General features: G+C 40.5%; 8 protein-coding genes and 2 long non-coding RNA genes across 26 annotated transcripts; 3 read left to right on the plus strand and 7 right to left on the minus strand.

The window, feature by feature from the left end:
* The first annotated feature begins 365 nt into the window (after positions 1 to 365).
* Positions 366 to 44,781, plus strand: hspa12a (heat shock protein 12A). Of its 5 annotated transcripts, none has more exons than XM_020094956.2 (13): positions 366 to 731; positions 20,102 to 20,178; positions 20,790 to 20,914; positions 26,218 to 26,404; positions 27,178 to 27,282; positions 27,587 to 27,703; positions 33,700 to 33,871; positions 34,045 to 34,059; positions 36,239 to 36,325; positions 37,350 to 37,454; positions 37,560 to 37,818; positions 39,373 to 39,476; positions 40,210 to 44,781. In XM_020094956.2, exons 1-13 carry the CDS (start codon positions 692 to 694, stop codon positions 40,839 to 40,841), a joined length of 2,025 nt encoding a protein of 674 aa, XP_019950515.1. In that variant the 5' UTR covers positions 366 to 691; the 3' UTR covers positions 40,842 to 44,781. The 5 variants fall into 5 exon arrangements, with proteins under 5 accessions (XP_019950515.1, XP_019950529.1, XP_019950507.1 ...); XM_020094948.2 differs by having other exon boundaries at positions 367 to 731; positions 20,787 to 20,914; XM_020094970.2 differs by lacking the exon at positions 34,045 to 34,059.
* Positions 44,782 to 52,843: 8,062 nt separating this feature from the next.
* Positions 52,844 to 65,567, minus strand: LOC109631580 (inactive pancreatic lipase-related protein 1-like). The gene is made up of 13 exons (XM_020090430.2): positions 65,496 to 65,567; positions 65,370 to 65,415; positions 64,175 to 64,326; positions 63,758 to 63,877; positions 62,783 to 62,917; positions 61,988 to 62,096; positions 60,645 to 60,764; positions 60,226 to 60,342; positions 58,550 to 58,668; positions 56,192 to 56,321; positions 55,742 to 55,856; positions 54,430 to 54,597; positions 52,844 to 52,964 (listed from the first exon to the last, which is right to left on the minus strand). Exons 2-13 carry the CDS (start codon positions 65,413 to 65,415, stop codon positions 52,901 to 52,903), a joined length of 1,395 nt encoding a protein of 464 aa, XP_019945989.2. The 5' UTR covers positions 65,496 to 65,567; the 3' UTR covers positions 52,844 to 52,900.
* A 15,398-nt stretch (positions 65,568 to 80,965) lies between these two features.
* Positions 80,966 to 99,177, minus strand: pitx3 (paired-like homeodomain 3). 2 transcript variants are annotated; one of them, XM_020088307.2, is made up of 4 exons: positions 98,935 to 99,177; positions 91,698 to 91,815; positions 87,180 to 87,385; positions 80,966 to 82,469 (listed from the first exon to the last, which is right to left on the minus strand). In XM_020088307.2, exons 2-4 carry the CDS (start codon positions 91,804 to 91,806, stop codon positions 81,900 to 81,902), a joined length of 885 nt encoding a protein of 294 aa, XP_019943866.1. In that variant the 5' UTR covers positions 91,807 to 91,815; positions 98,935 to 99,177; the 3' UTR covers positions 80,966 to 81,899. The 2 variants fall into 2 exon arrangements, with proteins under 2 accessions (XP_019943866.1, XP_069395146.1); XM_069539045.1 differs by lacking the exon at positions 98,935 to 99,177 and adding an exon at positions 95,577 to 96,968.
* Positions 99,178 to 108,486: 9,309 nt separating this feature from the next.
* Positions 108,487 to 187,209, plus strand: gbf1 (golgi brefeldin A resistant guanine nucleotide exchange factor 1). 7 transcript variants are annotated; one of them, XM_069538317.1, is made up of 41 exons: positions 108,487 to 108,864; positions 111,997 to 112,101; positions 115,947 to 116,013; positions 148,268 to 148,399; positions 155,220 to 155,338; positions 156,049 to 156,157; positions 156,546 to 156,606; positions 159,158 to 159,212; positions 160,643 to 160,678; positions 161,798 to 161,945; positions 162,364 to 162,587; positions 163,388 to 163,556; positions 163,735 to 163,946; positions 164,300 to 164,398; positions 164,524 to 164,718; positions 165,225 to 165,417; positions 165,562 to 165,684; positions 165,764 to 165,855; positions 165,955 to 166,157; positions 166,325 to 166,448; positions 168,014 to 168,139; positions 171,226 to 171,308; positions 171,886 to 172,122; positions 172,435 to 172,528; positions 173,425 to 173,601; positions 173,803 to 173,867; positions 174,112 to 174,235; positions 174,345 to 174,416; positions 174,567 to 174,661; positions 174,747 to 174,900; positions 175,334 to 175,559; positions 176,279 to 176,436; positions 176,762 to 177,011; positions 178,453 to 178,670; positions 180,126 to 180,276; positions 180,804 to 180,934; positions 181,115 to 181,216; positions 181,852 to 181,965; positions 182,067 to 182,244; positions 182,366 to 182,548; positions 183,349 to 187,209. In XM_069538317.1, exons 2-41 carry the CDS (start codon positions 112,006 to 112,008, stop codon positions 183,591 to 183,593), a joined length of 5,640 nt encoding a protein of 1,879 aa, XP_069394418.1. In that variant the 5' UTR covers positions 108,487 to 108,864; positions 111,997 to 112,005; the 3' UTR covers positions 183,594 to 187,209. The 7 variants fall into 7 exon arrangements, with proteins under 7 accessions (XP_069394418.1, XP_069394420.1, XP_069394419.1 ...); XM_069538319.1 differs by having other exon boundaries at positions 178,453 to 178,658; XM_069538318.1 differs by having other exon boundaries at positions 165,767 to 165,855.
* On the minus strand, positions 140,606 to 144,139 carry LOC138413701 (uncharacterized). Its single transcript, XR_011246112.1, has 3 exons — positions 141,541 to 144,139; positions 140,976 to 141,031; positions 140,606 to 140,793 (listed from the first exon to the last, which is right to left on the minus strand). It is a non-coding gene; the product is annotated as an uncharacterized lncRNA (long non-coding RNA).
* A 1,039-nt stretch (positions 187,210 to 188,248) lies between the features above and the next one.
* On the minus strand, positions 188,249 to 199,054 carry macroh2a2 (macroH2A.2 histone). 2 transcript variants are annotated; one of them, XM_020098318.2, is made up of 9 exons: positions 198,809 to 199,054; positions 196,768 to 196,945; positions 195,310 to 195,416; positions 192,830 to 193,024; positions 191,805 to 191,909; positions 191,605 to 191,704; positions 191,407 to 191,496; positions 189,985 to 190,159; positions 188,249 to 188,783 (listed from the first exon to the last, which is right to left on the minus strand). In XM_020098318.2, the coding sequence occupies exons 2-9, from the start codon at positions 196,937 to 196,939 to the stop codon at positions 188,618 to 188,620; spliced, it is 1,110 nt and encodes a 369-aa protein (XP_019953877.1). In that variant the 5' UTR covers positions 196,940 to 196,945; positions 198,809 to 199,054; the 3' UTR covers positions 188,249 to 188,617. The 2 variants fall into 2 exon arrangements, with proteins under 2 accessions (XP_019953877.1, XP_069394423.1); XM_069538322.1 differs by lacking the exon at positions 198,809 to 199,054 and adding an exon at positions 198,584 to 198,606.
* Positions 199,055 to 237,549: 38,495 nt separating this feature from the next.
* LOC109632096 (girdin-like) lies at positions 237,550 to 239,595 on the minus strand. Of its 2 annotated transcripts, XR_011246091.1 has the most exons (3): positions 239,408 to 239,595; positions 238,018 to 239,092; positions 237,550 to 237,925 (listed from the first exon to the last, which is right to left on the minus strand). XR_011246091.1 is itself a non-coding variant. In XM_069539031.1 (2 exons), exons 1-2 carry the CDS (start codon positions 239,435 to 239,437, stop codon positions 238,370 to 238,372), a joined length of 753 nt encoding a protein of 250 aa, XP_069395132.1. In that variant the 5' UTR covers positions 239,438 to 239,570; the 3' UTR covers positions 237,550 to 238,369. The 2 variants fall into 2 exon arrangements, 1 of the variants encoding a protein (XP_069395132.1); XM_069539031.1 differs by having other exon boundaries at positions 237,550 to 239,092; positions 239,408 to 239,570.
* A 3,688-nt stretch (positions 239,596 to 243,283) lies between these two features.
* Positions 243,284 to 245,987, minus strand: LOC138413674 (girdin-like). The gene is made up of 2 exons (XM_069539030.1): positions 245,804 to 245,987; positions 243,284 to 245,489 (listed from the first exon to the last, which is right to left on the minus strand). The coding sequence occupies exons 1-2, from the start codon at positions 245,831 to 245,833 to the stop codon at positions 244,653 to 244,655; spliced, it is 867 nt and encodes a 288-aa protein (XP_069395131.1). The 5' UTR covers positions 245,834 to 245,987; the 3' UTR covers positions 243,284 to 244,652.
* A 124-nt stretch (positions 245,988 to 246,111) lies between these two features.
* LOC138413675 (uncharacterized) lies at positions 246,112 to 247,436 on the plus strand. 3 transcript variants are annotated; one of them, XR_011246092.1, is made up of 2 exons: positions 246,112 to 246,211; positions 246,354 to 247,436. It is a non-coding gene; the product is annotated as an uncharacterized lncRNA (long non-coding RNA). The 3 variants fall into 3 exon arrangements; XR_011246094.1 differs by having other exon boundaries at positions 246,125 to 246,179; XR_011246093.1 differs by having other exon boundaries at positions 246,151 to 246,229.
* LOC109623688 (uncharacterized) lies at positions 247,330 to 253,884 on the minus strand. 2 transcript variants are annotated; one of them, XM_069539029.1, is made up of 4 exons: positions 250,044 to 253,884; positions 248,858 to 249,993; positions 247,835 to 248,542; positions 247,330 to 247,715 (listed from the first exon to the last, which is right to left on the minus strand). In XM_069539029.1, the coding sequence occupies exons 2-4, from the start codon at positions 248,885 to 248,887 to the stop codon at positions 247,557 to 247,559; spliced, it is 897 nt and encodes a 298-aa protein (XP_069395130.1). In that variant the 5' UTR covers positions 248,888 to 249,993; positions 250,044 to 253,884; the 3' UTR covers positions 247,330 to 247,556. The 2 variants fall into 2 exon arrangements, with proteins under 2 accessions (XP_069395130.1, XP_069395129.1); XM_069539028.1 differs by lacking the exon at positions 250,044 to 253,884 and having other exon boundaries at positions 247,330 to 247,721; positions 248,858 to 249,051.
* Positions 253,885 to 288,358: the final 34,474 nt, after the last annotated feature.

Consider the following 288,358-nt stretch of genomic DNA (forward strand, 5'->3'; position numbering starts at 1 on the left):
CTGCAATATGCTGGTGACCTGCCCAGCGTGTAACCAATGTCAGCTGCCTTAAAGGATAAGCTCTATAGATGATGGATGGATGGATAGATGAATGGATGGGTAAATGGATGAATGGATGGGTAAATGGATGTATGGATGGATGAGGCCCATCCCTGACGAGCCTGGGACCACATTCAGTGAATGAGGACAACGAAGGAGACATAAGGAAAGAGGAGTTTATCACCCCTCCCCAGTTTCCATACACTCCTCATACCCTTCCTAAAGTTCTCCTCCACATGTGATCATGTTGTGTAGGAGCAGAGCTCAGCATCTCTCTGGTGTCCTGGCAGCAGCAGCAGCAGCAGCAGGAGGATCTCTCACCAGGACAGAATGTGATGGGAGGGGCGGACACAGCAGCAGCAGTGTAGTCTGGGGTCCAACATCCACTCTGCTCCCCCACCCCCCCCTCCTCTGCTCACACAGCACTTGGGACCCCCATGTGTGCGTGCTGAAGCTTCTCCGCGAAACAGGAAGCGGCGGAGGCGGAGGGAAGTTTCCGTGGATTTAGCGGCGCGGGAAGGTTCACGTGTGCGTGTTTTGCGGCGGAGGTGTTCTCTTCTTCTTCGCTCGGTTTTAACGGTACAGCAGGAAAATTGCTTGGTGCAGCTGCGTCGGGGAGAAGGCTCAGGAGGAGGAGACACTGCGGGACGTGATGACTGACAAACAAGCGGCGACAGAGGAGATAGTACCAGGTAAGATAACCCGGGCTGTGCGGGCGGTTTTTTGGGGGGGTTTGCAGCGGTGGGTAGTATGTTGGGGGGGGGCATGAATGCGCACGCAGCTCGTGCTTTAGCGTGGTCGTGTGCGGGACGCGGTCAAAGTGGAGGCTTGCTGACTCTTGTTGTCTTTCATGACGGTGTGATTCAGTGAGAAATGTCCTCCACCGCAGTGCAGGGAGGCTGAGGGAGCCGCGGAGCCCGGCCCCGGCTGTCCAAGGGCAGCCGCAGTGCACAGGACCTCGCCCGGCCGCGGGCCCCCCCCCTCCACCACAAGCGGCACTCCCCGTGCGAGCACCCCGATTTTTAAAAGTTACTTTCGGCTCGAGAGCTTCAACCCGGTCGCAGTGTGAGGAGAACACAGCCCCGGACCTGCGCAGCTTGTTTCCCCGCAGAGTTTGGTCACACGGCCCGTCCCACCAGAGTTACGAGTCAATGCAGCAAAATAAGAGTGTGCACCAGCCCCGGGGCCTCAGGCGGCAGTGTCCATCCAGTCACACAGTGTTCATCCACCAGGCTCTGCTTCAGATATGTCTTTTAATGTCTCCGTTAGCTGGAGACCATCGTCCCCTCGATGTCCTCCCAGATACCCCTCTGTTATCTGGGGACATGACGTGCTGCAGTGACAGCCACACGAACTCCATTGGAATTTCTCCCACTTCATGCTTGCTCGTTTGTCCCACAGCACAAACACACAGGAATCACACGTGTTTTTATAAGAGCTTTTGGAGACACACATACTCTACACTTCGGCATGCACTCAACACACAAAGCAGATTTTATTGTTCAGATATTGTTACTTTTAGGCTTCTCCATCTTGGGTTTTCCATCATAATTCGCTGCGGAGGGCGACATTGAGGCATGCTTGTTTATGTTACTCCTTAAAGGTAGGAAGTTAACAATGTGATTCTCATGTTACTGTAGCTTCCACTGACTGATTAGTCAATAACTGAAGTGTAGTCTGGTTGATTTGGAGTTTTGAGATATTAGGGTGAACCATTGTTGGGGCTTGGCCACACACCAGCGTTATGTAAGGTAACTGACTGACTACCACTGAGACTGCAAGCCTCATGTCCTGCAGGGATGGAGGCTGAATACCAGACTCAGTGAGACTCCTAAAGTTAGAAGTGTTTGCTTGTGTTGTTGAAAGGTAAACTTCTAACTTGATAGTTTTCAGGGTGTCACAAAAAATCTCTGATTCTAACAACTCTTGCTTCGTGGGTGAGTTTTTGAATCCACGTCAAATCTTAACTGTGGATGAAGGGCTTTATCCCCACATTTTTTTGTGGTTTGGTCCTGTCTCCTGTATTTCTGTCTGGCCTTCATCCATCACAGAAATACATTTGTTTAAGCATTTAAATAGAAAGTCAAGATTGGGAAGAGTTCAAAGTCTTGATGCAATTGTTTGGAGTGGCTGTGATTACTGCCAGGCACGAACCCAGCATTACTGCTGATCCACCGCTGTAGATCCCCCAGCAGTCAGATGAAACTGCATTAACTTGTAGCAGGGTGTTGCACAATCATGATGAATGACAACACTCACAGCCAAAAGTCTTATGTTATTGGGTATGACACTGAGCTGAACTGAATACATCATTTGTCTGTCAAGACATCACTTCTGGGGACCTGCAGTGCCATTTTATCTCTTTCACAACCGTTTCTCACTTGATCCAATATTGCCTCCGTGTCTAATATTATTAACTTGGACTCTCAGCTGCTTGATTTATGTTTATCTTGCATTTGTACTGCAGCTTTTTGAGGATGACACAAGCTCTTTGTTTCGGATTTGCTCATTTGGACATGCTTTCTGACATTCCATTGGGTCCACTCACACAGCGAGCAGCCAAAATAGTGGAATATAAAAAGTACTTGTTTCTATATAAATGGACTCCTTTGTAAATGTTTGCTTAGGTTTCAGAAAATACGGATGAGGAACAGCAGTTTTGAAACATAGGGGTTTCTTTTGGGCTGACGACAAGGTGGAACCGTTACTGAAAGTGAGTGTATGCGGCCCTACGGATTTATTGCTGATAGTAGAGTCATGATTGATAAGTTCCAATCAGGATGCAAATGTAGGCAACTGCCTGATTTCCAAATATCTCTGCTTCTGTCTACCCAGACTAAACCTTTTCAAACTAAAGTTCTCTGTGTTAAGGGCCCAAAAGCTCCTAAGAAGAGTGGATGGCACACAAAAGTGATGCATGTGGATGTAGACCCAGACTGATTCACCCTAAAGGTTAAATCCGAGTAGACTGTGCTTGGAATCACTCTATGTGCTGTCTCAAATATCTGTGGGCTGAAATCAATGATCGTAGGGTAAGTTGTCCTGCCCTTACAATACACACAGTAAAAACACAGGTGTGTGTCCTTTACATCCTTTCAGTAAAAGAAATGTTATTTTACTGAATGACTGTATAAGGAGGATTAATCTCACAACCTCTGCAGTTGACTTTTGATAGAAATTATCTATTTTCACAAGAATAAAATGTTGCAGGTCATAAATGTCCGGTCTAATTTCATGTGGAATTCACATAATTTAAGAATACTACCAAGGACAGTTGCACTGTGCTTGTTGCCATGGTAACATTCCACACCTTTCTTTTATGTTCCTAAATGAGACAGAGAAGTAAGAAAATACCATCTCATACAATATGTGTCCTACATACGTGCTAGTTTTATGATGATGTGATTGAAGTGAATGAGGGTAATTTTGCTGAATCATGCTTTGTCGTTCCACTGCTGTATCTGCACTGCAGAGTCAAACTGCAACATCATCCTCTCAGACAGCTGTCCAGGTTGTCCATTGTCTTAGTTTGCATTTTGCCTCATATTATCCAGGACTGCAGTGCAATGAGTTCACACAGCAAATTGCCGTCATTCAGAATACCCCTGAGCTCTTAACCTAATCAATACAGAACATTCTGGGCCTGAGACGTCATTATGGGCTAATCAGGCATTTTATCAAGTGTGCTGGTTTAACCTCACATATATAGATTCAAATACAGCACATCTAAAACTACAGACAGCTGTAGATTTGAGTATCTCACTGTCAGGTCAAACAGGAACAGTCCACTAAAAGGATTATAAGGTGTTAGATAAGGAAATACAGTATTAAGTGTAACAGTAGTGGCAGGATATCTCAAACACTCTTGATATCCTTATTGAGCAGTCTGAGATGTAATTTTAACAGTGCAACCCTGGCTTCTGTTTTCATTGCATGATTTTTGTCCTATTTCCAAATCATTAAAACTTATATCATGATATCATGCTGAAATCCCAAGGTCTCTGTGATTTTCATATTGTGATCATCAAAGTGAAACAAATTTTCATCATGTCCTCACGCTTCCAGTACAGTTAAGATTAAGATGATTGAGATTCCTCTTTATTGTCCCACACACAGCATGCAACATGCAAACATGGGGAAATTTGACCTCTGTATTTAACCCATCCGTGTGAACACAGCACATAGGGAACAGTGGGTAGCCATGAAGGCGCCCAGGGAGCAATTGGGGGGTTCGGTGCCTCGCTCAAGGGCACCTTGTTAGTGCCCAGGAGGTGAACTAGCACCAGTTGATCCTAATGTGAGTTTTAAGACGACCATGGTGTTTCTTTGGTGATGAATTCCTTCTCAGATTGAAAATGACCCTACTAAATGTGTGTTGCTTTAGGTACCAATGAGAAGATGAAATACAGACCGGGAAGGTAGATTTGAACAAGAGCCATAGTGTTTTGATCTCCACTTGTGAAAGGCCCTCAGGCTGCTGTTGGGGTCCTGCATCACAAAATCAAATTGTGGACACTTGTTTCGTACTTTCAGTCTCAGGAATGTTACAAAGCAAGTTTGCATACTTGGATATGTTCCACATATGCACTATTAGGTACAATAAAGACCTTTGATTGTCATGGGGAATTCGACCCTTGAGCTGTGAGAGGTGGTTGTTCATAATATTAGTTTAGAGAAGAAGAAGAAGTTTGAAATTAAATTTTTTTTTTGATGTTTTCCACACTTAACTTCAGTGACTGGACAGATTTCTGAGACATTAAAACCATCTGACAGCAGGAAAACAGTCTGTTACTGTGATGGTAAATGCAGTAAGGGATAAGTGATGCACTGATTGTAATTCAATTCAATTCAATTTTATTTATATAGCGCCAATTCATAATTTACATTATCTCAAGGCACTTTACATTTAAAGGTCAAGACCTTAAAACAATATTAACATAGAGAAACCCAACAGTTCCCACAATGAGCAAGCACAGGCGACTGTGGAGAGGAAAAACTCCCTCATTAACAGGGAGAAACCTCTGGCAGAACCAGGCTCAATGTGGGCGGTCATCTGCCTCGACCGGTTGGGGTGAGGAAAGAAAAGTAAGGGGGGAAGAAAGGAGAGATGGGTGGAAAGCGGGGGAGAGAAGAGAGATGAGGTGGAGAGAGAGAGACCGGTAACAATTTGGCACCATCAAAATCAAGGCTAACCATAACAATAACAATGTATAGATCTACAACATGACTAGATATATTAATGAATTGCTGAGTTCTTGTAATAAATGCAGACAATGGTGATGGTGGTCGTTGTGGTCCTGTAGTCCCGGTGCCGGAGTTATCTGAAACGAGATAGAGAGAAGAGCCAGAGGGACTATGGGAGGACAAAGTGACACTTTGACATGATGACATGTTAAAACTAATAAATAAATAAATAAACAGGTGTGGGGGGGCAGAGAGACAGAGGGAAGTGAAGAAGTGCTCAGTGCATGATGGGAGTTCCCCCAGCAGTCTAAACCTATAGCAGCACAACTAAGGTAATGATCACTTGATGCATGGCAGTACAGTATTTAGTGGTACAGAGTACCGGACCATACTGGCTTACTTTCACGGCTGCTACTACAACAAAGGGCAGGTGAGGGTAACTGTAAGCTAAACACCCATAGCACGTGTATGTGCTAAGGTAGTTATGAATGGGATTATAGAAACATGTATATTATCACAATGTAACATTGCCATGTCAGTAACAAAGCAGTCACTTTTGAACTTCCTCTGTGCTCAGACGACCATTTTACCTTCTCTGGATTCTGGTTTTCTCCAATTTCTTCTCGGGATCATGAACTACGTCTCCAACCACTGCAGTACAATCTCTATGGCTTCTAGGAGGGCACGCACTAACATGCTTTCATCATACGCAAGCTGTTGCACTTGCACCTTGGTGGTCCAATCACGGCCGGTCTATGATCTCGCTACTCGAGAGGAGCAGTGTTGTGAACGATGAACTGAACAAATAAGTTTACATATGACGAACGTGAGCGACGTTCACTCTCGATGGTGAGAACGTCGCTCACGCTCACGTTTCTTTTATAAATCATCATCGTATCAGGCCATCATGTGAAATACCAGGAACAGGTGAAGATGTGTGTGTATGTGCTTCCAGGCAGCACAGCCTCCGGGACCCTGTCCCCGCTCAGAGCGACACAGTGAGTTGAGGAGCGCTCACGTGAAGCAGCCGGTAAGTGACTTTGTTGAAGAACAGTGGAAACAGTGATTATAAAGAGTTCCTCTCTGGGGACAGCTGCTCAATGATCAGCACCACTGCTTCATAATCAGGGCAGAAGCTGCAGTTGGTTTGTACCGAGCTGGAGTTTCCTGTGTCCTCCTTCACTCCCTGATCAGTACATGAAGTAACTCAGTGTTTGCTTAATTCACTCCAGAGTTTATGAGACTATTAAAACATCATGAAAAATGACTTGTCAACAAGTTGTGCTCATTAAAACATGAGACGTGATATGAACAGCAGGACTCAGTGTTAACGCGACCGGAGTGACAAGGATTCATGTATTTAACCATTAAACAAGTTACCTTAGCCATCATCGTAACAATTGCGAGATATTTGACAGGAGCCGCCACTGTCTCCAACAGGACATTGTCTTCTAGTCGCTGTTCTAACTGGTTGATTTTAACCAGGAGGTTTTGATTCAGGTGCCCCCCCATTTTGGTCTGACCGCTCACAAAAAATGCTTAAGTGCATGTTGTAGTTTTAGCACACAGGCAAGGCAAGGGTCCACTAGGTGATGTAATTTACGTCACTGGTGGACTCTGAAGTTGCTCTTGTACTGTTGTGTAAGTTAGAGCATCCTGTGTAACGGGCTGAGCCAGGCCTTACAACAATAATAACAATCATTACTATATCATACAGGGTTAGTAGCATACAGCTGTTAATATACAATGTATAAGATGTTATTATTTAATGCAAAATACTCAAAGCCCATTTTTTGGATTTGGTATCGTGAAGGGAAAGTGTTATCGAAATGTCTCTTGTCAAACTTTATTTGTCGGAAATATCTGGTTTACTTGCTGCTGCTGCAAATTAGGCTCATTTGTAGCGAAAAGAGTTCAAGCTTTCTGTCTGAATGAGTTGGATGAAAAAAAAGGTCCCTCATTTACATAACAGTGTCAGTCCGACTGCATTCAGACCGACATTTGCCAAGGAAGGGGCTGTGTTGTTGATGGTGTGTTGTTTCCTGACCATGTTGGAGTCCAGCTGGAGGAGCGGGCTTACGTATGTGATTGGCCAACACTGCACCTTGCCAGATGACATCATGTTGTGTTGCAGCAAAAGTGGAGCCAGATTCAACTTATTATGTTCATGACAAAAATGTGGTACTCACTGAAGGAGAAAAGGTGCAGTCTTACCACATCAGAGGGAAACTCAGAATCATATTTGCGGCCTGTTTTTGTTAAATAGTATTTGTGATGGTTGTGTTTGATAATTTTGTGTTGTAATGCACACAGCTGGTATGTGATAAGTCTCTGCAGTATTGGAACTATGATTTTCCTCCATTCTAGTACCCACGTGTTGTGGAGTATATCAGGGTCTTTACTCCTTTTATAGTGTTTGCTTTAAAGGTTAGAGAAAGATACCGGTGTTGCTTGAGCTGTCTTAAAAGCACGAAAGATTTTGTTGTTTTTCAGATAATCCACACCTGTTCTGGTTTTCTAACACGCAACAGATGCTAAAATGAAAAATGTTTACAAATCTCGCCAGGTGAAAAAGCAGTGAGCCACACACAGAAGTCACCGCCAAAGATGACAAGAGAGTTTGTGACGCTGGTGTCGATGCGCTGTAATAAAAAACATGTGATCTGCGTAGCACAATTCATACGTTATGTCCTGCCTCCACCTGCTGCACCACCCCTCACCTGAAAACGCAAGTATTTGTTGCTGTAGTGTGAACACGTCTGAGTGTTGTTCATATGTTTTTTTGAATTACTGCAGAGGTCATGTTTGAAAACATTTGTGTATTCTTTGTAAAAAATGACTGTTGTCATGGGCATTGTCAATATATGGATATTACAAATATAGCAGTGACTGGAGCAGTATGGAATAATATTTATTTCTATTAACTATCAACTATATAACCATGATTCAGTCATTGTATTTGTCTGAAAAGAAGCACTGTCAACTTTGAATTACAACAAGCCAACTTGACCACAAGTTTGTCCTTTATGCAATCTTGATGACTGGCACTTCCATCCATTTTTGTGGGATAATTTCAAATGTTGGATTTAATATTCATTGTTCCAAATACAGTACAGTGTAATGATGATTCTTCTCCAACAATTCTGCAGCAAAAAAGCTGAAGTTAAAAGATCGAAATCGTCAAATGTATTATTATATTTACATCAACTACAGTACTCATGATGGTCTTTCTGTAGTACTGTCTATTTCTTTTTCACATGGAGCCACAGGGCAAACTGAAGAGATATGATAGGTATGGATTGAGTACATTTTATATTGTACAAAAAATAATAGCATAGAATATACAAATTTGTCCCTAAAAAAAAAAAAGTCAATATTGTAGGGAAAATGGGAGCAGGAGGCCATTTTCAGCATTGTGTCATGTCTGTGACAGGAGCCATGTGGAGGTAGTATGTGTGGAGGAGTGGGAGTTACAGGATGGGGGAGGTGCTCACAGGCCTTCAGATAGGCACTGGGAGAGAGAGGGAGGAAACAGTGCTCATTTGAAAAACAAACATTGTTAGGAAGCCTGAACTGTGACACATGATTATTCTCTCTGCAATTATCATGCTGTAATCTTTGCCTCAGTAAGCACATTGAATCTTTTGAGCAGTCTCTTACTGCTAACAGAACAGTTTATGATCTTAAATGCATCCTATAAGCTCCATGAGTTAAGAAACAATATGCTGAGGCTCAAGTGAGATGGTAATTGGTTTCATATGCTGCTTTGGCATGTCAGCTATGTACAGTGGCAACAAAAAGTATGGGAATCTTGAACAATCTGCATAGACGTTTGTCTTAAAATATGGTCATATCTTTATCTTAATTACAAGAATGAGCAAACAAAATACAGTTAAAGTATCGATACAATTTGTGGGAGAAGCTACAACCTACAGGAAAACCCTCAAGTTTACCACAAAGCACTTTTGATTCTACCCAATGCTACTGTGAAAATATGTTCGTGAAGTGATGAAACCGAGGTTGAATTGTTTGTGAAGAACATGCAGCACAATGTATGGTTTAAAAAGGGCACTGCATACCAACATGAAATCCATACTTCCCAAAGGCAAGGGAGCTTTATGCTGGGGGAGAATTCCAAAGTTAATTAAGGGATATCAGGATAATATCAGTGTAGCCATCCAGGCTGAAGTTGGGTGATGTAGGAGCAGATTGACCCTAAATACAGAAGTAAATGTTCTGCAGAATTATTTAAAACAGAGTACATCTACCATCTGGAGTCAGAGCCCAGATATTAATCCTATGGAGATGAGAACACAGGGAAGAGCAGCAGCCTCCTAATGAGTTATTAGTGAATAAGAATTAAAATGAAATACGCTTGTAGTTTACAGCAAGTTCTCTCAGACAGAAATGTGTCCTTAAAAGGAGAAGCTGCTCCGCTGAACTGTGAATACTTCTTCACTTGTCAATATTTCATATGGAATCTGTTTAAATGGGAATGTGCAAACCCAGAGAAAAGGAGAGCTGCAGAGTTAGATCTGAAACATGAAGGTGTGTGATACAATGGGAGACCACTGGTCACAACAAATTGCAAAAATCACACAGCTATCATACTCGTAGGAGGTGTGCTCAACTGTCCAAGATATCTTAAGAGCACATGTTTGTTGTCAAAATTCAGTTGTTAATCCAAATGCGTGCTGTCGTCAAAGATTGCGATAGATACTGATGGTTTGAAGTGGATGTCAAGTCGTAACAAAGGTGATCTATTTTTGTCGAGTCTGGCTTAATTGTTGAGAACTGTTTGCAGTAATCAGGGGCTATTTCAGCTCAGCTTTTGTCGTTATCAGTATTTCCATTACAGACAGGCAGGAAGGAAAGCCATTGTTCTGCAGAGAGTTTTAAGGCATTTCCTCAGTGTGCAGCTAAATCGCTCTACCCTCTCCAGGAACCCGTCCCGCTCTTTCTTTGTTGCAGATGTCTGTGTTCATTGTTTCATATAAAAGTCTTTGTTTCGTTGTTGTAATGACAATGCATCCCTTTGGTCTTTTAAACATCTGTCTCACTAAAAGCTAAAGCTCTGTTTGGTGACTTTGATGTTAAAACACTTAGCGAATATGAAGGTGTAAGTGATGGTGATTTTAAATACTTTTTTTTTTTTTTAAATAAATATTTTTGAATGCAAAGAGCCCTTTTGATTTCACTGTTCCCCACCCACAGAGGTCAGATACCTGGAAATTAAATACCAGCACTGTTCAGAGAGTTGCAGTAAATGTAAGTTCCAGGTATTTTCAGGGGGTAGCGGCAGTAATGCCAGTTTTGATTGTTTAAACAGATGTGTCACAAAGAGGGAAAGAATTTCATATCCTGTTCAAGGTTATACCATTTCCAGATAATAATGAATGATTGCTCACCACTGTACTTACACACCTGTTGTCTTCAACGCAAGTTGTATCCATGTCTTTAGACATTAAGTGCTGTAATGTGATTCTGTCTTCATCATCTTTGTCTTTGCTTTGCTGCAAGACAACAAAACATTTGAATCTGAGGTTTGCTTTGAGGTCTCTCCTCTGTAGAATCTCTCTGTACTGTACGACAGGATTCTTATGTAAGTGGTAAGAGAGATCAGTGGTGTTTGAGTCTGTTGAAGGGGCCAGCATTATTGCAAAAAACAGTTTTCTGGTGTGCATCTGACTTTTCAGACCTAAACTATTTTCATTTCTCTGTTTTTTTTTGTCTTGGCTGGTTGGAGTTTTTTTCTGTTCCGTGTCACTTTCATTCTACTTCATGTTTGTTATGTTGCCTTCATGCGACATCAGTGTTGAGTAGAAAAATGTAAAGTATAGAATAGTAACAGTGCCTGCTCTACTTCACTGTCGCACACATAAAGAAGACGTTTCTGTTGGGCTCTTGTGAAAGAAGTAGGTGTGCGAATTACAGTGGAAACACAAGTAACAAACTTATACCAAAGTCTGATTCTTAAATGTTCAGGTTATGTGAAGCTCTGTTTTACAGCTTGTGAGATTTTTGATCCATCACAGTTAACTGTGCAGCCTGAGTGAGTGGGCTGGAGAATGTTTAATCATTCAGATTATCTTCATTATATGAATTGGTGAATAACTTGTGGTTAATTGACTCTTATCAATATTTTACATTTGTAATACTCAACATTCTTACTGATGTCTTTTCTTGATCACACCTTGTCTTCAAATACAATTCACTCTCACATGTAGTGTCAGCTTAGCTCTGCCTGGGAAAACACCTTATATTAGGGCTGGGCGATAAAACAATAATGATAATTATCGCAATATGAATAATTATAACCAGCATTTCTTCAGGATCAGGACAGACGCTCATTAAAGGTCCGGTCATCCTGTGTCAGAGTCTCTGTGGGAGTCTGCTTCCTCCTCACTGATCCTCTGACCTGCGCTCACTTAACACCTCAACAGTTAACACCATCACTGATCACAAGTTATTAGGACACGTACAGGACTGACGTTCACATTTGTTTGATTTACTCTAGAGTTTATGAGACACATGTTTAAACCTGTTACACACTCACTCACACACACACGCACTACTGCAAACAGAAGTCCTTCCAGCTGATTACGACGCAGTGCTGTGATTTAACTTTCCTAGTTGCAGAAGAAACGACGCCCCATTTATCCAGGAACATAAATATGAATTCATCAGGTTTTTATAAAGATCAGTTCATGTGAGTGATTAGAAAACATCATGATTTAAGATAAGATAAGATAAAACTTTATAGATCCACACACTGGGAAAATTCAGTTGTTACAGCAGCAGGCACGTCATAACGAGGTAGACAAGAGAATAGAGAAATATAAAAAGGCAATAGAATAAAAAACATTTAAAACTGAATAAAAAAATGATGAATATGTACATTATATAAGCTTTTCATACAAACCACTAGAGTAGTGGTTTGTATGAAATGTAAGTGAAGTGCAGTCGCACAGGATGATTGAACGAGCAAGTAAAAATCTGTTTTGTGCATAAGAAAAAACATTTGTACATAAGAACATTGTACATAAACACAAATGTGCAAAAAAAAAAAATTCTGGTTATTTGATTTATATTGCGATGTATACCAGGGACTACAATTGCTATGTCTTGATTAGCCTCTGCAGCTTGTTCAGTGGCAGACTCATCCACCCACGCTGCTCGACAGAACGCCACAGGAAATCATTCCTGCCTGTGGCTGTCAAATTGTATAATGACAACTGTAATTTATAAAGCTTAATACTGTATACTGTGTATACTTTACTTACATTCATTTTTAAATGTATACATATCCGGTTTTTATTTCTACATACGGTATGTATATCTTTTATTTCATTTTAGTCTTACTTGATTTTTATATTACTATGTTTATACCTGCTTTTTCTCTTTCACCTCTTTATCAGGAGCTCTGTGACATTTGAATTTCCCTATGGGGATTAATAAAGTATTTCTGATTCTGATATATAGTATACTATACTATAATATATACATACTATATATAGTATGTATAAAGTATAGAGTTTTTTTGGGCCTTATGTTCTGCAAAAAATCATATTGAACACCATAAAAAGTTTTGTTGACACTTGTGCCTGTATGTACAGTATATCCACATGAGTGATATGTTGTACTGGTGTTTTCCTTCAAAATTCAGTATTTAATTTTACATATTTTTTACAATGGGCCAGGAATCATTCTAGCATAGTCTCTATAAAACCAGCCTCTATCAGTATGACATGTGAGAGAACAAGTATACAAGTATGAGTTTAATTGTCCCAGAGTTTTTCAGGGGATTTATCCAACATGACAAGAATAAAAATAGTTTTCCTTAAAAATTATAAAGCTTTTGAATATCTGCAAGTGATTAGCTTCTTGGGTCTAAAATATGTTTTCAATCACCCATGAAAATACATGAGTATGACAGTGACTGTGTGCGTCTTAGATGAGACTCAGCTTGTGTGGATTTATGTGTGCGTAGTGGCTGCAGCTGTTGTCAGCCTGTTCTCTGCACTGTGTGTCTGGGCTGACGGCCAAGTGGATGCGTCAGCCAGGGGAGAGAGAGGAGAGGGTCTCACCCTTTCTCCCCTCCTCTCTCAGCATGGCATGAATGAATGGGACCTCAGATGGGAAAAAGAAACAGCCCCTCTCTCCCCAAACTCATTTTGCTGTCGGCCTTATGAATGTGGCTCTTTGATAGTTGATTTTTTTGTGTTTATGCCTCACAGTTTGCTGCAGTAAACTTAATGAGGCTCCTCTTGTGCTATTGTAGGTAACAGTCTGTGCCTCGCTTTGTATCTGTCTCTGTGTTTCATCACAGTCTTAGATGCCACTGTACTCTGAAACAGACCTCTACTGTCAATCAAGATGTCCTAAAATTCTCTGTGGGTCTTTAAACAAGTTCATGAACATGTTACATTTTAAATATTTAAACTAGATACAGCATACAGGCCTAATTATAACATAGCTGCAGTTTGTAGCTGCCAGACCTTGGGGCAAAATTGTAGCCAACTCATAGAATGTCCTTTTGAATGGATTTCATAAATTTGCATGAAGAACAGTCAAGATGTAAATGGCTCTGGGATACAATGGACAACTCACCCCAAAAACTTTTTGTACATGTAGACAAATAATAGACAAATGTTTAGAAAATCCAAACTCACACTGTGTTCAAGAGTATGGGATCTTGATTCAACCCCTTCTACATCTCCCAAGCTGCCTATAAAGCACCACAGGGTGCACGTGAAGAAGAAGAAGAGAAATAAGTCCACATATCCAAGAACCTCTGCATGGGTTACATTTCCATTTCCCACACAGACACCATTGTTGACATCCATTTGCAGCTGTATGTGTGCAATAAGCAGAACGATGTTGTTGATCTGTGTATATGAGAAAGATGCACTGTATGAATGTGGGAATGGCAATAATCTGTCCCGCAAAGCTCTTTAAGTGGTCATCAAGACTAGACAAGCTCTATATCAATACAGACCATTTACCAATATTTCAGTTATTTGCTCCAAACCTGCTCATTTGACTGCTTTGTCAGAATAGATGTTGAGTGAGCTATAGTCAGCCAAGATAACAATATTGCAATATGAGAAATTAAGTTATAAGTGAATTTGTATATGGACCTTTTTCTGGTATCCTTTTTTTCTTGTGTTGTGACAGATGTTTTCTGGGTCACTGTGGTTGAAGGGTTTCTGGTGTCATCCTCCCTGCTTTGTTAAAAGCATGTATTGGACTGTATTGGATTTTTATTATTTATTCATCAGACAGACCTCTGTGAAACTGACCTTAGTTCTAAATTCAACCGATCAAAGCTCACAAAAATGTGCTTTGACTAAAATAAATCATTTAGTCTACTTAAAACAGTTAAGTATCAATGAATAAGGGAAGTCTTTTTTATCACACAAGTGTCTGATCGTTGCACTCTTCTGGCTCAGACTTCTGAGTAAGTCTGTTGGGGAATAGATGGAATGTGAGGCCAACAGGAAGTCACTGCTCTTACAGAGTCGAGAGAGAATAGCAAGAGTCTTCACATCCTTTTCAGCTGCATAGTAAACACTGCTGTGACATCAGGGGGTCAGCAGACCTTTCAAACAAATACAAAATTTCCTGTTTCAATCTGCGCATCCTTCTCCAGTGCTTAGATGATGGATGCTCTGCAGCATGTCATGACTCCGGATCCTCTCATCAGTTCTGAAAAGTAGTTTCAAGAAATGCTTCAAGAAATGACAAGAAAAGAAGAATCCATACATTATCTATAGACCTTATCCATGAGATTCCAGAGCCAGCCCTAGCTGAAATTGGGCGAGAGGCGTGTTACACCCTGGGCAGTTTAGCAGCCTATCACAGGGTGGAGCACTGCTGCTCAGTCTGCTATTACTATTTTCCCTTTAGACTAATAATAATAACGAATGAAGAAAATGTTATATGGTGAGGTTAGACTGTAGAGCTGCACAGTAAATACAGCAGTAGACACTGGATATTTCTGTAAAATACAGCCATACTATATTATCCTGCTGAATAAACCCAAGACTGGTTTCCTGTTGCTATAAAACTTGACTGGTGTCTGTACTGACTCCTTGGGTCCCACTCTGCTGCTCTGCTGTCTGCACAGTCACTGCTGGGAGAGAGTTTTTCTTCTCCACAGTCGCCAAAGTGCTTGCTCATTGTGAGAACTGTTGGGTTTCTCTATATTAATATGATTTTAAGGTTTTGACCTTCTATGTAAAGTGCCTTGAGATAATGTATATTATGATTCAGCGCTATACGAATAAAATTGAATTGAATTGCTGATAAATAGATGTGGAATATAACAGCATTTAGATTTTTCTGGACTCTAAAGGTACAGTGTGTATAATTTTGTGATATCTAGTGTTGAAGTTGCATGTTGCAGCTGAACACCCCTCACGTCGTCCTCCCCTTCCAATGTAAAAAAACCTGTTAGCTTCAGTTGTGATAAAAACTCAATAGTTGTTTAGTTTGTCCAGTCTGGACTAATGTAAAAAACATGGTGGCCTCCGTAGAGAGGACCCCCTCAATGTAAATACAAAGTATTTAAATATAAAGGACCTTTTCTGGGGTAAAGAAAACTACAATTCATACAATTTAGATGAAATTAACTTGTGAAAACATCATGAGGATTATTCTACATTAAATTTCTGCCAATAGATCCCTTTCACCTAAATCTTACACACTGGACCTTTAAGTTAATCTTTTTTATTTTTTTAACTTTTATAGAATACTGTATCAGATGAAAAGACATGTATCATTAAAGATAAGGAATAAGAAAGAAATTAATAACATAAAGCTTAGAAATTAGAATTTCGATATACGTTTGTTTTTCACGTAAATTAATGAAGGGCTGGCTCAGTGTTTAAATGATGATAAAGACACAAACAGATGAACACTAAGCAAGTGGGGGAGCTTGGGGAGCAAACCAAACACAGCTCCAACAGCCCAATTTGTGTAGTGGCTCAATAGTGTAAAAGTCCAGATGGCCACGCCATCATCAGTGTCAGATAACGAAGATTAGACTAAATGCTGTGCATAGCCTTTTAGATATTGGATGTTACGTGAATGTTGTGGTTACATGGTATTATTGTTGTAACACTGCCACCAGGACACAGTGGAAAATGTGCCTAGAAAGATGAATATCTGCTCAGAGGTCATTAAGAACATCTGTCGTGGCAGTCTTTACATCACAGATTTATGACTTTTCATTGTCATAAATCGTATTAACACAAATGACTTCATCTGAGTCTCCCTTCGTTTCCACTTACTAAGGTTGGGTCGACACATCGATGTAATCACTGTCTTCGATTATGTAAATACATAAATTACGTAAAAAAATAAAAATAAACATTGTTGAAATACTATTTAATTTTCCTTTATTTATGTTATCTGACAGTCAGTTTTTTACCTTATATAGACATCAATACAACTACTAGGCTTCTTCAAAATATATTTTTATTGGACAGCTTAATGTAGATTGATTCATTCCTTTTACTTTAATGGAACTTGCAGTAAGTTTATGTTGGATGGAATTTGTATAAATACAGCATTAGCAGTTTAGACTTGGCTATCTTTTGTTGTAGAATAATGCCTTGCAGAGCATACTGAGATTAGATGATACTGAAAGATGATTAAATATATATAAACAATACAAGTTTTAGAATTATATTTTTGATAAATTATTATATTAATCTAGTAGTAAAAATTATCAGTAGATTAATCGAAAAATGTATTGTTAGATTCATCGATGCACTGAAGGTGCAGCCCTACCACTTACACTCAAACACACATTTGTTGCCTTTAACTGCACATTTTGGGCATGTGCTTTCATGAACAGAAGTGCAGATGGGTAAAACCTTTCAATTGTTTCATGTTGAAAATGAAATAAAATGAAATCACTGACACTGGAAGGGGCCAGTCATTGTTGCTGATTTCATCCTATAAGAGTTGTGCCACTATTGGTATGTACTGTATAATAACCAACAACAAATTTCTTTAGAGAAATACCAAACATGTGTTTGAGGTAATTTATTGAGGTTTTCACTTCAGAGAGAACTTACAAGTCAATTTATGCCAGGAGCCGTAAACTCACATTACCGTGGGGACACCTATTTTAGGTCGTGAGCATGTCAGACTTTTATTCTGAAAGGCAGGTTTAGCTTGCTAACAGGCCAGAGATACACTTGTTTACACTTGAATTCCCTTTAATGTTTTGTATGATGTTAAACTTATCAAATAATTATTTCAAATGCTCTAGTGGTGACTCATGTTAGTTTTAGAACTGCCTTGCATGCGGCTCATTGGCTGCCCTTGGCAACCAGGTGCTCATGTGCATGGTGTTGACTACCACTGATAATGAACAACTGTGTGATGCAAACAATACATGGGGGCACATACAGTATATTATCAGCTCAGATGACTGGTGGACAAAACATGCTATCACAAGCAGTTAAACGCAGTTCTGTATCCAGCCTATTCAAGAATGGCTAAATCATTTTATTTTGCAGCCGTGTCATCACTATGAAATGAAACAAATGAGATTAAACAATTTGTTGACCAGATGCAGCAACAAACTCAAAACCGCCCTGTCTGCGATACTTCAGTAATCAGTTAATGTTGCTGTACTGGCAGAACGAATGGATAATAAAAGATATATGCTAGCATATCTTGAACTGTTTTAAATAAAATAAAGAACTGTAAGTCAAACTGCAATCATCACTTTTATCAATGAGTCATAGTGCTGAATTAACCTGCATCAGTAACGTCCTCACCATGAACAACTGACATGTAGAGTTTCAGGTTTTAGTTGCCCTTGTTAAATGATGCCTGGCCTCTATAGAATAAAATGATGAGGGTTATGTCAACAGGTTACACTGGACACTAAATGGCTCTTAATGTGACCTTCAACAAATGACAGCAGAATGAAGCAGTGACAGTACCTACTGTATTTTCATTTACTGTTCGAGAATTTCAAGGCTGCAACCTTTACACAGCTTTAAACACACGATCGTCACATCTGTCGTTACTTTCTGCACTGATTCAGATGCAGGATTGAAGGAATCAATGTAGATACACTCTTGTCACTCACATACACACAACCTGTCTAAATTTATTATGACATGGAGGTAAACAACGTTTGCTATCACAATAACAGAGAATGGCTCTGCCAAACCTGAGTAATACAGCACTTTAGATATTATTTAGCACATGAGCAATTACTTTACGTGAGGAGATTTTTATGGCCATTGTGGGGAATAAAAACTCCGGGTTGGAAAGGTGATTTTGGGACTGCCTGCTGGGGGCCATGGAAAGACAGGCTGGGTGGTGACTGGATGCAGCCTAGCCACAGGTGGTCTGTAATTCTGCACCATAATTGCCTGGAATAGTGTATTATGGGTCTTCGGACCACTCATCCACTCCGTAGGGGTGGACAAGAAAAAAGGATGAGTGAGGCGGAAAAATAGGATGGATAACACGATGTCCCGCCGTGAGACGATTCTGCCAGACACTTACAATACGTCGAGGGAGTATTGTTATTGTGTGAATTCAAAGAACATTTTCTGTGAACGCTATTAAGCCACACTAATGAAAATGATGGTCGCAAATGGAGCGATAATCTCCGATTCAATTGGAGAGTGATTGTGTTTTAAAGACAGGTGCAACAGTCGTTTTCTGCTCTTTGAATCGAGCAGAGGTTGTCAGTGTGTGGTTCTGGACCAAGAAAGGGGGCATCTTTTCTCTTCTCTTGTATTTACAGGCCAGAAAAAAGTTGCCAGAGTTCAGGGGCAGGACCTCTGGAGTGATTTGTTCAGCGCTTGGTTCTGGGGCACTTATGCTTCTGGTCTGCGTCTCCTTAGATGCAGTTACTGTTAGATCCAGAAGGCTCGTTACGAAGTGAGGACAAAATACATCTGTATCAACTCGAACAGTCAACTTCGATGGGTGCCTGCATTTAATCATTGTTCAAACACAAATGTCAAATATAATCTGGTTTCACCCTCTGACGATCTGCTGTGATAGTTCAGGGGTTGTTATTCTCTTCTTGTTTCCTCATATGATCCCAGGTGTTTGTACTGTATATGTGGGCAGATCCCAGATCAGTTCAAATGTGATTGTCTACAGCTGCTTACTGACTTCTGGTCGATCGAGTCAACCTTTGACCTCTGCCTCTTCTCTATGTAACCTCACCACTGTTCACACTAGCTGTCTCTGAATTCAAGGGGTGTGTCCTTCAGAGGACGTGGTCTTAGCAGCCCATGAAGGAGGTGGTGTTCGTGGTACAGGTGAACCACATCCTCTGAAGGAGACTCAACCTAAAGCTGCTTTCAGACATGCCCTGAACTCAGGAGATTCTCTGCACGTTCTCTGGAAGATGTGCATGTGTGAATGTCGGAGTTAGAGCCTCTGGATTATCTGTGGACTTTACTGGCCTGCCCCCGAGTATAAAGTCTGCAGAAAGTCAGGAAATCCAATGTGTGAACACAGTGGGGGATTCACCACAAGCGCCTTTACTGGCTGCATTTGAAGGATCCTTCGAAATGGGACAGTCTTGTTATGCCACTGTGATGCAACTGATCTTCAAATGCAGCCTGTGAAGGATATAGCTCCTGATTTGAGACACAGCTACTGTCTTATTTTTTCATAGACAACTCTTCTGCTGGTAACAACTTGAATTTCTCCTGCAGAATTGTTAAACTGACTTACAAATTTGATTTATATCTAAAAATCGGTGAGCATTGCTTTTCAAGCTCAAAAATCTTTCTGACCCTAATTTGAGCCGATGCAATGGAGCTTAACAAAATAAAACTGTGGTGCTTAACTGTGACATGAATGTTTTTGTCTTTCTCTACAGATGCCATGGCCAATCCTTCTCCAGCAAAGAGCATGGGCGACCCAGGAATCACTCCACTGTCTCCCTCGCACACTCAGGTGACTTGGATGCTCATTGTTTCAGTAGTTACTTCACCTGGCCTGGCTGTCTCACAGAATAGTTTGTCAGCATATTTTTCAATAACGTGCATCATGTTATAATTTTAATATATTATATATCATATACCATATTAGTGTGAACAAACAGTGAAAGGCCTGTTTGCTCTTCACTTTTTGTGCTGTTTGTAGTTGAGCATTAAAGACGGAGGATGTCACACTTTGTTAATCTCTATGAGGCAAATAATGATTTATGAACTACAAATATTATTTGATTTGAGAATTCTAATCTCTTCATTACATTGTTCCGAGTAGCAGGAATGAGGCTTACATGTTATGTCCGTGCTGCTGTGTAGTTTTATTTCTGAGTTTAATTGTATAACTGTGAAGACTCCCAGTCACCCAGGTCATGGTGTCTTCAAGTTTCAGTTCCACGTCTGCACCTGTAACTGAACCTGTTTGTGTTTCTTCAAACTCTGAATCCATTGTTGTACTTCTGTGCTCACTTATGTTGCTGTTGTGATTGTGAATTGGTTCGTTCCAACTCAAATTCAGTGTATGTGTGTGTTTGCGTGTCTCACCACATGTCCCGTCACATTGTCTCTGTACAGCAGAACGACACAGACCAGGTGCAGTCACAGCTGTCCTTTGTGGTGGTGGTTGCCATTGACTTTGGCACCACATCCAGCGGTTATGCTTACGCCTTCACTAAGGAGCCAGAGTGCATTCACACCATGAGGTAAGCCTGCAATGCAGATGCTCAAAGTCAACACAATGTTTTTTTGTTACACGGCTCACATATGCAGAGTAAAAATATCCAGGATATTATTTAAATATCTTAAAACATACCACCAAAAGGATCTGTCTTAAATCAAATCGCACACATTCAAGCTGTTGTATGTTTTCTCCTACTGGAAACCCTGTCATATATTTTCACCTCCTATGAAAGTGTACACTCTCTGGTGAGGCCTACCTCCCTCTTGGAAAACCCATACTTAAACTCATAGTATTCTGTAGTTGAAGTGGAGACATTGTCCTCAGGGTCTTTATTGGCAGGTCTGGGTATGGGACAATATCCTCTCTTGTAGTGGAATTAATTTAGTTATCCAACTGTGACGGCCTTGCTTTGCTTAAGAGGAATACCTGTCACAGTCCAATTCTACAATGACATGGTGGTAACAGCTCAAACTTCTATGTACTCTTGGTTAACATTTATTTGAATTGACATGGCCACAAATGAAGTGGAGTAGGCAGCCTTATGATGCACCAAGAGGGCATCAGTGATGTCAGTTTATACAGTTGTGTGGAAAGGAGAAAAACCTCCAGGCTAACTTAACCTTACAAGTCTCTGCCTTGGATGAAAATGCACTTGATATGCCTCAAACAATACGACCCAAGCTGTACTGACCTTTGTGGCCCAACCAGTCACTGTTGACCACTGTTCAAACAATAAATAAAGTAATCAGGCAACTGGTGTTTCTGATTTCCCAGAACTATACAGAATTTAATTAGCCTTGTATCAAGGACAACATGATGGAGCTTCCAGGTTTGTTACAGAAACACTGCTGGAGTCTCTAATATGTAGCAATCTAATGCTAGCAGCATTAATATTTATACTACTATGGCACCTGGAGTTTGGAAACAGAGTGAAGCTCAGGCCGCAATTTTCTGTCCAAATCCAACTGAGCCCAAGAGAAAACGTATGACCTAAACACGACAGGCATTCTGTTTTTACCCGACCTGAGCCTGATGCAGCTAATGTTATCTGCAGTGATTTTCACTGTCCCTGGTACACATGTTTATTGTTGTTTTAATTGATTACAGACATTTGCAGTGTTGTATCATACATAAATTCTATTTATGGCAAACCAAATACAGAACCGAAATCCCTTCAAAGCAGGAACAGTGATTTGTTTTAACACACACATTATGCGATTTAATTAGCAGCTATAAATCTACAGTTTTATCATTGATGAATATATGGTCTTAATCTTCACTTCTTGAACTCAACTGCAACTGCTGTTAACAGAATTATTTACATAATCCAACCATTGTGGTTTATTTGGAGTTGTTGTGTTTAGGTGTTGTAAATAACATATCCTAGCACCAAAGCTCCAACATAGAAAGAGGGTCAATCAGTTTGATTCATTTTCACACAATATTTTCACTAAATGAACATGAAAGCACCATGTCAAGTAGATCTGCCCAGACATTGTACAATTTTGTCCTAAACCAGTATCAACACTCTTATTTTGGAATTATAAGCACTGCACTAACAAAACAAAACCCCTTGTTTTCTGATGTGAGCACTGTAATATTATTAAACTGAACCACATGATCACACAGTGCAGCAATAGTGTTTCGGTGATTTGCGTGACTGCAGTAAAATGTTCAGTTTGTGGGGTGGTCTAAGAGGTTTTGCTGAATAAAAATTCTAAGCCTCTTGAAATCTCATGTATTAACATCCCATAAATGTTCCCTCATTTCTGCACATAAAGGTCCAATCAGTAATCTCAACCAATGAGATTATTTCTGCCCCTGGAGCAGCTCTGTGTACGAACAAGGTTTAACTGACTTAAACTGCATCTATATTCATTACAACAGAGTTAAACAGCAGAACATCCCTAAACTCTCACACACACACACACACACACACACACACACACACACACACACACACACACACACACACACACACACACACACACACACACACTGACTGCACTCCAGGTCTTCTAACTCCTCTCTGCAGTTAGCTTGTGCTGAGGGCATTTTCGAGAGGTTTTGAATAATCAATTCTGTACAGATAACAACAACACAACACAGAATGATCTGTGTGAAATAAGTTGAAATACACTGTGTTTGTTCAGTATTGTAACTTAGATGAATATCAGAGACATAGTTTTACCTAAATATATAAGGTTTCCAATCAGTTCACTTAAGTGTTGTAGCCTCTACTGTTTTTACAGCTGTTGTTTGATGTCGATAGAGGAATTTGTCCATCCACCAAGTAGCGCCCCCCTGACTGAGTGAGCACAGTCTAAACCTTCGACATCGAGGTTAGCTCTTATTTAACTGGTTCCAGTCCAATCATGTCCTGACTGCAGCTCAGTCCTTAGTTCAAACTGTCATCTTGCACATTTTCCATTCAAATTTCTTCTACAGTTGCTTGTCTACAGATTAAATTTCACATTTGAAGAAACTTTTATTTGATAAAGAAGCAGTTTGTTGAAAAATCATGCCAACGTGGTTCAAAATTCATACCTTAAAAAAAAAAAAACGTTTTGTTTTTGTTTCAGAAATCATGTTGGCAAAAGTTACAAAATGCAATTCAATCATTTAACTGGTTTATTTTCCTATTATTTTACTCTATTATATGTTTTTAATCTTCATGTTGTGACCATAATTCATTGCAAGTTGTAATGAGAGGAGTGTATTCACTACAATGCTGGAGTTTCCACAACCAGGACACACAGATTAGCATAGAAACCCTGTTTTTGAAAAGACTGTTTTCTGATTTGCATGGAAGAAGTGAGTTGAGTGTACCACCAGTGTTAAATGTGGCTTTTCATTAGTCTGTCGTCTTCAGTCATTAGGGTACTCCCGATATATAACACAGAGAAGCAGGACTCCAACCCCGAGAGTCCTGTGACCCCTCAGGTCAACTCTGTGGTCCTCAGTGCCAGGCTCCACAGGGGTTCACAGCTTCCATCCCACCACAGGCTGACAGGTGTTTAAGTTGACCAGTTACTGTGTGACGCTTCACATTCCTGGCATTGCTGTCCAAAGCTGCACCACTAGTATTCACCGTGGTCTAATTCACGTGTGTCCTTAAATCCTTTTAATCTAATCAACCAAATCCAGGAGGGCAGTGTTATTAATGCTGACACTGTTAATGGGTAATACAAGCTCTCAAACTTTTCTGGAAAAATAGAAAATATTTTATTTACTGGAATTATTGCTTTTTTAAACATAGTTAAAAACATTAAAAGTCAACTCTAACTCTTTTAATAACTTATTAAATTATTGAAAGACTTCTCAAAAAGACCTTGTGGTTCTCTGTGACATCTGTGTCCCCCAGTGTGACACATGCACATGATAAAACCCGACAAAAAGGTGGCATGTGCACAAGTCATGGGCACCAGTAACATGACCTTGAACAAGGTTCTTAAACGAAATAATGTTGTCTGTGGAATTGCTCTGGTACTATCAAAGTTTTTATGCTTTTCTTCTGAGACACTGACAGTGTAGCTCAAAAATGTATAAACCAAGAAACAAAGCAGTTTTAATAACAGCAGGTCCATGTAAACAAAAACATGTGTAGTGTCTTTTAAATGACTGATTATTTTGTGTGACAGTGAAAATCATGTCAAAAAACCCAAATGAATGATAAAGATGATGATAAAACACAAGGAAACATGTGATCTGTCCATCTTAACTCTTTCAACTGATTGTGGTATCAAAGTTACTGTACATTACTAAATGATTATTACCTAACCAAAAAGGGGTTTGAAGTAATTGTTAAGTAATGACCTAACAGCAGTGATCTGATTGGTTTGATTGTTTAGTATGAGAATTGTGGTGTGTCTCAGAAACCGTGGAGAGCAGAGCTGGATTTTTTGCCTGAAAAAACACACACCCTACAAATGGGTCTTTGGGCGTTTCCTCTGGAGTTCTGCAAGTCATTAACTCTAACAATCAGATAAAATGGTTTAGATACTTTCACTCAGTCCTGCTAGATTTGTGAAAACACATTCTGTGTTGAACTCTGTACGGAAACACAGCCTGGACACAGGTTCCCTGCGTTGTGTCAGGGAGAACTTTTATTATTTTTTAACAGGGGATTATTGAATAGCTTCATCCGAGGGTTGGGGGTGTTTCTTGTGTAGAGACATTCCTCGCCCTGCAGACTGAACATTACCCAGCTGTCCTCACTTGTGAGGGAAACAAACGGAGCAGGAGCCTTACCGCCCATGACCGGAACGATCCCACACAGAGATGCAGCTTCCAAATATTCTCACAGTAAAATGCTTTCATTATTGATAGTCCAGCACCAGTCTGTGCACGCTTGAGTGAGTTGGAGCAGACTGTTCAGGATGATTTGAGGCCAGGCTCCCGTAATGTCCTCTCCAGCCTAAACAGCACGGCCTGGCTTGTGTTTTGTCATTAAGGACAAACCTGGTATTATAATTGTCATTATAACATAAAACAGAATATACAGGAATGAAACCTACAGAAACACACATTGAGCCAACAGATGTCAGAATCAGAACTGTTCAGACCACATCATGATTTCAGTTGGACATGGAAAAGGAATTCCATTATGCTTATCAGCTAAAGGCAGCTCTATCCTGTTCTCCCAGATCTCCCAAATTAGTGCCTCCTCACACCAGGTGCTCTTAGGGTGGTGGCCTCCATAATCCCATCATACACTTCTCCCAAGGAGCAGAGACAACTCTAATAATAGCTGCCCTCCATTTGTCCAGAAATACCGTGGGAGCACAATTAACCTACAAGTTGACTCCAGATGGATTTTCTCACAGAATATAATGACGTATATGAACCTCATCTTTGTATTGTATCTATCATGCAGATTTGGCTTGAAATAGATGCATGGCAGCTTGTGCAACTGACGAAAGTGTGTTTAAATAGTGCTTTCACCTGCGAAATTATGACTTTAATTAATTAATTAACATTTCCACAAGTCTGTATTTGATGAATACAAAACAAAAATCATGTGTTGATTACTGACTTGCTTTCTCCTGGGCCAGGGTCCACTACTAATGGTTGCTGCTTTTCAAGCTTTTATACTTTAAAAGATGTTTTTAAATTGTTAGTAAATCGCCAGTAAAAAGACTGGCAAGTTAAATTTATTCTAAAATTAAGCAATTTTTTAAGCTGAAAATTAATAAAAAACCGTTTTTCAATGTATTTAATTATTGAAAAAAATGGGAAATTGCACTGAATCAAACACTGCTTGACATTATAATGTTCTGGACCTTATTTGCTCACCTCTGAATTTTTATTGAATTCCTTTTTTAGACGTTGGGAAGGCGGAGACCCTGGTGTGTCCAATCAGAAGACTCCAACCACAATCCTGCTGACTCCAGACAGGAAGTTCCACAGTTTTGGCTATGCTGCTCGGGACTTCTACCATGACCTGGACCCCAGCGAGTCAAAACACTGGCTTTACCTAGAAAAGTTCAAAATGAAGCTCCACACCACTGCTGTAAGGACACTAACAGACATACTGTGAACACAGACAACAAGTGCATCACAGTTCTGTTGCTCATTCTTTGAGCAAATATGCAAAGTAGCATTACAGACACACTCCTTCTGCATCACAGTGATCGTCCCACCTCAGCTGATGAGAAATATTGTGTTGCAGCCTTTTCAGTCTGAAGTGATACTTCAGCACTTTGCTGACTTTCCTTTTTCTTGTCATTTGGGAGGCATTTCTGTCACTAGCTGTCGACTCAATGTCCTTTACTTCCCACAATTCACTGCTGAACATGATCTGAAAGATGCTGTTACCATCAGCAGTATGTTGTGTTCAGTCAGAGTCATCACAGCAGTATGAGAACACCATGTCAGCCTGCTGGTTGGTTTTTCTGTTCTTTCATCAAACCTCAGAGCAAGCTGAGTCACCAGTTTTCATCCAACCATTATCAACATTTTATACTAGTAATAATTACAGCAACTGTTACAGCATATTTTGAACAAAAGCAGCGATGATATTGTAAATAATGTTCCACCCTGACACAAATACATTTCATTTAGGTACCACAGATTGTACAAACCTAAAGTCTTACTCCTCTGTACCATAGAGCTCAAAGTTCAAAACTGTCACTATATAAATTACATCTAAGAGCCACACTGTTGCACTGGGTCACATTGAAAACATACTTTGCTGTGATTATTTGGACTTTCTTACGCACCAGGTGGGGATTAATCCACCTTAAAAATTCAAATCTAATTTATATGTTTTATTTCTCCAACCAGAATCTGTCCATTGACACAGACCTTCATGCAGCCAATGGGAAGCGAGTGAAAGCTCTGGATATCTTTGCGTATGCATTGGCCTTCTTTAAGGAGCAAGCACTTAAGGTAACATCTCTCAGCACTGTTTTCAACACGTTTTTCTTATTCGGTTGATATTCTATGACTATTCTGTAAAATATTAGGTTTAATTTTACCTGACCTAATTAGACAGTTTTAATATAGCTCTCTAAAAGATGTCATCTGTCTCGAGCAGGTTGTACTTTGAGCCATTATGAACTTCTCAGCAAGCAATGATAGCACTGAACAATGTTTCACACAGACCTAGTAATTATAAATTCTGACTCCAAAGCTATACCCATGCCAGTGAGTTGTGTATTAAAGAAAGTGTTTTTGAATGTTTATCCTAAAGGAGCTGAGTGACCAGACAGGTGGTGACTTTGACAACAACGATGTGAGATGGGTGATCACGGTTCCTGCCATTTGGAAAATGCCTGCAAAGCAGTTCATGAGGGAAGCTGCCTATAAGGTAGGCTGAGTAGCTGCAGTCAAATGTATGCATCCAGTTTGCACCCGTGGTTTGCAGAATGGCACAAGATTTAAGAGAGAAAGAAAAAAAAGAGATGAAGGCTCATGGCTGCTGCAGTGCCACACACACACACAGACACACACACACACACACACACACGCAGGCACAAATATAGTGACCTCCAGGCTGTGGTTGAGAACACAGTCATCAATAAAGAGACACAAATACACAGAAGTGAAGGAAGGCTGCAGAAGCACAAAGACTGATGGAGAAATTATTATGAACCAGAGCTTTCCATAAGCTTTTGATTCCAATAAAATAGTTTTGATTAACAAATTAAAATTTTATGTTTGTGTACATTGCTTGACCCTCTGAGTCTTCTCTATAAATCAATATCAGCATGGAGAAAGGTGATCGTCTGTCTGTATCAGTCCTGCCCTCACTTCTTCTGCGTGAATATGGACGTGCTCAGCTGAGGCAATGTTTGACTCATATTAGAAAAAAATTTAAAATTATAGGAACAATGCACATTGAGCTAGTTTAGCTGGAGCGATCGGTGAGCCGGTCACTTAGATTGGACAGCATGTTGCAAAGGCTCACGGGACTGTCAAGTTTTCTGGTGAAATACAGCTATTTTGGTAGTGTTGTGTTCATGTTCTGACTTTGTTCATGTGGTTTTTATGTCTGTGTGTTTGGGATAGATTCAAGTTTGGTTACGTTTATTGATAAATGCATCCACTACGACTATGAGGTTTGGTGTCTGATGGGGTCCAGTCACTGTTGAAAGTGTTCACATGTTTAATAAACCATCTTGCTTACAGTTGTGCTGTGAATGAGATGAGATGAGCTGCATGTTTAGCATTAAAAGGAAATATTAAGTTATGTATTCCCAGGTAAACTTGCCACAATAAATTAGACACACACACACTTTATAATAACACATAAAAGTTAAAAAAACAGGACAACATTATACAGAACACACGCTCTGGCTGCTTGAATCTGAACAGTATGGTCACACACTTGATTATCCTTTAACCATGATTTTAAATGAGCTTTAAATGAACAAAATGTACCGCAGTCTCTGATGGATTTTGACAGACTGATCCAAGTGTGAGCTGCTCTAATTGAGAAAGCGGACTGCCCAAAGTTGGTCCTCCTCATTGGTTTTATACAACCTCTTACTACTGACCTAGATAAGAGCACTAAGAGGGGGAGGAGCCAACTGTGAAGAACCTTTTACACAAGAGTGTTTGAAAATTTGATTATAATGTCCCAGCTCGGTGAATTATGTTTTCTCAAGCAATAACAATGGTGGTGTTTATTTGGCATCCTGTCAAGCACCTTGATGGCCTGATTGACTGTACAGGATTATAACATGAAGAATTACATTGACTGCACAGACAGAGGACATCCTCATTAGACAGACTTCTGCAGAAAAGAGTATCTGGACCGTCTCATAGTAAACAGTAAAAAGTCCACATTTCTGGTTGTTCCCGCTACACACACAAACACACACCCGTTACATACACAGACTTACAAAGTTAAAACAATAGCAGTCACAATGTAGCCTCTGGTAACATTGACTTTGGTGGTTGCGTTACATTTATCTTTGCAGTCTGGTCAAAGGAGAGTCTCTGCAAGAAGAGATTTTTAATCTTTTACGTATGAGTCCCCCAGGACCATCAGTGTATGTGGTCACTGGGTGTGGCTGTCTGCAGTGGAGAAGTGGCCTGAGGAGGAGGAGAGACCGAGGACAGCTGTGTGTGTCTGTGTGTGTGTGTGCGTGTGTGTGTGTGTGCGTGTGAGAGATAGTGATGTAAATTTTATTAGGGAGGAGACTGGTGAACGCGACTGCTTTATTCTAAATTACAAACCAGAAACAGAACCAGCCTTTGTCGTACTTTGCTTGTCTTTTTTAAAAGCAAAATTCATAATATTAATTGATTCAAATAGGTTTTAAAATGTTCCCAACATAATGAATTCAACCTGTTCAATGCTGATATGTAGGAAATTATCTCTGCTGTACGAACATGACTAAGAAGTTTTTGCAGATTCATCACATTCAAATATTGGGTTTAAAGATGATCTATATAAGTTATATAATCAAAAGAAAACCCATCTACAGTGGATCGTGGCCTCACTGACACCACATTATAAATCGTGTGGTCTGTCAGATGTTCACTGATAAATGACTATTGACAGGAAAGCTTCACATTCAGCATTCAAGCACTGCTAAACACTAGTGCAGCATTAAAAAAGTTCGATTTTTGCTCCATTCATTTTAGTATTTTGGGTTCTAGACCAAACACTTCATACACACTAACAACAGCATTGTGTATTACCTTTTATTTATATATTTAGCGTAAATCAAGAGTCCTACAGAGGAGTGGAACTCACCTCCTATCAAGGGCCATTAAACATTTTTATTACAGCCTCTGAGGACCATACTCAATAACACCAATATCACTAACCTCCCGAATGTGATGAGTGGCACTGTTTCTCTTTGGAGACACATCTGATGTCAGATGATGATGACAACTGGTTTTAGCCAAAACAGTTAGCTCAAACTAATCTTCCTCTTTGGTAGTGCTATGCAAGGCTCACAGAGACAGTAACGCCACCCTCCTTTATCAGTCGGTTCTTATCACACAGACAAATGTGTTGCGGGTGGTGTTTGTTATGTTTGTTGATTCATGTCTGTCAGTGCTTGTTCATTATCTTGTTCTACATCAATAATCTGCTGATGGAGAGGAAGGTGGGAGGAGATGCGGCACCATACTGGTGATGGGCTGGTGAAATGCTACATGGTCCCATACAGCAACAAAATGTTCTGGATTCCATGTCTCTGTCTTTATATGACCTTACCTGGAAAAAGGCTTATGGTCATCAACAAATGAATAGAAATAGCCGCTCAGTGTTTAGTGTTCGCTGTCACAATGAGGCATTTACACCTTTTTTTCATTTCTTTTTTGGATTTACCATCTATGTTACAGTAATTTTGTGTTTGAACATCAATTAAGCAGTATTTACCAGTGTAGACTCACTTCTGTTCTGCTGGCTGAAGAGTAGGGTTCATATTCAATACTAACGTCCAAACTAGTAGAATCCAAACACTTGCATTCACTTGTATGTGAATGTATGATCTACTGAAGTTCAGTGGGATCAACTGGAGCTTAAATACAAAGGCAGGCTTCATGGCAGAATGTGGCTCAGTTGTACGGGTGCATCAGCAGGAAACAGGAAATCATGCCCTTACAGAAGAATCACAGAAATACAAGCAAAATTAGAAAAAGCCACACACACCAGGAAAGGAGAGAACAGCAGGAAATCAAAGGGAAGGGGAAAGGAAATCCTAACACAATGATGTGGCTAACAGGTTAGCAAGAATTAGCAGCCTCAGTCTATATCCTCTTTCTAGACACTTGGAACAAGTCCCATATTCTCTCTTCTTTTGGGCGAGATTATTCATATAAAGAACATTTCAACAGCAAGTCAATTCAAAGTACTTAATATATAGATTGCTTCATGTTAATTTGTTCAATGCACATTATAGTGCCACTGTGATATGCTGATTTACATTTGAGTATTATGCATTATTATGGAAACATATTTGTTCTTTTACTTAATCTGAGCTATTTTGAGTATGTAGATGAAAAGAAGAGGTCCCAGAATGGACCCTCGGGGAACTCCACATGTCGTTTTTGTGTGCTTGGATGTGTGATTACCAACAAAGTAGTCATTGTCGTACCTTTAAGTGGGATAAAAACTGTTTAATATGGTGCCATTGTGTCCCACTGAATTTTCCAGTTAGTCTGAATCTGTCTAAGCCAAATTAAAACATTTTTAAACAGTCGTTCTGGAAAGGAATTCAGATTCCTGGCTCCCTGCTGTCTTCTCTAGTGATGTCATGGTTTTGCCCCCGGTCACATCCCTGGTGTGCATGCTACAGGAGGAAAGAGGGGGAGGGAGGGGGTTTCAGCTCTTATCTGCAGTGGGGCTGGAGGCAGGGATGGAGGGATGAGCTGAAAGGGAGAAGATGTAATAAAAACAGAGGTAGAGAGAAAGTGAGCAGAGGAGGAGCTGGGCGTCTGCAGTGAGTCAGCATCAAGTGTGGATCATTGGATTGGCTGTGGAGGAACCAAGCGATTGGCAGTCCACTGTTACCACACCTCTTGATCACGTCACACAGTAGTTCTCCAGGGGCACACAACCCACGTCTCCTCTGATGCATTCCTAACACCCAGCACTATTTTTTTCTTCTTCTTGCAGTACTGCTTCTTCATGCATGATCTTTATTCAGGTGCAAAACAAGGGAATTCATCTGAGACATATGCATTAAAATGAACCACAGAGACTGATGTAAATCTGAAAAACACACCACATGTAAAATATTACTGTTGCAGGGATTTGTATTCATAATGACGGAGTGTCGTTTATAACTGCTGTAAGCTGTGGTACTGACACAAACCTTATCACCAGCAGCTGATAATCAGAAAACAGAGTGATGTCTTCTTTATGGAATAGCTGATGTTTTTTATGTGTTTGTGTTCCTGATGACCCAGGCTTGGATCTAGATCCCATGTTTGTCGCAGACAGTTTTAAACTACACTCATACAATACAACTATCACCAAGGAAAATACACATCTCGTTACACCCATACTGTACTGTGATTAACTTATATCTTTACATGCAGCTCTCTCTGACAGCTCCATATAATGTTACCATCAATAGTTCCCTCACAGTAAGTTTGATTGGTTTAGATTAGGTTCATCTCACACAATTAGACAGGTTCTAATTTGCTATTGTGACTTATGTTGCAGAAAATGCTGCATCCTGCTGCAGCCTTCATATGAACATGACATGGCTGATAAACATAACAAGCCTTATATAATTCAGTTTCATGTTAATATACTGTATGAACTCAAGTTAGTAACTTCACGAGTAGCCTACAATTCCCATAGGCCTTTTACAGTAAAATAAGTGTGTGTAAATAGGTTTTAAACATTGATAAAGAAAAGGAGAGTGACCCCTTTTCTATCCCCAGTGGCCTTTCTTCCTTTTTGCTGGTGTTATTTGTTTATTGCTAAGGAGCAGCATGGATGACAGAGATTGTGGTTACGGCAGTAATTTAAATACTTTAATACTTCAGTCTTGAATCTCAAAACTGAAGGTTTTGAAAGGACAGAGATGACTTTTGTGGCTGAGATGGATAAAAGTTGATGAAATTACTGACTGGGGCATGAAGTCTTCATTTCCTTTATGATGCTCTTAGCAGCATGCCAGAGAAGGGGCGCAAATCATCATCATTGCCGATCAGAGCCGGTGCAGATAAATACTAAAGACTATAAAGACTGCTGTCATCATGACAGAATGCTGTTTGTACTCTTTCACACTGAATCCAGATGTTAGTGGGTTTTACAGCTTAAGTGTATAACCCACAGTGTTTCTATCTAATCCAGAGGCCGTTTTTCAAACTGTTGACTTTTAGAAACATCAAAGTAATTTAAATAATAAATTGGCTCCAACTTTAACCACAACGACTAGTTTTCTTCCACTCACAGCTTTTAATTGCAGATATTCATGAATCATTACTATTGTGTGTTGCATAATGACATAGTTAATGTGTAACTGGCTTTCTCAAAAGTTTGTATTGTTGCACTTATGAGGAATAGCGTGTTATCTGCCAACTAGTTTAGTGGTTATGACTTCAGGACATCAGTATCTTGGACAAAAAACAAACAAAGAGTGGGGCTTTTTCGTTCTCTTCTTTTGAGCACTCTCTGAACATGTCATGACCCAAACAACATGTTCAGATGCAAACTGGTCACCTCTCATTCAGTTGTTTTAACTCTATACATGGACATGAAGAGCACCAACAGCTTTTTTATGCAACGTGTGTGTCTGTATGTGTGTGTTTTGAGAATTGAGAAGAACAAAAGTTTATGTTAAAAGTGAAACCGTGTGTTTTCCTGTCTGACCCCTGCCCCTCGTGTAGTCTGGTCTGGTGTGCCGTGAAAACCCAGAGCAGCTGATCATCTCCTTAGAACCCGAGGCAGCATCAATCTACTGCCGCAAGCTCCGCCTCCACCAGATGGTGGACCTGGCCACCCAGACCACCCAGAACGGCTTCAGCCCCACTGACAACGCAGGGAGTGCAGCGAACCAAGGTAAATCCCATCAACACTGATTCTTCCAATACAGTGATGATGCTTTCACACAACAATTCTCACCATGCTTCGTCGACTACTAATCATGCATGCCACCATACTGAGTAGATCTTTATTAATGTGTGTGTGTTAATTTATTTATTGCCTCCTGATGAATGTCATGTCTTCCATAGTGTCTTCAGATCATGGTAAACATGCCTTATTCTTTTACACTCAAACACAAACTGCATGAGGGTCAAATGGCACATTGACTTTTTATTTCTTTCCAATCATCACGTTTACTCTTACTCTTGCTCTTGCTTCTTTTTCTGAGATTCACTCCTATACAATGAAAAAATCATTGATGGGTTATTCATGTCTGTGGTTTTACTGCATGGCCCAGACCTCCTCACACCTCAGTGCTGATGGGAGTGTATTTTTACTTTGTCAGCAAGCACACCTATTAATACAGTGACTGACTAACCCTAACTAGTTATAAACTTTATTTGGGTAGCACCTTTCTTAACAACATTACAAAGTGCTTCACAAAAGGATCAAATCAACAATACAACAATAGAAAAATCCATCCATTCTCTTTTCAACCACACACCCTGTAGAGATCACAAGCATATGTCATGCCCAACATATTGAGACAATCATTCACACTCACACCTATGGTCAAACCTAATCTGCATGTCTTTGGACTGTGGGAGGAATCCAGAGTACCTGTCGCCCTAACATAGAATAAAAGAAATTAACATTCAAAGAGAGATGAGAGCTTTTTAAGGAGGAATTTAAAAGCAGTCACGGATGTAGCATGTCTCAGCATTGAGGTTGGAAATATTTACTCCAAATGCAGCCTCAAATTTGGGATAGTGTGCACTGTCCACCCTGCTAGTGCACCAACCAAACTGGATGCTCATTCTGATGCTTGAATATCCTGTATTCTTAGTAAGCAGTTACACACATACTGTGTTCATGTTGTTCAGCCAAACAAAATAGCTGTTCTTAATATTCTTCTTCTTGTCAAGAACGTGTGTAATGTGCATTTGTGTGCAGCTCCCTGATTATTGTGCCAGCTTTCAACATCCACTGTGGAGCATTATAGCCTTACAGTTAAAATGGACTATTGCACTGTTTGCAAATTTAAAAAGGTGAACTGTCTTGAAACACAATAAAACAGTATACTAACAGGAGAGAGATAGTGCAGTGTCTCAACTGTGGGTAGCACAGGACTATTACTTTGACCAGCTCCAACATATTATCTATTCATAAATAAAACATAAGAAACCACATTACATTAAGGAAAATCATTACATTTCTAGTCATAACAAAAGTGAATCCACCCAGTAGCTCCTGGGCCTTACTAAAGCAAAACCTCACTCTTAAAAAGCTCAAAGTCCATTTTTAATAATGTATCAGGATATAATTGGTCTATCGAAATGGTTAAGAACAATAGGGACAGTCCAGTATGTTTCACGTCAAATTATAGATTTGTGTTAAATAGTCATTTCCTGGCTGATAATTGATTTTTACTGTATTCATTCAGTTTCATATCGAAATATGTCCAAATGTAGGTTCAACAGAACATTGTTGTATGTCTTCTCCTCTGAGACTCCTTCAGAACTGTCTCAGGAGCTAATTGTTGTCTATTGCTATGAGGTTGTTAGGTTGCGAGCATGATGTCATGTTAAGTGCAGACCTCTCTCGTGCCCTTAGTGTGCTAGCTGGAGAGCAGTCCTTCCGTCTCCTTATCGTTTCCTCTGTGTAGGAGGAAATCACCCTCTGACACTGACCTCAGCCAGGTCTTCCTGCTATGAGCCAGTCAAACTCAGGTCACATGGCCTCACTGTCCTGCAGGTTAAATGTCCTGTTGTAGACTGAGCTTGTTAGAGAAAGTAAAGACATAATGATGAATGTAGACTGATGGATGAGTTGATCTGGACTTATGGTTCAGTTATATTGCAGATGGTTACTTATATTCATCTCTTATTTTATTTATCTCATGTTTGTGGCATGCTGCCTCCTTGGCATGTTTTCTTTAGAAAGTCACAAGTGTGCATTTATTTCTAAAATGGTAGTTTTAGTAAATTGTATTAATGTTCATAGTGACAGTGCCTGCCAGTGTTCTGTTCTCCTCTTTCATTGCATGTTCAGTCTGTGAGCAGCATGATTCGTGTGTGTCCGTGTGTGCATGTGTGTGTGCTCTCTGCTTATTAATAACTTAAATGAAGCCATACCTAATTCTATCGGAATCAGCTTTTGCTCACGGTGTGGATACACAGTGTGCATCACAGCCTGCTGCTTGCTGCCTCGCACACACACACACAGCAGAGCTTCACGCCTCCATCACACTCACCAGAACATTCTTTCTCTGTTAACAACCAGCCAAGGAGCATGTTCGGCGCAACCGGCAGAGCCGCACCTTTTTGGTGGAAAATGTCATAGGGGAGCTTTGGTCGGAGCTGGAAGAAGGTAGAGTCTTTATCTTCTTTTACTCATCTGTTGTGATTTCCTTCTGCTTCTTCAGAGGGTAACTGCTCTTGCTGTTTGCTATGCTGCCCAGCTGTCATATTAGGTACTAGCTTTAGACACTGGACACTGATGGAGCAGGCAGAGGATAGTAAAAGGTCATAGTAAACAAACTTCCTGGTACGATGAACATCTGTTGTAAACATCAATCACACTGATGTTGTGTTTCCTACTGTACTTACTTTAGTTGTGCACACACAGTTTAATAACATTTCAGATGCACTCACTTTCAGTTTGACTTGGAAAAAAGTGGTTTGGATATTCTACAACCTGAATGTTGTCTGACTTCACTGTGGTCTTATCATTATTCTCCCAGATCTCAGCTTTGAAACTATTAGTCCAATGTTATTTTAACTGACTAAATGGACTAATGGAATAATGGACACACTCAAGCTGCAAAAATTGACAAATACACTGAATGAATCATTGACTTGATTTGAACCTGTTGGAACCCGATTCACTGATGAGCGTCCGTGTTGAGAAGACTAAGTCCAAGTGAAAGCATCTGCTCTTTAAATCAGAGGCCCTGTGCCCTTCTCTATTTCACCACCCCAGAAAGGAAGAATCTCCAGTTTTTATTTCTTGTTACATGTAGTTGCTTAAAATGCGACATTGAATATATTTTAATTTGCATATCATCTGAAGTCAAAACTGTTGTTGGTTGTCCATGAGTTCACTATTTACCTTTTCCAGTTTCTCTCCTATCATCACCTCATCGAGTGCGCTTGCTGACACTACAGCCACAGAAATGTTTGTCAGCAGTCCTCTCTCCTTTTGTGAAACTGAGGAGTCAAGTCGATCCTCCCTGGAGAATCTGAAAGCAGCAGATGTAGATAAGAGGCATTGGATGCATGTCAGAGGCAATAAGTCCTGCCAGGAAGGATGCTGTAAGATAAGTTGCATTTCAGGTGCCCTGTGCCTGAGCTCACGCTCACTCTGTGTTCTGTTTGTATGATTTTCTGTGCAGGGGATCGTTATGTAGTGGTGGACTGTGGTGGAGGAACAGTGGACCTGACTGTTCATCAGATCCGTCTTCCAGAGGGACATCTGAAGGAGCTCTACAAGGCCTCAGGTAAAGGGACCAGCAGTGTAACACAATGTGGCTTCGCTCTGCTTTCTGCTCATGGTCTTACCTTGATGAGTTGTTATCATCAGTCACAATCCCCTCTTTCCCCAGGTGGTCCCTACGGCTCTATTGGTATTGACTATGAATTTGAGAAGCTGCTGTGTAAGATCTTCGGTCAGGATTTCATCGACCAATTTAAGATCAAGAGGCCGGCCGCCTGGGTGGACCTGATGATTGCATTCGAGTCTCGGAAGAGAGCAGCAGCCCCTGAACGTACCAACCCCCTAAATATTAACCTGCCTTTCTCCTTCATCGACTACTACAAGAAGTTCAGGGGCCACAGTGTGGAACATGCCCTGCGCAAGAGCAAGTAAGTGCATCCAGAAAACCAGGGGCCGAACCAACTCAGGTTGGAAGGAAGATTATCTTTTACAGCTGCATCGTTTTTATTTCAACTTTTAAATGTGAAAAAAGAATAAAACACCAACAGAGAAAAGAAAAATATACAACAAAAATACTGGAAAAGAGCCAGAGCGGTTGAAGCTCTTTAAAATGGATAACTATAATCATAGTTTTTAATACTTGACATAGTAATAGTTTAGTATTTTTAGGAAAATACTTTTTCTGATAGCCAAATGTTCCAAAGTTGTATTGGGATCTGGTTAGCCTAGCTTAGTATTGGAACTGGTTGAGGTGGTAAAGCTGTTAAGCTTGGTTCTTGGTTACCAGTTAAGTCCATATAAGGTGAACTTATACCTTTTTATCCTAAATCATTTTAGCATGAAGCAGCAGAACTGGGGGAAGAAAAAACTAAATCAGTGGCAGAGAGAATATTAACGGTGACATATCCTTTCACTGTTGGCCATTAGAGCTCTGAATTCTGGGATCACTATGGAGTCTAGACTTGAATGGCTCTGTTTTGTTTGCATTTTCATAATCCCAGTGTGCGACTTTAAAAAGATTTCCATGACTGAAACTGGAGCCCTTAGTGGCCTCCAGGCTCCTCTGACGACTGACTGGAAGTGCTCAGCGTACCTCAATTTGCTGGAAAGCCTTGGGTGTGGCCAACATTAACACTATCACACACACAGTATGTGGACATCACACACTCACATGTGCACATCGCATCGCAATGGATCACACTCATGGGAAGGAGGCAGATGGATACTATGGATTCTTGCAGGAGTTGAGGTTTGGCAGACGAGCAGACACAGGCAGGCCTGAGGGAGACAGCTTCAGAAGAAATCGATGACACAGCTCCACACAGCCTGGCCTGTCACTGGCCTTTGCTACTGGGTTTCACACTGGGAACAGTGGCTGAAAGGGAAATATTCCAACACAGTGTTCCAAACACTATAGTCAGCGTAGTGAATCAACACACAGCAGTGTGTAGAAGAGGCTGGTTCACAGAGGACGAGCCCTTTAAAGGTCCAGTGTGTAAGATCTAGGTTGATATCTGTGTGATATTCAAAAAGGTTTCATAATTTCACAAAGACATCGATAAAAGATTTTGGATCGAGAAAGATTGAAATACAAAAATGTTATTTTTCTTTGTTTTCTTCAACAGGGCCCTGTGTATTGAAAAATGTGAAATAAATAAATTTGATATATTATATAGGGTTTGTATCCAATTTGTAGCACACATCATGTGTCTGGACAACAACAGTGTTGCAGATAGTGCTGAGATTTATTAAGTAATACTTTGATATTGTTTTACAAAGTTATGTAAAAGGATCTTAGCAGATTGTAAGTGAAACCAAGGGTTTTTTCTATCTAATTTTAAACACACAGTTCATTTCACTGAGCTAAAGTGATATATATTGATAACATTGTCTTGGTAGTTAGACTCGTAGTTGCAGATGATTTTACATTCACAGAACTAAGTGGACTAAATGTAACCGATCTTCTCTCGTCTTCTCTCCAGTGTGGATTTTGTTAAATGGTCGTCTCAAGGGATGCTGAGGATGAGTCCAGACGCTATGAATTCCCTCTTCAAACCCACCATAGATCACATCATCCAGCATCTCAGTAAGCTGCTCCCATAACTCACACTCCTCAGACACACATTTGTGATCAGTCAATTCTGTCTCACAGACGTTATTCACACATTCTGTATCAATAAAGAATAATTCTATGTTTCATACTGTATACCATATAATATGCCGTTTATGACATAGTGATGTGTTTGCGTGTTGGTCTCTTCTTAAAACCAGCAAACCTACATTATTCATAACCACCTTAACCAGTGGAAAATAGGTCACATTACTTTAGCATGAATTGTTCTGCTCAGATTTTCACTGGTAGCCTTATTTTGATTTTTAGTTTGCCTTCTAAATGCAGTAATTTCCATTTATCTATGAACAACTTTAAAACACACTCAGTGCCATGCATACCTCCGCCAAGGCCCTACAGTCCCCTTATGAAACCACATTTACTAAAACTAAATTTTGATTTTTAATTGGATTTGCAGCAAATTGCACACACACATAATCATCCCCTAGATATAATAAGATCCATGAGTTAGTCTCTGAGAAATCTATACAAATTTTGGAAAGTTTTCTTTTTTAATATCCCCCGTGGGTCATGCCACACCCTCGCCCAGATTTCATGGACCTGTTTTGAGTCGTTTTTGCGTGATCCTGCTCACTAACTAACAAACACAGATGAAAACTTAACCTCCTTACCGGAGGTTATTCATTCATCAACTCTTAGTATCACTGTAAGGGTTTTGTTCATTAAGATTCTGTGTATTCTCCTCCAGCCGAGCTCTTTGACAAGCCAGAGGTGAGCGACATTAAGTTCCTATTCCTAGTGGGAGGTTTTGCTGAGTCGCCCTTGCTACAGCAAGCCGTCCAGAACATGCTCCAGGGCCGCAGCCGCATCATCATCCCCCATGACGTCGGCCTCACCATTCTGAAAGGTGCCGTGCTGTTCGGCCTGGACCCCAGCATCATCAAAGTCCGCCGCTCGCCCCTCACATACGGCGTGGGCGTCCTCAACCGCTTCGTTGAGGGCAAACACCCGCCAGAGAAGCTGCTGGTGAAGGACGGCACCCGATGGTGCACTGACGTTTTCGACACCTTCATCGCCGCAGACCAGTCCGTGGCGCTGGGTGAGATGGTGAAACGGAGCTACACGCCGGCCAAACCTTCCCAGCAGGTTATCGTCATCCACGTCTATTGCTCAGAGAAGGAGAGGGTGGGGTTCATCAGCGAGCCCGGTGTCAGGAAGTGCGGAACACTTCGTTTGGATGTGAGTGGAACGGAAAGCACAGCGCCGCGCCGTGAGATCCAGACGCTCATGCAGTTTGGTGACACAGAGATTCGGGCCATGGCAGTGGATGTGTCCACTGGACGCACTGTCAAAGCTAGCATTGACTTCCTCAGCCACTAAGTAGACCATGAGAGCTAATGCAACAGAATTATTGGAAGTATACGAAATGGAAAATACAGCTTACTCACATAGACACACACACACATACATATTCACATACAGAGCCAACAAGCTGGGGATATTTACTTGAAAGTGTTTAAGGATATTCAATCTCAGTTTAAGCAGCAGAATTTGAATGAAAATTCGAAAACTTAAACGCAGGATGACATTCAACTGTAGAATCTGAAAAGAAAATGTGTCTTTTAAGGTCCGTCCATTCACGTCCGTCCCCGTAGTCAATTTGTTGACAAGCTCCACAGTGTTCACACACTCATAGCAAACCCATATACCCCCATGTGATACAGCTGCATCTGCATAGGGTCAGATTTAAGAGCTTGTTATCAACACAATTCATATAAGATAATAATCCAACACAACCATGGTGGAAACATTCAGAACACGTCTTTGCATGCTTCACTTTCTTTTTTGCCGCAGCAGGTCATTGCATTTCAGTCATGATACTGATTTCCACTCTACTTCACAGCAGTTCTAAGGGCCATTCCAGTGGTTTTGCATTATTCAGCACTTTAAACGTTCTGTAAACCGTCACACAGCTGCACAAAGCATATCAATAGCCAACCTCTGAACAGGGCCTCAGTTACCTTAGGTGCCATTGCAAAGGTTAACTGTGGGTGTCATGTTATCACCTACTAGAGATGAAATGGTTCACGTGTTAGCAAACACCCCACTATTCACATGTGGAGACCTGTTTGGAGCTTCCTCTCCTTCAAACTCTGTTTTCATCTCCACCAACTCCTGAGCAAATACCTGGCTCTTCAGCTTCCACATGTTCCACTCTGTCCACCAGCTGCCTGTTTGCTGCTGGACTGGGGGGTACTCAGCAGACTGATGAGGACAGTGAGACTGAAACAACCTGTAAAATTGTGAAACCAAAACTGCTTCAAGTTGCTCAAATCAGTAAAGCTATCTAGTTTACATACAGGTAGTATTTGATTTTACTCCGGTTATAGCTGTTAAATACACAACAGCTCAAGACAGAAATCCGCCTGGGATTTTAAGATGCCACATTTATGGATTCAAATTCGTATTACCTTGACTCAGAGCTCTGAACATATCACTGAGTACCATAAAGGTACAGCATTTAAAAAACAAACCGACCAGTAAATCTACTTTTCAATCAGTAAACAATGAATGCAAAGCCACCAGTCTGGTTCTTAAGGAACGTGCTGTGAGCTCAGTCTGAAAATCAAGTGCGGCCATCAGATGTGCTTAATTGTTGCCTTTATTTCATTATGCTTCTATTAGACGTGGACTAAACGCCACTCGCTCACCTCAATATGTTGAAGCCAGATGTGACTCCAGTCGAGACAATGAAGTGTGTTTATTTCTGTAAATACAGTATTTAAATATTGTACAGATTTATAGCCTTGTTTCCGCAGCTTTAGAGCCAAGAGCCTGTGTGTGTGAGGGGGGGGGTGCTTTCTCATGAACATCTCAACATTTTTTTTCCACACCAGCCATAGCATGAGAGGCCAAGGCAGGTTTGATTGCCTTGTTCAGTCAGAATGAGAGATTTAATGTGTTGCCTGTTTTTTTTTTTTTTTTTTTTGCAAACATGAAGAAACTTGAATACCTCCGTCCTTAAAAAAGCATTTGAGTGAACAAGTCTGCTGTTAGTTTTGAAACGAGCAGGATCTGAATGTGTCCAGTCCCCCTTCCCATCCACCCTGCAGCACAGCTTCTGTAGGGATTTCATCGTGATTCATAACAAATTCAGCAACTTATTATTTCCAGGAAATAATAACTAGACCCATCAAATATATTAAACATGGTTGTTTGTGTTTTACAGCTGAGGAATAGTCAGCAATAATTATACGAGCAAAAAGCCACAGTTCCACGTGGCTATGGAAGGTTTAAGTCTCAAGTCTTAATTAAAAGAGTGCCTAGAGTGAAGAAATTGTGATGTCGAGAGTCACTCATCCAATCAGAACATGCGGCGCATTCCTTCGCCCTCTTGAAGATATCCTGAAGCTTTATATACGTGTGAGCTCAGACGTAATCACTGAGAATCACACTGTGAGTTCATTAACATGCAAACAACACGCTCATCTCACGTCCACGTGAAAAAAACTTGCGTAGGTTGAGTTAAAGGGGCATTACTGTGAGTTCTCTCTGATCTTCACTGACACCTGCTGGCTGCCAGGAGAAGCAACACTGGTGAAAGTTGTTCAAGCTCAAGTCTTAAAGACTGGAAGGTTCGACAACTAGCATGGAAGCTTCCTCCGTTGTGACTCTACAGGGGGGCTTTAGTCTTTAAAGGTCAAAACTGACTAAATGGTTTGTGAAAAATCACGTGTGAAGGTCTCAGAATGATTCAGAGTAACCTCAGCAAGTTACTGCCTCCTCAGACTCGTAGCTTTATTGCAATAATTAGTACTTTCAGGTGGAGTGTCCTTTCTCACCGGCTTTCTTTCCTGGTGTGACCAAAGTAGATGTGACGCACCGGTTGCCAGTGTAAAGTGGGTTTGATTGGCAACATGTCCATATGTACATTGCCTCCATAACTCAGTAAAGAATTTGCACTGGTTGCATTTAAATAGACAGATTTCCTTCTGAAATGTTGCTGTCATAGACGCTGCTGTGGCCGAGGACCTCGGACAGAAAGCTCCATTTGCTTTTCCTTCCTGGTTCAGCAGATCCAGATGATGAGCATGACCGTGTGTCACCACAGCCCAACACAAATCAGTGGTGGATATGGTGTCACACAGTCTCTTAGCCAGTGAAATGATGAGTCAGAGCTTGACATGAAACATAACGAGGCAACACATCACCGTGATGAATACTCAAAGAACAATAAACCAAGTAATCACTGAGTCGTTGGTATTGATCAACAACCCCCACAGATATATTAGTAATTATATGCTGTAGTGTATTTCATTATAACCACTTTAAAAGCAATTTCCTTTGATTCTTTATTTAAACTGTGAATGGAAACTTGTCTCGCTCAGTGTCTGTGCACAAATATGCACATGCTTCAGTGCTCTTTGCTCCGACCGGCACTCTGTCTGCAATGCACGTTTTGCATGTGTCACACGGGAATGACTACATAACAAGTTGCTTTTACTAGTACACAAAGTCAGGTTCACCACTGAAGAAGAAGATGGTGGTGAAGATGGAGATGGTGGTGTTTTCTGGAAGAAACCGCGGCCTTGGTTGTGTGTAAACCCTGCTGCTTTCTGAGCTGATGTAGATCATGTTAACGATGGCAGCTCCTAACACTCATAGCAGGGCGGCACTTCACATACTGTACTGATGATAACTAACCTTATAACCTTCTACACTTCACTGCTCTGACTAATGATGGATATCAGTGGAAGGCTTTAATAACACCACGGCCTGTTGTGTCCTTGATTACATGATTACATTATTGTATTTGGTGCAGCCTTGAGTATTATACGATGCACAGGACACTGTTTTGTAGCAGCTTTATACGTAAAGCTATGAGACAAATTATATGAAGACTTGTTTAGCTGGTATTCGCTTTCTGTTGGTGGCACACAAGGCAGCAGATGCCTGAGGTGGAGTATCTCAGTGGGTGTGATTGGAGGTAGCAGCTTGCATCATGTAGAAGTGTCTGCTTAACACTATCTAGACAAAAATAATAGAAAATATAGGAGGAAAAAAAATGCATTTAAACTGATTGAGCTTGTAGTTAGGATCCTCTCAGCCACTGTGGAACTTAACACAATGTACACTTTGTTCTTTTAGTCCTTTATTGATGATGCAAAGGAGTTTTTATTTTATTTTTTATCTTCAGTTACTTAAATGTCTTGTTCTCTTGCAATCTCCACACAGTAATGGATGTTTTTTTTCTTGATCAATGCCAGGTATTCACTGTCAGACTGTCACCAATAAAATGTATGTGTATTTCAAACAACAATCCATCGTGTTGTGTTTTCTGATTTAACCATTTAAGATGGTATTTATACTGTATATATATATAAAGGTGTAAAGGTGAGAACACAACCACAGTATGTCAAGGTTACGGTCTAACGTGACAAGGTAGTACATATATATATATATATATATGCTCAGCATTGCCCTGACTAAAACACCTGATAACTGCATCACACAAAATCATTAATCATGTTTTATCTCCCACTTAAAGGATCTAAGTTCATGTATGAAGTCATTATTTCATTTGGGTTCACAGAGGGCCATGCACTGGGCGTACAATTTTTGGTAATATGTGTTATAGTGTAGATTAGAAAATGAAAGTGACTCTTGATTCTGACACAGTGGCAAACATACAGTGTAAACACACAGTAAAATAAAAGCAGGTTGTCCGCTAATTGTTCGATTCCCGCCTCATTTACTCTGCATCTCGAAGAATCGTTGGGCCGGGTGGTGGGCTGATTTTTCAGATTTTTCCTCGTCAAAATTAAGATTCCATCTGAACAATGTGCCGTCTCCCTCCTCTTAGTGGATGATCACAGAGCCTGACAGAAATGTTCTCATTCAGGTGGTAGCCATCTTGCTCGCCTCTTCTTAGGAAACCTGAGCTTCCCTGTAACCAGCTGACTCTGGTATCTGGCAGCAAAAAGCACCCTCTGCTCATCATGGTGCAGCAGGATCTGCCACAGAGCAACGGTGCTGCACACCTAATCAAAGAGAGAGAGCAGCAGCACATCAGAAGACAAAAACACGAGCGAGAGTGAACATGCAGGGCACAGAGAGAGCTGCATCCTCCGCTCTGCCAGGACATCACCTCTGTCCAGGTCAACGAGAAGCTTTGACACAGTAAGATCAGCTGTTGTTCTGCCTTGAAGCATTCGTCTTCTACTTCCTTGTCCTCATCCACATCCTCCAGCATGTTCTGTGTCCTCTGAGCCAGGGTTCATCTTCAGGTGCTATCCACACAGACTCAGCACCAAGCAGCTCTGCTATGAGTGTGTTTCTGTCAGTGCTACTAGACACACCATTGCACGCGTACACACACTTCACAAGGTGCGACATCCTCTGTCCTTAACACCCCTGCAAGAGTAAGGAAGAAAAAACCTGTTAACAGGGAATACAACGTAGAAACCTCAGAGAGAGACACAGAGAGACAGAAGTACAATAGATGCCGTGTGTCATCAAAATGACAATATTTACAACATTGATGAGAAGACTGCACCATTAACCTGCATAGTAATGGCCACAATAAGAGCTTTTGCTCTACTTTATCCGGCAGAGGCCAGGCCACGTCCTCCATTTCACGAGGGCTGATGCACAACACCTGACAGATCTGATCTCCTTGACACAGCTGCCCCCTGCAGAGGCTCCTTGAATAATCCAGCGTCCACAAAAACAGTGGCACCTCCAGTTTAATATAAAGTCAAAGTGTTACAGTTTAAAATGTGCTCGTGTTGTTCCTCACTAACGTAGTCGAAACAATCAAATTAAAGAACAAGCACAGAACGCTGGCAAACAGAAGACACTGAAGAACGCAGGAGTCTTTCCCTTGTTCTTGTATGTTAACAGACCAGCATGCACAGTGTCACATGTTTGATTCCCACTGCGTCTTCATGTGGCAGGACCTCTTTGACTCACCAATCAGGTTCAAGGACATATCCTAGGACAAACTGCTGCAGCCTGACAACCAGTCACTGCTCCCACGAAAAACCTTTTCTCTCTTCATGCTTCCTCCACAACACTGATGGCATTGGTGGTGATTATAAAATAGCTTATTGTATGTGTGCTCAGTAACTGTATTAGTGTTTGTGTTGAGAAGAAGAAATCTGCTGAAAAACTCGGAGGAGCAACGGCTTCATCTAGTGGCGAGAAAAGTGCACAGCAGCCAGGAGCTCCAGCTCAGCTTGACTGACGACAGCTATTTCACACCCAGTTGCAAAAGCAAACATTTTGTATTCATAAAATAAATTATTAAGAGCTGCACAATAAAAATCTGAAATAGCAAAACCGTGACCTATGCATATTTTTGCCATGTGTCATCTTTGTCATCTTTTCGAAACTGGACCCAGAACAACACTGGCAACACAAAACAGAATGACATCATTAAACTTTGCCAAACGGCCACTGACCTACTTTAGAATCTATCAAAGAATAAATGCGAGCAGCTAACGTCACTCAGAAATACTCAAACACTCAATCTCTTTCTTTAAAGCCGGGACAACAAATGAATAATCATCAAAACTGCTCTGATGGAAGTAAAAATAGAATTTTGCGTATACAGAAACAATAACTATTAAGATATCCGAGTTTAAATTGTGGATGGTGATAAAATAATCCCATTTCCAGCTTCTGTTTTCAGTCCACAGTGACTATACAATTCAATGTTCAGTGTTGGTGCAGAGTCAGTATGAAGCAGCTCATTTAATGGATGCACCTCAGGTTACAGCGAGGAGGCGAGTGAGTCAAGGACGGCACGAACGTCGCACAGCGAAAGTCATCTAACGACATTATGGGACGTCATGGATGAAGAACGAGACTTAAGGATTCCCACTTTCTCCAGTCATTGTTCCTGAGCAAGACACTGAACCCCTGAGTACTCCTGATGCTGCATCATCTGTGTGTGTGTGTGTGTGTGTGTATTCATTGGTGACACATTGTGTGACTGAGTGGTTGATAGACTAGAGCAGGTTGTTTATAACTGCAGTCAAACACTGACGCTGAATTCAAACTATATTTCAAGAGCTGATACTAAAACAAGGTCATGAGCATGTTGGTGTCGTTGAGTCGTACTTCTATGTTCATAAAAACACACTTCCATTGAAGTGGTGTCACTGAGCTGATACCTCCGTAGTTTCAGACTCAGTTTCACAAATCACATAATTGTGTTTTGCTCCAGTGTGAAAATAGCAATCATGTAATTCAAGTAATTCAAACTATATATAAATATATATTACGTATTTATATATTTCATTATTGTCTAAGAAGTAATTGTGGAACCTGGTCTCTGTACTTGGAAAACTGCAGTATCTCCAAAACAGCACATCTATATATATATAGATATACTGTATACTTCAATGTAGAGTGCTTTAAGTGAGCTCATTGGCAAAGAAAATAAACTCTTTCGGACACTACTCTGCATCATTGTCACAGAATTATGACAAACAATAACAGCAACGTTTATTCGACATTGATCTCAATACTTAAAAACACTTTGAATGACCATATTCACATTTAGAAATAGCCTTAACCTCCCGCTGCACTCTCTCCTCCTGTCTCTCTGCAGCAGGCGCAATGCATGATGGTAGTTATTGCTCGGTTAGTGACCATCCACCGTACGCTACTTTTCACCATGCACTGTGGGAAACAGTGACTCCACCTTATAGCGAATGAAAAATTCACTCATCATTCAGACAGCACTACAAAATGGCGAACTGGCTATGTAGTGGCCCATGGAGTGATCGGTGAGTGATCAGAGGATCAGACGGAAAGTTCGTGTGTCCATCCTGAATATCTGGGACTAATACCAGAGAGTCACACAGACAGCGAGACTTCATCCTCTGCTCAGGACGCCATCACTCCACTACGGCTGAGCAGAGAGATGAATCCAACATGTGGCAGCCATTCATGTCTAACATTGAATATACATTCCCTCTGGAGGAAAAGAACACTTCTATAACTGCTTTGTCATAAAAACTCATATACTTCAACAAATTTCTACCAAAGAACCCAGCGGTGATTCACACAGCGGAAAATGAAACTATACACAAGCACTTATTCATTTACCAGAATACATTTACACAATGAGTGTATTATTCTCACACAAGTGGTGGTAGAGAGCCACTCAACCCTTTACAGGGCAAGGCTGTTTTTAGTTTGGATGTGGTGTATGTGTGTGTGTGTGTGTGTGTGGGTGGGGGGATTAGGGGAAGGGGACTGAGGAGACGGGGTGAGAAGGTCGGATAGGTGTGGCAGATTTCCCTCAAATAGCTATAGAGTAGAGTAGTTGCTACGGCAATCTGGAGGGACCCAAATTCCCCAAGTGGCCCTTCAGCGGCTGGCTCGGCTGCCCTCCCACATACAGGCTCTCTTACCGTTAATGGCTGGGTTCAGAGCTACATGACTAACCAATGAAATCATGGGATTGTAACAGGGAGCTCGACACACTCTGTGCTTGTTCAAGCTTCACTTGGTTGAAAACAGGCAGAATGTAAGTTCATTTGTTTGTTTGTTTGAATGGAATATTTGTTTAACCCTCTCAAGCATTCAGGTGTAAAGGTCGGCCTGGACACTTGAACACACACCCACGCACACACGCGGGGACACACACACACACACACACTGCAGTGATGCGGCAAACAAATGTTTGTGCTCTCATCGTGTGGCGATGACCCACTGTGACATCACCCATTGGTTTGTGAGCTGCCGTTTTGAAGCCTTGAGTTTAGAACTCCAGGACTTTTCTTCAAGCAACAAACATATTTCCACAAAGTAAAGGACATTCAGCTCTTTTTTATAAATATAGATAGAATGACACGTTGCATGGTAAATAGTCTGTCATGATATTAGAACTTTTCTAGTCTTGATAAACATTCAAGCTCTTTACAGACCTAAGGTCAACTTCTTTTAGATTTAAAAAACTTTCCTGTTTGCCACTGCCTTTTATTAAATCATACAATTACTAATTACTTACACTGCATTATTATTTTCCCCTCATTCATCCTTTTTAAAATTTATTTTAAATGCTCTAAATCTTTTTCGTATTGTCCCGTGTTGCTTTTACAATTTGTCTTGATGCCTGTGTGCCTGTGTCCTCTCTGTGGAGGCCGCCGTGTTTTTTACTGTCGTCCAAACTGGACAAACTCGAATCTTTTGAGTTTTCATGACAACTGAAGTTCACCACAGGTTCTCCTTCATGTTTGAAAGGGGAGGGTGAGGTGAGGGGTGTTCAGCTGCAACATGCAACTTAATTCTACACACTTAACCTTTAAAGGATAGTGCTAAATGTCCTTGTGGTTCAACTTTGCAACAATATGAATATGAATTCTTTACCTCTCCGTTCACAACATACAATAGGCCTACCTACCTAACGGCCAGGGGTTAAGTTTGTTGTGCAAGCATTCCCCAGGGGAGCTATTTTCCTCTTGCCACCTACATGTATACCTCACTAATTCATGACCTGTCTGGAGATGCTTTGTTAGTAACAATGCCACCCCCAAAGCTACTTGCTCAAAGATCTGAAAAAGAGGCGCTGTCATTCGCAAAATTTCCTCTGACAAACACACATAATTACAGGAATTAGCCTGCTATTTTGTCATTAGCCTTCACTTTCAATGAGCCAATAATGAAAAGAGAAACGAGTCAGAGACAAAGACAGACGTCTTTAGAGGATTTCAAGACACTTTCTCCCCCCACCTCTTAGCCCACACATTCAATTTGCTGTTTTATTAATATTATTAATGTAGTCAAGCTTGGCTTTTTTCCCTTCTGATTGGTATTGTGTGAGCACTGATGGCTCAGCTCAAGGGAAGTCAGAGTGATTTCAAATGCACTTTGTTAGCGCCATGATGAAAATGGCAGCTCGCCTTTTTAAAGCCGTGTATTTACAAGCGTGATTACAGGGTGTGTGTTCAAATAAATGAAGCCAAACAATGACGCACAATCAGGACTTCATAAGCCAACGAAAGGCCACGGACAGATTAATGAGAGCTTTGCAGGCACACAGACACACACGGTCACACACACACAGACGTACATGCAGCGGGCCTGCTGGAATTACAGATATATGTGACACGTTAGACAAGATTTTGTCCGGGACCATTCCGTATCCAAATGAGCAGGAGAAAGCAGCGGGCTCACCATGTAATTTCCTGTTGATTTGTGTTTGCACAGAGGGAGCCTGGTGTCTCTCAACATTAATGTGGGTAACATTTATCCTCTCTCCTGCTCCTGACAGTAAGGAACGGTTTGCTTTGAGGAGACAGACAGGAGCGGTTCCCTGTTGGACGTGTGGAGTATCCCTTGCTCTTGTTTGGATATATGTTTTATGTGCATGTGTGGGACTTCACTTACAGTGTAAAGACTGATTGTAAACAGATTGTAAACCTGCAAGTTTAAGAGTTTTGCTCTGCTCCTCTCACACTTCATAGCGAGTGAGGATAATTATAGTTTTTGGTTTTTAAAGCTGCATTATCCACCTTTTTTCTATCATAATAATGATAGAGTGACAGATGATATTATACATTATCAGTCGGCATGTTAAGGTCTTTTTTTTTTACCAGACTCCAGACCAAGGTTATTATTATATATTATAGTAGTTTTTATTTTTATTTAGTTTTGAAATGTTCATTAGTTTTTATTTTTATTTAGTTTTTCAGTTTGCTTTTTTATTTCAGTTTAGTTTTAGTTAGTTCAACAAGTGATTTTGTAGTTTTAGTTTAGTTTTCATTTTGAGGAATCGACTCGTTTCAGTTTAGTTTTTATTTAGTTTTTCCAGGTATTAAGAGAAAGCCTTGACTTGTTGAAGCTGAAAAAGGATGAAACAATGTGTGACACCAAACATGGTTTATCAAGTCCTTTAATTTCATTCTTTAACCATCACCTGCAGGACAGGCAGTAATCCAGGGAGAAAACGAAACGACAACGAAGCTGAATTTATCTGCAATTCACTTTAGTTTTAGTTAGTTTTGCATTGTTCATTGTAGTTTTATTTAGTTTTCGTTTTTTTTGTAATTGTCGTTTTTATTTTTTTAATTTCAGTTAACTAAATTATTTTTTCATTGCTAGTTTTAGTTTGAGTCTCAGTTTTCGTTAACTATAATAACCCTGCTCCAGACTCCTGAAGCCACGTCAGTAAACATGTGAAACCTTGTTACTTTCACCTAAGAAATATATTCAAAATCAAATCACCTCATTCATTCCTCTTTTCATGCACTATTCACACGAACCAGTCGGTCCTCGGTGTCTCGGCTTCAGCTGATGCAGAATGCTGCACATGTTGGGTTCAGGATCGATTTTAAGATTCTTTAAACCTTCAAAGATCAGCATGGTCTGGTCCCCTGTTATATTACGGAGCTACAAACTCCTCGTGCTCCAAGTCGTAAGATCTTCTAACACCTTTTGTCTTAGTTCCTAAGTCAAGGCTGGTAACCAGGGGTGACCGGGCTTTTAGGTCCAGAGGCTCTGGATTTCGGAGGAGATTAGCCTTTTCAGCACTTCACCTGTTATTAAATCATTGCTTAAAACATATATTTGTACCTTTAATACCCGATTTTATACTTCAAAAATAAATATTGTCTTTAATGTTACCTTTATGTTTATTTCCATGTATTTTGTAAAGCTATTTGTGACCATGTGTGAATAAGTTAAATTATTGAATTATAATCTGCTGCATTTTTCCAAATATATTCTGCTTGCCTGAGTATCCTATGATTCTAAACAGAATATTTTGTCGATCGGAACTCTTGATTTGACTAAACAAGACAACTGAAGACATTACTTTCAATTGTGATGGTAATTATTTTCCTGAGATTTTACAGAATGAAAGAATGATTTATGAAATGTTTCAGCCTTGAGTCTGAAAGCTCATCCTTTGGGATGTTTGACCTCTATAGTGTTGCACTACATTGCTGATAGGGTTTGATAGTGTGACGGCCCACCCAGTGACTTCCTGTTCGTGTTGCCCCTTGAAGGAGACTGGGTGGGTCGTCGGAGAAACTGATTGCACCTGAGAGGTGGGAGGAGCAAAAGGCATAAAGTGGTTGCTTCCCCAGTCTGTGCTCTCTCAGCTGGGCCTGCTGCAGCCACATGTCCTTTGTTTGGTTTGTTGCACCTTTCAACACACACTACACCATGTTCTCACCCATCCACACACTCCGAACATGACTGATGACCTTCTTACTTATACACCACAGCCAGTAGTTACTTTGCTTGCTTTGTTTTAAGTTAAAGAAACTCATTTTTGTCTTGTTATATCTATGTGTGGCCTCCCTTTTTGTTGCCGACCTTGAGCCAGGCGGTAACAATAGTAAGAATAATAAGAAACAAATATGTGAGAATGCAAAATCTTTATTGAAAGACTCTGAGTGACATGGTGATTGTGGTTAGACTTAACACGGAAACACGGACTGGATTGCGTTCTCCTCCACATTGTATGTTCCGCAGAAGACGACTCTGTGAAGGAAGAAGAGGAGACCAAAAAAGAGACAGAGTGAGACATTACAGAAGATGATGGAGATTAATATATTGGTTTAAGTATCAGTTTGAATCTGTACAAAGCTGCTCCATGTTAATACTGAAGAATAAATAACTCCAAAAACAACAATTGTTTCTGTGTTTGTGTCAGGAACAGATAAATCTATTTCCAGTCACAGGCTTTCATTTCTGTTGATGGAAGAAAAAGTTTGACAAAGCATCATGTAATAGAGGAATCTTCAGCATGTTCTCGACTTTACCAGCTCCCCCAACCCCTCACCACTAGATGGCACTAGTAGCAGTCCCATGCTGTCCTCTAGTGGCTAAAGTGAGTCCATGCACTGTAGTAAAACACTGGAAGTAGAACAAGCTCTGTTCATCAGTTCTAATGTCTCATCTGTCGTGACCAAATGACTTAACATCTGAGTGGTTAAAAAAAGAGAATTATATTTGTGTATGACACATTTATACAAAGTGTGTGGAACAAATATTTTCCTATTTGATGCACCACAAATGAATGAAAAGCCTCATTGTCATTCTGTAATTCTTCTTGTAACCACTAGGAAGTGTATTACAAAGCATGATCAACAGGAGACAAAGGACACAGCACAAATAAAAAAACTGAGAAGACAGAGAGCAGAGACATTTAGAGTGAGAAATGACTGGTTATATAAGTCTGTCACTGGTAATATATATATATATATATATTCTTATAATTGAAATAATTTGGCTGTGTGTGTGTAACTACAGTGTTACTGGGTAGTGTCCACATCTTTGGTTGAAAATGTCCCTCCAAGCTGAACAGAAATAGATGGTACTTTAATTTGTGCTTTTTAAAATTGCTGCTTGGTTTGTTACATTTTTGATCATTGCATCCATTTTTCAACAGATTGAGATTTCCACTTTCCACAGAGGCAATGCTCTTCAAACAATCTATACACATTGTTTACCATTAAACTGAAAACTATTTTCACGGACATGATGCATTTCGCAATACAATATATAAAATATTTGAATTTTAATTAAATCATAAACCTGCAACATATTTCAAAGACTAACTAATGGCAAAGTAAAAAAAAGTTGCATAATATACAGTGCAATCAAACATGATTTAGCCTGTGGATTGTTGTGCTATTATTTTCCATTGTTAAATCCTGTGTGTTGTTCTTTGTGAACTCATGATAATCAGTTAGGATCATCCTGCATCTACCTAATAATCCTCTGTAGTCATTATGAAACACCCATACATGAACCATCATGATAACAGTTCATAATTAAGTTGAGGTTAAAATACTGTTCATGGTGAAGCAGCTCCAGTGACATTAGACTGAAAGACTAAACTGTCTTTGTCTTCTCTAATCTCTGCTGGAGCTGACCGATGATAAAAAGGATATCTGTAGATTTGTCACCTGGCCGTCACCTTTAGAGAAGAAAACAAACTTACGTCTTGTTGTCCTTTCCTCTCAGCAGCTCCACTTTAGATGCTCCGTACTTGGGTTTCAATGGGTTAAAGATGTGGTTGTTCCATCGAAACTTCACCTCTGTCACGTCACCCATGTCCACCTCAGCGTTCAGCAGCAGCTCGTAGGTCCGTCCGGGCACCATTGTCCCCCTGGAGAAACATCACAGCAGATCACACTGACATGATCAATGCTCAATCACACGCATCATAAAAACACTTTCAGCTTCACTTTGACATTGCAATCTGAGCTACATTACTTTTGCACACTCAGGTGTTGATTTGTCATATTAATATATTACACACAATAGTACAAACACTTTGCACTTTCATCCAGTTACTATACACACATACACAGTAACTGTGTGATCACTCACTCCGGCAGACCAGGCCTGAGGGACCCTTCCTCTCGTCTGCTCAGGTTAGCCACTGGTGTCTAAATCACAGACCTGGTCGGTTGTGGATACTGACTGATCTCTGTCATTTCTGTCAGCTCAGCCACTGGTCTATTTCTCATCTCCTCTACTGCAGCATCTCCACTTGCTATGACAGGTACTTGAGTGAGAGCCACTGTAGGCCGTCCAGAAAGCCTCCGACTGCGTAGCAAGGTTTAAACACAAGTACAGTGTCTACACATTTGCTCGATCTATTTCTCCCAGGCTTCCCTATTATTAATCAGATGTGGATTTCGGGGCTGAGCCAAGGCAGTGGGTCAAAAAAGTCTTGTTTTGCTAGTTCTTCTCATTGGAGTTTATGAAGTTCAGGTTATTGTTTGGCGTCCACGCTCCGACTTAATCACTCCCCCAGATATGATTACACAGATATGATGGGAGTGATGAGCAAATGCTTATAACCCTCCCGTAGGAGCCTACAAGTGGATGCTGGGGTGGTGGAGGGGCTGAAGCAACTGGTAGCGAGGCAAGCAAAGGGAGTGATGGGACATTTTCTCTGCCTAATAAGGTGGGTGTGTATTATAGATGATTGTGGAGAGTGAGGTATGTCACATGATGTATGTCACATGATGTTTGTCACATGTTATCTGCCTGAACTAGCTCGCAGGCGTCGCTCCATTTATCCTTTAAGGGCTGAGGGTTGGCCACCCTGAAGATAGCACCAGATATGAGATATGAAAAGAAAAATTGGATTTGATTTTTAAAATCTTTTTCCAGATATGGAGTAATAAATATCCAATCCCACAACCTGTATTGCAAACTTTGCGCAATACAGGACTCAAATCCTCCACAACAACTGCACATACCCTCAGTGTGCTCCACAGACCAATACATAATGTTCTTACACATGCAGCTGGTACTCCTCGGTGCTGTCGCCATCTCCGGTGAATGCCACGAACATTAAGCCTAGGTTGGCCCAGCTGGGACCATCGAGGGTTAGTGTCACTCTGTAGCTGTAACCTACGAGTGGAGAGAAATAGTGGAAAATCATTTTATTTCACCAAGGCGCTGGAAAAGTGTCATGTCTTGTGTTACTTTCCAAGGGTGGAGATGATTAAAAAACACAGGGAGAAAATCTGACTGTTACCTACTTGCTGTTGTTTCAGTTTTGATATGCAACATATTTTCTGAACTGTTGGGTTTCTCTAACTATGTAAACCTGACTATGTAAACTGCCTAAAGATGATATATATTGAGATTTGGCATGATACAAATAAAATTCAAATTAATATCAAATAAAATATAAAAATGAACGTTTGTGTAAAGTGACCCTGCTGTGAAGGCAGGATACTTACGGCCAAAAGGCTTTGAAGCACCAGTGTTGAGGAAGTAGTTTGTCTTTGAAACACCATCAGTCACAGTGAACCTGTCAGCGTCGTGGCCCATCAGAGGACATTTGCCGTTTTCACATGGGAAACACTTTCCCTGTGGAGACATGGTGAGGTGTGAACACTGAGCTCATCGTGTGATGGAGTGCGAGAGTCCTCGCCGGCCAATAAAGATTCAGGGGAAAGTAACAACCCTAAAGGACGTTACCCCGTAGTCCTTGTCGCAGATTGCCACTTTAAAAATATGAAGGTGGAGAGTGATAGTGGTTGCGCAGTAAGTTACCCGGTGGGAGCATGGTGACTTTGCGGCTGTCAGCTATAGCCGGAGGAATAACACCAGAGAGCGTTTACGAGGTGAGCGGCAAGGAGATGCTCTCATCTCTCAACAAGAACGTAGTCGTATGAGGTCATGCCCGGAGCTCCCCGGGCCTCCTTTGATCGGGACATGTGTCCAAAGCAGGGATAAACTGTCATTAACACCAACAGCTGCAGATACAAACCCTCCCCACAGAACACATGAGGGAAGCCCATTTACGTCCGCCTCAACTCAAATCCAGTGTTGCCGAACTGACTTCTAAAACTAAATAAATGGTTCACAGCCATATCAGTGTCATGCAGCAGCAGCAACAGGTGGTAAACCCGTACACATGCTGGGATGTTGGGGATATTTTCCAGCACTTCTCTTATCTGAGTCAATCTGATAGCTCTGTGTCACCTCTTACAATGACTAAGAGAGGATGCCACCCAGACCCCGCGTCAGCGGACCCCACCACCCAATGGGACCAAGAGCAACCAAGCCTTTTTGTGCAGCTGACTTTTGCAACCAGAGTCCAAAGGGAAATTCTCATTTTAGCTGCGGTGCATCAACCAACCTGTTCTGTTGGGCTGATGTAGTCGTCTCTCATCGACCGATCCAGTTAGCAAGCTGGCACATTACCATAGCCTGTATCTAAAGATGGATGACATGACTGCTTTCCAAAAGTGAAGCCAAAGCATCGCAATCATCATCTAGTGGCTGGTTGAAGTATGGGTCATAAATCTCGCCTCCTCCATGTTAATGGATAGGATGTCGACTTAAAGGTAAAGTGTGTAGAATTTAGTGATATCTAGTGGTGAAATTGCATGTTGCAGCTGAATACACCTCACCTCCCCCTCCCTTTCCAAACATGAAAAAGAAACTGTGGTAGCTTCAGTTGTCAAACTCAAAATGTTTTAGTTAGTTCAGTCTGGACTAATGTAAAAAACATGGCAGCCTCCATAGAGAGGGTCCCCTCCATGTAAATATAAAGTATTTAAATATAAAGGGCCTTTTCTGGGGTAAAGAAAACTACAATTCATACAATTTTGATGAAACACACTAGTGAAAACAACATGAAGATTATTTTATATTCAATTCGTGCTGATAGATCCCTTTCACCTAAATCTTACACACTGGACCTTTACCTAAACATTCAAAGTATTCTAAATGTTAAATAAATTTTTCTCAAAGATCCTGTCTCTGATTTTAGGTCATTCTTATCACACTCAATTGTTTGGTTTCATTTACTTATTTGATGCTATAAACATCATGATTGACAGCTGAGGCTGACTCACGATTGGTCGATTGGTATGTGCATTGGAGCGACCTCGCTGTCTCAGCTCCAATCCCGATCACTACTGCGCACACTGGCTCCGAATACGTGAGTTGGCAGCGTTACCGTTCAGGATATTTGAGCTTTTAGATGAAGCCGAGATGCATCATCCATCTGTATATACATTCTCTCTATGATACCTGAGGGACTCACTGAGCCCTGTACATAGTCACAATACTTCAAGCACCATCTATTCACAGTGATATGCCATTTCCCTGTGACACTGTCTGGTCACAACTATCTAAACAGGCTGAATTTACCCAAATACTGTAAATGTTCAAATGCTTTAACATATATATATATATATATATATATATATATATATATATATATATATATATTTAGTATTTGTAAAGCTCTAAATGTTTGAGCGAAGTATTGTACTTTTTTATTACACTGCATTTTTCTGACAAATTGAGACTATTATAGAACCCTAAACTTTTAAGGGGTCAAAAATGATTCTATATTATTATGTAATCATAATTTGATAAACACTACAAGTCGTAATTTCACATTCTGAAAGGTGTCATCCTGCAGTACTTTTACCTTTGAGAGTTAGGCATATTCTGCGATAATACTTGTGTTAAACATTTAAATGCTTTTTATACATAACCTAAACATTTTTTTTAATATTTCCATTGGCACCACTTGAGCAGGTATCATTGCATAGATCTGTAGGACCTCGGAGACTTACAGCTGCAAAACTGTCCTTATTGGAGCAGGGGTATCCCACAAAGCCCCGGGGTTTAACCATGCTCTCACTGTAGTACTGGTAGGCTCGGACGTGGTTACAGCCGTCAAACTTCTTGGTACCTGGGAAAAGGTTGGACCAGGTGATGACAGGGGAGAGGACAAGAAGTGAGAGGGACATGGTGTTAAAAGAGGCAAGGAGGAATAAGAGAAGAGACGTGAATGCTTATTATAGTCCTGATTCTCAGATGGCTAAATACAAACTTATGACCTTCTGAGTAAAGCCAGTGAGAAGCTGTCAACTGAAGGGGAGGATTACGCTGATCAGCCGCAACATTATAAACAGTTACCAGTTTTAATGTTTTCTAACGTATAACGTGATGTTCTAATGTTGTTTATGCACCAACATTACAAAATCAACATTAGAAGTAATAACTGGTGTTAATAATGCGGCTGGTCAGTGCAGATTTAAAGTGAACAGAGAATATCGCTTTGCTATGATTTAGAGAATCCGAAAATAGGATTCAATTCCAGTTTTCACGAGTCAGACTCAGCACCAGTGAAACAAAAAGGAGAATCTTCAGAGTAAGAATGTGAGACAGAGAGACAGAGGAGCGGTGCTGGCTGGAGACAGACATAGAGAGAGGTCATGGCTTCTGTTGTTTTCTCTTCCAGTGCAGGGCAAACACCAGGCGCTCCAAGAACTCCAGCTATGCAGCCCTGGCTCCCACTCTCCCTCTCTTATCTGTAGGATCAAAAGTGGCATATTCAGCTGTGCCAACACCCCCACCCCCCCCACCCCTGACCCAGGCATGGCACCAATGCTGCCACTTGAGCCTCGCTACTCAGCAGCACATTTCAAAAGAAAGCCGTCGTCATTCATTTTAGAAAATATTTGCTCAGATGGGACCAGCAGGAATAACCCGGCCTGCGGTTTCTTTACGATTTTTCCGTTGGGACAGCTCCAATATTCCACAGGGGGCTCCGCATTGTAAGTTGCGTGGTTGAGAAAATAGGATGCATGACTCATTGTGTTATGTATAGGAGGAGCGGTTATGATGGAGCCTGTTGTCTTGAGTGTGTAGAGCACATGAAAGCAGTGTCACATGAGATCGCACCATTATGGGCTCTCAACTTGTTTCTACTCTCATAAGAAAAACTGTGAGTTACCTGATTTAGACCAATTAGAACATAGATTGAAAAAAGTTGGATTTTATTGTGATTTATTGCATACATTTTTTTTCTTGCTGCCCAGTGAGGCTTGCTAATCAATTTCTCTCACACTCAGCAGTGACTGACAGTCTGGGGTGATCTTCTGTCTGGGCAAAATAACGCAGTTCTAATTACCACCATTAGAGGACACCATTGCCTTTGGATACCCCTGTGAGACAAGGGATACAGGGAGAACAGCAAAGAGAGAAACTCATGGACCTACCTTCATCATACAGGACAAAAACATTCCACCTTCTTCACTAGCAAAAGCAATGCCACTGAATATACTCAAGGCATCATATACGACTACACTGTATAAATGAGAGACAGACTGATGTGTGATCAATGTGAGGAGAAAAAAGATGTTCTCACCTGCAAGCTTCAGTTTAGATTCTTATCAACATGATCGTAAATTGAGCTTCCATTTTTTCTATTAAGATTAGTTTTGTGTGCGTTAAATCCTCTCACCTTCCCAGAAAGCATCCAGATCACTGGGCTTCCCTTTGTTGGCGGAGCAGCCGGGCATCAGTTCTCCTCCATTGGGATAAAAGTCAATGTGGCCGACAGACTGTGACATCCCCAGACCTGAGAGGAGGGCAACACGAATCACTTACTCTACAGACACATTATTTCTCTCTTTAACTTTAACCTAAGAAGATGATCACATCCCTTATTTTTGTGCTTACTATGGGCCTTATATATTCTGCACTCTTAGTATTTATGGTTGATTCTTTTACACTTTTCACATTTACTACAGTCACATTCTGTAACTGCTGCAACTTCCAGGCTCAGTAAACTACGGATCTGTTCTGGAGTGTTTCAAATTACAGTGAGGACACTGAGTGACTACTTCCCATCTTATTCTCGTGATCAGGGGTGATATGTACCAAGTTTGGAGTTGAAAGGAAGTCCATCGGTGTGAATGACATCCACGAAGGCAGCGTCACTGGTGTCCAGACGCACAGACGCATCAGTGTCCTGGAAGTATGGTTCAGTTGGGTCCAGTCCTACGCAGACAAAGAGTGGTATTGAATTACAGAAAGATCAGACGAAGGCTCTGTGGCTAAAGTTATACCAGCTCAGCTGTCTCAGCAAACGAATTCACAAGATGGACTGCAACAAAGAGCAGCATTGTTTCCCGAAGTTAAGAAGACATTAAGAGTCACCTGTTTGCAAAAAAACTAAACCTTGTGTTGGACTAGGATAATTCTTAGATCTATTAAAGGGAGAATTTAAAATGAGAAAAATCCAAGCTGTCCTCTAACATGAAAAGCTGCATTGTTAAAAGGGAGCTGGGGATATTAAAACACTGTTATTATACTGTAATGTTTCATATACATTATAATTACTTTTTTAAATAATTTATATATTTTTTAAAGAAAGAATGAGAATGAGAGGGGGTTCCTCCTGTCTCTTTAAGCCCATTCAATTTATGGCCCTGGAGGTATTGTAATTATATTTGTTGGTAATGCAATATCAAATTATTAGCAGTTTTTAAAAACATGAAACATGAAATTGTTGTGATTATTTGTCATATATAGACATTTGATCCTCTTATTATTTTTATTACATTTTGTTTTACCATTATCCTGAGTCAGTGTCAGTCAGTACCACAGTATAAACCTCCCCAAGGCCCAACAGTCCTCTTAAATTCAATTAAGCTGCACAAAACATCACATAATCATAAATGTCTGTCCTCTATAAATGGCAGATTTAAAAAAAAATCAGGATCCATGGGTAATCTGTCAAAATGAGAAACACGGATATCTTGTTGTGTTAACAAAAGCGATTAAAACAAATCCTGGATCTTTTTTCAGATCTGCACCAAAATTGTTTATCTACTTTAATCATGGCCAATAATATTAAACATTAGTTAAAATAGAGCTTCACAAAATGAAATAATAATAACACATAACACAAAATAATTATGATGAATATTTTCCTCACAATGTAAAACAGCTGCTCTGTTCACACTATATCTTCTGTACACGTTATATTTTCCCACATCTTATAGGTGGACAAGAACTCGCTCCTCCTATGAATATATACAGCTCATTCCAATGTAATGCAAACACAGCAATTCTCAGTTTCACGTGCATATACACTGATAAAAACATAATAATTCATATTATATTCAATTTCTGCTGATAGCTCCCCCTCAGTCCTACACACAAGACCTTTAAACCAGCTAGCAGACCATTATGAAGTGTGGCTGCTGCGGCGCACTCACCTGTGATGCGTGGAAGGCCGGGGATCCTGCTCCCAACGTCCCCTGCAGCATGAGCCCCGAGGCTGTGTCCGATGATGTGGAATTTATCAACCTTCTGCTTGTAGTTGACCTGCGTGATGCAACATAAATATGAAATACCATACATTCATCATACATTATGTACTTGGCTTTAAGTTTGTTGTCATATACTTGATAACATGAAATAAGGCCTAAAGCATGAACAGCCTGTAGCTATGGTCAGAGAGGAGCAGTTTCTTGCTGCAGCGCTGGATGCAGATTGGCTGTCAGCTCAGTCCTGTAGGTGTGTCATGAGTTTTGTGGTCGGGAGAGGAGAAGATGCTGGACCAGGCCTGATGCTGAGAGTCAGGATGCTCTACACCTGTGGAAGAGCTGCTGTCTCACTGCTTTCATGACCACACCTGTGCAGATTGACCAGGTCACATGTTGATCTCCAGGAATCTGAAGCAGCTGACCCTCTCCCCAGCCTCAGAGATCTGCAGCAGCCTCCTGCACACTCAGCTAACCCTAACTGTAAGAGGCCAGGGAGCGTGATCAGGGTAATGGATCTCTTTGTGGCCATGTAGTTGTGGGTGAACACGGAGAACAACATGGGGCTGATCGCTTTTTCCTTGGAGTTCCAGTGCAGAGTGTCAGAAGGAGGAGGAGGCGGAAGCTGTTTGGAAGCAGTGATCTGACCCAGTTTCACACACAATAAAACATACATCTACATCTTATGCTCCTTCAATTTTGGCCATCCTCTGTTTCCTGCATGTATTGTACTATGGGTTACATTACCATGAGGAACCTGATCATGGAGGCCACCTGGGCAGCCACCACCCTGGCGTTATTGGCAGCTTGGGCATATTTGGTCTTCACGCCACTCGTCCACTCCACAGCAACACAGTTCACACTCTCCCACTTCACCATATCCTACACAGAACAAATGTTAGTTGACAGAAATAAGATGAAACTGAGGTTTAAATGTTAGTTCACCGTATTAAAAAAAACCTTATTATTAAGGATTTATACATACAGCATATGAAAAACATCAACAAATGAGCAAAAACAACACTTGATAGAAGTGTTCAGAATTATTACATGTTCACAGTTATCCATTAATTATTATGTGCTTAGTGGCTTCATCATATGCTTTGATCTCAGGTCTTTGATGCACACATTTCCTAAAATGAATTCAAAAGTTTCAAGAAGTCAAAATGGGACAAACTCTGAAATTCCAAAATATTGCAATACATGATGATGTTAGAGGATGTTGAGCAGCTTCTGGAAGCAGAAATCTCGGGGCACACATCTAAAACACATCTAAAGAACTCCCCGAGAAGGGGTCTTAAGTTTGTGCAGATTAAATTGTCCCTTTAAAGATTTAAGGAAGTAAAGGTTCAGAGTGTAGCAATTAATGACATTTAGTAATGAGGTTGCAGATTGCAACAGTCTACTGTGATAAGTAAACAATGAGGTAGGCCCTTCTCTATAGCCAGTGTTTGGTTTGTCCACCCTGGGCCACTGTAGAAACAGCTCAGTGTATGGCTGACTCTGTGGAGGACCTGCTCTCCTGTTATAAAGGGCTCACTGTAAGGTAATAACAAAACAACAAAAAGATTTGTCTATAGTATTACATTCCATTTCTAACACAACATCTGTGTGTTATTCTACTGAAGCCAATAGCAATGTTGAGGCTTAATGATGCTCTGACAAAAATGATAGATTAGTATTTCTTCAAAGAACATCCCATCAGGGGTTTTTCCCTCCTACCTTACACATTTCCTGTGGCCAGTCCTCCTCTCCTTCTATCAAATAGCCAGGAATGATGAATCGAGCTTTTCTCAACCCGTTATAGTTGGAGGCATGGATGGTTTGGTCAGGCCAGATCTCCTGACGAGTGCAATAAGAAAGCAGCGATGAACACATTTCTGAAAAGATTCACATTCATCACATCACAGGTCCACCTCAAAACATTGCTCACATGTACATTTATACATGGGTACGTAATGAGGGGCGAGATAAAATATGTTTTGAGCTAAATGTTATTCAGCTCAGGGTTGGAAGAATAAACCAGATATCTTCCTAAGTTAGCTCTTTTTTTTAAAAAAAGAAGGCATTTCATTAAAAGTCAAAGTAGCAAAATAAACTGAATGAATAAATAAATAAATGAATAATCATCCTTCTCACCTGGTAGTAACGGTTCTTCTGGGTGAAAAGCAGGAAGCGGGTGCCGATCTGATCAGGGTTCCAGGGCAGGGTGGAGGTTGGTCTTTGGGGAGTGCCCCCCCAGGGAGCCAGGTCATCAAAGCAGCCCAGTTCATCAAAGCAGACCTCAGCCGCTGTGAACACATCACCAAGATAAACCCTCAGAGTTTGGATGTATACATACAGTACAATGAAATCCCTTTAAAAAAGGAATGACTGGTGCACCTTAAATAAAAGTTGCAATCAGTGTATCTTGGCGATTGAAGACCAAACAGGTCACATGGTTGAACCATAAATCCAATGATAACATAAATCTATTTAATTTGTCCAAACCTGAATAGTTATTGGATTATTGATTTAGGGACACAGTGAGAACAAATGCTTTGGTAAACACAAGAAACTCATATAACATCTCATTATACTTTCATTTCATAATTTCTATTTTTGTGCACGCAAAAGCATTTTGGAATGGACTCAAAATGATTTGTCCTGCCAAGAAAAAAAGGATCTCCTTTTAATTTGGTTCAGGTTTTGAGTCTTGCCTCTATTTTTATATTTAGACTATGACTTTTACATGAAAGATGAGAAAGGTCAAATCACAAATATGACATTTACATGGAGCGTGTTAGACCATGTCTACATATCCCCGTTTACACAATTCTATCTTTTTTTTGTTGGTGTACTGTCTAAGTAAGAGGACTCCAGCTAATATTTTCATGTTTATAAAAAAGAAGAATGGCAGCATGTCAGTTTTTTGAATGCAGGATATAATGTTACATAAGCGGAGCGTTTCCATTCAAAGTTGTGATAATAACTGCACAAGTCAAACTGAAGCTCGAACTACAAAATGGAAATGATTTCGTCATCTAAAACCCGCCCCACCTCCTGTATTGATTAGTTGTCCATAAATATTATCTGACTCCAGAAGCAGCCTGATAAGCGGTCAGCTATTGCAAACTCCTGTGAATAATACCAGAAGTCATGAAATGCTTGAGTGAGATGTTATACAGTACATAAATAGGGTGGAATTAACTGCTTAAAGGGAAAACAAAAGTGGAAATCTGTATGTTTAGAGCTTTCAAACGCAGAAAACCACGATAGGAGCCTGAAATCAACAATGAAACTTTGAATATTTTGCTCAATTAGTTTACTGCTTGAAAAAAAAACTTAAACTTACCATATGATGCTCCAATGAGGAAGCAGAACAGACCCACACACCACATCTGTTGGACAAGTTCCACAAAAACTTTTTGTTGAAGTGAAAAGAAACAAATGCATTAAGGGTAACATGACATGTACTTACCTTCAGGCAGGACAAGAAGGTAGTGAACTGACCCTACTCTGCTCGAAATAGCAGATGCCTTTGTACCCATGAAGGTGTGGGAAAGTCACAGCTGACTGAAAAGGCAGACCAGAACCGGACAACTTATGTAATACAGGTGTGCTTCATCCAAAAGAGGTTATCAGGGACATTATTCAGAATCAGCACATATACACCCATGTGAAACCAAACTCATTTACACTATATTCTGAAAACCTTACACACAGGAAAGGAGGATTTCATTTTAAACCAAATGGCAAACCACCATCAATCAAATTTAAAAAATAATAATAATAATAATAATTTCATGGGACCCAAGGATGACAAATTGTATTTGTATAGCCCATATTCACAAATCACAGTTTGTCTCATAGGACTTAACAAGGTGTGACATCCTCTACAACTACAACAAAAAAAAAACTCAGAGCGGAACAATGTCAGGATCCCTCTGCCAGGATGGACAGTTATATTTACAGCATTCATGAGAAAAGAGGTGTATTAATGTTTATGTATCAATAAGATAATGCATGACAGAGATGAAGGGAGCAGTGATGACAAGTGTAATAAAAGAGGTATTGCCAATAAATGTAGAATATATCGGTATAGGCATATTGTATATCTAAGCATCTAGTGAAATCATAATCCATGATTGGCTGCCGCCTTGACTTCCCACATTGCTTGTACAGTGAATTTTTATCTCTGTTACACTTACACCACATGTGAGCGAACGTATGGCCACAGAGATTAGTACAGATTCACATGTTTATTATGAAACATTTGCAGTTGTGTTCTTGAATGCTTTTTACTTTTACATGTGTGAGGTTCTCAGGAGGCCATGGTAAATCATTGAACGTGTGTGCATGACGGGGGGGGGGGGGGGCTTCAGCTGTGCGTATGAGCACATTTTACTAGTGTGTGTGGAAGCTCTTTTGTTGTGTATGTGAAAGCTTTTCACTTTATGTGAGTGAGGTTTATTCAGTACAATATGCATACGCCTTTATGGTCATTCAATTCAATCCTGCATTATCTGAAACGTACTTAAAAATCATAGAGAAATCAAAACACAACGAGCAAACACTTTGGCGACTGTGGAGGGGAAAAAACTCCCTCATGAACTAAAAGAAACCTCCAGTAGAACAAGACTCAGTGCGGGCGGCCATCTCCCCTCAGCCAGTTGGGGTAGAAATGGGCGAGAGAGGAGAGGTAGGTGGAAAAGAGGGGAGAGAAGAGAGAGAGGATTGAGTTACAGCTGTGTGTCATGTTTAACTTCTGTCATAATTGTCGAAAATAATGAGAATGATAGTTGTGGATCAAGTGATGTTATTGATGATAGCAGCACCAGTTAATAATAATAATAATACTTGTAGATATTGTAGTAGCAGTAACAAAGATGAACCATCTACTCATTTAGAGAACAGAGTTAAATAAACTCTTAATCTTAATCTGAAAATCCTAGGTCCTCTTGGGTTAGTGCACATCATACAGTGAGGACATCTGCACATGGAAAATAAATGTTGTGTACTGACTCAATTTTTTTCCCCCAGAGCAGTCGACTTTTTGACGTAAACACAAATACAGTAATGTCTCATTTTGTCTTGTATTAAATGTGTGTATATTTCCAATAGGTGGCAGTAGAGAGCAAGTAAATTTAGGCATGTAGCTGTGTGAGCTCGTTTTATTTTAGAGCCTTCCTCTGTGCAGGCCTCGTGTAAAGTGTATTAGTACAAATGTGCAGAGGTAAATTGTGTTGATTCATGCAGACCATGGAATATCATACTGTGCTTGTAACAGCCTAACTACTCAAGACTTAAGACTAATACTATTGAAATCCAGTGTCACACTAATTATACTAAATGAGCAAAACATCACATCAAACACATCAACACATGCTCACAGTGATCTCTGTAAACACGCAATGATCAGTGTGTGTTGTTTTCGTGATGTTGTTGTGTGTGGTATTGCTTCATAACAAGGTTGTTTTATTTATTGTGTTTGGAGTTAGACGTGACTTTAACACACAACTTGTTTGCAGCAGGTTTTGCATTTTGAAGGAAATGTGAATAAGACCACATTGTTTTCTATTAACATGAGGAGGATGTCAGAGTTTAGGGAACGTTTGCAGATCAGAATCTACTTCGGTATAAGGAGGTCATTTCTACGGGATAGGGTTGTACCATGTTGATGAACTGACTCCAGTTATGAGTGTGGCATTGATGGACACCATTACACATAAGTATGTCTTTAACTGTCCAGCCTGTTCAGCAGGTCCCTGTCTAGATTTTTGATTCATCATAGTTGCAGAGTTAGAGCAGCAGATTCTGTCAACGGAAGTTTTCTGTTACTCTGATAATATGTTGGTTTTCATATTCATGAATTTCCTCCCCACAGTGATGTGGTGTAAAATGTAATTGCTGCAGGCTGCCCAAAGGCTTGTGTATGTTTAAAATAATGTATGTAGCAACTTTAAACCCATCGCTTGCCAGCAGAATAGCAGCAGAGAAACGCTGAGCCAAATCAGACCGGTTAGATTGAGTAAACAGGACGATGGGGGCCAATCTTTGCCAGAGGATGCAGTGCGAGTGTTGGGGTTTTCTCTGTGAAGTGTGTTAGGATTTGGACCTGGGTTAATCCCATGTGAAAACAGCCCTGCGTGCACTCTGCTCTCCTGGGCTCCTGGATAAATACCAGCCAATTAGAGGTGTCTGGAATAGGTTTTAGACAAAAGCTTCTGCTGCTGCAGCCGGTGTGAGTCTGTATGTGTGTGTGTGTGTGTGTGTGTGTGTGTGTGTGTGTGTGTGTGTGTGTGTGTGTGTGTCCAGAAACTGTATATCTTCCTCTTGTTCAAAAACAAATACAAATAAATTGATGAGCCACACTGTTCCACTGCTTGACATGTTCTGTCATTACTGTGAAAGCACACCATTATTTGCTTTCACTTAAACTCTCTCTCACACACACACACACACACACACACACACACACACACAGAGACCCCCGGAAAAAAATGTTTGGTCATGTGGTAACGATCTGCCTGCAATGCAATGGTAAGGGACAAAAAAAGTTCCCCTCCATGAAAATCATATATTCTTGCGTCAATGAGGGGCAGGAGTGAAGACTGAAATGGCACATCCAGGTACGAGGTTCTGACTAAATCTTTTCACCTGATTGAGTGCAGTTCACCTGGGAAGGAAACTACATCAGTGATAGTGATGGAGAATATGTGCTTCCCATCCTGAAGGGTAGTGTCAGGGGAAAATGGCCGCCATGTGGCTAGTGAATTGTATTTACTCATCCTAACTTCTTTCATGGTAAATGGTCTGTATTCATATCATTCATCCATTCACACAATCATTCATACAGTGCATGTATACACAGCTACTTTTTCTATCAGACACCATTCCAACACTGTCAACACAAGGGTCAGGGAGTTTGGGGCTCAGGATCTTGCCCAAGGACACTTTAGTTACATCAGGTTAGTTTGGTGAATCTTTTTGTTTTCCTGCAGTACTGTAACTTCGGAACAGCCACAGGGGCAACAGGGTTCATTATTTTGCCCAAGGACGATTTGGTGAGTGGAATGGGAAAGACCGGGTTTGAAACGCCAGCCCTCTGGTTAGCTGAAGACATGCTCCACCTCCTGAGCTAAAGCCACTCACTCTAATGAGTATCATGTTCATTGAGAAAAGGAAAGTACATGGAAAGAAATAAACACACACTCACACACATACACATTCTCACATACACACACACACACACACTATCAATTATATAAGGGTGATCATTTTTCAAAATTCTCAACACAAGACAACGATCCTGAAATCGTCATATTTAAAGCTTGGTCACTTATTTTAGTAGGATTGGTCAAATTTGTGTTTGTGCTAGCCTTGAAGTCAACTAATGATTTAACTTTGTTTGACCATACCTTCCTCTGGTGTTAATGTTGTGAAAGTGACTCAGATTAGTGGGAGATGCTCGGCTTTTATATTTTTATATTGTTTCCTACTTTCAGCAAGACAATGAGGTTTTGATTATATTTTTCAGAAAGCACACAAATTAAAAAACATGTATCATATTTCAATACACACTATTTTGTGTGACAAGCAAAAATATTTATGGATTACTATAAGTAATGGATAAGAGACATATTAGAGATAGATAAGAAATAGCCAACCACAAATAAGTGGAAATCATATCATCATCCCCTTTTTTTTTTTTACCAAACCATAATTTTCACTTGATTACATATCAGCCAAGCTATTCCACGGTAAATGCTCTGTATTCATATAGCTTTACAGTACGGTTTGCCATGCACCCATTCTTAACCTCTTGGAGCTGCTTTAAAGAACAGGACACAGGATGAAAACAAAGCAAACTCAATATGATCTTCTGTAACAGTGTTGGAACATCTCAATGTTTCATTTCCCTTTTAAAGAGAACAAGAGTGAGTATTTCCAGCTGATGGATGAGTCAAACATTAGATTACATTTAGGGTTCCAGATTTAATAAAAATTCATAATCATCATTTATTTGATTTATGCTTAAACTTCAGAAACACATTGTACTGAGTGAAACTTTTGACCAGCAGTTCATGTGTGAGCCGTTTTAAAGATTTACTTCAGTATAGGAACCAATGGACTACGGTCTAAGGGATTTTCTTTAGATTTATTTATAATATATAATATGGAGCAACGGTTTTCTTTTTTTAGGCTTTTATGAACTAGAAGAAAATAAGGACATGAGGGTTAACAAGATTAAATCTTTTACATTTTTTGTTTTGTGCATTGGAACATGGAATAATGTAATAATAATATAATAAGGATAACATTTTAAAAAACTTCCCCTGCTAATTGAAGGAGTTGGTTTCCCACATGTGAAAGAAATCAGGTGGGATCCAGGCTGTCACCACAGTGCCTGTGTGTATACCTGTGCTACACACTCACAAATAGAACTACGATCTGTGTGAGTGGCATGCATGTCGGAGTCCATTATTAGGATAGTGGGAGAGTCCTAAGGCAAACGGGAAATTACATGCAAGACAGTGCAAGCTGGAAGGGCTGGGGAGTGGGACAGAAAAGCTCAGTAGGTTGGGTCGGCACTGCAGTGGCTTACTGTAGGAATGTTAAGCCTCCTAATATATTACAGTTGGAGGAAGAGCAGGACCACAGGCTGAACCAGGCTTTCAGAGCCTGAGGAGGAGGAGGAGGTGGAGGAGGAAAAGTGGAAGAGGGGAAAGAAGAGTGGGTGAGAGTGGAGAAGACAAAAACATAGAAAGGGGCCGATGTGAAGAGGAGAAAAATGAAGAAAAGGAGTAGAAGTACACAGAACACAATGGTTACTGATGTGTTTGATGTGTCAGTGCGTGTGTGTGTTCTGCCACCTGGTTTATGGACAATACATTTCCCCAAATCCATGAAAACAACACTGAGCTAAAGAACCTTTTTCAGTTTTCTAGATCAGTCTAAATTAGAGGTTTACTCTTCACCAAGTTCACCACTTTTGTGTATGTGTGTGTGTGGTCCAGACACCCTCAGGAAAAAAGCAAATCACACTATACACACCCATCACTGTCTCTATTATGAGTCTGCATTAGCTTCAGACACACATGCTTTGTTAGTATGAAAAGTGTGTTCAAAGGGTCGGATCTCACCAATTACAAAAAGATATTTTCTCGCTCTCCTCCACGACCTATTCATGCTGCCACCCTACTACAGTGCAGCTGAATGCAATTAAGTTAGTGCTGAAAATCAATATTACAAGAATAGTCAACCATTTTATTTAAGCATGTTATTATTATCATTATTATATATGATAATATGCTTATTTGCTTTCTTTCCGAAGAGAGATTTCAATGGTGTAAGAGCAGACAGTCTGTTTCCTGTTGATACTGGCCCACGCTGTGTTAGTATGTGTCACGGTTATGGTTTTATTTGGTCACTTAATGGTGTATTTTGTCACGGTTATGTATTTTTCTACGTTCCTGTCATGTTCCCTCCTGTGTTCCTCTCATGTTCCCTTCTGCCTTCCTCTGTGCTCCACCCTGTGATTCTCCTGTGTTGTTCTCTGTGTCCCTCTCCTGTGTTCCCCTCCTTGTCCCTCGCTATGTTTCACCCTGTGCCTCTCCCGTGTTCATCCCTGTCTTGGTTATTGTATTTTGTTCTCGTTGATAAGTTTGTTCAGTGTTTCCTGTTTTATTTTGTAGTCCTTGCTCCCTGTGTGTTTTCACCCGTTGACTTCCTGCCCTCATCAGGTTCACCTGTTTGTCTTGTGCCACCTGTCCCCAGTTACTCATTAGTTCCAGTGTGTATTTAAGTCTTGGTGTTCCCCCCATGTGATGGTTGGTTCGTCGTTTCTGGTCATGTCGTGTTCGTCTTCTTTGATTCTTGTCATGTTCATGTGTCCCGTCAGCTCTCGTCACGTTTCTCCATAAGTTGTTTCCTGTCCTTCCTTGTTTCCTGTCCTTCCTTGTTCCACTCCTGTTTTTGAGTGCGACTTTTGTTTCTTGAAGATTTCTTTTGTTACGTTTACCCTTTTAAATAAAATACACTTTTTGTTAGACCATGTTTTGGTCCTTCCCTTCCCTTTTTTCCTACCACGTTTGTTCCCTCCCCACGCACCTCCAACCCTGACAGTATGGACTTATTTCTGCTAAAATGCTGATTAGAAATGGCTTTTGTTTGATGGAAACATAGTGTGGATGGAGCCTTAATATACTGTTATGGAACTGGTATAAATCATCCCTTTTGAAAATGTTATATTTTCCTGAATGTTGATTAAAGGTCCAGTGTGTCAGATTGAGGTGAAAGGTAGCTATTGGCAGAAATTGAATGTAGAATAATTCTCATTGTATGAATTGTAGTTTTCTTTACCGCAGAAAAGGGGGTTAAAAAATGTCTTTGGTAGAATGTCATTTCTTTGAAAACTGTCAAACACAGTGAAATGTGATTTAACAGAGACACTGTTTTGTGGAAGATACATTACTGTTGAATTCTTATTTATCCAAAAGTGTACTCTTAAAGTTTTTGGAGGTTTTTTTTCTGTTGCTCCCCAGTCTTCAGAAATATGGTTGTTTATATCAGTCTTTATGTTCCTGCACACCCTCTGTAGTTACTGGTTAAAGACGGCTTTGTTCTGGATTGAACCTCAAACGAGGTGTGTGCTTCTTACGTCCCGACAGGTGTTGCTGCACCACTGTCTGACAGCTGCAGGGAACACTATTGTCTAGCTGCTCACACCTGCTGAGAGGTGAAGGGCAATGTCTAAATTACAGTGAGGCTGATATATGCTGTAAAACCTGATACGGAAACATGCTCATCTCATTGAAGAGGTTCCACTGGTCAGTTCCTGAAATTGTGCTCTCATGTCTTCAAACACTCAACATTGATTTGTTTCGTCAATGAGCACAGTCCCTGATTCTATGGTCCTTTTCAGCAGTTTTCCTTACAACCCTGATATTCAAGAATTTATTCATACGTTAATAAATGTGGTTGTGACAGTGATTCAATACTTTGAGATGGTAATGCAGGGACAAACTATGCTTTCCTCCTGCAAACAAGCTGCTGAGGTTCTTCTTCCTCTTTGGCTTGTCGAAAAAAAAACAAACAAGATAATGATACACAGAGGTAAACTCATTTGTGCTGAGGACAATATCGTCCATTACCTTCTGGTCATTTTCATCTCTCAAACAATTAAAATAATTCTCTGTGGTACTACATACAGGTGTAGGGTATTTTCACACATGTACATCCAAACCCAGCTTCATGTCTTTTTTACATTCGGCCTGGATAGCATTGATTTTGATTGCAATGTAGGGAGTGGAATAAAGACTTCTATGCAACACTTTTAAGTCCTGTCATCATCATTTACATGCGCAGTGTCTACCTGTACTTGAATGAACAGGTTCACTTTTGTTCATTTCACTGCCACTGCAATATCATTATGGTGTATCTACCAGCAAAATGAAAGTCTGCATCATTCAAACATGATATTTACAACCAATCCTGTGATCCACCGCCTTTTCTTCTTCTAGTGTTTGCTGCTGCCTCAACTTCCTTGCAATCGGTCCAAAAGTCCGAACTATCCCAAAAAAATGTTTTCACACAAGGTTCAGTTTGATCCGGAGAGGGACCACCTCTATAGGTCGGACTAAACTTTGGCCGATGGTCTGAGGAACTTTTAACACCTGTTATGTTGGCTCAGATTAAACAGAAAAGCCTGTTTACCAGGAATGTGTTGGTCCTCAAATTATAACTCAAATATTAACACTAAACAATATCTATTAAAATCAAGTCATTTGTTCTTTAATTTTTAAAGAAATGTATTAAATAGCACCGCAGCATTTTTCAACTTTCCCAGATTATTTTCCTCGTTTGAATATCTCAGATCACAGGTAAAAGCCTTACGCTCACAAATTGTGTATTGTATTTGTTTTACATGAAAGTTTATTGTGCCAATGGTTTTTAATTCTTTCTCCATTTATCTGTTTTTCCTTACAACTCTTTTTTATGCTGTTTCATTGATTATGATCCTCTAGTTCAGAAGTGCCAACAAGATACATTTGTTTATCCTCTCTTCACATCATGAAACTTTTTCCTGAATCATTGTTCTTAATTAACTCCTGAGATTTATCCCCCTTTAAATAGGCTGTGCAAACAGCTCATCAAAAGTCATTTTGTTTAGTTAATAACTTTGAAAAGGTTGTATCAGCCAGTTCTAATTTGTATAATCTCCTACCAGGAACAAAGGAAGAGTCTGCTGAATTACACTCTGTATTTTCAACAGTAATTACCATGAAGGTGTTTTCTGCTTGAGTCCTAATTATATTTATCACAATCCTTGCTTTCATGTAGTCCACCTCCTCCGAGACAATGATCTGCATCACATCAAAGAGGAATAATGAAATGCAAATATTCCAGACTTTTTATGCAACAAGCATATTTGTGGATGCAGATAAGCACAGATGAGCCACTAAACTGACCCTTATGGGTAAGACACCCAGTAGTTTTTGATAATACACATATCCTCAGTTTTAGACCTACCAAGAATAATCCAACATAATCAGTTTTTGAGCTAAATCACTTCAACTGCCATGTGATTATTTCGACTGCAGCGATTCAAAGAGTCTGTTTACAAATGGCAGGTCAAATCTGCTTTGTCAAGGCAATGCTAATTTAATGGCTCGGGGGTGAGACATGTTGGTGCATTAAAATATCTGTGAAACATTGTTTCAAATATCGTCTTAAATCTCTCCTTGTCAGTGGAGGTGTATATCAGAGGCTGGAAACAGATGTAAATGTTAACTGCCTTAACACCAATCCGCTGTTTACTGTAAAAGTGATATTGGTCCCGAGGAAGCTGCAGTGACAGGTTACAGACAGATCCAGTTGCAAAGAAGCATGTCAGTTATGAGTTTTTGGCTTGGTGCTGATGTGACGATGTCTGTATCAAGTTCTAAGCAAGTAATAAAAGTTTTATTTCATTTTATCCTTGCGCACGGACTCCGGAAGTGTCTGGTACAAAATGATCTACAACAGAAATGTCCAGACTGTTCTGATGGCTCAGTTCAGCTGATAAACACTGATCAGCCTCAACGTTAAACCACTGACAGGTGAAGGGGATAACATTGATCATCTTGTTACACTGGCACCTGTCACAGGGTGAGATATACGAGGCAGCAAGTGAACAGTCAGTTCTTGAAGTTGATGAGTTGGAAGCAGGAAAAAAGGGCAAGCACAAGGATCTGAGTGGTTTTGACAAGCACCAAATTGTGATGGCTCAACAACTGGGTAATAGCATTTCCAAAACAGCAGATCTTGTGGGGTGTTCCCAGAATGCATGGTCAGTACATACCAAACTTGTCCAGGGAAGGGCAACCAGGCACCCGAGGCTCATTGATGTGCATGCAGTGAAGGTTGACCCATGTGGTCTAATCCCACAGATGAGATAGCTGAATGCCTTAATGGTGGCTGTGATAGAGAACTTTCAGAATGTACAACTTGCTGTGTATGGGGCTGCACCACATATCAGTGTCCTGTGGACCCCTGTCCACCACCGAAAGAGCCTGTATGGCCAAGTGAGTGTCAGTGAACAGTTTTTCTTTTACATTACAGCTGGGTGAATGTGCATCACGTACCTGGGGAAGTGATGACAGCACGATGCACTATGGGAAGAAATCTGGCATGGAAAACCTTCAATCAGCCTGAAAGGGCCCTTGTCACTCTGCTGCTCATCAACCTCCACTGGCACACTCCTGGTTGTCAGAATTAAATTAAAGTCACACGTACAGAAAAGCTTTCGTGTCTACAACCATCAATATGAACTCAGTCATATGGGTTTAATCTTTCCTGACAGTGCCATCCCTGCTTGGGCTGCCAAATGCTGTCAGAGCCTGAGCGTCACTCTCTATCTGGAAGAACCTCTTAAAGAGTCATCTCCTCTGAGAATACTTCCTCTCCCAACAACTAACAACCTTACATCCCTAACTAGGACTTACTTTTGCTGCACTGCTTCACCTGATCTCCTGCACTTTGTCTTAATGAATACATTTAGCATAGGACTGACTTAATGTTCTCCGGCTGCCCAGTTGTAAGTCGCTTTGGGTGAAAGCTTCTGCCAAATGGGTAAATGTAAATCTAAATGAACCCTTGGCTCCTGGTATTCATGTGGATGTTAACAGGTAACACTTACCTAGACTTTTCTGCAGAGCACCCCTTACTGAAGTTTGATGATGGCATTGGCCTCTTTCAGCAGGATAATTAGCCCTATCCCACTGCAAACATTGTTCAGGTATGTATAGAGGAACATGACAGAGTTCAAGGTGCTGCCATGGACTCCAAAGTGATCAAGCATCTGTGGGATGTGCTGGTAAAACAAGTCCTAATCATGGAGGCCCCAGATCCAACTTACAAGACTTGAAGGATCTGATGCTAATGCCATGAGGTCTTGGGGAGTCCATACCTGGACAGGTTAGAAGTGTTATTAGTGGTATTACGAGGTGGACCTATACAATATCAGGCAAGTGGTTTTTACTTTGAAACACTGTTTGGCAAATGTCCTCCACATTTTGCATTCAACAGTTAGTCAAAGTGAACTTTGGAAGAGACCTGGGAACAGGCTAATATCTGATAGAAAATGTAAATGTGGTTTTATATGGGGGCTGCTTGAGCTCTCATGTGCCATTTCTCAGTTCTCTTTATTTTGCAAGATTGAAACTTTCACATGGATGTCAGCTTCTTGTCTGTGAGTATGGAGTAGAACACACTTAAAATCCAGAAGCAGTTAGCCTAGCTTAGCATTAAGACTGGAAACTAAAGGAAAACTCCCAGAGTGGGAAAAGCAAATTTGATAATCAAATCCTTTCACAAATAATGTAACATCAACAATATCTGATTTATTGGGGAGATACGTGGTCCTGCTGACAGAAGTGCACACATCATACCTAGAAGGAAGCATCTAGAGTCATGTTGTGTAGTTACAAAATTACTAGCTGCCTAGTTCAGCATTCATTTGGAGTTCATTTGGGTATGAATCTACTTTGAGAATGCCTTGGGCAGGCGTCTTAGGAATGATAAGAGGTTATTCTTTTAATACACGTTTTTATTAAACTTTCTGAATTCATCAACCTAATATATCTAGCAATAATATAATGTTGTATTATTTGTTTTAGATCTGATTACGACACAGGAAACTCCATTTCAAGTGCACAGCTCCACCATCATCCACTTCAGCAGGAGTGAGTCCTGGCTCCGAAGCAAACACTTCAGTTCTGAGCCGTCAAATGGACGTGGTCATAGATGTGGACGCAGCTGATGATATGGGCGTAGTTGCGGAGTCGTCATCGGACGTGGGACAGTGACCACAGTGTCACCTGGAGCACCTGCCACTGTTTTTGCAGACTGGCCTGACTCTGGTGCATGTTGACATGGCTGGGTTTTACTAGAAGTGGCTCTAGTCTTTCTAACTCAGAGACAAGCCACGAGCCTTGGGGCTGTAGTTTCTCCATTGGATCTCTGTTGGACCTTGTGCAGATTAATGCCTCACTTCATCTTATATAATATGTATGTCTTTATATGTTTATTGTTGAGTATTTCCTGATATAAATGTTACGGTTTTTCGTTTGGTGCGCAGATATACAATTATGGACATGGAAAAATAAAGCAATGGACGAGCACTAATTATTCTTAAGGTGTCCCACAGAACAATGGACATTGCTTCAAATCTTGCCACCTCTAATTCCTCCATCTGTTCTCCTGTCTGTCCACTCTCCGTCTCTCTCTACTCTCTGAGGTAATCGTTAGAACATCCACGGGTTTTGTATTTTTTTCCAGACCACGGTCCGTGCTCCCTCCTCGCTCGCTGTAGTTTTGTAGTGTGAGTAAACAAAAGGGACCGGCACACGTCTCCCCTCCAGTGGAATATTGATTCTTTGATGTGGCGTGGTGGTGAAGAGCACAGACTGTGACCGCTTCACTCACCTCACTCCACAAAAGAGGTTTGTGTCAGGGCCGCTGGGAGAGGAGCTGCTGTCAGATCAGGAAGTCGATTTGGAAAGCTCTTAGCTGTCTGTAGTGAGACGGTTCCTCTCTTGATGAGGGAGATGTGAGATTATAAAACACTGTTGCTTTGTGTCTGACACATTTAATCTTGAACGTGAAAACATTTAAAACCAATAAATAGGGTAGACCCGGCCTCTCTGGATGGTGCATGTTTCTGATGAATAACATATTACACGGAGCAGTATCACGCACAGATATTGTACTTTGATCAGACTCCAGCCTGCACTGATGTTATTTTAAAATAAAAACCTTGGACCCTTAAGCTGTGAACTTGGCCTGGTGTTTTATAATTCTGAAGTTTTAAAACAAGAGAAGAGAAATCTGTGAAATGTCAGTTTCAACAACAGAGAATAGAGATCTGTTCTGCTTCATGACAATAATAAAACTGTGTATTCAGCAGAGATAGCATTGCATGGTGCTGTCTCTCTCTCTCACACACACACACACACACACACACACACACTTTAATTTATTTTCGGTGAGGTTTTGGTCACATTTCCTCTCCCCTCCTCTCTTGTCCCTGCAGCTGTCCCTCTGGACGACTCTACAAGCTGCACCGTTGCTACGCTTCTAGGTCCTCTCTCACCTCATCCTGCCATTCAACTGAATTTGAACATCAACATCTTCGCACAAATATGATATGTATTTAAAATGACATTTGCATTTGCTTCTAGCTATTGGTTGTTGTTTGTGGGTACAGTGGCAGGCAACTTTTAGAACGGCTCTGGATCCAGAAGTATATTTCCCATTCAATTTCTCCATTTCAGAAAATCTTCAGAAAAAAGAGTATCCTTATTCAGATAATCAGAAAATTGAAAAAAAGCAAATGTTAAAGACTTTGTACATAAATATTTTAAGAGTGAATGAACTACGTATTCCATAAACCTACAGGTCAGGCCATGTACTGGAGAGTAATGTAAGCTAGCCCTCACCAACACTACTCTCCAGTGCATGACCTGACCACTCTTTTATTCATCTCTAAAAAACTGCAGCATGAGAGAGAGGGAAATCATGGTTGCTCCGTTGTAAAAATAATGTAAGTCTATATGATCTTATCAGAGCTCACATGATTTTCACTATTGTGATAAACATTGCCATGGTAACAGGGAGCTCCACCAATAACAGATGGTGCTACTACACCTCAGGATTGTGGGTAGTGTAGGTGACATCGCAAATAAAAGGTGTTTTTCTTAAAATGCAGTTGGTATCATATGGACCTTGGATGGTTTAAAATTTTCAATCAAAACCTTGATTCAAAAAAAATAAATGCAATTTTTATGCTATGCATCATAGCTATATGGCTAAACCATTAAATAAATAAAAGTTAATCTGCATCTTCCAACCAATCAGAATCCATAATTCCCGGTCGCCATAGCATAAATTGTATTTGGAGCAGCATATTTGTTTGTCACTTAGATTAATTGCTGCCATACTGAATCAATTTCTTCTGTATTCTTTTTGGTACATGTGCAGGGTTTGTTACCCTTGAGGAAACTTAAAAAAAAAAAGTTTGTTTAAGTATTTTCAGACCAATTATTCGTTCCAATAGATTTTGTATTCCTAAACCACTGCAGTGTGGAGAGGACTTCCATGTTGGAAAATAAAACAGTAACTCTCTATTTTATCTAGTCTGTAATTTAATAAGCATAAATCCTCATAAAGTCTCCATGGAGAATATTTTGCAATTATGCACTAATTTGAAAAACATAGAGACAAAGTTATTAGATTGGGATTTTCTTGGTTTTAAAGCAGAATGTTTTGTCTTTCTGATCTGTTTTATTTCCACATTTGTTACTGAAACCCAATCTTTTTTTTTTTTTACTGTGTCTTTTCACTATGAGACCTGAGGGAACAAACTGAAGTTAAGTTCCTCTTACTTTCCACAAACAAATTCTATTCACGGAGAGATGATGAAATGTAAAATTTGTAGACCCTGAGTTAAGATTAGTTCATCAGTCAGATTGTGTATGTGAAGAACCAAATTACTTTTTAATGTGTTATTATAGAAATGTTCACAGTTTAAATTGAAGATTATTAATTTACGTTGGTTTCCAGTTAAAAAATAAACTGTAGATTTCCATTTTTTGTTCATTTAGTTTTTGGTATCACAAAATGAATATTGATTTTTATCAAAAAATTTTAAATATTTGTTCAATTGTTTAGTTTTCTGCTCATGCCATAATCTTTTTTAAATGTTTCACTTATTTACTGTGACAGCAGTTTAATATCAACTGGTTAAAATATATTTCATGAGCAGGAGCTATACTTGTATTAGCAGTAGTATTCGTAATAGAGCTTGCGGCAGAATTTCAGTAATGAGTGGTCTAAATGTGGAGACCTTTAGTTTCCCCCCTCATGAGAGGATGTTTAGGGGGAAACTTTGTGATTAAAAATGTAACATTAACCAGGAAATAAGTATAACACACACACACACACACACACAGATAAACACACTAACACACAGTGGAAATGTCAGAGCAATAAACAGTTGCAGGGGCTGATGGGGATTGATGGGCTGCTAACCCCTCATTTGTGGCTCCGATGGGACACCTCACTCCTTGAGCCCCTTATGTAATCCTGGTGCTGCTTCATCCTCGGCCTCTGTGAATTCCTGCTGTGTTACTGGATACCCTGCAGTTACCACTCGGAGTGTAGGTCAAACATATCAGAGAGCGGCTAATTGGGAACATCTATATCTCCCCCCACCGCTCTGCCTCCAACCTACTACTCTTGTTCACCGTTGCGTAAGAGTTGCCATGGAAGTGAGACGGGGTTTCCATGGCGCTGCTCTCGTTGTTGTGAGAACATCATGTTTTAGCCTGCGTCACATGGACCAATGTCATGCGCTTTAGATCAGAGATATGGAAGGACATGAAGTGTTCTGTTCAATGTAAAAGTCCATTTGTAGTTCATAAAAACGGATCTTTTAATTGGTTCTTTAATGAGACAAAGCAGGCTACACCAGGAAAAAAAGCTTGATTTTTTTTCTTATAACAACTGCACTCTTACATACATTTTTTACAGTCATGGACTCCCTTTGTACAGTATAACACCACACAAATCTATATACTCAATGGCTTGTTTTACTTGAAAAATCTTGCTGATATTCTGGTGTGTGAGTGTAAATTTTCGGGTTTTTCTGTTAAACCGCTTGAGGGTGTGTTCACTTTCCAGTATTGCCCTCCTCTCACCCACCCGAGCCGACCTTTGACCTACAACCTTCCAAGGGGTGAGGAATTCACAACAAAGTTTTTAGCTCCTGACGGATGTGCTCGTAGTAGATCGACTTAGGGCCCTTGCTTTTGAAGAACATGCTTTTTCTCATCTTTAAAGTACTACATTTTTCATATATTTTTTTTTTGTCACATACAAAACAGAAAAAGTCCAATATATACATCCTCTACGTCTCCTGCATTGTAACCACAGGTCCCTTTTCCTGCGACAGTAGCAAAGATCACATTTGATGTTCTTGGGCCAAGATGTTGACCACCAGTCCAGGTGAAGCATCCATGTTTTATTTACCCTTGGTTTCTACGTTTACTCTAATCATGCAGTTCAAAAGAAGGAAAAAAATGATAATGGATAATAATCTTTAGAAATCCTTTGAAGCAGTTGGTCAGTTCAGTGTCAGTCTCACACATGGGATATAATTCCTGTGAGGAGTGGTGGTCCATCTGAGTAAGTCCATTTGACGATTGTTCTCACCACCAAAACCTGATCTGCCAGTCTGCAGCACATCTGGTAGCTTAGAGATGGAGCTGAAGAGTCGTGAAGTTGGGTAACAGTGGTCTCAGAGCTGTTCGGCTGGGTCAGGGGTCATGTCGGAGCAACTTCTTCATACCGGCCGGTCCACTGCGTATTGGCAGGGGCTCAGGTTGGACACAGGGTTCTGCACTGCCGGATACGCAAAGTTGGTGTGTTGTTTGGCCTTGAGCCGCAGGCTGGCCAGGCTGGAGTTGCAGGTGTCTCTGTACATGTAGGGACTGGCTGTGGTGGCGTAGGGGCAAGTGGCCGCCGTCACTGCTACTGAGTTGAGCGCTGCAGGGCTGTTGAGGTTGTTGAGGTTGCCCAGGTTGTTGAGCCCGGTGGCGGGAACTCCAGTGACCGCTGAGGGCACCATGCTAGAGGCCATGTTCATGGAGGGGATGGAGCTGGGAGGGGAGAACATGGGCTGGGATGACAGGGGGCTTACATTCATTGAGTTGAAGAAGGGAAAGCTCTTGGCAGAGAGTGGGCTGTTTGCGAGGCTCTTTGTGGCCCAGTTATTATAGGAGTAGCCCGTGTACATGTCATCGTATGGCTGCATGAGTCCATTGAACTGGGCACCAAAGCCATTTTTGCATAACTCTGCCTGCTGGTTCCTCTCCCGCTTTCTCCACTTGGCACGTCGGTTCTTGAACCATACCTGCAGACGACAAAAGGAGACAAATAGTTTGAGTGCAAAGTGTAACTCCTCTTACAGCCGGGAAAACCTGTTTTCGACTAGATTTCTCCATAACATGAAATATGCATGACTACATAAGCAACAGTGAGGTACATTAAAAGATATTAAAAAAATTATATCCCTCAGGCTCATTGGCAGCAGTGCAACAAAAGTTTTTTTTTGTTTTTTAGTTGATTGATTATGCAAAATTTGAAATAGTGACCAATGTTATAATTGACCACAAGTTGCAGTGAAGCAAAGTTTCTTCACATACTGTGAGATATGTCGAAAAATGAAAAGTCCAGTGTGTAATATTTAGGTGAAAGAGATCTATTGGCAGAAATTGAATACAAATAATCCTAGTGATGTTTTCACTAGTTCGTTTCATCTAAATTGTATAAATTGTAGTTTTCTTTACCCTAGAAAAGACCCTTTATATTTAAATACTTTATATTTACATCGAGGGGGTCCTCTCTACAGAGGCCGCCATGTTTTTTACATTTGTCCAGACTGAACAAACTAAAACCTTTTGAGTTTTTATGACAACTGAAGCTACCACAGTTTCTTTTTTATGATTGGAAAGAGAGGGTGAGGTGAGGGGTGTTCAGCTGCAACATGCAACTTCACCACCAGATGTCACTAAATTCTACACACTGTACCTTTAAGTCTATTTTAATAGACTTAAATATTTACATAACGCTAATATGTGTGTTGTGTATAATATGTATGTGCAGTGATGAAAGCAACCTTGTATCTATCAGGTGCAAGAATATCTATAATACTCAGCATACATACATCATAAGCTCCTGGAAACTCATGGATGAAGAAGTGAAATTGTTTGAAAATGGCAGTGTAAAATGATGAAGTCAAACTTGGAACAGTTCTTGGGTACATCAGTGACGTGCACACAGCCAGTCAGTAAAGCACAAACGTGGGTGGAGTGAATAATTCTGCCCACTTTCCGATCTTCACTTCACTAATATTATTTTTGCGCACAACGCAATAAAAAAGACCAAAAAGTTATTTTCCAATGACTTTTTCCTCAAGAAACCAGGAAGATTCAGGAGTCAATAAAGTTTAATTCTAAAACACATCCAGTCAGAGTATCCTGACTCCTCTCAGTAATATTGTATGCGTGTGTGTTCAGAATTTTTGACATAATGATCCCATGAAAGTCAGTTGAAGTGTATCATCAAACAGACATATTAAGCAAGGCTTATTAAAACTAATCATTGACTTATTTGAATAGTGAGATCCCAATGAAAGAAATGTCAGGGGAGGGCAATCTTCACATTTGTCTTTTTATGGTCCTATATTTGGAGGATATGAAACAGATTAAAGCTTTAGTGGAAAATCTAAATTGAGGGTTTTTAGAAATGAAAACTGCCTCTGTGGGTAAAATTCTGGACAAACTTTTTCTCTAAATAGGACAGAAATCATTTGTTTCATTTGTGGAAACAAATCCAGAAGCCTCTTGGTCATTTGTTCACACTTGTGTGTTTGTTTTTATATTAAACTAATTTGGTATCAAATGTCATTAATCCTCATTAAACGTCTCTCCACCCCCTCGGCACACACGCTGTGTATCATCCAATCCTCTGTTATTATAGCAACAGAATGCTGTTGATCATTAATATGATAAAGTCCAAGTCCATGACATTTCCATCTAACTCGGTGACGGAAGGGGAAGCCCCACGCTGGCCGGCAGCAGCTCACCAATTTTTTCGGCATGACTCAGAGTCACGCTGTCTAAAGGTTTGTGGAAAAGGCCGGAGCTCAAGGTTACACAGTGGCTCGTCTGCAGCCACATTAACATGACCTCTGTGGTTGCAAGAGGGGGAGAAAGTTAGACCTACAATTATGATTTTAGAAAAAAATATATCTTCATTAATTATGCATAAGAAAATACAATATGGAAAGTTTAAAAGGAAGATTGGTTTTTAATTATGGATACATTTTTGTCGGAGGTGCATTGATAAATTGTTTCTGGAATGAGGGGAACATTCAGCTGACTGAGGCTGCTACTTTATAAGAGCTCGGAGCTGTCTCATACTGAAGATGATAGCCACAGTTCTTTCCACTGATTTTAATAATGACTGTTCAGGTTCACATCATCTACTTTGTTAATTTCCTAAAGATTAAATAATAAATAAAGACTGAATAAATAAATAAATCATTATCTAAATAAATAGAATTAAATATGTCTGTGTCTGAGGGACCCAAAGGAAGACTTTGGAAAAAACAGGTTGATAATACTACTAATACATCTAAATCAACCAATCAAAGATGAATCAATGATTGATGATTGTGAGACTGTAACATAGATACAAACATACACACAGTGTGTTCAGTAGGGATATATTGTATGCTACACAACATCAGTGTGAACATTTATTTGACCCTGGATATCAGTCCAGTCCCTCCTTGAACAGTTAGTGAGTGTCCATGTGCTAACAGTTAGCTTTCAGGCCCAGGAGCCAGTCGATCTTTGCTTCATAAGGTGCCTGGTTATGAAAATGTTGTATTTGGTGTGCAAGGTGCTCAGATAACAGTCGCCTGTCCTGCAGCAAAGTAGACATGAGTGTGCATCAATCATTTTTCAATCATTTTTCAAGGGTTGCAGTCCCATACAAAGCCAATACAAAAATGCAAGTAGCTGCAAATTTGCCCTAAATCCAGATAATATATTTTCACTGAAATCACATACGTTTAAAGAAAATGACACCCCCCGAATCCTGAGACCCTCGGTCGAGTGGTTTCAGCAGAGTCAGGCTGCAGCTGTGATGATTAACAACAGCTCAGTGACAAATCACATGAATCAGGTCGACAGGTGAAGTATTTTGGGCATGTAAGAATTTGCCAACATGCAGGGGTTACAACGGCCACTGATGGACATTAGGAACGAGACAATGCATAGTCTGTTGTCCTTTCAAAATAACAACCAGGAGTGCGCGCTATGTGACCTTTCATCCAGCCAACATTAATTTGATCCATTACTTGTCAGGCAAGCCAGCAACTGTATTGTCATCCATCAGAATGTGTGTCCTCCTGCTCCATATAGCTACACTGACCAAACCACTGGGCGTGGGCACACTGACATTTAGCTTTAGTGTGTGATAGAAGAGTAGAAAACATCTTACCAAGCACATTAAAAGATATTTTCATCCCTGTTTTGTTTTTAACAATGTAGGAATTATATTGACATAACTATGTGACTACAGAATGTTTTGGAAATGATCATGGCATATTTCAGTGCCAACTTGCTACCCCAGGTAATATACAGTAACTGCTCCCAACATACAGCATTAAAGCTGCTTTTAATTCTTAACTCTGAAGCTTTTATCTCTGTTTTTTTATAGTTTTTATTTTGTTGGTTTGTTTGGTTGATCTTATTTAATTTTATTTTTGCAGTTTTTTTTCATACTCGCCTTGCTCAACAAAACTCTCAGTTTCTCTGTCTTTTACTATTATATATAATAGTAATATAATATATAATTTACCATTATATATGGCCACTGGAAAGGTTGTAACAATAATATTACTGTGGTTTCCAGTGGTGGTGGTCATAGCATTACATTTTACATATTGTATTTTCGTCACATATTAAATATTCTATAAGGTAATGCACAGATTAAATATTAGAGATTTGGGAAATTGCACAGACTTGTGATGGTCATCATATTTAATCCAACATAAACAAACAAAAAAAATAGATAGAGATATAAGAGATTTTTTCCTGCTACATGGATATGCCCTGAATTTGTGAGCAAATTGTTGCTTATTTACACATTGACAGAGAAAGACTATTATTTTTTAACAGCTCCAACTTTGAGCATATACAGATCAGTGTATAAACTAAAAAAATACAGTCTTACTATAATGAGTGACATTATATCTAACAGCACATAAAAGACTTTGACATGCACTGAGAGCGAGAAATGTTTGTGTTAGATCAGTGCACGGGGCTGCGCTGCAGTGGGAGGGTGGGGGTGTTGTGTGCCACTGAGACAATGAAACTTGATTCTGGAAGTCCAGTTGGACTGACAGATTAATGCGATTAAAGGCTTATCAGAGCCAGAACACTGGTTTGTAATAATCCTAGATAGGATTTTACAGCTCTGGAAAGTTATGACAGTGACAACTATTTTATCTTCCATCACAACGATCGTCAGGTAAACAGCAGAGGTTCAGCTTTTATGTTACAAAGTTTGCTTTGGGCCCCTGTTGCACACATGGGCCGACTCCATTCAAATGAATGAGAGTGCTGCATTTTTTTAAATCCAGGTTTATAATTAGTGTTCAGTGCTTCTTTACCAGTAGTCAGGCTAAATGTTAAGTTAGAGGGATAACTCTTTTGGGAGCTTGAATGTGCTTTGTGCTATGAACATGTGTCACATTTGCCGTGGATTAAAGCTCAATGTGTTTTAGATGGAAAGATTTCATCCATGTGCATCTTGCCAAATGTGTGCACTGCAGACACAATGTACACCTTTATTTTTCATATAAATACTTCTGAGTGATAAAGTTCCTATTATTCTGCAAGCTTTCATTCTAACTTAATTACTACAGCTCACTGATTGGCACATCTATCCAGAGAGGAGAACCTCATCACTGTCATCAGCCGCTGTATGAAAAACATGATCAGGGTCGTGCGCTCAGAGGGAGGGACCATGGTAGAGTGCATGTACCCACCCTGACCCGTGCCTCGGTGAGGTTGGTCCACACTGCGATCTCCTCCCTGGTGCTCATGTCGGGGTAGCGGTTCCTCTGGAAGGTGGCCTCCAGCTCCTGGAGCTGCTGGCTGGTGAAGTGAGTCCGCTGCCGCCGCTGCTTCTTCTTCAGAGAACTGTCCTCGGCGCTGGACTCATCCAGCTGGTTGTGGTTGGATTTCTCTGTGTCTGCAGACACACAGAGAGGAAACTTACTTCACGAGGACATGAAGAGGGAATACTTCGGTAGAAACATGCAGTGGATAAGAGTAGACAGTATAACAAGATACATCAGTGAGAACAATAGACAGTGATTTGTGAAAATGAGCAATACAAACACGATTTCAAACAAAGAGCTGAGCATGAAAGTTCATTTTTGACTTTAAAACGAAATAAACAAATAATAATGCTATGATCACAGTTTCCATGCTTAGGTGACAAGTGATCTACCAGTAGGAGGATGGTTATATTTAGATTCATCAATCATAGCACAGTTGCAGTGATAAAATATGCTAGGTTATATTAAAATAATGAATTATTTATCAAGCTCTATTACAATTTTTAGACATAACAACAATATGACTAAGATTGGTTTGTAATGAACATTTGGCCTTAGGGCCTTAATCACTCTGAGTGTATACTGTGTTTCAGTGATAGAGAGAATTAGAGTAAATTTGGTGAGTTTAAAAGAAACAAAATGCTTTATTTGAGTAAATCTGCATTTATTATTATTCTAGCAAAGCAGTACTAAATGTAACTACAAGTAAAAGTACTTAGGAGGCAGAATGTCCTGTTTCACAGGGTCATATTATTTCATATATTAAATCAACAGATTTTTACTGCTAATATCTGTAAGCAACTTTTAAGCCAGTTTTGATTTAATCGATAAGACAATAATCATATCTTTGAGTTAATAATATGTGTTTAAATATTTATCTTTAAATATCCTAGCTGCTTCTATCCATGTGGAGGAAATGTTATATTCCTGAACTGCTGAATATTTTACAAACTATATACTACTCTCCATATTTATTAAAGTGTTAACTGTTAATTTCTAATAATGAACTAAAAAATATTTTGCACATCCATTTGGAACTTGTAACTTTGCATGTAAATTTACATTTCTTGTTTAAGAGTAAAATAATATTGTTTATGGACTATTTTGACCAGTAAATACCAACACAAACACATATCCCAGAGCTCTTTGTGTCAGTGTAGATTTATTTTTGACAACCCTCTAATTTTTTAAACACTGGTACAAAATAGCATCTGATGTGTTCTTAGTCCAACCTGACATGTTTTCATGTCTGGATCTGTCTCAACCTCCTCCCACTTCTCTCTTTGAACGCTCTCTCCTCGAGTTTTGATGGCAGTCCAGTGTGACGCCATCAGTCTGGTATAGCAGACTGATTCACATCTGGTGACTGTCCATGGTCACTGATGTTCACGCTCCAGACTTTTACTTTGTGACATGGAGCATGATCCTGCTGGAAGTGAAGTGTGTCCATAAAGACCTGAACATGATCAGAAACGATCTGCATCAGTGTCTGTTGAACATTACTCTGACACCCTTCACCCTGGACCGGCACTGTCCAATGAACCCTGCTGAGAGACTAGATCAAACATCATCTGAAATCCCTCTATACTATAGACTGGAAAACGACAAGCAGGGTGTTGCCAGGAGAGTATGAATCCAAACACTGCGTTACGTTCAGAGATGTGCAGGAGAAGCAGGTGATTGCGTTTGGCCCCCGGCACAGTGCTTTTTAAAGGACCACACATCTATGTTATGTCTGCCAGGGCTCCTCGCTGCCACATCTGACTCCCACAGTTTGAGGACCTCACAGAGAGAAGTGAAATTAGTTTGCCAGCTAATCCTTTGGATCAAGCTTTTGTGACTGGGGCAGGTTGGGCTCTGTTTGGCGAGGGCTTAGCTCTCTGGGAGCAGTTCAAAATGATCAGCGGGATTTAAAAAGAGGCTCCGCAGGGCCACCAGCAAAACCAATAAGGGCCAGGCCGAGGCTGTTATATGGCAGTAAACTGACACTGGGTAAGCTGTCACTTAAGGCCAAAGTCTATAACACAATACAGAGGAAAGGGCAGCCCTTTTTAAAGCCACGCACTGACCAACAATAGGAGCAATCTGACTGATAATGCGTCGACATGACAGAGTTGTTCCAGGTCAGCTTCTCAGAGTGTTTTAATCTGGAAGACGACAACAAGAGGCAAGGTCCAGATTCAAAGAGCGCCGATGAAAATAATGACTGCGGGAGCATCAATACACATTATGTTGTGTTCGGGTCAGAGCTTTCATGAGTAAATAACTCAAGTTTTCATAGGAGCTGGACTTTTTTTTCCCAGAGAGAAGAGACAAACTCAGGTCATTCAGTCATGGGTGTGAGATAGCTCACTTGTCCGTGCCTGTGGACTTGGTGTGGTTAGGTGTGGCAGCCATATTACAGCTACTGCAGTATAACCGGATCCAGATTTAAGCTTTGTGTTCACGGTGAACACGAGCCAACAATAAATAAAAAATAATGTATTTCATCTTTCAGGAATAGTGTTCGCTCAGCATGTTTTGTCTTTGTCCTGAGAACTTTAGAGGAGAAGACATAATCATATTGTCCTTCATCAACGGAAGGGATAGGGATGTGACTGTTTGCTGGAATCTATTGTGCATGAAAAAGTTCAGGAGGATTGTAGCCTCAGCAACTCTCACCAGATCCCCAAATTTTAAATTTAATTCTATTGTGTTTGTTCCATTAAATGTCAAGATGGATTAAAATTGTAAGTTGTATTTCCCTCTATAGCGCAACAACACAATTTGGGGAGAAAACAATAATTTTTTTTCAGGCCAGAAATTGGTCAAATTAAAACGAATTAATTAACAGAATAATTCGTTTTTAATTGTAAGGTATTTCATCATGTGATTAATACTTTGATACAGCTTTATTGAATGGTACACAAATAAATATACTTGAGGTTATACTTGAGGCTCTTAAATCCATCTATTTATCTTAAAATAATTATACATATTCAATACATTTTCCTAATACGGTAACATATCCCTCCCACCCCCTTTCTATATTTGCAACATGGATGTGTCAGTATTTACCTTATAACTACATTTGTGTCTCTCTCTCTGCTAACTAACACCATCTTGATGTTCTTTAATAAAATCAATTTGACAGTTTGGCCCATTAGAGAAACAGTTTACAGGCAGTAAATAAACCTCTCATTAGAATCCAACCCTTCAAGACGAAATGAAGTCCTCCTTAATAAAGAATGGTGCAGCTGAAGACGTGTGAAAACATTTTCACACCACATTTCTTTCGAGAATAGTTTGCGTTCGTCAGTTTGTTAGGACTGGATTTCCAACCACATCAATTAGACTGGGTTACACACACACACACACACACACACACACACACACACACACACAAACACAAACACACACACACACACACACACACCACTTCAGAGATATGAATAGACAGGCAGATGAGGGTTCAGATGTTGCATGAAGAAGTTGTTAGAGAGTGAGAGATGAGAAAATGAATATGTGTCATATACAGTGACACGTGGTCACATTACGTATGTGTAAGTGGTCGGAGCGCAGATGGTCACTTTATGAAAGAGTTTCAGAAGCAGAGGAGGAGATCTCAACCCTCCATCTGATCCTCCTGTGGGGTTATCACTGACAATCCACCAATCAGCATTTACTGCACGTGATTAAACATGTTGGTGTCAACTTGCACTACAGGAGCCAACTTTGTGACAGGTCAGCACAATCCACTCACTCCTGGTGGGAATCAGTGTCCCTGAAGAAACTGGTTTTCATGCAGTAAAGTCCAGTTGGAAAATGTCAAAGCACTTTGCATTACATTGTTGTCTTTGTGAAACACAAATAATGTTATTATTCTCAACCCGGAGCATAAACTATAGAGTAAGACAGGGCCTTTTCTTGATTCTTGAGAGCGTCACACGCGGCTTTTGCTCTTTTGCAGTAGATTTCCATTTGGAGTCAAGTGAGTGGTGTGTGATCAGAGGCTGGCACACTCCGGCCTGTGAATTAAACAGGCTTTGGTGTCTGGATCAGCGTCTCTGTGGACTAATGCGCGGTTGCATCTAATTCCTCTTCAAGTCGTTTACAAGCAGACAGTGATGCTCGTTAATAGACTGCTGTCTTTGACTAGAGGAGCTCCTCCTCTGATGTTCCAGCAGGAGATAATGACAGTGTGTTTGCGCTCCATCGTTTATTACAGGCACTCTATAGAGATGTTTTCATTATTGGAGTAGAGGCTTTATCACTTCATTTCCTCCGCCTGCACGTTTTCTTTCATTTTCTACATCAGTTGTGTTGATCCAGTGGTGCGCAACACACACATCTGTCAATGCGCATCGGTCGGACCACGGTACCCTCCCTGCACACAGACACACACACAGACACACACACAGATACAAAGACAGACACAAACAGAGAGACAGAGTGTGGACTCACCGCTGTTGTCCTGTCCCTTACATCCCTGGTCGTGCTGCGGGGTCCCGGAGTCGGAGAGCGACAGGGCCGGGCTGCGGGCTTCACTGTCCGTCAGCAGGTTAAAATCCATAACCAGGCTCTGCGCACACACACACACACACACACACACACACACACACACACACACACACGGGTCAGGCTTTATCCTCACAATGACACTCACTCGGTGAAGATCAGGCCTCCCATAAAATAGACATCACCGTTTAATACACTGCATGCTGCAGATATCGCCATTTTAATGCATTTAATTACACCCACAACATTATAATAATAATATTATTGCAATAAAAAATACATGTATTTTGTGTTTTGTATAATTGTATTCAATTTTAATTATATTTTTTGTAATATATATATATATATATGAAATGTCATATATCAAGTGCTTATTTTTTATATTTTTATTATTATTATTATTTTTTTTATTATATAGTCAGGTCTAAAAACACTTGTTATACCACTATGTTCAGATTTTAGATTCTCCTAAATATTACAACTTGATCCATCAAGTCTGAATCAATAACACTGTGACTTAAAGTACAGGTGTAGTGCATGGATAACACATATGTTACACATTATTTTACCAGTTAAATTAGTATTGCATGATTGTTGTAATATTGTGTCTTTCTGAAGAACACCAGACCTGACGGACTCCCTCTCAAATATACATATTGTTCTCTTCCTCTATGTTTTGTTTCCTATTGTGAGGATTTTTTGTTGTATCATTTTCTTTTTAAAAAACTGTACAAACTCCATGCAATATGGGTTTGTGTGCATTCATCCAATCTGTTGGTGTACTCTGTTTCTATTTTCTCCTCGATCTTTCCATTCACCCCTGGATGTGGTCGTAATCCTGATCCCTTTATAGGAGCCTGACATAAGCAGCTATAACTAGACCTGTGCCTGAACAGACTATTTTGGGCTACAAGAAGAGACCAATGGAGTTATGGCTGAAAAAAAATATTTCCAGGCCATATTCTAGCTAGTATGTTGAGTACAACAATGGAGATCAATGTTTATTTATCCGAGAGCAGTTAACATCATGAGAAATTTGGCGGACAAATATATTCTGTCCAAATTGGGAGAGAGACATCTTATCGGATGATTTTTACACTGTTGTTTTTTCCCCAAGTTTGTGAAAAGAAGCATAATATTTCATTTATAATACATAATTATTTTCAATTGATGGCACCAGCAGGGAATGAACAAAGATTAAAGGTCAAAGGTTTTGCTCTAAAGAGAAACCGCAGCCTTGAGCTGCATGTAAGTGCCTCAACTGTGATGATATAAAATCCCATGAACACATTATTTGTATGTAATTTTTAGACATAAGAGTTAATAAAAGCAGAAACACACACATTTAAAAAATATACATAATGTCAGGGGTATTTACATAGAGGAATAAAAGGGATGAAGCAGGTATAAAGTGAAGGCTCGGCCGACCTAAACCCAGCGTGGTGTCACTGTTTACCCTGGTCCTCTGTTGACATTACATTTCCCACAACACCACTGAGTAAAACCAGAAGTATACAGCTTCAGTGGAAAGTCTTAAGTCTGCAGCTGACGACAATGGATCCGATCCATGTCATCAAAGATTTAAAAAGGCTTGATAATACCTCAACCTTGAAAATCAAACGCTGAGTTTGAGCAGGAGGGGGTTTAGTGCGTGTGTGTGTGTGTGTGTAGTCAGCACTGTGGTTTCAAGCTTTATACTTAGAAGCTGCGTGTTTGTTGCCCCCCCTCCCTCCCATCCCTCCCTCTCTCCCACCCCCCTGGAGAATGAGCTCCCTTGTTGTGTTTCCCTGTGGTCTTTTGGCCGTCATGCCAGTGCTTTGTGTGCCAGTCACATGTGACTTTCGGCATGGGGTTAGGTCTGAAGCCTTGTCTATGGGGAGAGTGTGTGCGGGGGGGTGGAGGGGGTGGACGGGATGGACGGGGTGCAGCTCAGGGTATGGCATGGCGTCAGACAAATCCCCACCAGCACCAGCACCACACTATCAACAACAACAACAAAACATTGTACAACTTTGTTGAACTCTTGAACCATGTCAATATGTCACCATCGTCAATAAACGCTTCCCTGTCGGCCACTCAACCTCGAAAAGTCTTTAAAGTACAGCAACAATAAGACTCTCCATTGTTATCATGAATAAAATGTTTTGATATAGTATAATTTTATTTATGTATAATCCAGGAGGAATACATGCCTTCTTTATTCCTTTTTATTAGATTCTATTTGAATTTAATTTTTTTTATTGGTCTAAAATGCAAACATGAGATATTTAGTCCAAAGAGTATCGAAACAGCCTTTAAAATCCACCACGTGTTGATTTGTTTTCTGATGTAGAATAGGAACTCCTCTTTGGGTCATTAAAAGAGCCACAGCATCGTCAGCTACAGCTCTGTTCAAGGCCTGACAGGATACACATGGTAAAAAAAAAGACTGTATGTTTATGTTTTAGATGAATGAAAGCATTGTTACAGTTATCAGAGGTGTATCGTGTTTCGCTGATCGAACAGCTTCAAAACATGGTGGAGGGCGAGTGGATCACTGAATGTGAGAAGGTCGACTTTTAAATGATTAGAAAAGCTAAAAGCAACTTACAGTGATTGTCTCAATAGTATTATCCGCTCAAACTGGGTTTTAAAATTCATAAAAGAGATTATAAACTTAACCAGTCCCCACATAGATTCATGTCCTGGGCGTTTCATTGACAGTGATTAGAATTTGGCCTCAGCAGCACACAAAAATGGATAGTGTCATCACTGTAAGTCATCAGCATCCTCCGACCCTCACTTAACATTGCGTCAGTCACTCTGACAAAGCAACATAATGCTGCACCGAAGCCGACCTGCATATTCTGATTAAAGGTTTAGCACCTTATTAGCACAGAATATCTGTGACATCTGAGAGGCGAATCAACACTTTTCTCCCATCGAACACATCTGCCGTCTTATTTTTGGCAGTGACACACAATGCCTCAGCTCTCAGAAGTGAATGCACATTTAGTAATTTCACTGTCACAAGGGGACATTTGCTGGAAGAACCACTTGCATCTGCTCCTTGTTTAGCATCCGTGAGAATGATGGGAGCATTTCAGCAAAGATTAGAAGACATGAAATCGCCAGACTGCAGAACATCCCTGGGAGAAAAAGATGCAAGAATGAGGATGAGGTCAAGTCTCCCAGCAGAGAGATTACCTCGGTAAGCACGCTGCCTCCGTGTTGTTTGGATTAATAAACCTCTGGTATAGATTTTTGTGTTAAAGTTGACTCATGGGTCAGCAATTTTCTCTTTGTTCATAACCACACTAATATTGTCTCATGTTTGTTTCCTTTTCTTTAGCGGAGTGACTCAGTAACAAACGATGAATGTCTGTTTGGGTTTCAAAAGTGGTGCCAACAGAATTTGACCTATACCATTTCGATTGAAGCTGATATGTTGGCTTTCCTGCGAGCTCTGAGTTTCGCGTGTTTGAACGAGAACACTTGGCATCACATTTGTCTCATTGTGTGTTTGAGTCTTTCTGATCTGACATTTCAGCGAACCCCATCTGATAGAGCTGAAGCACCATGTTCATATCCTGCCACGATGAAATGTTACGGGCAAATGATTATACAGGCAAACACAACCAACCATCTAGCTGTCACCTTTGCTGCAGGATTTTCTTTTTAAATAAAGGTTAGCCTGTCATGTTCTCTTGAGTGACATTTCCCACTGAGTGACAAATGTTGAGCAAAAAGAGGAGATGAGTTCAACACACAAGCAACTTACATGTTAGGTTTAGCTCTATAAAATGAAAAGTCAATTTTTTTACATTTGTTTTAAAGGAGCGTTACCTTTGATGTAGATGACAGCCGAGCGGTGTTAAAATCAAAGACACTCCACAAATGGTTCGCAGTGGCTGCTCAGGGTGGCTGCCCGACAGAGCAACAGCTGTCCCTTTTGTGAGAGCAGAGCCCTGGTATAGTATCTGCAAGGTCCAGTATTTTAGTCAGAAATATGAATGTGAGCCAGGACCTGGGCGGCTATATTCGCCAGTGGCAGTGATGGATGGACAGACGGCGGCAGTGTCAATGTGGTGCTGAGAGGTTGGCTGGCCTGACAGCGAGGGGAGTGCGGGCGATGCAAGCCAGTCATTTTTTGCCCAGAACAAGGTGTCAGTGCCCCCCTCATCCCCACCCCGCGCCCCCGCCCCTGCCTTCCAGCTCCAGCACACCAGCGTGATTATATTTCATTAAAAAAAAAAAAAGAAATCAAGGAACAGTCCCCCCTTCTCCCCTCCTGAGCTCAATATGGCCAGCAAGCGATCACTGAGATAACAAGTGGCTGACAGACTGATCCCTGAGCCCCTCCGCTGCGCACACACGCTGCATGTGTTGATGCTGATTTCCCTCCGCGCTCACGCGTCCCAGTGCGAGGTAACCCCTGGAAATCAAAGATTAACCTGAGCCATCTCAGCGCAGTGGATACCAGAGGGCCGTGGCTATTTTGTGGAGCCCCAAAGCCCAGAACGCATCGCCGGGATGGGGGGACCCCCCGTGTTTACGCCTCCTGTTCATAAATGGGCGAAAATGAAGACAAGACGAGGAGTCTCCGGTTTGCATAAACCGACGCGCTTTGCATAAGCAGCCGCCCGGTGGCAGCGATCTCATTAAAATATATATTTGGTCATAATAATAAACAATAATAATAATGGCTGAAGAGATCCTCTCATTTTTCGGGAATTGGTGGGTCCATCTGGCGGAGGCGCGCCACAGACTGCTTGCATTTCCACGGGCCGCAGCCATTATCCCGGGAATTATTCATAAACGCTTGGAGAATTAATTCCCGGGATTAAGAGTTGATTAAGATGTGTGTCACTTTGCTGTCTGAGAACTTATTAAGGACCTCCTCGAGCAGGCGGCAGATGGAATTTCAGTCCAATGTTTGTACATGTTAATTTCTGTCCTGCTATAACACACATTTGCATATGATTGAGGGCGCGCGGCTGAGGCCGGCGCGAGGCGCTGGCGCCGCACGGCCGCCGCACAGACCGTGATTGGCTGCGGCGCTGATGAACACGCACGATGTGCACATCAACAATTTATTACGCTTCATCAAAAATATATTTCACTCATCTCTTACTTCATTTCATGAGTGTGAAAAACACGGTTCTGATTCACGGCGAATGGTTGGAGCAGGAGAAACGAATCCAGGGAAATCCAACAGAGGCTGATAAGAAAAAAAATACAATGAAGGAGATGATGTGATGAATATTGATCTTATTTTAACTAATAAATCCTTGATATATTATGGAACGTGAATCCAAGTTCGTTTGAAGAGGTTTTCTCTTGTGTGGTTATTTATTTTAAATGAAATGAAATCAATGTGAATTGAATTTGAACGCATATTTAAGTGTGCACATCCCGGTACGATGTTTTCCTTTTTAATCATCTCATAGGGTATACTATAAAATATTGTACGTAAATGTTCAATCATATTTTTCTTAGTTAAAGGTAAATACATGATATGAATGTATATTTAAAAGACAGAATCAGTATTTCAGCATGTTCTGGTGTTTGAACGCTGCTGTGACAGTGGCTGCAGGCCGGGGCCTCTATTACCTCTGCAGTGAAAACCATTGGCGCATCATGTCTAAAAAAAAGAGTTTACATTTCACCGTCGGACCAGACGTCAACTTCGATTAAACACATCTCATTTTCATATGTTCCCACCTGGGAACACGTGCAAAGGACCGAGTTAAGGCCTGCTGCAGGTAACCTGCAATGAGAAGCTCCAGGGAAAATCTGCCTTTTCTTCATTTGTATTTCTTCATTATTTATTTCATTAAATGAAATTAGGGAAATAAATAAAGGAGCCATATTAAGCCTTAACTTAAAAATATAAAATGAGATCCGTTTCTGTGTCAAAACACATATGCAGGCTGTATATAAAATTATGTAAAGTAAACAGACCTACAGCTAGGCATTATAAGCGCCTCTGTTAAATCCTTTTTAATTTCCAAACTGACAAAAAAAAATTTTAAACTCAATAAACCAGAAAAAAATGCAGGTTTACAACGGGCCTTGATTAATAGTTAATTGTTGATAGTTAATATATTTAGGCAGTTAAAATAGCTACACAGGGAAATGCGCATTATAATAATAATACTAATGATTCTTCTTCTCCTTCTGTTTTTCATAGTTATATTATTATTGCCACTGGTAGTAGTATTGCTGTTTTGTTGCTATTCTGTAATTTATATTATTGTTGTTGTCAAACTATTAATCGAGATCAAGTCAAATATTAAAATGTATAAAAGTCACAACATTTGTAAAATATGAAAATATTATAAGCATGTGTGTGTGTGTGTGTGTGTGTGTGTGTGTGTGTGTGTGTGTGTGTGTGTGTGTGTGTGTGTGTGTGTGTAGAGGTCGCACAGTTTTGTTTTTCCCCCGCGGTCTCCTGTGGCCGCAGCACAACCACCTGCCACCTATCAATTTTCTCCACATCCCCAAATATTTCTCACAACGTCCGTTTCTGCCAAGTTTTTTCTAGGGATGGAGGGGGGGGGGGCGCAAGCCAAACCGTAAACATCATAATTCACTGTAATGCTACAGAAGAATTTTTTTTATTATGGGCGTGGAAGGTCCACGCAGTTAGCAAAAGGTCTCTACTGTTTTCTACCAACAGGCCTCACACGCGGATAGATGCGTAGAATTTGGAGCAAAGTGGAGACTTTACGCAGCTCTAACTCTCCGAGTGGAGAGTGTGTGACAGCATCACGGGTTTTGTGTGTGTGTGAATGCAAGATGAAATATTCTTTAAAAAATCTGGCCACTTATTTAGTGTGATGTGTCGCCTCTCATCAGCATCAGTATCTGCTCATTGAGAGACACACTCTCCCTAAAGTAAACTCCTGCTGCTCGGGTTGGCTTTTCCTCTTTCTTTCTTTTTCCAGACCATAACATCTACAGTCTCCGTGCCTTCGCTTGGACATAAAGAATCGAGCTCTGCTGCTGGTGTGAAAAGCTGCACATTTTAACTCAAAAAGAACCAAGAGCCTTATTGACGAGGTTTTATCAACTTTTACGCACAAATAAAGACGAACGAAGGAAAACTTGCTGGATTGATTCCAGATGCGCAAACACAAACCGGGAGACAAGTCAGAGGGAAGCAAGTGGAGGAGGAAAAAGTGTGGTTATTTGCACTTACGTCGTGTCCCGCTCTGGTTAAATTAATCCGTGGAAAACGCAGAGAGCGCTGCTGCAGGCTGATGGCTGTCCTGGCCTCAGGTTTGCTAGTGACATGGACAAAAAGTTCCACGGTGCGTCAGAGAGTCAGAAAAAAAGCGTCAGTCAGTCAGTTCCCCTCTTCTTCCTTTTCTTCTTCCCTCTGTGTTGTCAGACATGAAGGCTGTGGGAGAGTGAGGCTTGATCCCCACGCAGGGTATAGCGAGGGAGGGAGGGAGGGAGAGAGGGAGAGAGGGAGGAGGAGAGGGTTGACTTCATGCTAAATATTGTGTGTGCAGGTCCACTGTTGAAAGGACGGCCCCCTACTCACTCTCTGTCTCTCTTTCTGTGTGTCTCTCTCTTTGTTTCTCTGTGTGTGTGTGCACATGAGACATGCGGCTGTGGCTGAGGGGGTACAGCGGTCGTCCTCTAACCAGAAGGTCGGTGGTGCGATCCCTGTCCTCCTCATCTGCATGCTGAAGTGTCTTTGGGCAAGATACTGAACGCTGCATATACTGTAGATGAGTGAATGGGTGAACAGCAATAACCTGCGCTGTATAAACACAGACCATTTACACACACTAACCCCCCACCCCCCCTGCACTGTTGTCACTTAGGGTTGCACAGATGTGGACGTTTGATATATAACGGCTTGCTTGTAAAAATGTTATTAGTCTGATAAATTCGTTTTACTCTTATGATTATTTTTAAAGAAAATTATAAAACACTCAATCACCATTGCTCTGACACCTTGTGTCATATGTTAAAAGTGAATTAGAGGGTTACAGAAGTCTGAATCTTCAGAACAAACAGTACAATTTGAACCTGCTGCTGCAGTTTTTAAAATTTGAAAATCCTAGTAGAGGTTGCATCACACAGAGGCACTTCGCTAATTTATGAATATTAATGGGTTTATAAATAATAGCTCAAACAAAGGGGTAGAGTGTATTTTATCGATAGTTTGCCTTGTTTCTATTAATGCATGCTTTGCTGATAGCTGCCACAGATGCAGGCCCAGAAACACACTTTCATTCGGCAGGTTTGGTTGTTTTATCGTGTGATCTCTCCTGAAGTGATTAACTGAGGGATGGATGACACAGGTTTGTGCAACATTGACCTTGAAAAGTCACTTACATCTGCTGCAGTGGCCTTTCCTCTCCAGCATGTTCGGGCCAAAAGGATCCGTGTGACCTGAACACCACTGAAAGGTTTCAGGAGCCGTTAAGCACTAGATCAGGAAGGAGAGGGTGTATTCAAAGTCAAAAAGCCAATATGACAGACTTAGTTATAAACACTGTTAGGCTGTCAGTTTGTTTTGAACTGTGTTGATGTGGTTCTGTGAATTTAATCTGTTTGTAGCTACACGTGTGATGATGAGATCATGATAGGAGGGAAGGAGGTGAGGCGATGTCAGAATGGAGCCCAAAATCCATGACTGTCTGGAGCGCTCCTATCAAACTGCACACCAGTTTTGTGCATCATGTGTATGGCCTAAATCCCACATCCTTGATACACACTGCTTTATTTTGTATATTTATTGGGTCAGGTCACCGTCACGTTGTGTAGTGCACATGTGTGGAGAGTGATACGCATCTGATTGTACGCACAGAAGCATGTGCACTTCCTCATGTAAGTGCACAACCGTCCACATCTGTGTCCGTCCTGGAGTATGATCAGGGCTTGATGGCTTATTGGTGTGAGAGCTTTTCAGTCGTCACGTTTGTCTGACAGAACTTTAACCACTCAAGCTGTTCACACACATTTGTGCTGTATACCTGTAATTGTACCACCAAAGAGTATCTTTGCAATCCAAGTCTATTCTTCTGCATTTTACATGTGTAACTGTATCAACTTTGTATTGGGTATTGAGGGTTTTACTAGTTTGCTTTTGTCTTTTGGCTACCACGTAGTATTCATGACACTATATCATATTTGTTCTTTTATCTGAAAACAAAAACAGAGAAATATGCTCACATGGGAACAGCTTCACTGGGAATTTGGCTTCTTTAAAGCACAGGATAGGTGTCCACAGACAGCACTCCACTGAACTGTGATCAAATGGACTGATGTCAATGGCTGTCGAATCACAACCTACGTTCGTACTAAAACTTTTCAGTTTTTAATGTATAATCTCTTCTGTGTTTATGCTTCATGTCCAAACTACTCCAGGGATTTCAGGAACCTAAACAGAGGATTTTATAAACACTGCTTGTTTTTGTATTTGCCCAATAGGAAGTGAATGTTGTTGCCATGACAGAGATCTGCAAGCAAGCAGGAAAGCAACTGAAGAATAAAGGTGCTTTCAAGTGGCGAGTCACCAGACATCGCCTAACCAACTGTGTGGCGTGCGAATGGTTGTGGAGCCTTTGATTGTCTAGGGGGCGTTATCAATGGTCAAAGAAAAGACCTACAACCAATCAGCGTAGACAGAAATGTAAACATATGACAGTGTGGAGCAGTGTTTGTTCTTATTTTAGAGAAAATAAACTGTCCAGTTTGTTTATATCCATTATGGATTCAACACAACTCTCCACATCAGTGGCAGCCGTCTTGGTTGTCCTTTATTTTTTTGTCACATGTTTTTAGAATTAATTCATTGTTTTATTCACTGTATTCTATTTTTTTTATATTGGACAGTTACTGTAATGTAATGCAAGTTGGCAAGCTGGCACATAAAACGAATTCAGTCTTATCTTATCTTATCTTAATACAACAGCCACAATCCAGTCAGTAATCACTTTAAACCTGCCCCTGTGTAAATAAATGGCTGTGATTGGCCCTGCCAGCTTCAGGATTGAGAGAGTAAATGACTCGATGACCAGTCTGGTTTCCTGGCTTGCGGTTCTTGTGAATGCGCCTCAGAGTTCAGGATGGTTCAGATTTTTCAGCAGGGCTAGGATTGGGACCATGGCAACCATGACAACTACAGCAAAGGAAACAAACAAGTTATTTAACAAGTATTTTATAGGTATCTGTCACTTTGTCAACACATTGAAAAGAAGTCATACTAATTTTAAAAAGATCACTAATGAAGAGTGTACAGACTTTTGTTGTAATTGGTTCTTTGTTATAGATCTTTCATTATAGTTTAATCAGTCAAACATCTTAAATGAATTGAATGAATAGAACTTCTTTGCCTTTGGCTTAAAAAAAAACAGAAGTGTATTAAATGAACAAGATTTTTATGTCACTGCCTTGGGTAGGATTGAGTTTGTGAGATAATATTGGAACAGCATCAAGTCTGATTACCCAGTCCAAAATGAAAGGTATGTCTTATCTTTTAAGCTTTTTTGTTTCTGTTGAGAGGAATTACATACTGGAACTATATCCTGTTGAACAACAGTCAGGGGCTCTTACTTGGAGAACCAGTCATTAGCCATCAAAGCAAGAGAGACAATGAAAACAATAGAATGGTCAAAGTTGTCAAACTGATATTCAAGTTGTGTTGATTGATTCACATCACATCAATTCATGGCGTGAGTAACATGCATGAAATCATTCCACCTTCCAAGTTCCTCATAGCTGTTGGGAGAATTTTAGCTGCACAGTGAATTCAGTTATTTTATAATTTATTACCTCACATTAATCGTAAGGATGAAATGCCAGGGAAAGATCCTTTCATTCATCCTTCAATCTGCAGATGTTTTCATTTGCAAAGAAGCATTACAAGACACATTCAACTTGTTATGCTGGTTTCACAATGGTAATGTATTTATGGAGAGCTTTTCTAGTCCTGATGAACACACAAAGTGTTTGACAGTACAGTTTTGCCATCTACCCACTCACACACAATATCATGCAGGGAATGTCTGTGCAGTGCTTTCTGTGTAACACATCAGTCACACACTGGCACAGCTGTCAGGGCAATTTGGGGTTCAGTATCCTGCTCGGCACGCAGGATGGGGAAGACTGTCGACCTCCTGGTTAGTGGACGATCCGTTCTATCTCCCGAGCTACAGCTGTCCCATAAACGGCTGCATTTTCATATTCTAGCTAACATGACCTCTGCCTGCACTGCTACGTCTCCACAGAATGGATATTTCCAATGTGTTTCCAATCAACCAAGAGCAAACCATTTATTCACCTATGTTGCTAACAACAAAATAAATCCATGCTCTCAAATGACTGAAAGTTGTATTTGACCCATATATGTGGTTATTTAACCTTCACAATGAGCCACAATTTAACTGTGTGTGATCAGTATTGGGCTGATCTGAAAAAAAGGGAATGGGGAACCTGTCTCCCCTCACATCTTATAAATGTTTGAAATTTGATCAAGAAGTATACGGTGTCGGTGTGTGAGACTAAATAGGTTACATCTGTGTTATTTCAATGTGTCAAATTCACAGACTAAATAGTCTCCATTAAAGTTACATAAATATCAGGATATCCTGTCCCTGTTCCTGGTTAAGTAACAAACTTCATGTATAAAAATCTAAGCGTTGATCGTATCTGGCAACCTGAGCTGCAGCCAGAGATGATACATCTTAATATATCTATTTATTTCCCCAACTTTCAATTCAGTGTGGTATGGATAGGCTGCAGGTAACTGAATAAATCGATGATGAAAGACAAAGAAATAAATATTAGTGATTATAATAATACATATTAGAGGGAGTGAATTAGACTTGTAGACTCAACCTTGATATTCCAAAAATCTTGTTTAAAGCCCTGTCTTTTTAACCAGTAAAACTCTTTCACTTGAATGATCACTACAAAAGAAGAATTGTGTTAGAAAGTATCTGTTTTCTTCTATAAAAAGTCAACGGATGCCACTTGAACAAATGGTGAAAAGTTAATATGCTTCAAAGTCTGTATTTAGTCTAACATCCAATCACAGAGCTTATAATTCCTTTCCGTGACCTGCTACAAGTGAGTGGAAGCTAAGATTTCAAAGATACAAAGTTAAATAATTATAAATGAGGACCACAACATAAACTTGCAGAAAGATCACATCATACATCATTAACGTGCAGGATTCAGAAACATCGATTCTAAAGCTATATGGGAAAAAAGACAATAAACAGGGTTAAGGCCCCCTTGCATGGGGGTTATATTATCTTATGTCATGCACACATTTACATGGCCATGACTATACATCAACTACTGCAAAAAAGTATCTCCATGCATGTTAGACAACTTGTTATAAACAAGAATCAATTCATCACCTCTGCATCTGTCAAACAAGAGCATACTCACAAATATGACGCAAACATTCCACAACACAAAGTTGGATCTACGTTGCATTGTCTGGGTTTTGTTTGTATGTTCTTTTAATGCCAAAATGCTGATATCTTTACACCACAAGGCGAAGCAGTAACACAATATGACACAGGCATCACTCACTGAAGCCTCACACAGCGGTAATATGCAACTCTACTGTTTTGATGTAAACATTTTGGATAAATGAGATGGCAAAAATGAAAGTAATCGCACTGCTCTTATTCTCATGTCTGTAATTAATGATGAACAAACTCTTGTCCAAGACACCAGCTTACATAAATATTTTCATTTTGGATGATGGAAATGTAATCAACAGGAATCCAACTATTTGTTATGTAGCCAGATGGGGACAGAACAGGGATACGGTGGATGAAGTGTGGATGTGTAACACAAAGTCATGGTTATCAGCAATGATTTCTTAGACAGTTGCCGTTGAGACTATGAGTGGCACATGTGATCACATTTGTTTCCCACATGACAGTATTCATACAATTGCATTGCACATTTACATGGAAGCGCTTGATAAATGTATATGGAATCGTGTTGTGACCTCATATCGCAGAACATGTCAGTGCTGTGGAAAATGTTGTGCGTGTATTTGCAGGTGAAATGTTGCAATTGCAAATCCCACAGGTGATCAAACACTTTGCACAGAGCAAACAGCGCCCGACAAAAGTAGATTCAACATGCTTACAGTAAAACACAGAGCACTACAATGAGCATAAGTGTTGAACAAATTGCCGCATCTGATTGCAAACAGAGATTAGAGCCTGTAGGATTGTAGCTGTGCAATCTCTGCACTGACACCTCAACCCAATATAAAGAAAACAGGAGTACATGCATTGTTTTGAGACTGATTGTTGGCTCATTGGAGTCAACTGGTACATTCCATAAAATCCTTCGACACACTGTGAACATGAAACGTTTTCACCCACTTGATTTTTAAAAAACATAGATCATACCTTATTTATATTATTTATATATGTATATATATATATATATACATTTGTGAGGTTGTATGTATTTTTCTACAAACTGATTTGTGCCAAACTTACGGCAAATGTTTCTCATCCAGGGGCGTGTACCATGAAGTGAGATTCCAGTTGACTCTGGTGCTATGGCGTCAGCTCATTCTAATCAGGGGAGATCACCATCGTAAATAATGCACAGCGAACCTGCTCCTGATAAACCATGTGATCAGATTAAAACCACTCAACAGGTCAACTGCCCAATCAGATGACTGTAAAGACCTTTCCTCTCGACTGAAATAGACCAAAGTAGTCAAAAGAAATAGAGAGTTAAGATATATTTATAAATAACTAGGTCATTTTGCTGTTCCAGGCTTTTCGTGTGTCCACTGTGGTTTTAATACAGAGCTTCTAACAAATAACTGCATTTTAACTGGGTCATTCCCAGTAGGAGCCTTAAAGGGATAGTTCACTCAAAAGACTTTTATAGTTTCAGGGGTAAACAGCGCTGCAGCCAAAGGAAGATAACAGTGGACATTTAGGCTAAAAACATGGTTTAAAGGGTTTTATGTTTTTTCTGTTGGTTTTTTTTTTTACGTTTGAAAAATCAGTCACCAGGTACTTCAACTGTATTGGATTTGGTTGCAGCACAGTTTACCCCTGACACTCCAAAAGTGTTTTGTGGACATCCTCCTCCATAGTGGTGAGTAGATAATGAGGGCATTTTCATTTTTGGGCAAACTATCCCTTTAACAGTTTTAATCTGCTTTTACATTCTTATTTCATCACTGCAGCTCACAATAAGAGGCAACTTTGTAAACACAACTGCAAATAAAAACTATGCCCTTTCCTCATTTATATGGAAAAAATAACCCACATACTGGCGATTACTATCCTTGATTATAAATGCAACATTTTAGGAAATGATTAATAAATATGTCTTTAAAAAATCCAGATACTTATAGGATACATTACTGGAAATTCAACCAAAAAATGTTTTAACAACCTTGTTCATGTTGTGTAACTAAAGAGTAGACAGGGGAGAATAGATTTCACCCTGTAATGTAAACTAGTTCTTGAGGTTTCACTTATTAACCAGCATTACTGCAGTGTGGGTGATACACACAATACAATTTAAGAGAGGGGTGCCCAGATTTAAAAGATGTGTCATCTGTAGACAAGTTACACCCACTACCAAGAGTTATTAATATGTGTTGTCCACTTGATTGATTTTCATTCTGGTTTACTCTAACAGCATCATCCTAAACTTTGGTTTTGTTTATTTTTCTATCCATTCCTAATCCACAACCCCACCTTTGTCACATGACCATGCTTGTAGCTGGATTGAAAAACTCATAACATAACCAGCTTCATAATACAAGTTATCCAGGATCAGGCTGAGTGAAGCCAGCTCAGAGCCAGACGAAGCAGGACTCTCTTTACAGGTCCCAGATGAACTCCAACGTCTTGTCCCCCAACTATGTTTAAAATCCATTTACTCCTTTCATTCATTCATGCTGATGGTTGAAAGTTCATTCTTGACCTTGGAAATAGCAGTTTGATGAAATAATCTGAATTTATGGTCCATTTATTATTTTGTCCAGAGCTTTCAACCACAGCTGAGTATGTAACAGCTGTGGTGAACACTACATCAGTGAAGCAGAAAGGACCCTGTTAACAAGAGACTGCCCGAACATGACAACATCAGCTGTCTGTGAACACCAGACCAAAAGCCCTCACAGTGTACACTGAGGAGAGGTCAAAGGTCATCAACCAGGAGTCAGTGGGTGGCAGGAAAAGAATCAAGGAGGACAGCAGAGACATGATGAGCATGAGATATGTTGACAGCTATAAAAGAAGTTAACTTGAGATATTTTTGATCATATCTTTTCCTCAGGCTTGAGATGAGTGGCTTTCAAATGTAATCAGACACCCAGACAATACTGAAGTCTTCATATATCTACATATATAAACTGGATACATTTTGTGAAATACTATGATGGTTTTTTTCATTTACTGTCCCAAAGCCAGTTTTCACACATCAAGCACTTTATCAGGAACACCTCATCATCTGCTCATTCATGCATTTACTAATCAGCCTGTTATGTGGCAGCATAACTGTTGGTGTCAGACTGGCTGTTTTCATTATTTCTGACAGTTTATCTCTTGAGGTTTTCACACGTAACATTCTGTGGCATTTAAATGTAAGTTTTAAATGTTATTTTAAATTGCTAGTTTTATTTGACCAACAGTTCAGAACCCAAGCATGTTCAATTCACTTCACAGAAGACAATGAGAAGCACCAAACCCCCACAGCTGAGTAGCTGGAGAATGATTTTTACATGACATAAACTATTGTTCAATCATCAGATTTGTTGCTTTTAGGTTTTGCTGATCTAATTAATTTGCTCATCAATAAAAGCAAAACACATTAAGGCTACAACTTCTTGATCCCCTTGTTGCAACCGTTGGCCTAATCCCTGTGTGCCAAGGATGAACCTTAATGCTCAAAAATCAAACCTCATGTAACAAAATCGTAAAATCTTGATTTTCAACAGCAGCCTGTACACACAATATAAACTGACAATATCGCATACATATCATTAACAATATGCCCCAACTGTATACTGCTTTTTCTGAGCTTTCCAGCTGTCGCCATCTTTCATGTAACTGCAGCACAGTGTAGGCCATCCTCTGTTTGGTGCTCACAGTCCTCATAGGCAAAATTATATTTGATCAATACTTTTGCTCTGTGTATATATGTATACATAAATCTTGGAGAACATGGGGAGGTAAAACCCAGCAGAGTATTCGAGAATAACATTTGTATTAACTCTGTTTCCTGTATGCTTCTCTAGTTCTTTGTGTTGTCTGGTTCTGTTTTGTAAATTTTTCTCAAATTGCAGCATTTCACCAAAATGTTGTGATCATGTTGCTGTATTGGCTTCTCATCAGATGTGGCTTCTTCCGTTACAGCGTGCTGTGCTCTCAGCCACTGGATCCAAACCAACTGGAGCCATTAGTGACAGTATTTGACCAAATACAGACAGCCAGTCTTGTCCATAAAGAAGTGTTACACAGATCCAGAGCCTGCCAGGTGAAAGGATACCGTCTGTTATACTGTCACGTTGTCAGCGTGGGACCGTTCCCTCCAATGGAGACGCACGCAGTGCTTTCGTCACCAACCCTGTCGCAACCAGCCACTACTCCACTATTCATCCCTTGTCCCGCCTTCTTTTTTCAAACTAATATTACTATTTAACAATCGAAGTGATTATCTATGATTTAAACCATACTGTAAATATGAATTGATCTTTAACTATAATCCCCTGATATCCACGTTCACTGTAGAGCTCCGCATGACGCTTAAAGGCATCACTTTGTGGCCCGTCAATCAAAGCCCCCCCCCCGTCATCACGCTAGGTTGAGAGCGCAGAGTTTTTCCACGTCAGTGTGTTTACCAGACTGACAGCCGCAGGAAGCCGCTGCATGTATTCACCTGTGGGCCCTTTTCCTCTGAAGACTGAGCAAAGACGCGGGGTTTGGAAGTATTGTGCTACCAAGCAGTGGAATGTCGGAAGCGTTCATTCTGTCTGTTTGTCGTAGTGAACTGAACTTTGCTCATCTTCATTCACTGTTGGCCGACTAGCCTGCGAGCTGGCCGAGCTAGGCTAGCATTAGCTACAGCAGGACTCCGTCTTTGAAAAAGCAGCCACACGCAGGTAATATACTTATTTTTTTTGTAAATCCAGATAAGCCTGTTGGTGCGTGTGTTAGTCGGCGTTTTGCTTATGAAATTCAGTCATTACATCACTGCTGTCACGAAGAGCAAACGCTGAAGACACAGCTTGTTACCCTTAGCAAAGTGACATGCTAGCTAGTTGAGCTAAGCTAAGTGGTTGACAGTCAGCTAAGTGGTCTGGTTAATGCAGCAGCTATGTGAACCACGTAAACACAGTACGTTGATAAATGAATCAAACTGTATTGACGTGTCCTCGCCATGTATTTGTTGTTTCGCTATCGCCATTGTTTGAACAGCTCACTGTGCCGGGGAGTTAGCTCCTTAGCTTTATCTCAAGAGTAGACGCTCCTGTCTCCATCGCATCAGCTAGCTAGCACCCCCGTAGCTCACCTGACAGCCAGGTAGCTTGCTCGTCTCACCTGTGGGTGTATGGCTGTATGAGTTATGTTGCAGTTTAATAACACGCATCGGGGAAGTCAGTGTGGCGGTGGGAGGGAGCTGTCTTTGGACCTGGAAGCTGGAGTGTTGGTGTTAGCTGTGTTTTCTGTGAGAAGGAGCTGTGCTGTGGAGACGTACAGCTGTTTGTTATCTTGAACAAACATGAAGTGCTAGCTGTCACTGATATCCAAGTATGAAGGGGGAAGTGCGAAATGCACACAACATGCAGTGATTCATTGGTGTCATTAGGAAGCTTTGACCAAGGCAGATGTGAATGTAATGTGAGTGCAATGTAAATGTAAATGTGAAAGAAAACATCATGATCCAAATGAACTAAGAAACATTGATGAATGCTCTAAACAGGGATGAATCAGTTTTGCCCCTGAGCTCTCAGGTAAATGTAGTTTTAGATACTGAACTGGTGGGGAGACTTAACACGCAGGGTTTTTAATTATTTTGCCTACTGTTTGAATGGTAAATGCTTGTATTTATATAGCACTTTGTACCACTCATAGTGCTTTACACTACAGTTTGCCATTCATCCATTCACACACACATTCATACAGTGCATCTATTAGCAGCACTTTTTGTTGTTCTATGAATGTATAGAGAGTGTTAGTAGAATTACTTTAGAAGTCAGAATGAGGAAATTGAATAGTAAATGAGAGATTAGATTTTAAGGCCAAATGATTAAACTTGACATGACTAGTTTAGGTGGCATTACTAGTTTAATGCTGCTGGACAAACCTGCTGATAAATTGAAATGCTTTGTTTCTTGCTGCAGTTGTGAACTAGAGATCGATGGATTTCAGACTTTATGGTGAACAAATAATTGCACACCATGCTGAAAGAGCTGTTGCATATCAGGTTAATCGTCCTGACTACTGTCTGCTTCAGTGCTGATGCCTTGGGCATTTTTATGGCCCTTTCACACATCTCCTCCGAGTGTGTTAAGGTGGAATCTGTTGTGTACACTGCAAATTGTGTTGGAGAATATAATATCAGATCAGGGCTCAACATTGATTCAGATTGGAATTGGGGGTTTAAAAAATGTAATCTGTACATCCCTAGTGAAGTCTCATTTATCTGACCATCTTAACAGCTATAAGCCTGTCACTCTGTCCTTACTTCGAGCCTTCTACCTATCACACTTTCATCTTGTAAATCTGGACAGGCTGCTTGCCAAGAATTGGAAAGAATATGGCCTCACTCACCTAGTCGCTATGCTCACAAGTCTTCTTGTAAAATGAACACATCATTCATGACACAAGAAGGAGGTTAATCCAACCATTTTGAAGAGTACTGCTTGTCAAATATGAACAGCATGTCATTTTGATTCTGTTTGGTTATCTGTATTGGTTTAACGCATTGTAGATATGGAAATATTCTGTTTTGCTCTTTCTATATTCATTTGAAGGTGGAGGTTTTTAGTTTGACTTCAAGCTTAGCGACATGACTTATTACATTATACTTTTTGCAGCATTTCAGATTTTTATATTTGATCTATTATATCTAAAAGATCTTTCATCCATCACTTATAATGAATTCCAGTGTGCACACATCGATTGTTGAAGGTGAATTATGTTTACCATGTAATTACAGTGTAATGTTTTGTTTAATACTAATAATACATTTTTGGACCCCTTATGTTATTATCATATGCAACTGCAATGTAGTCTTTAATGCTGGCAAAGTCAAGTGAAAATTTGACTTAATGTTAAATGTTTACATGGAGAATACTGTTAAAACAAATGTGGAGGTGTAAAAGAGCTTTAAAATGATATCAAGAATCATTTCTCTATGACACACACAGAAGATTTCGTTTCATAGGTTTCTCATATGACCAAATCAACATGCCAAACTTCATGAAGATCTTTGATGGTGTGGACCGATAGTGTGATGATTTGACATGGCATGACATTGTTTCTACGAGAGAGATCGAGTGATAAAGATTTTGCACACTAAGCTGAGCCCTAGCATGTATTATTTTATGTAAGCTGAGGGTAGCATCTAGGTTTTAGAATGCAGGGTTTTCTCAATCATTAATAAGACAGCACTTAAAAGGAACAGAATTGTCGGCTGCTCAGGAGAGAAAGGAAACTGTTATAGACAATATTTTGTCAAACTTATTCGAACTAAACATGTTAATTCATTTCAACATATTTTCTTTTTGAATGGAGTGGTAAAACTATGGCCTTTTACAGAGTGTTGCATTATGGGTTGTGTAGAGCCTTAATGTTTCTAGGCTAGCAACATCTAGGCTAGCAACACCTATCTATAGTGTCCCCTTTAGAGCTGATCAGCCTCAAAAATGTACATCCAGTTTAACATGCCGTAGTTTATGAAGGCTGCTGTACAATATACTATATTCGAGTAAATAAGAATGTGGGCATTTCTGGTTTCAAGAGATGGGACAGTGGCATTTTGGTGCAAACTGCCCTAAGGAACAAATTCATGTATTTTAAAATATTTATGTTAGGTATTTCAGGTCTTAAGCAGTGACAGATTTTAATTAAATAATAGATGTTGTAATTCATCTCTGAGCTCTGAACCGTTTAGGTAATATAATAAATAGTTATATAAAGGGACTTAAAGTGATAATATTGAATTATTGCACAGCCATTGCTTGAATGTCTGCCAAAACTGACCATCTCCACTTCTCTCTTTCTCTCAGAAAAGAAGCATGGTGGACAAGAATATCTACATCATCCAGGGAGAAATCGGCACTGTTGTTGGAGCTATCAAGAGGAACTCCAGATGGAATACTCATACTCCTCTGGTAAGTTAAACTCAATTAATATTACTGTCTTTTAACAGAAGTACTGAAAACATGAAAACTCAACCAGTGGGTGGAACTGAATTCACTAGACCAGGGTTAGTATTTCTGATCGAAGTTATGTTTTTCCTTTTTTTTTTCATGTTTGCAGACCACAATATTTTAATGAATGCCCAAGGTTGCAGAACAACAATATACCAAAGCAGTTATTGGCACCCTTCATTAGTATTTGGTTGCAGAAACTTTGGCATCAATAACTGCATGTAAATGTTTCTTGCAGCCATCTAGAAGCTTGACTGCTTGTATTTTTGCTATTTTCCATTGCTTTGCATTCAAGCTCTTTTAAGTTTGCAGGAGGCCTGCTTTTTAGTGGCAGTTTTCAGCTCTGGACCGATTTTTAGTGGAATTTAGGTCAGGACTCATTGCTGGCCAGGTGAAAACAGACCATCCTTTCTTTTTCAACCATTCTTTTGAGCTGCAGAAAGTGTGCTGTTGTGTGTTTTCCTTATGAAAGACCCTCTTGGGTTTGCCACATACATAGTTTTCCGACACTATGTTACACTCTAAAATTATTCCTCTGATACATTAAGTGGCATGACAGAACCTCCACCGTGTTTCAGTGTTCTTTTTCTTATGGGCTTAATTTTGTTGCCCATAAATAAATCGATGCACTACAATCCAAAAGACCTCTACTTTGGTTTCATCTGTCCACAGACTGTGGTGTATTTAGAGTTTTTTTGCAAGCATTAGTCTTGCCTTTTTGTGCTTTTCTTTCAATAGTGGTGTCCTACTTGGCCTTCGCCCATGGAGCCTTTCTTGGTTTAGTTTGTGGTGTATGGTACTGACTGAAACCACCTCTCCAGGTCAGCCTGCAGCTCTTTAGATTTCTTGTGAGGTGTTTTTTCCACAAGATGCACCAAGCTTTACAGACTTCTGCGTTTCCTCTCAGCACCACATCCTTGAAGCATTTAACAGTTTTATGACTGAAAATTCTTGATAACATTACAAAGTGTTGAAACAGATTTTACGATATTTGTTGATTCCCTTGTAGCCTGTAGATTATGTTTTTTTATTACACCTTTTCCAATACCCTCATTTCTTTTGTCGTCATTGTTATACTGGAAACAATCAGCCCCCTTTTATATACATTAAAAACATCTTTCATTGGTTAATACAAGTTGTGTGAAAACTGAAAATTTAGCCCAGGTGAGTCTTATATGTTTTCAATTTCAATTCAAAAGGGTGACAATAATAATGTTAAAGGTAATTTTCTTTCCTTTTATATTATTTCACTATTCACCTTTGACATTGATTTCATATTCTGGTCGTATAAAACTGGTTAATTTGTATTTATTTCTCAAGATCTAAATAAATAAACTGCAATCAGGGGTGCCAATGATTTTGACCAGGACAGTTTTAGGTATAATGACTTTTCAGATACTGTGTTGGGTTGCACTTCTGCAGCTGTCTGTGTGGCCACTTAAAAACATGGTTTACAAAGTGCTTTTATTAAACACTGACATTTCTTTTAAATAATGCTTTATACCAGGGCTTTGGAATATGAGCCAAAAGTGATATAGATTATCATTATAAATGTCAGATTATTGAAATATTTTTAAATGCAATTTTACAATGCATTAGCATTATGCCAATATATGGTAAATGGTCTGTATTTATATAGAACCTTTCTAGTGTTGATGACCACTCAACGTGCTTTATAGTACAGGCAACAAAGAGAGTGAGGCAAGAACAGCATACACAGCTTTAGAAGGCTTTAAAAAGATGTGTCTGTCAGAGACTGGGCAGCAGAGTCTGTGGCTGTGTCCGTGGACCATTTGGAGATGTTAAAGAAGCTAAGGGTGAGCCTGATGTGTGGACCAGTCAGGAAAGGGAACCTGTAAAGTAAACAATAGCCCAGAGGTGACAGAGACTGAGAAAACAAGATAAAACACACAGACGCTCATAGGTTGGGCAGGGAGAAGAGGAAGAGGCTGTGGTGGACCAGGTGAAGGCAAAATAATAAAATAACTAATGTAGATGACCACTGAACTTTACTCTTCAAGTGCAATAGATATAAAAGGCCAATAAATACAAGCCAAGAAGCTGAAGGGAAAAAGACAAACAACACAAATTGACAACCACAGGAGTGCATACAATAGTAGCAACTCTTTCTCCTATTAGCAGGTCATAACAAAATTATTGTTTTTACATTCACCTTAAATCTTGAACCTTAAATTCTGCCTTATTAAATTAGAGAATCGAATTATAATTGGGAGCTTAACAGTTTTCAGATTTACTCTTCTATCCTTTCAGTGCTAACCAGAGTCTCAAGGAGCTGTAGGGTCTGTCATCTATGGCCAAAAGTAACTCAATGGAACTGAACCCAAAAGATCCCTGCGCAGCTTCATGGACAGTAAACAGGACAAAGGATCACAGACTCAAGACAGTGTTTGAAAAGGATGACCTTGCGGGTTTGGTGAAACCTCAAATGCTCCCTTTGACTAAGGATGATGAGGACTAGACATCTTGTGGTCAAATACTGTGGCCTTAAGCTCTTGAGATTTGAAACATGTCTCTGGTGACTTTGCACTGTTCTGGGCAGACTTAAAGTAGAAATAACTTTCTTATGGCTTTAACAATTAGCCTAGCAATGATTGTGAGCATAGGAATATTGTCAGCGCACCTGTTGGAGGCACAACTCGTTTTTTTCCGAAACCTCAGCCACAGGGACCACTTCATTCATTACACATGATTAAATCTACTTTCACCAATCCTACTAGTTTATAGTCCACATTACTACTCTACTAGACGATTAACTCTTTATCAAGCCTACAACTAAAAATCTAAAGTTGAAGGCTCAGAATGTTTATTGTTATATATAGAAGTTTGCTTATTGCAACCAACTGAATATCCTTCCCCTTAGGATGAGGAAAAGGGGTGATAACACAAACTAGTCTGAATTCAAAAGGATAAATGGCTGAAAATGGGTTGATGGGACAGGAAATGTCTGAAAAGGGAAGGAGTGGAAATGTTGGACTGATACCTTTTGTCATTGAAAAGCTTAAATGTATTATGACGTTGTAGAATGGAACATGTATCCTTTCCTCTCAGCTCTCTTTGAAGAAGTAGAAGATTAAGATGGTACAAAACGAATCACATTAAAAATGTGAAAAAAACAAAAGAATCCTTGACATTCCATTGCTATCGGTACATTTTACATGTACAACAGTGACATTTATGTTATGTTATGTTAACATTTAACATTATTAGGTTTAAATCGGTAGTGATATCCAAGACTGTACGCCTGGCATGTGATAATTGAGAATGTAATATCCTCGACCAAAATGTGATATTGAGTTAATCAGTTTATAGCTACAATTAATATAGCTTATTTTTAGATTTTGGTAAAAAACTTGTTTTTCTTTTGTGATATCATATCTGGGCTATTTTCACACAGTTTGATATTCACAGTCACACATCTTTGTGTTTTAGACTGTTGCCAATTCTATTTCAGCCATCTCATCAGGGACAGATATTATCACCCTGCTAACAGCATGATAGAAACAGTTTTAGTCTTATGCTTTGAGCTGGGGCCAATAACTGCTGACCCTTAATGCGATACTCTTAGTACAACAAGGAGCTGTGTTAATAAGTTGGGTATTTCTTTGGAGGCAAAAACATCATAATTAGTCTAACCGATATATTTTTGAGTCATTTGTTATGCACAATATACTGAATGAAGTTTACTATAATTAGCCCCCTACTTATTTATAGAAATGTTTTTTTTTTTATATGGCAACTATGACTTCTTGCTTCTCATCATTTTTCTCTCACGTTTCTCTGCCCAGGATGAAGAACAGGACCCATTACTCAACAGCTTTGGACACCTCAAAGAAATCCTCAACAGCATTACAGGTATGTGGGAACGGGATGAAGTAGTTTGGGTGAAAGGTATTGGGATCTTTACCAGTTTGATTTGTGCGGACCAAACTGTCTGACTGACAGCTTTCACACCACCATAAATGAAAAAAACCATTCAGGCTTTATTTAAATTGAAATGCACAATTTCTGACAGATATGGAGCACTCCAAATCTTATAAAACCCATATGTTAGTTTAGTATTATTAGTTTAGTTAAGTAACTTCTAAACTAAATCTGATTCTGTCACTATTCATCAAAGATAGCTGTATTTTGTCTTTCATTTTTCATTGTTTTAACACATTTAACACACTGTGAGTTCCTTTTACCTTGTCCAAATTGAAAGGGGATATTTAATCAGGTAAGCTCAGTAGATTTCCTCTGAGAAAACAGAGAAATATCTTGGCCTTTCAAACTTGTCAACATTATCTTGCAACAGTGGATCTTTTCTCTAGATTTTTCTATTGGAACATTTTAAGAAATCACGGTTTTTCTGTGAAAGAAATATGATACACTTCTTTGAGACAACGATAAAGATAAGTGTTATCTGGTGGTAGACTGCAAGTTTATTTACAAAAAACAAGGGGAAGGTGAGTGAGGTGCAGTAATATCCACCAGGGATGCAATTAGAAGTATTACTTTTAATTTTCTGGTAGTACTAGAATATCATTCAATGCAAAATGTGTCCTGTAAGAGAATTCCCAGGATTTAGAATATATACAGTTTAGATAAAATGGAGACTTTCTTTACTTGTCGAAACAAAAATGCTTCCTGGCTCTTTCAATATTGTTTTTTAAATCCCTGTCAGGAAAGATGAAACAACACAAAACTGTATCAGATATGAGAAAAATATTTGTTGTTCTTTAATTTTTTTTAAATTCTCAAACATATGATCATTAGATGATAGTGTAGGGCTGTTTAATTAACTAATTTTTGCTGATTTCTAAAATCCTGAAAAAATGTATTTTGCTGATGCATTTTTCTTATCATACTGCACCCACTGATGGATAAATTTAATTCATGACCTCTGCCCTGTTACACTATAGACCTGTTATAAATTGTTGTGTCCCAATTGGAGGAGTTATTCTATGTCATATCTTTAGAGCAGCTTTGCTGAATTAGCTCAAAGTTTGTCTTTATAATGTTTAGGTCCCAAGACAAAGACAGTAACAGGGCTCCAGGGTGTAACCATTTTGGTCGCACATGTGCCTAAAACTCTGTGTGAATAAAAATTTCCTTGGTCACATCAGTGCACCAAAGATTTAGCTTGTCTGTCTCTGTATTTTAGCGAGTCACGTCACTTTCTCATCTCATCTCATCTCCTCTCCTCTGCTGAGTCTACATTCACACATGCAGGCCCGGGCTCGCCCTGCCTCTACTCACTCACACACTGACACATGGACAGTGAAGAGGAGAGGTGGTGAACGAGGCGATGAATAAGGTGGTAAATGTTAAACAGTGGAGACAAAAACTGTGAATACAGGGTTTCCACGACGGACCTCTTATACAAAATGTGTAGCACTGCTGATTCAGAGTCTCCTGTCAGGGTGTGATCCGGAAGGAAGGCAACACGTGTTATGAGAGGCCATAGTGCCCTGATTCTAATCAGGTCATCCATGATTCTTTGTGAATTGTGCCGGATGTAATGAAATTCCCTTTGGGCATTCCTGATATATTGTTTACAACTATGTAAGGTCATATGACCTTGACCCATTGACCTTCAGCCACCAAAGTCTAATCAGTTCATCTTTAAGTCCAAGTGAATTTTTGCACCAAATTTAAAGACATTCCCTTAAGATGATCTTAACATATCACATTAGGCTTAACACATTGAATTTGAACGTTGGGGCTTGCGGACACTTGAATGTCACCACACAAGCAGTATGGAGGCATGTTATGTTTATTCTGTTGTTTTATTAAGTCTGAAGTCTTGGTCACCAGTTACTTCAATTGTATCGGATTCAGCTGCTACAAAGTTTACTTATTTTTTGTGGACTCAAACACTTTGCAAATGTTTATACCAAATTTTTAGAAATTCCCTCAAGGCATTCTTGAGATATCACGTTCATGAAGGTGCAACAGAAGAAGGAAGCTGCATGTAGTGAAATCCAACACACACAAATGTCTAGTTTATTCAGTATCACTGGTGATGTAATGAGTTGATGTGGTGGGAACATAACCACACTGTGGCATCCCTAATATCACAATAACACTTCCAGTGCTTTGGTGAGGTGTCTGAGGTCACATGATTGTTATGATGAAGATGCTACTCACTGATGGCTTTCAAGGTTTGTCAGTCCTGAGTGAACCTTGAGTCTATGTCTTTGTGAGTCTTTTTTGAAAAGAATTGCTCGCAGCAGCAGTTGGTCCCAAACGGGGATAAAGTTCAGTGCATGTCCCCTCAGAATGGAAAAAGTCTTGGGACGTAAAACACTTTATAGAACTTTAGAAGGGTTGTTGTACCAAGCTCTGTGCTCATTGTTGCTTTGCAGCTCAGTGTTTTTGTGTTGTAGGTTGTCAGGCACATCAGCTGGTTTCACATTAAACAGCATAGCAAATATGTTCACTTCCTTTTGTTTACTTTTCATATCCTGAGACCTCTTGCCAAATGCCTGAGGGAATTTGAAAACTCAAAACTATATTCAGATCACAACAGGCTCTTGTTGAGCAGGAGTGCAGTGTTTGCACAAAATGCACTATTTTACTTTTGCAGTTCTAGCAGCTCTGAAGTGACAGCAAGTGCATCCTGATTGTGGTGGCAGCTGATCATGACTATGACTACAACAAGACTGATTGATATGTCTCCTCAGATACTCGACCATTACTGACAATAATTCCTCCATTAATACCTTCCTTTTTGCTACAAACTATTTGCTCTAACCAATGCTGTAATTACTCTACTATTTCTCTGATGTTTTTTTTTTCCCCTGTTAAAAGTTTTTTGGGGTATTTTTTTCTTACTCTTGTTGAGGGTTAAGGGCAGAGGATGTCACAGCTTGTATAGCTCTATGAGACAAATTGTGATTTGTGAATATGGGCTATACAAATAAAATTTGATTGATTGATAACAAGGCTCATTCACAAATTCTCCTTTTGAATGAGGTTTCAGCTTCTTAGCCTTTAGCTCACTCACTTTAAACCTTGTCTGCATTACATAGTCTCATTGAAAATGCATTAATGTAGAGATCTGTCGATTTAAAATTTGTATTAATTAAGTTACTGCTTAAGCTGATTTGCTTTTCAGAAATATATACCCATCAGATATGTTTTAGAACAGAAATACTTTTTGTACTCTTGCTGATCAGGTGGGTTGTCTCTGACAATGGTAGTGTGGTTAATAAAAAAACCTTGATCAGTGCATCACTACCAGAGACACAATTTCTTCTCAGGTGCTGAGAGAAGAAAATCTATTCCTGAAATGGACATTTTCCTGGCCTTGCTCAAATATCGCTCAAATGTTTGGAGGAAAAATTGAAGTCAGTAGAGGCCAAATATTGGCACAAAAATAATTTACAATTTCCAGCAAAAGATAACAATTAATACCATATTAGTGTATTTTGTTCCCAAATTTGGGGAAAAAGTCAAATAACCTACCGTCCCTGCTTTTACATACATTGACATACAGAAAAAAATGTTCTTCCATCCTGCAGTTTGTTGAGGGTATAAACAACACTTGTCAGCGGGCCCGGATCTAGAATGTTAGTGATGGCCTCATCCGATTGAGCTTGTGCCTACAACATACAAAAATCTCACAATATCTTCCTTTCCCAAAGAATGGCTCAAGTGTGTGTTGCACTGGTGCTTGTCTGACACCCCCCCACATCCTGAGAGGCCCAAGCTGGCTCTGAAGACAATCCTGTATGTTGTCATGCCTTTGCAATGACTGTCCAGGCAGCTCCCACAGTCCTACTCTACAGTTGTGTAAGTTGTTAGCAATGGGAAAGATGCAACACATGGAGCTGCACAGTCGGAGCCCCCACCTCTGCTGTATTCCTCCAGGGAATGCCTCTGCTACTAAGACGGACAGGCGCTGCTGGCTGAGGAGGAATCCACCCTTTTCCTCTCCCAGTAACCCTTTCCCTTCTGTCCTCAAATCACCAAAAGCTCATGTTCCTCCGTGACCATCTCTTGAAATGATTCCATTACAGCCATTGCATTTGACCAGAATTCGAATAAGAAATTGAAATATTTTTACAGTTTTTTTTTTTATTTTTTTAGCATTTGCATGAAGTAATGAGTCCATGTCAAGGACGTTTGAAGGCTTGGTTGCATCCTTAAGCCCTAATCCCCTCTATACCGAGCGTCTCAGATGTTACTTCTATGCCCTGATGAGAGACAAAATGGAGCTCAAATAACCACAGTAGAGCGGAATTCTGTGCTTGACGGACTGATCAATTTGTTTTGTTTTTCAGCAGCATAACAATCTAATAGATCTATAGTTGTGTCTCAGAAACAGCATTATTTTGGTAGGAAATCTTGTGGGTGGGCTGTGTTGTGCTGCTGCTTTGAGGCTTCGCAGCAGCCCAGCTGTCTGCTTACTGACAGCACAGTAATTTCATTCACTCTGGCGCGCATCTCTGTTCCCTCTAACAACAAAAGCCATCCAGTTAAGGAAATATGAATTAGTCCCCACAAGGTTTCTCAGCCCTTGTCTGTCTCTCCTCTCTCTCTCTCACTCACTCTCTCTCTCTTTCTCATTCTCTCTCTCTCTCGTTCTATCTTTCTCTTTCTCTCTCTCTCGTCGCTCTCCCTGTTTGGCCCAGGGTTTCTCTGCTCAGGCGGTCTTGCTCTGTTGTAACTAAGCTGATTGACAGGACCATGTGCCATAGAGCTCGAGAGTAGTGCAGCTGGAAGTATATCATCTGCAATTTTAGTTGGGTAAATATAGCAGGCAGTCTTGTCAAGCAGAGAGATAAATTGTTCTGGGAAAGGAAGTGTTGCTTCTCTTTTTTGAAAGCAGGGAAAAAAAGTTTCCTTCAACTCCTGGAAAATGTAAGGTCCTCTCTCGACTCCCAACAATGAGAGCACAGTTGTAGACGGGCAACGATGGACCATGTGTCGTGATGCCTCAGCTCCATCTCGCTCAGTCAGCTAGGCAAATCAGTCCCGGGAAGCAGGAGCCTTTCCTCTTGTTCAAATGGGGCAGTTTGGATTGAGCCTGATATCTAATGCTCCATCCCTAACCTCATTCGACCCGTGTAATTGACTGCTCTCCACACTTGGCCAGCATCTGGCTTAAAATGTGCACGGGCTAGCAAAGAACTGTGGTGTGTTCTGGCTTACAAAGGTTTTCCCCTTAAACTAGTAGGAAACATGACACAGACATTGTGCTTTCAATAAAAAAAGAAGAATAGAACTGCACAAAAAGCTTTTAAGTTAAGCTCCCATATTTTTCACATAGCCACTGGGTGGACATTTAGAGCAGGGACATGTCCATTTGTACAACATAAACTATTAGACTAAAACACATGGTGCTGAGGTTGTACAGCAAATCAGACTACACTTTTATGTATTTAAACAGGGAGTTTTTTTTGGTATGTTCTGATGAGCAAAGGGGGAGGAGAATACTTCCTATCAGGATGATGCATCATTGATCAATGATTTCCTATTAGTGTGTTTATTATTTTCATGATATTTTCAACCTTAATCGAACAACCCTTGTCATGTTGTGGTATGATGATGACTATTTTGGTGAACCACCGTCTGAACAGTCTTGTAGCTCTTGCACTGACTAATCCAGACACTACACTGGAATTAAACACAAGACACTGATATTGATAAATTGGCTCTAAATTTAAATTGCCGCTGCCATTGTAGGAATGCACAGAGAACCTATTGTTTTTGGTGTCTGAACATCTGAAGCATTGTTTTGAGATGCTTATTGAGTCTTTGTCTCTTACTTGACATTGACAGGGGATCTCTCCTGTGTAGGATTGTCATCAATCAGACTCAGTCTCTTGATGAATAATTCTGTGGATTTATTTTATTGCTGGACTATACCTCAGACAGGAAGAGAAGGCAGATAAGAGCCCTTGATTCTGACATACATTTTATTTCCTCTCCTGCTCACTTTTACTTTGCAGTTATGCCTTTTTTATGCAGAAGTCACTGAGCCTCAGCTTCTCAAATCTTCAATTCTCTCCTTCGACCCTCCTTTCTCACCAACCCCCTCTGCTGCAGCGAAGGGCAGATTTTTTTTCTTTTGACAAGTCTGCTCCTAAATCCCTTCATTTTTATTCATACAAATACAGGTTTAGAGCCCCTCGCAGCCCCTTGCAGCCCCTCGGATACAAAGCCAGAGTGGCTCTTTGACTGACAGCTTTCTCCTTTTCATCCAAACACTAACGAAATTCACAAGCACACCTCTAATTGACCTGAATCACCAGCACAGCACCAGAGGTAGATATCAGGGGGCATGGCAGTGGATTTGCAGCACGAACATTGTAGAGGATGATTTGATTACTCTCCAGCTGACCTTTAAAATAATTATCCTGGTTTCCCCAAAGCACAACACAAAACAGATTTAATTTGGCATAGAATAATGGAATTATGACAAAAAGTATATTTTTTAATTAACTAATTTTCAGACCCCAACATGTAACATTCATTGTTTGCACCAAATCATTTATTTTATCTGTTAAAATAAAAGATAAAGGTGGTGAGTGGCTCCAGTACAATGTCATCTGTGTTTTTTTATTTTCTTTTTCCTTTCTTGCCTTCTCTTGGCTAATCCATGTGCTACTGGCAGCTTCACTAATTCACCATATTTTACAATCATGTCAGTCATCGAGACAAAATGCACATATGCTGTGCCCTCTTAGTTTCTTTTCAAGGTCAAGCACGCGTGTATGTTGTGTCAGTCCCTAGCCGTTGTCAGGCAGGCACTGGCCGGCCTCCAGGGGTTGCACCTTGAGCGCTTGGGAACTTGTTGTGACCTTTTACCCTCCTTCCTTCTCTCACCAATCCCTTCCTCTTCCCCGTCACCTGATCTTCACTCATATATCACTCCCCAATTGAAGCGGCAGTAGGCAGCTGGCAGCTGCCGAGGAAGAGGAACCATAATTCATATCGCTTAGCCACTTATGCAAATATGTTTACTCATGAAGGCATTCTGAGCAAGGAGAATCTGCCTCATGGCAATTCTTAACATGTCTGCCACGTGTCCCCGGTGTCCCGTAGCTTTAAGTATGAGATTACGGGTCAGATTCTCAGCCCTCCTGTCAGTATTATTTTTATGACACATTCAAAAGACGATAAACTAGGTGGGTGGACTTGTCACTTACATTAATTTTTGTCAGGCTTGACATTGGGTTATTTTACATGGATAATTAAATCCCATTATATTTTGGGGTAATTAATCACATTGGAAGATGAAGTAACTGCGGCTCATGATTATCTACTTTATTGATTAATGAGATTAGCATTTTCTTATTCTATAATCTCACGGTACAACAATGCCAATACCAACAATGAATACAATTATGAATTTTAACAATGGTAAAATAAATCTGTAAAATCATAAATTAAAACAATTTATTTTAGTATTTTCCAAGTGTGAAGGAGACAAAGGACCCCCAGTTGTCAGTCTGCATACTATTATACATTTCATCATATGTTTTACTTACAATGTTGCAAATTCTGCTGTATCTTCAAAACATGTCGTCTTAATTTTTAAGAATTTTCTTTTGCAGTGAAGTTGATCACAAACACATTTTGATCTGAAGTCACAAACAAATGAGACTAATAGTCTGCTGCCGTTGCAGGTCATATCTGGGGCATTTGGGCTTTTGTTCACTTTAAATTGACCCAGAAGTACCTAGAGCTGGGCCATATGACCAAAAATGTTGCCAATAAATGTTAAATTAGTATTTATTTCTCGTTATTCCTCAGTGATGGTCAAAAAATATATATTCTTCTTTCTCATTGTACTCACATGTTATATCATTATATATTAAAATCTTATTCTATGGCTGTTGAAGAAAATGGTATTGTCAAAATGTATATTATTTTTACACTAACTGTAGTCATGTTAGATTCATGTGCAGTAGGTTATGCTTCATCCCAGTGTCTGAGGGTTTGTCCTTTCCTGTCCATTTATGTATATGTATTTCACAGGGGACCATACAAATATACATTGTTATCCATGTTAGTTTTTGGCTATAATAATTTTACCACTGACATGAAATTTGCCTCCACTAATGATTTACATGACTAGTAATTTTATGATTTATTATTTGAGCTTTAAAATGTCAGAAAGGTCTAAAAAAAAAAGAGAAAAGAATGCTGTCTCAAGTTCGCAGAGCCCCAGGTGACAAATTGTTTGCTTGACTGACTAGCGCCATGGATTATACAGGTGTTATACAGTGTCAAGCCTTTGGCCTACAAGTTCAAAAACTCCCCATCAAGAGTACTACGATTGATCGTAGTGGCTCACCGTCCCAGACAGGCTGCCACCTAGTGCTGGTTAGTAGCTGTAAATCTGGCCAGTTAACGGCGCCCTAACGGGGAACTGACAGGGAGGCTTAGGCCCAGTGTGAAGAGGGGATGCAACTGTTGTCCTGTCTCAGAGCCTCTCAACAATGTGCTGAGTGGATGGAGAGTCCCAGCAGAGAGCTATTAATCATGCCGCCAGGGGTGTCTGTTGGGTGTTGGTGTTGTGGGGGGTCAGCCATAGAGGGAGCTGAGGGTTGAGGATGCCGCACAGAATCTGGATGTGCTGACAGGAACAGTGGGAAAGGTGTGAGCAAAACAAGCTCCCCATAAGTCCCAAAAGAGAGGAAGAGGAGTGGAGTCTGGACTAGTGGAACAAGAAATGTGCTTTGCATTTACACAAAAGGCTCCAGTGAGCATGGGCAGATTTTGAATTAATTTAAATCAGTAAACAAAAGAAAGGTCAACAGTATCACACGCTGCACAAACTGTCTGTGGACATCATCACTGTCATCTTCACCTTTAACCTTGCATTCTTAGTTTTTGTCCGAACTCAGTTTTCCTGTGAAGTGAGGGGTCAATATGGTGCATTCCAAAAAAAATATTACTATTTTATGTAAAGTGATTATTTGTGATTTTTTTCAGATTAAAGTGCACTATAATTACCCAGATAATGCACTCAAATAATCAAAAAGTTGAGTGTGAAGCGCTGAACAACGGTAGGCATCTTGGCTACGTAGCAGAAGGGGAGGGACCCCCAACGCATTTCCAATGGAAAGGAGGATGCGTTGTCAGCATTTGTGGTGCAATAATTTCCATGTTGCAGAAAATGGTGGGTACATACAAGATCGTAAAATGTTCATTTTTAGGAAGAGTGAGAAAAGGAGCCGGCAGATATTTTGGTTGGCGACAGTCATGATAACATGTTGTAATCGTCAGCATATTACTGTTAGTATACAGTGTATTATGTTTGTACTGACTAAAGTAGCCAATTTGAGACATGGCACTATTTTATATTTTCTCTAAAGACTAACCATTTGTGCACGTTATGGAGCTTATTGTCAACTTTGTGCAGTCCAGGTATTTTACCTCTATCCTCTGTGACGTTTACTCGCACAATATACACCTTAGTTTGAACACATCAATGACTTGATTCATCTTTACTTCATCGCTGGTTGATTGACAGAAAAAAACAACTTGAACCACTGAGATACTATTTGTGTTCTCTGGATATTGATTGCTTTCACATAATCCGTTTTCACCTGCTTTGACAACAGTGTTCTGCTTTGTCCTAATACTTGTGTTTAGTTGCAGAAAGGTTAACCTCACAGTTCATATTTACAAAACAATGCATTAAATGCAGTAAAGTGTTTCTGATTCTAATTATAAATAAGCCTAAATGTCGTAGAACCTGTAGTTTAATTGGCTAGTCAATGGCTTCTCCACTATCCTGATTTTCTGCTGTGTTGCTATACATTTAGTATAGGGCCTTCAAATCTGCAGCACCTTTGAAAGAGCCCTCTAATTCCCTATTGACAGTTATATAGGGTAAAGTGATCCCTGTAATAGTGTGAAGCCTTGTTTACAGTGTGAAACCTAATAAACTAGGCTTCACACTTGATCATTATCATAAGCATACAATTTTCTACAGGTTGAATCACAATAGTATGTTAGCAGTAAAGAACTGAGGCTGTTGTTGATGATCTCCCCAGTAGGAAAGTAAAGCTGGTCAAATCAAAGTACACTCCAGCACTAACAGTGAAGGCAGCGCTGGTATAGAGGTGTTGGCTTTCAGAGTGGGGGAGGAGTGCAGAGGTTGTGGGAGGGTTGTTGTGGTAGAAAATAAGGGCCCATATTAGTATTTCGGAGAGACACTGTCTTGCTGTCTTGCTTGTGTGGCGCTCACATCCTTAAGCCTTTGGTGTCTCAGTGTGAATCCCACAATGCCTTGATGGACTGGGTTAATAAACCTCTCAGCAGCTATCCCTCCCACACACACACAAACGCATACACAGACAAACTGAGCACACAAGCACATGAAGTCTCTTGACATACACAGCTGCTTGTTATTTCATGCCCCATAAGGGTGCTGTGACCACGGATTGTAATACACATATCCAATTAGCTAAGCATAGCATCCCACATTGGTCTCAAGCAGGGACTCTCACAGATACATACATGCTCACTTCTACAGGACATAGAATTTATTTTCTTGTTCAGCTTGGGTCAGTAAGCACTGCTTTTTCTTTTGAGCAGGATTTCATTCAAATAGAACAATAATTGGAGATCAATCATTCAAATTTTATTCGTATAGCCCATACTCACAAATCATTTGTCTCATAGGGTTTAACAAGGTGCGACATCCTCTCCTTAACCGTCAACAAGAGTAAGTGAAAAACTACCCAAACAACCCCAACAGGGGAAAAAAACATCGAAAGCTCAGAGAAAGCCACATGTGAAGGATGGACAGAAGTGCAATAAATGTTGTGTGTAGCTGAACGCATCAACAAAATAACAGTATTTACAACATTAATTACAAGAAATAGTTTGTAACATAATGGAAAGGTGTGATCATGTTTTAAGTATTTATACATAAGAAAATGTCTGATAGAAATTAAGGGAGCACCAATGACAATTGAAATGGAAGATTTATTGCCAGTAATGGTAGAATACATGAGTAGGCATATTGTATATCAAGTAGTCTTGTTGTAATCATAGTGCGTGATCAGCCGCCATCATGATCATGATGAGATCCATCACCACTATCCACGATCAGGATTCACCATCACATTACATTACATTTCATTTTAGTTGACGCTTTTATCCAAATATATATTTAAAAAAACTATATCACTGTATTTTTACGTCAACATATCACCATCATCTCATAACACCTCCTGTAGACAGATTTCAACTCTTTGACTTATCTAGTTTTGCTTCCAATGGTAATGCTTTATGGAATTTGTAATTCCATCCCCATGACTATCAATTCTGCCTATTAGCGATCAGCACACATGGACCTTTATTGTCCAATTTATCAGTTAAATCCAAAGGCATAGGCAAAGGTGGTGGTGAAAAGTCCTTGACAACTGAGAGCAAGCTGTCATCAGGACTTTCCATGTTGAGCTGTTGGTTCCTGTCAACTCACACTGAGGAACTTCATTTTATGTGGTCTTAATTTGTTTTAAGTCATTCGGTAATTGATGTGGTGATGTGCAATTTTCAGTACAGATTCATTTTGTCCGTAAACCTCTGAAGGAAGAAGGTTTTTATGTAAGTGGGGGATATTGTTTCACCAATCACTGTTTGTTTCTACAGGGGTCTGCTGGTCATTAAATAACTGACTTTGCATTCAAACACTAATTAGTTTGATTGTCCTTTAAATTTTAATTGGCTGAAACTGTCAAACATACTGCCACAGCTTTTTAGGTAAAAAGTTCTTATGTAGTTTTCATTATAAGAAAAGCTCATTGCAATTTTTTGACAGGATGAACGCAGTATTCAAATTTAATCAGTGAATAAGAGTGAAACTCGATTTTCTTTCAGGGAAATCTCACGACAAACTTTGAACAATATCTGCATGGTTGTCATCCCCCTCTTGTTGGCCGAGAGCCTTGTGCCTCTGAGTGAACACCCAGAATTAGAAAAAGCTGTCCTATTTCTGGGCTGCAGCTGGGAGCTTGGAAGGAGTGTGTGCTGTAAAGGTGACATGGGTCAAACATTTCTTGTCGATGGAAGGTGGGGAGGGTTACTGGTGGGAAGAGGAGGACAGGCGGGCTGGTAGGCATGTTCAGGGGGGTGATTAAACAACTGGTCACATTTCATAGCACAGATATTGAGTCAAAAAGAGGTGACACATGCAGCAGGAGTGCTTTAAACTTGTTGACGCACCCCTTCTTAAATAGAGTGGGATCACTGCTGCGGATAACAAATTTTGACAAAAGCCACCCTGCTGACAGGGGACAGAGCTGAGCGGGCCAATGTTGCCCAGTGCAGCTGACGACAAGACATGCTAACAACCTGGGACAACAAGAAGGTGTTGACTACTCTAAAAGCAAAATAGACCTGCCGATATGTACAACCATGTTCCCTCCCTGTTCTCTAGTACACCGCTTTTATTCACGGCTGTGAAGAACTTGCTCCTTATGTGTGAAGAAGATTAGAGGACTCTTTATTATTTGTAGTGCATTCATTATGCCACTGCAAAATGTCATGTACAAAAAATGTGTTTTATCAGCCAAAATTAAGAGTCTAATCGAGCTTTAGGTCAAGAGTAAACTGCAATATGCAACCCGCTACCCATTAAGCCGGGCCTGTATAGATGATGTCTGCAGTTAAAGATTTTCATTTGCAAATCTCTTAACCAAAATCCTTTTCTGCCACATTATGGACCCTATGTTCATTCATCATGTATTAATCTTCTTTCACAGCACCACAGTGTTATATGTAATCATCACTAAATTTTAATCGCTATCAAGTAATGTTGTCAAATGGTAATTATTTCTTTCCTCAAAGACTTTATTCAAATACTAATGGGACAAAAGCATGTAGCTTCAAAACTTGAATTTAATCTATTGAGTAATGGGATCATCTAGAGTAACATGTAATGTACACTGTAAATTAAATCCCTGAAAGAATCAATTTACTTTACTGAATAGAATACAATGTATACATATATGTATAAATAATGCATTACAGCACTGTGACAGGAAATGGAAGGAAATAAATGTATTATTAGTAGTGGTTAAGTTAAGTTTATCCAGGTAGTGTTTTTAAGATATAACACATTGCATAGATTTAGTGACGTTTGTGCATGTTGATCAACTTGAACTTTGTACTAAAATCATATGGATGTATTCTGAGGACTATGTCATAGCGTTGTGCAGTTTCTACTTTAAGATAGGTGGGTGTGTGTGTGTCCGTGTGTGTGTGTGTGCGTGTGTGCGCGCAGGGTGTTTTTGTCTCTACACAGTTTAAATATACCACTTTGGTTTCCCTACAGGTGGTAATAAAGTAGTAAATAGCAGTTGGAGATATCTCTCTGGATTTGTCCATTGTATTTCGTAATCCCCTGCGAGAGGAGCAACACTCTGTCATCTAGCACTACCCAGTCTGACCAGCGCCTGTGTACACAAGGCAGCTCGCAGCCATCCCAGCTATGTAGATATGTCTATCTTAGTTTTAAACTGTAAAAATTCCTGCTAAACAGACAGGAGCTGAGCTGGTTATGAGTGGGGAAATGTTGCTAAATTTATGACCTGGAAGGACTTGGTGGGTGGTGAGAGGTCGCAGGGGGCATCTTCTGGGTTGGGTGACAGTAGACTTGAGGTGTGCTGTGGGGTAGCAGGGGGGCTCAGATACATAGGTCAAGGGAGAATGAACTTGTGAACTAGTGGACATCAATGTTGCTGTTCAAGTCAAGTATAGGTCAAACTAATCCGGGACTCAAAGTACAGATTCCTCTGAACTCAACACCACAGATGTATTGGTCTGAGTGTTATGCTGCATGCGCTCTGAGAAAACAGGGTACCCAAGTGTAATATTTGTACCTTTTCTTATAGGGGCGTAGTGTTTTGAGAAAAGGATACCAACCAGTCTAATAATTGAATCTGTCTACATAACTTGTTAGAACAGCTTGCTGATTGATACGAATTTTTCATTGTAACCCAGTATTGTTGCACAACACTGTTGCTCTCTGTGGAGCAAGCTGCAATCCCAGAAAACAGATGCGCACTGCAGCTTGGCCAAAACAGAGGCAACATAGAAGAGTGAATTGTGATCATCACTGTTAGAAGAATGATTCTTTCTGTTTCTTACCAGTGTAGTTTTGATATAGGAATGCCTCAAACACTATGACATTTTGTATTGGTGTCCCTGGTTTCCCAAATATTGAATCTGTCTGTTATTGATAAGTTTTTATCTTATGTCGTCATCAGTTTGGAAATTTTGGTTTAAATCTAAATGTCTTAAATACTATTGAATGGTTTTACATTTTGCAACATTTATTTTCTTTACAACATAAATTGTGACAAATGATTTAATTTGAATGTTCTTATATTGCAGCCCATTAGTCCTATTGAAAGTTGCTTGTTTGAAACTGACATGAGCTGATCCATCAGAGCAAAGATATATTGCTGACTGCACTTTTGTGCATGGTTGTGTCACAAAGTCGATGTTCATACCTCACGAATGATCTTTGTTGAGCACAGATACTGAGCGCTAACACAGCCAGTCTGTGACCACAATGCTGAAACTGCCTCTCTGCTCCAGAGCTTTTCTTTGGGGCTTGTGGTGATCTCTTCATCCTCCATCTAGATTCTCTGTAAACCTGCAAAACTACAATAATTACCTTTCTACCAGTCTAAGCTATACTTTGTATTTATGTTTGTGTTTCTTTACAGAAAGTATAGCAACTGTATACAGTGTTAATATAAATTATTAGCAAAGTTTGTTAGGCTACAGGGTATTGTGTTTTTTTCACACTGCTCTATGACCTGTGAACCCCTGATGTACAATTGTAGAGAAACAACTCCAATGCACACGGCTATCACTAAATAGATTTATATGACCAATGCAGGACAGACTGAAAGGGACACCCATTAGATATCTCGTATTGCCGTATAAGTGAGTGAGAAGAAGTGTTGTTTTTTCCCTGTCCTTTCTAAAGAATCCAGTGGATTAAGTAAAGTTAGGAATATATGTATATGATTAATCCATATGCTGCAGCTCTCAACTGTTGTTTACAGGGAAGTTGCATTCAGTCATTCAGACAGTTTCTGTCACTTAACACCCACAGACCCATGCCATCTTCTTTAAAGGTGACAAAAGGGATAACCAATTGTTTTTCTGTTTATCAGAGGTGACATGACCAGTGGCGCAAGGGGGCGAGGAGGCCCTGTGTTGCCATAGCTAAATATACATCCCTGACAGCTCCATAATAGGTTCCAGGAAGTTCAGTCGAAAATAAAAACAAAGCAACATTTCTAGCTGATTGGCTTTGAAAGGCCGTTTTTCCTTGCTGAATGGGAAAAATGTGGACTTCAGCATTCCATGGCCGTGATGCCAGTCGGATTGGATAGGCGCAGCCTTGCGTGTGCAGAACGAGCTTGGTGAGTGGGAGACACATTACACTGCAGAAATCAACTTTATGGGAAAGAATTTGTCTACATGTTTGAAAGAGCATACAGCATACAAAAATAACAGGACTATTTTCAGCTTTGTACATCTCCCAGCCTTTTTTGTACATTATTTAGAATTTTGCAAGTGAGTGTTGGCCTTTCTGTGTTTTTAACCCAACACAAAAAATATATTATATTAACACTGGCACCTTTCACTTTTTAGTATTGAACATAAAAGAGCATGAGGCTTTCCTTTATGTGGTTTTGAGCCAGAATAACTGGTAACCATATACACCAAGTTTTCATGTGGATTATGTTAGGTATCTTTTCACTGAAATGTTTCTTTTATTGATGCAATGTCTACAGTTTTTCTTTACCAGATGTTTTATAATGTAATTGCAAATTCTGAAAGGGCGGTGCGTGCAGTGATGATGACGAGGCCAAGTTTCTCTTTTCACTCGAGCTACGATGCAGGCAGAAGTTGATCGAGACAAACAGAGGGCCATTACAGCCTGCTGCACACTGTAGTTGCTCTTCAACATTCTTTTGTAAAAGCACACCACTAGACAATGTGTTTACAAACACCTTCGCCTCTGTCACTTTCAGCACAAAATTTAGTCATGAATTCATAAAGATAATGCACTCCCTGGATCCCATCCCATTTGCTCAGCTGTCTGACATTACCCCACAGTATCTTTTGAGAAGCCACTTACTGCTGCATGGTTTAGAATTACTGCACTCCTGGCAAACAGCCTGAGTATTAGACTCCAACACGCCTTTAGTAAATTATGTTTGTATTCCATTTTTTTTCTCATTCTGACTCTCAAGTTTGGTTAAATTATGTGCTGAGAGATGTTTTATGACAAACAGCAAGCCCTAGGGAAGTGCACTTTATACATCAGTGGAAGCGAGCTGCCATGTGAACAGCAGTGAAGTGGCTACTTTTTTTTTCTTTTTCTCCTTCTCAACCACTCAACCCCCTTCTCGAGTTGACAAGCTAAGAAAAATGAAGAAACTTCTATGTCATGGAAGCAGAAGAGAAGGTTGCAGTGTTGGAGAACTTGCTCTCAAGTGACTTTTATTTGAAGCTTAATCATTGCGTATATATATATTCATTTTTTCATAAATCCAAAAAACTAAAATTAAGAAAAGCCAAAATACTCCCCTCTTCTTGTTGACTTCTTCATTTAAAGTGCAGGTGAAGAGTTATTGCAACAGTGAGAATATTGGGGGGTGATCCCCTGGCTCTTTGCTCTCTTGAATCCCGCCCTGTTGCCCCCAAGTTTCCCTAAAGCTGTTTCTTGTGTGGCAGACATGCAAGCCCCCAGGGGAGTAATTTATGACAGTTGTCGCCTTGGTCTGCTAAGCCAGCACGGGACATCTCCAGCCACTCTGAGCGGGGCAATTCAGTGCCCCATTGGGGATAAACCCGATCGGCTTTAATGTTTCCCCGCTGTGGAGCCTGTGTGGCATCAGTGGTCAGAAATGTCCCCCCACAAGCCTCTGTTGTGTGAAAGTCACTATGTGTTGCCATGGAGAGGGCAACCTGTTGCATATGGAGAACTTCTACGACACCAAAGCTTGCAAATGCTTCTTTTGTGGATAATGCTGTTACAGAATAAAAGGGGCATCAAATAATATCCAGTGAATCGACTGTAACGTTATTTTGAGAATCATGCCTCATATGTGAACCCGTTTTTGTTTTGTCCTCAAAGGCTCAGTGTGCTTGTCAGACCAGGTAAAACAAACCAGTAAAAATGGTCACATAGGTTGGTCATGATAAAGAGATTGATGCACTCTATTTAGCAAATTCAAAAGATGAATAGGATCATGCTGGAAATGTAAATAAGGACAGAGAGAAAGAGGTTAGTGGGAAGGGAGAAACAAATAGTAATGTTAGTGCAAGTTCAGACACCTTCTGTATCGATGCTCCGTTTACATAAATAGGGTTATGACCAAATAATGTGTGCTACCAGTGAAAACGTTAGTCTGGAGAATCAACCTTTTTAAACCGAATATATCTTAACAACCATGCCCACTTTATGCTGTAACTAAGTTTTTAAAGAAAGCCATGTCATATCAATAATTCAGGTAGATCAGTGTAAACATTTTGAACTTGGACCCCTTGGGTATTTAATATTTTAGTATGTGAAAAATTAGATGTTCCAAATTTAGATAGTTACAACCTCTTGTTCCAGTGTGCCAAGACATCCTTACAATGGTTTGTCTCAGGCCCAATGCCCTTTCACCCCTTCTCCCTAACCCTGTCGTTGTTTTTGAAGGGTTATCTTGCTCCTTGAAATCGATTCACAAGGGCTAGTAGTTGAAATCTTCCCCTACGAATTGGGAGAGCTCTTCAAGAAGCAGTACATCATCAGTAGTACTCGCAAAAACCTGACACTTCATCAGTTGTTGATCTAAAGAGATGCGACAAAAAGTTTTGCCGTTTGTCATTGTAATAACATTGTTGAGATCTTAAATAATCCAGTGCTATTGTTTGCAGTTACTAAAGCGACAAACCTATAATGTCGTAATAACATCTATGCCAATGCAGGTGAATTAATGACATTTGAAATTGAAAAGCTGTGATTCCTTGGCATTATTTCACGTATGAATCAAAAGCACACAGGCTGCTAGCAGTGGTCTTGTTATTAGAGCAGTTAAGTTCAGTGATTATTATGCAGATTTTTTACCGCAAGCATGCTAGCGATTTTTTCAAGGTTATTGTGAAAGAAATTACCATAATACATTGAAATGATATTAAACTAAGATATTACAATTATTATGATAATTTTAAAATCCTAGTTAATGAAGAAAGTACCACATTTGTGGGTCCCTGTCCGAGCTTGTCGGTGATTCACAATGCGTTGTGGGAAATTCTCATAACCCTCGGTTTGAAATGTGGGTCTGAAAAATCTCAGTTTCGAAGACTGTACAGCCCTAACTCTTGGCCCTCCCCCTTCATTCCAACAAGTATTGGGCAGCCTACCCCTACATGAGAATGCGCAAAACAGAGGGGAAGGATTAAGGGGTGGAATAGGATTGGGCCTTAGACTGTTATAATTATTATGCTGTCCGATGATCCCTTTAACCCTTAAACTGTTACTCTAGGGTTCTTCTCTACCTCATTAAGAATTCTGCGTTGTACCTCCAGGGACTACTCTTGATCATAGGTCTTCTGAAATCTTCATTTCACAAGGCATGGTCGACAGCAGGGGATGCTTCTTGTGAATAGCAAGCTCAAAATGTTTTTTTTGTTTTGTTTTTTTGATTAAAAGTAACTCCAACAAACAACTAATTTGTTTCATTGATGGACTCCATTGATGGTTTTCTAATTACTGACTCCATTAGCTTTTGCTGAAGTTATTAGGCTTGGGGTACACATTGAACACACTGTGAATGTTTGAATGATGTAGTCAGTATGGACAAGAACAATGCAATGAATCTTAAGACAAGTTTATAAATACTAGTAATTCCAAATGTTTCACATACTCTTCTTACCACTGTATATCCACTGTCCACAGGTAGGTGTAAAGAATATAGTAAAAAGCTGGGAGTTGTTTTTTCTTTTATCTATTTATCTTTGAGCTATCATTTGGTTACTGATATCAAATTAACTGTATTGTTTATCACAGTTATTCTCATTATTTGAGACAAACCTTGCTGTTCAGGATGAAACTGATTATTTGTTGACCAAGGAAACAGGCACTGCTCATTTATTCCCTTGGACCACCCACCCCTTCAACCCAGGGTAAACTGAAACAGCCAAGATTAGTATTAATCCCTCTTAATGTAGTGACTCATAATTAGATGACTTGTGAGTAAGCGGTCTCACCTAACTGCTGTGATTTATTAAACACACAGAGGATTTGCTGTCAATGCTGGGAGGGTATAAAGTGAGCATCCTGTCTGAATACAGTGGTATCAGCCTATTAATACTGATGAGCTTGATGAAGTATGCTGTGAATGATGTCAGGAGTTACATCTAAATGAGGAGTCCTCACACTGAGACGGGGATAAACACTGGCCTCTCCACTGAATCGTGCTTTCTTGCATTTTGTCATAATCCTCTGCATTTCTTGCAAACTCTTTTATGACAATAACATAGACCTGTGTAAAATACATTTCATGTCAAATTCAGTTACACACCAATCCACAGCTTTTGGAAAGTGTAGTGAAACAATATTTTCATGGTTGGATCTTCACTAAATGGACATTTTAATTTGAAATACCCTTAAACACATTTTCTGGACTTGGCTCGCCCCTCACCTCATACCACACAGGGGCTTTTTTTAACATAAGGGCTTATATGTTGATTTACTGCTTTGTTGTCATCCGCACCAAGCCACAAGTGCAGTTAAAAAGCCACCATTGACAGTACAGCTGGCTATGACTGTAATGTTATGAAAATTGACCATGGCCCTGAGACTTAGTTCAGTAGTAGTTCTGGGGGATTTCGGGCTGGAGGAGTGCCAGAGTAATGGAATTCTAGATCTGATCTGCAGGGTCTTCCTCATGCAATGAGGATGGTGGTGGTTGTGTATTGTATTGTCATGACTCCTGTTCAAGTTATGCTATATTAATATGATATGAAACCAGATGTTGACTTTATTCTTTGATATTTATAGTCTATTATAGACTGACATAAATCATGAATAAGTGAATGACTTGTATGATATTGCAGTTAATATTCTAGGTTACTTCTTTGGTGCAGAGGGGAAAAAATCTAACTTGGTGTTTGACTCCTGACATAGGTGGTGGTGCCAGCATGCTTCTACAGTATATAAAAAAGGGTTCTCATGATATTTGCTGCCTCTGGCCCTATCTTCTGTGCTGGTGGAGGCAATAGGGTCCTCAAGATGTGCTGGGCCCCTGTCACCTGGCTCTCTCCCAGGGATCTGACCCTTCCATCACTCTCAATGACCCTGAACAGTGTTTTCCATACTCAGAACTACACAGTTCAAAACAACAAGAATAAGGGCTTAATTTTTACAAGTCTAAATATGAGAGGCCTTTCACATCATACTTTGGAGACAAAAACTAATAAACGTGCCTGAGATTCTGTCCCTGCCTGTCTATTCCCAGCTCCTCTCTCTGAGCTGCCTTTGCCTGATGACACATTTTTGTAACATTTCCATAAGCACTTCATTAATTTCTTGTTTAAACTTCTATTTGATATCACTGGGGTCCTTACTTGTTTTTGGTGCAGTTAAAAAAGATTGGATATCTTTGTTCATAGGTTCTTTACAGCAGCAGTATAGAGAAGTAACACCCATTAAACTCGCTAAAGCAAATAATATACCTGATTAGATTTGAATTTTCCTTAAGAAGACAATCTCTAATATATTACTCTCAATATGTAAAAGTACACAACATTAAGAACCCTTCCAGACACTGAGTGCAATCTGATAGAATTAAGAATGTTTTATTTTGCGTTTATAACTAGCCAGCATGCGTTCAGTGCATATTCTTATACTATTTAAAATGATCATTGGTTATGTTTGCAATGATATTGAGGGATGGGGGGGGGATTGAGGACCTGAAATGTTGGCCTTCTATACTATGGAAGAAGGCCACCATTAGCACCAACACATCATTGCATGTTTATGATGTCTCATCTCGCTCAATCTGATCTTCAGTCAAACTGTAACTGCTTGATTATAAAAAGTCCAGCTAATATAAATTACCTTTTGTGGTTGTGTTGTATGAAGAGACCATATTCCATTCAACTGCAGTTTTTCAAACACCAAATCAGTGTGCTAACAGTGGCTGTGTGTGATTCCCAGTAGAGTGCAGTTGTGTTGTGAGCCTCTGTGGCAGTGGTGTATTGTGTCTTGTGTGAACACACACTAGAGTTGGTCTGTGTAGCGTGTGGTTTCTGGAATCTCTCCTACCCCAAGGGAATGCCATTAGTGGGGAGCTGAAGGAGTGCAGCAGGTGAAACAAATAGGGACGATAACTCCCTACTCCTACAAGCGCACACACACACACACAGCTTTGTCTCTGTGTTAGCTGCCTTGCCTCAGTCTTTTTTCTCTCTTTCCATATCTCACTTATTTTTGTCTTCTTTCTCTCAAGTCCCAGGGTATTGTACATTTTCTACACAAACAGTGGTTATTGACACATCCTTGACATAAGAGTTGTTTTATATTTGTCACCAAGATAAATGTGTATTAAGACATTTGACACTTCGGTGCTATCTATTGGACGAAATCAGGATGTCATTTTCTCCAGGTTTTAAACATTTTCAGATCAAGTCCCTCAATAGCTCTGTTTGTATCTGATGTAGAGCCCGACCATCAGGCAAGTTTTATCAGTCCGTTTAAGTTGTAATAAAGCTGGTATCTGCATTATTAACAGTTGATGAACAACAACAAATTGAACAAATTGAAAGCTAAAAATAGGTGCCTTGTCATTTTCTCCCTTGTCAGTATAGCATTGCTTGCTGATATAAAACATGCTGACTAAATTAGTTCACCGCAATGCGAACAAATGCCACTGCTCATCAGTGAAGGACAGCTAATTAGCTCTTAATGTTCAGCGTTGCACAGATTCTGCCTCACTGGTAAAAATATCTCTGACTCATATGTCAGCACAGCTACAGGCATTGAATTGTATGTACTATTTTTATGTTTTTGTCGTATTACTTATTTCCAGCTATCAAAGAATACCTTTTACATGGTAATAACTAGTAAAAACCTTGAGATGTTCTGGAGATTGGTAAGGTGAGTTGGACGGCCTGCATACTCCCTGCACTTCTGTGAATTATTGTCCTATGTAAGTTCAACATTGCAGTTACTTTTTTACCTCACCAAAGTGGTCCTCCATTCTTTCCCTGCAATTATGTATGTACATCCCTCCCACTCTACCCCCTCTGATCCTGTCCCAATTAGCCTTCTTGCTCATGTGCAAGGGTGCATCATTTAAGAATGGGATTGAAATGATTTACTACTCTTCGTTTGTCTGGGAATACAGTTTATAATATCCCTTAATATGATGTGCACTTAGTAAAAATCTAGTCAAAATGAATCGGAATGATTCAGCATCATCTGTAGAAAGAGTTGATGCTTTGTCAGCTCCAGTGAAGGACAAAGATATTAACCATGAAGGATACATTCATGTTAGGAATGTTACACAGATCATATCCTTACTTTCTCTTTGAAGTTGTAGTGCCACAAAATATTTCCCCTCCAATATATATATATATATATACACACCACATTCATACACAAATGTTCAAGTGCACTCTTACAGATTTAAATTGAGCGTGATAAAACATCCGTAATTTATAAATACACTGAGCGTAAAGTATGTTCATCCATCACATGGGGGACAGCAGGCTGTTAATGTGAAACATATTAAGTAGACATTGGGGCCTGTCCTCAGTGCAAAATATGCAGCATAGAAAATACATTTTATGTACAGGATAACAGGTGCAAAGCTGGCAGGCTCCAGCCAAGGCAAGGTTTGGCAATGAAGTCATGCTGTTTGAAGGCTCCTGCTTTATTTTTACTGGCTCTGCTTTTTTTTTGTTGAAACAGAATTCTGCTAAAAGGAATTGTCTTTCAACCGAACAAAGTATTTTTGTAGAATCTGTGTTTTTGTTTGGATTTTTTTTAGATCTGGGGGCTACAAGTTGTTTCAGAGTCTTTCCGTCCTGACAGGAACAGATTTCAGGGAGGGAGCTGAGTATTATATACCAGTGGTGGAGGGCCATGCCAAAGCAATTTGTTTTTCAAACTTTCTTCTGAAATACAGAAGTAATGGTAATGCAAAACCAAGCGGCAACATCCCGGGCTGAGCGCTGAGGCCAATACGGAAGTGCAAATAACTGCAGTTCACTGGGTGGCCACTTGAGGCTGGCTCCAAGAGGGAGTCAATTCCCATTGACTCCCATGTTAAAAAGCCCGACTTTAGAGCAGAATTAAACGTGTTTACAGCCTGGTTCAAAAAACGGTTTTAGTCTCAATCAGTAAGTTCTTCCTCCATGACAACTCTGGGGGGGGTGAATTTTTTTCTAACTCGCTCGTTTCGATAATATAGAGGTTTGAAATTATGAATAATTATCACTTGATTGACACGTGACGTCACCGTTAGCTCGTCACTCTGGCTGTTAGCCTGAGGTCTGCTCGGCTTCACCTGAGCTAACAGGCTAATCCCCGTCACCGAGCACGAGCGGAGTCTGTGGGGGAGTTTTCACTCACATGTGAATATCATCGTCTGTTGTTCGGCTGATGTCCTGACGGAGAAGTGGAAGACGTCTGTGCTGCAGTGTCTGTGGTGAGTAAAGTACTGTCTTTGATTTACGTGTCAGTAGTGATGAGCAGGTATCATTGTTACCTGCCTGGTTAGCTTAGCTCCGCTAACCTCCAGGCAAGATACCAGCAGTAACGGCGATGCTAACGGGAGGGATGGGAGTTATTAACCCGACATGAAGCGTCCACACAGCGGAGAGAGGAGCGTTAGAGTTTATGGTGATAAATCTTTTAAACTGAAGGCGACTGTGTGTTTAGTGAATATCATCAAGTTAGATATCTAACGTTATGTAAAGTTGTTCAGCTGGCCAACCTATTTAGCTTGACTACGTTACTGTGAGTAACTTCAGTAATAATGTTTTATTAGATTATTGTTTCAGAAATAACGTTAGTGCAGCTGCTGCAGTGTGAAACTTGTTGAGCTGAACTTTATTTATGAATGAACAGTTTACCTACCAGGTATAGACCTGTTTTCATAACTTACTAACAATTAAAGCACATTATTGCACATGATGCATTACATTATATATGCAATACTTTTAATGTGAAAGAACTCCATACTGCACATTCATTGTAGTACACTGTTTAATCCCAAACCATATTCAGATACATACTTAAATATCCACAGAATATAAGGACACAGACTTTGTTTGAAAGTAACACGTATCTCTGCAATAATGCCATACTTTTATGTTTCCTGTCATTTTATTAGGGACGGACGAACCTGAGGGACACAGCTGTGCTGACCGTGTTCTGTTTCTTATGTCAAAAAAGAAAAGACAACACTTTTTATCTAAGGTTTATTAAATCAGAAAGTAAAAGATGAACATTGTTGTGATAGTGTTAATTTTACCAACCATAATGGATATAGAAATTGACTCAATATTATTATCATGTTGACCAGCCTGAAGCTGCCGATCTCCACCATGTTGCTGCTGCCACAGTGGATTCTGAGGACATCAGGTGTTGCAGTGCTTCATGAAATGAAAAAAGTCATGTTAAAGGATGTTTTATGCTGAAATCATTGTCACATCTGTAGATATTAAGGAACAGAGGAGAAACATGATAATTTACAGATACTGTACAATACAATAGCCTACAATAATTTTGACACATGTAATATCAGCTGTGTTAAGCAGCCAAGACGGGTACTTACAGTTTATTCTGTGTTCAGCAGGTGGAAGCACCACAGATTTCAGCCAAACTGATGTACTAAAAGAAATAAACATTGTATAAATATATAAAATGTCTTTCTACCACATCTGTAATATTCAAGGTGATAATCTCTCACAGTGCTGTTGATAACAGTCCACTTCAAGTCCCTCAACTTCTCGCAGTGTTAAAACAGATATATATAATAAATATGAGCACTGTTTACAACAGTGGTGTGTGGAGATTATAATCACATCTGCACTGGGTCTAATTCACTGTGAATTCTATAACAGGCTAAAAAAAAGAGGTTGTAATAGTAATGGCGGTTATACAAGTCTATCACATGCAGCTTATTAATATTAACTTATTAAAATTACAATCAAATGACAAAACACAACTCTTTACTAAAGCTAGTTAACTTGCTTCAAACTTCATTAGATGTGTTAAATAAACGGTGAATTACCTCAATAACATCAAAAACCACTTGAGGCTTGTAAGTATATGTGGTATGATTATAATAATAAATAAATCAATAGGTTTTGTTGTTGTAAAGTTTCAGGGTAACTTACCTCTGTTCGGTTCGATGTTACGACCGCGACCATCCCGGAGCAACTACACCGCAGCGCTAGCCGGTTAGCAGTCGCGGGTAGCATGTAGCCTAGCTCCTTAGCCTGAGCTAACCAGGAAACGATAAGCTCTGTGGGCGTGGCTCGGTTGTCAGTCTTCACTCGGCCCGCCTAGCGTCCACTCGCGCGCCGCCTTTTTGCCCATTTATGGGTTAGCCCGGAACTAGGAGGAGTCAGGCCCCGGCAAGATGGCGCCGGGTGAAACGCCCACTACGAGCCTCATTTTCACTCTACAGAAACCAACGGGTGACGTCACGGACACTACGTCCATCTTTATATACAGTCTATGTGCAAAACTAATTTGGCATACCCCTTTAAGTAGAACACAGACATCCACTTTAATCATCAGTTTCAGTAGAGACAGGCCAGGAACTTAAAGGGATAGTTCTCAGAAACTAAAACCAACGGGAAGACATGTGAATTGGAAAGAGTTATATCAGGCAGCATGTTTGGAGTAAGTTATTTTCTGTTAAAACCTAGGTGACTAGAAGTTGAGATACCTCAGTAACTACAGCCCGATTCTTCTCCAGAGTAACGGCAGATAATGTTCATGGGTATAGAAGAATTTACACTGATCTGCTTTACAAAACTAGCAGTAAAACTATGATTTCTCCTAATCAGTGTTGGAATAAGATAAACTGGTGGTCATAACATAACCTACAGTATTATGGCATCTAGACGTCTCTCCTGTGTTTCTTTACTGAGATCATTGATGATATTTGTAAATGAAGCTGCTTTGATCCCCCATGAAGCAAATAACAAAGCAGTATTATCTCTCCTGTGTTTGACGTGATAATGCATTTCCCATTTCAGACTCAGGTTCAGTGTAGGCTCTATAACCTGGATGATGTTGTCAGAAATTAGAAAATTGTATGATTAAAAGATCTAAAGAATCGTTTTTTCACTCAAGTCAGATTAGTAGAAACTGTTACACGCGTTATTTCTCTCAAGAAGTCATGTGAAGTCATCTTTTAATTGACTTTGTATTTGATAAGGCTTCAGGAGCTTGTGAGTGCCAGTAAGGCTTTTGGTTCTCTGTTCCCTCATCTTTCCCTCCTCCTTGAACAATCCACTTAGAGTGTTCTTGTAAATACAAATGCAAACTATATTCCATGTAGCCCTTTAGGAAATGTTCTTTTGCGGTAGCCATTACAGCCATCCAAGCATTTGGAAAAGTTTTAATTTCTCTAGGGCTTTCAAATTGCCTGTTTAGTTTGCGCAGAAGCATTGTTCCAAGCATCTATAAAATACCACTGTGGCCTATTGAAATGACCATATGGAGCTCCATAGCATTGTTCAATCCTAATTGCCCCCTTCTACAAGTGTCAATTTCATTCAGGAGAATATAGGGACCGAGGGCAGAAGAGAAAAATGAATGAAAGAAGGGTGGGGGCCGACAGCTACGGAGGCTGACATTCATCAAACTTCTCCCGACAGATGGATAAGAACACTGTCGTGCAGGACTTGGTTCAGCAGATGAACAGTGGAATTCTCCCTGGATTTCATTTAGCCTTGCTGGTCTTGTTAAAGCGTTGTCTCTCTCCTCAGCAGGAGGAGCCTTGGCATTGCAACCAAGGACCCTGACTCTTAATTTTAGTAGCTGAAGAAGCCCAGATCAATAACCATCAGTGTTTGGTTGTGGGCCGCTGCGTCGATCAAAGGGGAGGGGAGGGATCACCCACCCGTCATCTGCTGCTCCCCCTCTCCCTGCTTCTTTTGCGCCGGTACAGAAGATGTCATTTCATTTGGTCCGTACTCTGTCTCAGAAGTTCTTTTTTGATTTCCTCTGCTGATGTCTACATACAGACACATTGATTTTGTACATATCCATCTATGACAGAACTGCAATTAATGATGTCTTGAGCAGTCACAGAGCCATGGATCTACAATGCATTTACAAAGTTATCAATGCTTTCTCTATGCTCCCTTGTTAGCAAAATCATAAACAAAGGAAGTCCAAAGTACCCTTACAAAATATTTTTTTGATGTTAATATAAATCATACAGGTCAACAAGAATGTATTTTAATTTAGTCAATTTCTTGACTATAACTGTGGCAAGTGTTAACACAATTATTGGATGTTTTTTGTGAGTTACATGGAGTCATATGGGGACATCAGAAACTTGAAGTTAAAGGTAAAATAGTGTCTTGTACTGTTGGATAAAAGAACACGATTCTTTTCAAGTCCTTAAACTTAACAATCTATCAAGGAAAACCTTTGTACAAACACTGCGGTGCATATTAGGACTGCATGATATATCGTCAGGATAGCAACATGTGTGATATATTGCAAAAGACTGCTTGAACTGCAATAAATGGTGTTCCATGTGCCATGCATTTATGCTCTGCATGTCAATATATTTGGCCAATCAGATGGAGCCCTGCTGCCCTAGATAAAACACATCAAAGATATTCAGATCTTTGACAGGTTTTTCCGTCTATTAATCAATGTCGGAAGAAGAGAAAAGAGAGCGAACAGAGAATTGCGAGGTGGCTCCGTCATATCTCTTGCAGCCCAATCCCCACTATATTCTACTCTGGAAACTTCTAGTGATCACGTTTGACCCGGGTCAAATTCATCACTATGAGCGGTTGAGTATATAAAGGAATTGTGTAGCTCATTTATGATAGTCCCAGAACCTGAAGGGAAAGTGACGCACACACACTGATTCCACCTCTTTCTCTCTCTTGGACTCAGCTGACACCTCTGACCCGCTACAGTTTATATGTTGATTTAATATCAACACATAATGATCGATACTTTTCTTTAATTAGTTAAATCTTGATTCAGAGCAGCACATTCATCAGCTGTCCCGCTTGTTTTTTCCCCCTCTCTCTCTCAAACACGGACAAACACATACTCACACGTGTAAACTCAGACTGGGTAAAAACAACAGAATTTGTAAACTTAGACAACATATGGAGAGTTGGAGGAGATGGCGGGGCGTGCTCGGTTTGGCTTGATTCGGTTGGCGCAGTGCGCAGCACGAATGTTAGAGACACAGAGAGGAGCAGTAAATTACTGACAGAGCTGCTAAAAACTGTAAATGGTCCAAACATATATGAAAAGACCCCTAATGATTTCTATAAGTGGACCTAGTGGAGCTGTGCATGGCTGAATGGGTGTCTGCCCTGGACCTGGTGGCGTTGTGGGCGTGCTGTGGGTGCCCTCTCCCTCTGGATGTGGTACTGTAAGTGGCTCAGGCGTCAATAGCCAGGGAGAATTTTTTCAATAAAATCATTTTGGATGGAATGGAAATAATGCTTTTAATTTTTGTAATAATATCGTGCAGCCCTAGTGCATATATAATCTGTTTGATCACACCACCTAAACCGTAGACGTATATTATAGTAATCTAACTTCAGAATGTTAAATGTTAGATTCAGTTGTTCAACCTTTTGCGATTTTAATGTCAGCTGTCAATGAGCTTCCAAAATCAGTGGCACTGATGCACATGTTAAGCTTTGCTATAGTCTTGTACTAAAGAAAATCTGTGTTTTATCTGTTGAACATGCTTTTTGTAAGACAAGAAAGTTGCTCAGTAGCAGCAGCACTACAAGAATATAAGCCTTCTCTTCTGTTATGTGTTGGCCATTAAAAAAGCTCAATAGTTCCTTGCTTCATGCTCAGCTCCTCAACACAGTGATCCTGTGGAAGACAGGCCTGTTTGTATAACTCTTGACTTTGCTTAGAAAGTGCAGGGTCTTAGCAGAGTTGCCACGTTGAAATATTTGTTATTGTTATTTGTACGTGTTTGCTTGTGTTGTGTGGACAATAATGCGTCTGCAGCTCAGATACATCTCCTGTTGTTGCTCCCAGTGTCCTAAGCCTTTTCTGCTCCACTGCCAATAGATGTGCATGTGTTAAAGATGGCCTCTGTTTTGTGGTTAGCCTGCCTCATCTTGAGGCGCTCTCCTGGGGCAAGGGTTCACCCCCGCCTTCCCGCTCTCTCTCTGACTCTTTGGTGGGGTCATTTGGAGAGGTAATCCACACATGGCTGGATACTCTGAAGCTCCAAGCAGAAAGATGGGGCTCCAACATGGTACAGATAGATAGGATTTGGATCATGGTGAATGGCAATAGGCTCATTTGACACACCTTTTTTAACCAGTTATTGTAAACTTGAGTTGGACTTGTACACACTCCTGAATCAGGACTGCTACCCAACAAACCCAGCCCTCAGATGGCAACATGCACAGCTGGGTGAGCTGCTTTAATCCTGCAGTTTTTCTTTTTTGGTCAATGTCAGCCAGAGGTCAACCTGGTTATAGAATGATTGCCTCACCGTGGCTGCAGCCGTCGTTATTTATTTCATTTCACTCCCCAAGCCCTGGAGATTGAGTTGAAGTACAGAGCCTGTATTTAGACTTTATTTAAGAAGATTGGTTGTGGCCACCGACAGACTGCTCCAGTCAGCCCTGTGTTCACCGATGGCCAGCCGGATCAATACAACACAATTGAGTTTTCCAATCTGTGGTCTTTGGGAATGCAGCCACAGCACTTACAGGGTGATCGCTTGTGATGAAGTCTTCATCAGGATCTATTGACAGATTCATTTGAGCACTCTAATTCCACCCTTACTACATGTTTTTTTCACACTGTAAAGTAATGGGACACTAAAACCCTATTTAAAAAGTTTTCTGGCAGTTGATGGACAGATCGAGACAGCAGAGCTGTTTCACTCTCTGAAGTTAATGCTGATTCTTATTTTTATTTTGGTTAAATCCTAAGTTTATGGGTTTTTTTGGGGGGGGGGGGGGGGGCAGTTGTTGCTAAATTTAGACTGGTGTCATCCATCACCATAAACTGCTCCACAATTACCGATGTAAATATTATTAAAATATTACAGCACATGATCAAATATTCCAACAAGCAGCAAGCAAGACATGCTTTGCTTTTGAAAGCGAGGCCTAGAAGTGACCTGGCGGCCGATGAAGGGACTGTGAAAATTGCCAAATTGTTTCATATTTGATTTCTAAACAAGCCGCAGGGATATTGGATATCACACAGTAATCACATGTGCACCTTGGAAACTGGTTAGACACTCTCCTCTGCTTTTGATGTCCAAGTTGTTTTTTCTTGTCTGGAGTGGAGTTGGTCTTAAGAAAGCCATAATCCTCATGGTATTGCTGCGGCGAGCGCTCCTCTGGCACAACATTTCCCAGCGTCGTGCGTGACTCCACTAATTTTCCCCATTGTTGTTTTACCTGTTTTGTATTTTTGCTTCCCCTTCTTGACCCCGTTTTTTTCTCTGAATTCTCGAGAGAAAGCGAGACCAGTGAAGTCAGGGTGGATTGGCCAAAGGTGGTTCTCAGAGTGGAATGCCTAGCGAAGCGCCTTTCTCTGTGAACTGATAACTCCAGCTGGGTTTAATAAACTTTAGGATTCAATAGGTAGGGCTAAGCTCATGATTATGGTTTGCTTCTGATAGCTGGTATTTTACTTTGGTCTGTTATATAATGGCTCATTATTTAAAGTGTGATTAAAATAAAGAAGTGTATCATTATTTATGTACAGTTTTTAAAGGACTGTTTCTACCACTTCTATTAGAGAGGTGTATAAGTTGTTCTTGATATGAGAGGCTCCTTTTTACCTTAAACTAGCAGTGTAATGATTCTGAAATTTAGACCAAGATACAAAACATTCACAAGCTGGTATCATGATTCAGGACGACAGAATTGCAATACCTCAACTCCAAGCTACTGCCAAAGCTGAAGGTGTAGTCTGTTGAAGTCTTATGTAATCTAAGTTAGGGCGGGATGTACATTTATAAATATTTACATTACACCTATGTTTTTCTTTGAAATGCATGTGTCACATTTTGGTACAATCATGATGAGTGATCAGGTCTACAATAACCATGTAATTGCAGATCCCCCATCCCAGGTACCACAAATTATTAATCAAACTGTGGCTGAAAACTAAAGTCTGAACCGAAGCTGAGCCAGATCTGGAGAATGATTCCATCCGTACACAAAACCATTTTTATGATGCAGTCAAAAGCAGTTCAAATTTCTCAAATTACTTCTTACAGTCTACATCCATGCCTGCTGCTCTGTGTCAATCAGCATGCTAACATGCTCGCAATGACTATCTTAGCATGCTTTTGAGCAGGTAGAGCATTAGGGTCTCATGATAAAGGTACAGGTCACCATATTAATTTAGTGTGTGAGCATGGCAACATGCATTTCCTCTGCCAGCACTACTAGGTCTAGGTAGGTATCACATAACTTTTGACCTGAATGGCAAACTGTAGTGTAAGGCGCTTTGAGTGGTCATCAAGACTTGACAAGCGCTATATAAATACAAACCATTTACCATTTACCACAGTCTGGTTCTGTTCGAGGTTCTTGCAGTTATTGAGGACGTTTTTACTCTTCAAAATCGCCAAAGTGCTGCTCATTGTGGGGACTGTTGGGTTTCTCTATAATTTTTAAGGTCTTGACCTTTTATGTAAAGTGCTCTGAGATAATGAATATTATGATTTGGCGCTATACCAATAAAATTGAATTGAATAAAGATGGCAATTTATTAATAACTCTTGAGATTCTGAACCTAACAGTGAGGCCCAGGATGACCAAAGTCAGTGGGTTATCTAACTGATAAGATATAATTCTACAATTGCTTGTGTTTGCATGACTGACTCTTTTGTGTATCTTTCCCCTGCAGAGCTGTGTGATATTGAACCCAACATTTTCCTGAGGCCTTTCCTGGAAGTCGTCCGCTCTGAGGACACCACAGGACCAATCACAGGCCTTGCCCTTACCTCTGTCAACAAGTTCCTTTCCTACGGCCTCATCGGTAAGAGATCTCAATATTAGCATTGTCTATTGATTTTTATTGGGTATATTTTTTTCCTGGAATTACCCACATGTACTGTATATTTCCAAAAGCATTATTATCTTTGTACATGTGTACATACATTTGTGGTACACAAGGAGGCCTAATAATTCTAAGTCCATTGTCAGGTGATGTTACTACATCTCAGTATACTATACTGTTGCAACTACCCCATTATTCTTCAAATATCTTCTTTTCTTAACCACTGCATGAACCAGTGTTGGAGTGCAGTTATGTCGACTACTCCGAACAGTTGCTGCTTACTCAGCAGCTGTTATTCTTTTTGTAGCACTTTGACTTTTTACTTTGAGCGAGATCAGACTTAACTTTTTTTGTTTTGACAGGGGCCATCTTTGACAAGTTTGAAGTGTTTGTGTATAAACTAATAGATCCACTTTGCACCTGTTTATCTGGATTTATACCGAGGATGTATCAGCTAAGCCCTTTTAAAAGTTTGGAGTTTTCCACTGGGAAGCTACAGTTTGGCCTATTCTTCTGCTCATTCAATGTTGGGTTAGTCCAGGAATGCCAGGAATAGGAATGGTCTATTCTCATCATCAGTGCAGAGAAGTTATGCTGGCATATGGTCAGGACTGCCTGTCCTCATTAGCCTCATCATGGAAATATGGCCCAGTGTCTGCCAGTTGTTTTGTTAAGTGTGAAATAAGCATGCATCACCAGATGTTAGTCTAAATAGCAGGGGTTGAGTCAATGTTACAGTGGTGTCAAAACAGCTGCAACCATTGCTGAACTAAATAGGAACCTAAAATTGCAGGGATCTTGTACAGTGCTGCTGGAAATATACCTTCCATATCTGGGTCTTTTATTTGTACTAGTGTTAAACCAGATAAAATACCATGCACGTGTATGTGAGAGGTTTCTACAAAAGATGTGGACTGAGGATGTTGTGGATGTTCATTCAAACTGAAGAGCAGGACTTGATGCTTTCCAGACTGACACTGAAGCTCCTCGCAGTACAAGCTAAGAGGCCCAGGCTCACACATGTACACACAATATGTGTTCAAAGATCACCTCACAAATCGCCATCTGAGTCCCAGAGCCCCTGTCAGTCCAGACCTGACACCAGACCCCCTTTATCCCCACCACCACCATCCTGACGCCATTACACCACCACCACCACCACCAGCACTCATCTGCACTGCTCTAAGGGATGCACAACTGTAGCACTCTAACACTCACAATACTCCCACTCTCCAATGGCAGTGAATTTAAGAAAGTATCACGGTGGTTCAACAACTCGAGTAAAGCTGCTGCATCTCAGTTTGACCGTTGCTCCTCAAACAGATCAGTCTCCAGCAGCCTGTTAACACACTTACCACTTCTCATGTTTTACTTAGCCATGTATCCATTTTTTCCTGGTGTTGGGGTGGAGCTATGAGCAAACTATATTGAATGTGAGCTCAAAGAGAATTAAATGCTAATCTGAAGAATGTGTCAGAAGCTCCCACAGGAAGCTAAATGCCTATTTTCTTACTGAAATGACTGTGAAATTTTGGATTAGGTGAGACTAGTGTCCACTTTTGGTTTCTGACTTAAGTGACCACTGTAATTTTACATTTTGTTCTTGCAGAATGTCAAACCATTCGGGATTTTTCTGTGCAAGTATTGATATTGTTTGACAGTGGCATTGCTCATATAAATATATGGTTTTTCACTCCATAAATCTAGGTTAGATAGGTCAGTAGATAAAAGGAATAGAATAGATGTGATTAATAGATAGGGTATGTTGGTAGATGGATGGGATCCTAATGGAAAATTTGATAGGTATGTCATTTGCAGGAATTCTTATAATTGTTGTTCAAGGCTTAACATATGAATATATATATATATATATATATATATATATATATATATATATATATATATATATATATATATATATATATATATATATATATATATATATATTGCTTTTAGGATAGTTGAGTTGAAGCACAGCACTGATGTTGTCAAGTACTGCCATCTCCTGGCTAAAGAAAATTCAATAACCTAACAATACCTAAGCCCTTTTATGGCCTGGTCCTCTGGATTTAGATGTTTTTTAAATTATTTTATTCAGCATTAGGTTTGTGTGTAATCTTTTCAAATCAGTTTGTTTTATTTACCGGCAATAAGACGTACTCTGTTTGATGTGCTTCTCTCAGTGGACATGACTGCATGGATCGTGATGCTCGCTAAATGATTCATGTAACCAGTTTATGTCTTGTGATCTTTCAGCAAATGGTGGAGCGTGTTGACACCTAGGTTCAGTTTAAGTTTACACACATTGTGATATCATCCCTCTCTATAAGTATTGAATGAGGAAACAGCCTGCAGCAGGCAGTTGTGTCCCTCTGTATCCTGGGTGCTGTGTTAAATATGATCCTCCCCTTCAAGGTGTCACCCTGAACATTTTCCCCCTTGTCCTGCCAACATGTCCAATGCAACCACTTTACCACCCTCTTCTGTTTTTTGGCTTGTCTACAGCCCAAAAGAAAGGAAAAGGTCTCCCCCCCACACACACAGTTATTTCACTCACTCATTTCTATTAGTGTGAGATAATTCCTCTCAATCTGTGGCCTGAGGTCTACTGGCATGGAAGGAGTGACAAACTAAGCCTTAGTGCTGACAGACATCCACATCTCTGCTCTATCCTCTACTTCCCCACAGCTCATCTCTCCTCCCCCGTTCCTCCTTCATTTTCCCTCTGTTTCTGCTGCCCAGCACAGTCAGCAAAGCCCCTCACTGCGCTGCTAGCAGCCACATGGGTCACTAGCCCACCTATGGCTCAGAGCGAGGCTCAGCAGAGGCTTAAGCTGCAGCCACTGCCAGAAGAGATGAGCTTAGAGTGCAGCTGTAGCCTGCCTGTGACTCTAAGGTTGAATAAATTGTCATTAAATGAAATAGCCGTTATAATAAAATACCAAAGAACATAATTAGCATCAGCAGCAAAAATGTTTAACAAGGAAAAGAGCAATACCTCCTACACAACCTCCACAGACAAAAAGTCCAAACACAGTTTTTCAAGAACAAAGCAACACCAAACGGTTAAAGAAAATGCATAACAAGCAATTGATTTTGAGGCAAAGGGCTGGGGTGGCAGTGGTTAACCTCACAAAAAGGAGGAACCGAGTTAGAAGCTGCTGGCTGGCTGTGGTATCTCCGCATCTTTTCTTGTTGCCTGCATAGGTTTTCTTCCTCAGTCCAAAGACAAGCAGGTTAGGTTTATTGTTGTCACTTTTAATGTAAGTGTGAATGGGCATCGTTTTCACACACGACAGGAGAATTGAGTCCAGACTTTACCTAGACATTGCTTTTCACACATGCACAACGCAGCAGGAGGTTCTCTGCACAGATTTGTTTTGCAACAGTAACAAATCCTCTGCAGGATTCAGGCAAAAGGTGGAGCAGCCTGGGGCAGCAGGCGGAGTAAGTAACATATTAATTCCGCTGCGGCGGTCACATGATCATGTTTACAGCACCCCTATTCCGCCGTCTGCTCTTATTGGCACAAACTCTCTTGACATCTTAGTCGATGTCTTCTATTTTTTGTATGACACCGCTTTTTCACTAGTATGTTTTTGATTTTCTTTTGTATCCGTCACATGTTCGAAGCCTCATCAACCCCCTGCTCATGGTGAATGCAATGGGGGATCCCTTGCTGTGTTCACACATCGGATTCTCCCAACTTTCTATAGACTTTATACAAGAGGGCCAGGAGGAGAAAGTCTGCAGAAACTGCATTTGTGTTCCGGAGAAAAAGGAGGATCTGCGGAGTTCATTAAATGTCTGAAAGCAGCTTATGTGTGTCAGCCCTGTGATAGAATGGCGACCTTTCCAGGTTGTACTCATGCAGTGTCAGCTGGGATTGGCTCCAGCTCCTGCATGACCCTCAAGGATAAGTGGTATAGCAAATAAATGGATTGAATAATGCACTGACAAAACTGTTCAAGCATTTTGGTGTAAGGCTTTCAGTGATAACCATGACAGCAGCATACTCTCTTTTAAAGAAACTTTTTTTGAATAAAAATTCCAAATAACAGTTCAAAAAAAAAGATATTGCTATGAAAGTAAAATGGTATATAAAGGAACAAAGAAAAAGTTGAAAAATGAAGAGCAAAATAGTCTTTATTTGAATTCCATAAGGTTTACAAGTAAAATACATTTTACAGGTAAGAGGGAGGGAGCAGTGCTCTGCCTTTGTAAATGCTGGTATAATATCTTTTGTGGCTCTGGAGGAGCTCTCTTAAGTATGAGAAAGTAATCCAATGTTGTCATCAGGGTCATATTGGCCTTTATTTAATCTCCCCCTTGTGGCCCCCTTAGCTTAATGGAAATACTACACTTAACAGAGAGTACCTCTTTAATTAAGATATAGTTAAACAATAATAAGAATAGGATTGTAATCAAAGTTCTTCATTGATAATTCTCCCAGGGAAATGAGTTGCCCAAAACCAAACACTCATGTCATCTTGCGTCACCACAGCAAATGATCTTTGGAAAAAAATGTTGAAAAGACGGCAACCCTAGTCAAGAAAATCCAAACTTTAAAGTGTATGCATACCGTGTATTAACCGCCGCACACCGTTACTGTGGAGCTAAAACTGGGAGCAGAGCAGCCTGCCTGAAAGATGATCTTGTGCTATTCACAAGATGAACAGGTGAACAAACTAATTTTCTTCTCTGGCCATGGAAAATGCAGCAGTCCCTTTGTTTGATTTCTAAAGATGTATTGGCCCTTATGTAGTGTGCAGCTTGAGAGCTTTTTGTGTGTTGCTCTCTTAAAAACCAGCCACTCTGCTCTTTCTCTTCGCTCTCAATCACACCATGTCTTTGATTTTTGTGACCAGAGTTTGATATACTTAAACTTCTTTATGTGGCAGCTGGTTCAACCCCCTATTGACTTTGCCCACATACCCTCAGGCACGTACACACATGTTGAGCCTCTCTTCTGCGTTATTTTAACAAGCCGTGGCCCCCTCCACCCAACCCCTCCTTTGGACACTGCTTGTGTAGACTTTGTGCCAAGAGAAGGATTAGTGTTTTATATCACTTATGACATTCTGCCGGGTCCCCCCATGGCTCCAGTTTCTGTGTCTGGCCATCGGATGTTTTCAGCACAACTTCCACGCTTGTTGTCGCCTTTGCCTCTAGAGGGATGCTGGCATTACTGTGTCTCAACAGCCTTAACCAAGTATACACCAGTTCTCAGCCATTGACCTACTTATTCCTGATATACTTTGAACTCCAGTTCTTCACAATGAGTAAAATCTCTTTACAGTTTCTAGGTTTCCTCAAGTATCTTTACATTTTTTAAGTCAACTCCAAGCACACGCTGAAACAGAAAGCTGCAGTGTCACATTAAACCTTTAGCTGCCTCTTTTTTGCACACATCAGTGTCTTCATGTTGACAGGCTGTATTGCTGTTTTACTTGGAAAATCTTCATCTGCACCTCCTTCTCCCTCCATTCTTCCTCTCCCCTCTCTTCCCCCCTCTGCTTATTAGTTAATGGATTACTGCTCCTGGGGGCGATGGGAAAGTAAAACAGGCTGGCTCCAGGCAGATAGCTGGCCAGCCGCTCAGGTTTCAAAAACACTGGCTCCTGTTGCTCTGACAGCCAGTTTGTCCCAGCCGGCCTCTAACAAAAGACCACATTTGGTCATTAGACCCCAGGCTTTGAGAAGACAATGTGGATGGACCACACGAGGCTTGTCTAGTTGTGTTTATGTGTTGAGCTGTTGGGGCTGTTCATGCTTGCATAGTTTACCAACAATCCCCACAATCAGATGTTATACCTCACTCAGCCTACAGCACACACCATATCTAACACAGAATTGTGTTGAGTGCTAATTTCTGTTTGAGTGTGTTTCCACCACATGCAGCACAGGTAGAGCTAGTTAAACGCTGCTCTACATTTTTTCTGACACTGGATGTTGGAAATAAGTAGTCTGTCAATACTTGAGGGCGTCCTGTTCCACTGGGAGTCCACACTATAGTGTCACCACTCTGCCCTGAACCCAGAGTCGTCTCTGAACAGATGAAGTCTACATGGCAGCTGCAGATATTAACAGGCTGCTACAGTTGTTAATAGAGCTTTTAATGTAGTGTTACTATAGAATTGTCTGTTGTACTGTGATTCCTTCATGGAGAGGTCACGTGATGCAGTATTTACACATTCCTGTGTAGGCAACAAGTAGATGCGTGCCACTCAGTTTTTCTTAATGCCTAAGATAATTTCTCTTTATATATAGATTTAACAGCCACTTTAAGAGGCACAATTGGGAAATGTAATTTGTATGGTCAGCAAATATAAAAAAATGTACAATCCCTAAACCAGTTTCTAGGTGATGTCTTCACAAGTTCTTGTTTTGTTAAACCAGTTGTCCAAAACCAAGAGGTATTTGGTTCATCACAGAAGAAATATTTCAAATTTGGGTATAGCTGGAATCAATTACCAAAATAGTCCTCCTACACCATCCCCACGGCATGTTAGGTGTAATCTCAGCAAAAACATTCAATTTAAACAGCTGTGACATTGTCACCACAACCTGAACATTATAAGCGTTTTGAAGATAGAGCTGTTGTATTTGATTGCATCAAAGTGGGTGTACTTGTAAATGTGACCACTTCATGTATTCCACATATAAGAACACTGAAGTGAAGGGAAATAATCAATATGATTAGACTCATTTATCAAAACTGCTCTTGTATGTGTCAGAGTTTGAATTTTGGGGTCAGAATTCTGATTTATGTTTCTTTATGTTTCTTGTTTACTCACAGATGCGAACCATGAAGCAGCAGCAGAGGCCATTGAAAACATGGCAGACGCCGTCACACATGCTAGATTTGTGGGAACAGACCCTGCCAGTGATGAAGTCGTCCTCATGAAAATTCTACAGGTACATAACAACTTGTTTTATGGCTGTTATTAGTGTAGTCATGCTCAGACCTGTACTGTACTAATGAATCCAGTACAGTAGTGTCTAATAAAAAGGACCTTTATGAAATTCATAATTGAAGTTCTGTTGAGACTGTGTTTATCTAAGTTTATGAAAATATAATGAATATTAATATTAACAAGTAGAAATGGCTAATACATAGTTTTTTTAGAATGTATTTATTAACAAGTTTGTCATCTAGGAAAATGCAGTGTTTTCCACAGGTAAAGAAATGACTTGCTTGCAGCATGTGACGATGTGCATGCAGATTCCTGTAGTTATGAGGGAGGCAGTGTAACCCAGTTTATTCTTAAACACGTTACATGCAGACTGTTGTTAGACACTGAAATTAACCAATCTATAAATTCCTCATGTTCAGGGTATCAGCAGACACTAGAATTTACAGATGTTCACCTACATGGAGACTACCTGGAGACTTCAGCTCTGCAGTGATGCATAGCCTCTAGTCCTCTCTCAGTTAATGCAGTGCACACATCACAGGCATGTGGCAAAAAAAATGTGTTAGTTTGTATGAGTGAAAATAAGTTATTTTGAAGAGTAAAATAAAGCATTTTAATCTAAGATGTGCTTAGATTGAAACAGAGAGATTTCATCAACTTGGTTAGTGCATCACCTGCAGATTTTTGTACATTTGTATTTTGCTGTTTAAGGTCCTGAGGACTCTGCTGCTGACGCCAGTGGGAGCCCACCTGACCAATGAGTCTGTTTGTGAGATCATGCAGTCCTGCTTTAGGATTTGCTTTGAGATGCGCCTTAGTGGTGAGTAACATCCAACACATTCATGAACCTCTATTTCAAACAGCATATGTTTCACTTAACTTACAGTCACATCAACTCTGCAAACAATGCAAATTGTCTGTGCCTACACATCATCTATTTTGCCATCCTGTAATGTATTGGTTTCCAGTCGGGGGGTCAGAATAGGCTAATATATGTTGAAAACTAAATCTGATGGTTCATAAGATGATTAATGGGATTGTTCTTTCAGACTTTTCAACAATAATTTGTGATTTATTATTTACTGTTTGACATTAAGTTTCTTCTAAATGTCTCTGTCTTGTGGTCTCTCACTCTTAGCTCGACTGTTTCTTGCTTCTTGATTTTATTCTGCCTGGTTTTCATGCCTTTGTCTCCCCTTTGTTTGCAGACCTTCTCAGGAAATCAGCTGAACATACACTGGTTGACATGGTGCAGCTACTTTTCTCCAGGTAAACAAGTAGCATGGTGGTGGATAGAGAATGTGGGTAGATGTGTTAAAGTAGACATTGTTATTCTGTTCCACTTTAATGTGTTCGCAGCTGAATGGTTTAAAGCCAAGTTTATTCTCATATATGAAAATACTTAGTTTATTTAGGGACTGGTTTGTTAGCTGAACTATCTAAGCTAATCATTATAGCTGCAAGCAGCGATGATCAGGCTTTCACACCCCTGCGTGCATCAGAGTGCGCAACAGCAGATAGGACGTGCACGTGAAAGTATACAACATGTAATGTCCTGTATCCAGTAGGTGGCAAACATGACGATAACACAATATCATCATTTAGATGGCTTCAAGCTGGAAATCTTATTTCACATAATCATTGAGGCAGATCCGACCACTCTGTATTCTGCAGACTCAAAATAATACAACTTACCATTTAATGGCCAAGTATCAAAATTTGAGGCCTTGCCAAGGATATAAAAACAATCTTCATAAAAAACGCAATCATTTAGCTTTTAATTGTGGAGGTCTCTACATTATGCACACCAATTCAGTCAGAGCAATTTCATTCTCCAAGTCTAAAGATATCTCACCCAAGAAGGAGAGCGGGCTGGACTGATGCTGCTCTCTTCTATCACGTCTGCATCACAGATTGGAGGTTTCCTGCATATATTTCTCTCTTAGGCCTCATTATTCCCCTTAAAGCTCATGAATTTCATTTTGCTCTGTGCTTAAGGTCAATGGACCACAGATTCACTAATGTCATAACATGATTTCTCCTTTGGCATTTAGCAGAAGAGCCCGACACACGCACATGCACAGGCATGCACGCGCATACACACACATAAACACGCATACACACGCATACACACACATACACACACATACACACGCATACACACGCATACACACGCATACACACACACGTACATACACTATCCCCACAAACCCCATTCAGATGCATCAGAGTGCCAGTCACATTCGGTCACAGACAAAGGGATGAGCCAAGAGAGCTGCACACCGTATGATCTGCATATAGATGAAGCTGGTCTCTGCTTCAACAGCAAAGCTCCCAGCCCCATAAATACTAAGAAGCATATCTATGCACACACACACACACACACACGCGCGCATTCCGAACTAGCATTGCCAACAATGCCAGACAGAAGCAATCAGGAAAATAAGCTACAAAAAAAAGCGTGTCTGCTCATCTGAATATGAAGGAGCAGACCTGGCGAACAAACAAAGCTCAAAATAAAGTTATGGTGTGATTCACCTCCTCTCTAATGCCGTGTGTCACCACAAAGACAATTTGACACAGGATTTGTCACAAAGTGATGCGTTAACTTCACTGCAGCTGATGTCCAGTGTTGGTTTTTACCAAGCTTGTTACCAGTCACTGACGCTGCCTCCAAGTCCTCTTGGCCTGTTTTTATTTATTGGTAAGACTCTTGTATGGCACCTTGTTATCATGTACTCTCATACAATTTTACTGTGCAAGCATAAAAAGAGAAAAGCCCAACAGCCAAACTCATAAACAGAGACATCCCTGCATGTGAAAAGCAAACATACATATAAATGTATTGTCACCTTTTTATTTCATCCTTCTGATACTGCTCTCTCACTCACACACACACACACACACAAGCACACAAGCACACACACACACGGCTCTTCATCTCATTTTGCTCATGTTCAACCCCCACCCCCCTGACTTGTACACAGACCCTTTGAATGGGTCTGCCCCCCCCCTTGTTTCACCCCAACCAAAGAATAATGAGCAGCAGCTCTCTTCAGCTCCTCATGAGGAGTCTTAGATTGCCTGCTGAAAGTATTAGGCATGTTAATCTGTTGGACCCACAGATCATCCAATAATCATGGTCGCAAGACAACACTCTATTAACGCCGAGTTGATGTCAGAAGGGGGCTGCTGGCTCCTCCTTTTGTGAGTGCCTGTGTGTGTGTGTGTGCGTGTGCGTGCGAGCGAATGGGATGACATCTCATTTTCCAGCAAAGCTTTAGAGTCCACAGGATCCTATCCTATCTTTGTGTAGCGCCTTGAGAACAGCAGCCAGCATTGCTTGCAAAATGCTGGAAAGGTTTATTTGTGGCTCAGGTAGAAAATGTTGAGATTATGACTGTGGTATTGCCACTTAAGCAGCTTAGGACGTGTTCTACAATGCTTTTCTACTAATTTTTCCATCTTTTCATGGGTAAATTGAGCTTCATAGATGCGAGACTCACACCAGCAGGATATCAAACTGGTAAAAGTTAAAGCAGCAGAGGCTGAGATTTGCAAAGATATTTTTAGGTTTTTTCATGTATAGGCATATTGTGACGAAAACATACTAATTTGAATCATTATTGTCTGTTGAAATTTTAAAGAAAGGAATGTAACATTATTGATAAAAGAAATGGATTGAAGTATTTTATAAAGTATGTTACAAATTCATATTTGTTTGAAACATGCACAGTTTGCAACTCTGTCGTAAATTTATTTCAGAGGATTTCTTTCCGCCTTTTTCTTAAGTTCTTAAGTTGTGTTATTTTTCTTACAGACTCCCACAGTTCAAAGAGGAGGCCAAGAGTTATGTTGGTGCCAACATGAAGAAGGTAACAGGACTGAGATGTTGAATGTGCTTGCTTATTGTTATTGTGATTTTTTTACCTCCCTCATCTTTACTGTCTTGGGTTTTCTCATTATCATTGTGTGTTTTTTTTAGGTTTCTCTATATGGCTGTAAAATACAGTTAATGATGTAATAGCATCACTTAACAAACTAAGAAATATGTCCTAAAGACCACATCAGCCACATATTCCCTGCACGCTGTCATCAGTGGTATTCTACTTAAAAACATCTTACCTGAATTAACCTTAAAGAGTCAACGTCTGGATAAACCTTAAATCATATATCCTTGGTTCTCCTGCTCCTGTCACCCTTTTCTGCCTTTGTACCCTCCCCTCTCCTCCAGTCTTATTTTTGTCCTTTCAGTTCAGTTTTGCTTTTTGGAACATTTAGTGTTTAATTTAAGTCGTCCATCTTTCTGTGTCTAGCCGTTTCCCTTCCCACACACCCAACACTGTATCCTGGACACTCAGGATCTTATTTGAGTAGAAGCACAAGTAATTGTAGAGAGATGGTAGTTAAATGGCCCATATGAGTGGCCCACTGTCATAGTGCACTGACAGGCAGGGTGAGTTCGGCTTATTGGCGGGAGTGCATAAAAGTGGCTTACTGTTGAACTTTCTTTAATTTCAAGTATAATTTCATCACTGGGTTAATTATTTTACATTAAAAAAGATTTTTCTCCTATTCACTGCTCTGTAGATGATAATAATAAAAACATCAAGGGGTTGAACTTTAGTTTGTGCATAACTGTCTAAATACGGAAAGCGCCAAATGCTACCATCACCAGGGTTTACACCCAAAATTGAGGTGATGTCAACAATCCATTTAATCTACAGCTGAATCTCAAAAATGTTCATGTCACTGATCTAAAGTTTCTCTGAAATGCAGGGAATGAGTACATGTAATAGAAGTATGTGAGGTAACTTAGGGGACATGACTGAAATCTGTGCTACTACACTTTGTCAACAACAAAATAAAAATACCAATCAATCGACTCTAATACTAATGAAACAGGCTACATACTATAAGAATATACTCTCACTAAAATGTCCAGTTTAGCTGTTTCTTTTTCATGGCTGCCATATTGCTATTATTATATATATTATATTGTTGTTGAGCTGGAAACAATTGTTCCAGCAGTTGCTGCTTTTTGCATGGTCTACAGTATCTCTCCATCCACTCACTCTGCCTGTTCATCGGCTTGCTGCCCATTCTTTTGTGATTGGAGCAAATAGTGGCTGTGTGCGTGCATGTGTGTGTGCGCACTTAAAACCCTGTGAGCTGTTTGGGTCCCACTCCCCCCACTATTAAGCGTAAGCTTATGTATGCCTGAATGTGTTGTGTGTTGGTCCCACTGCTGACATGTTACCCATCACTAATCACGGGCACCTGCCCGCTCCCCTTCTCTTCTGAGGCTTACAATATCTTGTGGAAAAACAAACGAGTGCAGGTAAGGAAGATAACTTCAAGTATTAGGGCTGGAGAATCTCTTCCCGTAACCTTCCCCTGTCCTTTTAAGACCACTCACTAACCTTCCAGCCCTTAAGTCTATAAACGTGGCAAAAAGAAGAACTTGACAAGTGCTTTAAGAAATATTCCTCTCATATAAAACAACATAGTGAGTAGATGATTCTAAATGGTCTTTATCATGTAAAACATAGTTCACAATGCCAAGTCTGTGCTCTCATTACATCTGTAATATTATTGAATTTTGTTTCTAATTGAAACATCTTTTGGTTTACAATCTCATGCATATGTCTCAGCTTTTGCATATCATGCCAGCCATAAGCCCTTTCATCTTTTGCTGGATCGATCATGCTTCAGTTATTTTTTTTAAAGAATAGATGACATCACAAAATAGATTTAAGAGTGTCTGAAACTGTAAATGGTTTGCATAAGTAAATACAACACTCACAATGAGGAAACAGAACCTTTTAAAACACAGTAACAGTAACCCACATCAAATCATAATAAGTGGCTGTGGCTCCTCTTGGTGAACAATGTATATGCTATACTGTTTTTTTAAGTGCATTGTATTATGAATTTATGAAAGTGTGTTCATTTCAGGCTTTAATCAAATAGGTTCCTCTCTATTGAACCTCACTCAGTATCTTCACACTCTTTTGGTTCCAGGCATATTATACAAGACGATTTGACCAAGGGTGTGTTTGTTCCAACTACTATAGTGCAATAAATCACAATTAAAGACTAATTCATTTGAGTCTCCCTAAGAAAGTTCAGTATATAGAAGTGTTAATGCTGTGGAAGGGAAACTATGCATCAGTTTATATGAGTGAGTCCTTTATTTCAAACAACACACTGATTTAACATTGTGCTCCTCTAAACATTGTATTGCTCATGATGGGTAGTTTAAAACTAAAGTTGAAACCTTTAGTTTTGCAGCAGAACTAGAGGCATCATCTGTTTTTATCCAGTCACCTTATCAAAGCCTGACTGCATTACCTATAATGCAATTTGAGCTAACATTTATGGGTGTGTTGGGCACGGTGTGTAGTAGAGGTCTGTTAAACCCACAACTTGCTCAGTGATGCGCTCGTGTTTCCTGTAGTTGAAGATGCGTGCCGGTGGAATGAGTGAATCGTCCAAATGGAAGAAGCAGAAACGCTCGCCGAGGCAGCCTCGACACATGGTCCGAAGTCCCTCTGGTCAGATGGACCCAGCCCAGTCCAGCACCCTCAGTAACAACAACCTTTCAGGTGAGAGACACTCCATTTTAATGATACACTCACTATCACCAGTGGTCACCTAAGTGGAGGCTGATGGAGTCAAAGTTTGCCGGTTCTCTTCTGTTAAAAATTCTGGTAGGGTAATAAATGGCTGACGAAGAAAAGTGACCACCGATTAAACAGAAGGGAATTTTGAAACGTGGGAAAATAATCAAGGTTCAAGCAGATACAAGCTGACCTCAAAGATCATGTTCAATAGCATCCAGTCATTTTCTGAATAAAAGTGAGAGTTTGCTAAAATACTACTTTCAACTTATTAAAAGAAAGTGTATATTTAAACTTGAAGGTTATCAACCCTTTCAACAAATTCTGTACATTTGTGCACATGGATAGATGGTGAAACGCACCATTTTACACCATCAAATCATATGCATCTCTTTGTTTATAGGTGGCGTCCCGTTCATTGAGCAGGGCTTGTCTGCCTCTAGCTTACCAGCCTCAGACAGTGCTGGCTCATCCATTTCAAGCCCTACAACCACAGACAGTGGCCTGGACACCTGTTCCAAAGCCACCTCCAGAGAAGACCTTTCCGACCTGGAACAGTGCAGCTCGTCTGCAAACAACCTGGCTTGCGCGCTCCCTGGGACTGAGCCCAGCTCTCCAGATGCACACGTAAGACTTGGAATATACAGAATAAAAGATTTCTAATCTTCACTTTGAGATAAATCGATATTTAATCAATATTTTACACCAGGGTGTATGCAGTAGTAGTAATGCAGTAACAGGTAGCCAGGGAGATAGCTGTTGGCCTGTTGAAGCTGGAAGTTGAAGCGGAAGAGGCTAGAAGCCGCCAGTTTGTCAGTTATATTGAATAAATCCTCACGTTAATCAGTGGTCATTAAGAATAGAAAAGCTCTATAAAAATACAGACCATTTACCATTTGTTAACTGTTTACATTTATTACAGTAATCTAATCCACTTTATTTAGTTATTTTACTTAACAGTACTGTATTTAATTTTATTATAATTGCTCTATTTAACTTTGTTCTTATGTACTTAAAGTAATGTTATTTATTACTGTATTCAACTTTATGATAACTGTAATTTATTTTACCACTACTGCATTCAGCTTCAGTCTAACTGTTGTTTTTATTAGCACAGTACTGTATTTAACTAACAGGCAGGAGACTTCTATGCGGGCCAAGGACTTAATGAGCTCGAGTGTTGATCCAAATGACAGATTCTTCATTAGCATGGCTTTAAAACAGAGCCAAGAGGTTTATGGCTCTGATGCTGTGGAAATAAAACACAGAAAGACTGACTGAGATGTGATGTGCATTCTTTTTGAAAATATGACTGATGATATATCATAAGTGACACTAGTGTGTAAACCCAAGTGACTTCTAGTGAGACCCTGGTATGTGACTTTTAACTTTGATGATGATTTATGATTTGTGTTCTGTTTCCATAGTCTGAGGGCAGTCAAGTTGAACCAGCTCAGTCAGCCTCAGTGGAGTCTATCCCTGAGGTTCTGGAGGACAAAGACTCCACTACAGAGCAGTCGGACAGTACCTCTGTCCATGATATGGACTATGTCAACCCCAGAGGAGTCCGTTTCACACAGTCCACACAAAAAGATGGTATGGATATTGAAGGTTTTTGTGTTTATATTATAATCCTATCTTCATACCACTGTTCCTTAGCATGAGAGGGTCATGCAAGCATTACAACAGAGCTAAACAGTTCGCGCATAGTTCATTTTCTTTACATGTCAGATCTTCTTTTCCTTACTCTCCATCCTCCTTTTGCTTCCTTTAGGAGCATCCCTCATCCCTTATGGCCTCCCATGTCTAAGGGAGCTTTTTCGCTTCCTGATCTCACTGACCAACCCCCATGATCGCCACAACACTGATGCAATGATGCACATGGGCCTGCAGCTGCTGACTGTAGCACTTGAGTCAGCAGACATTGCTAACTACCAGTCGTTACTAGGACTAGTCAAAGATGAGCTCTGCAGACATCTCTTCCAGGTAAACTAGCTGACACTTGTGTGCTCTAGTGGAGTATTTAATATGTTTAATTTCATCATCTGTGCAAATATTTGCTTTGAGTAAGACTTTGAAGATATTAAGGTTTATGTTTATGTTTTAAAATGTTTTTTGCCATCCATTAGTTTGTTTGTGAAGAAACTGAAAGAGGATCATTGTCAATAATTTTGCTCTCAGTCTTTTAATTACAAATCAATGTACGCACAAAAATCCAGTTACAATAAATGAGTGAGCTAGCATCAAGAACAAAATCAACAATTATAATTGTAGAAAGCTTGACTGATTGTCTGTTACAAAATGTTTAAGTATTGTTTTTGTTGATTCCTGTGTTGTAGTTGCTGAGTGCTGACCGTATGAACCTGTACACTTCCTCCATACGAGTTTGCTTTTTGCTTTTCGAAAGCATGAGATTACATCTCAAGTTTCAGCTCGAGGTAACATGTTATTACTAATGTATCTTTATGTTTAATCGGCAATTGAGTCATATGTAATCCACATGCACTTTATGGTAAAATTGATCCTGAATGCCTAATCATTACCCTGTGTGCTAAACTGACAGATGTACCTAAAGAAAATGATGGACATCATCACATCAGAGAACGTTAAGATGCCATATGAGATGAAGGAGATGGCTCTGGAGGCTCTGGTGCAGTTATGGAGGATCCCCAGCTTTGTCACCGAGCTGTACATTAACTATGACTGTGACTTTTATTGCTCCAATCTGTTTGAAGACCTCACTAAACTGCTGTCCAAGGTAGCCTCCTCATTGGATCATTTCTATGCATAGTGTTGATGACAATTTTTTATATTCTTGAAAACATCACAAATTCTTATGGGAATCCTCTCTAGATAATGGTTTGTTTTAAATTGTTTAAACCGTTATTGTTCATAATGGATCTTAAATAATTGACCTTCCAGTTTGTTTTTTTAAATATTCACTGTAATTTGTGATCTGTTATAAAGGTCTTAGTGGGTAAAGATACTAAATTACATATTTAAACAGTTCATAAAGTCTTAAATTTAATGTGGTGAACAATGCAGAAGCTGTTTTTGTAAAATATTTTTTATTATACAACACTATTTATCCTAAGTGCAAGCTTTTTGCCATCCTAACCTTTTTTAGTCACAAAATGTCGATCAGACAAATGGATCAAGATATCAATCTTTATTTGTATTTTTTTGATACATGTCAAATGAATTATAAAATGTTGTGGATTTGTTATTTTAAATGAAACATGGTTTTCCCTCCTCTTTCTACAGAATGCGTTCCCAGTGTCAGGGCAGCTTTACACAACGCACCTCCTGTCGCTGGAGGCTCTCCTCACAGTGATTGACAGCACTGAGGCTAACTGTCAGGCCAAAGTGCTCAACAACACTGCTCAACAAGAGCAGTCAGAAACACTGCTGGCAGAGGGAGAAGGTTCAAGCAAAAGTGGACCAGACACTACAGCTGGTATATTCACCCCTGCAGACATCTCACTGTTGCATAAACATGTTTTTTTTCTTTAGGTCTTTAAAATATAAAGATGTAAAATAATGTCAAAAATCTGTAGCTTCAGTGTAAACATCCCAGTCTTTTGTTTTTTAACATAAACAGATCTTACCAATGGTTTGAGTTTTCAACAAGCTCAGAGTGCACCAGTATGTCCACCAACCAGTGGTCATCTGATGGCAGAGACGATGAAACTGGGCAGACAGGACCAAGGAGACAATGATGCCGGTGAGACTATGATCTGAACAACAGTTTTACCTTTAAATCTTCCTCACCATTGGAGGTTGAACCTGATTTCATCTTTAAGCAGCTGAGAAGAGAGCACCGAAGAAGCCTCAGCGTTTCTCATCATGTTTACCCGATTCCCAAGAATTGATGGAAATTAGAACAAAGAAAAAGGTAAGTGGTAGTGACCGACATAGGTTTATAGTAACATTACACATCAGTTATGAAATCTACAAGTGCACCTTCATGATGAGTTTCTTTTTGTGTCTCCAGCTGCTGATCACAGGCACAGAGCAGTTTAACCAGAAGCCTAAGAAGGGAATCCAGTTCCTGCAGGAGAAAGGCCTCCTCAGTAGCCCCATGGACAACAACCAGGTGGCGCAGTGGCTCAGAGAAAACCCCCGGCTGGACAAAAAGATGATTGGAGAGTTCATCAGTGACCGCAAGAACATGGACCTCCTGGACAGCTTTGTGAAGTACGATGAAAGGCCAGGGCATATGCATTTGTTGATCCTATTAAAGTGTATGTACCCTCTCATAAAGGGTGCAGAGAGTTTGGTTTCCAAGGTGCATTGTTGAATTTACTGTTAACAATTAACAATGCTGAGAGTGCTTGTTCAACTAATGTGAATCTTTTCCACAGCACGTTCACCTTCCAGGGACTTCGTATTGATGAGGCCCTGCGTCTCTACCTGGAGGCCTTTAGATTACCTGGAGAGGCTCCGGTCATCCAGAGACTCCTGGAAACCTTCACAGACAACTGGCATGTAAGACACATTTCCTCAGCCTTGACTGTTATATGGTCACTGGGCGCTTTATAAGGAACACCTTTCCAACTGCGTATTCAACAAATTATCAGTCAGTCATGTAGCAGCAGTGCAATACATGAATTCCTGTATATACAGGTCAGGAGCTTCAGTTAATATTCACAGCAAACATCAGAATGGGATCTCAGTGATTTTGAGTGTGACAGGATTGTTGGTTTGAGTATTTCTGAAGCTGCTGATATCCTTAGATTTTCATACACAGCAGTCTGTAGTTTTTTTTTTTCTCAGAATGGGGAGAAAAATAAAAACCCACCATTTCATCTATCTCTGTTTTGAGAGGTCAGAGGAGAATAGTCAGACTGGCTGGAGTTGACAGAAAGACTGTGGTAACTCAGATAACCACTCATTGCAGCTGTGGTGAAAAGAGAACCATGAACAACTAGTCCAACCTGGAGATCTAGATTTAAGACTGCTAGTAACTGCTACTGTGAAAACAATGTCATTATTAGCAATGGATATTATATGATAACTAGTTGAATTTTTAACCACACGTGGTGATCGCCATTTGGATAATACATGCAGTTGCTGAAAATTCAAAATGGCTGCCATTTTTCAAAATGGCCACCATGACTGGTAAGTAAATCTTAATAGCAAAAACGTTGAGCAGGAGTCTGATATGGATGATATCCAAAACCTTTCTTCATTTGCACAGTCTCCTCTTCGCCCTTGTTATTGACACACAGCTCCACCTCAACCTTATCTATAACTCCCCAAGATTTCTGAGCCATATGTGAGTTTTTTTATTGCGCATGAACTAACAAACAGCACAAGAAACATTTAATTGTTACCACTTACTTTTGAACACTTGTAAGTTGGGCAGTATCTTTTTAAACTGCTGTATCTCCAACACAGATCTTTCTACATTGATGTAAACCTTGCAAATACACACAAACAACCTTTCTCCCATCGAGTCAAGCCAGCCTGTTTACAAAAGGTCTTTTCCATCATCAGATACTTTTAGCTATTAGGTGGTGAAGTGATAAATCACACTGTCCCATGATGAACCCTCTAAATTATTGTAGTAGGATGACATAAGTGTTAAAACTTAAACACATGGTGGTGGACAAAGGAAAAACTACGGGGGAAAACATCTGACTTCTGAAAATAGCTGTATAAGCCGTGTGACCTGGAAACTAATCATAGTAAAGGTCTTTTCTTAGACTGACCACATACACACATATAGCAGCCTTGAAAGAGTTGAGTAATTTTAGACAGTGACACTGTCAGTGAGATTTCCACTCTATGGGGTCGCTGTGGTATCAGCACAATGTACAAGGTGAGATTCATTCTAGATCATAGAGTGCAAGTAAAGATGGACCACATGACTGCTCCCCAGAAATGAAGCCAACCTGGTGGCTGGCTTCAGTGTAGGTCATAAGTCCTCCACCATGTCATGGAACAGTCTTATGATTTGTGTTGGGTTAGAAACAAGTGACTTCAGAACCTCAGATGATGTATACTTTATTCATCATTATAATTTGTTTCCTGTATTTGTGTGTTTGTAGAAAGTGAACGGATCTCCGTTCATGACCAACGATGCAGGCTTTGCCTTGGCCTATGCTGTCATAATGTTGAACACTGACCAGCATAATCACAATGTCCGCAAGCAGAACATCCCCATGACTGTAGAGGTGAGTTATCTCTAATTGTGATCTATCTCTCTCTGTTTCTCTCTCACTCTCCCTCCCCTCCCCTCTCCTCCATCCATATATCACTTTTCACATTAATTTCTATGTCACTTCCCTCATCTTTTCATAAGCGGGCTAATCAATCAACTTGCTGAGCACTAACTTTAAGTTTTCCTGGGACATCAGGCCAAAAGTCTGTCAGAAAACAGAACCCTGTTACTTCAGCAGGCCACGTTATGAGCCATTCATCTGATGCCGCTATAGACCGCACCCAGCCCCTTTCAGGCCAGCTGACCACACCCCTCTTGCAGCAAAAAATGGCAGCTGACCTATCTGCCAGAAACAGACCCAGCCCCATTGACAATGTCAGAAACGTCACTACACCACATCTCTGTGACGATTACAGACCACACCCATTAAAATGGGAAAAGAACAAACAATCACAGGCCTTGCATCACTCACACCAACTGACCACACCCCTCTCACAGCAACAAATTGCTGAAAGCCTCGCCCCTTGTGAACACTCTCACTCTGCCATCACTTTTGTTTGTCAGTTGAATGATCATACAATCCAGCCTCAGTAACAAATGTTGGTGACTCAACATCACGCCTGCCAAGTCATTCCTGGTCATCTTCATCCCTTTGAAACACAAGGAACACTGGCAATGTCAAAGACAGCACATCCTCTACTATTGTGCAAATTAATATGCTGAGATAACTAATAAGCAAGGAGAAGATTTGAACACAACACAAAACCTTACTTATTATAATAATGAAATAAAGTAGAACATTGTAACAAGCACAAAGATCTAATGGCAGAATTACAGTTATAATAATAATAATAGTAATAATGAATACAAGCAATAATAACAGCGATAAAAGAAAAAAGACACATTTTCAAACTTTCCAATTTCAAGAGACTACTAGCTTTCTTATTTATTGAGAGTGAGAATTAGTCGTGCAGAATTTTACAGAGGACATCTTTGAACAATAAGGCTCATTTTGAGATATTAAAACTGCTGGGATGCTTTGACAAGAAATAACCTGTCTTCCTCCGCTCCTACTCTGTGAAAGACTCTTATGGTTTCTGGTTAGTAGTGTCAGTTACTCAGAAACGCACTGTATTCTGGTTAGGCTGCGTAATCCATGCATATTGGTGTCATTAACAGTTTTCTGTGTCCTGTTCAACTCCTTTGTAATGAATAAGTACCCCACTGAAAAACAAAGTTGGGCAGTTTAACACTTATCAAACTTAACCTGACAGCAGCATGAATGAAAATCCATACAACTCACTTATATTTTATTTTCAGAGAAGAAAAAAATGATAAAAATAGAACTTTTTGCTTGTGTTCATTCAGAGATTTTTTTTACAATGCCAAAATGGTAAAAACTTGCACCTTGTTACTTTGCAGATTTATGCTGTATTCTTCTCAAAAGGTGAAGCTACAAACTTCGCTGTATTTATATGCAGTGGGCCCCAAATGTCTGAGACCACATTCCCATTCTAGTGAATGCATAAATGGTCTCAGACTTTAGGGCCCCACACTATCTATTTTTTTCCTCTCACTGCGGCAGGGCCCCATTTGTGTCTGATAGTATGACATTCCCCTGTGAGTGCTAGAATTTGCACTGGTGTGGCTTGGCGGCTCAGAAAACCCGCAGCCAACAACTGTAGCCAGTGGTGGTCTGTTTGAGAGGTGAACTCATCCTACACAGGCGGCATGGGGGCAGGGGGAGGACATGGGGTGTTCATCTCTCTCTCTCTCTCGCTGTCTCGCTGTCTCGCTCTCTTTCTTGCTCTGTCTCTCTCTTTTTCTCTCTCTCTCTAGCTCTCTGTCTCTCTTGCTCTCTCTCACTCTCTGTCTCACTCTCTTCATCTACCGTGTCTGTTTTTTCTCTCTTTGATTGACTGGGGCTGAAGACTAAACTGAGCGTCTGCTTTAGCTTGTGAACAGATCTTGGGTCGTCCACTCTCTCTGACAAATGATTTTAAACACTTGCGTTCTCTTTCTCTTCGTCTCACTGTGCGCACATAATTTGTTCAATCTGTCTTTCTTTAGTCAAGTCATACTTCTTTCTACAGCCAGTGCTGTTTGTTTTTTAAATTATCCCTACACAATCCCAATACACCAGTTGCAGTTTGTTTGAATAAAAAAAAAAGGTTTAATCATTAATCATTACTCTTAATCACTGTTCTGTCGTCGCACAGGACGAATAAAAGAGTCACCTAGCATTTGAGTTCCTTAACAGCTTGAAATGTGTAGCGTTCACCACAGCATGTGTTGGCAGTGGGGTTATTTTTGAAATGTGAAAAAGTATCCGCAGAATCACTGTGTCTAAATCAGGTCTTTTCCCCAAGGATTTTACAATGATATGACATGTTATGAGTGAGGTACAGGTGAGGTCAGTGGTATAATGTTCATTGTGTCCATAATATACACCATGCTGCTCGTTTTGGCAGCCTGTGTTGGCTAGGACAGCAGCTGTTCTGAGAGCTGCTGTCTAACAGCGTGTGTGTGTGAGAGAGAGTGTGTTTGTGAGAGAGAGAGAGAGAGAGAGAGAGAGAGTGTGTGTGAGAGAGAGAGTGCGTGTGTGAGTGAGTTGGAGACGCTGCATGTCCCTGATAGAAGCATGACTAACAGAGGTGTGTTCTCAGTGGCCTCCTGCTCCCTCTGTCTTTCTCTGCCGGTGTTAACTTCTCAGTGTGTTCCTGCTGAGAAGCTCCTGTTTCTCCTCTTCATACCTGCCAAGACATTAAACTGAGCCTTGAGTGTGTCAGTCATCACCAGGTGGTTCTGTTTATTTATAGGAGTAATCCTTGTTTTCCTAAAGCTTTAACTAAAGTGTATTAAGTGACACATAATGAGTGTGTTCCCAGCCAAGGTCCTTTTAATTGTTGATTTGCTGCTCAGTTAACGAAGCACTGAATGACAGAGACTTGGCTGCCTGAGCTAAGCTCCCATGTTGAGATGTATTGACTGACATGTTGATGGTTGAGACGGGCACCTGAGGTGTTCAAGTCAACTTTCTGCCAGGACCCAAAGGTTGATGGTTCCAATAACTGCTTTTTGTTTGTTTTTTTGAAACAGCAATTCAAGAAAAATCTTAAGGGAGTAAATGGAAACAAAGACTTTGACCAGGACATGTTGGAGGACATCTACAACGCTATCAAGTAAGTTCACCTGACGTCTGTTAGTCTGCGTCTGTCAGAAAGCTAAAAAATAATTGCAAATTCCATTGTGTTAGTAATTAAAAAATATATAATAGTAATTCAAGCTAATATTCTGAAAATCTGCCAGTGGGGCTCTGATGTTGCGATTATAATTTTAAATTTACTTGATTCATTGGGGAATTAAGTGAGATGGGATTTGAGAAAGAGAGGCATAGTTAGATGTGTGATTCCTCTCTCTTATTTTTGTGGTTTGTTTTTTTTTTCTGGGGGAAAACAAAAATGCATTTTCATACTTCTTCATACTTCTTCATACTCCTATACTGAATCTGTAGGTGAGTGGAGCTCAGTTTCACTACATGATATACTGTAAAACCATGAAATCACAAAACATTCCAACAAAACTTCAAAATGTGTAGATTTTCTTCTACCTGCATGCACACCAAAATAAAAACAATCAACAACAGAAAGGTAGTGGTAAAAACACTTGCTCACATCATGGCTCTATGTGGACACTAAGCTTTCCACTCGTAAGCGAACATGAGCTGATGTTACAGCTGAGATGTTTTTCCCTCTGCAGGAATGATGAGATTGTGATGCCAGATGAACAGACAGGTTTAGTGAAGGAGAACTACGTATGGAGCGTGTTGCTACACCGGGGTGCCACACCTGAGGGGGTTTTCCTCCTCCTGCCACCTGGCAGCTACGACCATGACTTGTTCACCATGACCTGGGGTCCCACCATTGCTGCCCTCTCCTACGTCTTTGACAAGAGCTTGGACGACAACATCATCCAGAAGGCCATCACTGGCTTCAGGTACACAATATATACTTTGAATACGGATTTTAAAGTACCACCAAAGATGTCATTCCAACTTCTATTGTTCTGGAACATGATATCATTGGAGTTAGTAATGGATTACTGTGCCTCATGATTTCCTGTTTGCTCATTACGTTGTTGGTAAAGGTCACAATGCATTCAGCCAATTATCAATTCAAAATGACTGCACAATATTTAATAAACAAATGCTGTATTTCACTTAAGCTGCTTTCAGACATACACTGAACTCAGCAGATAGAAATTCAGGAGGATCAGAAGTGTGAAGTGTTGCCTCTTTTTTCTTTGCAGGAAATGTGCAATGATCGCTGCTCACTATGGCTTCAGTGATGTTTTTGACAATTTGATCATCTCCCTTTGCAAGTTCACCACTCTGAGCAATGAGGTGAGTTCAGAAAACTCGCAGCAGCCGGTTGGGCTAATGTGGCTCAGCTTATTTTTAGTTTGCAGTTAAAGTTGGTTAGTTGATGAGTTTTTCACACCTGAAGATGTTTCAGTTAAATAAAGTTTTAATTTTGAGTAAAATACATGATCCTTAACTACTAATGGACTAGTTAGCTCACTGCCCAATGTTAGAATAATTAAATATTTAATTTTAATTTGAAGTCCTAGTAAATTAGTTATGATGACATCCTCCTCTGATATGGTGGATATGTTGTCTTTAGATTTATTTGGATTATCCAAGAGTTTATTTAGATTATCCTTCAAAAAGCAAAATATAGTAAGAAATGTGATTCCTTACTCTTACTGGAGATTAGTGTAGCTCAAACAATTATCACAACACAGTATGCTGTGGTAACATGCAACACATTCACATCCATGCACACCAATGTATATATCATCAAACGAAAAAAAAACAAGCTATGTAAAAACAAGTCACTGCTCATACCAGGGTCTCAGATAACTGAATTTTGCATGTGGAGGCCGAGTGAGTTATTATATGTGAGCCTTCAGATTGTCAATAAAAAGTGCAAGATCAGTGTTTCAATATGTGTAGATCTTGAAATTGGATCCCTCATAAAATGTCTTCAAAAGTATTAAAGATCAGGATTTCAGAAAGGTTCTTTAACACCATAAAGCCCCAAAAATATCCCAATGAGTCTATTACTCTGTCCAGTCACTTTATTAAAACAACTATTTTGTTTCCCATTATCTTTTGTTATCCTTTTAAGTAATGTTACTGTTCAATCCATGACATAATTGGACACTGCTCAGCCTTGATGGTACATATAAATACAGTAACTGTAAGAATGCTTGTTGATGTGTCCTCTCCTCCTGCAGTCTGTGGAAAACCTCCCGACAGTGTTTGGCAGCAACAGTAAGGCGCAGACAGCAGCCAAGACCGTGTTTGACCTCGCCCATCGGCACGGCAACATCCTGAGGGAGGGTTGGAAGAACATCATGGACTCCATGCTGCAGCTGTTCAGAGCCGAGCTGCTGCCCAAAGCCATGGTCGAGGTCAGGACTCCATCTTTAAACTCTCAACACTCTTTTCAGTTCTCTCAGTGATTGTGGCTGCTTCATGGTAACACTGCAGACACAGTCTCTGTGGTGTTGCCTCTGTGTCATAGAGAGAGAGAGAGAGAGAGAGAGACTGCATTCTAGATATTCTGCTGCCACCTACTGGTCAGGGCTCAGACACTGTTATTTTTGCCTCAGGTGGAGGATTTCCTGGAGCCAAACGGGAAAATTTCTCTTCAGAGAGAGGAAACGCCATCAAATCGGTAATCACAAACCCCATCCACCATCTGCTCATATTTCTACACTACAAGATAGTAAAACACTAATCACAGTCTATTTTTTCTGATGTTTTCATCAAGTAAAAACCATTTTTTTAAGGAGAAATGTATATGTGTGAACAATCCAGACCAACAGAGACTACAAACAGAGTATTAAAGTAAAAAATGTGATATGATATAATAATAATACATGTTTGATAAATAATTATCTTCCTCTGTTACTTATCAGTGGTGAGTCTGCAGTGTTGAGTTTTGTGAACTGGCTGACGCTGAGCGGAACCGAGCCGTCAGGCCACAGAGGCCCTTCCACAGAAAACCAGGAAGCCAAGCAGGCTGCCATCCTCTGCATAAAGGTACCAGACATTAAGCACTGTATGCTATATACAGTATCTAAACACGTTTGCTGTCAACCATTCAAAAGTTTTCTCTTGATAACCTTTTTTTCTGTTTCTCTCTTTGCAGCAATGTGACCCAGAAAAGTTGATCACAGAGAGTAAATTCCTACAGTTGGAGTCGCTGCAGGAGCTAATGAAGGTTAATGTTTTTTTCTTAATAACATTTCTTATTACCATTTTTTTTTTTTTTTCTCATAACTGCCCGGAAAAGGTATTTGCTGGATGCTCTTTTTTGGCCAGTGTGGATGACAGTGTTTACTGAATAAATTAACTAGATTCTCTTCATCAGGCTCTGATATCAGTCACCCCAGATGAAGAGACCTATGATGAAGAGGATGCTGCCTTCTGCCTGGAGATGTTGCTGCGTATTGTTTTGGAGAATCGGTAGGAAGGAGAATATTACATAAATGCTGCACCGTCACAGCATGGTCATTTTTGTGACCACCTCTTTGTCTGTTTCTTCGTGTAGGGACCGTGTGTCCTGTGTGTGGCAGACAGTGCGTGACCACCTCTGCCACCTCTGCGTCCACGCCAACGAGAGCTGCTTCCTAGTGGAGAGGGCCGTGGTGGGACTCCTGCGACTAGCGATCCGCCTGCTCAGACGAGAGGACATTAGCTCTCAGGTACACCAAACACACGCATAACTGGACACAATCACTACAGCAGAGTTAATGGCTGAGACGATCAACTCAGGTTAGGTACACGGAAAGTACAATTATATATGTATATATTAACTAGCTATCTGAACACAGGTATTGTGTAACTATTTCATTTTACTGCAACAAGAGTTTTTCAACCCAGCTGATGAAACCAGATTATTCGCCTCTTAGAAAAAAAACTGAAAATGTTAAAAGTACTCAAAGAATAGTTTCACCAGAATCTTAAAACTCAACAAATCAGTATTTTGATATTAACTCAAATCAAAAAAGAAATGGTATGCTGTGTCAATAAGTACATTATTTTGTTAATTATCAGTAAGTAAAGGTCTGTTAAAATTACTGTGAGATCCTTTTCCTTATAGTCAAGCCTGATTTTCTCTTCTCTGTACACCCACAGGTTCTGCACTCCCTGCGTCTCCTGCTTATGATGAAACCTCATGTGTTGTCCCGGGTCAGTAGGGAGGTGGCTTATGGCCTTCATGAGCTGCTGAAAACCAACGCAGCCAACATCCACTGCACAGACGACTGGTACACGCTCTTCTCCCTGCTGGAGTGCATCGGAGCTGGAGTGAAACCTCCGGCTTCCTTCCAGCTCTCCTCCGCCACTAATGACAACGACACAGGTGAAACATTTCTCTCAGCATCATGACTTTGTGTCTGAGATTCAGGAGATGAGTACATTAGGTGTATCCCTTTAGAGGGATCGCCTCGTTTGGAGGATGCGGTCAATGAAGATCCTTCATGGGCCGTGTATTACCACAAAGGCCAATTCGAAAAAGTTTTAATGCCCCTTTGTTTTTTAACATGCATATGGTTAGCTGTTCGGATGAGTTGAAGCGTGATACTCAAGCGTCTCAACATCTGACATTACCTTAAAAAACAGTTACTGAAACGCAATGAATCCTGGTATAGGTCGGGCTGGGAACAATCCAATCATTGAAGCCTTTGTTTTTTTGGAGCAGTGAGGACACATTTGCCAGCTGCATTTGAAAGAACCTTTAAAATTGCATGATTTTCACAAGTTCTTGTACTCCCTTCATTCATTTTAAAGCAAAATATCCTACTATGTTTTAATGGATACAAGAACTTCACATATATAAAAGGTGAATATTGCTATAAGAAGACAGTTATAGTTAATGTTCCTGTTAAAGATTGTTAAAATAAACAGAAAAAAGCTGTTGATTATTAACGAAATCAAAAATAATCAAATAACAAATTGGATTTTGGCCAAACAAAATTTTCAAAATAAACTGTCACGCATTACGAGCCTTACACAAATCAGTCAAGCATGTTAGACATGGCAAAAATGGAAGAAATCTTTTTGATTGCTGTATGTCCACAGGTGCCCAGTCAGATAGCGAACTGTCCTCTCATCATCCCAGTGAAGTGAGTTTAGACCGCGGCTACACGTCTGACTCTGAGATTTACACCGAGCACAGCAAGACCAGGATCTCTCGCTCCACCACTGATGTGGATGTAGCAAGCAGCGGATGGCTCGTGGTCAGTATTTACACACATGTGCATGTGTACACTTGTACTCATACATACAGAATACCAGCACGCAGAGCACAGATGTTAATTACACTTCAGTCACAAGAGTCATGTAGAAGCCAATTTCATTTTATAATGTTAAAAATATATATATATAAGGTCTATTTGTGTTAGAGTCAAAGTAAAAGTATTTAGATGACTTGAGGTTATAATAGGTTAATATTAATTCTATAAATATCTCACACGTCTATGTATTTTATACAATACAATACAAAAGATTGCACTGATGGTTATGATGCATATTTGTATTTCTATGATTTGTATTTTTTACCAGGTTGGTAAAGATGACCTGGACCCAAGTAAGACACCTCCTGTGTGCACTAAAGCCCAGCTAAATCACCCACTGGTCAACCAGTACAGCCTGACGCTGGGTCAGGACCTGGGCCAGCACGACACCAAGTCTCTCATCAAATGTGTGGAAACGCTCTCCTTCATCGTCCGCGATGCTGCGCATGTCACCCCGGACAATTTTGAGCTGTGTGTCAGAGCTATACGAGTATTTGTGGAGGCCAGCCTCAATGGAGGTGAGACTCTTAAAAATGATTAAAATAATTATTGCAAATAGTTCTGTTGTAGGGTATGCTATAAACTCTACTGTGGCAACTCTACATTGGTTCACTATTTAATGTACATTTCTGACTACCTCATTAACGGAGTCGTCTAATATTGCATTTTTATATAGTCTGTAGATTTATGAGAGACAGACTCATTTAGATATTGACTATAGTGGGAGCCAGACTCCACATGTCCACACTTAGTAATTCAGACATGTCATCAGAGATAACTCATGACATCTTCAGGGTAATTTGCCTTATGTGACAAATCTCCCCCAGAGCCGCAGGGAGCAAAAATCTGATCAAATAAATAAATGTTTTCACAGAGAAGCTCCCCTTATGATGAGGGGTCAATTTAACTGGGTTCAAAAATATAATGGTACAGAAGGCATGTATTGTTTATCTCCGACACTCAAACTTTAATTATTTTTCATCTTTGCCATGTTTTTTCTTACTTATTCCTGACCAGATGACATTTTGAGAAAGAAAGATTTGTGAATGAAAAGTTGTAACAACTTTAGATTCAAACTAGATTTAATTTCCACTTAAGTTGCGAACTCCAAACTAACGGGTTGTTTGATTGTTCCTCTTTCAGGAGTAACTCTGTCCCCACCTTCAGTCTCTTTGTCGTGTCCTCCATGTTTCCACCCCTGTCCTTCCCTACATTCTTTCCCCTCTTGCTCCCTCTGCCCTTTATCTTCCTTGTCATCTGCCCATCAAATGTCTTCATACTCTTTTTCCATTCATCCCTCCTTGTGCTGTTTGTGATCTACAGTAACATGGTGATTAAGGCTGATAAATGGCAGTGGCAGCTGAAGCCCTATTCATTTTCTCCTAGTGCCTCAGGCCATTGGATCCATGCTGTCAACAGAGCTTTACACTGACTAACAAAAGCATCAGCGATGGTTTGATCAAAGCAGTGGGCTGATTCATGGCACTAACCTGTGTGAGATGAACAGAAAGTGTAAAACCTGTTATTAGTCTATTGAGCCTTTGTGCCCTGACCTCATCTCTTGTCGTTAAAGAAGGATTCGAGATAAACAGAGAGCTTTTGGAAATGACTTCATGGTTGTTTAGAGGATCTGGATATCTTTGGTGTTTTTGCTTTTTTTGGCGCAATTATGGACTGTACCACTTAACACGGGGTGCTCAGTAAGAATTAGTTGTATAGAATTAGTCGTCCATTTCCTCTTCAGTCAAGGAACCTCAATGTAACTTATCTTTTTGGGAAGAATTGTAAAAATGAACTTAATGAAAAGTCGTAACTATCAAAAGAACAGACAGTTTCATAATTTCAGTAACCAGATGACATACTACATTTAAAAGGTCTCTTGTATAAATAAAAAAAAATAGGCAACCTCTGCCTGCTTCCTATAAGATTAATAATTCTTCAACAATGTTTTTCCCTCAGGTTACCGCAATCATGACAAAAAGAAGAGCCACAAGTATGACTCCAAGTCCCGGCTGAGGAAGAAGGCAGGCGGGAGGGAAAAGGAGGGTGCAGGCGGCACAAGGCGCGGTGGCAGCCGAGCATCCAACCAGCGTCCATCACGTTCCCACAGCGATGAGGAGGAGGACGAGGGCGTCCCAGCCAGTTACCACACGGTGTCATTACAGGTTAGTCAGGACGTAAGTACAACAGCCCTCTTCACCCTTCTACCTTGTGTTGATTTGAGGCCAAGAATCCCAAACACATCTTTGTTTTACTCACAAATGTTTCTTGTGGGTAAAACACATGGCTTTTCCAGAGGCTGGGTAAACACTGCTTCATGCTGAGGTGACTGGTACGTCAAGATGTTTTTGGGAATCCATGGCTTTGGCACCTAAGGGTACATTTTGGAATGGTGTAACTTTATATGATGATTATTAGAAAAATGTCGCACAGTAAAACTTTATTAACAATATTTATCTGTAATATTACACCTTTCCTGAAGATATCCGGTATATCCTTTGTTTCCGCTGTGATGTTGACTTTCTGTGGGAATTCTACATTAAAGGATAACACCAGTGTATTTTCATCTTGTTACTACATCTACATTTATATATATTATATACTTATTTGTTTGTAGTTTATTGATTAGTTTTGGTAAGTGTCTTGTCAACGCTGTAGCATATGAACAGCTGTGAAGTCTAGACTCCAACTATCTGACAGATCAAAAAGAAAACTATTATTGTAAATGTAGCAAACTTGAAAAATCCAGTATTTCCACCCCCATAAAGATCTACTGTGTATTAAAACCTGTGCTCACCAGCTGTGTCTGGAACTATTCATCTGTACGTCCAGGAAACTGTGTTGAGTCTCAGTAGGAGAGAAAAGATGAGATAATATGTGTGAACTTGAAATGTTAGTGATTGTATTAAGCCTATCTCCCTAAATGTTGAACTGTTCCTTAAAGTTGTAACAATGAGTCTGTAATACAGTTCTACTTCTTATTATTACATTTGGCCTTTTTGTCAGTGACTTACAATGTGGCGTAACACAGCTTTGGTTTAATGAAAAAAAGTCAATGTTGCTTGGATGGCATCAGGAAAAAAGCAATATTACACCAGTGTTATCCTTTATTTTGTGATCCACAAACAGGAACATGACAGTGCTGTGAATTCCTTTTTTTCCTACAAATACACAGTCAGAGCTTCAGTACTTTTTAAACTGTACAATATTTTATCTGGTTGAGGGGCAGTCTTGCTGTTGACTAGCGACATTAAACATATTCTGTATGTTTTCCTCTGGTGAAAGTACAATATTTAAATCTTCCTGAAAGCTGCTCTTCATGGTAAACTAACATAAGTCCTGTTTTCACGACATGATCAACTTCTGACAGAGGGCTGTTTTCTAGTAATACATCATATACTACACATGTATAAAAATACACGTTTGTTTGTCCACGGCTCGTCAGCTACATAATGTAATGTCTATGATATACAGCACAGTGTCATGTTACCAGTTAATCGCATATTTTAGAGACAATGTTGCACAAATAACGTTAGTAACTGACTCATCCAGTATTCACTTGACTGTGTCATCACCCCACATGTGACATTGAGTTGTTATTGTTGAAACTGTTGTCGTTTGTGACGGTGCAGCTTTTAGACCTGATGCACACGCTGCACACACGGGCTGCCAGCATCTACAGCTCCTGGGCCGAGGAACAGCGTCACCTGCAGGCCGCGGGCAGGAAAATCGAGGCCGACTCCCAGACTCTGTGGACCAGCTGCTGGTGTCCCCTGCTGCAAGGTACGCAGGAGGTGCAGTGCAGCAGCTGCTGTAGCGAACATCTTCATCACAGTTATAATTTATTGTTCAGAGCATTATTTTATTCTTCTTATAATGCAGGGTCATTATATGGTACAGTACAAGTGCATTAACAGGATATGATAAAACTGCTAATATAGCTTGTGTTGCTTGAACACATTCCTAATTGTTACAAAAGTGTTTGGCATCATGGTGCTTTGTGTTGGAATGTTTTTTTCATACATAAATATGGGATTCATCTTTTTTTGTAACAGTTAAAATCATAAAAATATAATTACACACATAAATATTTAAAGACAACTGCACACATTTTCCCTTGATTGCTACAGATTAAAAATTTTAAGATTTTAAAAAGGAGGGAAATCAAAACCTTGAAGTCAAGCTGTCTGGAAACCTGTTCAAACTGTCCTACTCTACTTGTAAATTTAATTATTGCTCATTTGTTTTAACCAAGGTGTCTGATGGTCAGTTTGAGTCTGTGCTGCAGCTGATGTTTGTTTTGCTGCCAGGTATTGCTTGGCTGTGCTGCGATGCCAGACGACAGGTCCGTATGCAGGCCCTCACCTACCTCCAGAGGGCGCTGCTTGTTCATGATCTTCAGACACTCGATGCCACTGAGTGGGAGTCCTGCTTCAATAAGGTAAGAAAAGAGGAGGAGCTACATGTCTGTATACATGAACGTAATCATTTTATCTTCTGCAGTCGCTTCTCTGTGTTGTGTTCTCTGTTAACAGCTGTGCTCATTTACAGTCAGTGGATTTTCACTTATTTCAGGAGATTGCTGATGTGTATATACGTGCATGTGTATGTGTGTTTGCAGGTTCTATTCCCCTTGTTGACTAAGCTGCTTGACAACATAAGTCCAGCAGATGTGGGCGGTATGGAGGAGACCCGAATGAGAGGCTGCACTCTCCTGTCGAAGGTTTAAAGCAACACACACTTACCCAGCGTACACAACCAGCACTTTTTCATGCACTAAATCAAAAAAGCCAATCCCAGCAGAACAGTGTTACATCCTGCAGATACAGGTCAGGGGCTTTATAAGTACTGGAGGTCAGTGAGCCTGAAGTTATCTTCTTAAAATCAAATTGGAACATTGACAATAGCCAGTTTGGAAAATTCCTATCATAATAACTGTATTAAGTTACTGTATTAAAGGGATAGTTTACCCAGAAATTAAAATTAGCTCATTATCTACTCACCACTATGCCGATAGGGGTGGGTGAGACTCGTAAAGTGTTTTGTGGACCCAAACACTTCTCCCACCCTGCCGTCGGCATAGTGGTGAGAAGATAATGACTGAATTTTCATTTCTGGGCAAACTTTCCCTTTAAGTCCCTTCATCTCTTCATCTTCGTATCTTAGCCGTTGGGCAATATGCATTATGGCAAAATATTCAAACTAGACCAAAAAAAGAGTGATCCCCCTAAACGCTTCAGCTTTGATCAATAGCGATGTTGAACAGGTTGCCTCTGAACGTTCCAGAAACATTAGCTCACATGAACTGAGCCCATTGTTGTGGCAGTAGCTGACGTTTGACCGTTTGCATCTGCTCAGGTTTTCCTCCAGCACCTGTCTCCTCTGCTGTCCCTGCCTACCTTTGCTGCCCTGTGGCTCACCATCCTGGATTTCATGGACAGGTACATGCACGCAGGCTCCAGCGACTTACTGGTGAGTACAGTGTTAATAGTGATTTTTCTCGAATACTCCTGAGCCTGGTGTTGAATGACCGACTCTGAGCTTGTTCATCTTCTCTGCGTTTGCACATGCAGCTGGAGGCCATACCCGAGTCTCTGAAAAACATGCTGCTGGTGATGGACACTGCAGGAATCTTTCACAGTGCTGACTCAAGGACGGGATACTCAGACCTGTGGGAAATCACCTGGGAACGCATCATCTGCTTCCTGCCTCACCTGAGGGAGGAGCTCTTCAAACAGACCGTCATACCAGGTATGCAGCTGACACACAAGCATGTTTGGATAAGATTAGATAATCTGATACACACAAGTGGCAACATGTTTGTGTTAGTTTGTTGTATTACTAGGAACTCATGTATCATCATCATTTTTAGATCCAGTACCCAGTCCTCCAGCAGAGACAGTGCAGCCTTCACCCCCAGCAGGTCGGCCTCCATCCCCTCAGGTGTCTGTACCACCTGCCCAGCCGCCCTCCCCAGTCCCAGTGCCCCCTGCAGAGACACACCCCCCCAGCAGGCCAGCATCACCCCAGGAGCCTCAGTCAACCAGTGTCACCGGTAAAAACAATGAAAGTTATCTCTGTCAAGGTGGAGACACTGAATACCTGAGGACACGGAGCCTGGTGAAACCAGACGATCACACACATTTCTTCTAATTGATCAATCTCACAGAACACAGAGCAACAGAAATCAATCAGTGTGAAACAATGATTTAAGAAATAAATGATCACATTAGAATCACACTTCAACACTGCTGATCATTTTCACAACCAAGCAATTCATTGATTGGTCAATAAAACATTAGAACACAACACAATTGTTTTAGATCTGAAGTTGATGAACAAAGCTTCACATTTATAAACCATAGAATGTTTGGCATTAGATATATCATTATGACTTTTTAAAATTTTTTATTTAATTACCTCAAAAATGAACACGTGTCCGTGAGATGCAGTACACACAGGAAGTAGGGGACATTGTAAGCGTAGTACTTCAAGTGTGACCATGTTTTTTTATTTATAAAATGCAAATTCTGCAGTTATACATGCTGAGTTATTTGGTGTGACCCCTCGTGGAAAGCTCCAGTAACAGGCGTAGTATGTTCAAGTATGTGAACAATCTAAGTCAAGACGCATCTGGTCGTCTTTGCAAGTGCACAGCTGAGCAGCAAGTTTATCCACTGCAGTGTTGGTGCTTAAGCAGCAGACAGGAAGTCAGATAAGGAGCTGGAGACAAACGTGGTACGACCAGACTCAGATGCTCGACTAAAATCAATCAAACACAGATCTTGTCCTGTTGTTGAAGTGACGAGTGGAGCAGTTACTGACCTGCTTCCAATCCTCTGCTCTGTTTTTCAGGAGCAGACCGATCATCTGCAGTCCCACCCTCCATGCCAGTTCCGTTAACTACGTCCCCCACCCAGAGTCCCTCACCCTTAAGCCAGTCCCCCCTCATCCTGCAGCCCCTTGCCTCTCCCTTGCAGGTGGGAGTCCCGCCCATGTCCCTGCCGATCATCTTGAACCCCGCCCTCATCGAGGCCACCTCTCCCGTACCGTTGCTGACCTCGCCCAGACCCATGAGCCCTGCTGACGAGGCCCAGTAAGACAACCGGAGCACCCCCCCACTGAACAACTGGACCCCAGACTTCAACTCCAACTTCAGGATCTGCTCGTCAGCAGCTTTTTGACATGATGAGATATAAAGTATGTGAGAGGACCGATGACATGTGACACCTCAGTCTTACGACGTTTGATTTGAAGCGTTCCTTGTGTTGGCTGTGGGGTCAGAGCTACACTCCTGACCCTGCTGCTGCACCACACGCTCTTTGTGCCATTTTTCTGTTTGCTACTTTGTTTTAATTCCTGTGGATAAATGACTAAACGTAGAAAGTGTGACATCATGCACAGATATTTTGGATCAGAGAATTCATTGAAGGAAAATAATGCCAATTAAAATGATTGCAGTAAAGTTGCAGTTCACTAAAAGTGTGAGGTAGAATCAGGGCTGCAGCTCAGAACACTGAGGTCCTGTCATTGCTGCTTTTTGGGGAGAACGTGGCTGTTTGGCAACATCGGGACAGTTGACATTGTTGTGCACGTGGAGAGAATTTGACTGGTTGATGCCAGTGTTTTTAAACTCAACTTGCTGCATTATATATGTACTATAACACAAATTCCCCTACACTGCTTTATTCTGGGGGGAAGAAGGAGGCTTTAAAAGAATTGTGTTTATCTGGGAGTCAAAGTAAATGAGAGTATGTGTGCACGTGCATGTATGTGCAAAACAGTGACTCACTGGTGTTTTTAATAGTTTTGGGAGAAGAATGAAGCTGAGGAAGGAATCAGATGTATCAGGCTCTGGACACACACACACACACACACACACACACACACACACACACACACACACACACACACACACACACACACTCTCCTCGTAGCAGACACTGACTGTTACTTTGACTCTAATTATGTTGATGATGATGATGAGATGTGTTGGCAGGAAGGTACTTTCTCCTGAACATGACTCCTGCCTGAGTGTTCATACATGAGGCTGGAACAGTTTCTAATATCCACACAGGCTTCATGGACGTAGAATCCTCACAAGTCTGATCTCAACACGTTCTCTCATGACGTTGGTGAGTTTTGAAGAAGAAGAGCTCGTCCTTGATAAGACTTGAGACGACCTCGTGGGTTTTCTTGTGAGCCTGAGCCCCATCTCGATGTTTAGGTCTCACACAGGTGGTGGTGTTTCAGCTGCGTGATGCAGTTGATGAAGGAGGAGTGGATTACACAGAGCTTTGACTTCAGTCGTAACAGAAGCGATATTTCTCCCACTGTTGTCTCACCACTGACAAGCAAAAAAAAAAAAAAAACCCACAGTTATTTATTTATCAGTCAGTTTTTGTTTTCAGGGACCAAATTCTGTTCTTCTGTAACGTCCAAAGACAGAGACACCGTTTATTTCTCCTTTTAATTCTTCATTCTATTTTATTTTAACCCCCAAAAGTAAAAACAAGCTTTGATTTCAGCACCGTATGAATTCCTCCTCCACTTAACAAAGGAGTGTGTGTGCATGTGCAGCCTTCCTCAGACAGATGGGAGATGTCACATCTGGAACATTCCACAGTGCAGATACCAGAGTGAGCTGGGAGCCCGGTCCACTGTGCGGACGACAGACAGGGACAGACACAGCAGCTTTTAAGGTTCATGATAAACCCAACAAATATGTCTCAGAGCTCAGAATCATGGTTCATGGTGTAGATCGCTGCAGACACGTGTGTGTGGAGTCGAAGCATGAACGAAGCTCAGCAGCTTCAAGTTGACGTCGCGACAAAATGTATGGAAGCAGTAAGACGTCGCTGCTGAGTGGAGTCATGACCGAACACTTCCTGCTCACACGGAGTCTTCTTTGAATTATGGCGTCTGTCTTTGGGAAATCATCTGTTGCGAACATAGTGGGAATTTGTCAGCAGGTCATTTTTAAGTGGTGCCGTTTCAGAGCCTTCAGTTCTGTCACTTTATTCATGTGTAGTGGAGACAATGATGTAGCAGAGCTCCCACATACTGTGCTGATAGAAACAAGTGAAGGGCAGCAGCTGCAACTGCAGCACCAGAGAAAGGCGAGGCGTTTGCAAACATGGACTCCAGAGAATGTCCGCTTTATCGGGTTTGGACTTTCTCTGGAATTGTCCTTACTCAACACAACAGGAGATTCTCCGCTCAGACACTTTCACAACACAGAAATCTCCGGAGGGTTGAGGTGAGGGTGGAGCAGCAGGCGGAGGCAGGACGTAACATATCAATTCAGCTGCAGGGATCACATGTTTTTGTTTACAGCACTAAACCACTTTTCTATCCCGAGATATTTGTTTTCTTTTTTTAGTTTTGCGTCTGTCGCCTGTTAGAAACATCAACACACCCTCTCGATCTCCTTCATGTTCTCACATCAGACATTCTGCAGACTTCAAACTAGGGGGAATCCCAGAGAAACTCCGCAGAACGTCCGCAGCCTCTCATCCGGACACTTGGGTTCTTACATACAGCCCCCTCTGGAGATTATCCGGAGTTCAGTGCATGTCTTAAAGCAGGCGAGCTCCAGCAGAGCTTACTGAAGTGCCGCAGTGTGTGTTGATCAGCAGGTCTCTGTAGGTGATGGGATATGACGCGTTCAGCAAACACTGCAGTAAATCAACGAAGATAAACCAGCTTCAATATTTGACATGATGTCCGGGTGCTGCGCTGCGCCCTGGTGGTGGAGTTGAGAAGTTTTCACTCCCATCAACACAGTGTTAGTTTATTTTTCTAAATCCATTCACAGTTGTAGAATATAAACCCATTTTTCAGCAGTTCCTGCCCCCTTGTGAGGTCGCCTCCTTTTTGTTGACATGTGTGACCCCACGAACATCAGGTGCAGTAGATCTCAGCTTCACCACACTTTGACTTCCTCTGTGACTCCAGGCAGGAGCACATTCACAAAACAGAACTGAAAGTCCATCAGACTTCTTCTTCCTGTTGTATCTGTTGTTAACATGAACCAAACCTGAACTACAATTCATCAGTGGACGTGCGATCGTTGCTCGACCTGAATCTTTAAATCACGATTTGCCTTCTGAATACAAAAACATAGGATTCTTCAGCAGCACCACTCTGAATGAATCCAACTTCAACTAGATGTTTTCCAAAGTGCTGTACATTCGCTGGTCTTCACGTGTCCACAGTGAGTATTCAGTCGTTACGTCTCAGCTTGGTACCTGCTGCAGTTTCTCTACATAGAAATGTGTTGACCCTCTTTGCATGCTGACTGTGTCGTGTGTACATTGACATGAACCCTGACGGACTGGTGGGGACTCACTTACCGTTTTAAGACCAAGTGTGTGTCTGTGAGTGTGCAGATGTGGAGCCTAGCCTCCAGTCACAGTGGCCCTGGATTCAGATGTTTCATGTTAATGTTATTTATTGAACTAGGTGAAGGAGAGAGGGATGTTTCCCACTGACGTAGATGCAGTGTGTGTATGTCAGCTAGGTAATGCCGCAGCCTTATAGAGCCACTGACGTGACACATTTTGTAAAGCTGTGGGTTTATTTGTTGTATGGGATTCTTAGATATATGAGCTGACAGGAAATTACATGAATATAATATGTATATATATATATAAATATATATATAAATGAAAGGTAATGTACTTTTTATTATGTAATAAATAAATTGTAAAGAAAGTCCTCATTGTGGTGTTAATGTGTTGATTTTTTTACAAGCACTCTTAAAAGTTGCAGCTAAGGTTTGGGTTCGCTTAGATTCTAAGTGCCCGCCTCATTTGGCCTGTGATTGGCCAGCGGCACAGGCCAAGACAGCAATTGTTAAACCCACATTCAAGGATCATCATCATCATCACATCTGTCTCCTTAAAAGAAAACTGAATAGATAAAACCTCTGGATCAGCTGGAAAACTGAGCTGGAGCCAATCAGCTGACGTTGGGCGAGAGGTTCCTCATGGACCTGCCTCCACTCCAACCCAGGGGCCAATCTACAGACAACCATTCACTCTCACACCTGCAGTCTATTTAGAGACTTTTAACCTGACTCCAATTTGCATGTCTTTGGACCGTGGGAGGAAACAGGAGAAACCCCGCACAGACACAGAGGACATGTGAACTCCACACAGAAAGGCGGGAGAATCCAGAACCTTTTTGCTGTGAGGCGACAATGCAGATCACGCCACCGTTCCACCTCATCAGAATAATGTGGGTTCATTTATTATTGATTTGAATGTGATACGTCCTCGCTCCCCAAGGCCAACACTCATTTTGATCATTTCAACTATATCAGACTGACACTAACTTTCTGGGGTGTTGCTGGAGGTGATCTCTGTCATGGCAGCAACATTCACAGGATTATATTCTCCTTAGCGATTTCCCTTACATGTAGAAGCACACGTTTGTTTTGCAGCAAAGCTTCATATTGAGCTGAATTAAAGGGATCATTCCTTTGAAAAGTTGTGAACTTGGATCTGAACATTGTCGTTTGACGACAGACCTCTGACGTAGCTGACACGCAATGTTTAACAGCTGTTCAGTAAACATTCAAACTGACATGTGAAGAGGAGAAAGCAAATTCAGTTTTAATTTATGACAAACATTCATTGTAAAATCTGTGCAAAAAACAATTTCTGCCACTGGACTTTAAGACGCATTCAAAATTGACTTACAATGATGGTAATTATATTATACGTGTAGAAAACACATCTCAGAACATCTCTGGTGTAAAACATTTGGGTTTTTATTTCAAAGCAAAATGAGAACCACATTTTTTTTTAGTAAACTAACTGTATCAGAAACTACAGAGGCCAGGAAAAAAACTGTTATATTTGTACATGGAATGTAAAAACATCGGGGAAACAAGGAACCATAACAGCAAACTGTACGGATTTAAATTATCTAATCTAGAAAGAATGCAAATCTCTTGAAGGGACAGTGGAACATAAACGTGAACAACACTCCACTCACAAATATTTTTTTTTTTTTTATTCCTCGTTAACCAAGACAGAACCAAAACCCCTACTGTCACCTATCTACACCATCAGCAACAAACAACACTTAGAAAAACAAATGCCTAAAACAGGAATCCTCACTTGGCGTCCAGCTTTGCCATTTCCTGAAGGTATATTCCGATGCTCTCACTGTCGAACAGAACAAAGTAAATGTTTTTCAGGGAGGAGCTGGTGGACGACACGAAATGGTTGGAGATGGCCTTGAGGATGAGCTGGGCGGCGGTTTGCTTTGGGAAGCCGTTCCTGCGGGAGACATTCGACAGAGTTGTTAGATCAGTGTGTGCGGAGCTGTGGGAGCTGATGTTACACACAGGACACGTTTTACCACCGATGTAGAGGATGTGCAGCTGAAGAGCAGCTGTAAAAGATACTGGTGTGAAGTGTCACTGTGAGTGGAAGGATAACAGATGGAGCTGCATCTGCAACTATGTGACTATCAAAGACAAACGCTGGCCACAGCTGCAGGAGGCGGATTCATAAAGTGGCCAAAACACCGGAACTATCCAAGTTATCAGATTTACATTCCTGTTTGAACGAGTGGAGTTCAGACTGAAAACAGCTCTGCATCCTGGGAGTCCTGCCACAGTGACAGATCTGTGTCTGAGGGCCAATCAGATGTTAATACTCTGAGGCTACAAGGTTATTATAGTTTTGAAATTTTTATTAGTTTTTATTTTTATTTAGTTTTTCAGTTTGCTTTTTCATTTCAGTTTAGTTTTAGTTAGTTCAACAAGTGATTTTGTAGTTCTAGTTTAGTTTTTATTGTGAGGAATCGACTCGTTTCAGTTTAGTTTATATTTAGTTTTAGTCTTAGTTTTTCCAGGTATTAAGAGAAAGCTTCGACTTGTAGAAGCTGAAAAAGGATGAAACAATGTGTGACAAGTCCTTTAATTTCATTCTTTAACCATCACCTGCAGGACAGGCAGTGATCGAGGGGGAAAACGAAACGACAACGAAGCTGAATTTATCTGCAATTCACTTTAGTTTTAGTTAGTTTTGCATTGTTCATTGTAGTTTTTATTTAGTTTTCGTTTTAATGTAATTGTTGTTTTTATTTTTATTTCAGTTAACTAAATATTTTTTCATTGCTAGTTTTAGTTTGAGTCTCAGTTTTCGTTAACTATAATAATAATAAAGTATTTTTGCTCTTTATCAGAAACTATCCCCATCCATACTGACTCTCCTGAAAACATATATCACAGGAGCCTTCACATGCACTGGTCGTGTGCAATGCTGGTGTAAACAGGAAGCAGTTAGACAAACAGCAATGGATTTCTATTCCTGGACCAACAACGAGGTGGACAGGAAGTCCAGTGGTGAATCAAGCAAACGCAGGTGGCTGCTTCATCATTTCCCAACCCCTCTGTTTTAGTGTGCGCTGGTCTGACGCAGGGACTGAGGTGTTTGAGGTGTGTTTGCTGAGACGTGTCGGAGTGAAGCTCACCGTCCAGCAGGAAGTGAAGGGAAAGCTACAGACTTGAGCTTTTTCTCCTCTGCTGCTGAGAGACAGTTCTTCACCGTTTTCTCCAACTGGTCTTCACACTTCTCCGAGCCCCACTGAGGGACGTTACAGTGGATGACAAAGCGCGCCGCCATCCCGTTGGCCTGGCTCACTGCCACTGCAGGGTGCGAACACACAAAACATTTTTCAATATTAGAGTTTTTATAATGTCTTGTCCTTAAATACACGAGGAATGCGTGTGTGTGTGTGTCACATTCATTTGTTGCCATTTTCATTAAGTTACAGAGTCTGTTTTGCTTTGGAAGGTTCCAGACTGAGTGGAAAAGGTCCAGCAGAATCTCAGTGGCTGCCATGTTAAGAGCTGAGAAGAGTTAATAATAAATGGAGTGTATATTTATATTGAGCACTTCCAGTCTTCTTAACCACTCAAAGTGCTTTAAAGTCCCACACATCCATTCAGCGCTACGATATGCAGCGCTTTTTCTGCCACACACCATTCAGACGTGTTTCACCAACTGTCACTCGAGCTGCTGAGATGGTCGTCCTTCAGCAGGTTCTCTCACCTCAGCAGAGAAGACTGTAGGGGTACTTACGTTTCTTTGTTAATGGTAAAATGGTCTGTATTTAAATAGAGTGTTTCTGGTCTTGATGACCACTCAAAGCTCTTTCCAGTAGTTTTGCCCTCCACACATTCACACAAACCTTCATACAGTGCATACCCACTCTACCTCCTGAGCCACAGCCGCCCCCACTTTGTCTCATTACTCAGTTTGTCCTGAAGGTCAACTCTGCTGAAAAGTCCAAACTTCTGTCATTTCACAATTAGAAATAGTTATTACAGAGGACTAAAGAGAAGATCTCTGGACTGCATGGCTTAGTTTTTGTTCTGAAAGGCAGAGTGGATTATGGGACCTTAAATAAACAGGTGTAAATGGTTTGTATTTATATTAGAAGCTTTTCTTGTCTTGATGACCACTCAAAGCTCTTTACAGCACAGTTCGCCATTCACCTATTCACACTGTGCATCTATTAGCAGCACTTATTTGTTCTATGAGGGGCAATTCACGGTTCAGCATCTTGCCCAAGGCCACTTCAGCATGCAGATGAGGAAGACTGGGGATTGAACTGCTGACCTTCTAGTTGGAGGACAACCGCTCAACCCCTCAGCCACAGGTGTGTGTCTTTCTAAACTATTGTGCATCCAATCAATTCAGTTTGTCTGAGCCATCACAATTTTCATTTCAAGAAAACAGGATGCGAATGTTGTATGAGAGGTTTCACTTTTCCATTTCTCCTAACTCAACGACAGTACAAAAGGTCTACAAAAAAGGGGCCTGAATACTTCCTGGAGCTGCTGTGGCTCTTCATTAAAAGCAGACGTTTCCCATGTGGGAAGGTTTGTACCTGACGCCACCTCCAATGGCCCCTGTGCTTTCCGCAGCTCCTTCACGCCATCCAGGAACTCTCGGCCTCCGGCCTTCTCCAGAGCGTTGCCTACACATGGAGCACAGCGGCAGGTGAGCACAAAACCAGTAGGGTGGAGGGGAGGGTGAAAACGTTGTCAGTAAAAAAACAGCATTCGCATGAACATGTCGTCCTCACCAACTCCGTCTTTGAGGTCCATCTCTGCATTTGTCGGGTTAATTATCCCTTCCACCTTGATTGTTCCAATTTTGCTGATTTCACTCTCTGTTAGTGAAAGCTGTGGATTCACAACATTAACAACACAGTGAGTTTTCTTGATCTGTCTACAAGATAAATGTTGATCAGTGTTGACATGGCCTTTTTATAACGCATATAACCTTCTGTCCGAGGAACAGGCTCTTTGCTGACAGGATGGTGAAGCCGTCTCCAGGACCGTCCTCAGCTGTGGAGTTTGGTACAGACTCTTTGTCGTTGTCTGTGTTCTTTGGCAGATGTACACAAAGAAATGAACATTAAATGACAGTTAGATAGTAACAAGATTTATAGAGCTGGCTATCAAACTTGAGAACCAACTGAATTATGTTATATATGAGTAGAAGAAGTGTCTGGAATCAGATGGTGACATCCAACTCTTAGTCCAACTAAGCTTTGAAGCGATATTTCATGATTTCCTGTTTCTACACTTTTCTAGCTTCATATCTTTCTTCATCTAGTTCTTCATTTATCACAGATGCATTGGACTCTGTCTGTGTTTTTGTACTTTGTTGAACAGGAAAAGGGTTAAAGATGTTTAACATGAACATTCATTCTTGACTTAGGTCCTCTAACGAGATTCCTTTGAGGCTTGTTTTTGATGGACAGTCCAATACAGTTGTTCATCTACACACGTATGTACATATAGTCCAGTTCCTCAGCTCAGCTGGATCTCTGAGCTTTTTGAACTTAGTTGGACTAAAGTGCTCTTGACAAAAGCTCTGGCAGAAGAAGTGGCAGAAAGCTTAAGAAAAATGTCCATGTTTCTAAAACACAGCCACTGGAAAATTGTAACTTTGTAGCTGTATATAAAATGTCAGCATAATCAAAAAGATCTGATCAACAGGCAGCTCTAATGGGCAGGACTTAGGCTGTTGGTTGGTTTTCCCGCTTGGTGCAATTTGTTTGAGTTGTAGACATGTCCACTCTGGGTTAGTCCCGTGGTCGTGCACTGGTCTCAGCGCTCCACAAAGGATCTTGTGAACACAACACCTGAAGACAAACTGCTTCTACTTGTTCTGAATAATTGAACAAATAGTGACAGTGACGCACACATTCAGTGAATACCTGGCTTCTTTCTCACCAAGGTATAAGATGTATCCCTCCCACCTCCCTGTGTGTTCCATCCATTCATGTGGAGCTGACTGACCTTTGGCTTTCGGCCTCGTTTGCCTTTCACCTTCTTGAAGGTTTTGACGGGTTTCTTGCTCTTTGAGCGCTCTTCCTGTTTCTCGGGGATGGATGACTGGTCTACTTTCACCCTGGCCCCCCTCTTCTTTGAGAGCAGCTCTGGGTGGATGCGAGGCAAGACGCCTCCGTTTGATATGGTCACCCCCCGTAGAAGCTGACGGAGAAAGATATTTCAGAAAGAAAGGCGTTTGACCATGTACTCTCCCAAAGACTCCCATTCTTTACTCTTACAGATGTGAAACGACTGTTAACCACAGTGTTGGGATACTTCCACCTCCTGAAATATTAGCTGCTACAACATCTGTAACCTGAAACCTTCACTATCACCATTGGACTCACACTCCAGGGGAAAGAGTTCCATTCACAGTAACATGAGAGGACAGTACATCAATAATAATATAACAATAATGACATAATGAGAACTATTACCCAAACATCATTTGTTATGGATGAACCATTACATTCATTAGAAAGTCACAAAATTCAAAATGACAGTCACAGTTAGAGATCAGCTGATTAACACAAAGAGCCTTCTATGTGATGGCTGATAGAGAACGAAACAGAGCTAACAGGCAAGAGAATACTGAACTAAACACTTTAAAGCTGGCACCAAAGTGGACATTAGCCAAACTGCCAGAGGAAAAAATGCATGTGGGAGATGTTGAAGAACTGTTGAAGTGCAGGAGAGAGGACGAGTTATTAAAGTACAGGAGAGTTTCACGACTCAAGCATGTGGGTATAGTAATATTCTTTCAACAATGTATTTTAGAAAATGTCACTTGTGTGATCTGATAAACTTATTAAGCTGAAGCTTACAGTTTATTTTTGCTGTGTACCATTAGGTAATAATAGTGCAATCATCACCAGAATGGCAAGTTCTGAAGTGTTCGCATTCCTGTCCCAGTACACACAATCACTGTTACACAAACTGAGACATGTATTCTTAAATTTACACAATACTTTGTTGATGTTCAAGCTTGTATCTACTACATTAAATCTGTTAAACCTTCTGGTCTAACACACTGAACACATTAAATAACAAAGTCTAAATTCAGTCTGTGGCCTGTTATTACATATCCTATTTTTGACTTGCTCATAAAACCAAAGTATGACAAACAAGTCTTTATTTGTTTGTTCCGTGTATGATTTATGATTCAATATTAAATATGAAAACAATGATTTTTTGTGCACACATTTTACGATCATTTCTGTTCTAAGATAACGGATGGATTGATGTTAAAAGCTTTCCAATGTAACAGAGAATAAAACAGCAGTGCAGCTCCCACACCTTGATGCCGGCCCTGTACAGACCCACTGATGCTGGGTTCAGACACACATCAAGAACCCTTCGCTGTTCTTTGCTACATTGTCTATATTGTTAATGAAGATGAATTATATTGCGTTGAATTTAGATATATAGATATGGGCCGACCGGTTGATGGTTTGATCCCTGTCACTTCCTGACACTGAACCCGAACTGCCCCTGACGCTGTGGGCACATTTTGTTCCAACAATGTATGAACTGTGATAGAAAAAGATTTAGTAAGAAACTGTTTGCCAACAAATTCACCATATCAACTTTCTACAGTCATTAATGTCACGGTTATTGTATTTTTGTGCTCTATGAGGAGCGTGTTTCAGTTCATGTTTCAACAGTGTTTCTTTGTGAATTCATGTTTTAAGTTTGTTCAGTGTTTCTCTGTTTTATTTTGTAGTCCCTGCTCCTGTTGTGTTTTCCCCACTTGACTTCCTGCCCTCATCACGCTCACCTGTTTGTCTTGTGCCACCTGTCCCCACTTACTCATTAGTTCAAGTGTGTATTTAAGTCCTGGTGCTCCCCCCATGTGGTTGTTTGTTCGTTGTCATTTATCGTCATTTTTCTCGTCTTGTACCCTCGTCATGTTTATGTGTCCTGTCATCACTCTTGTAAGTTTTTTTTCTCGCTTCCCTGTTCCACTCCCCTGTTTTGATTGAGGGCGACTTTTGTTTAGTGAAGATTCTTTTGTTACGTTTACCTTTTAAATAAAGGACACTTTTTGTTAAACTGTATTTAGTTCTGCGTCTTGGTCCACCTGTTCCCTTTTTTTCTACCGTATCCCCCCCCCCCCACCAACCTGACAATAAAACTGAACTGAAAAAATTAGTAGTGGAACTTAACCTCCATATTTATAGATGTCATTATCTGTACTGTCTATTTTGTGTTGATGTATTAAGAACTAATTCAGAATTTTATCAAACATGTTGACAATCATATTGGGAAATATAGTTAATTAAAAGGTCATTTTACTAACACCTCATTTGCTTGTCAGTGATGAAAACTTTTTTACTGTAAAAAAACTACAATGAAAAGTGTATTCAATTAAAAATGACAGAAACGTCACTGCAACAACACTGTGTGACAAACTGAGCATTGGCTCCACTCGTAGAGCAGCATATTACCTGGTTGAGCTCCTCGTCATTGGCCACAGCCAGCTTGATGTGCCTGGGTGTTATTCGTCCTTTCTTGTTGTCCCGTGCTGCGTTTCCTGCCAGCTCCAAGATCTCAGCTTAGAGGAGAAAAAACAGTGTGTGGAAACCCATCAAACAAGCAGTATGTGTTCTAGTACAACACAACAGCTAAGAAGATTAGACCAAACTCTCCGGTGAGGAAACCAGGCTGCTGTAGCAGAGAGGTGTACATAGCAAATAAACATGAAATAGAAAGTCTTTTTGTGATTGTATTTGTGTTATTGGCTGGGACACTTCTGTAGTCCCATTCTTATTTCTATAAGAATTAGACCTGTGTTATCATGAACACTGTTCGTGTTATAATTTGTATCATTTAGCTACTTTGACAAAGTCTATGAAGGTGCTTAAAACTAGTTGGTGATTAGATGTTGGAACATAATATATCAAATGTTAGTTTTCTTTGTTACTGTCTATGTTCTGTGCTTTTGTTGTGTGTTGACAAGAAGTAAACGTTAAAATGATTAACAGAAAAATCTAAGAATGTTGTGTTAAACAACACAATCAGGGACTTTTATATTAGATATTAATCAACACTGCATCAATAAATGTATAAATGTAATGGGACACATGATACATTGAAGTATGACAAACTTTGATTATAAAGAACTTTAGGAGACACTGGTTGGGTTCAGTATATCTATATATACATGAGGTGGAATTAGGTTCATATTCCATGACAAACAAATTAGTATTTGAATATAGTATTTTGGAAATAAAATCTGAAATTATTGCTTCACTCTTTTCAATGTTGCAATTCTCAGTTTCTTCAAAGAAATCAAAGTTTCTTCACAGGCTTTTTTTTCATGTATTCAACAGCCCCTTTGTTGGGATTTAAATCTGCACTTTCAGCTTTGCATTCTGGGATTTCTGAGCGCATTTTAACAGAGGTGAAAATCAGGTGCTGAAATGGATGATGACTCCTCGTGCATTCACGATCACATTAACATGGACATATTGATATATAATGTCACAAAACTTCCTGCTATAATGTCTTTTATGCAGAGGCAAATCAATCCTGAGCTGTGTGCTATAAATATATGTTGCATGATATAATGATGGAATGTGATGCTTCACCTGTCAATGCCCTTTGTCCCTGAGGATTACAGTCATGAGACATGTAGTAAGTATATGTACACTGAACACTATAATGATGGCCTATTATATACTATTACTGCCTCGTAAACACAACTGTTGCACTTTGTATTACACGGTGTAATTATATTAACTGAGCTTACTATTACCCTGTCTTATCAGACACCATGGAAGAAAGGACAACATGATTTTTCAAACTCTGAGAGCAAACAAATCTTTACACAGATCAATAACAGTGAAAAGAGTTAAACACTTATTCCAGATATCCAAACGGTACTTTTCAGTTTTACTACCTACCTGCCAGGTACTCGATGACCGCTGCCATGTAGACAGGGGCCCCCATGCCAATGCGGTATTTGTGCGTGCCAGTGCGCAGGTACCTCATCATCCTCCCCACAGGAAAGATGACGCCCGCCCTGGATGAGCGGGACAGCTTGGTAGCCTTCTTTTTTCCACCTCTGGCTGACATCTTGTTCTGGACACAGGGAGTACAACCCCAATGAGTGATTTACACCAATAACTGCACAAAACTACACACAAATACATGTGGCTCAGGGGGTAGAATGGGTCATCCACTAAACAGAACATCTGCGGTTTGATCCCCAGCTCCACATGAATCTGACAGGAGATGTGTGATGCAAAGCGCTGCACAGGTTTGAGTGAGTTAATGTTAAAACTGTACTGTCAAGCAAAACTCATCCAGACAAGAAGAAGTTATTATATAAGCGCTATATAAATATATATATATTGGCTGTGGCTCATGAGGAGTTATTCATTAGCCAGAAGATCGCTGGTTCAATCCCCAACACTCTCAGTCTGAAATTCCAAAGTGTCCTTAAGCAAGATACAGAACCTGGCATACGAATGGTGGCTGATAGAAAAAGTCCTTTGTAGGGGAGCGCTGTGTGAATTAATGTACTTGTACTTTACTGTACTTTGAGAAGTCAATAAAACTAGAAAAGAGCTATATATAAATATATATATATATGTATACAGTCCATTTAGCATTTATCATAAATCTACCCACACAGATAGTTGTTAGTTTTATTTTCACACAATGTGACATGTTAGTCTGAATGACAGCATCATTGCTTCGACCAGGATAATCCACAGCACAGGCAGGACACAGTTTTCCTCTGGCAGATGGTTCAGTATTTCATCTGGACAAATAAAAAAACACCGAAAAAACAAAACCAATTGTTCGCTTTTGGCCACTGTTCTGTGATATAGGTGATCTGACGCTTCCCACGTTGTATATCTAATATTTTAGTATCGATGCCAAGCATGTGGTTCCACCGCTGGAATAATGAGAGCTCGAGTTTGCCAAAAAACATGAACATTTACTGCTTCCTCCATAAAACCTTCAGCATGGACGTTTAATTCATAATTGGAAGAATAAAGTGCGTTAAAACGATGCAATGATTGATGCGTGTTGGATTCGATGTGTAATAAACGGTGGGGAGACCCTCTCGGGATGGTTTGCACTGAGCTAAGCTAACACGGTGTTTCCAGAGGAAGTCCTCTGACATGTTTGTATACAAAGTGCTGTTGTGTTAGAGGGACACATTCTCTCCACGGATCCACTCCACGGATCCTCTCCACGGATCGTGTTTCGGTCTCCTCCGTTAGAGCAGACGCTGGCCGCGGTGTGTGTGTGTGGGGGGGGGGGAGGTTTAGCGGTGTGTCCTGGAGGTGTCTTTGCGGACAGGTCGCAGCTGTGAGCGGCAGAGCCGAGCCGATCTGCGGCCTCCACCGGACCTGTCATCTGACCGAGCGCACTAATTAACGCAGGAGTCCGCCGCTGCCTGGCGCTGAAGGTGGAGGGATACGCCGATGAGCGGCGGTGCGGTGTTCGGCGCTCGGCGGCGGCGCACGGGGGGACGCGAGCACCGAGCAGGGCCGCGCAGGCTAACGTTACAGTGACCGGGCTGACATTACAGCGGAGCCGCGATAAACTCCATTATTCTCCTATTCACATCGTAAACAGCACTGACATGGCGACACCAGCACACACGGAGAGGTGTATCTGACATGAGCGGTGAATAACCAGCGGCAGGGTAACGCTGCTGTACATGTTAGCTAGGTCAGGTCTTAGCTGTACGGAATTATTTACTTGAGTGAGTTAGCTCCTCTACGACACCGACATGAACCACAACCAGCCCGCTGTTCACAAACTAACCCTGCCCGCCCCCCCCTCCGTCTTTTTCCGCCACGTCCCCTCCAGCAGCCCCCTGCATGTGTACAGTCACATAAGAGGTGGAGAAGTGGAGCGTCCCCGTCACTCCGGATATGAGCCGAGGCATGAAAAATGAAGGAACCCTCTCCAAGTAGTTTCTACCTGTGTTCTCCCCCGAGATGCTGCTTGCACGGAAGACAGACGAGTCCCCTCCGGTGACCGGCGGCGCGTTTTGTTTGGCTCGTGTTTAGTTGCTGTCCGTGTGCGTAGCCTGGCTTCTTCCCAACCTTAGAAAACACACACACACACACACACACACTCTCACACACACGCACACATACACACACAGAGGGGGAAGAGAGCAGGAACAGCGTAGTGTGGTCGGAGGCCGCCTCTGTGCTACTGATGCTGCAAAGGGGAAAAATTCAATAGAGGCAGAATTGAGTGAAAACGCCCCCTGAACATGGCTACAGGAGGAGACATGTTGTTTGGAAGGAACGCGACGTGCTCGCACACTAACGTGACATTGTGTTTGGAAGCATTCGAAATACAACCTGCAGTAATGAAATGTCCTCTGTGGAGGACGGAGAGATCCAAAATGGTTGCCCTAAAATGACCTCAATCCTTCACCTCATGTGAATGCAGCCCGCCCGCTCTAACAGGTTGGACGTGCACATTGTGCAGAGGTGAAGGGAATCAGACGGCTGATCCACGCAGCCCGTTTGATGCATCACAAGAGTAATCACAAGGGACTGAAGAGAGTCTGCAGCATCTGATCACATCAGCTGATCTGTCTTTGCTGTGCCTAACCCAATACATCAACGATGGAGACAACAGCCCACATGTTCTGTTGACTGTCACATCTTCCCACCTTACAAGTCGACTGGGGTTCGCTCTTTATCCCTCCACTCATCTCAGGAGCAGCGTAAACTTCCTTTGAGATTGGGCGTCTATCACGGTGCACATCACGTCTGTTGTCGGCTGCCTCACTATTCCAGTGCACACCTGTCAGATCCATCTACACTGCTGCGGTAACACATTGTTATAATAAAACAAACAGACGGGATGAAGTGACGGGTTGGTTTGAGCTGTGTGTGTGATTGTATGAAAGTGCAAATTAATAATGTATTAGTCTTGTTGCAGGCAGAAAGGGATATCAGGCCTAGTTTCAGAGTCAAGAGTTTTTAATCTTCACTGTCAGTGGTTAGGAGTGTTTTGAATCTGATGCACTCATGTATATGAATCCATGTTCTCCCTGTGTTAATGAAGATTCCACTCTCAGACCTGATGACATGCACAGTATGTTAGTCCACAGTTCCTCCAACTCCCAGAGGCACTCAAAGGATAAACAGTATAGAAAATATCAATCAATCCATCAAATTTTATTTTTACAGCCTGTATTGACAAATCACAATTTTGTCTCATTAACAAGCTGTGACATCCTCTGCCCTTAACCCTCAACAAGAGGAAGGAAAAACTACCAAAAAAAACGGGAACAGAAACCTCAGAGAGAGCCACATGTGAGGGATCCCTCTCCCGGGACTGACAGAAGTGCAATAGATGCCTCATGTAATGGAGGATGTCAGAGAAATAGTAAAGTAATTACAGCATTGGTTAGAGTTAAATAGTTTGTAGCATGATGGTAAATGAATTGAGGAGTTATTGTCAGTAATGGTCGATCTGAGGAGACATATTATATAACAAGCAGTCTTGTTGTAATCATAGTCCGGATAGATGGATGGATCGATACGATTACACATACAGGATGGGATTTTATATCTAGCTTTTACGAGGGCTGTGCAACATCAAATCATGAAGCATGCACATAGCAACATTGCCACAAAAAGGCCAGAAGTGCAGCATATGTTTCACAGCACTGCCATTGCTCAAGCACTGGGATGCTTAAATATTCAATGATCTATCCTACACACATTATATTCATAAGTCGACTGTGAGTACAGTAGTCAATAGTGGTCATAACATGGTAGTCATGTAGTATCATGAAAAAAGTGATGTACTGCACAAATAATACATGTTATTGTACACCTTTGCAACAGTCCAGTGTAGCAGTACAGTAAATAGAAACAATCCAACATGTCTATAGATCAGAGAACTAGAGAAAGTTCTTTGTCTACTAGGCCAACAAAGCTGATTTTGATATTTTAGACAACAACATGCTTCCATCCTTGTCAGCGACCTCTCTCCTGTTTTATCACGACACCTCAGTGCAATCAAATATTTCTAGAAACAAATGGCAGATATTGATGCCACTTTTTGTTCTGACAAAGGTTTACTTCAAAAGTACTGAAGTGAAGACTGGACATACACAGGTTTTGTAAAATCTACAGTGTGGTCTGATGGCTGATGATGCCTCGTAATAACCTATAATCAAAATGAACAATAATCATACACTCTGTCGCAGTGGAGACTAGCCTTACTTTAAATACACTCACCAAGCCCTTTATTATAGGGAATCCAGTGCAGCTGCTTTTTCATACAATTATTCAATCAGACAATCCAATACAGGTCAGAATCGCTTCAGTTAATGTTCACACCACAATGAACCACTGTGATCTCAGTGACTTTGAGACATGATTGTTAGTTTTAGTCTAACAGTCTGAAGATGTTTTACTCAAAAAATAATAAACACATCAATAGTATATATTTATTGTAATAATTAAAGTCTTACTCCTGCAAAACAGTGAGGTTGGTCAGTCTGAATATTCAACTACTAATATTTTTTGTATTTCTATTTTCTCTTACGATTTTATTCTTAATGTTTTATGTCTCTTTTCAGTCTCAACTTAAATCAGAATCAGAATCCTTTATTGTCAATGTTCAACATTGTCATCAACATTAAAAACAGTGAAAATTGTTTTAGCAGCCCTTCTTGTAACAGCAGCATTTATCTGACTTTTAGAAATCAGAACAAGAATCAAGGGAAATCAGAGCAAGAATCAAGAACAGCCCCTGATGTCCTAAAATATGATATTTCTTTTATTGTGTGAGCACAAGTTATTATCTTGTGCGCACAAGATAAATAAATTGTGCACACAGTTAGTATCTGCGAAGTAAAGACATGACTGGACGATGCTTTGAAAACAACACTAAGTTACGTATAGCTTTTAAGAGTTTGTAATTTCTCAAGTGTTATGATTGAAACATAGTGCTTCCATGGGCTGAGCCTGTTTTCCTTCAGTATGCACAGGAAATGATTCCTGACAATCCTGTGTCTCTGTGCAAGAGCAACAAGAATTTTATTGTGTGACATGTCCCAGGTGAAAATAAAGCTTTATTAGCTGTGTCTTCTCCATGCTATAGTACAAATCTGTTGGCCGTGTACATTTGTATGATTAAAACACAAACATATTCTTAAAATACATATCTGGTCCCCACAGTATAAATATCTTTTTTTTTTATGAAGATATTAAAACATTTTTTTTTTTTTGCAATTCTGGTGAAAAAGAAAAGACACATTATTAAGTAAATTGTGTTATATTTCTATTTACATTATATCTTGCATCTTTATAAGCTATATTTTATAAATTACTTGTAATGTAATGTAAAGTATGATTACATTATATTTTGGCTACCATCCACAGCTAGATTTAGGATATAATGATTTGATTATTTTTCTGTATCTTATTATAACATTTTGCTCTGAATGTAATTCAGTAATTAATCAGCTATGATTGGCCATGGTAGTCTTGACTTAGTAATTGGACTGGGTTTTATTAGATTATGTGGTCTTGTCAAAATACTCTACCTCTTTTATTTATAGCTCAGATGATGGAGCAATATGAAGTTCTGACCTCATTACTAAACTGTGTTTGAATTAGCAGAAGAAACACAGTTTAAATTGTCTGAGCCGTATCTGTTGTGATTCTGTTTGTTACTTCCCCAGTAGGAAGCACTGAGGCTGCCAGTGTGAGCTCCTCAGTATTAATGGGCTAAGACGAAAATGACTCCCACATTGGAAGAGTTCAGCATGTTATTACAAACAGGCAGCATGTAGGTAGCCTGTGGAGGGCAGCAGAACACCACCTCTGTGGGAACCTAACATGGACACACCTCTCTGGGCACTTTTAACCAAACCAAACAGCAGCTGAGAAAAGACATCTGCCACAAAATGATTAGAAAGAAAGAAGGAAAATAAAAAAATAAACATATTTGAACAGCTACCTGTGCATGACAGCTTTAAATTCAACTTATTTGTACAGAGCCAAAATCATAACGCACATTATCTTACTAAGGTACTTTACATAGTGAAGTCAAATTTTACACATTTAGAAAGAAACCCAACAGTTCTCACAGTGAGCAGCGCTTCAGAGACTGTGGAGAAAATAAACTGCTTAAATAACTGGAAGAAACCTCCGGGAGAACCAAACTCAATGTGGGCGGCCATCTGCCTCAACTGGTGGGGTGAGTGGAGGAAAAATGGGGAAAAGAAGAGAGGTGGGTGGAAAAGAGGGAGAGAAGAGAGAGAGAGGGGAGACAGAGGAGAGAGATCAGAAACCATTGTTGCCCAACTGTCATCTTTAAGCTCTGTCAGACTGAAAAGAGATAAGAGTGATATTTATAGATATTCATTTATTAAAGAAAGCAGCACCAGTTAATGCAATAATCATCATTATCATAATGATAATAATACTTGTTGCTATTGTTGGGTAGTGTCAGTTTTCATAACCCACTTTACAAAGTGACAGTGAAAAGCAAAATGGAGAACTAGTGACACCCAGTTCAAACTGGATCAAATAGGTTCAACAAAGTTCAGTCACATAAGTTAGCATAGTTAGACTTATCTGGAATTATAATACAACTTAATGGAATAGTGACCCTTCAGCAACACAAATGAATGAAATCTTACATTTGAGGTATATGAAAAAGGAATTTACATTTTTGAGATAAAGGTTGTGGGGGAATCTAGGGCAGTAATGAAGGAGACCGTTGATCCCTGGTATCTCACACACCGGCTAAAAGGTCGAAGTGAAAAAGAACCTTAAAGGTGCAGTGTGTAGAATTTAGTGATATCTAGTGTTGAAATTGCATAATGCAGCTGAACACCCCTCACCTCACCCTCTCCTTCCAAACATGAAAAAGAACCTGTGGTACATTAAATTTCTGCCAATAGATCCCTTTCACCTAAATATTACACACCTTTAAACCTTGGACCTTTAAATTAAGTAATTGAATTATAGAACATACTAGGAGCCAGTGTCTGTTTAATTAAAAGGCTGCTGCAACAATCAAGGTGGGAAATGAAAAATAACATTATTCGTGAAACATTTCTAAAATTACAAAAAATGTATTGTGGTAATTATTGTCAAAACTAATTTTTCTGTTGAAAGAGGAATCCAGTAGATGTCAGAGTTGGTCCTTTGGTGCGCAGCAGAACAGTGAGTTGTGTTTCTGGCTGTATGACAGGGGTCAGGATCAGTTTCTGCTCATTTCGTCCAAACAGGATAGAGTTAGGTGGTCTTGATTAGCGTAAATCATGTGCTTTTAGAACACGTCAAAGGCCCTGCTGAAAACTTCATCCCACCTGTCAAGTCTTAAGCCCTACTGTTCTTTCCATTTGGGTTTGGTTTTGGACGCACCACTGTCTATTAGACGAAGGCCTATAGTGCAGTGTCAGGAATATCCTGACCATGTTCATTTTTAAACAGAGGGAGAAAAAGACATTGTTCAGAGGGAAATAATAATAATAATAATAATATATCTTTGGAAATAATTAGGGGATAATTAACAGCTAGTTAAATGTTAAAAAAAAGGCTGGGAACTGTAAAGACTGTCCTCCCAGTGAATGCCCCAATATACAGTATATATTTATATTTGTTAGTATATTTACATGTATGTGACATGGTGCTCCAGCAGCTGTAGTAATGATGACTATTGTCCATCAGGGCACAGGGTTTATACAGGGAGGGGTCAACAAAATGTTGTAATCTGCCCAACCACAACCAAGTGCTGATTGTCATAAGCAAGACAATAGAGTTCCCCTAACATCAACAGAGTAGGTCTATTAACCCCAAAAATGTATTTTCCTAAACCTAAATAATACTTTGGACAAACACAACATAATCATGAACATTGCAGTGCAACATTAGTAAACAGTCATTTATTAAACTTTATACCAAGTTGCCTCTCTAAAGAGAGATAGGAATATAGAGAACTATCTGCTGCATGATTGTGAGTGAGACATATGTAATGTTGTCTACAGACACAGAATAATATTACGTTGTAGCCACTGTCACTGTGTTGTGGTTCAAAAGGTTCAAATACACAATAGATGTATTCACAAAATGACCAGTTTGAAGCAGGTGACTAACCAACAACAGACCCAAACCACCCAGTGATGCGGCAAGTGTCGATGGTGAGCAGGGAGATCCAGAGGAGCCGGCTAGGGTGATTGGATGGGGAAGTCCAGGGAACAGTGTGGCTGAGAGAGGCAAACAGAGCTGGTGACCAGGGGATCCTGAGAGATTGAGGACGAGTGGGATTAGAGTGCAAGTAGGAACGAAAATGAACTGTGGGACAAAAAGCTCAATTTCAAAAAGGCAAACAAGGCTGACGCGGTTCAGCCAAAGTAACAATCCCATGGAGTAAGGCAAGTTCTGGCAGTAAGGTGACGATCGGACTGGTGCTTGAATACTGCAGGATGAGGCACAGTTGCGTGGATGAGAAGGTGAGGATCAGGAACTGGAGGGCAAGTCCAGCCAGCAGCACACACTGGCTGATTCCATGTCAATCAATCAATCATCAATCAAATTTGATTTGTATAGCCCATATTCACAAATCACAGTTTGTCTCATAGGGCTTTAACAAGGTGTGACATCCTCTGTCCTTAACCCTCAACAAGAGGAAAGAAAAACTACATACTACTACAGGAGGGGGCCTGCACGGTGCACCACATTATGTTACCTTGATTGACCTTAATTAGAAATGTTGTTTAGACGCTTGATGAACTGACTGCCTGATACCAACATGTCCCAGGTTCTCAAGTTTTAGAGTGGATGAGAGGGGATTTGTAAATAATGAAATCATTGTCCAAAAAATTGTGAATTATTGTGACAAGCAACTACACACACTCTGGCTATGAGGCCAAACCTCTTTTTTCATAATGTCTTTGCTGACATTGGTTGCTCCTTCCATGCTTGTTTGTTTATTGTCACATTGCCATTCGGTTTCTTTACCCACGTCACAACGCAATGAACTGTGACAAAGTCTTCAGGAATACTGACTTAAAGATTTTGTGCATGAAGGGCTCAGAAACTCTGCAAGGGAGACCTAATGCACTTTACGATTTCTCAGCGGGACAGAACTGATCCCTCACAGAAATGTTCCTTGAGGTGGACACTGGGACTAGTAGAGTAGGGACAGGAACACACACACACACACACACACAAAATGAATTGCATTTTTTTTGTAATTTCTCCTCTAAATACAACATATCTTCAACAAAAGTATGATTAAATCGCTGAGGAGTTAAACCATTCAGTTCATTCTAATGACTCCGATATTACACTTATAAAAGTAAAAGAAAGAAATTGAAACTCCAGGGACAATGAGCTGTAAATTTTCTAAAATGGTCCAACTCCTCTATAGATCTCCTCATTGTAAAACTTCATACACCTCATAATTCTTCTTTTTTTCCAGTCTATGTCAGTGGGGCAGGTCTGTACAAGGATGTCTGTGTTGTAGCTCAAGACGAAAGTTAATCACTCTCAAAAACTTCTGATCGGCCTCCTAAGGGCAATGACAGAAACAGATGTACATCCTTGAATTAGCCATTCTTCCACTTTATTTCTGATTTCCCTTTTTTTTTCAGGGGGGGGGCAGCTCAATCAGCACAGTTCCTCCTTCTGATTTAAACATTAGGATCCAGATCCTCAAGTAGCCCACCACAGAATGCCGAAGTGATGAATATGCAGTGGATGGGGCACAGCTATAGAACAAAAAGCTATAAATACAGAGAGCACTCAGCTATGATGAGGAGATTTATTCTTGTATCTTTATGTGATGGCAGTCTTCATCTCCAGATGTCAGAGGAATCACTGAGAGCAGACACTTGAATGAGGGTTAACATGCAGGTTTCGGTCACTGAGGGAGATTCTCCAGGATGCTGACTCCACTTAAAAGACCTGAACCTACAGGATATGATCAACGCCACCTGTGTTGTTCATAGATATAGTAAGAAAGCTGGACTTAGTGCTGAAACAGATGCTGCCTGCTTCAGCATCCTCCTTCAGATGGGGGCTGGCAGATGGTTTCCCCAGCCTCTCTGTCTGAACTTCTAAAGGATGCTTCAGGGAGGGATGAGGCCCTCGAGCCCCTCGGCTTGAGGGGCATGGACACTCTACTGTGTGAATCCACACATCCACTGTGGATGGAGAAAACACCTGGATACAAAAAGCAGTCTAAACAAACCCCAATGCCTCGCGTTGAAAAGACTGGACCAGGTCAACTTGGCTGTGCCGCAGGAGCAGGAAGTGTGTGCGTGTGTGTGTATGAACAGTGAGTCAGGATTGACAGGACCTGGACTGCATATGATGTGTGATCTCTGACTAATCCTGAGCATCAGCAGAGCCAGGAGCAAGTAACCTGCTCTCATATTCATGAAAAAACAACAAGGCATCCTCAAAGGACCAGAATGAAAAAGAACAGAACTAGTGAAAAGGAAACACTACAGTGAATATCCACCAGTATCTGAAGACCCCTGGCTGAAAACCTTGGCATATTTTTGGCCCTAGATTCATGATTCCAGTCTAAGGGAAGGTTGTTTTTTTAAAGACATGCAATGGTTATATTTAAATCTAACAACAAAATCAACACTAAATGAGAAAGAAATGCAGCCGTTTCAAAGTTCACGGCTCTCCATGTCCCAGCATGAGCATAGAAACAAAGAGGGGCAAAGTTCCAGTCCAAAAGACAGTATAAAGAGTTTATACACACGGTGTATAGGAACAAATATCACACTATGACACGAAATGTTTACAATGTTTAACTGGAACCACCAACCAACCTTAATTAAGAGCTTTTGTTGCCTCAACCAAACCACAGATGAGAGTCTGGATACAAACCACGGACTCTGGTGTCACGGTCCTACACTTTGTACACCCATTATCTACCATGACTACAACACTGCTGCAGTGGATACATGCAGCACTTTAAAAAACCATTCCCTCCCAACATAATCCAGGCAGTGATTACATTTGCCATCACAACGTCATTAGGAAAACAATTTAGTATCATACTGAGTATATACAGTATATATATGAGTGGTTTCTAGGAAACAGTATTGCACTATGTTTGTTGACATAACCACTGTAGAACTAATGGTTCAAGATATTTGCAAATATAAGGTCTAATTAAAGGGAGTCTTAATGCTAAAGTATACAACAGTGTGGCAGCAGTTCGTAAGCCAGCTCCATGAAGAAATGGGTTTCCACTAGAGGAATGTGACTGAGCACTGTACTCAATCCCGTCCAACACCACTGGAACACAAACTGTGAGCCAGGCCGTATCACTAAACATCAATGTTGGACCTTGCCTATGCTTTTGTGGCTGAGTGGATTGAATCCTCTGCACCCAGCTACTGGTGGAAAGTCTGAAACCACAGGAGTGGAGATTAATGTGCATAGTGTCAGAATGATCGATTCAACACTTACTGTTATGTTTGGATGACCACATAGTGTTTTTGAAGGGTCACATACCATTGCTTGTGTAGCGCACTTTTTATAGGAATTAATAGTAAAATAGAGCGATGATTCCTTCAGAGGGGATTTACAGCATGATTATGATAAATAACTAAAAATGTGTACCTTTCTTACGGGAAGCCCATTCATGTGAATCGGATTATTTTTCCCTACATCTTAGTACAGCACATCACTGATAATGATATCCAATTTCCCTTGATTGTCTATATTTTTCAATTCTGCCAAAAATGTTTTTCCTCATGATGAAGGCAGCTTGACAAACAAGCATCTGCTGAATAAAGAACAGAACGAGAATGCTACATAGAGTTAGTCTGTACAGGTTTTTCTCCTGGCAGGCTCAGAGGATTGCCCAATGTCATCCTATGGCCCACTTGGGTATCTGGCTAATCATTTAGCACGAACATAAACCCTGACTGTATGTTAGTTTTAGCTTGTATAGGGCAACAGATGCATGTCCTACATGGTAAATGATAATCCTTATGCATCTAGCACGAGGATATTTTATCAGTGCAACATATCTTATCCTGGTGACAGGTGATGGGAAAAGTACAGAAGTGAAGGTAGAAACAAACATTTCTAGAATGAAGCGAGGAATTCATGTACTGATCAACCAAAGATGTTTTTGTGATGGTTCTAGACGCCTCAGAGAGCCTCAAACAAACCATGCAGGTTGTACAATGTGTTGCCCATGCACATCTGAGGGCAACATCTCTCTGTTCTGTTCTTGAAAGCCTGGTACTGTAGATGGGGCTGAATCATATGAATGGGGATACAAACACCTTCAGACAATCACATCTACACACAATTGAGGTCTGAGATTCTGAAACTGTCTGACAAAGTGGTATCGAGTAAAATTAGAAATACTACATTAACCTTTTACTTGAGTTAAAGTAAATACAGTTAATACTTGCTTTTAAATATACTAAAAGCAGTCTCTTAGTAAGCAATCTTAATTCAGGGGTTGCATTCCTCTGAATACTATTACTATTATTATTATCTGTAGCAATTTTGTACTGTTGGCTCTTTGGTTGAGTTGATGCATGATACTCAAGCTTTGGACGTCTTGTCGCTTACTGGTGCCATTACCTCTTTGGTTCGTCACTGAAGTACAATGAACACTGAATGGCAGTTTGTTTTAATCTTATAAGTACCATTCATTTACAAAGGGGTTTCAATAAATTATTATAAATTATAAGATTGGGCTGCAGCCAGATGAACTGAGAAAGGCTAAATGTTCTCTACTGGGCTTTTTTCCTTTATCACATTGTATGTTCAACAAACTGTAAACACGTTGAAGGATATTTCCAGCAGCTCCCTTCCACATCGTGCTTGTTGAGCTAATTATTACAAACAAACTAGAAGGAAAGCTTTCTGTATGCAGACTGTTAGCTTCATTAGCTATATATCTTCAGATTTGTCAGTTTTGTAAGCTTACAAGTACAGGCTAATCCTGTTCTAAAAGAAAAATAAAAATAATAATGGAAATATATATCAACAAGGTTCATGCAGATTTCAGTCATACCAAATTCTCCCCGTCATAATAAAGAGGTGGTGCCCAGTGAAGCCAACAATGTCTGACTACATCAGGATAAAGGACATGTCTGTTCAGTTAAGGAAGGAGACATTTTAACAGATCTAACAATATTAAGAACCAATATGACTGAATGACTGAATCCACCACTCGTCTATATGATGCTCAATTAACTAAATATTTGAAAACTCTGAGGAGCAATCAGGCTGAATGGAGTTAGACTTACGTGCACATGGATGAGTCTGACAAAAACTCACAATGAAGAACTGCTATTTTTTGTGTATGTATTTTTCAATATCTTATATATCTCATGAGTTATGTTGCTGCTATATGCAATAAATAGATGCTCAGTTAACTGTCTTTTTTGTTTACTTGTCTTGAATTTCTGTTTTCTGTTGCTGTTTTCTGTTGCTACACATGACTGCCTTCCTCCTCCATTTACAGAGATCTATCTACAGAAATGTAATATTCATAGTTATTTTTTCATTAATGGGTGGCTGTGGCTGAGGGGGTAGAGCGGTCACCCCCTAACCAGAAGGTCGGTAGTTTTATCCTGGTCTGCTCCATCTGCATGTCGGATACTGAACCCTGAATTGCTCATCGAAGAAAAACAAAGTGCTACCCATAGATGCACTGTATGAACCTCTAAATATATAACAATTCAAAATGATATCACGTTTCTCCCTCCTTTTTATTTAAGACTTTTAACCGCCTTTCCTCTGCTGCCACTGTCAGAACAAATTTTCTTACACACAAGAAACCTCATAGTCTAAATGAATTTGTTGCCACCAAAAGCATTAACTATGGTTTCACGAAATCACACAAGGTCAAACTTGCTCCAATCTCAGAGTAGCATAATGATCAGCGTGTTTCTTTGTTCCATCCAACAAATTAACATTGTGAGTGTATGATAAACATTGAACTTTGCTCAACCTAGCATTAATTTATTGCTTTGTCATTAACCTGATGTTCTGTATATTACTTGCACGCCCTTGTTTATCTCACCATGGGAAAATGACCCTGCTGACCGGCAGGGTGGGACTTCCTACCGTCTTTTTCCCCCTCATCACCTGCACTCATCTGACATAAGAGGGAAACCCTGCCTTTTCCACCGGGCTGCCTACAGACAAATTTCATGACAGGTCTTGGGGTCAGTGCCTTTTTGCAGTTCCTGAGTGACCTGTACACTGCAGCATTATGTGATACAGTGTTCATCAGATTTCTAACTGCAGGACCTTGTAGACAAAGATTAGAGTGGGGTACTGTGGCATAATGCAGCCTGATGCTTGTTGTTTCCTGCTGTGGTTGAGCTAATTTGTTGCTTACCCTACGGGCTCACTAACTGTCTGTCTCCACACGGCTGGCTCTCCGTTCTGCCGGCATGTTACCCATGTTTATCTTGGAGGACATGTGCACCCCAAATTCTTACCAGTTGTGTAATTACAATTCTAACCATTTGTGTAATTACAGAGACACACCACACTGCGTAATCCAGCCAGGACCTGATTTACAAGTGGTACAGTAAGTGCTGCATTTTGTGTTTCTCACAATAAATACCTTCTTGCCCAAAGCCTTTTGAATCCTGTCCCAGAAGGAGGTTGCTTCTCACTCCCTGGTGTCACGCTGTTTGTTTCAAAGAGGAAGCAGAGACAAGAGCTGATAACAGCCAGAAGAAATTCAGACCAGGTAAGTTCAAGTTGAAACTATGCAGTTTGTATTTCAGCCGTACAACAGCACAGCTCATTTACCATTGAAATGTGATGTGTTAGCACACTGTAAAAAGAAGATGGAAAAAACATTACATTTCTTTTGATTAACATTTTTGTGACATTTTGACCGTCACAACAATCAGAGCCACCAGATGAGACACAAAGGGAACATGAGTGGGAATATGTACTTCCCGTTGATGCTCCCCAGAGGATTAATTATAATGACTTAAAGGTACAGTGTGTATGATTTAGTGACATCTAGTGGTGAAATTCCATTTGGCAGCACCTCCCCCTCCACACATGTCACAAAACCTATAGAAGCCTTCAGTTGTAATAAAAATTCAAAAGGTGTTTAGTTTGTTCAGTCTGGACTACTATAAAAAACATGTCGGCCTCCATAGAGAGGACCCTCTCGAGGTAAATATAAAGTATTTAAATACAAAGGGCCCCTTCTAGAGTATAGAAAACAACAATTAATACAATTTTGTTTAAACACACTAATGAAAACATCACTAGGGTTATTTTATATTCAATTTGTGCCAATAGATTATTTTCTCCTAAATCTTACACACTGAACCTTTAAGATTGATTTTATTTTAATTCTTTTTTTTTTAAAGATGAAAATGTCATAATAATTTACTGGGGTGCAATGTGTCCCTCTCAGGATGAATTGTAATAAGACAGAAGAGATAAATAAATTCATTCAAGTAAATGGTTTGTATTTATATAGAGATTTTCTAGTCCTGATGACCACTCAAAGCTCTTTACAGTACAGCTTGCCATTCACCCATTCACACACACATTCATACAGTGCATCTATCAGCAGCACTTTATTTTGTTTTTCTATGAAGGGCAACTCAGGGTTCAGCATCTTGCCCGAGGACACTTTGGTATGCAGACTGGGATGACTGGGATCAAACTGCCGACCTTCTGGTTGGAGGACAAACGCTCTAACCCTCAGCCACAGCTGAGAATGTGGGAGAAATAACACAAAAACGAGACATAGAGAGAATTCAACATGAAGATAAGGAAAGAAACATACTGTACAACACACAGCACCATTTTTACTGGAATATCAAATAAATGGACGAGGTTTCAAAGGACAACAGGACACTGCTGTGAGTTACAAGTATGTACTAATATGCAAGTTATTATTGTGTTACAAAAACATATAGCAGAGCAAAGTGCTGAGGAAATGATTAAACTTATTTTTCAGACAGAGTTATTACTAAAGCAAAAAAACATCTTATCCCCTTGTCACACGACATCACCCATTGTATATCTGGAGAATTGAACACACTCCATCCAGAGGTGTGTCACTAGACTTATTCATATCCACATCTGGAACCTCCACTACTTTGTTATCTGGGTAAACAAACAAGGAGCGAAATCACTTGTCGAACCCTAATGATGTGGAACCACGCCATTGGTCAGGCCTGCTCTATGTGCAGCAAATACTGTGCTCATGAGTTATAGATGAAGAACACATATCTATCCTTCTGACTTATTCAGTAGAAACCAATAAGTCCAAATATTCTCAGTTTCTTCTTGTTTTGTAATTCCATGCGCATGCATGTAGTCACATGCACTCCCATAAGCCAATTCACAGTGTTTGATCTTCCTAACATCCTGTGGCTTTGTGAAGTTTGCCATAATTAAAGTCAGATGGAGGCCATTTAGTAATGCAGCATGGGTTAACCCGGCCCTGTGTGACAAACCCGTAGCAGCAGCAGCGGCAGCAGCATGTGAGACGGGCTCAGAGCCGGTTCCCAGCAGATGAGCCCCTTGAAAAGTCATCTTCCAAAATGCACTCAGGTGGCACAGCTCACAGACAGCTGGAAAAGCTATCTGACTGTTTATCCTCTGTCTGTTTGCTCCGATTTCCCGATACATCCATGACTCAGGTAATGAGCAAAACTTATTGTGAATTACTTCTGAAAATTATCAAAGCATTATTTCACCTTGGCTCAAAAGGCCTGTTGGGTTTCTTTCTGAGTTTAACTAAGAAACCAACAGTTGTGCAGCTCCAGGCCTAAAGTCTGTACTTTTTATTTCTATTTAAACCCTTCAGCTGTTTCGTCTCTAGTGCTGGTCAGACCTTGGTTCTCAGTGGAAAACACCTGAGGCCCTGTTCAAACCTGGTATTAACATCCATCCTGAGATATCTGATCACTAGTGATCAACTCTGAAGTACGTCTTTTCACACCTGCTATTAGAATGAGTCCTGAATGTGTCTCCAGTGACTATTTGTGATCAGAGCTTCCCACTTTCCCTCTTTATATGCAAATATACTATGTAGTATATAGTATGGTATATAGTATGTATACTATGCAGCTGTGTGTGTAGCGGTAGAGAGCAGAGTCAGGAGAGGCTGAGTGAATAGTGAATCAATTTTCTGCACATTGCTTTACAGTGAATGACAATTAGTTCATTTGAAAAAAAGAGGCAATTGAATGTGTAACACTTGCTAATGCTGTGGCGGTAACCACAAATTGTTTCATGTATGGAAACTGAGAGGTGTAAAAATACTTATGGTTCATTGTGAAACTGCAGGTCAGAGGACGTCGGCTGAGTAGGTGGTCCTTCATATGTGGCCCAGGACCGATTTGCATCCACACAAGAATGTAGACACATGTGTCACAGACCACCTCTGAATGTGGAGTGACGCATCTCAAATTTGTCCTTTGGCGTGATCAGATAACTCTGGCTGGATATTAGTACCAGCTCATAAAGGTTCAGTGTGTAGAATTTAGTGACATCTAGTGGTGGAGTTGCATGTTGCAGCCTAATACCCCTCACCTCACCTTCCCTTTTCAAACAAAAAAAGAACCTGTGGTAGCTTCAGTTCTCATAAAAACTCAAAAGGTGTTTAGTTTGTCTGATTAAATGTTAAATATAAAGGGCTCATTCTAGGCTAAAAGAAGCAACAATTCATACAATTTAGATGAAACACACTTGTGAAAACACCACTAGGATTATTTTATATTCAATTTCTGCCAATAGATCCCTTTCATCTGACTCTCACACACTGAAACTTTAACAGGGCCTTGGATAAACTCAGCTCACAATATGGGTCATGGCCACAGATCAGAGGAGTGGTAAAATAAACCCTTGCTGACCTCAGCTACTCTATTTGGCCAGTGATGAAGGAAAAGAAGAAAACAACCAGTAACCAGTGCCAACTCAACAATTACTCATCAAATACAGTCTGACTGACCAATGTGGAATTAATTAGTTTAGACTAAACATTTGGACTCATAGGTGTTAACGTCAACTTTCTCAACTAGCCATTTTATTGCAGTGTCTGCAAATCTTACACCTTATCAATGTGAAACACCATGTGGTCTCTGATCAGACAGGATGCAGTTATTACAGTGAGAGGCATCTTTTTCCACTTGTTAATACCAGCCTTAACAAGCCTGGCTGAAACGTCTCTATCTTATCATATATGAATAAAATAGAAGGGTCCCGTGCTGGTGCTGAGAGGACAAAGAAACACAAGAGCTCACGAGTTACGGCGCCACTCAACTTACACAGGAAAAACACAAAGCTATCACTCATATCTAGGCAACACAGTATATCTTAAAGATTATTTCACAAATTTCAGAAGTCATATTGAACTCTAGTTCACAGCCTCTGGTCTAAATACAGTTATATATGTTATGTATATTGTTACAACCCTGTGTTAAACAGAAGATCTTCACCACCACACTTTGTGCCACAAAGAGTAAATGTTTCTCTCTCTCTGTCTCTCTGTCTTCATCTATCTATCTATCTATCTATCTATCTATCTATCTATCTATCTATCTATCTATCTATCTATCTATCTATCTATCTATCTGTCTGTCTGTCTGACTTGCATGGGAAAGAGTAAAGATCACAGCTCTTCCTCACAGTGTTTGCTTGTGTGAAATCATCAAGGTCATCTGTGTGAATTGCTGATGCCCTTCTCCTTGTAAAGAAAGTGTTGGCATCACTCTAAATTGACAGCAGCTATCACAGAGGTGGAGCAGGAAAGGCAGTTTGATCTGCTGAGATGTGCAGGTGTGGATTGCTGAGAAAGTCCTACTACGAAGAAGAAAAAAGAAAAGCTCTCAGAGGTCTCATCTCAGAGACCCTATGTAAGGACTGTGCCTAAATCCCCCTTTCATCTGCTTTAGGACTCTTCAAGTATCCCCTGAAAAGTCTCCAAGAACAAAATAGAAGATTAAAGCGGAGCTGAACCGAGGAGCTGGTGTCAGGTTTCAGTCTGACGACCCTCTTATGTCAAAAAAGGCTCTGAGAGTGGCGACAGAGCAGGGGCCACCAATCTGTCGCTGCTGCCAAGTCCTGCATTCCTGCTGGGTATTTTTAGTGCTGGCATTTAAACTTGGCAACACATTACATACCCATACCACCGGCACTATTTCCTGTTCCTGTGAAAAGACGGGGCGTTTGCAAGCACACATCACAACCCATTGTAAAATGTGCAGTCACAAATGTGGGCATGTGTGCATAAGTACAGGTTAGTCTGCAAATATGAAAGTAAGTATTGAATTCCATTGTAGTACACAGTCAATTACACTGTCAGCAGTACGATTTGCATGACAAACTGCAGAAGACAACAACATACTAGAGGCACAGGCTGAAGCAAAAAAAGCTAACTCATTTTTGAAAGTCTGTTTGGGGCTGTGAAAGTGACAGGATCAGAGTAACTGTATTTATATAGAGCCAGTGAAAAGGTAACTGCTGAAAAGATGTTTTTCTTTTACAATTTATGGTCTGCAATAACCAGTGTATATACATTTAATAATGTATGGTTTACATTGCTATTGGCCTAGTCTACATTTTCTATGCTGGAGTTCCTATGCTGTTCAGAATTCTATGTGATTCTCCACATTAAACTTGCATGACTGAATATGTCTCTTTGCAAAATGTCCATTTCTCACATGCATCATCATCATCATTTCATATTAGCCATATGAGATTCACTCAGGACTGAGATATGAAGTATTATATACAGAATCTTTAAATACAAGTCACCATTCAGGGCCTTTGAGGAGAGTGCTAAAAGGTGCAGATGGCGATCCAGTAAGAATGGCTGAGTTTAAGAAGCAGGTCAAGGCTGCCTGTGAGGGAAGAAGAGCAAGGAGAAGAAGAAGGAGAAGAAGGAGAGAAGGAGAAGAATCTGTAATCAGCACGGTCACCCAGGTTTCATGTTTCCATCACAGCCGATTGGAGCAGGAGCCGATAAAAAATGTGTGTCTACTGCAGAGTCATCTGAGTGAGTGCTGATTGTATCCATTCCCACTGCAGACAAAAGCCAGATGTAAGCAAGAGTTAGTGGGGATTTTTGCCCAGAAGGGTCGGAGCATCATGTACATAATGTCAAAGACGGAGGAAAATTATACTATTGTGGCAATTCCTATTAGGACCGAACTATATCACAACTTAGAAGAAGTTCTTAAAAGTGTGTTTCATCTAACTGTACAAATTATTGTTGTTTTTAGTATGGGCACCTTATCTTTAAATAACATATATTTCTATTTCTATTATCTCTACAGACGCCACCATGTTTTTTACAGTAGCCCAGACTGGACAAACTAAACACCTTTTGAGTTTTTATGACGACTGAAGGCTGCCATGGTTCTCTTTCATGTTTGTAAGGGGAGGGTGAGGTGAGGGGTGTTCAGCTGCAACATGCAACTTCACCACTAGATCTCACACACTAAACCTTGAGAAAAAAAATCACGTGCAGTTACCATCTTCTAAATCTGTGCAAGAACACAACATGATTCAATTCAAAGAAGAAACACTATCACTTCCATCCTCTTTTCACCTGTGAATTTGAAGTGCTGCTGCATTGGCCGCTGTTTTGACAGCAGCTGTTATTTATGCTCCTGCAACATGAAAGTGGAATGCAGTGACACCCAGATGAATGGGTATCATGATATGTCGGCCATCTCATGAATGTAACCGGACTCTCGCTGCGAGACTCTGTGGAGACCAGACTGTCCTGCTCTGTCCACCACCTGCAGCCAGAACTCAGGAAACTGGTGCGGTCCACTCCCCTCGCTCAGCCCAGCTACACTTCAGCAGAGAGGAAAGCCTTTGTTTACGTGATGCACCACTGCTTTCATGGGTGCAAAAGGGCAACAGAGATGGGTGGAGAGACAGCTGGCGTTGGGAGTGAGGAAAAGCACAACAGTTTATGAATCAGAAGCCTGTGATGGGTTATATGTGTCCATCTCTGTCTAAACAGTTTATTATATAAACCACTAAAAGATTTTGCTTTTTCAGTTCAAACCACAAAAATAGCTAGTTTAGAAAAAATAGCGGTCCACAGTCCATTAACCTCTGTGTGATTCTTTCCTCATTTAGCTTAAAGCTCGAAATGCAAAGACAGCCTTTGATGGTTGTGACAGCTGATCACTGCCAAATCCCACAGCGTCTGGAAATAGCAGTAGAGGGCACCATCATCACTGACCACAGAGGACAAAGGGCTCACCCTTTTCACGCAGCAGCCAAGCTATCATCCTGTCCACTTTTCCTCTGTCAGATGCATCAACGTCCTCACAGGCAAGTCTCGCCACTCAGCGGTTATTTCAGGCTAACGAGACCAGGCTCCTGTCTAAATGACTGGGAAGACAACCACAAGTGCACTTTCAATGGTTCACTGGAATATAAAAACTGCATGTATAGAATCAGCAGACAAATCAGATACAAACTGCTTCAAATGTTTGTTCCGAAATAAGGTTTAAAAACGTTTTTACTTTGAATACACATGTGCAGGTTTCCCATAAATGACATGATGTTTCCTGTGTGGCTGTAACAAAGCATAAAAAAAGGTGTTGATACAGTTTCAGCTTTGCTTCGCAATGCTACTGAATTTAAATAGAAATGGTCTGACCTGAAGGCCTTTTAAAAATGTCTCAGGCGTCCAAATTAAGTATGTCAGCCATGACGCAGCCATGAACTTTTATATTATATTATATAAAGACAAATTAACCTTCGATATGTCATTAATTCATTTTTTATTCATCTGTTTTGTATTTTAGTGTCAATTTCTGATAAAATTGTGAAGCTACATGAATACATTCAGAATTATATTATATTAATAATCAGTTGATGAAAAAAATCTGTGAAAAAGAAATGCTTCCAGAAAATGTGAGAAATGTCATTTAATTTTAACCTCATAAAACTGTGACTTTGTCTTTGCTTTGCTACTTTATTGTAATTATTATTTGCTAAACTTTTAGGGGTGGCTGTGGAAGTTTTCCTCTAACCAGGAGGTCGGCAGTTCGATCCCAGTCTGGGCAAGTGTCACGGTTGTGGTTTTGTTTGGTCACGTTTTGGTGTATTTTGTCACGGTTGTGTATTTTCTGTGTTCCTCTCGTGTCCCTCTCCTGTGTTCCCCTCCTTGTCCCTCGCTATGTTTCCTGTGTTGTTCTCTGTGTCCCTCTCCTGTGTTCCCCTCCTTGTCCCTCGCTATGTTTCACCCTGTGCCTCTCCCGTGTTCATCCCTGTCTTGGTTATTGTATTTGTGTTCTCGTTGATAAGTTTGTTCAGTGTTTCCTGTTTTATTTTGTAGTCCTTGCTCCCTGTGTGTTTTCACCCGTTGACTTCCTGCCCTCATCAGGTTCACCTGTTTGTCTTGTGCCACCTGTCCCCAGTTACTCATTAGTTCCAGTGTGTATTTAAGTCTTGGTGTTCCCCCATGTGGTTGTTGGTTCGTCATCTTCGTTTCTGGTCAGGTCCTGTTCATGTGTCCCGTCAGCTCTCTTCGCGTTTCCCGGCTCGTAAGTTTGTTTCCTGTCCTTCCTGTGTTCCACTCCTGTTTTAGAGTGTGACTTTTGTTTCTTGAAGATTTCTTTTGTTACGTTTACCCCCTGTTAAATAAAATACACTTTTTGTTAAACCATATTTAGTTTCTGCGTTTTGGTCCTTCCCTTCCCTTTTTTCCTACCATGTTCGTTCCCTCCTCACGCACCCTCCACAAAACCTGACAGCAAGATACTGAAGCCCAAATTCCCCCTCATATAAAAAGGGATGAATGGGTGATTGGCAAAAAACTGTACTGTAAAGCACTTTAAGTGGTCATCTAGAAAAGCTCTATATAAATACAAACCATTTACCATATTATAATTCAAATAATGTCAACACAATTAAGTGGTGTATGTTTATATATTTAATGATATTGCCTCCAAACCAATTAAATATACAATTCAAGTGTGAAAATCTTAAACAACAGAAAACAAATTTCACGGGATTCCTATGAAAGGTTTTAACATCTCATTCATTTTGTTTGTACAAAAAAAAAAAAAAAAGAGAAAATGGTGAATATGGTATAGTTCTCCTAAATCACGCAAAACTCTACACAAAACAAATCTTTTAGTGGGAATGGTTTTTTCTTGAGGCACATTGATTCCTGGTCACTTAGTAAGTTATTAGTTAGGATGAATTCAGCTCCACAATACTATACATTCACCTGCACAAGGCATGTTTGTTTTCACCTGGATGGTCATTGTTGTTTTTTTTCTTTTGTTTGAGTCCATTTGGTGTATTCATTCATTTTAAGATGTATGATTATTCAACGTGCCTCTGTTTTATTGAAACTTATATTCAAAAAATCTGAATTATGAGGCTCATTCTAAACGGCTAACATCACATCATGTGACTGTTTTCAAGAAGTCTCGCTGTGACCTTGAATAATCCTGTTTGTTTTGAGGTTCCACATTTGAGCAGTTGACCTTCCCTTGACTCATGGTGCGAGAGCTATACAGCTACTATTTTCTCTACGATGTTTATAGCAAACTAACACTCTGATAATCCTCTTCAGTCACATGAATTGGAATCCAGCTCACATGAGGATGCTGTGGAGTTTCCACCCTGCTCCCTCCGCTCCATTGTGAGTCTCAATTGGGAGCAAGGGGACATTTGTGTTTCCATACCACAGATCCCAAAACAAAGAAAATGCTCTGTTCACACCGACGACTTCCTGCAGGGTGCTAATGCAGTACTGGAGCAGACTTCAGAGCTGCTTTGGAAAGCAGACTGCCTGCCTGGCATGTCAAATGGATTCATGATGTGTGCTCCCCGTCTGCAAACAACACTCTTTAAGTGTCACAGATTTTTGACTAAGAGCCTAATTTCTGGCTTTCAGGCAGAGCCCGAGGTGTCGACACAACGTTTCCTAAAGACCGTGTTTTCCATGACACGGAGTAATTAGTGATGATAGGTTCACTGATGAGTTGGCATGGCCAGATTAGATTTTAGAGCTTCTTTCCTGCCGGTACAACTATATTTCCCTGTGTCAAACATAGTATTATATTCACAGTTGACATAAAGCATAAAGAATGTGACAAATTTCCCTCGTGCTGTATGTGGATTTACAAATATACATTGTAATATACAGTAAAATGAAAATCCACTCAAAAGCACATTCTGACTTTCATGAAGTGCCTCAGAGGGCTGTGTTCAAGCTGTGGCTGCAGTTGTTATTCATTAAATTTATTACTGCGGCTGATTAAAAAGGTAGAGTGAGTCATGCAAGTATAAAGCAGCTGTGATATTTCAAAATAGAACACATTTTGCTGGCCACATGATTTACCCGTCTTTAATCCTCAAGTACTGAAATAACTTTTCAGCTCAAACATCTGCTTCTTGTGAAAAGGCAGTACATCAGACACCTCCCGCCATCCACAAGATTTCAGCTCACGGGGAGAAGGTGCTCTGAGTTATCTACCAACCTGCCGCTCCTCGATACGTGAGGGGCAAAAACACACACATGTGAACACACACATTTTGTACCTTCTCCAACAGTCTGAGTTGTGGCCAGAGCTGCAGCAGGTAATATCCTTCAGCAGTCAGGCGTTCGTCTGGAAAAGAAGTCAGGCTCATAAATCATAACGTGCAGCACTGTGGGTTGGCAAAGCGCACTGACCAAGGTAAATGTGCGTCTGTGGAAGAAAAAAAAAAAAAAGAGAGAGAGAAATAATTTACTGCAGCGACATACAGATTTGCCTTCTTGCAAATACAGATGTTTGTCAAGAAGCCAAAGCTCCATGTTCCCAGCAGCAGTGAACAGGGAGGCAGCCTGTGAAAGCACTTACCCTGTGTTACCCAATTAAGCTACTGCTGTGTGATGTGTATGGTGCGGACCTGTATGGAGCATGCACATGAAAAAGACAATTAACGTGCAATTCTCTCTTTCACTGACTGTCCAATTTTTGTCATCATTTTTCTATTTTTTACTGGTGTGTACTGAACGATGGCTTTACATGGTTTAGATGGATGATGTATAGTGATGTCTGTATGATGATGATGTATATACAGTGGGGTCTAAAAAGCCTGAGACCACCCCATTGCATGTGCAGTATTTATACAGCATGGACATCTGTATGGCAAGGATTGATTGGGAGTTTTGACAAATGTAAAAAATAAGGCTGGCATTGTTCAAAGTGTGTTAGTCCGTCTCTCAGTACATCCGGACATCCCTATCCTGTCTGGCCCAGTGTAAATCTTCAAAGGAATAGGTTTTGGGAAAGACTTGTATTACTTTCATAGCTCTTTCATGTCTGAATGCAAAATCATTACCTACAGCCATGAGAAGGTTCGCTAAGCTGAGCACAAAGACAACTGAAAAAACAGCTTGTCTGGCTCTGGCCAGGGCCAACCTTTACCAAATGTAAAAATTACACTTTGTGGTTTTAGGAGCAGTTAAATGTTGGAGTTATTTCTTAGTTCCTCTCCTGGTATTGATCAAACCCATATAAATGCACCATTGTTCCTCCAAAAAACAAAAAGAAATCTGTTATTTTTATTAAAAATGGCTCAAAACTTTTTGTCTATGTGCAATATTTACTGAACTACAAATATGCAAATCAGCACCATCTTTATCTCGACCCTGACTTTGGCAGATACGTTGGAACCGGAAACAAGCTCTGAAGACAAAGAAGAAGAGATAATTGTACAGGGTCAATGTATGAGAATAGTACTTTAATTTATGTATCGCTCTCTACAACATTAGAGATGTAACAGAAAACAATAGAAAACTGGATTAAGAACATCAGTTATGTGTTGCTAAGATACATTTAGGTCCTGGTCACCAGCTCCATAGCCAACTTAGCTGCAAATTCTTATAGTCAGCTCTTCTGATACCTCTCGTAATGCTATCCCCAAACAAGAGTTATCCACCGTTTGGTGGAATGATATGGAGAGTCCCACCCTCCAGTTTGAGGGTTTATTGTATCATATAAAAACACCAGAACTCTACACTGGAAGAGCATGTAGTCCACTGACCAGAAGGGCAATTGTTCAATCCCGGTCTCCCTCACTCTGTGTGCTGAAGTGTCCTTGGGCAAGATACTGAATCCCAAATTGCGGATAACAGCCATGCCGGCACAAGTGGGTGATGTATGATGGAGAAGTTGCTGCACATAAATGCACTATGAAGTGCTTTGAGTCTTCCTCAAGACTAGAAAAGCTCGGTGTAATTACAAACAATTTACCTACAGACAAATCAACAAGGTCAAACAAAAAACCTCAAACAGAAAACACAAAAACAGTTTTCTCTGACTAATTTGCATTCATTTGATCCCGATTATCCTTGAAGAGCCCAAGCACCCACAGTTTGCAGTGTATGTGCCAAATCTATGTTTTAATAGCTTTCTATAGCTCCACCTTCATACACACTGCACAGACATGAGTTTGGTTATTGATCTTTATATCGAAGAAAGTGTTTTTATATATCACAAAATGTTGAACCTTCAAAACAATGGTTCACTCCTGTAGGAGGATATGTTGTTATTTCTGGATTAATTTGTGGAGGAATCCACATTTAGTACAGTAGTGAGTTGGAAAAGCTGCGGGGCGCCTGTGGCTGAGGGGTAGAGCAGTCGTCCTCCAACCAGAAGGTCGATCCCCTGTCTTCCTATCTGCATGCTGAACCCTGAATTTCCCCTCATAAAAACAAAAAATGCTGCTAATAAATGAACTGTTTGAATGTGATTGTGAATGGGTGAATGGCAAAACTGTACTGCAAAGAGCTTTGAGTGGTCATCAAGACTAGAAAAGCTCTTTATATAAATTCAAACTATTAAACCATTAAAAGCAGGACAGTCCATGTTGAGTACAAAACTTCAGTCTGTGTATGTGTATGTGTGTGTGTGTTCCTGGTAATGTTTCTAATTTGTTTATGGAAAACAGTGGTGCTCTCTGTTAGGAATAAGATCAAACCTGCGATACACAGTCGTAAATAGTAGCTATACTTGGTTTGCTTCTGCTCATAAGACTTCTGGATAAAACTAATGATATAAACTGTTTCCTTTGACGTAATAGCTATAGTTCTGTGCAGTACTACGCAGTGGAGAAAGCAGTGCAGGTACAGAGATTTAACACGATGAAGAGAACATGAAGAAAAAAGTCAGAGTTAAGAGCTGCTGAAGTGGGGCGTGACTACATCTGAGCCAATTGCCGTGTTTGCTTTCAAAGATGAAAAGACCTACAAGATGAGAGGGGAGATGAGAAGTGACGCACATGTGGCTCAGTGCCGGGTGTTTCTTGTCGGTGTGATTTGTGCTGCTCTCTCCTCCCCTGTGCTCCTCCACGTTTTCACTTGCTCACTGGGGTCAGGGGCACAAACAGTGGGAGAGGGGATGCAGGCAGTGCCAGTGGACCAATCAGCAGCTTTCCCCAACTCTGCTAATGGGTTGCTACTTTCCTTTGCAAGGAGGTTGTTTATTATGTTTATTTCATGATTCATATTTTACTTTTATTGAGCCTGTTGTCAACACTGTACACTTCTAGTTCAACTTCTCCTCAGTTTATGGGAAGCTTCATTTCTGCAGTGGGTATTGTTATAGATTTTCTTTTGACCTGAGTTGCTAAATCCCTCATTTGTGCTTTTATTTCCATTTTCCTGGATTCTTTTTCCCTGGTTTAACTTTAACTGTCACACTGTCGTGGTGTCATTGGTACACACTGGAAATTGTACTGTGAACCACCAGTCTACTTGGGAAAATCCCGAAATGCCTCACTTATGGAGGCATCTTATTTTCATAATTCTAACAATCTCATCCTAGTAACTATTATAATATAATGTAAATGTTAAATGCAAGTGCAACTGCAAATGCAACATTATCCAGCGAGGCATTGTAATAGCCAGTGAAATACATACAGATTCCTGGTACATTACTGGTAGATTACTGACATGCTCCACCACCACACTCCCTGCCGTAGCTTCCGCTCCTCTGAGGACAACCTCCTGTCACCCCCACTCAGGATATCACACAGGACCTGAGGGTGACAGAGCCTTTTCCACAGCTGCCCCTCCCTCTGCAGCTCTCTCCCCAAACCAATCAGAGACTGCACTGACCTGTCCACCGTCAAAACATTATTTTAAACCCAACTCATTAGAACTGCTATGAATGTGGGATTACAATGTGTATTTTATGTTTAGAATTATTTGCGCTGCTTTTTTAACCCATGTAAAGTGTCTTCAAGCATTGTCAGAAATTATTATTATTACAAAATCATCATCATCATTATTAATATTTGGAACATGAATGCTGTACTCCTGTTGTAATGATTACCATCATCTTTCTCTGAAACTTATATCACGCCACTGTGGTGAAATAAGGAAATGATCACAGCAAAAGGTCGGGACAAATTAAATATGTCATTGTTTCATCCTCAGTACTTGTTGAAGGGTACAGAGACAAAAGCTAAAGTTCTTCCATTTGTGTGTAGAAGACTTTGAAAGTCCGATAGTTTGTCCCCCTTTCCCTCACACTTACTCCTTAAAGGTCCAATGTTGAGGATGTAAGGCTGATTTATTTGCAGAAAATAAATATAACGTGTATAAATATTACATTTTTCAAACCGCATATAGATAAATTATATTAAATGATCTTCACTCATCTCAACCAAAATGCCTGAAGCCAAAGTTTCCAGGGATTCAAACCAGATGCTTGATTATTCAACAGCAGGTGGCAACAAAGTTAGCACACATCCGATATATTAATCACATACTCCTCAAACATATCTAAATCTGTTCAATTTGTTAACACAGTACACGACAAATGAGTTAGAAAGTTTCTCCTCATCACATGCGTCTCCCTGTGTGGGAGCACTTGTTTATGAGTGTGTCAGGATGACGGACAGTCGACCCAGCAACATCACATAACAGTGTTGGGTTTCAAAGGCTCTGACGGCATGCCCGGCTCTTATGTGGGCATCCCTTTGAAGGCCATATCTGGTGCTCTGGATATCAAAACTATACCAGGTGAATATAAAGGCTCTACAGCAGGTACATTAGAAACTAGGTAGGTTTCTGGATCACTGTTTGACCCTGGGTCAAAATTAGAGCTTTTAAAATCTAGGCTTTGATCTAGAATTTGTATTTAGCTGCAAATAAACGTACATGATGATGTTATGGAAAATAACCGAGGCAACACATTTCAGTCATTTAATGGAGCGAAGCTTGCAAGCTAGTTCAGGCAGCCAACTCGAGCTTCGCTGCTGCATTCATCTGATATGCTTCATTCTCCACAATCTTCTATAATACACACCCTCCCAATTAGGCAGTCTATTTAGGGTGCAAAAATGTCCCATCGCTCTCTTTGCTTGCCCCACACTGCTGCTGCCTGAGTATTGCTGCCAGGAGATTCAGCCCCTCCACCACCCCAGAATCCACCTGTAGGCTGCAACAGGGGGTTATTTTTTGCTCATCACTCCCCATTATATTTCTCTAATCATATCTTTGGGAGTGATTTCAAACATGAGCTGTCTGACTGAAATTAATTTATGCTCACTGTGTACTAGGGTATACGATTGGTGACAAGTGAGGATTTGTGATCACTGGACATTTTTACACTTTGGGGAATGAAATTACAGATCGATAAGAGTTCAGGGGTAAAGTGTTTGTTTGCATTCAAGAAAGTGCTGCCGGAAAACTATTTAGGCCAAAACACCAACATGCTCCTTGGCACAGTGATGCTCACCACTGTCTACTGTAGTTCATCCTAAAGCATCCCACATAATGTTAGCACAGCCATGTTACAAATCATACATTAGCAGAGGTGGACAAAATCTTTTGAATTATCGTGTTTTATCCTGCCTCCTTTATTGTTGAGGTATACTGGACTGAGACAAAGTATGAATCTGTTAACGTGCCTTTATGAAGTGTCGGACTTCTTTTCAAACCCACCCGCTAGACATTTTTTCAATGTCAGATTAGGGATATACCTGCGTCTGACTTTTTCTGCAACCTTCCAAAACTAACTATGTGACATTCAACACCCACTTCTTGCAGTTATTGGCCAGCTGTGTGGAGGTGAGAGCGGAGCCAAAGAATGCACCACTCTCCAGCTCTCTCTTGTCATTTGTTACACAACTATTTGTGACACTTTCCGTGTGCAACCCACTTCAACACTATGAATCTGTCCTTGGAGTGGCTTTGTGAAACTATGCATCACTATTTCCTCTCTGTATGATGGTCCGCTTTTCCCTCCAGTGTGAATGTTCAGCGTGTAAACACAGACCATAAACTGTCCCTTAAGCTATAGGGGTAAACTAAAAAGTGAGTGTCCACTGAGTCATGAAAGATTGTGCAAAGAAGGCCTGGTGTGTAACTTGGTAACTCAGGGTACTGAATGTGCTCAAAGGAACTTGGACTATAGTGTGAGTCAGTGTATTTTCTATCATTATAGTCATGCAATGCTCACATCGATTATTTTAGGCTTGGGCCATAATAGCAGTAACAGTGTGAAAATCTGATACAGAATCTTGAGTGTTGTTATAAAACTACATTAGCTGTTGGATGTTTCTCACATTAAATCTGGAACTGTTGTCTTGGATTTATAAAGATGAAGAAATCATATAACAGACAATTACAATTACTTACACTATCTTCTCTGATTACATAAAGTGAGTGTAGGATGAGCAACATAACAGATGCACATGTTCTTCCCACAGTTAAAATAGGATTCCTCCTGGCCAGGAGCGGAGCAAACATCGACAAAACTCCAGCTCCTCCACGTTACAGCTCCCAGATCAGTTCTGCAACACGTTTCCTCTGTGGTTACTCGTGACTATTTCATTTCAACGTCTGAAAAAAGATATAAAGATGAATCCAACACTTGTGTGGTATGGTAAAGGATGATGATTGATGATGATTGGAAACATGCATCGGCAGAAAAGGCTTTTACAACTTCTTAGCAAAGTCTATGCTTTCACAACAGTCGGAGCACTAAAGACAGAATCTAATGCACAACAACAGCAACAATAAAAACAGTAGCAGCAACAGCATCCTGATAATCCTGGATATTTCCTAAATACTTGGCTCAGGTAGAGATGACAAAAATACTTATATAAAATTTGGCTCCCTCATGGCTCAATCTAAGCCCCCTGTCCACAGCCGATCATGTTGCATCCTCTCCATGGCTGTGATGAAGTGCTGATATTGTGGTTTTGCATAATGTGCCATGATGTTGCTATCCTGCAGCCTTAGAAACATCATCCTGTGATGTCGCTCTAAAAACTGTCCCTCCACCTCACTTGTTGTTGCTATCGGCTTTATTACCTCTTGATTTATTGATACAGCTGTGTGCTGGTGATAAAGACACCTGTCCCCTCCTCCAGCCGCACTTCCTTCCCACACTGAAGAGCCTGTGTGCTAACCTGGGTTGGAATGTCACCATAGTAACCTCAAGGTCAAGTAAATGCTATACTGTCACCCGCCCCCTGCCTCGCCTGTGCTCCCAGGGTAGTCTGCAGTGGGACTTGTGACGATGACGACCAGGTCGCAGCTTTCCTGAGGAACAACAAGTAATGTTCATTTCCAATGGGTGACATTCTTCATACAGCCAACAGATGCCCTCAGACTTTCCCACCGATCCCAGTCAAATGACCTTCCATGCCTACTCACACAACTGTCCAGCCTGAGTGTGTGAGTTATAGATTGTGTGACATGCACATATGTGTGAATTGTAGGTGTTTTCATCAGGATGGGGGACAATTACTGCAGTCAGTGGTATAAGCACAACCAATTGTCTCTTCAGCATGACAGCTGACTGACAAAAAACTCACCGGTTTTGTAAAATAAAGAATAAAAAGTGTTGAAGGAAATCAAGATTGTTTTAGCAATTTACATCAGTGATTTTTTCATGTCCAATGCTTCTTTCATTTTTCTTTTACTGTGTGAGTTTGTACTACATGCATCTAATTTCTTCTTCTTTAATATCAGACTCAAGTGTAAAAGTGTTAAATATGTATCTATAATATGTAGGGGAAAGCAATTTTTAAAAATTTGCCCTGCCTTCCTTCCCCCACAGGAAGTTTTCCAGACCTGGGCTGAGCACAGAGGGAGATGAGAGGTGGTACGGATTCATGGGTGAGTGTATTGAGAGCCTGTCCTCATTAAGTCATCTCCCCAAGGATGTGGTGGTGGTCGCACTCCCTTCTGTGGTGAACCTGACATTGGGACACAGCCATAACATCCACAATGTCCACCTCACAAATACAACGGGTTGTGGAGATTGTAAGGGAAACGCAGGACACAGGAGAGATTTGAGCTGGAGCTTGGGCAGTTAGATGTAGAGAGAGAAAGAGGGGACCAGAGCTTGAGACAGATGATGAAGAGGGAAGGAGAGGCTAAGAAAGAAATGCTCTCCCCCCTCTCCCTATTTATTAAGTCAAAAAAAATGCTTGGTGCATAACACAGCATTGTGATTATTGTCCTCAACTCCACAGTCTTGTCCTGCTCTCCCCTGGGTACAAATTCGAAGACGATGCAACCACACTGATAAGTTTTCAATTTTAAACAAACATTTCCATCCAGATGAGGATGATCAGTTTTAATTTAGAATAAAATATCCAGTAATCAATGATATGGGTCCCAGCCTCTGCAGTGTAAACAGGAAGCAGATTGTTTATTCTTCAACTGGTTGCTTCGTTGCAGAAAATACCACAAATAAGGAGCAGCAATGATGAAAAGTAAAAACTGTTATTTGTTTAAGAAAAGAAATCCCTAAGGTGGAAATGTTATTTAAAGTTGGGTTAGAAATGCTTGTAAAACTCTGGTAGTCAAGTTGTGATGATTAAAGGTCCAGTGTGTAAGATTTAGGTGAAAGGGAACTATTGGCAGAAAGTTAATGTAGAATAATCCTCATGATGTTTCACTAGTTCGTTTCATCTAAATTGTATGAATCATAGTTTTCTTTTCCCCAGAAAAGGTCCTTTATATTTAAATACTTTAAATTTACATCGAGGGGGTCCTCTCTATCGAGGCCTCCATGTTTTTTCATCAGTCCAGACTGGACAAACTAAACATCTTTTGAGTTTAATGAAAACTGAAGCTACCACAGTTTATTTTTCATGTTTGGAAGGGGAGGGTGAGGTGAGGGTTGTTTAACTGCAACATGCAACTTCACCACTAGATGTCACAAAATTCTACACACTGTACCTTTAAGACCCAAACAGGAAACAAACAGATATCTGTGTCATCTATTCTTTCTGTCTAAACTACAACACAAACAGGGCCAGGAGTATTTCAAAAGGGTTCCATTGAGGGAATAAAAAACTTGGTAGTAGTGTGAAGGCTAAACATAAAAAAGTGAAGCTGAGACCTATGCTTTAAAACTAAACTTTGTGAGGATGTCCAGCTGTAATGCCTTCAAGAATGTGGACCATGACGTGGTCTTCAACATCCTTTAGAGAGGTGACTGTTCCAACAAACCTGGAGTTGGTTACACAGAGTCTGTCATAAATTCCCTCACAAGGCAGGGTGTTGCAGAGTTGAGTTGAGTTGATCAGTCGAGATGTTGGAACTGACAGTGGGACCCTGTTGGAAGATCTTGAGCAGCATTCAGGCTTGAGGGGGTTAACAAATCACATACAGCCTGGAGCCTGACCATGGAAAGCTTTAAAAACAAGTATTAAAACATAAAATCAATCCTAAAACTCACAGTTGCCAGCGGAGAGCAGCAAGGATTGGTGGGATCGCTTCTCTAACATGTTAAAAGCCTGGCAGCAGCATTCTGAATTAGTTGCAGTCTTTGAATGTTTCTTTTACTGATGCCTGAATAAAGGCATTGATGACCTTTTCTAGGTCTGCAGTGGAAAGGAAAGACATGGGGCCTGATTTATAAAACAGTGTGTAGGATTCATACTGTAAAACCTGATAAGTTAAGCCTAGTTTATGCTTCTGCGTCATGTCGACGCGACGAGAGCATTCGAAGTTCTGTGTCAAGGGAACGCGTTGCTCTGCAATTCACCGCCATGCCGCTAGGGGTATGAGGCTGTGTGTTTGTGTGGTTTCAGGGGTTATAGCCGAATCCTTGCTTTTTCTTGCAAATGTTGAAGCGCAGGCGACAGAGAAGACGTTTACGGAGGTGGTCTGTACGACCACTAAACCGGTCGAGGCTGGGAACGGGTGAATTTACAACACTGGTTCACCCACTGAGGGAATTATGTTCTGAGCGGACTAATCACAGCGCTTGCGGTCCGCGTCAACGCGACGCGTAGTTAGGATTTTTTTCGACATGACACAGAAGCATAAACTAGGCTTTAGTTAATGATGAAACTGATTGCCTTGAACCATTAAAGTTTATTAACTTTAACAATTTAAAGTAAAAAATTATTGGATTTAAGCAAAAGTAACTCAAATAATTACTGATGAGGCAACTTGAATATATATAAAGTTAACATTACCAATCCCTATAAGTTACCTGAACTTAAAAGTAATTAGTATTTTATACTGATAGGCAGTATTTACCCAAACTTATTTACAATGTGTTGACAGAATGTTTCTGAATTAAGTAAGAGTAACTTAAATGAACTTTCTTTATATAAATGTTACCACTTAAGTTGCATTTACTTGGTTGTCTTCCACTAAAGAAAATTATTAAATTGTAGTTGTGATAACTTAAAACTTTGTTATGTCTACTCACTTCATTTGAGGAAACTGATTGCCTTAAACCTTTTAAGCTCTATTAACTCAAAATAACTTAAACCATGTATTTAGTTGAATGCTGAACACTCATAACTGAAGAAGGTATATTTCTATGTTCACATATAAGGTTGACATCTCTAAAACTGAAAGTTTTCTCCTCTCAACAAGTTTTCCTTCAGTCAGGTTTAAAAAAAAAAAAAAGCTTAGCCAATACTAAACATAAATTTGGTCCATGAAGCACAAAATCTTTTTCTATACATTTAAGTCACCAGCTTCATTTGTGAATATTTTGGACACCAAACATTGGTCAGATCAGTGATCTCTGTCACCAGAAAGGTTTAAGACCCATTTTTGTTTTGCCTTTATTGATAATAAAAAAATATGTATTTATATTTATATATTATATTTATCACATTTTGGTGTTAAAGAACAAAAGTGAAAACACCACAGAAACCATGCAAAAATAGCTATTATAGCTATTATAACACACACATCAGAACATTTAACTGAGGTGCCATAGTTTAATGTTTATATCATCGTCTATTGACATCTGATATCAGAAAATGTTTAGACTAAAAGCATTGTGTAAATGATACTGTTTCAGACTTAACACTTCAGCCAATCCTCCATCAGCATAGTGGCAAGTAGATAATGAGTGAATTAAACCTTTTCTTTGAACTATCCCTTAAAGCTGTGGAAATGCAAAATAATGCAAAAATACCTTGCAAGTCTTGAAGACCTCAGATGAATCCTCCTTTAAGTAGAATGGTAGGCCAGCCAGGGCTGCTGTTCGATCGCAGTGATGTTGTTCTTGTCCTGTTGAACAAAAATACACAGGTTAGGCATAGATGGATGTTCAATTCAATTCAATTTTATTTGTGTAGCGCGGCAGAGAGACAGAGAGAAGTGTTCCCCCAGCAGTCTAGACCTATAGCAGCATAACTAAGGGATGGTTCAGGACTCACCTGATCCAGAACTAACGATAGGCTTTATCAAAAAGGAACGTTTTAAGTTTAACTTTAAATGCAGAGATGGTGTCTGCCTCCTGAACCCAGAGTGGGAGTTGGTTCCACAGGAGAGGAGCCTGGTAGCTGAATGCTCTACCTCCTGTTCTACTCTTACAGACTCTTGGAACCACAAGAGAGCCTGTGTTTTGTGAATGAAGTGATCTATTTGGATAATATGGTGTAATCAGGTCTTTGATATATGAAGGGGCTTGAATGTTAAGGGCTTTAAATGTGAGGAGCAGGATCTTGAATTCTATTCTGATTCTTACAGGGAGCCAATGTAGAGAAGCTCAAATAGGAGTAATATGATCTCTCCTTGTAGTTCCTGTCAGCACTCGTGTTGCAGCATTTCGGACCAAGTGGAAGCTTTTTACATTCTTCCTGGAACATCCTGATAATAAGGAATTGCAGTAATCTAGTCTAGAGGTAACAAGTGCGTGGACTAGTTTCTCAGCATCCTTCTGACACAGGATGTTTCTAATTTTCTTAATATTGTGCAGTTGGAAGAAAGCTGTCCCAGAGACTTGTTTTATGTGTTGGTCAAATGACATGTCCTGGTCGAACACAACTCCAAGGTTCCTCACAGTGGAGCTGGAGGCCAAACTGACACCATCCAAGGTAACTATCTGTTCAGAGAGTGATTCCCTAAGATGTTTAGGGCCAATTACAACAACCTCAGGTTTGTCTGAATTTAGAAGTAAGAAGTTTTGGGTCATCCAGGCCTTGATGTTCTTGAGACATTCCTGAAGTTCAACTAAGTGATTGGATTCATCAGGCTTCATAGAAATGTACAACCGGGTGTCATCTGCGTAACAATGGTAGTGTATGTGGTGCTTTCTCATGATGTTGCCTAAGGGGAGCATGTATAAGCTGAAGAGTATCGGTCCAAGGACAGAACCTTGTGGAGCTCCATAACTAACTTGCATGTGCATGGAGGGGTCATTGTTGTTGTTAACAAATTGAAATCTATCTGATAAATATGATTTTAACCAGTCTAGTGCAGTTCCTCTGATCCCTATATGTTGTTCTAGTCTCTGTAACAGGATCTTGTGATCTATGGTGTCAAATGCTGCACTAAGATCCAACAGGATGAGTACAGAGACAAGTCCATCATCTGAAGCCATGAAAAGGTCATTAGTCACTTTCAATAGTGCTGTTTCTGTGCAGCGATGGATTCTAAATCCTGACTGGAATTTTCCAGCAAACCGTTACTATCTAAGTAATCACACAGCTGGTTAGCAAAAGCTCTGGATTGATGTTGGGGGTCTCCTTTTCACATTCAACATTGATCTAAAACACAAAATATATTTTACCTGTTTATTATATGCCTGTAAAACATCTTCCATCTACTCGCCAAACCTTACTGTCTCCCTCTTTTTGTAGAGCTTTAGCAGCAGTGGTGTGTATTTTGTCACGGTTATGTATTTTTCTACTTTCCTCTCATGTTCCCTCCTGTGTTCCTCTCATGTTCCTCTCATGTTCCCTTCTGCCTTCCTCTGTGCTCCACCCTGTGATTCTCCTGTGTTGTTCTCTGTGTCCCTCTCCTGTGTTCCCCTCCTTGTCCCTCGCTATGTTTCACCCTGTGCCTCTCCCGTGTTCATCCCTGTCTTGGTTATTGTATTTTGTTCTCGTTGATAAGTTTGTTCAGTGTTTCCTGTTTTATTTTGTAGTCCTTGCTCCCTGTGTTTTCACCCTTTGACTTCCTGCCCTCATCAGGTTCACCTGTTTGTCTTGTGCCACCTGTCCCCAGTTACTCATTAGTTCAAGTGTGTATTTAAGTCTTTGTGTTCCCCCCATGTGATGGTTGGTTCGTCGATTCTTCAATTCTTGTCATGTTCATGTGTCCCGTCAGCTCTCGTCACGTTTCCCCGTAAATTGTTTCCTGTCCTTCCTTGTTCCACTCCTGTTTTTGAGTGCGACTTTTGTTTCTTGAAGATTTCTTTTGTTACGTTTACCTTTTAAATAAAAGACACTTTTTGTTAAACAATATTTAGTTTCTGCCTTTCCCTTCCCTTTTTTCCTACCACGTTCGTTCCCTCCCCACGCACCTCCAAACCTGACACAGGAAGCATAGAAGGAAGATTTTGATTGGTGATCTTGTGGAATTCAGTGTAGAGCTGCATGGAAAACAACATGACAGGATATAGACAAATAGACACACAATATTAAACTCAAGCCCTTTTTCCAGATCAAGTAGTGTCTTGTAAACAATTTAATTGCTCTTTTTTGAATTGTTTTATTCACTTGGGCTTTAGGAAAGAGTGCAGGTCATCTGTCTTTTAGTTCGGCAATTGGAGGAGCTGAATTCACAATTTCTTCACACCTTAGTGCAAACGCACGGTGCATTAGTTGGTGGATGACAATCATGTCTCTTTCAATTGATGTCTTCTTAATCTGCTCCATCACCTGAAACCTCATGGTCTCCAATCTTTCCTTAATTTCTCCCAGTGGATAATTAGGAAGGAAGTTGACTTCCCCTCTTTTGGGTCTTTTGATGTTGGTTCTGGATGCTGCACCTTCTGGATTGGTCCTGCTGCGCTTTTATCTTTTATGTCAGCCCTCCTCAGTTTTGTCCTGTAGTTGCCCATTCTGAAGCGCAAGCTGTTCTTCCAACCCTCATACATTGTTTTGGAACCTTTTTCTTTCAGAGCCTCTGAAGCATTGCTGTTTGGTACTAGGATATGCTTCAGCAGCATTACATCTATCATGTTGTGTTTTTGATCTCTGATCAACCTGAGAGTTTTTCCCTCCTTCACATATGAAGAGTTGCCCTCTCTTAGACCATACTCCACCTCATATGAGAATGTTGGAACAAAAAATATCTCTGGCCATCGACAAAGACACTGTTGAATCTTTGTCATCACACAGGAACACTGCTGGTTGAACTAAAATCTAAATCAACAAATCTAACTATCTTAATGGTTGCCTTGATTAGAAGGTCCTTTATGTTAACTAAATTACAGAGGGCATTGTCAAACTCTGTGTCTTGGAACTGAAGTCAAAAGTCATAGACCAAGTTCAACTTATTTTTCACCTCCAATATGAGGGCATTTACGGTCTCAGGACGAGAGGGCAAAATAAGCCTCTCAGCATTGATATTATCTAGTATGACCCTTAATTTTAGGACAGCATTCAGATCCATTTACACTGTATTAGGAAGACCTGTAACACAACACAAACAAATGGTTACTTCAGGTGCTGGCTCTATATAGACCACCCACAAAAATCAATACATAAACTGCTCGCTTATTATTAGACATAAACCTTACACATTTGCTAATAAACACAGTAACTTCCTGGAGTCCTGTCATCATTAACTGCTTTCACATATGCACTAAACTAAGTTGATTCTCTGCAGTTTCTCCAGAGGAGGTGCGATGTCTGAAAAACGTCTATTGTGAGGCTACCTCAACCAGTGGAGTCTCCAAGAAGTCGCATGCTCCCAAGCAAGCTAAAGTCCAGCACATAAATACCCTTGTATTTTTTACAATATACAAATTAAATAGATAAGTTAGTGGATTTTTTTTTTGCAGGGCAGCCATTATCCCCCATTTCCATTCTTTATGTTAAACCAAGTTAACTAGCTGCTTACAACAGTAACTTTCCCAAAAGATTGACATTTTCCTTTCAACAGGCAAGGACTGCTTACATTTTTTCAGCAGAGCATGGTATAAATGGAACAATGCACTCTTAAGTGTAGGCTAATCATTCATCTTATTCACAAATATAACTAAGCATCATATTGTAATGATATCCTCCAACACATAGTGGGAAACAAATATCACCTTTGAAAATGTCCAGTCTGTCCAGAAGGGTGTTCATTAGAATTTGTAGCAGTCAAGACAGACGTTTAACCTCCCTCTGGTCAACCAGAAAAGAGGCTAAGGAGGGCTGCTTGCTGTTGTGCTGCTCCTTTACTCAGACACTGGAATGAAATGTTTAGTTGTCAGAATTAGCTTGCCAAAAACTTTGCAGGCAACCTGTGGTATTTGATCAGTTAACTGCCACTCAAATTTCAATGCCTGGCCCTCCATGCATTTATGATTTGTTAGCTCATAAGACCATAAATGTTCAATATACAGTACCAGCTCTCATAGCCTTTCAGTGGAGAAGATGTCATTCCTGCAATTCAGCATGTGTCCCAGTGCAAAAAAACATGCCTGCCACAAAAATTGTCCCATCAATGGATGAGGGTTTTGTGCCATATACCCTGCTGCTGTCTGTGATGCTGGATATTAATGCATGTGTATCAGTAGGCAGTGACTCAACATAGATAGACTCCACTTTTGAAGTTTGTACTTGTGGCTTGAAAAACCACTTGGACTAGTTTTTCAGCATCCTTCTGAGACAGGATATTTCTAATTTGTTTTACAATATTGCGCAGGTGGAAGAAAGCTGTTCTAGAGACATGTCACCAGTCAGTCACGTGCACAGATAGACCCCTAGTGGTGCTCAAGCACCTGCCCTTTTGCTCTTAAGGCGTCACACCTGCTGAAAACGCTTGCCTTTTCATACAAAGAGCATCCATGCATAACGCATAGCCTACACGTTTTGTACTAATGAAATCTGTGATTTCAAAGCCTTGTCCAGCTGTTTACTGACGTTTGTCATGTTCAATGAAAAGAGAGGGGGAGAGAGATACAGACAGCTGCAGCAGACAGACAGACAGATAATTTAAAGACAGTTTTACTGTGTTACAAATTAGGAGTCTATGTGGGGAAGAAAGACTCTCTGACCTTCTCCTGCTTGCCATTGACCAAGACATACAAATAAACCAGAATGAAGTCATACAAATCTTCCAAGAGATGGCACCAAGGAGAATCCTCCTGTGAAGTAGCTGAACAACCCTGCTCCCTTCACCTCTTTTGTAAACACTTGTATTTTATAGAATATATTGGCTTGAGCACCTGTCCCCAAAAATGTCTGTGCACATGCCTGTCCTGTCACCAGTACTTAAAATGATCCACAAAATTAAGTGCACTCAGAATAACTGAGTTATTAATACAATAATTCATTTTTGAGTTTTAATTATTGAGAAAGAGTGGCCTCAAATGTTTTAACACACAGGTGGATGGACGGTAATGAGTGGAGGGAAGAGGGTGAGGGGGAGAGGTTAAGGTGTAAGAGTTGGGATGAGGGGATGATTGACGGGTTAGAGGGAGACGAAGTATGGGAGAGGAGATTAAAAGAAGTTGGAGCATTTGGGGAGAAAATTGTGGAACCTCCTGCTCATCGTCCCGTTGCTCTCCTCTCTCTTCCTCCTGTATTTCTTCTCCTCCTTCTCTCTCTTCTTCCAGTTTTTCTTCTCCTCCCTCTTTCTCTTCTTCCTTTCGTTTTTCTCCTTCTTGGCCCTCTATTTGTAGCTATTGGTCTTCAAGATCTGTTCCTGACAAGACAGAGACAGCATAAGTTTCACTCTGTTCTTTTTCAAAGTCTGAATCTGAAATAGAAATCAGAATGAGCTGTTCTGTAACGTACCTCCCGCTCAATGCTCTGCTGGATCATGAGTTTTATCATGTCCTTAAGCTTGATTTCCTTTTCGAGCATCTCCTCGTGCTTGGTGGACCACCTCTCATCTGAGTCTCTCAGTTGTTTTTGCATCTAGTCTATTTTTTGGGACCTGGCCTCATTTTTGAGGATGCAGTGCCGCAGTTTGTCCTCCAAGTTCTCTTGTTCTTAGCCTGTTTGAGCTTCAGATTTACATTCAGGAAGATGATTTCTTCCTCTTTCACTTTAAAGCTGCCGTTTCTGAGCTCATTCTCCAGCTCCTTCACTCTGGCTTTTGCAGACCCCACGAGCTGAACTAAGCTGGTCAGGTTGTCTTTGGATTTCAGAAGTGAGGCAGAAGACTCCATCTTTCAAACCCCAGCTCCTCCATACGGGTCTTTTCGGCCTTCAGCTCTGTGTTTTCTACCTCCACCTCCTTTAGCCAGGCGATTTCAGCCTTCAGCTTCTCAAGATGTGCGTTTTCAGCCTTCAGCCGGGTGTTTTCAGCCTTCAACCAGGTGTTTTCTTTCTCCAGCTCCATCAGCCCGTAGTTGTTAGCCTTCAGCTCCTCTAGACGGTTGTTTTCAGCCTTCAACTGGGGGTTTTCAGCCTTCAGCATTTTCAGATGGTTATTTTCAGCCTTTAGCTCCTCCAGACTGGCGTTTTCAGCCGTTAGCTGGGTGTTTTTTACCTCCAGCTCCTTAAGACATGCGTTTTCAGCCTTCAGCTGGGTGTTTTCTACCTCCACCCCTTTTAGAAAGGCGTTTTCAGCCTCCAGCCCCTCAAAACGTGCGTTTTCAGTCTTCAGCCGGGTGTTTTCATCCTTCAACCAGTTGTTTTCTATCTCCAGCCCCATCAGCATGTAGTTTCCAGCCCCCAGACAGTTCTTTTCAGCCTTCAATTGAGGCTTTTCAGTCTTCAGCCCCTTCAGACGGGCATTTTCGGCTGCATGCTCGTGGTTCTCCCTCTTCAAGTCCTGGTGGGCTTGACCGAGTGCCTGCAGCATTTTGCTAATGTTGCAAATGTATTGCTGGGTTGCATCTTTGGGTTGCACTTTTTCAAATAACTGAAAAACACAAACATACAAAGAACAAATGAAAGCACACTCCCTAAAAGGTGTTTCTTCTGATTCACAATAGCTAACAGCAGCCTCATGTCAGGGAAACTACTGTTACATACTGACACAAAATGTTACTTTAGTCTGAATGTCAGACAACTATTGTTGAAAATTCATCCCCTCTGGAAAATTATTTATAATAGTTGTATTTGTTGGAGTTTTGGTAAAAGATAAAGAAATGAAAGACAATCTAAGGTGGTTTGAACAAGTGTAACACTTAAGTAAAGTTTGCCTGAAAGTCTATCCTGCTTAAAAAAGTCTTACCTCATTTTCTGAGCTGTTGATCCTCTCCATGTCGATTAATAGTTGCTGCAGTGTAGCAATAAGGTTTCTGTAGAGTTTGTTCTTTTGTAGCTGTGTACAAAAGTTGTAGTAGAGTATTATCTTGCGACGGTCGAAGGTTGCAGGAAAGTATGTCAAGTAAGTGTGTGCTTCCACTGACAAAAGAGGTGAGCTAATTGGCTATGATCTATAGTCTATTCTACAACACACACTCATCCTCCTATGATCAACTTCAAAGTCATACAATAAGTGTACACACCATCATAGGCAAAGCTGTGTGTGTGTGTGTGTGTGTGTGTGTGAGTGTGAGTGTGAGTGTGTGTGTGTGTGTGTGTGTCCCTCTCTCTCTCTGTCATGGCAGAGTGAGTGTGTGTGGAGCTGAGAGCTGGTGGTGGTGACTGAACATTTAATCGTATCATTTGCTTTAGTTTCTCACAATTTAATGTTATTTTTCTCACATAGTTTAATAATCATTTCAGTTAACTAAATTATTTTTTCATTGTTAGTTTTAGTTTTAGTATAAGGTTTCGTTAACTACAATAACCCTGCTCTGATCTCGAGTCTTATAAAAAATGCTGGTGTTTTAAAAACATTGTCTGCACTGTAACTGATGACCAGCTGTCTGTTCCACACTTTTTAACTGATTGATGTATTTTTAATTATTCTGTTTACATGAGCACTTCATTTAAAAAACTTGTAACAAGTAAAATATGTAAATAAAAATGTTTTTGTAAACATTCATTCATTTTCTAACAAATACATGTGGATGGAGGGTGAGGAGGGGAGGGAAGAGGGTAATGAGGGGGAGGGGTTAAGGTGTAAGGGAGTGGGTGGAGTTGGGATGAGGGGAAGTTTCACTCTGTTCTTTTTCAAAGTCTGAATCTCAAACAACTCAACAATCCAATATTATTCAAATCAGAATAAGCTGTTCTGTAACGTACCTCCCGCTCAATGCTCTGCTGGATCATGAGTTTTATCATGTCCTACAGCTGGATTTCCTTTTGGAGCATCTCCTCGTGCTTGATGGACCACCTCTCATCTGCGTCTCTCAGTTGTTTTTCCAGCTCCTCTATTTTCCGGGACCTGGCCTCATTTTCAAGGATGCAGTCCTCCAAGTTCTCCTGCAGAGCCTCACATTTAGTTTTCCACTTGTGTTGGATCTTCTTGTTCTTAGCCTGCTCAAGCTCCAGATTTGCTCGACCACCGTCTTCCTCTTTTCTCCCCAGGAAGTAAAGTTTGCCTTAAAGTCTCTCCTGCTTAGAAAAGTCTTACCTCATTTTCTGAGCTGTCAATCCTATCCATGTTGATAAACAGGTGCTGCAGTGTAGTAATAAGGTTTCTGTAGAGTATTTTCTTTTGTAGCAGTGAACAAAAGTTGTTGTGGAGTATTATTTTGCGAAGGTCGAAGGTTGCAGGAAAGTATGTCAATGTGGCGGTGGGGTATGGTTAGGGCGCCAACTGCTGGACAACAGGGAGGAGTGGCTCAGCCGATGATCCGACAGCTGTGCAGAATCAGGTGATCAGGCAATCAATAAGAGCATGCTGGTAACCTGGTTCTGTTCTCTCTCTTGTAGTAGGCTGGCATCCCGAGACCGGAGCAGCGAGCAGATGTGTGTGTGTGTGGGTTGAGAGACCTGAGTAAATATATGTGTAAGGTTGCCAGAATAGGCAACCGGAATAAAGACATTGCAAACGCCATCCTCTCCTCCACAGTCAAGTAAGTGTGTGCTTCCACTGATGAAAGAGGTGAGCTAATTGGCTATGATCTATAGTCTATTCTACAACACACACTCATCCTCCTATGATTCAATTCAATTCAATTCAATTTTATTTGTATAGCTCGTATAGCTTGTATAGCTACAACTCCAAGGTTCCTCACAGTGGAGCTGGAGGCCAAACTGATACCATCCAAGGTAACTATCTGTTCAGAGAGTGTTTCTCTAAGATGTTTAGGGCCAATTAGAACAACCTCAGGTTTGTCTGAGTTTAGAAGTAAGAAGTTTTGGGTCATCCAGGCCTTGATGTTCTTGAGACATTCCTGAAGTTGAACTAAATGATTAGATTCATCAGGCTTCATAGAAATGTACAGCTGGGTGTCGTCTGCGTAACAATGGTAGTGTATGTGGTGCTTTCTCATGATGTTTCCTAAGGGGAGCATATTTAAGCTGAAGAGCATCGGTCCAAGGACAGAACCTTGTGGAGCTACATGACTAACTTGCATGTGCATTGAGGGGTCATTGTTGTTGTTAACAAATTGAAATCTATCTGATAAATATGATTTAAACCAGTCTAGTGCAGTTCCTCTGATCCCTATATGTTGTTCTAGTCTCTGTAACAGGATCTTATGATCTATTGTGTCAAATGCTGCACTTAGATCCAACAGGACGAGTACAGAGACAAGTCCTTCATCTGAAGCCTTGAGAAGGTCATTAGTGACTTTCAATAGTGCTGTTTCTGTGCTGTGATGGATTCTAAATCCTGACTGGAATTTCTCCAGCAAACCGTTACTATCTAAGTAACCACACAACTGGTTAGCAACTGCCTTTTCTAAGATTTTTAAAATGAAGGGCAGGTTTGATATGGGTCTATAGTTAGCTAAAACCTCTGGATCAAGTGTAAGCTTTTTAAGCAGAGGTTTAATAACAGCGACCTTTAAAGCTTGAGGTACATAGCTTGTTAACAAAGACATGTTAATCTGATATAATATGGAACTGTCAATCAGGGGGAAAATTTCCTTAAAAAGTCCAGTTCGGACAGAGTCTGACTGTTGGTTTACATGATGAAACTAATGAGGTCAGTTCAGGAAGGTCAATAGAATAAAATTGGTTCAAACATAAATCTGGTTCTATGGTTTCAGGACCAGGCAATGTTTCTATGTATGTGCTATTCATTGGAAGGAGGTGGTGGATTGTATCCCTGATGGTTATAATTTTATTTGTAAAGAAGCTCATGAAATCATTGCTTCTCAGGGTTAGAGGGATAGATGGGTCAGTAGAGGTGTGACTTTCTGTCAGCCTGGCTACAGAGCTGAAGAGGAACCTGGGGTTGTTCTTATTTTCTTTTATTAATAATGAATAATAAGAAGTTCTGGCATTTCTAAGTGCTTTCTTGTAACATATCAAGCTATCCTTCCAGGCTAGATGAAAGTCATGTTTATTGTTGGAACGCCACTTCCTCTCTAGTTTCTGCGATGTCTGTTTTACAACACATGTCTGAGAATTATACCACGGAGCTGATCTCCTCTGATTTGCCTTCTTCTTTTTTAGAGGGGCGACAGCGTCGAGGATTGTTTTTAATGAAGCTGCTGTACGATTAACTAAGTTATCAACTAGTGTGGGGGTACCTTTCTGTATTGTACTGACACATGGCTGAGAGCTAAGTGTAGACGGAAGTAGTTCTTTAAATTCATTCACAGTTTTATCAGATAAACATCGACTATAATATAATTTCTGTCCAGAATCTGTGTAATTAGTAATTGTTAATTCAAATGTAATTAAAAAATGGTCGGACAGAAGAGGGTTCTTTTGAAAAATTATTACATTTTCAATGTCTATGCCATATGTCAGAACAAGATCAAGAGTGTGATTCCGACAGTGGGTGGGTTTATTCACATGTTGAATGAAACCAATCGCGTCTTTTATTGATTTGAAAGCTGAACTAAGGCTGTCGTTGGCAACATCTACATGAATGTTGAAATCACCTACTATAATTATTTTATCTGTCCTAAGAACTAGTTCTGATAGAAATTTTGAGAATTCAGATAGAAATTCTGAGTAAGGGGCAGGCGGACGATATATGATAACTAGATGAATTGGTTTATGTGATTTCAGGTTTGGATGGATGAGGCTGATTAGAAGATTTTCAAAGTAGTTATAACTTTATTTTGGTAGAGGGTTGACAGATACGTTAGATTTAGAGATTGCTGCAACCCCTCCACCTCTGCCTGTGCTTCGAGGAGTATGAGTGACCTCCGACTGACGTAGTCGGAGGTCATCATGAATAACGATCTTACTGTACTTACTCTTACCCTGAGCCAGCATTTTAAAATAGGACTCTATGTCGCCCGCTCTGGCCCCAGGAAAACATTTAATTATGGTCGCTGGTGTCGCTAACTTCACATTTCTCAGAATAGAGTCGCCAATAACCAGAGTTTGTTGCTCAGCGGGTGTGTCGCTGAGTGGGGAAAATTTATTAGAGACATGAACATGGTGGTGGTGATCTGGGAACTTCAGTTTAGGGCTACTCTTCTTATTTCGCACAGTCACCCAGCCGACCTGGTTTCCCGGCTGCTCGGGAGCTGCTAGGGGGGCTGGAGAAGCTACAGCTATTATGCTCACACCCACTACCGGGGACTGGCTAACTACATAAGCTAAAGATTTAGTCTCCATGGTGCAGAGCTGCGATTCAAAATGACTAATCCTCGCCTCCATCCTGGCAAATAGGTTACATTTAACACATACCGTTATCGCTAAAAGAGGCAGAGGAGTAACTAAACAACAAGCACACTGAGCAGGAGAGTGAGAGTGAGAAGCCATTGCTAGCTGCTAATGCTAAGGTGCTAAGCTAACACGGGCAGTGTGTAAATCATAGTGATTTAGCGAACGAGTCGCTAAGAGAGGGAGAGGTGTGTGTAAGGAATTGTACAACCGTCAATGTGACTCCAAGTTAGCTTCAGTGAGACAGAGAGTAGCAGAATAGGGAGACGAAAGAGAGAAGAGTTCAATACATGGACACCGGAAGGGACACAATACGCTCACCACAATACGTCAGCACGTCAGCCTCAGAATCCACTCAATGCAGCATCGGCAATAATTGAGGGAGCAGTAATCGAGGGAGAAAACAAAACGACAACGAAAACAAAGCTGAATTTATCTGCAATTCACTTTAGTTTTAGTCAGTTTTGCATACCTCCGGCTCAATGCTCTGCTGGATCATGAGTTTCATCATGTCCTTCAGCTTAATTTCCTTTTCGAGCATCTCCTCGTGCTTGATGGACCACCTCTCATCTGCGTCTCTCATTTGTTTTTGCAGCTCCTCTATTTTCCGGGAACTGGCCTCATTGTCAAGGATGCAGTGCCGCAGTTTGTCCTCCAAGTTCTCCTGCAGAGCCTCACATTTTGCTTTCCACTCGTGTTGGATCTTCTTGATCTTAGCCTGCTCGAGCTCCAGATTTACATTCAGGAAGACGACTTCTTCCTATTTCAGTTTAAAGCTGCAGTTTCTGAGCTCATTCTCCAGCTCCTTCACTCTGTCTTTTGCAGACCCCACGAGCTGAACTAAGCTGGTCAGGTTGTGTTTGGACTTCAGAAGTGAGGCAGAGACCCCATCTTTCCATCCCCAGCTCCTCCATACGGGCCTTTTCAGCCTTCATCTGGGTGTTTTCTCCCTCCAGCCCCTTTAGCCGGGCGATTTCAGCCTTCAGCCCCTGAAGACGTGCATTTTCAGCCTTCAGCCGCTCGTTTTCAGCCTTCAGCCAGGTGTTTTCTATCTGCAGCCCCATCAGCCCGTAGTTGTGAGCCTTCAGCTCCTCTAGACGCTTGTTTTCAGCCTTCAACCGGGGGTTTTCAGCCTTCAGCCATTTCAGATGGATATTTTCAGACTTCAGCTCCTCCAGACTGGCGTTTTCAGCCGTTAGATGGGTGTTTTTTACCTCCAGCTCCTTAAGATGTACGTTTTCAGCCTTCAGCTGGGTGTTTTCTACCTCCACCCCTTTCAGCCAGGCATTTTCAGCCTCCAGCCCCTCAAAACGTGCGTTTTCAGCCTTCAGCCAGGTGTTTTCATCCTTCAACCAGGTATTTTCTATCTCCATACCCATCACCATATAGTTTCCAGCCCCCAGCTTCTCCAGACGGCTGTTTCCAGCCTTCAACTGAGGGTTTTCAGCCTTCAGCAATTTTAGACGGGTATTTTCAACCTCCAAATCCTCCAGATGGGCATTTTCAGCTGCCAGCTCCTGGTTCTCCCTCTTCAAGTCCTGGTGGGCTTGACCGAGTGCCTGCAGCATTTTGCTAATGTTGCAAATGTATTGCTGGGTTGCATCTTTGGGTTGCACTTTTCCAAGTAACTGAAAAACACAAACATACAAAGGACAAATGAAAGCACACTCCCCAAAGGTATTTCTTCTGATTCTCATTAGCAAACAGCAGCCTCATGTCAGGCAAACTACTGTTACATACTGACACAAAATGTTACTTTAGTCTGAATGTCAGACAACTATTGTTGAAAATTCATCCCCTCTGGAAAATTATTTATAATAGTTGTATTTGTTGGAGTTTTGGTAAAAGATAAAGAAATGAAAGAAAATCTAAGGTGGTTTGAACAAGTGTAACACTTAAGTAAAGTTTGCCTTAAAGTCTCTCGTGCTTAGAAAAGTCTTACCTCATTTTCTGAGCTGTTGATCCTCTCCATGTTGATTAATAGTTGCTGCAGTGTAGCAATAAGGTTTCTGTAGAGTTTGTTCTTTTGTAGCTGTGTACAAAAGTTGTAGTAGAGTATTATCTTGCGACGGTCGAAGGTTGCAGGAAAGTATGTCAAGTAAGTGTGTGCTTCCACTGACAAAAGAGGTGAGCTAATTGGCTATGATCTATGATCTAAAGTCAAGTCTATTCTACAACACGCACTCATCCTCCTATGATCAACTTCAAAGTCATACAATAAGTGTACACACCATCATAGGCAAAGCTGTGTGTGTGTGTGTGTGTGAGTGTGAGTGTGTGTGTGTGTGTGTGTGTCCCTCTCTCTCTGTCATGGCAGAGTGAGTGTGTGTGGAGCTTAGAGCTGGTGGTGGTGACTGAACATTTAATCGTATCATTTGCTTTAGTTTCTCACAATTTAATGTTATTTTTCTCCCATAGTTTAATAATCACGTTATTTCACAGTAGTTAATAGTTTAGTGTTTGGTGTATTTGTGTTCTTTTTCCCTCACCAGTGTCTTGACAGTAGCGTGGCAGGCGCCATGGCCAGCGGGTGTTTTAAACATCTCACCCATAAACACGGTGTTAAGATCTCTGCCACCTTCCCCTGCAGTGTAGAGGACATCGGCCTCGCTGTGGGGGAGAAGGTCGGCCACAGCGGTGTCGTGTTGGACGCTCGAATGAACAGTGCCTTGGTTGTTTTCCAGGACCGAGTGGAGAAGGTAAACTCGGTCGTTGAGACGAGAATCACTGTGAACAGCTGTTTCGTACAGGTGCTGCCTCTGTCCCAACCCCCACCAAGGAAGTCCTGTCAATGTCCCCCACTTCATAACTGATGAGTTCCTTAGCAGAGAGCTCTCCAGACATGGGAAGGTGGCCGATCCGCAAGATGTTGTCTGGATCAAGGTTATTATAGTTTTGAAATTTTCATTAGTTTTCATTAGTTTTTCCGTTTGCTTTTTTATTTCAGTTTTAGTTAGTTCACTAAGTGATGAGTTTGAGTTTAGTTTTTATTTTGAGGAATCAACTAGTTTCAGTTTAGTTTATATTTAGTTTTAGTCTTAGTTTTAGTTTTTTCCAGGTATTAAGAGAAAGCCTTGACTTGTTGAAGCTGAAAAAGGACTAAACAATGTGTGACACCAAATATGGTTTATCAAGTCCTTTGATTTCATTCTTTAACCATCACCTGCAGAACAGGCAGTGATCCAGGGAGAAAACGAAAGGAAAACGAAGCTGAATTTATCTGCAATTCACTTTAGTTTTAGTTAGTTTTGCATTCTTTATTGTAGTTTTATTTAGTTTTCTTTTTTTTTTTGTAATTGTCGTTTTTATTTTTATTTCAGTTAACTAAATTGTTTTTTCATTGTTAGTTTTAGTATAAGGTTTCGTTAACTATAATAACCCTGCTCTGATCTCGAGTCTTATAGAAAATGCTGGTGTTTTAAAAACATTGTCTGCACTGTAACTGATGACCAGCTGTCTGTTCCACACTTTTTAACTGATTGATGTATTTTTAATTATTCTGTTTACATGAGCACTTCATTTAAAAAACTTGTAACAAGTAAAATATGTAAATAAAGTGTTTTTGTAAACATCCATTCATTTTCTAACAAATACATGTGGATGGAGGGTGAGGAGGGGAGGGAAGAGGGGAATGAGGGGGAGGGGTTAAGATGTAAGGGAGTGGGTGGAGTTGGGATGAGGGGATGATTGACGGGTCAGAGGTAGAGGAAGAATGGTAGTGGAGATAACAAGTTGAAGTATTTGGAGACAAAATTGTGGAACCACCTGCTTGTTGTCTCCTTGCTCTCCTCTCTCTTCTCCCTTTCTTTCTTCTCCTTCTTGGCCCTCTCCTTGAAGCTATCGGTCTTCAAGATCTGTTCCTGACAAGACAGAGACAGCATAAGTTTCACTCTGTTCTTTTTCAAAGACTGAATCTGAAACAACTCAACAATCCAATATTATTCAAATCAGAATAAGCTGTTCTGTAACGTACCTCCCACTCAATGCTCTGCTGGATCATGAGTTTTATCATGTCCTTCAGCTTGATTTCCTTTTGGAGCATCTCCTCATGCTTGATGGACCACCTCTCATCTGCGTCTCTCAGTTGTTTTTGCAGCTCCTCTATTTTCCGGGACCTGGCCTCATTTTCAAGGATGCAGTCCTCCAAGTTCGCCTGCAGAGCCTCACATTTAGTTTTCCACTCGTGTTGGATCTTCTTGTTCTTAGCCTGCTCAAGCTCCAGATTTACATTCAGGAAGATGATTTCTTCCTCTTGCACTTTAAAGCTGCAGTTTCTGAGCTCATTCTCCAGCTCCTTCACTCTGGCTTTTGCAGACCTCACGAGCTGAACTAAGCTGGTCGGGTTGTCTTTGGACTTCAGAAGTGAAGCAGAATACTCCATCTGCTCGACCACCGTCTTCCTCTTCTCTCCCCAGGGAATATTTTTCATGGTGGCAGCATGTTTGGCTTCTAGTATCTTCAGTAAGGGGTTTTCAGGCCCTAGCTCCTCCATACAAGCCTTTTCAGCCTTCAGCTGGGTGTTTTCTACCTCCACCGCTTTTAGCCAGGCGTTTTCAGCCTCCAGCTCCTGAAGATCTGCATTTTCAGGCTCCGGCTCCTCAAAACCAAGTGCCTGCAGCATTTTACTGATGCTGCAAATGTGTTGCTGGGTTGCATCTTGGGGTTGCACTTGTCCAAGTAACTGAAAAACATAAACATACAAAGAACAAATGAAAGCACACTCCCCAAAAGGTGTTTCTTCTGATTCACAATAGCAAACAGCAGCCTCATGTCAGGCAAACTACTGTTACATACTGACACAAAATGTTACTTTAGTCTGAATGTCAGACAACTATTGTTGAAAATTCATCCCCTCTGGAAAATTATTTATAATAGTTGTATTTGTTGGAGTTTTGGTAAAAGATAAAGAAATGAAAGACAATCTAAGGTGGTTTGAACAAGTGTAACACTTAAGTAAAGTTTGCCTTAAAGTCTCTCGTGCTTAGAAAAGTCTTACCTCATTTTCTGAGCTGTTGATCCTCTCCATGTCGATTAATAGTTGCTGCAGTGTAGCAATAAGGTTTCTGTAGAGTTTGTTCTTTTGTAGCTGTGTACAAAGGTTGTTGTTGTAGAGTATTATCTTGCGATGGTCGAAGGTTGCAGGAAAGTATGTCAAGTAAGTGTGTGCTTCCACTGAAAAAAGAGCTATGATCTATAGTCTATTCTACAACACACACTCATCCTCCTATGATCAACTTCAAAGTCATACAATAAGTGTACACACCAACAAAGGCGAAGCTCCATTTGTGTTTCTGTGTGTGTGAGTGTGTGTGTGTCAATCAATCAGTCAATCAATCAATCAAATTAGTTTATATAGCACGGTATCACAACAAACTGTTGTCTCAGGGTGCTGCACAAAAGTCCAAGATCTTAAGAAACACAAAATCCAACTTGTTCCACACCGAGCAAGCATGAGCAACAGCGGGGAGGAAAAACTCCCAGGTGGAAGAAACCTCCAGCAGAACCGGGCTCGGTGTGGACGGCTTCTGCCAGGACCAGTTGGGGTGATGGAGAAAGAACAACTAATATAGGGGAACAAAAGGAAATAAAGGGAGGGGGTTGAGTCACAGTGTCAGGTAAGGGGCTTGAATCCAGCCCAGGAATCTCCACATGGACGTTTGCATGGTCTTCCAAGGGTGCATTGGTCCCCCCAGGCACTCTTGCCTCCCTCATGGTCCAACATGCGCAGTAGTAGGGCCCATGGCTCCAGAGGTGGGAGGTCCTCAGGTGAGAGTGCTGGTGGTTGCGTGACCCTCCATGTCAGCCCTGTGACAGACCGGCGACCTCCACTAGGTCCATCCCTCATCAGGACCCGAGCCAGGATGGGCTCCAGAGAGCCGCACAGTATGGACCAGGGAGGGGAGGAGAAGGCCCAAGGAGTTAGAGATATGTAATAAGATATAACAAAAAAAGACAGGCAGAGAGTGAAGAAGAGAGAGGAAGATAGAAGGTGCCGGTGCCTGATGGGTGATCCCCCAGCAGTGTAGGCCTATAGCAGCATAGCTATGGATGACTATGGTTCAGGGTTGAGCTAAAAGCTTTATCAAAAAGGAAGGTTTTAAGTCTAGCCTTAAATGTAGAGATCATGTCTGCCTCCCTCGCTGAGAGTGGGAGCTGGTTCCAAAGGAAAGGAGCTTGGTAACTAAAAGTTCTACCACCCATTCTACTCTTAGTAACTCTAGGCACTACAAGGAGTCCAGAGTTTAGGGAGCGAAGTGGTCTGTGGGGGCAGTAAGGGGTTAAGAGCTCTTTAATATATGATGGGGCCTGATTGTTGAGGGCCTTATAAGTTAGTAGGAGGATTTTGAAATCTATCCTCTGTTTAACAGGGAGCCAGTGAAGTGAAGCGAAGACAGGAGTAATGGGATCCCATCTTCTGGTTCCTGTCAGTACTCGTGCAGCAGCATTCTGCGCTAGCTGAAGGGTTTTTAAGGATCTGCTGGGACACCATGATAATAGGGAGTTGCAGTAGTCTAGCCTGGACGTAATAAAGGCATGATTCAGTTTTTCAGAATCTTGTTTTTACAGGATGTGTCTGATTCTCTTTATATTACGCAGATGAAAGAAAGCTATTCTGGAGGTTTGACTAATGTGTTGGGTAAGTGACAGATCTTTATCATTGATAACTCCTAGGTTCTTCACAGTGGAGTTCGGAACCAGGCAAATTCATCTAGGTTAACCGACTGGTTAGACAGAGTTTCTCTGAGATGCCTAGGACCCAGGATTGTGACCTCAGTTTTCTCTGTGTTTAACAATAAGAAATTCTGGGTCATCCAGGCCTTGATGTATTTAAGACAGTTCTGAAGTCAAATTAAATGGTTCAGTTCGTCTGGCTTCATAGATAAATATAACTGGGTGTCATCTGCATTGCAGTGAAAAAGAATGTTATGGTTTCTAATAATATTGCCCAATGGTAACATGTATAAATTAAAGAGTATGGGCCAAGAACCAAACCTTGTGGGACTCCATGATTAACTTTAGTGTATGATGAGTATTCATCATTAACACTAACAAAGCGGAATTTATTTGATAAATAAGACCTAAACCAGCTTAATGCTGTCCCTCCAAACCCAACCTCTTACTCTAATCTTTGAAGGAGAATGTAATGGTCAATGGTGTCGAATGCAGCACTGAGATCTAACATGACCAGCATGGAGACAAGTCCCTGGTCAGAGGCTAGGAGAATATCATTTGAAATAGGTCTGTAATTTGCTAAGATACCTGCATCTAAGCCTGGCCTATTTAGCAGAGGCTTAATTACTGCTAGTTCAAAAGCCTGCAGTACATAGCCAGTTAATAAAGAGCTATTGATAAGATTCAATACAGTGCTGTCGACTTCTAAAGAAAATAGCTGTGAAAGGGTGATCTGGGAGAACTGATCTAACCGTGAGTCTAGGTCTACACTTTTTTCATAGTTGACAGTTTGTGACTGAGTTTTTGGGGATCAAGGTGAATTTTCTCTCCAATAGTTTCAATTTTATCAGTGATAAGTGAATAAAATCATTGCTGCTCAATGACAATGGGATTGTTGGTTCAATAGAGCTGTGGCTCTTGGTCAGCCTGGCTACAGTGCTGAAGAGAAACCTGGGTTGTTCTTATTTTCCTCTATTAGTCTAGAGTAATAACAGGTTCTGGCACATTGAAGAGCTTTTTTATACACTTCAAGGCAACAAATTAACTTCAGAACGGGCGGAGCGCCACTTCCTCTCTAACCCTCATGTTGCCTGTTTTAGGGTCTGAGTTTCAGAAGTAAACCACGGAGTGAACCTCCTCTGATGAATTAACTTCTTTTTCAATGGAGCAATACTATCAAGGACAGTTTGAAGTGATGAGGTTGTATTATCCACTAAGTTATCGGGTTCTGCAGGAGCGAGGTTGAAAAGATTATCAAGCGTTTCATTTACGCATGGCTGCAGAATAGAGGGAATTATCTCCTTGAATTTATCAATTTTGTTATTGGACAGTAACCGACTATGGGAAAATTTTTCACTCGCCTGAGTACAGTTGCAAGTCATGAATTCAAATGAGAGAAGGAAATGATCTGACAATAAAGGGTTGGAATCACACACTACTAGATTCTCAACATCAATGCCATGTGTCAGTATAAGGTCTAAGGTGTGGTTTAAGTTATGAGTTAGTTTATCTATGTGCGGACTGAAACCAAATGAATCTATCAGAGAGTTAAACATACTTCTAAGGTTATCATTTGCTTCATCAACATGAATGTTAAAGTCACCCATGATATTGATTTTATCTGCACTAAGGACTAATTCTGACAGAAATTCTGAAAATTAATTTAGAAACTCTGTATAAGCAGCGGGTGGGCGATAAAGGATGGTTAAATAAACAGGTTTATGTTGTTTGGGAAAGACAAAGGGTGATGCTTTCAAACAATGTAAGATGTTCTTTAACTCGAGGGGTAATTGCAAGGTAAGAGTTATATATTGCTGCTACCCCTCCGCCTCTACCTGTACTTTGGGGAGTGTGCCTGTCCCTCTCTCTCTCTGTCATGGCGCAGTGAGTGTGTGTGGAGCTGAGAGCTGGTGGTGGTGACTGAACATTTAATCGTTTCATTTGCTTTATTTTCTCACAATTTAATGTTATATTTCTCACATAGTTTAATAATCACATTATGCACAGTAGTTTATAGTTTAGTGTTTGGTGTATTTGTGTTTTTTTTCCTTCACCGGACGATCTTATGGTTTTTATTAAGAACCAAACTAAGGTTGACATTTCAGCACACATTATCAAGGATTTTAGCTCGGCATTGGCAGCGAAGGTCAACAGGAAAATAAATGAAGCCCTCACCGTCGGTGAGTGGCAAGGTGGTCTCCCGGTTCTCCCCCAAAACCTTGAGTGGAAGAAAGGAGGTTTAAAATATCTTGGGGGGTTTTTAGGAGCAGACCACATGTTATGTCTTGTCAGTTATGTTAAGTTTATTCATGTTTATGTTTTAAGTATACCATGTTTGTTTTAGTTCATGTCTAATCTTGTGTGTTTGGCACTAGGTGTTAAGTTAAACTTCATTCATGTCTAGTCTAGTCGTGCACTTCCTGTTTTATTTTGGTACTCACCTTTTCCCTCTCATTTCAGACCCTGACTTCCTCCCTTTGTGTGATTTCCCGCCTTCTTGATCGTCTTCCTCGCCTCTGATTGGTTTCACCTGTTTCCTACTTCCTCTTGTATAAATAGTCCTCGTCTCCCTTTGTCCTGTGCCAGTTCGTCTTGTTCTGTCCCCACGCTTCATGTGTAAGAATTTGTCAAGCCAGGATTTAGTTTCTTTCATGTTTAGTATTCTTGTTTATCTCGCAGTTTTAGTATTGTTTTGCTACTTTGGTTTCCTCTTCGTGAGCACTTTTTGTTATGCACCTTTTGTGACTCGGAATAAACCTCTTTTTGTTATATCTACGTCTTGTCCGAGTCGTGCATTTGAGTCCACCAGTTTCCCATCTGCATGCCAAAGTGTCCTTGGGCAAGATGCTGAACCCCAAATTGCCCAATAGGACAACAACAAAAAAGTGCTACCAATAAAAGCTGTATGTATCAGTGCTGTGTGTGTGAATGGGTGAATGGCAAACTGTAGTGTAAAGCACTTTGAGTGGTCATCGAGACTAGAAAAGCGCTATATAAATACAACCATTTACCATTCAAAGGTACCTCACAGGCCCGGCAGATCTGGTGTGGAGAGATGTGGCCAGCAGCATCCTGAGGTGTGCCAATAAGCTGGGGTTGGTTGATGCTCTGTTTTTAACTGATCCTAAAATTTTAAAAACTAAGTATGTTGCCTCCTTTTTATCAAGGTGTTTTTAAGTCATGGGGCCTTTTTAACCATTAAAGGTGCCCAGAAGCTGACTCTCTGCACTGGTTGTTGAGAGAACCCCTAGTCAATGGAGCCAGACTGGACGTCAGCAACCAAACAACACACGGCCTGATGGCGGTGCTGACCTGGTCTGGAACCCTGACCATACAGCAGTTGGTGGATGCAGTGGGGCCGACACTGACCAACACCCAGGCCCTGGGCTCTCTTCTGGGGCTGCAGTCTCTCTGGGTGGCTCAGATGATCCTGGAACTCTTGACCCAGAGAGTCTCTGATGAAGAGAAGAGCCTCCTGAGGGGCTACCAAAAAAAGAGATGGAACCTGAAACTGCAGACCCCTACCCTGAAGTCATCCTGAGCCCAGTGCTGGGGGAGTAGACCGGCCCCCTACTCACTGTAGTAAATGAACAAAAACTTAATCTACATTTAATCTCTCCTTATTGAGTTGTTGTTTATATGCTGGGTCATATCCAACTGCCTATGTTTCTTACACTGTTCGTGCTACTTTAGCAGAACTCAGCAGTTAGAGAAACATATATATTACTATAAAACTCAGAGCGAAGACTACAAAAATAAAAGCAAAGTTATATTAAACTTCCATTGCAACCCCAAATGTGTATCTCAGACAACTTTATAGTTATTCCAAGAACCATTTTGTCTTTTTTGGTGGAGCTGCCTCATGCCTTTGTGAAATTAGGCTCAACACGTCCTGGGTGTATCAGATAAGTGTGCTTCCCAGGCAGATATCAACCTGTTACTTTAATACTGCATAATTTCATAATTTCCATGCTGTGAGCCTTCAGGAACTGTTTCCACCTCTGCTTTGTGATGTGTAGGATCAAAGTGCCCCCAGTCCCGGTACACATATTCGATTACTTTGAATAAATCTCTAAACCATGGACCTTCACTCTCTCATTTGCAACAGGAAAGCCTTACACACTTCAAATACTTGAGCCAGCAGGCTTTGAGCTTTTTCCCACAATCACAGTTCAGATTATCACTCTGACGTTCTCCTGCCACATACTGCCAAGTCGAACTCTCCACACAGAGAAGCAATAATGGGGAGACAGCAGTTACCCTGCCGCTGCCTCAGTGGCCCACAATGTGCATGCAACGTGGCTGCACTTCTAAATGGTGGAGCTGGTGACTCTGATCAGGTCACAGAATCAGTCCCTCTTGGCAGGTATCTGGTGTTTGACATCAAATGGGAGCTGAGCCCAACATTATCTAATGGAACTGAACTCATTAGAGACCGTCAGGTTCAACAGATCTGGAGTCAGGGTGAGGTGAAGCCGACCTGGTTTTCATCAAGTACATTAATACTGAACTGCAGAGATCAGAAGTCCTAGTCGCGTATAACAGACTGTGTCTATGTTTCAGTCAGAAGTGCAGTGAATGGTGAAGCGATCAAATATATTTGATGATCCTCTAAAAGCACAGCCCAGTTTCCCCCAGAATTACGTCCATAGCTCCATATATACATCCTGTGCTAATATTCAGTGATAATGCAGGAAGTTTAGATTCCTCTTTATTTATGGTATGAATGGTTGTGCTGATGGATAGATGTGCAGCAGTAGACTTTCATTTAATGTTTGTACTGTCACACCTCAAACCTACAATACCTGTTTTTTTGCCACTTTGGGTCAACAGAAACAATCTATAAACACAAATACTTTTATAAATTGAATTTACAAGGAAATATCTGCTGATTTACAGCAGCTCAAGCTGTTACAGAGCAAATTTATTTTCTTGTCACTTGATGAATCTAAGTACAATATTCACACTGCTTCCAGCTATGTTTTTGGTCTCCACCAGCTCCTGTGTGAGATATCTGGCTCTTCAGCTGCCAGTTAATGTTGCCCTCTGTTTTGGGTTCGAGGCATCTTTTTCAGGAAACTGTGTTGTGAGAGTAAACCAGAACAGTTGCAGACAGCACAATACAGAAAACATTTAAATGATCCTATTTTTTATTTATTTGTAATCCTAGAATGGTTTTTCTTTTAATAATTATAATGACTTATAATGAATTATAATCATAGCACCTTTCAAAACCAAACTTACTTAAGTGTTTAACAACCAACGATGCAAGATTAACAGATTCCAAAATAATTAAAAAACAAATCAGTTAAAAATAGGCCATTCGATAAAAAAGTGAGTCTTAAAAAGAGACTTGAAAGAAAATACTGAGTTTGCATGAGATCACCAGGCAGGGTGTTCCAGAGTTGAGGAGCCCGGACACAAAGGCCCAGTCACCTCGGGTGACCAGTCTAGATTTTGAAAACGGAAAGTAGGACCCTGTTTGAAGATCTTCAGGTTTGAGGGGGGTCAACAAATCACATACAGCCTGGAGCCTGACCATGGAAAGCTTTAAAAACAAGTATTAAAATATTAAAATCAATCCTAAAACTCACAGTTGCCAGTATAGAGCAGTAAGGATTGGTGTGATCGCCTGGCAAGCCTGGCAGCAGCATTCTGAATTAATTGCAGTCTTTGAATGTTTCTCTTACTGATGCCTGAATAAAGTGCTTTGCAGTAGTCCAGCCTGGAAGAAATAAAGGCATTGATGTCCTTTTCTAGGTCTGCAGTGGAAATGAAAGACATGACCTTATTCAACAGTCTCAGTTGGGCAAATCATGACTGCACCACTTTGGTCACCAGTGCATCAAAGAATAAATTACAGTCAAAGACAACACCTAAATTGTGGGCGTCTTTATAAATATTATTGACTAAGGTACTAGAGGAGAGACTGTTACTGTAAATACTGTGGCCAGGGGGTAATTATAATGACCTCTGATTTAGCATTGTTTAATTGAAGAATGTTTTTGGACATCCAATCTTTAATGTAAGGCAGGACGTGTAAGCAACAAACATCGGTGGTGCCAGGCTTTATCGGGACATATAGCTGGGTGTCATCTGTGGTGCAATGAAAATCAATGTCATATAGCTAAATGTATAATAATGTTTGAATGCATATAAAGAAAGTTAAGCTCTGTGAAGTTAAGTGGAGTTGCAGATTCAGACGATAAGCAGACTGTTCTGATTCTTATTTGCTTCCATGTTATTATACAAATATTGATTATAGCCATCTTAATCAAGTGTTCCTGTTGCTGAACCCTAACCAAACCTCAACCATAGTTTATTTACTATGTGATGACATTCTTCCCTAAGATGCAATATTTCATAGTTGCCATGAGTAAAAGAAAGCATTTTTAAAAGGTCAACCTTGGTCATCCATATACTGGAAGGAAAAGGACTACCTGCTTTTTATTTGTCTTATAAAATATGCTCTTCCTTTTATGTGTTACTTGAAATGGTTCCATCCTTTTATATCACTTGATCTTGGTATTTTCTACAACTTGTCCAATACATTTTCAAGTTGTGTGACTCATCTGTGAGATTGATCTTATTTCAGGAAAAAAAACATCCTGATGGATTTAACTGTACTTCTGTTTAACTGTCAATCTGGATCACATTTAACCGTATTCGCCTCAGTTTGTGTGTTCCTCCTCATTCTGAAATGACTCCACCATGCCTGGACTTTGGAAATCCTGCATGCTACTAAGAAAAAAGCTCAGTGGTCACAGATGTTAAAGGGGTTGAAGATGAATGCTTGCAGATGACTAATTTGTGCCACTGTTTGTGAATTGGAGGAAGGAGTTTTTATTTTTTTGCATAGTCACCTCTGGTTTTTGTCCTCCTTCTCAGCTGACTAATGCAGCGGCTTTCACTGTGAGCGTCTGATACCCTAATCATCCACAGCAGTAGATCAAGCCATGAACTCAAGAGAAATGAGGAAGGTATGAAATCCATGATTGTAAAAAAGAAATCTGCGAGTCGACCTAAATCAGAGAAAACACCTAATTCTGTCCTCTTCTCCTCAGTCTGCTGCAAGCTCTTATTTTTTCCTTTGCCGTTCTTGACTTCCAGGAGCCAGAAACATCACAACCACGAAAGTGACCTGCTGCAGCAGAAGCCGCTCCGTCATCCCCCAACACTGTAATTATGTCTTGCTAATGTTCTAAGGGATATTTTCCCTTTGAAAGCCCTGCTCTTCATTTTGACAGGAAATATGGTCTGCGCTGTGGCACTCTCATCTCAAAATGTAACACTGCAGTCCTACAATTGTCTGGCAAAACCTGAAAAAATATTCATAATAACTAATAAAATAAATAAATATCAGATGCATGAACTGCCCAAAGATTGTTTTCTCGCTAGAAATGTTCTCAAAATGTATTTTAATGCTGAAACATTTTTTATCTGAAAGCATAAGGAGTGTTGGTCATGTTCTTTGGTTTTTCACAGACGGAAACTTGAGAGTCATGTGATGTGGGCACAGGCCAATGGAAATTCATGATTTCAGAGCCCTGATTGTAATATTACTACGTTTTGCGCTGTGGACCAACGTAGCTATTACATACTGGGTTGAGACTGGGTTGCCTATTACAGCTTTCTTATTACAGAGTTTCTTGGTTTCCAGTCTCCATGATTTTGCTGCCTCTATGTTCTGTGTTGAGTATTTTGTCAATTGGTTTTTCTTCAGTAAATATTTCTCAAGATTTTCGGGCTAAACCATTTCTAACAGAGGCAAAACAATGGAGGAAATACTTGGATCTCCTTTAAAAGTCAAAAATATTACTGAGGTGATAAATATAATCTGTTATCAGAAAATGTGCATGTATAGCTACATAATCAGTATTTAATCTAGCAGGTCACTGTTGTAGTGACTTGAGTTAAAATTTATTTTAATGACCCCCAGGGTTGTTTTAAGACAAATAAAAATACTTATCACCTGGATGATAATTCTTGTGTTGAAGTTTTTGTTTCAGAAATATTCCGATTTTTGTGCACACTTACCTGTGTTGTTGAAGAAAAAGTTGTCTTTTTGGCCCATCAATCTAAACAAGTAAATGTGTTGTTCTTTTTGTGCAAGTTTAGAAAATTAACTTGCAACTAAGGTAGGCCTACATACAATAGTGTTAAATCAATTAATGTTTTGGACCCAGAAACAGAACACAGGCTCAAGTGAGCAGTTCATCTGGATTTATGTGAGGGTAATAAAGGCTGAGCAGGCTGAGAGAAGGACTGGGTAACTGAGAGACAAAGATTACAGGGAAAGCTGAGGCAGAGATGAGGTGCAGCAGACACTTAAGACAGATGGGATTTGATGCTGGGCACATGAGATATAGACAGACCAGCCACAACATTTAAACCATCTGCCTAATATTGTGAAGGAAGCCCTCATGCTTTCAAAACAGCTTTAACTCCTTGAGCCATGGACTCCACAAAACCTCCACAGGTGTCCTGTGGCATGGGGCACCAAGCTGCTCCCTTCATCTTTACATTTTCTCATGTATAAATACTTCAAACATTGACACACCTCTCCATTATGTGTTTCTTCAAATCAATGTTGTAAATATTTGTATTTTGTTGATTTTCTCAGCAACACGCAGCCTCTATTGTACATCAGTCCGTCCTGGGAGAGGGATCCCTACATGTGGCTCTCTCTGAGGTTTCTACGTATCTTTCCCCTGTTATTAGGTTTTTTAAGCAGTTTTACTCTTGCTGAGGGTTGAGAACAGATGATGTTACACCTTGTTAAGCCCTATGAGACAAACCGTGATTTGTAAACATAGGCTATACAAATGAAGTTTGATTGGTTGAAGTCATTTGCAGATCGTTTAAAGGTACAGTGTGTATAATTTAGTGACATCTAGTGGAGAAATTGCGTGTGGCAGCTGAATACCCCTCACTTCACACTCCTCTTTCAAACATGACAGAGAACCTGTAGAACTCGTCAGTTGTCATAAAAAATCAAGAGGTGTTTAGTTTGTCCAGTCTAGGCTACTGTAAAAAACATGGCGGCCTCCATAGAGAGGACCCCTTCAATGTACAAATATAGTATTTAAAGTATTTACAAAGGGCCCCTTCTAAGGTATAGAAAACAACAATTAATACAATAATTTTAATGACACACTAATGAAAACATCACTAGGGTTATTTAATATTCAATTTGTGCCAATTGATTATTTTCTCCTAAATCTTACACACTGAACCTTTAAGTCCTGTAAGTTGTGCCGTCAGGGAACAGCAATGAAGTTGTGTTCAGCAGCAATGTTTAGGTAGGTGGTATGTGTTAAATTAACATCCACATTAATGTCAGGAGCATCATTGCCCAGAGCATCACACAGCCTCCACCTCCCTGCCTTCTTCCCACTGTGCATCCGACCGCCATCCCACTTCAGGAATGATGCACATTCACCTGACTGTTTACACAATGGAAAAGAAAACAGCATTCATCAGCTCAGGCCACTTTCTCTCTCTGCTCCATGGTCCAGTTCACTGACGCTCACTTGCCCATTATAGGGGCCTTTTGTAGTGGGCAGGGGACAGCATGGGCGCTAATGGCAGTGACCCTTCTGCGGCTGCTCAGCCCCCATCAGCTGTGATCCACTGTGTGTTCACAGCTTTCTCCCACAGCCAGCAAGTTTACAGCTATCTGTGTTACAATAGGGATAAATGTGATGAGAACCCAAGGGTCAGCCTTCGCTCACCTTGGACATAATGAGCGTTGGGCGCCCATGGCCCAGTCAGTGCACCACCCTCCTTGGACACTATCAACAGTTTGGCCCAAGATAGTCAATGTTATTCACTTGAACTGTCAGTGGTTTTAATACTGTGGAAAACACCAGCAAAGGAAAGAACTCAAGCAAAAAACACAAGGAGGCCTTAGTGTCAGTACCACACAGGTAGAGTGAATGATGTGGTGATTGACAACTGATGCTATCAGGGGGAGGAGAAGAGTGGAGAGAAAAAAAGAGTCCATTTTATACATTTACAAATCAATCAATCAAACATTTAAAAACGTGAAAAATACAGAATTCAATGAAAATATAGATATTGTTGACCTTAAAGTTGGACTGCTGGACCATTCTCAGTGCACATGCACAGGGGTTTGTGAGGGTTGAACACCAAGTTGTGATCTCTTAAATCCTGCTCATACACATGTGTTGACCTGCACTGTGAAGGAGACAAGTTCATTTGTTCTTGATTTAAAGTATCCACTAACTTATTCTAACTTTCTATGGGCCCAGATCAACATGGTGGTTGACAAAGAAAAGCAAAAAACAATCATTCAACCGCAAAATCCTGCATGGATACCACCCCACAATCTCATGCAAATCAACGAAATATGTCTGTTCCACACCTCAGACTAACTTTGCTTTTCATTTCATTGAACTGTCTTCAACAGCTATAAATCTGTCTTGTGTGGACAGACACGAGAAAAAACAAATAGATAAAAGGAGCACATCCTACTGCATCTCCATGTTCACCGCAGGATGTTGTTAGTGTGTTTATGGCAACAGGAGGGAGGAGTCCAGACCTCAGTTATTTTAATGTCAAGGTGATAGTTATGGTTTACAGGCAGTCCAGCAGGCAGGCACAGGTAACTGGTAACTGGATAGAAACAAGCCACAGGGTGCAGGAACCATGGCTGAGCAGATCCGGCCTGAAGAGCAGCAGGGCAGGAAAACTCTAGAGCAGTGATTCCCAATTCAGGTGTCAGGACCCCCCAGGGGGTCACATTCATGCCACTGAGAGGGAAAGTCACAAGACGATCTCCAGAAATCAATTTAGATTTAAAGAAATCACTAATACGAGTATTTAGCCTGTTAACTGTTAAAAATATATCCTTTGAATGCTTCAACCAATTCTAGGGTCTTTAGTTTGGGGGTCAGAGGGTGAAATCTTTGGGAATCCCTCGAGGATGGCCCTGGTGCGGAACAGTTAAGGAGCAGGTGATTTAGACACAGGCAGGTGAGCTGGGAGATGGAGAAGAGTTGACCTGGAAGAACGGTGGCCTCATGGACCAGAGAGGATGAATAGATGGCAGGGCAGACTGATGAGAACTCTGAGGTGGCAAACAACCATGACCAAGATGGAGATGACCACACAATACCAAGATGGAGATGACCACACAATATAGAGAAATATAGGACTGCATGTCAGTAGGCAAGATGTGAAACAGTGAAAAAGACATTCAGGTCTATGTTAGAGTGTAACAATAATTTTTTTGTCCAGCAGCGTGAGTTGCAACTGGCACACGGGAAGAAGGGTCTCCTGTTGCATTCATTAGAGCGTCTTTGCAGTATCAGTGTGTTGGTGAGGTTGCTCCTCCAGACAGAAAATGGTAGGCGAGGGAAGAAGGGAAGACCATGCGTGCAAGTAGTAGACAGGGCAGTGGGAGCCGAATGGGGCCAGAGCGTGGGACCCTGATAGAAAAACATGCCATAAACTTTATTCTTGAATAAAATTCCTGATGGCAGGCAGCTCAGGAAGAGGAGGGCTTTTAAACCAATGACAGAATATGAGTATTATTGCTTTTATTGTTGTTGTAGAAGTAATTTATTTGAGCAGATGATAGAGTTTTCGTTTAGGGGGAAAAGCAAGTTTAGTATAATTGAATGTTCATGTGCTTTGACTGTAGTTCCTATTGCTTGAGTCTGACTTAAAACTGTCATCAAGTTGGTGCAAAATCCAAGTTCTTCACATCTGTTTTACACAACACTATCTGATGATATTAACCAGCTTATCCCTCTGGGATTCAATTATGTGTTTTTTGACAAATGGATTTGACCAATTTAGGTATTTTTTTCAAACTGGGAGGATGAAAGTTCATTAGTTAAACTCCAGAGGTCGGCGGTGAATAGTCTTGTGGGTAATAGGGGAGCTGTGTATCGTAAGTGGTTTGGCAGATGTCCTTTAATCATTTCACAGACAGTCTGAGAGAGTAGAAGGCACGTTTAAGCAGATTGTGAGAGTGTTAGCCTGCACAGAGAGAACCAAGCAAGCTCTATGTTCCATATACGGTATGCAGGTTAGGATCTTTTATTCAATTTGATTACATTTCAATCTTTACACACTGTTTAATTCCAAAGAGGAACATGCTCTAATACATGAAAATGATTATATTAGTATTATATTCAAAATTATTAGTATGGATGATAATAGGTCTATTACTAGTCTTAAAATGTGACTCTTTGTCTGTTTTCTGTTTTTGTGTTTGTCTGGCTCAACCTTGATGTGTGTCACCTGTATTCAATCATTTTTGTCTCCTTTGTGAACATAGTCTCTGAACTTCCTCTTTGTCCCATGTGCTCCTGTATTGTAACTGTATTTTTTTCTTTTGTACCTATACTTGCTTGTGTGTTCCTGCCCTTGTAACAATCATCTCATCGGTGTGTCTCATCTGTCTCACCCTAAAATGAGCTCTTTGATTTCTTGATCATTTTTAATTAGACCTGCACAGTGTTGTACACACATGATCTCACCTGTGGATTCTAGATATAATTCATAGAAGGACACGCACCTGTGTATATAAAGTTCTGCGGTTTACAGTGTCAGATTATAGTCATGCTAGGTGAATGCCAACGTCTTAGTTCTGCATGTTAGCATACTGTCAGTAACTGAGGCTGATGGGTATGTCACTTTTGCAGATATTTGATCATAAAGTATTGGACAAATTTATGACGATGACCATATGAAAGGTTTATTTCAGTGTGACTGAGTTGGAAAAAACTTTTGTTACAGAGTTACAGTTCACATGTATAGAGTATTTTACAAAGTCATGGTGTGATTATATAGATGTGCAATCACCCACCTTTCTTTGCCCCCATGCACATTTCTCTCACTATTATGAACAAAGGTATGCCAACAACCAAAAGTTATATTGGGTGATAAAACTGTGAAACATTGTACCAGTGCTATAAAACTTTTCCATGAGAAAGCCATGCATCTGTGCCCTGAATGTGATACCCCAAACATTTACTCTAAATCATGACTTCATGACACGTCATGCAAAGACAAAGAGATGAGCTTGTGGAGTGTGCCAATCTGTCACTCAAAAAAGAAAGGAAAAGAATCATGCATCTACACAATGGAAGTAACTTTGGTATCGTAAGTTCGAAAAAAGCACCTATGTCCGTCTATCTGTTTGTCTGTGGAATGCATATCTCGCTAAATAACAGAGCTTATATTTTGAAAAGTTGTTAAGATTGTGTCACTTGCTTAAAATGCCTCTGAAAAATCTGATATGTAATGAATGAAAAAGTAAGACCAGTTAAGCAAATCATTCATGCCACATATAAGAGTCAAAAAGAAAATGTTGTTTATCTCTCGTCATTGCAGATTAACCAGGTAGTATGATTACTGTTTGAGGAGGACTAACTAATGGGAATAAGGAATTATTCTGATGTAGCTCAGGAGCATTAACGCAGCCCATTCCAAACAGGCAGATTTAGAATGGCCACTGCACTAGTAATACTAGAATATAATGGATTTTAAGTAGATTGAAAAAAAAGGAGACATTAGCTTTTCAATTAGACATTCCAACATCCAAGTTTAGCTTATTGTCATTTACATCAGTTTGAATGTTTCTGCTATGAAGTTGTGCAACACATTTGTCCAATAACATGCTTTTTGTAACGCACTGAAATATATTATGATGTAAAAATGCTTTCACCCCAGTGATAGAAAACAGGGTACAGAGTTGGGACTTCTAAGTCTATATTTTTTGTTTTCCAGGATGCTTCATTAGGAACAGTGGGCATGGTACCGTCTCCCACAGTGTGTGGGCTCAGAGTCTCTCTTTAGTTTTCGATACAGCTTAAACATTATATTGCCCAGGGGCTGTGAAACATCTGTCTGAGCTGTAACACAACATGGGGTGGACTGTGAGCTCCCCTCGGGAAAAGATATTTGTGTTAAATGTTCAGTTTCAGGACACACGTTTCCACCGTGAACCTTCATTTTACACAACCTTAAGTTTTCCCTATAGAGAACGTAAACGGTAGCAATACATGTGAGATTCAAGAGAGGATGGTCTGTTTCGTCCTCATGTTTTTTTCAAAGTGGCAGCACACAGAATGACTAGTAGCTCTCCCACTGTCTTTCCTCAGCTCCAAGTCTCCTGCTCAGGTTAATGATTGGGTGAAATGTAATAAGTAGAGTCTAAAGTGAATACAGATTTCAATCACAACTAAGCTCTCCATGTGAAAATTGAATAAAAAATCATAGCCCCTTCAAAAAAGGCTTGGGTAAATAGAAATTTAAAATGTAAAAACGTTTGCGTAGAGATGATGTATGGATACGCTCTGACGTGATCCTAATCCATACGTATGCATGACTCATCAACTCATCCCCCACTGAAAGGAATTATTTTCTCTAGTTTAAAGAGAGAAAAAAAAATAGCATCCACTGTGCCAGGATTTAGGCGACTCCGTCTCACCTCAATGACCCCGGCTGAGCTGAAGGGTGTGCTCACAGCAGTGCTCGTTGCAGGAATGCACAAGATTCTCCTTGCAAGGTGCTGCTGCAGTGGTAATGAGCTGCCTTGTGTCTCCCAAAAAGAAACCAAATTGTCCTCTGATGACTTGTCTAATCGGCCTATTTCACCCACCCAAATCCATTCGCTATTTATCAGAAATGTCCATTTTTACGACCTTACCCATCTGACCTGTGGATCACAAATGAGTCTGCAGGTAAAACTACAATTCACTTATAGTTAGAGCACTTCTTTTATTGATGGTACCTGGTGTGCATGTTTGCACTGACTGATGATGTCAGCATATACACTAACTGAGTTGCAAGGGCTGTGTTCTTCGCTTTATGACAGCACCAGTAGATGCTCTCAACAGTTGAATGACCAACATGCTCAAAATAAACCAAAGCATACATGAAAACTAATGGATATTCAAATTTGAATTGTTTTCATTGGCCCTTCCTTGTCCTTACTTATCTGGAGTGACAAGCTGATTGGTGGTTAGGGTTTGGAATGGGTGACTATCGGCAAAAGTGAATCTAATCGTTTGAAGTCTGATAACAAATCAATGGCACTCTCTGTGTATGCTCCAGCCCTGGAACATCCACAAAATCAGCCCCTGGGTGTGTTATAGTTGGTCTAATGATGCAACAGCATTAAGGCTGGTGTGGTTGTGAGGCCATAATTAAGATTAGTGTAATTTTAACACGGATAAAAAAATGATCATCTCCTTTAATTATAATCTCTAATTTAATGCACCAACAAGCAATCATGAAGTGTTTGTATGTTTTTCTGTCTGCATTATACCCTTCAGTTACAACTTTATGAACACCTGTACCATCAATGATGAGTGCATCACCTTTTTAATATTTTTGATGATACCTGCAACAAATTTATTTGGCTCATCAAGAATGAACGAGCAGTGAGGTTGGATCAAGCTATCAATCCCACTCTGACACTTGACATCTCCCCTCCTCACCAAAAAAAGCCAAGCAAAAAATAATGTTTTCAATATATTTAGTATGGTGTCATTTGTGATGTCATCCACAGAGCTTCCAGTGTAGCAGGTTGAGGAAGCAGAGTAAAAGCCCTGTCATATTTCAGCCCTCCTCTATGGGGGGATGGTAGATGAGGCAGACAGACGTCTTGGCTCTTCTGACTGAGGCGGGCCTCCAAGCCTGGGTCACCCAGAGTGCTTCCCCCCTAAGGGCCAGCTGTACCTTCCTCTGGTCTGGCCTTTGTATGAGTTGTTGTGCACGTGTGTGTGTGTGTGTGTGTGCCTGACTGCCTTTTCATTCATCCTTTCATTGTTGCGTGTGTTCACTTGAGCTGCCATGGAAAAGTTTTTACCGCTATTACATGATATTTCTAAAACCTTGTTTGTGCTGACCTCCAGTGGAGTTAAGACCTCAACTTGCTGTGATGTCATAGACGTTCACACCAAGGTGTGTCACTACACTGTGACGTCACAGTTTCGTTTACTGTTAATAGCTTTAAACCAAACATCAATAAGCCTTTATATGTTTTGGTGGAGTCAAAACCCTTAAATATTTCAAATTTTATTTCACTTCTTATTTCAGCAAAGATATAAATCAATCATCCATTAAATTGTATTTCTATAGCCCATATTCACAAATCACAATTCTGTCTCATAGGGCTTAACAAGACATCCTTTGTCCTTAATCCTCAACAAGAGTAAGGAAAAACTACCAAGTACTCCAAAGCCTATTAATAGATACCGCATGCAGCTGAACACATGAACAAAATTACAATATTTACAACATAGATTAGAAGAAACAGTTTTTCGCATAATGGAAAGGTTTGTCAATGTTTAAAGTAAAAAGATATACAGTTGGTTGCCAACAAATGATCCCCTTGGTGGAGCAGGATGCCTTCTGTTTAATGAAATTGTCCACTGGGTTACAATAAAGAATTTACCATCATGTTTGTATGTCTAAGTTATGACCATCAGTAACGCAGGATGTGAGCTGAATCTTATTGGAGATATCAGCATATGTCGGTTTAGCAAAAATTTAAATTTTACTGCCAGTTTTGTACAAATCCTAAGAGTTCACTGATTAATGTACATTTCAGTTTTAGCAGGCTTTCTTTCAAAATTAGATATTCCTGAAGACATTATCATCAGGCTAACTGCTTTAGACTTGACACTCCACAACAACAAAATAAAATGTATCCACATCGTAGTACGTAGAGTATTTCTTTAATTCTCAATCTGTGTTGAATTAACATTTTACCCAGAGACAGAATATTGGTGTGTAAACAGTTCTAGTATGAGTGTAGAACACATCAGCTGCCGTCTCCTCAGGGTGATGAAAACTGAAAACCTGCAGCACCTTCTCGTAAAAGCACAACTGCTTTGATACCAAATATTCACATGTCCCTATAAAAGCAATCTGTGTCCGAATCTAAAACCCGCCGACCATGTGGGGAGGAAAGGTTCTTTCGATTCAGCTGGCAGATGAGTTAACGCATAAACAATGTAACATTAGAGGCAGGTGTGAAACACTGCTGTGCACGGAACGCTGTGTGAACTGCTTCTATCATACAACTCCACAGGCACTTCTGGATGTGGATTTTATTGGTTCTTTTCATGCTCACTGGTATTTGTTAGATCGTAAATATGAGATAAAGGGCCTTATGCTACACCCACTGCAGAGCAGAGCCAAATGTCATGTCCGCTGCAAGTGTCTGAGCTAGATTCAGACCGACACCATGGTCACTTTCCAGTCCAGCCGCCACATTCTTTAAAAATCAAATGCATTGGCGTCCATCTGACAACCGTTGGTGTGTTGGTTGTTAATTTAAGGTGTGATCAGGAGCATTGTTGGTGCCTTGTTATCTTTAATCGATTGTTGATTACCAGTCTAGATGCTAGGTGTGCATTATACAAATGTGAGGCATCATAATGTCACATGACATCAGAATGATCAGGAAGTATCAGCCGGAACACTGACAAGGTATTTCCGGAGTTTCAGCAGCAGTGGTTTCTGTGGAGAAGGGGAGCTTACTTTACTGTGAACCTTTTAACTTTCCAGATCTCTTACATACACAAAACATCTACACAACATTTTACACGTTGTGTAAGTGGTTGTTTTGTGGATTAGGTGCACTCTCATGTACAGTTGTGTCATAGACCTGTCATCAGGCATGAAATGCTTGTAGGATTAAATGTGTTTGGTCCAGGTATTCCTAATATTGTGAGAACCTGAATCTGTTTACACAGTCACATTATGCAGACAAAAAGACAACATTATGTTTCATTTCATTTGGCTGACACCTTTATACAAGCGACAAAAGTGCATTCAACCATGAGGGTACAAACCCAGAACAGGAAGAATCATGCAAGTACAATTAGTCTTCAAAGTCTTCAAAAAAAGTGCTACATGTAAGTGCCATATGTAAGTGCAACTAAACTGTTTTTATTTATTCTTTTTTTTAAATATATGAACGCCAGTGTTGATGATGGTTATAAGACATCATCTTTTTAACCAAGGTGAAGTTGGAAGAGAGGGGTCTCTAGGCTGCGGTGGAAGTGCTAATGTCTTGAAGTGGATGAAGGCAGCCATTGGTAACAGGTGAAGGGAGCTGTGTAGTGTGAACATGCATTCAAGTTATGATAAGGTTATGGGTTTAATGAGGTCAGAAGTAGTTGTGGTTGATGTCAGACAAAATCACTAAATGTGTGTGTGTGTGTGTGTGTGTGTGTGTGTGTGTGTGTGTGTGTGTGTGTGTGGTTGTAATAACAGGAGTGGAGTCAGGTGCATAGGCCACCAGCTGCCGGTCATCGTCATCATCACCCTGCTCTGCCTCAAATATCTGGTTGCCTCCTCAGCACTCCCCCAGCTCTACGCTCTGTTTGCTCACTCAGTCATACATCCAGTCTCTCCAGTAGAGTTTGCTCCATGGTATTTCCTGCCTGCATCATCACTCCCTCCTGCCTCATCCACCTTCTCAGTTGGCTTTCTTCAGGAAAACGCTGCTTCTCTCTGGACTTCATCCCCCACCAGGCTCTGCTCCAGCCTCTGCTGGTTTCCACACGGTTCTGGCCTCAGCCCTGTTCTCCACTCAGGCACAGGCTCAATTGCATCTCAGTCTGCCTCACAACAAAGTCATTATAAAACAATTTACTCCATTGATCCTGTCTCCAGACTTGGTGTTGTTCACTACAAAGCCTGGTGCTTAAAAAGCTGGTGGAATTCTTATCTCCGGTGAACCTTTATATTCACAGGATTGAACTCCCCAATGATATTACAGCACAACTCTTGCAGGGTGACCACTAAAATAACAAACAGCGATGAACTCCCACATAGGATAATATGACTGGCACGTCACGATTTAAACTCTTCCAGCAGAGAACAGTCTTTGGACACAACCACAGCAGCGAGGGAACTATCCCTTGTGGAAATACACTCTCAGTCTACCACCACAAGATAGCAATGATTTCTTGTAGTTTCAGTAGTGAATCAGCACATCCAAGTCAATTCCTCTAATGCAGCTGCAGCTGAGTTTCACTGCATAAAGGGGTTAGAGACAGACTGAAAAGAGACATGTAACATTTCATGAGTGTTACCACTGATTAGCGGGTTAGTTTAGTTTTTTCTTTTTTGTCTGATGGAGATCTTTTGCTTGAAATTTAACCTCTATGAAGAAATCTATAAAAGTCCCAATAAAATGAATAATAAATGGATATATTTTTTGTGTTGGGTTAGAAAATCATAAACAGTTTAGCTCAAACTTAACAGTCTGAGAACCTTTTCTTTATTTCTCCTCATAATTAGCACCAGATTACAGTTATTTCAGACCAGGAAATTATTAGGATATGACACACTCGTAAAATAAAGCATTCCCTCATTCAAGTTGTTTCCAACAACCAACAGACATTTTATGTAAACCTGCTGTCCTATGTCTGAATACACTATAATCCTGAAAACATCACTGAAGCAACATGTGGATACCATATTTTATTGAAAGCAACACTGTGTAATACAGTGAAAACATATTTCACATCAGCCTTCTGAAAGGTCTCAGGTCTGACTGCTTTAGGCCTCAGAGTGTGTCTACTGTAACTGCTGACACCCACACACTCCCAAGCTGTTCTCACTTTCACTACAAAATCTTTCTTTTTGACAGATTTATTTGACCTTTTTTTTTCTTTGACATCGGGCGTTTGAAGCTGTGATGCCCGCAGCAGGAGTGGAACACTTCCAGGACACGACCAAAGCCGTGATGTATCATCTTCCCTGCAGGACATGATGTGGCTTACAATAGCATTTGTGCATTGTGAGTTGTGTCGGTCCTCTGCAGCGCCGCACAGCTGATACCCATCATAACAACACGGCATGAGCACTGGTGTTTACCTCAAAGTTGCTGATTGGGGGCCTGGTGCTTACTCTAACAGGCCTGGTTCTCATCAAACACAGTGTGCTCTGTGAGTCAGCTGAACCCACAATTAGCTCGCAGTCCACTAACATGGGCTGCGTGAGCAACGGATTAGTCCACAGTGTGTTTAAAAACAGGTGCACACTCAAACGGGCGTCATGTAGACACAAATGCCACTTGTGTTAGTCTGAGCCCTGGAGTAGTGTACATGAAACCTTCAAGGTAATCTTCTTTCCTGTAGATTTGAGGAGGGCTGCAGATCAGAATTATTCTAAATACAAGTCTGCTATAATTTACTTTTTAAGATAATGAGAAACGTGTTGTCCCTAACTGACTCAGTTTATAGTGCGGACCTTCCAATTTCAGTGGGACAAAAAAAACAACAGTTCAGAAATTGAACCTCATTATATAGGCGACCTAGCAGCTTCTCTGGAGTACTATATCTATCTACTTATTGCTCGAACATCTGTCTGTCTTTCTGTCTGCATGTGGAATGCATACATCGAGGATGGCTCATCCTATTGGCTTCAACCTTGCCATGTGTCTTAGTGGCCCAGGGAAGTGCAAAGCCAAGCTTGGTGCCATTTGGACACACAATATCAATGAAGAAAATGAATGAATAGGTGACCAGCGCTCTGTAGCAATGAGTGGGGGCAGGGCAGTGTGCCTGCAGAGTGTGGACCAAGTAGAAAAAATCGCCACAAGATAATTTGGATAATCTCGTTATTTTTATTTTACCATATGGAAATGACACAGACATTCACGGTGTCGCGAAAGTGGATCTCCATCATGGCAGCAACATTCATAGAATCAATTCCTGTTTGGCAATTTGTCTTCAAAGTAAAAGCACAACATTCATCTTGTTGCTATGCTTTGTATCAAGCTGAATTACAAAACTTCTTTTTTGTTAAGTTGTGAATTTAGGTCTGAAGATTGTCACTTGCTTAACAGACCTCTGAAATAGCAGACATGTAATGTATGGAAAAATAACAGTAGTTCAATATCAATCAAACGTATATACAGTATAAACCACATAAGTGAGGAGTAAGGACGCAAAGTCAGTTTCATTTTATGAAAAACATTGACTACAAAATCTTCATCGCACATAAACCTGGTAGGATGAACACAAAGTTTTGAGACTTCACTCTGCAACATAGACCATTTATATAAATCTATGAACACATCGTCAAGCACACTAACAATAAAGTGTAACATTACTTTGTAGAACTGTTTGAGGAGGACTCACTGATGATAAGGAATAATTCTGAAGTAGCTCTGGAGCATTAACACAGGTCAAGATAACAGCCCATTCCAAACAGTCAGGTTTAGAACTGGCATCTTACCAATAAAGATGATTATTTAAAGTGGTAAACAGGCATTGGACACCTCCTATTTTTATGTCTTGTGAATTCATATTCTAATATATGTTCATCTGCTATGTACACGTTTGCAATAACAGCTTTAATATTTAAGTAGGTTGATTTATGCCTACAAGAAATAAAGCTCACACAGGCCCTTTGGGCAGCTTAGGGGGTCCTTCGGGTGAGATGCTGCTGGACACATGACATACAACCTGTAGCAGCCACATTATGCCGATGTGCTTATGTGTCTTTATTTCCAGAGTGGATTACAAGAAGTGAATAATTATTATTAACATATGCAGATCTGGATGTGCCTTTTGTATCCGAGTATGCAACAATAATACATACTGGACCTCAATTTCAGGTCCTTCCTCTACTGTATCTTCCTGCTGGCCGTGAGAATTATCTTCTTTCATTTCAATACAAACAGACTGTGAATGGATGGACCATACAGACAGATGTAGCAATCAAGCTACAGTAACGTCTGCTACTCCAGAAGTTATATGTGAGATAAGGTTCCTGCTTTTCTGATGACTTTACATGTGTGAAGGCGACTGGTATGTGGACGTACATGGTACCCCACAATGCCCTAGGAAACAAATCTCTCACCTGAGAAAATGAACGGTAGTGACCTTCACTTTGTGTAACATCATTCTCAGACGGTGGCTCTCTTTGCCTGAGTTTGCTCATTTAATTGTTCAGCAAATTTAGACATGCTGATATTTCTGAAGCTCAATTAAAAAGCAGTTACAATTAAAAGTCACTAAAAACAAAACAGCTTACCCCATTTTACAAGTTGAATATCCATCAGGGTTAACTAGTTGTCATCTGTGTCAAAGAGAAATAATTAAAAATCTCTCCTCTACAGGAGAAACAATGTATTTCAAAGTTCTGCCAGAACATGTGCACATGAAGAGAGTTGAGTCTCCCTGCTATAATCCCCTTTTAAACAGAGATACAGATGTTACAACGATCCATCATTATGTCTGCTTCATTTGTTTACACTGAAGCAAACAGAGCCGGGACAATGCAGCCCCAGAGGCGTAATGTGTGACACAACAGCATCCATCTCTTTCTCTGTTTCCCTTTTATACACACAAAGCTTTGGCTCTTACAACCTTTGCTGCCAGGATAAAGGCGGAACAACAATGCCCCCACATGTAAAAGTGTTGCTGTAATTCGCGTAGGGAGCAGCACAGAGGGCAATGACCCAACATTTACATGCACTGTTAATGAAGTTTCAAATTACACAGTGCTATTATTACTGATTGTCATGGTGTGTATGGTCTGTTTCCCACCTCTTGAGTATGTCCTGAGGCAGCTAAAAAAAGGGCTCTGACTGTTGGCTGTGTCAAGCCACTTGCATTGGTGAGCGGAGGTCAAGCGTGATGATGTTGTTGGGGTCACGCTGCCTTCTGCAAAGATCATTAAACTGACCTCTGCTGTTGTTGCAAGAGCAACTGCCGTGATAGATGCATCCACACCAACAACAACTGAACAGAAAGGTCAAGGCAGAGCAGCGTTGTGCCGCTGAGCTCCCTGTTTAAGCACACTTTCTTGGGAGCCCTGTTCTTGTGCTCGGAAATTAGAGGAGTCTGCACCAGCAGAGCGGTCGACATTCATACAACTATGTTAATACGTCCTTCTGTCCTTCTGAGAGGCCCTCAAGCTAAACAGACTTCATGTCCTTGTTGTGGAAATTCTGAATACAATGATCATGTGGTCGCAAAACAGCATTTCATCAGCCTGAACTTGTTTCCCCCACGTTGCTTGATACAATCTGGCTGCTCAAATACAGAAGGCTGTAAGACACACAAGTTGTACACTTCAAGCCACATTTAAAAAATGGAGATGTGAAAGATCTTTAATGCAGAGAGAACACGTTGTAGCTTAATCATGTACTGGAGTCCAGAAGTGTTGTAGCATACATTTCAGTTTTAATCAAAACAGCTGTCTACTCTCTTAAGTGCATAACATGAAAACAGTGAAAGTGTTTGTGCGTGCAGAGCCTTGTTGGGGTTGAATGCATCCTGTTCTTACACTGACAGAGGCCTGAAGCTGCTGCTGTCACTGTGCAGCTGTTGTTGAAAAGGTGCAGGCTCAGTCGGCCTCTGTCTTCAGGAAAGCATCTTCAGACACACACTCACAGCCTCATAATGTCATGATTATTTTGTAATGTAAAACATTTCTATTTGTCTGCTTTTAATGAAAACAAATTGTGTATAATTAACGTTGGACATCCTGCAATACCAGCAAATGTCCACAGAAAGATAAATGGTGCTCTTTGTAACTTGACATGATTATTTTGATGTATAGTAGCAAAATGCACTCGACACAGCCTATCAAAACAAGGTGTGTTAGTAGTGGAGCTTTCTTGAATGTAATTTGCCACGAAAATTAAGTTAAATCAAGGCGTTTTTTAAGAGTTAAGTAAAAAACTTACACAAAGTCACTTTTCCCTCTTTTTCTCACGCTGACTCGCAGACACAGACACACACATTGACTCAGCTGATGTCTCCGCTACAGCCTAAATGTTGATTTGTTTGAAATGACACCATGATGTCAACACTGATCATCATATAATGATCAATACTTTTCTTAAATGAGTAAAATCTTTATTCATAGCTGTGATATATTTATATATATCTTATAATTCAGCTCATCCTGACTCTGCTCTCTTGCCCTCTCTCTCTCTGTCTCAAACACACATGGACACACACACAATCAGTGTTGTCAGACACATCTGTAAACTCAGACTGGGTAACAATGACAGATTTTGTAAACTTAAGACCGGACGAGATGGTGGGGTGTGCTCAGTTCGCTCGATTTGGTTGGCAGTGGACGCGAACGATAGAGACAAAGGAGCAGTAAATTATTGACAGAGCCGGTAAAAACTGTAAAAAATTACTTTTTAAGGTCCAAAGATTTAAAAAATAAAACAAAACGAACACTGTAAGAGATTGACTTGACCACTATAACCAAATTATTTAAACCGCATTTGTATAGGAACCATTCTGTCCCAAGCTTCATGGTCCATATGAACCGTCGATCATTATATCTTATATTGTATTTACTATGAAAATGTGTCATTTGAACCTGATCTTTAATGCTCTTGCCATAATGACGATTAGGGATAAATAAAGCATTTAAGGTTTATCCTCTGAGCACCATGAAACAGCAAAATGTATGTTATCAATACTTGATAACATAAATTTTGCCATGATTTTTTCATGGGTTGATAAGTCTTTCTATTTAATATATTTGTTTTTAATGGAGCTTTTGGTTTTGATTTGTTTTAAACACAACCTGTTTTTATGTTCGCCCAAGTATGGAGGAACTTTAACCATTCCCAGATGGGAGTATATATGGCAGATTTAGTGATGAGAGACAATTTCAGTCACTTTAAGTCTGTAAAATACACAGGAAGTCCTTTCTTGTGGTTGAACTGAGCACCCCCACCTGTCCTTTCTTTTATGGCGGCATCCAGGCTCGTCAGATTAAGTTCCCTGCTCCTTAGCAGCTGTCTTTCTTTTGTTCAGGTGGATTGTTTTTCAGGGGCTGTGGTGTGTGTGTGTGTGGGACTGGGTTCCCTCTTCCCAGGTCCTGATGGACTTTGCAGGTTGGAGAATCGGGGGAGACGATCACTGGTGAGAGACAGCGAGAGGAAGGGCGAGGAAGGGGAATAAGTGGAGAGTGGTCACTGACACAGCAACTGGGAATCTTATCAAGTTTCTCGATGGCAGCTTTAATGGACATGTCCGTCTTTCTTTAGTGTTTCCTTTCCTCCAGTCTTCCCATTTATCCCTTGCCATTCCCTTTTTTTTTTTGGTTTCCCCTCATGACACAATTCATTCACCTCAGTGTCCATGTCAGAGGAAGTTCGTACTATTGTGCTGTTTTGGACATAAAAGCGGTGGTTCCTTAAATTGGCTCACCATGTGTTGTCTTACGGACTGACCAAAGATACTGTAAGATTTATTTCATATAATATAACTTAACTCCTTAACTACATTTTACCACATCAAACACAAGGCAACATTTTCTGCCATTCATATAAATCACCATATTGAAAATGCGATATGAAATTGTGCAAGTGACATCTCAGTTTGCCAGATCCACAGCAGCCAGAAGGGTTAGGGGTTAGCGACTTACGTTACTAGGCTTTTTCATGAAAAGGGGGAGCTCACTACCTGGCATTGAAATACAAGCTCTTGTCCTGTGTCGGTTGCAAATGATTCGGTTCTATAAACCGGCTTCTTTTGTCACAATTTCCCTTACTTAAGGTCGAAGAAAAAGTGGGCTGATCTGGTAGGAAATGTAGTTCTGATATCTGCTGCCGGTAGACTTTGGCAGCTGGACCTGTCTTAATGACTGGTTCATGGCTTGAAATATCAATTTGTCCCAAATACAATCAATGTTTCACTGTTAGAAATGCTGCTGTTCTGCATATTTGTATATATTTTTAGTTACATGGCACACTGTGTTCCATTATGAGTGTGATTATTTCGGAACAATTTGTGTTTGAGATCAATTATAGGTCATAGTATTGCAAAATGGTGGTTTATAATAAAATATAGAAGTGGTATTGAATGAAGAACTGATCTGGCTCACTCAAAAGAGAAAGAATTTCCATCACTACTGAGCTCAGGAGATTCCATGGACCTCCATCAAGCACGTTGAATACTTCTAATGACTATAATGAATAAATGAAAAACAGAATCACATCCTATGTACTTTTTTTATCCTTTAAAAGTTAAAATAGATTCTACTTTTAAACAGACGGCCAGATATACATTTTTATATTGAGCATACCTGCACACTTGCTTACATTATATACATCCATCTTTTTGATAATATGTATCTATCTATATGAGTTTATGTGTGTGAAGTGTGAGTTGTCCATGACGCTGTGCCAGCTGGCTGCCTCATACAGCTAATGTCTGCTCTCACTGCACAGAAAAGTTTAACGGTGCTGTATGTAAGTTTTCTCTGCTGCTGATTGTGTTTTGTTGCTGGGAGTGGGTGGTGATGGTCACTCACAAATATTCAGCCTCCATTGTGTTTACAGAAGTTATAACACATGCTCTGAGCACCACTACTTTTTTAGAGTAGACTAAACACTACAGTGATGAGAGGGACCACCTGTCTCAGGGGTACCTGGTTTTGGGTTGACCATACACTCTGCGTTCCGTGTCCAAGAGTTGTGCACTTGTTTTGGTCACACATCCATTCCTATGGTTCCATTCAAATGAGGGTCCACGTTGGTCTGGTGTGCCATGCATCTGTGCCCTCCACACACACTCTCATTATCCAGTGGGTGGCTGTAATCTGTAATCAGGTTGTTTGTCAACTGCCATTTCTTTAAGGAAGTGCTCATCATGGCCAAATGTTGCTGTGATTTTTTTCTAAGAGTTCGGCCCAATTCGCTTGTTTCTTTGCAAACAAAACAAGAGCACGACACCAAGAAAAGATATTGTACAGTACAGTCAGTGTGGTCAGAAGAGGGCCATGAGTGAACGTGAGTGGATGATGACATTTACATCACGGGGACCATAGCAGACCCCAGCAGACTCGTGGATGTGGAAACTGTGGATTTGCCTTTAGCATGCTATGCTTTAATAAAACAAACACAAGTGATAGAAGCAGAAAACAGTCAACATTCATGCTCTTGATGTTATGCTCCTACTTCTGGAAACATTGTGTCCTCAACCTGTTTCTGATCGACCCAAGTAAGCAAACAATGCTAATGTTGCCTATGTGGTAACTGCAAAACGTAGAAATGGTTATATAAATTATGTTTATTTTATATATTGAAATAAATATTTACAAATACAACAGTTAGGAGTGGGTGTGCATAAGAGTTGTTTTCTTACAATTGAATGAGAGATACTTTGCTTCAGAGATAATATAATCTCATGCACACACGAAATGTCTTGTTTTCATCGTTTTTTGTTTCAACAAACTTTCATCAGAAGAAAATACATTATTACTATTCAAATTTACTTCACTTTAAAGTGTCTTCCACCTTACTCTCAGAAATTATGTTTCCTAATGAAACGTGAAAAATGACACGTGAAAAATGACACGTGAAAAATGAGTAAAGAGCTGAGGGGGGACGGAAAGTTAATAATAAAAAAAATAATGTTGATGTATGCACAAGGGGGATATGACGTTCAAACCTAGAAAAATCTGTAAGGTCATTTGGTTGTCTATTTCTGAAAAGCATTTAGGACAGTACATTATATTCCTTTTATATCCTTTAAGTAATGTTGGGGTTTTCTATTCCTGGCTCCACACTATTTTATAGAATATTTTACGTTTGAAACGATGGGATCTCCCCTAAATTTTGATTGGCCGAATAGCACGTTTCTTCTTCCGCGGAACATCAAGTTTGAGGTCTGGACTGATCTGAGACTATCCGACCTTCACATGACCCCCTTTGCTCCCATCTTCAGTTGTACTTTATCTACACTGAGTTATGTTCTTCCCAGTATCCTGTTACTGCTCTGGAATAATGCGGTTTGTCCACAGGGATCAGTTTCATGTTACTCCTTGAGATGGATAGAGCGACTGTGTGTCATTGAGGAGAGTGAAGGTATAGGTAGAGGGAAGTGGGTATGGTTCATATTATCTCTTTCAGGAGGAAGTCTCTGAGTTCACGGGATGCATAAAGCTGTCAAAATCCAATTGATGGTGATGAACAACCATAGGTGATGAATGAGGGTGATGATTTGACCCACCACCACCACTGTCTGCCCACACCACAACTAACTGTACTGTAACACAGCGGAACACTGGCTCTGAGACACTGAGGACGGACCACGATTAAATGATCCAAGATGAAGTATGAGTGGAACATAAGGGGCGTAACGTCAGTCACCCTGCACTGTCTGTCTGACCATTCATTTACCAGTGTGGTCCCCAGAGGATGACTCCTAAATGTTTTTGGTAACCTCTTGGCTGTTTGAGTTGAACCTTTAAGTGGCCTTCCATCCAATTGTTATAGACACATTTTAAATGTTGGCTTAAAATGGAAATGCTGGACCTTTGAAAAATAAATTCACAATGAAATTTCCTGATGACACCAATGTACAGCTTGAGGACTTTTGATGCAATAATCCACTTTTTTTTTCTCACACTATCCTTTGAACAAGAACAACATCTTTAACTTTGAACATTGCAGCCCCCCTATCTGAACAGTTCTCTAAACTTTGTGTGATGAGTTGTGTATGTGCGTGCAGTTTTAAACAGTTTGCAAATGACTCCTTGTAGTACCTTGTAATACCTGAACAGGTGGTCCGACAGTTCACCTGATCGTTGTGAGAGATATGCAAAATGCGATGGTCACGCCAAAGCAGTGCTCAGCCCTGCCATGCTTGAATTATGAATGGATTATTATATGTTGCTATTATCACTATACCAGGCATTTCTGCTGATCTGCTGCTCTTAGCTGATGTACTGGGACTGTGGTCACAGCCTGACTTTGTTTCCTGTCTGAATTTACACAATTAATCTTTTTTTGTACAATGCTGTTACTACACAGTTTTTTTACTTGATTCAAAATGTAGTATTCCAACAGATGTGTGTGACTCACTGTGTGACTTTTTCCTCTCCTCTCCTCTTCTCACTTAAACGTAAAGGACTGAGATTGTAATTCCCTAGATTTAAGGACCCAAAATGACACGGTGTAAAAGCTGCACAGGTGCAATTTACTGCGACAAAAACTGAAGGTAGAGTGGGCAAAACTGCAGATGAACAAAATAAAGTGGTCTTCAAAAAATTACTAACAAAACGTCGAGTGGGCAGCGGAAAATGGAGAGACTGGATTGGAGGCATGAGCACAGGAGAGATGATGTGAGCAACAATCTACACCACACTACAAAAAATTGCAAGTGTCAAAAAACACGAATTCAAGAGCTTGAGTACCTTGAGGGTAAACTGTCGATCTGACGAAGGCTGGGTGAAGCACCAGGGTTTTAAAGCAGCAGCAATCAGGGGTGGCAGTGAGCCCGATTTATATCAGGTATATTGGATGATGAAGAGGGTGACTGGATTGCCACACCCTGGAAAACACTCATGACATACAGTGAGGGGCATAAAGAAAGAAAACACACCAGCCAAGACGGGGAGAGGAATACTGCCAGATCCCAAAAGAGACTAAAGAGAAAGATGCAAGTGAAAAAAGAAGAGAAGTAGTCTTCCTTTGTGTGCATTTGTGCTCCAATAAAAAAATTAAATTTTCTGATGAAAAAATGTACTTTATCAACAGAATGTAGCTCTGATGGTGGTGTCCTCTGTATGAGTCACCACAATCTGATTCAACTTCTCAACCACTGGCCAAAGTAAGTAACCACTCCTATCACACTGCATCTGACGTCACTGTGGTAATAATGTTTATCTGTGAGCTCTGGCAGGCATCAAGGTATTTGTAGCTTGTTTACTTCACTTTGGGCTTCTTTCTGGTCTTTAATGGCTCAGGGCTCATTACGACCACATGCTCTGTGACTGCCAAATGCCTCAAAACGCTGTGGGCTGTGTCTTGTTTCACATTGCACCTATTATCCATCCACACAACCGGCGATTGACGGAGGCCTGCTTCCTCTGTCGGGAAAGGTCAAAGATGAGAGGAGAGCATAGAGACAGAGCTTGTTTGAGCAGGTGGATTGACGAAAGGGAGAATTGATAGATTCTTTTTTTCCTTTCTCATCCCCTTCGAGTGCTTCCTCCTCTGCAGGCCTTTATTTTATCTGTTGTGGGTTCTAGTAGGTCTAACTCCTTGAATCAACTTCCCGTTCCGGCACACTAGCTTTTGTTCTGTGGTTGTATGGGTGGACATTCACACAACAGTACACACACACACACACACACACACACACACACACACACACACACACACACACACACACACACACAGCAGTACCAGACCACTTGGAGCATTTGGTCTTTTAATTTTTTCTGATAACTGCCAGATGGGGGCCCCACTGATGGTCCGACTGACTGATAGACTGATAGTCTCGCTCACTCAGCCACATCACTGTACTTGGAGGGGATAGGAAGTTGGCCGAGCTATCAGAATACCATAGAGAGGGGGTGGGGAGATGAGGGTTCTCCAAAGAATAGTTTTTTGATTTCTTGGCAAGAAATCCTTTACGTGCTTCCTTTGTCGTGGGAGCGGCAATGTCTCCGGCCTCTCCCCTTCAGCCCTGTGTCTGACGGTGCTCAGAAGTGCTGTTAAAAGCCAGAGGCTGAGGGTCACTTAAAGGTGAGGGGGTGTGACGGAAATGTTGAGGAATGGTCAAGCAATCTGTGGAGTTTGAAGCACCACTTCAAAATTGTTGTCATTATATCAGACCATAAAAAAATGTCAGCAATGGCTTTTCAGAATGTGCGTTCTGAATCAACATTTCGGTAACACTTTAGTTTAAGGAACACAGTGTTAGCCACTAATACATGAGTAATAAGTGCATGTGTTAATGGTCAATAAGATCTGCATTAAGCATCACTACATATGTATTAGGTATTTATTCAACAATTTCTTATTCTTACTGAATTTATTCTTGACAAACCCCTAATAAGCAGCTAGTTAGTCTTGAGGTTAAGTTGCTGATATATAGTATGGATCAAAGTAGACTCCTAATACATTGTCGCAATATGTTGCTACTCTGTCCCAATTGGTAGTATATTAAGACAGTGTATAAGGAGTCTATAGCCTCTTTATTTTGACCCATACTAAATCATGGCCAACTAGTGGCCTTCTAAGGATTTACCAAGAATAAACCAGTTGTTAAGCAAAAATAAGAATGTGTTCACTTAAGACCTAATACATGTATGCAGATGCTTAATAAAAACCTTACTAAGCACTAATAGATATCCTTATTAGTTATGTATTAATGAGTAATGTTGTGTTCCCTAAACTAAAGTGTTACCAACATTTCTATATAGTAGGATTCATGGTTACTGGTGGTGCTAGGCCAGGGAGCCTGAAACTGTACCAGCACACTGTGGTTTATCATTTCAAATCAGTGACATTGTCTTATTCAGAGCTGGATGCTGTTCACTTGGCAAGAACCATAGGGCCCTGCAAATTAAACAGGGGTCACAAAGAAAGAAATGCACACCATGTGAGTGAACCGCAACAGCTATCAAGCAAACTTGTGATAAGAGTAATAACATTAAGTTAACCAAGATGGACAGTGCATCCATCTCTGGATCTAAAAGGTGAGAGTGAAGTACAGCTAATTGTTTAATAAATACAGATGGGCACGGTGTTTATAAACCCGTGGCCTAACATATGTTCATATGCACACACATAAAATGCAATGTGTTATTTACATTGTAGAGCCAAAGCAAATCACACTACTGTATGTTTAATTTTACTATTGTGGTAAAATTTGCTGCAGTCTTAGGTTATTAAATTGGCCTATAGGCTGATAACTGAGCCAGTTGTTATATCCCATTAATTTTCTACATTTTCTTATTCATGCTATTATTAATATTCACATTGTCACAGTTCATCTCTGCCTCACCACTCTGCACCTGCCTGCTTCAATCTGCCAATCAGACACACCCCTCTCATCAAGCCAACTCCACTCACCTGTGCTCTCTGCTCTGGCTGCATTTCAGCCCCAGCTCCACGCTCACTCATTGCCAGATTGTTCTCGATGCTTGCACCAGACTCTCCAGCGTTTCTCTGCCTGATCTCCCGGTTTCGACCCTGCTTGTCTCCGACCATCCTGCCTGACCGATCTCCTGGTAAAATCAACTCAGCCTTCCGTCCCCGACCACGATCCTCGCCTGTCCCTTTCTGGATTCTGCCTGTCTGCTCCCTTGGCTATCCGGTGAATACCTGATTCTGCTCTGCATAGAGAGTGTCACTCTCATCTCCTCTGTGGCATCCTGCAGTTCTGTGGCTCTGACAATAAAGTTTGTTACCAACGATACCCGCCTGTCTTTGTGCTGCTATTGGGTCCAAACCACACCCCTTACACACATCTTAACATTCTATACATATAATACCCTATTTCCTTTATAGTGTTTGTTTGTACCTCACTCTGTTTTGCAAATATCTACTTTTTCTTAGACTGAGCAGCCTAAAAGGAGAGTGAACTGTAATTGTCAGGCAGGAAAGTCCCTCAGAATAATTTTGCTTCGGGCCCCAGGAAGGTCAGGACTGGCCCTGATCTTACTGATCACTTGTGTCAACATGTGTGACATCTTTTCCTTTGTGTTAATCAAAGCGTTGGGTTCTGTGTGCAAGATCTGTAGGAAGTCTCAGAAGTCTGAGATGGTATAATGAGGTAAGAAAATGCATTGTCACCGGAGTTTATGTTCAGTTTAAAAGACTATTCCTAATACAGAAACCATTTATAGTGATCATGTTTTTCTGGGCAACATCGATCACTATAAGCAGTTTTCTTAACTGAATAGCTTACTTGAAGAAAAGGTAACAGCATTTTTCAAGGTGTCATGCGCATACATGTGCACGCACGCACACACACGCACACACACACTCACAGACACACACCAACACCGAATCAGCTGTGCGTAGTGCAAATGATAGAGACACAGAGAGGAGCAGTTACTGACAGAGCTGGTAAAAAGTGTTTTTCCAAACATGTATGAAAAGACTGAAAATGTTCCTCACTATTCATCACTATATTTAAATTATTTAAACAGCATATGTATGGGAGCAATTCTGTCCCAAAATGTGTGTTCTGTGGAGGTAGCTTGTTAGCTTCAGGTAAACCAGGGAGAGCTGATCGGCACAGCTAAAGTTAGTTGGCCAATGAACTCTCCCTGGAATCAAAAGGCGGAAGCAAAGCTGCCACAGAGAGAAACATGGAGAGAGACACACGAGACAGGAAAGAGACACATACAGAACAGAGCTGAGCTGCCACACCAGCAGAAACTGCTGGCCAATAAATGTTTAGTGTTTTGAATTTATATTTGGTCTGGTTTCATTAATAAAACATGTTAAGAAATGAGAGTTTAATTTCTGGCCCCAGTGTCATTGTCATTTCCACAATCACTTTAACCCTGATCAGGAAATGCTGTTTCAACTGTATTATTTTAGGCAGGGAGCAGTGCAGACAGATAGATGTCCAGGTAGAACACAGCAAGATGCAGGAGAGAGATGTTTAGCACAGGAGAGACAACCAGCACAAAATCATGAGACAGGACAGGACCTGAATTCAAAAGAGACTAGCTGCTACTACTGTCATGAAAAGGTATGTTTTGTTTGAATCTGGTCGTCGATCCAAAAAGTCACCACATGCCTCTGCACTTCATGGACACACAGCAATACAATTTGCAATTCATTCTCTGTCAGTCTCCCTGCACACGAGTCTCTTCTGTCTGCAGCCTGTTCTGGCTTCCACTCTTCCACTCTCCTGAGGTCTCAGTTAAAAAGCATGAAATGACACATACCTGATTTTCCCCATGACTGATGGTCGTACTGCGGCCCCCCCTCCCGTGTCAGTGATGATCGTATGAACTGTGACCATGACCAGGAAGCGATTTGGCAGGCTTAAAAAGCCCTGAAGAAACTGGGAGGCCCTCGGGTCAACAGCACACATATTTCCACTTAGTTCTATAAGAGAGCTGAGGTATGAATCGAGGTCTCCCTCTGTCCCACTTTTACAGGTCAGCCACTGTCTTCACTGCACCAATCAACTGAAGACTCTTCACTGACATGAAGTTGAGGTTACAAGCTCCTGTATTCGCTCCAGAAAGAGTCATTATTAATGGTGATTCTTGGCTTTACATAGAAAAACTGTCTTATCAAAAAATTCTGTTTTTTTTAAATCTGCTTATAAGGAAATTCTCGTGGGCTTATCATGAAATCTTCCATGAAATAATAGGGGTGGGGTCTGGGCATTACTTATTGGAAGCCATGTTTTAATTTACGGCACATCGATACTGGTAAATCTTTTTGTCCTCCATGTTGAAGTCTATTTAAATGTCTTCTACGTGCGTGGCACCGCTTTTTCCATCCTAAAATATTTATATTCTTCTTGTTTTTTTTCAGTTTTGCATATGTTACATCATCAACACGCCCACTCGCTCGCCAAATTCTCCTGCTGGGTTCTTACAAGGGCTATCTCAGACATTATCTGGAGTTTTTACTAGTCGGCTGGCAGGAGACATTTGAGAGAATGTCCACCGCAACTGGCAGGAACATTTTTGTTAAAGCCCCACTGGATAATTTCAGGAAATTATCAGGAGTTCAATGTGTATCTGATAGCAGCTGTGGTAAATTGAGATTGGGATTGGAAGTGGGAGAACTGTGAAGGTGTTTGCATGGAGAGAGCACCGACCATGGCAAGGTAACAGAGCGGATTGCAGGCACTGATCAAGTGGGTCTCGACAAATGCGCAATGGATCCACTGTGTTATACACAGAAGAGCAAGCGTAAAAGCAGCTAGGCCCTGAACTAATGTTTTGGCTGATGTTGTTAATGTCAATTTCCTCAAATCTAGTCCCCTGAAAGTGCAGCTGTTCTCTGCAGTTTGTGAGGAGATGGGAGCTCAACCTTCAGCAGTGTTGTTTCACAGCGAAGCGCGGAGAGGAAATGTGGATGTTTTTGTTGGAGGAGAGGATGCAGGAACTTGCAAACCAGTTTAGTGATGAACTATTTCTGATAAAACTGGCCTACCTCAGCGATATAGCTGGAAAGCTGAATTAATTAAATCTTCAGCTTCAAGGCAGAGACAAGCACATTTCACACCTGGTTGCCAAAGATCAGTGCATTCATCCAAAAGCTGGAGATGTGGGGCAGGTGACTTGATCAAGGAAATACTGATTCCTTTGAGAATCTGATCAAGTTTGCTGAAACTAGTGACTCTGGAGCCAACACAGTGATTCCATGTCTTAATGAGGACATCTCTTCCCTGAGAAGATTATTTCAAAAGTACAGTTCTCAGTATGACTGGGTGAGAGCTCCATTCAATGCAGCACCACCTGCTGAGTCCTTCTACTGAAGAGGACCAGTTCATTGAAATGACATCTGACTCCACCCTGAGGCTGAGGTTTACAGCAGAGACACTGAGTGAATTCTGGCTCGGTGTGGAGAGGAAGCATCCACTCGTCTTCATCTTCCCTTTGCCACATCCTATCTCTGTGAGATGGGCTTTTCCTCTGTTGCCTCACTGAAAACAAAGTACCGATATAGGCTCAACAAGAGTGGCATTATCAAGCCTATAACCCCGTTTTGAAAAGAGGTGCAGTGCAAAACAGTTTCATTGCAGCTGCTAACACAGTGGTAAGGCTGATAAATGTCACAAAAAGTACTTAAATTAAATTGAACTCGATTGTTATCCTTGTAGCAAAGTGCTTGCACAATTTTTTTTGAAAGCACACAAAATGAAAAATGTCACAAAAAGTGGTTTGAAAAAAGGTTTTTATTTACACATCAGAAATAACTGAACGAAAGATAAATGCCATATTCATCTGTATGTTATTTCAATACACAAGTCCAACTTGGCCCATTGTGTCATCATTTTGCTGGGACAGGGGCATGAAAAATATTCTTCCTCCAAAGTAGGGCATGAAAGAAACATTTAGAGAAGCACTGCTCTAACTGGACGTTGTGGCCGGACATACGCTGAGCAGCCCATTAAATGTTTCAGCAAACAGGTTTTTACGACACCTCACAGAGGACGCACTATAAATCTTAAGGTGATTACAAAGTGTGCTAAAGCAGAGGATGTGAAATTATATTTAAAGAGTCAGTTCCTCATTGTTTACTTTGGGTTTTTTGGTCGTCCAGCAGCTGTTTTCCAGCACCCTTGATGGTCAACAATAGAAACTGATTTATTCTTTCCCTAGATAGACTCTAGGTGATACAATATAGGCTTTTAATTTACTGCAACAACAAGCACCCTACAAGAATACACTCCTCCCATTTAAAATTGTTATTTATTACCTTCAGTTAATAAATACACTAAAAAATGTACAATTAAAAGGTTCAGTGTGGAGAAACTCAAAATGTGTTTAGTTTGTCCAGTTTGGACGACAGTAAAAAACATGGCGGCCACCACAAAGGCCCCCCCTCCAAACCTATGACGTTTGTAGATATAAAGAGCCCATTCTATGGTAAAGAAAACAACATGTGATACAATGTATATGACACACACCAGGGAAAACATCACTAGGATTACTTTATATTCAATTTCTGCCAAAAATTCCTTTCACCTAAATCTTACACACTGGACCTTTAACTTGAGGTACACTATAGCTTTCAACAGCTTCTCATGATCATCATAAAGCAGAATTGTCCATGTGTCATTTCATTTTTAGTGAACTGAAATGTGAAATATGTTGACCTAACTGCTTGTAACTGTTTTTCAATTGTCAGGTCATACTTTTACCCTGTATGGGTTCAAATTAGAGTCAGTGAGAGACTTAAATAGATGTTCAGTTCAAAAGTTTGTGGTTGTAAACCTGGAAAATGAATCAAAGAATTTGTGTAGAGAAGATTTGTATTTATAAAAGGAAATTATACATGTTCACAAAACATACGTAGGGGAAGCTGATAAATGTGACGAATAATCCAACGTCTACAATAGACACTACTTGTAAGAAATTAGTGCAGTACCAAAACATTAAGATGTGTCCTTCGATCATGAATATCCACAGCAGATGTCCTTTTCTAAATTCACTCAATTTCTCCAGTCAGTGAGAATCACCCCCTTCAGCACCATGAAAATTAATTTTATTTTTCATGGATAAAGACCATACGGACAGAAAAAAAATATGATTGATAGCTATGCTTAGAGTGCCATACACAGGGTCATTTGGTCTAAGAATTTCTGCAGAGCTCCATTAACTCATTCCAATGCGCCATTGAACTTCCAAACTGTTGGCCAACGTACTCTCAGAGGAACCAGAGTGGTCTCGGGACTTTAAACTTCATCTTGGAAAGCTCTCAACCTCAAAAAGACAAACCAAAAAGACAGGCGCTCATGGGACACATCTGAAGTTTGCACCTCTCCAGTCATCTCACCAATATTTTTCTTAGCCTTGGAATTTCTGGCAGAAAATACAGATGTATGCACAGACTGAAAACAACTATTAGAGCATAGAGACTTAAGACCCACAAAGATACCATGACTAAGCATGACAGATGAATGTTAACTTCCAGTCTGGCTTCAAGGTTTTATGTGCAATTTTATTTACTCAAACGATGAGATCGGGGAACGTTGGCCAGTGGATTAGACTATAGCTCAAATCTTTACATTGTAGTAATTTCCTTAATTTCAGGTGAATTTCAAGTAATTCTGCATCAGGCTTAGCAGCCTGGCAAGCAAATGTTGGTTGATCAGTCCATCACATTGGCAATTCTACTTAAAGGTACAGTGTGTAGAATTTAGTGATATCTAGTGTTGAAATTGCATGTTGCAGCTGAACACCCCTCACCTCACCCTCTCCTTCCAAACATGAAAAAGAACCTGTGGTAGCTTCAGTTGTCATAAAAACTCAAAAGGTGTTTAGCTTGTCCAGTCTGGACTAATGTAAAAAACATGGTGGCCTCCGTAGGGAGGACCCCCTCAGTGTAAATATAAAG

The sequence above is a fragment of the Paralichthys olivaceus genome, chromosome 14 (genome assembly GCF_024713975.1).
Source record: "Paralichthys olivaceus isolate ysfri-2021 chromosome 14, ASM2471397v2, whole genome shotgun sequence".
Taxonomy (NCBI): Eukaryota; Metazoa; Chordata; class Actinopteri; order Pleuronectiformes; family Paralichthyidae; genus Paralichthys; species Paralichthys olivaceus.

Excerpts from the sequence above, each read along its gene's own strand:
- hspa12a (XM_020094948.2), top strand. The coding sequence starts at position 692 with ATGACTGACAAACAAGCGGCGACAGAGGAGATAGTACCAG. Across the intron at positions 37,455-37,559 it reads GGAGCTCTACAAGGCCTCAG|GTGGTCCCTACGGCTCTATT; the intron begins GTAAAGGGACCA and ends CTCTTTCCCCAG. Across the intron at positions 37,819-39,372 it reads CATGCCCTGCGCAAGAGCAA|TGTGGATTTTGTTAAATGGT; the intron begins GTAAGTGCATCC and ends TCTTCTCTCCAG.
- LOC109631580 (XM_020090430.2), bottom strand. The coding sequence starts at position 65,415 with ATGTGGTGTGTGGGTCTGTTCTGCTTCCTCATTGGAGCATCATATG. Across the intron at positions 62,097-62,782 it reads CCATGATCAGGTTCCTCATG|GTCAACTACAAGCAGAAGGT; the intron begins GTAATGTAACCC and ends TGCATCACGCAG. Across the intron at positions 55,857-56,191 it reads TGCTTCAAAGCCTTTTGGCC|GTTACAGCTACAGAGTGACA; the intron begins GTAAGTATCCTG and ends CTCCACTCGTAG.
- pitx3 (XM_020088307.2), bottom strand. The coding sequence starts at position 91,806 with ATGGATTTTAACCTGCTGACGGACAGTGAAGCCCGCAGCCCGGCCCTG. Across the intron at positions 87,386-91,697 it reads TAAGGGACAGGACAACAGCG|ACACAGAGAAATCCAACCAC; the intron begins GTGAGTCCACAC and ends GTGTGTCTGCAG. Across the intron at positions 82,470-87,179 it reads TCACCGAGGCACGGGTCAGG|GTATGGTTCAAGAACCGACG; the intron begins GTGGGTACATGC and ends TGTCGTCTGCAG.
- gbf1 (XM_069538317.1), top strand. The coding sequence starts at position 112,006 with ATGGTGGACAAGAATATCTACATCATCCAGGGAGAAATCGGCACTGTT. Across the intron at positions 155,339-156,048 it reads TCCTCATGAAAATTCTACAG|GTCCTGAGGACTCTGCTGCT; the intron begins GTACATAACAAC and ends TTGCTGTTTAAG. Across the intron at positions 174,417-174,566 it reads CGCTGCAGGAGCTAATGAAG|GCTCTGATATCAGTCACCCC; the intron begins GTTAATGTTTTT and ends TCTCTTCATCAG.
- macroh2a2 (XM_020098318.2), bottom strand. The coding sequence starts at position 196,939 with ATGTCAGCCAGAGGTGGAAAAAAGAAGGCTACCAAGCTGTCCCGCTCA. Across the intron at positions 191,705-191,804 it reads GCCTGTTCCTCGGACAGAAG|CTTTCACTAACAGAGAGTGA; the intron begins GTTATATGCGTT and ends GTGAATCCACAG. Across the intron at positions 188,784-189,984 it reads CCTTCACTTCCTGCTGGACG|GAACGGCTTCCCAAAGCAAA; the intron begins GTGAGCTTCACT and ends TGTCTCCCGCAG.
- LOC109632096 (XM_069539031.1), bottom strand. The coding sequence starts at position 239,437 with ATGGAGAGGATCAACAGCTCAGAAAATGAG. Across the intron at positions 239,093-239,407 it reads TCAACAGCTCAGAAAATGAG|TTATTTGAAAAAGTGCAACC; the intron begins GTAAGACTTTTT and ends TGTGTTTTTCAG.
- LOC138413674 (XM_069539030.1), bottom strand. The coding sequence starts at position 245,833 with ATGGAGAGGATCAACAGCTCAGAAAATGAG. Across the intron at positions 245,490-245,803 it reads TCAACAGCTCAGAAAATGAG|TTACTTGGAAAAGTGCAACC; the intron begins GTAAGACTTTTC and ends TGTGTTTTTCAG.
- LOC109623688 (XM_069539028.1), bottom strand. The coding sequence starts at position 248,887 with ATGGAGAGGATCAACAGCTCAGAAAATGAG. Across the intron at positions 248,543-248,857 it reads TCAACAGCTCAGAAAATGAG|TTACTTGGACAAGTGCAACC; the intron begins GTAAGACTTTTC and ends TATGTTTTTCAG. Across the intron at positions 247,722-247,834 it reads AGCAGAGCATTGAGTGGGAG|GAACAGATCTTGAAGACCGA; the intron begins GTACGTTACAGA and ends CTGTCTTGTCAG.